Source organism: Melopsittacus undulatus, chromosome 8 (assembly GCF_012275295.1).
Source record: "Melopsittacus undulatus isolate bMelUnd1 chromosome 8, bMelUnd1.mat.Z, whole genome shotgun sequence".
NCBI lineage: Eukaryota > Metazoa > Chordata > Aves > Psittaciformes > Psittaculidae > Melopsittacus > Melopsittacus undulatus.
In genome coordinates this window covers 44418219-44676939 of record NC_047534.1, presented here as the reverse complement: position 1 = coordinate 44676939, position 258721 = coordinate 44418219, and the positions used below count along the sequence as shown (strand labels likewise).

Genomic DNA, 258721 nt, shown 5'->3' with positions numbered 1-258721 from the left:
AGTTAAAGTCCAGCCTCTGGCAAAAACAGCTGAAGGTAGAAGCCTTCTGATTGTACTTGGCATGCTCAGGGCCAATAGCTGCAAAGTCAGACTGGTGAAAATAAGTGGGACATGTGCTTTGATGTTTTCCTGAAGCCACCAAAGAAATAGTGACACACAAGCCAAAATTTCAATTCTGAAAAAATATTTTTCTGATTCAGAAACAGTACTCACGGTTTTCATTTTGGCTGAGTCACAGATGATTTTGCAGGATGCTTATTTTCAATGAAATGAAGGATTCCTTCTCTGAACAGCTCATTCTCTGTTACACTGGCAGCAGCAGTGCAAGCTCAAGTTGATTAACAATTCTTGCATACAGAGACTGTCAAACATCTGGGATATTACAATGTCAGAGGACTGACTGGATTTGCACACTGTGAACAGCTATGGTTTTACACAACTGCACAGATCAGACCACTATTTTTTTTACCAATTGATTCACTGTCATAAATGTGACATGGTAAACCTCACTGTCTTCAAAAGAATGGAAGGAAGGAGAGTTGGTCTGGGTGCTTGAGGTAGAAAACTGAGGTCAGGAAGAGATAAAAACCTTCAAGTGGCAATTGTATGCTGATATTAATCAGCATTATAAAAGTGTAGCCATGAAAAGAAAATACGCTTTGACTTTTTAACCAGTCTGTGCAACTTGTTACATAGCTGCAGCCTGACACACATGTTACGTTTTTCTGTCTCTGGCTTAGTCATTTAATTGTTCTAAAATGGCAGGCAAATAAAAAACACAATTAGAAAGCATATTAGCAAATAAATTAAATACTTCTATGTGTTCAAAATAACTTTGTTAGGATTCTAATGAGTCATGACAGGAAAAATGCTACTTGTAAGAAAGATCAATAAGAAATGTAATACAGTTATAATTTCACTTGAATATAGTAATTTAAGAAACAGATTGTCTTTAAAACATTTTTTTTCTTCTCATCATCTGCCCTGATGCTTGTTGCTTTCTGTACTTTCTGTAGGTATACAGTCATTGGGAAACTGAGGCAGGGAAAAACCCTCACCGTCTGTTCCAGTGTAGCATTGGAAATGTTGCTTAGATGAGAATGCAAAGCTAAAGTTTCTCCTGACTTACTGTCTCTCTTTGCAAACAACTGCATGGATAAAAAAAATTTCCAGAGCTTGGCTAAAGATACCTGAGAGCGCTTGACCTAGACTCAATTCAGGTGTAACCCTTTTTAACTCTTCCTTTGAACAAGTACAAACCCTGTAATCTCTGGACGATTAATAGTGTTGATACTAAAAGGCTAGCAGCTTCCTTCTAAGCCCTGACACCAACGTATTTGTTGAGCTGTGTCATTTGGTTTCCCTTTTGTCTTAAGTACATCTAAGCTGCCTAGTCTGGTTTTTGATACTTGCTGCAGCACAATGTTCCTTGTTCTAAGGCTTAATGTTTCCCTGAAACTGATTTTCTGAGCATTCTTCAGTTGTTGTCTGAGTAGTTTTGTTTTCTATCTAATAATGTTTGTTAGCCCTAATCATGTCCAGGTGTTTATCAGCTAAAATTAAAAATATATATTGTGGAAAACTCCAGTGAATTCAAGGTATTCAGTATGCACCCACTTCCAGGAAATCAAGCTCTCCAGGTCTCAAAAGCCTGTGCGCTATTTAGAACTGTGGCACTTGATTAATGTGGCAAAATTATGCTTTTAATTAGAGTAAACTTTCACAGTTATTACTGATAAAATGAAGGTTTAAAAAACTCAAACTCTCTGTGATTATCTATGAAAACTGTAGGGGGGGCGTTGTTTGGTTTTTTTTTATTTCACCCTTCCACACATCTCCCCTTGCTTTTATCAAGATGTCTTCAGTATAGTTTTATATGTCTAATGGCTTCATAAAAAGCTTCACTGTAATTGCTCAATGATGGTTTCACTGAGAGAACTAATATCCTATACCTTTACACAATCTTCCGTCATAGCTGCAGTAGCCGTGAAAAGTTGTGTCTACTGAAGTACTAGACTGAAGCTACAGAAGTAGCTATTTTTTCCAGTGCAAGGCTATAACCAAGCCAAAGTCTTGTCTCCCAATACATTCTCTACCAGCAGCCCAAAATAAATTGCATCAAATGTAATGATAAAAAGAGTTACTTTAAGGGTAAAAAGAACCCCCCTGGACAAAAATAACTTATTTGTCCAGTAAAAAGGCATGCCCAAGAGATAAGCTTGAATTTATAATTCCTATCTTTATTATCTTAATGTACATAGAACATGTTGAACACATATATATGGTCCTGTTACAATGAGCTGTGCATCCTTGCTCCTTGAGCATTTCAAATGCTCATTTTTAACTTCAAAACCTGACCCATCTCTTGAACAGTGCCTCATGGGGGGGACAAATTTCTTTAATAAACATAAGTAGAGGCATCACTAGCTATCTTCTTTGCAATAATGCATAACTCTTTGAAAATTACCTATGGCTGAATGTTTCGTGAGGATTCTTGCCTATTTTTATAGCTCACAGTTTAAATTACTGTTAAAATGGGTATCTTTTGTTGCAGATAAGAAAAGGTTCCAAAGGATTAAATCAGTAACACCAGTCTCAGTCATTTCCAGAAGGTGCTTTTCAACCTCTCTGTGTGCACTTACCCAAACCACAGCACAGTAATAGTCTGGTGTTTCCCCCAACTTAATTTTCCTTTTATGCACTTAGTATCAAGAAGCATATTTGCACTGTTTTCTCATGTTGTTTGGTTTTGGCTTGGAAAATTTTACCTGACAAAAAGCATAAAAACTTTAGCATACTTTGGTAAGAAAATTGAGTCAAGGGATGGATTTTATTGCTAGCTTTGACAAAAGTGTTTGCTATTTCAATAGCAAGTTCTGCGATTCCCTGTGTCAGCTTTGTCCTCTGCCCAGAATATCTCCCTGCTGGAATTTTGCCTTGAACTGTAACACAAGAACAGAAATTCTGTGCAGGGTTTTAGAATAAGAATGATACCTTAAAATCAATCAAATCAAGAGCTTATGATTTCTGAAAGGTCACTGTAGCTAAAACCAAATAATTAGGTTCAGCGTAGGGTTGACTGAATGGCATGAAGGGCTTGTGAGATGCAGGTCAGACAATGTGACATACTGGCTTCTGCTCCCTTGCACTAAGGCTGCATGAAATCAGTCATTCAGTAGCATCTGTAATAAACTGTGCATCAGGTGATGCCATCTGCACTGGCCAACCTTGAACTTCTGTAATGCACAAAGCTCCTTCCTGGAGAGAACTGTAATAGTCCAGGGTGAATATTACATATGTATGGATTGTAGTGGCTGGTCTTCATCTAATGGGTCTAAATCTACTGGACTAGATGTAATCTGCTTGGTAGATACGGATGAATGAACTGCATAATATACAGCTGCAGTTATTTATGGAAATGGATTGACAAGTCTCAGGGAACTGATTTAGCAGTGCCAAACAATTGTAATGATTGTATTGTAATGGAAGAAACATTTTTCTTTTAATACATTTCTCTGTTCTTATTTATCTCTTGTAAATATTTGTGATAATTAATGTTTTATTATTTCCTCTGAAGTAACTACTGTGAAGAGAGGCCAACTTTAAACATCACAGAAGTGATGAAATATTTAGGTAAATTAAACAGGTGGTGTTTTACAACAGCAGAGTACTGCTGATACTTTTTACAGCACTTTTTCTGGAACTCCACCTTACACAAAGAACATAATTTCTGACCTTATACACCTTCAGAATACTGCACACAAACATGTAATTATTATGGAGGGAAGGGTGCAGGCAATTACGCTATCTGGTACTTCTTGTGTTTATCCAGCACGTAGAAGTTCAGTTTCCGTAATGTGAGTTGCTGGGAAATCAGATTCAAGAGCCTTTAACACTAGTCATTTTGTAGAGTGGGAAACAAAATACAAGCATAAAAACAAAACAAAACAAATGTAGAGCTAAAATGACTTCTCACAAACAGCCACACCACTCACAAGTCTCAGCCATTTCTGAGCTGTTGCAAAGAATAATAATACCAGACAAAGGACAGTAGGAGCCTCCAGATATGCAAAGAGGAAGGGAGATACAGTTATTTTGGGCAAAAAGAAACAACATACCTGGTCAGAATCAAGACAGGCAGTATTCCAGTTTTCTTATCAGAGTACAAAGCTGATACATGAAATTTAAAGATTAAAGGAATTCTTTATTTTGAAAAATTGAGATTTATTTTATTTTGCAGAGATTTATTTGCCTAAATGTGGGCATCTAATACTAATTCAGATACCTATTCTACCGTGACCTAAGAAGGCATGGGTTTCCTGTTCATTCTGTGTCACACAGGACAGCCCAGTGTGATGTTTCAGATATCTTTGAACATAGCACCAGAAAAATAGCACCAGACACTTGTATTTAGGTGCCTGAATTTCATTCATATTGTCTCTTTTCTGCTGCTGCAAAGTACAGTTGACAGTCTACTATCCATGACTTTGGGAAACGAAAAGTCTAGTAACTTCAGATGTGCTGCATTGTGAAATTGTGTTTTGGAAGCTTTCATCTAAGGAGGTTTTTCTCTAATTCTGGGAAAATATGAAATTTAAAATTTGATTGTATGTGTATCTGCATACATGTGAGGGGAGGAGGAGCTTTCCCAAAATCACTAGAATGACACAGCCCTGATTGAGCAAATCAATCTACCTGTGTATGTACAATTTAGAATGCCTTGAAAATGGGCTTTGAAATGCAAAGCTCAGCTGAACCTTAGTGATGGAGTCATTACATTCCCCCCAGATGACAGAAACTGAAACAAACAAGTGCTTATCTGGCCACCTGGAATTCCTTTGTATGATTACCTACCTGCCACCACTGAAATACATCACCTGTTAGGACATTTAGTATTCCTTGGAATGATTTCATCCCACAGGGTTTACACAAAGAAGGGGCATTTGCCCTGTCTCAAGAGTTTTTCAAAGAAATGTATACTCATGGAATGAGATATTCAATAAACCTTTGAAAAATCAATGTACCGTTCATACTTTAAAAGCATTGTGCTGACTACTTGGAAGTTATTATATTAAAAGGTTATTAATGCAAATGTCTGTACTATCTAACAATGACAATCTCAGTACTTATTATGAACCTAATTATCACAACTTCAGTGCACTTAACATTTTAATGTATTTATTCCCTTCATATGCATGAGTAAATGTTTGCATCTTTATGTGCCTGAATTTGTTTAAAAATTAACCCTATGTGGGTATTCAGAGTACCTGACTTTAGACACTATACCAAGTTAAGTTGGCCATTTAACATATAGGCATAGAGGTCTGCTGAAAACACATAGGGGATTTTAGTGCTGACAGCCATTCCAGAATAACATTTTGTTTCCTCTGACTAAATGGGAACCCTAAGGAGAACTGTCTTCTGAATTAAGCATCTCAACTGTTGAAAATTAGACAATGCAATTAATTTGCTAAGTGATTTTCTCAAGATCTAATGAAATGTGGCTGAGTAAGGCATGCAGACTGTGAGTCCAAAATTAGTACTCAATCAGGCCATCCTGCATTGTAACTATAATGAAGGGGTTTTGTTTCTAAAAATAAAAAAGGTAAAATACATTAATGCTTCAATACTCCTGACAATAAGTCAGCTTTAAATCTGGTCCAAAAGATTTTCCTTTGAGCCGCAGAAAAAAAATGTACCTTTTCCTTTGGTTTCACATTTACTGAAGCTGTGCTCTGGAGTTGCTTAGTAGCTACTCTACTAAATTTTAAAAGGATTTTTGTTTTTTTTCCTAATAGTCCTAATTTTAGCACGACAAATAGAACAATTTCATAACATGGAACGTAAGCAACCTTCTAGTTCACTTTTGTGTATTTATGAAGGAAACATTACACAATATGTTAGTAATAACATACAAGATAATTCCAGACAACTGTGTTACACATAGTGGCCCTGTAAATTCCTCTTAAAAGTCAAAAAGTCTTATAACATTCCCTTGGGGTGGGAGGGGAAATGAGAAAAATCCTGGCTACTGAGCAAGTTCGTAAATAATTTACACCTGACTTCAAAGACATTTAACATTTGATGTATCTGAAGCATTTGGGAAGCAGGAGTACAAACTGAGATCACATCTAAAATCAGAAAATTGTCATAGCCACTCAACCTTTTTAAATTCAACCTTTCATGTTCTCTGTCAGTTCCATAAATTTAGCTCAATTCACTGTACTTGTCTGAGAATTCAAATCTGAGAAAACAATACAGGTTTTACATTTTGGGGGCTTATTTTATGAAACAACAGCAATGCAGTTTTCAGATTTCTAACCCACTTGCACTTTGATCCAATCATCCAAGAAGAACTTCCAGACCCATACATGCCCCTTTCTTAACATCTAGGTTTTTATAAAACCACATTAGACACAAAAGTTTGTATTCTTTCTAATGACAGAATTTCTGTGCTACTGAATCACTCAAGATGATATGCCCATTCCACAGAAGGAACAAGCATACAGTCACATTTCTGTCAAGTTAGCCACAGCACATGATAAAAAATTTGTATTAGCTTTATGTTTCTGTGTTGACTTAATGCGGGCCATGGGAGGACAGACAGTATCTGATCTGGCAAAAAGCCTACTGGTAAAAATACAACCCATTGAAAACCTTAACAAATTTGAATTAACAAATCGAGTTTTAGGATTCTTCTTCCTGGGGCAACTCTTCAAGGTCTCAAGCCCATTTTCGTATGTTGTCAAGCTACAGCCTCAGAATCAATACCAAGCCTCTGACCAAGAAATCATATTAAAGCCAGAATACTGTGGAGGGACCCTTCATCAGGAACTGTAGTGATAGGACAAGGGGTAATGGGTTAAAACTGAAGCAGGGGAGGTTTAGATCGGATATAAGGAAGAAATTCTTTACTGTTAGGGTGGTGAGGTACTGGAATGGGTTGCCCAGGGAGGTTGTGAATGCTCCATCCCTGGCAGTGTTCAAGGCCAAGTTGGAAGAAGCCTTGGGTGACATGGTTCAGTGTGAGGTGTCCCTGCCCATGGCAGGGGGATTGGAACTGCATGATCTTAAGGTCCTTTCCAACCCTAACTATTCCATGATTCTATGATTCTGTGTATGGTAGAGGGTGATCTTTCCAGCTTCCTATCTGATAAATTGTGCTTCATGCAAGTATTAGATATTGCTTTAACTAAATTCCAATTTACATTCTGCCAGTCTGCATGGTTTTAGTTGGAGAAGTTACTGTGCACTGTAGCTGGAGGTATCCTGTTGAATATACATTCAGTCCAAATGTAACTGCAGTTCAGCAGTGGGTGAAGAGCATTAATTGTTGCATGGGCTATGTTTTGCTTCATTGCTGCTTGGATTTAAGTGAAAGTGGATGTACAGTTTTAACAATGTTTTGAGTTTCCATGGGGAGTAAAAGGACACCATCTAAATATGAGGCTTCCAAACATTTTACTTTCAAAGCAGCTTTAAAAGAAAGGTGTATTCCAATCTTTTTCATTAGCAGAGTCCCTTCAGAATATTTCTCCTTTTGTTTATTAGAAGGGAAAATCTACCATTAAGTGATTTGTTAAGATGCTAAAACCCCATTACATTTTCTGCAGTTTGGCTGACTATCAAGCAAGAATGTAGGCTTCTATTATAACATATTGGGAGCTTTTAGAACCAAAGCAATTCATAATAAATTTATTCAAACTGACACATTTCTAGTTACAATGTCTTCATTATTTCTTCAGAGTTATGAAACATGAAATGTATCACTGTAACCACAACACTAGTCAAGGAAATCTAATTTGCCATGAAGTCTGTTTGTACAGTCATCATGTAGCTCAAGGCATACATTCAATTATTTTCTTGCTGTTTCTTATATTGGTGTTATTCCAAAGGCTATAGTACTATTATAAGCTCATTACATCGAATTTTAAGAAATATTCTTACATGGCAAGCTCTAAAAATATATAGCTACATAACAATTTAGAAATAATTACATCACCAAAATCTATTAGGTATACATTGAACAAAAGTGGAGTTCAGATTCTTTGTTTTTTATATTTCAGACACTTTCAGTTTAAGCAGTACATGCATTTAATCATCATAGCCAGGAAGCTAGTCAATATTTTATTCAATTCACATTAAAGCTGCGTTAACACAGCATAGAATTCCTGAATCATGAGAACAGAATCATTAAAATGATCAACATAAACCAAAAAAGGACTTTTTAAAGCAAAATGAAAAGGTTCTCCATAAGAATCTTTCTCCCTTACTCTCTTATACTTGTTTGTTAAATTCTTCTAACAAGAATGAAGTGAGTTATAATTAAAACAAACAAAAAAAAAGCTGATAGCCTCCTTTACAGATTCGTAGGATAGAAAGTTTTTTTCTGTCTCATTTTGCTGTCAGAAATGAAAGCCTGAGCTGCAATTATTAAAGGTCTGAATTTGCATTTTTCAGCAATCCAGAGAAATGAGAGCAGTTATTGTTATGATCATTATCATTATAAAGTTCTTTGTCTATAGGTCTTCTAACAAAGTTGTTGGTCAGCCGTTTGTTAGATGCCTTGCCAGTTATCAGATCATCTCATAGTAGATCAAAAAGAACATCAAATTAAAATGATAGCTTTGTATGCTCACAGATGGTAAATCCTCTATAAACTAAAGTACCTGGATACAGTGCCTAGCACTGTAAGCTAATGCAGGATATTTGCAGAATTTAAAAATACATTGACAAATTTGTTTGTTAATAGCTGATAGGGTTTTGTCTCCAAACCCAGTTCTCTTCCCTGCCAGTTCTTTTTGAGACAGCTGGACTACACAGCCTCTCAGAAGTAGAATCTCCCCTAAGCCAAGACCTCTCAAGTTTACTGTATTTTGAGCAGCTGTTTGCAGAGGAATATTAAAGTCAAAAAAGCTCTTGAGAAGCCCTTGCTGGCCTGAACTACCAGTGCGAAGGGCCAACTTGAGAGAATAGCATGCAAGATCCCTTCTAGAGTAGCAGAAGAGAGTATCCTCTCTGCAAAAGTCATACAAGTTCAGATGGCTCATTAGGTAACTGAGCTCATTGAGGAAAACAGTCAACTCCAGCCTCAGTCTATGAATGAATCTTTACAGACCTGCCTTATAACATCTCTGAAAACAGCTGAAGCTGACACCCACTAAAACAGTGTGTCAGGAGCTTATCTGCTGTAAGTACCTGACATGAAAAAATAAAAGCCAAGCAGAAATATAATGTTTCTAGGGTGGTTTGAAGTATGTGTATTTTATTTCCAGTTTTCCCTTACAAAGCATATGTACTTGTATTATTTTTCAGTGTGATCAGATATGGGCATATCTCTAGTCTTCATGTGGAGCCAGTATGGAAAGACGGAGTCTAGCACAGCATCCTCTGATAAGTCTCTGTCCTATTTCCCTCCAAATTCTGTTGCTGCAGCAGTTAGGGCTACAGCTACAGACAGTAGTCCTCCTTTTACAGAGCCTTTACCCCACGGTCTACGCAACCAGTGGCCCCTGTTCAGTGTGTCACAAGGTAGAACAGGGGAGATGAAGTGAGATAGTGGGTCCTCGCACCTTTGTAATGCTTTGGAAGTAAGGCAATATTATATTCCTTTGCACAGGCTGTTAGGCAATCAACACTATAGGAATAAAGTGTGTGCTTCCTGGTCCTGCATGGGACGGGAGAACAACGGCATTTGGTGTAGGTTCCCTCACCACCTCTTCAGCTACCTCTGACAGACAGCTGGTGCCGTCACTCTTCAAAAGCTCTTGGGCCACCTTGCTGTGCTATACGTGCACTGCAAGAGAATCATGGATGTACTAGAAGGCCCTCACAAGTACAGGAGGCTGACACCACAGTGAGACGGGCATTATGAGAACTCTCCCGAGTCTGCTGTGTAGATGTGGACAGGGTACTGTGACCTGAAAAGGTCTTCTGAACTGCTTGGCAGCAGTCATGTAGAGCAGATGAGTTACTGCCATTATTTCCAGAGTTCAGAGAATGAATGCGTTTCAGTGTCTGGCTGCTGCATAACCAAAGTTGGCTGGGCTAAACGGGCTGGGATGAGTTGGAATGGGCTGGACAGAGCTAAACTGGGCTGGGCTGAACTGGGGTAAAGTGTCTCAACTGAGATAAACGGGGCTGAAGAGGTCTAAACTGGGCTGAACTGGTCAAAACTAGTCCAAACTGTGCTGTGCTACATTGGTCTGAACTGGGCTAAACAGGGCTTAACTGGGCTAAACTTGGCTGAATTGGGCTAAGCTGGTCTGAGCTGGGCTGGGTTTGTCTGGGGTAAACTAGGTTTTATTTTTCTTGCTTTCCAAGCAGATCATTGTTAAAATCAGATGTTTCTGAGTGATCATTCCAAAGGTGGAATTCTGTTGGGCTGAATGGCTGTTTTGGCTCGGCGGCGGAGGGAGGTTGGCTTGTAAGCAGAAGGCTCCTAGCAGGAGAATATTCTTTGAAACTCAGATTTGCCAGAACAGAATTCCCTTGTTCATCAATTCCAAAATTAAAGAGCCCCCGCATCATCAAAAGCCTGAATTCCATTAAATACAAATTCCTCTCCCAGGAATGCTGCTGCGATGGTTCTGGGCCTTGCTAAGAGAAGCGCCATCCTCTGCTGGGTGCTGGTACACAGTAGCCAAGGCATAGGCTCCTCTTGCCATTGGAGACTGCGACACTGAGCGGCTGCGAGGAACACGAGTGCCTCCGGCGGGAGGGATGGGAAGGGGGCCACTGTCCGCCCTGCATCCGAACACAGCAGCCCCGCCCCGCCGCAACTCCCGCTGCCGGGCTGCCCCATACCCCCTCGGTGCCCCGGTTCCTCGGTTCTACCCCGTGCCGAGCCGAGCTGTGCTGGACCGAGACGGGCCACGTCCTGCCATGAAACTTCTGTCTCTGCCCATGGCAGGGATTGGACCTGAATGATCTTAAGGTCCTTTCCAACCCAAACCACTCTGATTCTAAGGAACAGAAATAATTTAATAGGTACTACAATTTCTTTTCACACGAACATTTCATTTTTCAGGGAGTAGTAGTGAGAATATATCAAATTGTTGACCCTTTGCAAGCAGGCTTCAACATAAATTAATTGTTGTGTAAAAAAAATGAATTTAATGTTTACAGTGCAATTTGTCACAGAAATGGAGGCTCAATTAGAGTCTCAATGATTTACTAAAGACGTTTTAAACATAATGTCCAAACAATGCTACATAAATTAAACATGATGTAATTGAGTGTAACACTAAGTGGCTCATCACTGTTGATTCATGTGGAAATCAAGGAAATTTTACTGATCATTATGCATTCATTCAGTATTAATGTAGATGCCATATGTGCTTTCATAGGGATTCTACTGTTACTCAGCATTCATTAAGTTTTAATGTACCATTAAAAAGGCATCAAAAGACCCATCTAAAACTACTGCCACAGAGGTAGCTCATTTAAAGAAAGTTAAAGAAACGTTTCACTTTAACATTGCAATACAAAGTAAGTTGATAATGAATCAGCAGAAATCGTTCAGGAGAAAACATTGTGTTTGATTGCAAGCCAGACTAGAAAGAATATTTGAACTAAAGGCAATATGTTCTTACTGTTCTAGATTTCTGGATAGCTACTTTTTTTTGTAGACAGAAGTGCTAATCATATAAGTACATGGTCTCTATTCAACTGATGCTTTTCAGTAGTGTTCAGCACAGTTATTGACTATAGTGCAAATATGACTTTAAAAAAGTGGAGAGGGAGTATGAATTATGGCCAGACTGCCTACTGCATTCAGTTTTGTGGGTGGGAATCGGTGGGGGATGAGAAAACCACAGCAGTGTAATAACTTGCCCACAGCTTCTTTCTTTTCCTGCTAGGTCTGTTGTGCTAGTAAAATGTTTTTCCAGGGGCTAACTCTGGCCTATCTTGAGTATTAAATTGCTGTAGCTCCTTCAACTCAGGGCATACTTTCATTTAGAGCTGGGTATCAAGGCCCTAAGCACATCTTCCCTCAACTTGTGGGTTTTGCTCCCTCAGCTCAAGGCCAGGCATTGCAGCTGGTGACCTTGGGAGGAGATCTTCAGACAGCTCAATAAGGACACTGTAGTCAGGGCTGTCCCCTTTCTGGGGGGCTGCTTTTGATCAGAGGCTCTAATGCTTTGTCCCTATTTGAGCTGCAGTTCCTGTTGAATCCCTGCTTGTGTCTGGCCATGGAAATGCTGGTCTGCACCTAGAGCCATAGACATTTCCTCCTCACTATAGACTTGTCTGGTAATCTGGACTCATGGCTGACCCTGGCAGCTGCCTCCAGGCTTGCCCTGCTCCCTCATTCAGGAGTGGTGGGAGAGGGCCCTCCTAAGCAGGCTTCCCTGTGTTACCACGCTGGGTTCTGACTTGCCATCCCTTTGGCTTGGCAAGGGTTTTTTTTTTTTGTTGTTGTTAAGCTTCTTCATTCTCATCTCACTGTTGGAAATGTTTTATATTTATGCCTTCATAACTTCCTGGGAAAACTGCTAGTGAATGAATTAAGAAAGATTAGATGACCCGCTCTAGTCAAACATAGTATGTTGGCAATGGATTTCAATTGAAAATTCTATCAGAAAAATGGATTGAAATATCATATGTAAAGGTGGCACATTTTAGCTGCCAAAGGAATCTCATTATTTTAATTTGAAACTAATGAACAACTATCACAGTAAACTGAGCAACCTATGTATCATATCCTCAAGTTTTTAAACTCTGTTGTTCACTGGACAGAGAACTGAAAAGATCATCTGTGAATCAAGTGATCACATCTGTAAATAAACAGGACTTAGCAAGGTTCTAATCAGCTAGACATTTAGTACTTCAGAAGTACACACTTCTGTCAAACTCCTGATCTTTTACAGAATACAGGTGTATCCTGCAGGTGACTCCCTAAGCCAAATAGCTGAAAAAGGAGACACATTTGAAGAATAAATGTGGCTAAGAGAAAAAATCCTCTTCCCAAGATATTGAGAGAAGGCATGCTCAGACCTATGTCTTTGTTTTGACAAACCTTGATGATATCTAACAGATAAAAGTGGCAAAAGTGTACTAGCCTCAAATGCCTGTGGTACAACCCCTTATGTTATGTAAAGAAATGAGTGGCATAGAGAGCATGAACGGGGATTGATGAGTTAATTCTTTCAGCAGAAGAACTGGAGAGGATAAAATTAAGCTAGCAAGCAGAAGTTCACAACAAACAAAAAGATGGCTCTTCAGACAGTGTGTCATTAAGGCAAGGAACTCCTTGTCACACAGTACTGTCTGTCACTGCTCAAAGTTTACAGGAGTTGAAAGAACGAGCAACCGAATTCTTGAACAAGAAGACTATTTAAGACTTAAATATATAGAAATCATCTTCACTTAGGCATTTTCAGAGCTAAAATTTGTTGAAGGTTGAGCATACCTGGGGTCTCTGTTACTTTGTGTGTCTTATAATCTTATGTTTTTCACTAGGCATGAATTTTTGATCATTGTCAAAAGCCAGGTAACAGGCTAAATGAACCTTCAGCTTGACCCAGTACAGCCATTCTTCTATTATGTTCTACTGCTGCAACAGACTACTGCTTGAAGATACAATGATTAATCACTTGCCTTGGTGTAACAACTTTTTTTGTGTTCAAACATGGTTATGTCATCCTGATCAGTCTTCCATTTTTTACACTAAAGCAACCCCATTCCTTTAATCTTTCTTGACATGTTTTCTAAAGGTCTTATAACTCTTGTTTTATTCTCTTTTTCACCCAAATTGCCTTTCACCTTTAGATTATCAATCTGCAGAGTCAAAATTCAATCTAAAATATCTGCTGCTTTTAGCTGTGCGTTTGTTTTGTGCTTTTGTTTCGCTTTTTCTTTTTACTTTCTGAAACAAAATTGTTCCAGTTTGATTTCTGCTATGTTGTTACTCCACCGATAAACAGGCAACTTACATTTCACATCACCACCAAATTATGTTTTAAAATTAATGTAGTAGTTGCACAAAAAGAGACTCACCTACTTCCTTTACTGACAATATGGTCTAGCAGACCCTTCCTACCTCTCTTTTCAGCTTTTATCTTTAGTGGGCACCAAAGAATATGCCTTTTACATTTACAGAACTTCCAAGCATGCCCGACAGCCTAGAAGTTTTTTTGGGTTTTTTTTCCAATCTTGAAAATTTTCAATTTTATAAAAAGTATTAATAGCAGAAATAGTTTCTCATGATCACTTCTGGTAGGGCCCTCTTACATAGCTCACAGTAGAGTTCTGGTTGAGCTGTTTTACAGAGTTACCATACAGTTACAAACAGCTACACAAACTATAATGTTCTCTTCCCACCCTGTGGTCATCTTGGTAAAGGGAAACTTGGGTAAACAGTGTCCTCATCACTCTGGAGGTTAAAATATGCCAGCTCTAAGGGCTGCTTGACTGCCTGTTGGCTGTCTCCCAGCAGACCTTCTGACCATTCAAGAATTAACCCAAGCAGTACTGCAGCTTTTAGGAAGCGTTAGCAGTATGCCAGTCCTTGAAAGTGAGGCACTTAACTGCAGCTGCCTGCATGCCCAGTCCTCTACAATTTAAGAAGGAGGTCTTCTGTAATCCACTTCTTCATCCTCTTTGTTTCATTTAGGTGCTAGAATTTACAATTGCAGCAGCTTGGCATACATACATAAGGACTTACTTGCTTGGTACATGCACTTTGTAGCTGCAGGTGTCCCCCAATATGATCCCCATTTCTGTGGCCAAATGCACTTCAGTTTGCAGAACACAAGTGCTTCATTAGATTTTAGCATCCGAAGAAATAGAATAGCATCTGATGATGGGATCCATCACGCTGGTCACCAAGGTGACCAATCGCAGCTCTCCATTCCTTCTCCCATCTCCCTGTTCAGTTTGAGTGGTTCATTTAGGAAACTGCAATCAGCTTAACTATTTTAAAGATAATTTTCACTGTAGTTTTGACAATTCAGAGCTATATAAAGCCTTAAGCAACTGTGAAATAAATTTACTTGTCCTTGCTTTATCACTTCAGAGTAAGTGTGACTGTAGCCATCACGCCTTAGTTCTCAACACAGATCCCATAGGGAAAGAAAAAAAGAAAATCCCCCAAACCAAAACAATCCCAAAACCAAAACCCAAGAGAGTAAACAAACAGGCGGACACATCCATGTAGCTGGGGAGGTAAATGATGAAGTTCTGCCCAACTGAAGTTTATTATTATGTTTTTTCAACTTTTTTTTTTTTCAGCTACAAATACATTAACCATTAGTAAGTACACTAGTGGTTAATGTACTCAAGCACTAGTACACCGAGTACACTAGTACTTGCAGACAGCTACTGTTGGTCAGATTTATTGTTCAACAGCTGTTGCAGCTGCAGGTTCTATGAACTCAATTCTCCCCCTTGCCATGAGCTGATCACATGCTTCAGTGGCTTCACTCCTCTGGATATTCCCTATCACATACACAACCCCATTTGTTAACATTTCCATTCTTTTAAGTATTGTGTCACTTGTGAGGATTTCCTCATAGATACTGTATTTTAGTATCAAATATTACAGGCTAAACAAGGTCAGTCCTGCTTGGTACTGAGAAGAAAGATTTTAAACGTGTCATTACCCTCTGTGTGGTACAGGAGAGGGTGCTGCATTACTTGTAGCCAGTATTTTGCTTTCTGACTTACTGTATTACAGATTTGTAAACAGTACTAGAAAATACTGCTTTATTAAATTTGCTTGTATATGAAAAACAGGACACAAAAGGAGGGCTAAGAGCTCTATTCAGTCACTAGACATGACAAAGTCAGTTCTGTAGAGACAGCAACATATGTACTCCAGCCATACTGTATTTTAAGTTACCATATTCTCTGTACCCCACTTTGCTTTGATGCTTAGTGCAAAAGACTGTTCTACAACACTTTAATGTTGCAGTCTACATCTGACTGATAAGAACAGAACAATTATTCAGACTTCAGTTTCAGTATTTCAGATAATTTTAATCCTTATTTGAACAAACCCTGTCAGCTGGTAGACTTCTTTAAAGTATTCACATAACCTGATGGTTTGTCTTTTTAGTTAAACCCCACTATTCATAATACATCACTATTTTCTACTGGTTTACCCTCCCTGCTTCTGTATCAGCTTACTTCAGTATTAACAAATTTTTTCTGATATGCATATTGAAGGAGTACACGCTTTTTTCCTATTATTGCCTGTAGGAATTCAGGTATTTGATACACACATGAAAATAAGGTTTCATTGTGACCATATCTAACCCTATGCAGGGTTAGATATGCTACATAAATTTATGCAGTAATCTCTGCATCAAGCCTGTAATTTGTGATCAAGTTAAATCTCAATCCACATTCAGAATGTAAATAATGACTAAACCTAAGTTTAACGATTAATTAATTTCTTTTGTATTACTAATGTTGACTTCCTTATGCAAGTTACAGAGCAACACTTATTTTCGCATTAGTGTCAACAGCACACAATGTTCTCGTTCATAAATCAGAGCAGGCTTGAATTTAAATCTTAAAAATTACTGAAGACAGTTGTAAAGGAGACATGACTACTAAAACAGAAACAGCTTAATATTTCAAGAATCACTAACATGCAAGAGGCATCCTCAGGTATGGTTGTAGTCCATTTAATAAGGGAATGCCTATAATCAAAGTAACTGTATACCTTGACAGTATTTCATTAATATAGTGATTAGGTCCACCGATTTCTATATGGTTAAACATCTGGGGATGCTTCACACTTAAAGATGTTAAAGGTTTTTAACAGTTGCACATTTATTCAACATTTAAGTTCAATATGAAATTCAGATAAAAAAATCCAAATTGAGACTTAAAACTGTAAGAAGGTGATGCCCCATAACTTTGACATTCTCTGAGCAACAGCAGAAGCAGAGCCCCCTATACTGACAATTGCTCAGTTTTTAAAGTTTAACTTGAAACTTTTAAGACTGATGTGATATTTAACGAACATTTCTTGGCACATTGCAAATTCTTATCTTCACAATAAACTGAGATATAGGAGACTGTTACAGATTTACAGTTCATATAACCTGATGCAACTAGATACCACAGCTGCATAAAACAAATACAGACAAATCATAAAATTAAATGTGAAAGTGTTTGATAGCTACATAAAGACTTCTGAATATTCCACAGGGTGATCTATCTCATTTTTTTGCTACTAACTAAAGGAGTACAATACTTAATTCATATATGACACATAGCAAGGTATACTATGAGGAATCATATCAATCCGATGAAACCAAAGATTAAGGAACTGAATCTCAGGTGTTTCAGTTTATTCTCTCAATGGAAGGAACAAAGGACTGGTCCATCAGCAAGTTGTGTTTTTTTCCCTGTAGGAGTTCAACTACATGAATCATGAAGCTTCCCCTCCCTCATCCCAACCTCCCCAACCTCTTGACACTCACTTTTTACTAAGAGTAGGGTCACTATTAATGCAAATAACAAAACAATGCTGCCTTACATTTCATACACATTCATCTATTTCAGCAGTTTCTCTAAGGTGTATTCAAGTGACTAAGGAGGAACCTAAATTAACTTCCCACCCTATCCCTAAACTCCTATTTTAAGCACTGTTTGGGAACACTCACGCACTAATGGAAACTAATGCTTTCAAAATCACCAAGCAGGTAATTGTTGACACAGAAGACCGTAGTTCTTCACATGCAGCAGCTGATACGAACAAAATAGCTACTAAAAATACACTCATCATACAAACTGGTAAATATCACTTGCATTTGTGTATAATCACATTGGCTGTAGTACATTATTGGCACAAGGCTGTTCTCAGAGTTTAAGAAGTTCACAGACGAGTTAGTGACTTACATCCAAATCCAACTCTTTTGGATTCTTTTTGTCCACAGAGTTGTAGCTATTTCTGCTGGAGATAATACAGCCCTTGTTATTTCCAGGCCCTATGTATATATGCACAATCATTCTGAAGTAACAATTACCAATAGATGTGGTTGAAATTTCCTAATAGTTTTAGTGTCCTTTTCAGATACAGTTGTTTCTCCTTTCCCAGTGCCAAAAGATTTTCTTTCACTGCTGTTTAGAAATGTGGAACAATACCTGTACTGCATAGGACTGCATTTTCATCATTGTACTAATTACATGGATGGGAATCACAAGTTATGAGGCTTTCAGAGTTAAGCTTTTAATTTCTGGCTTGTATGCACACATTCCAAAATGGTACAGTATTTATAGAACACTGAAGCCAAAACAGAAAACATAACATGGAAGGTGGGGGGAGAAGCAGCACTCCCATGTCACTAATGAAGAATACAAAACTCACTCAACATCTTCCACTGGAAGCAAGTGAAGTAAATTTCTCAGTTTGCTGTAGAAGATTACTCTGTGCATTAAGCCAGGGAGGAGCAGAAGTATGCTTCCCCTGGTCCTCACATATGGGGATTCTCCACATCAAGAACTCCTTTTTCCATACCTCATTCCCTCTTCTTCCCCCTCCCATGAATTTTATTCTCCTAAGTGTCTTGAATGATTTAGGAATAACTAAGTCCATTAACAGTTTTAGTGGTCTTTCCAGGGCGGAGGAAGTGGGGAAAGTAAGTGTTCATCTACTCTTTCACTTACACAATAGCTGCTGTACTGTTATGTGAATGTGAGATTTGATACAACTAAAAGGAGAAAAGTATGTGATACTTCCAAATCCTCTCCTTGAAGACATATAAACACTGAAAAGGTGTTAAGTGCTTCTGTTAACAAGCAGGAACTGTTAACAAAAAATAATGCAACTTTATGTACAATACATTGTGATAGATTCTTGACACACAGTTTCTGTGTTAGTTACCATGTCACATAGCTCTTACAAGGCAAACCAAAATGAAGTATTTTTAACAAATGTAGTTTACTGTTACTTGCAAATTTCATGTCATTTAACAAGGACACCTTCCCTCTCACAAAGCTACCTAATCACAAATTTTAAAGTAAAAAAATCCACCTTACCTGTGATTTTTGACTAGTTCGTATCAAATAATCCACGAAGCATCCTTTTCAATAAAAGGCTGTGAAGCATTTCCATTGATATTACTACAGCTTTGCTTTGTCATCACAATAGACTTCATAATAAATCTGTCTATAACAAGTGATATTTCAGATTCAGCTATCCAGTCAGCAGCCAAGCACTAAGAGAATGTCACAGATTCAGAACCTCAGACCATTCTCAGCACTCAGAAACAGTTGTCATGCCTGTGAAAGATGGCAGCTCCAGTCCAAACACACTGTTTTGACTTCAGCCTCACATTCTGCCATCATGGACATAGACAATTAAATTAAAACACATTTTCCCTTCTGCAAAGAGCTCTGTTTGCTTTGCTACCAATTTGGTCATTTACAGTTACCCTTCAATCTAGTTGTAGTTGTCCAGAACCAGATAGAGGCACTCTGACCAGGCATTCGAGGATGTACACCCTACTGCTCAACAGCATCTTTGCTTTGTTTCTATTTAACAGAATTCTTTCAACCTTCTCAGCAACTGTGGTTTAAAATAGGATTCTAAGCAACTCCAACTGAAAATGTTTGCTTTGGCTGGTAACAGATGCCTGCACAATCTTAAAATTAAATGCATTAGCTGCTCTCATGTTACATTCTGATCCTTAGTATGTGTGACCTTGTGTCTCTTGGTCCACATCCATTCATTTTCATGTCTTCCTTAATGATTTTCACGTTGTATGTTACAGTATGCTACAATCACAAGCAGCTGGGAAAAAACAGGGCAGTGATTACTAAACATAGGTCCCAAAAATGGAGACATCCAGTGGTTTAACATCTTTCAGCTGCAAGTATGAGAGCTCCTGCCTTGGCCTTAAAACTCCTAGTCACAAGAATAATCCCAAACATTATAGGTTGATGCTCTCTCAGCAAAACTGCTCCTTTCTCCATGTACATCCGTAGTTTTGATTTTATTCTGTGTAGAATAAATAAAAATTATAACTAACAAGACCATTTTTACTTTTTTACTAGCCTTTACTTATAAAGTCCTGGAATCTGAACTAGATCAAGATTCCACTGTGCTACATGGATTTCTAATGCTTCTTCAAAGAACTCGCGACAGTAAGTCATAGCACATTTTTATTTGGGTCTGATGTTTTGTCTGCACAATTACACTGACATTTCATTTGCTGCAATATCCTGATTTCCTAAACATTCTGGCTGCCATTCAAAAGCAGCAAGGGGATTGCAAGTGCTGTGGCATAACTAGTTGCATTCTGTTGGAAGACATCCATGATACAGGTTGCCTAAACTATAAGTATTCTCATGCCCCTAAAAAAGTCTGTTTTCTCTGCATGAGGCATCTACAACAAAAAAGTACTGCTAACTCAGGTTTTCAGTTGCTAAAAACACTTCTTTACTCAAGCAGAAGCATTTTCTTGTTTGAACAATGAATAAACATGTCAAGTTCATCAACAAGTTTTTCTGGTAGAATTTAATAAAAGAGTATAAGAAAAAATTAGTCTCTAGATATACAATAGCAAGATTTAAAAATGTCTTACAATATATGTTTGAAGAAGAGGGAAAGTTTTGCTAAACAATGTTGCCAGCTAGTAACAGTAAATCTTGTTGAAGAGTTTCACAGTACTACCGTGTGTAGACATTTCAGTTAATTATCAAGCAAGTTCAGTTCCACAGACAAGAAACCCTAGGATTCAAGCAAGGTATTTTAGTTTTAATCTCTGTTACATAAGTCTGTATTTGCCTTTAGGAATTCACATAAAAGGGCAATGTACTTTTAACATATGGGACTAAAGGAACATACAGTACTATAGTTTCGTAGTCAAAACCAAAGAAAACAATAATGAAGGATGGGTACTTAAATTTTCTCCCAAGCCAGAATAACTGGATTTTACCAATTTGGTTGAAACAGTGAAATGCCATATAGACTTTTATTACCACAGATGGAGATTACGTTAGTTTTGTGAAACAACTTTAGTCACCTTGGCAGAGAATACCAAGGTTTGAGAAAAAAAAACGCGTAACCCCTTCCCAGCCGAAGTACAAACAAGGAGATTCCTTTCACAGCGCAACCTCTTCACGGCAGTTACAAATCATCGTGTTGTGCAGGAATGCTTGAAACACAGGCTTCAAATATCACAATGAATCCAGACACTAGAATCCTGTGAGTTACAATTTTCAAGTCTGTCACTCAAGACATGGTGAAATCTAGAATGTAAACCCCACTTAGGAACTAGAAAAAACCCTACCTCTTCTATCTCACCATTTTCAAGTGAAAGATGAAACATCCGTTTGCAATCAGACCCTGAAACAGATCCTTTGAACTACCAGGTGGGTCCCCCTGCCCTTGGAATTAGCCCTTGATCAGAGGCAAGGAGGAAAAAGAAGTGATAATAATATATATTGTCAAGGGACTAAGATATTGGAGAGAAAACAGGAGAGAGAACATCAGTGAACAAAAGTTCATCAGTTCTCTTTGTGAATTTTTATTTATTAAAACATTCCTTGAAGGGTTTCAGCCTTAAATTAACACTGTTATTTGTAATCAGCATCAGAAAAGTAATGAGACCTCTTAGAGATTATTGCACAAAAACCTGGCAGCAAACCACTAATAACCCTTTGAAATGCACATATAGATCAGTTTCTGAAACTGAGTTACAGAATATCGTTAAAGTACAAAATAAATATATTGTTAAAGAATAGAAATTAAATACAATTACTTTTATTTAAATCAAGTCCAGCAGAAAATATTCCAATATGGCAAACGCCCCAGCAGTTGCTGCATGCATCCATAATCTAGCTATTTCATCATGAGTGTGATCATATTTTCATCCCCTCCCCAAAATGTATAACCTTGACAAGTAATGCAAAATAGATAAAATATAACATGAAGCATTTTCTTTTAATGTATATTCCCATTTTGGTATTTAATGCTTAATCTATAAATAGATGCTCTCAGACACAAGAATGCTTTGTAAATGTGTTATTGTGCTGTTTTAAGATTAAAATATTTTACATTAATAAGTCCAAGGCAGTTCATTCTTTAGTCGTACTTCCAGCAAAAAAAAAATCTTTTATTAAGTATCAAAACTGGAATTTGCATTTTATCAGTAAGTGACTATATGCTGATGACTACTTCAATACAGATCTAGTTCACAATAAGTATTGTTTATTTGAGTACTAGGCAAATACTATATACAGGTACTCAAAGAGTAGATGAGAAACATCATTAGTGCTACTGTTAAGAAAAGCTCTTAAGTAGTACAAAAATTTCCAATAATTTATATCCTGATTTTTTTTGTGTGCTACCAGGAAAAAATTAAAGGAGATTAAAAAACCCGAAAGAACAACAGACTACTTATACCAAGTACTCTCAGCTGAAGAAACAAAACCATCTCTTTTTTAAGCAGAAACAAAGCATTGCATATATTTAAGATTTTCTAGTAATCGCAAATTTAATTTAACAAAGTAATATGGAGGCAGCATGTGGTAGATTTAAATTCATACAATCTGTTAAAGTAATACACAATTGAACATTAATGATCTAAAATCCTTAGAAACCTTTAAATCTGTAATTTCAGCATAGTGCTACATATTGTTTGTCTTAAAGGCTAAAATTAGGAATTTTTGATTCTCATGTTAACATAAGCAAAGCTCATCTGCACCTTCTCTTAAATGTTTTTAGCAGCATAGTCAGCTTTATAAAGAGAAAAAGGCAAAATATTACCATAATTTACATATTCTAATAAATTTTCCAAGGCATTAAAGGACCCAGTTTGAAATTTCTATTACAACTGACAAAAATATATTAATATATACTTGCATTTACACTTTCAAAAATTTGTAGTTAATATTAAGTTGGCCTATGAAGCAATAGTAAAGTGCAAAATATTTGGTATAGTATCTAGTGATTAACTTTTGCTTCTGTGGAATACAAATGAGTAAGCCTGGCTCTTCCATTGACAGATATGGTGTTTGATGGAGGACCAACCTGGAGGCAGAGGGGAAAAAAAGAGGGGGGGAAAATATATATAAGTATTAACCTAACTTTTCAGATTCTTCTCTGTGTTGTATTTTACACAGTATTACTTAAAGGAAACAAACACCGTTACTTCAGTTAGCATTTTTCTCATTGCAATGAAAAACCTTTTACAGGATTTCTGAACAAAGCACATATGCTATGGAAGTAGAAATATATGAAATTACTTAAAACATATTTCATCCTCTCTAAAAAATCTGTGTATAACTATTAGAAATACACATTTTTCTAATCCTTCTCCAGACCTGGTTACAAGGAAATGTTTGAAAAAACATCACTAAATGAAACACTTTTATTAAATATTCAATAGAATGCAACACTTACAACTAACACTCCTTTATACCATGGTAATGTTTCTTTTATCAGGATCTCGTGGTTTAAGGAGCAAACTATACAAATTTTAGAATAGATAGCAAAGATCTGATTTTTAGGGGAGCTGCATAAATCAGCAACTCCAACTGGAGCTACTGTGAGCTGTGAGTACTCCACAGCCACAAGAACCACATACCGCAGGGCACACATTACTAAATACAATGAGAACACTCTGAAGAGAAAAAATGGTTAAAAAGAAACCTCACTTGACCCATTTTAGGTTAGTAATTACTGAGGACCCTATTGAAAAGGCCAGTAACACAAAGGGCTACAGATCTCAGCATTTCTCAGCATTGCATATTCACAACATATTAAATAAAACGGGGGGGAAGAAAGAATTTGGTTCATCATGCCAGCATTTTATTTTTTAATGATTCTCTCACAGAGCTGAAGAAAGGGTGAGTATGGTAAGAGGCAAAAAGAGAAGTATGCACCTGACAGACCTCTTTCACAATTCAAATGGATCAGTTATACTCCCTTTTACTTAGTGCAGCATGACAGTGGAAGCTATAAAGTAAATGCATTTAAAAGATCCTTTCAATATTGGAAATCACTTTCGGGTGCTAATAAGTTATTGTTACAAAATACTTCATTCCTCTGTCCTACTACTGCCAGTTCTCCATGTTAAACATCAAATGAGACCGTGTTTTTGTAAGATTTGCCATAGGCAAAGACCCCCTCTCTTTTTGCCGTCAGACATATCTGTACTAGGTATGTCTGCAGAAAAGAATTAATAACCACTTAATGAAGTTTTTTATTGCTTTCTTTCTAGTAGGAATAGACTTCTTGAATTTTGAAAAGTATATTATGAATTTTATAGTGTAGTTATAAGCTACGTTGCAGCAGCCATGCAGAAGCATATTTACCATGGAATCATTAAAAAAAGTTCACACACGATGCGACATAAATAAAGTTCAGTATTATTCAAAATGTAATTATATGCACTTGAGGTGGGGGTGGGGGAGCCCACATTAATAAAAACATTCAAACTAAATCCAAACGGTATTTCTGGTAGAACTGATACAGTTGACCTCTAAGAAACTCTGAACAATACAGAATTTTCTTAATCTTATCCTGTTTTTAAAATGGCTGTGGTTAGTGACATGTAGTTAGAAGCATTACTACGGTGTGTTATGTACCACTTGTACTGACTTGGAAGTCAAAAACTACTTGAGCACGCTTGTAAACCTTCCTGAGAAACTGAATCATCCCATTCAGGGTAGAAATGATGGGAGGTGTACAAGCCTCAGAGGCGCTATTGTAGTGCCACACTGAAACAAAACCTTACGTATGAAATAGATTGCTCTAGTATTTGACCATCCACTGAGAGATTTTGACCCTAGAGAGCCAAAGACTTCCATAAAACCAAAAAAACCCACCAGCCCTCATATCCACCCACCACGTATTGTTTGTTTCTTTCAGGTGGGAAAGGGAAGAGAAACAAAAACTACTGACTTTGTTTAACCTTCTGCAATGAGAAATTCTCAATACAGAACGCAACACACAAATGCCAGTCAAGAAAGCTGTGTGTGAGACTATCATTAAACTGTCTGGTTGCAAATTTAAAAGAATATAGATTTCTAAAGAATGCAATGTTTTACCCCATGTGAGAAGCATAGGTGAATTTTAGGTGATAGAAAAGAGAAAAATTAAGCCACAATTTTAACCTGAGGGACTGGGGGAAGATGGTCCTACCAGGACTGTTGATAAAACATTGAGAAGTATCTTACTAATGAGACCAAACAGCAGTAGGAGGCCTGAAGCACATTTAAGAAGACTTAAGAACCTAATAGAGTCTAATAAAAAATACAATCTACAGAACTTTTTCTGCCTACATAAGATTGCAGCTACTTCAGGCCTAAGGCAAAGCATGTGCCTAAAACTGTACCACTTCAAACCATACAAACACCAGTAATTTAATATGTTGCTGATTTTATGAAAGAGATACTTGATCGATAACTTAAGATATTTCTAATTCATTTCAGGAAGATTTCTAATTGGATTTGTACTGTTTGAAAATACGGGCATAAAAACCAGTTAATTCTGCAAAACTAAACTTTCTTCCCCTGCCTCCCTTTGTATTGTTAAGAGCCCTCCTGGCAGCACTTTGTGCTAAAGCTAACTGCTTCTAGTGTCAGGCATTAATACGATAATTTGAAGGAAGTTCCATGAATTCATTGTTACGGATGCAATGATGAAAACTCACCCTTTTCAATTTAGCAGCAGCTTCTCCAGAGCGGATTGCAGCCAGCAAGCTCTGGTGGATCTGTTCTGGGTCAGAGCGCTGGAATGTCATCACTGTTTGTCTCTTAGTGACAGGGGATGGATGGTCACTGGAAGCACCCAACTGTGCCTGACTCTTCTGCTCACTATTCACATTGCCGTTTTTCTATAAAGGGAGGAAGTGGGAGGAAAAACAAAACAAAAAACTTTAATCTCAGTTACTCATAAATAGCAAACTAACTCAACCTGGCACAAGGTTGTGTATCAAACTGCCACCATTCTAGTGTTTCATTCACAATTTCAGAGATGAGCCTTATTTCCACTATAGCATAGAATTTCCCCCTCAGATAATTATGCCAGTAAAATTGTATACCCCATTCAAGTGTGTATGTGTCATGATCACCTGAAGCCAAATTGATCACACTACTCAAAATTACATTTAAGAAGAAGGGAATGCTAATTATGGCCAGAAATTGTTATTTCCAGTAATCTGAATGAGGTTGTTTTCACTTTAAGATTCCCTATATACCTGTATTTCAATATGATGCTGTGCTACTGCTAGACTACTACAAGTGATTACACTGTATTAATACAATAGCTTCTGATAACAGAGCAGTTCAGTGACTATCTTCTAGACTAGTCACAGTAGATGACAGTGGATCAACAGTCAAACAATAATAGAAATAAAGTTTACCTTATCCATTACACTATTTTGTGACTTCCCTGTTATGGTCTGCAAGGAAGGGGTTTGCACTTGAGGCACGGAGGTAGCTGATAATTCAGCTGCTGAAGCAGCAGAGGAGAGTTCAACAGGAAATTCCTCTCTCGGTGCCTGGCTAGTGATGGCACGTGTCTTATTGAATGACTGTGACCTTCTGACTGCGGACGAGACAGCAAGAGCAAAAGGGGATGGTCTCGAACTGGAGTATGGCTTTGGAACTGCAAAAGTTCTTAAAGTTCTTAGGTTCAACTGTGCTGGCGGACATGAGGGAAAGGTTGAGGGTTTATTGCTTTTAACAGGAAAAATGGAGGATTCAGTTTTTTTCCCATCATCATCATTTTCTTCATCTGCTGGAGAAGAGGAAGTACTTGTCTTATGTAAAGGTGAAGTTGGATCAGGTGATGAGATTTTTTTCCCCATGTCTGTATTCTTAGCTTCATTTTGAATGGATTTAGGAGCACAAATGGTACTTCTGGCAATTGCAGATGTCACATAATGACTTGAAGCTCTTCGCTGCATCTGCAGATAAAAAGAACTAGGCTTTGTTGTAGGACTTAATGCATTTGACTTCTGTGTCTCAGAAGAAGCATTTGTATTATTCAAGGTTAGCATCAGTGGGACATGGTGTTTGGAAGGCTCTATTTCTGTCCGATTGCTCACAGTAGTGATCTCAGCTCCAGACACCACAGCATGTTCAGAAATGCTGTTTGCTTTGTGCAGCACATTATTTGCTGCTACAGGTGCATTTTGTGGACCAACCTGTAAGTGACTCACGCTTTTTGGAAGACAAGGAATTTCGGCCTGCACTATGAATTCTTTGGGGTCTTCATGTTTCAGAGTGTTTTCCGAAGTAGATGCCTCTTCATCCTTATGATCTGGTGGAATTTCTGATTCCCAGCTCTTCATTATTTCTAAGGATTTTGGAGGCACTATTTTATAAGTAGTCATCCCAATTTTTGGTATGTAATCCCTTGTAATTTCATTAGCAGGCTTGGGTTTAGGTTTGGCATCCTGTCTATAAAGAGGGTGACCTTTTATAGGAGAGTCATCTGAAGTTTTTGCTGTTGTTTCTGGTGAAGCAAAATTACTGCCATTTATACAAATGTGACTCTGATCTTTAATGGGAATTACTTTTTCATGGGTAGCTTCTTGTCTCTCAAGATTTTGTTCTGTTGAATTATCTTCATCCCCTTGCATTCCATGAACCATTTGAAGAAGGGGGCTGTTTGCACCTCTACTATGTTGAGGGACCAGTCCTCTGAATGCGGATGAGTCACAAGCCTGAGGAACAATAATTTCTTTCTGTGTAGTCCTTCCCAAATTGCTATCCAATGGACCTGTCTGGATTGCAACATCCTGAGTTTTTACTGTGTCCAAGCTGGTTTGATGTGTTTTCTCATCTTGCTTTTCTGGAATCATTTGAGGATAATTTCTATGACTTACAGAGATGTCATTTTTACATGTCTGGCAGTTTGATAGTCTGTCAACTTCGAGCTTGTTATTTTCTCTAAAATCTACTGGTTTAATTTCAGCTGACTGAAGTTCTTTAGCTTCTTCTGTTGTTGGAGAGAGTTCTGTATCACTGTGGTCTTTAAGAGAGATTCCAAAATTAATACAAATGCCAAAAAGGTTCAAACTTCCCCCTTACATCATGAAGCCCCGCATCCAGTGTATTCAAGTACAAGGACTGGAACCTCACTGATATTAAAGTTTTCCTTAACACTTACTTTTAAAGACTATTTAAAGATATCTTTGACTAACAATGCCAAATAATAGTATTCCAACTCGAGTATCCTTCTTTAATTATCAGGCAACTGGTGCCATGCATCAACTTGAGAGAAAAATCTATTCTAGAATCATTTAAAAAGTACTAAATGAATTCCAGTTGGTTATATGAGCATCAGCGACTCAAGAGCTCAACGACTATTCAATATTAAGTTAGATGTAATTTTTATTTAGTTCCACACTTTTGTGGCTTCTGTCCTTTAGTTTTAACATTACAAATGTTATTTGTCAATTATTGTACAAGGGATCAATTTGAAAACACATGGACAAAAGCAATTTTCTAGCTCTATTTTTCCAACTGTTTTTAGCAGGTATGAAAATTCAGATTTTTACTCCTGGACTAAACACATAGCCCTCTCCAAAACACTGGAATGTTTGGATCAAATTGGTTTGAATACAATATTCAAAAGAAAAAATATTCTTGAGTAATAATCCTATTTTGAGGAAAAAAATTATCTCGTTTTAAGTATGTTATAAAATGTCAGTTAAAAATTGTATCTCATATCAACAGGACTCGTGCAGTATGTTGTTATGATTTATAAACAGAGATGTGCTGAACATAAAAGACTATGGAAGGCCTAATATATATAAATCTGAAAATCAGTGTCACAAAAGGGAAAAATAAATTAGTAAGCTCACTAAAACCACAGAAAAATTTATGATCCATTAGATGCACAGGATGTCGTCATTTCTTTTCAAATCAGCGTGTCACTTTGTTCTATTTCTGTTTGAAAGTATTTGCATTCCATGCAGAAAAAAACACACTAACTTTGTAAGCACAGAACAACTGATTGCTTCTCCTTCCCCGCGGCAGTGCCCATGTCACAAGATGTGGCAGGACAACCTTTGTGTCCAGCCTTCCCTCCCGTCAGCACTGCTCCACCCACAGTGCCCTACAACAGCACAATGAAACTTTGACTACTGCTGTAACAAAAAAATTATTAAAAACAAAACCCCTGCAAAATCAAAACTGCCGTCAATTCTTGTCACCCCCTCGCAGAGAGGATACACTGCAGCTAGAGAGAGGATGAGGAAAATAATCTGATGACAGCAATTCAGGAGTTGACTGATTTGTCATTTTTCTCAAAGGAATAGAAAAGCTCTCTTCAACCTTACTCTGAAGTACTAAACATGAATTGGAACTACTCACCATCAGTTTTATTTTGATCCAAAATCCTAAGCTTCCTGTCTTTTTCAAACACAGCTTGCTCACTGCTTATCATAGTCTGTAGTCCTCTGCAAAGCACAACACTACATTAAATATGCTGGTATCATTCATTTCAGTAAACACAAGTAACGGTACAAGAGAACTGGCAATATTCTCCAAACACAGATGGACAAAATAGAATCATTCTGCCAAACATTGGAGTACTCAAGGGAATAAATTTTTTTTAACAAGAGGAAATGCTGCTATGATATTTTACCAAAATTCAGCTTCATTCTCTTCTGTGTAAGCAGATGATTGTTTTCCTTTTCTCTCCCCCCCCTCCTTTTGCTTATTTGTTCAGTTTGAACAAGCCCCTTTCCAGAAACAACTAAGTTTCAGTGAAGCCACAATAGTTTATCATTCATATATGAAGTGTTTTAAAACACTTCCTTGACTTTGTCCCCAGCTCAATATACAGGAAGCCATATGAGATGCTGACTGCATATGAACACATGAACTCTGCAGTACACACTTTTCAAAATAGAAATGAAAAATTGTCTGCTCCTTTCAAAAAATTCCTTGAGAACAACAAAGAAACATGCAGCTAACATACTACTTGCTTACTAAACGTTTTGCATACAATTTATGTCCTTAGATCACGGTGGGCAAGAGAACTGCACAACTCATCTTTTTTGGAGGAAATTTTAATTCCTTGCCTTAAAAATGTAAATGAAAAAGGCAAAAATATTTTAAATTTCTCCTTAGAAATATTATTAGAACTTCAAACTTACATCTTTGCTATTTTTATTTTCTGTACTTACAAATACTGGCATTATAAAGATTCCAATTCATTTGCCACATCAAATGTGTTAGCTGTCAGGAGCCAGTGCCTTGAGCTAAAACATCTGCTTTGAAAAATTTGAATTTATAAATTCCTCAATAACTACCCCTCCTTGTGTTGCTTATAGAGTCCAAAATATACTGTAAGTGTTCAATAAACCACTAAACAGGAGCATATACTCAAAATTATTGTTGGATGAGAGTTAAATCTCAGTCCTGCACTCTCTACTCTTGCTTATCTCACAGCTGAGGGACTGAACTACAAGTTCTTACAACAGCTGAGCTGTGGGGTTTTTGTTTGGTTTTTTGTTTTTTAAAAAGGGGGGGAGGAAACCACAGAATACCTCAGAGTACCATTATAGAATATATAGTGGTTTTGACTGGACTAAAGGAGGTGATCCTGCCCCTCTACTCTGCTCTCGTGAGACCTCACTTGGAGTACTGTGTTCAGTTCTGGTGTCCTCAACATAAAAAGGACATGGTGCTGTTAGAACATGTCCAGAGGAGGGCCATGAGGATGATCAGGGGACTGGAGCACCTCCCATATGAAGACAGGCTGAGAAAGTTGGGGCTGTTCAGCCTGCAGAAGAGAAGGCTGTGTGGAGACCTCATAGCAGCCTTCCAGTATCTGAAGGGGGCCTATAGGGATGCTGGGGAGGGACTATTCATTAGGGACTGTAGTGGCAGGACAAGGGGTAATGGGTTGAAACTTAAACAGCAGAGGTTTAGACTGGATATAAGGAAGAAATTCTTTACTGTTAGGGTGGTGAGGTACTGGAATGGGTTGCCCAGGGAGGTTGTGAATGCTTCATCCCTGGCAGTGTTCAAGACCAGGTTGGATGAAGCCTTGGGTGGCATGGTTTAGTGTGAGGTGTCCCTGCCCATGGCAGAGGGGTTGGAACTAGATGATCTTGAGGTCCTTTCCAATCCTAACTATTCTATTATTCTATGGTTCTATGACTACACATATCTGTGGTTTGATTAAAAAACACTTCTTCAAAGTAACTAGATGTTTTATATAAGATCTGAATTATCAAAAGGGTTCCAACAAATAGAATGTCAGAGAAATACTAGCCCTCATTCTGGAATCCCCCATGATATTTCAGGAAAGAAAGGATTGCCAAACTCTAAAGTTAGAGGGCAGTGCATGCTGGATGATATCAGGATTGTAGGCCATGAAAGGCTATCGCTAAGTCAGTTGGCCAAACCCACCCATTAACATAGTAACACCAGATTGATAATTTGCAAGTTCAAGAAAACTTAAGAACAACTCTTGGCTGATCCTTCTCCTTGTAGAACCCCACAGGGCAGACACAGCCAAGCAACTGGCACAGTATTTGTCAGGACAGAGCACCAAAGATTTCTGCAAAACCCCATTTGGCCTTGGACTGACAAAAAAGACCCTTTAAATACAAGTCAAAGTTCTCTCTACTACTTTGAAAGCTCTTGGCTACTAGGGCAGATAGTTTGGCTTCAGTGCAATAATTGAAATAGTTCTTTCAATTTAATTTGGGAACAGTAGCCAGTTTAGTTGCCCCAGGGAACAGAGAAATAGTGAATTACATTAACACAATGGGACTTCTCTGGACAATCAACATTTATTTCAAGCAGGCTCTAACTCATGTTGGAAACCTGCTGAGTCAGGTAGTTTAACAAACATGCTGAAGGGCAAAGGTACAGCATCACCAGAAGGGGAAAAAAAAAGCAGTTAAGGAAACTAATGTGTTCATTCTTTAAAAGAGCAGAATTAACTTGTTTTCCTGAGAGCAGATAGATGGAGACAGGTCAAGACAACTGGCTAATGCAGAAGCAAAAGACAGAAGAAAAATTCAGATCAAACTAAACATGCAAGCAATAGACAACTGTGCCCAGAAGAACAGAAGTAGACAATCTACCTGTTTTTCCTCAAATGCAAGAATGAATTTGTAAAGTTTCATTTAACTAATCAATACAGGTTTTTTTGATAGCACTCTGCTCTAGTAAATAAACTGGGTATTTCAGAGCCAGGTTCAGCCTTCCTGGGGTCCAGCTGTTTGAGTAGTTAGGAAAGGAAGGCTTAAACTGAATAGCCTGCAGAACACTTCATTGTCATTTTTGTTGAAAAACTACATGAATTACTGTGTACAGAAGAGTGCTACAAATGAAAGTTAAGCATATTAAACTCATTCCTCTCTCACAATCCTCTATTCTGTGCTCCACAATGAAACAGCACTCTACTTTTTTTGCCTCCCCCATTCCCTCCCTAATGCTCCTTTCTTTGTCACAAAACGTACTTACTTGCCATCTGTGCTCATATTTTCTTGTTTTTCTTCCTTGAAGCTTTGTGAGTTGTCTACAGCAACACTGCCAGGAACTGGAGCTGATGAAGCAGGATCATTTTTTTCAGTTTCCAGTGGTACCTCAGCAGAGCTGAAGGCTGCAGTAACCTCTCCTATCCCAGGAGAGGCATTTGTACTTTCACCGTCCTCTCTCTGTTGCACGCCCCTCTCTTCCCTTTCATCAATTTCTTCTAAGCTGTATTCTGGGCTCCTTACACCTACACTCAGAAAGGAAAAAAGAAAAGAGAAAAAAACCCAACAAAATATGAAACCACCCACAGCTCGCAATGCGCGGTAGAGGTACAAAGGGGCCGGGGAAGTTCACCTAAACAGTTTGAAGAAGAATAACTGAGACTTCTTTTTATAATTCAAGTAAAATAAAATAAGTAAACCAAACTAATTCAGAGGTTTAACACCACAGTATTTTCTGGTTCCTTCCAATTCTATCTTTTTTACATGTGAGAATACACTCACCGCCATGCTAGTGTCCATCTGTTTCTGAATCTGAAACTACTGTGTAACATTTTCCTGTTTAACTCAAGTACGGGATTAGGAGAGATCAAAATATATTTAACAATATTATAATCCCAAATTTCATGGAGGCAGACAGTTTATTTTACCCAGATTTCTAAATACTTCCACTAGGTCTCCAGTGCAGTTTAACATACACAGTTCCTTCATACCAGAGTAGGTATGTTAGAGAAGAGCAAACTGAACCTCAGTTTTGCCTATGGTTTGAGCAAGTTTGATCACCACTATCAAAAATTTCCCATAATTATCTGAAGTGTACTAAAACACAGTTGGAAGTGTCTTGTGCAGCTCCCTGTGCTACAGTAGAAATGCACAAAAAGAGAACATAGAAAAGTGTGAAAACACAAAAAAAAAACCAACAAAAAAAAAGATTTTTTTTAGCTACAGCATAGTTAAACTAAAAGGTTCAGCTACTGGATTAGCACACACAGAAGTCAGCATACCTGAAGTTAAACTAATAAATCCACCTATTTTAATTTCCAGAGGAATTAACCATCTCTAGCTTTTCTTCCCTGACAGTAATCTTCCTACAAGATGATGATTCACATTTTTCAAATATTAATAAAGTAGACCATACAATTAACCTCTTGGCTTTGCAACCTGCATTCTATAACACACAGAAGATAGTAATTCCATCTATAAAGTACAATATGGTGCCACGGAAGGCTACTGGCACCAACTGAGCCATACAAGCAGTGCACCTTGCCTGACCTGACCAGGGTATTCCTGTCAGCTTTGCATGAACCAGTACCTGTTAGGGACAGGCCTTACACTTGGGCAATTAGGTTTCAGTCTTTTCTCATTTGTACCACTAAATTTCCAAGTGTAAACCAGGACTAGCAATGAAAACAATACAGCAGCTTAAAGCAAGCAATACTGGAAAGCTGCAGATCCTAGAGGACAGAAAATCTTAGACTGACTTTTCTGCACAGATTGGTTTGCTACAATGCTTCCAGTACTTCTAGAAAAGTACACTTATAGAAATATAATGAAGGACTGTATATATTGGAGAAAGTGTCCATATAGAACCTAACTGATTTTTCCAATAGGGGCATTAGTTAAGAGTCCAATAATACTGAAGTTACTCATTCACAGGTACAGGGCAACTACAAATGCCAAACTTTTAACTACTTAATTGCAGTTTTTTGGTTTGCACTCCTCTAAGACTCCTGAAGAATCTGCTATTAGTAAGGACCTTCTCCTACTTTCCACCTGCCCTCTTCCACCACCAAACCCTTTCATCTTCAGGTAGAGAAAAATCATGCCAACAGCTTAATACTCTGGGAGATGATTTTAGTAACAGACGTATGATTTTATGTGTGCAAAGATAAATATATGTCACAGGGCACAAAGAAGCATAACAGAATGTGGGCAAACAACAAACTTGCTTTGACTGTCCCACAGTCCATAACCAGGTCTCAAGAACACCGTCTTCAACACCAGTGAGAATTATTATGCCATGGGCCTGCACCATCACCAGCAACAGAAACAACAACTAGGTACCTTGAGTTTAAATACTCTGTGGAAGCCTGAATTATACAACAAAGCACAGCCAGGACTTCTGACAAAACAAATGGAAGCATTCTGAAGTTGCTGTGGCTTTGTGCCCAGGCACTGCTGTCATCTCTTTCCTCTGGAGAGAAGTGTAACAAAGACTGAGTTGTATCTGTATTGGTGGGATGGAAACTTAGCTTGGGCTGGTAGGAGACATTCCTGCTATGTGAAAGTCTGTCCTTTGCTGAGCTAGAAACACTTCCAAGCTTTGGAGTGGACTAACCTGACTGCAAATGTGTAACATCAAACAAAACAAACCCTCACACTTCTCCCAAAGTATTGTACTTCATTTATCAGCATAATATTAGCCTGGATTTGAGTTAATTTCAGTTACTGGTTTTCATCTGTTACTGGACACCATTCCAGATCCGGGCCACCACTGTTACAGCAGAATAAAGTCTGAATGCATTTGATACATAAACAATGTTTAACAACTTATATCATGCAGTTAAGAGGAACAGTTCAGATTTCATGACTTGCTTCCAAACATTCAGTTTAGAGTTTTATATGCAACACATCGCTTCAAAGTACTTATGGCAATACTGGCTACATACTGTTGCTTTATTGCTTATATGCTTTATATGTAAATCCATATACAATATAAATTCTAGTTTTGTCTTTGTATAATTTATTCTCTATGAACATTAGTCATTGAGTTTTAAGTAGCCTCAAAAGAACACTGTTAAAGCCTACAGGATAACACTGCGAAGACATACCTGATGAGTGACATACCAACTGCAAGTCTCCTTTGAGTTAGTAAGAATCATCTTTTCACAACAGAGAAAAGGCTGGCACTGCTCTGTGAGCCATTATGCTTGCAAGCACCAAAGCCAGAAAGCTTCACTACACCATGCAAATCTGCCAGTGTTTCTGCTCTTGATTCTACAGTCCTTAACAAGGTTCTTAAGAGATACTGTAACCAGGAAGACTGTATCACGGGTTTGTTTGATGGAAATGATTAAAAAATCTGTAATTTTATAATTATTTCTTAAAAAACACTATTTCACCCTCTTCCCTAAAAAAAAGATTGAGCATTAATTAAACTTTGGGAAGGGGAACAAAAATCATAATTGAGAAAAAGAAATGTTTATAATCCAAATGTTCAAATTAATTCGCTGTCAATGTTTATTGTAGTAGATGTACACCTTCAAACTACTTTTGTCAATGTACAGTCTGTTTTTACACCACGGGAAAACTGTAGTTTTGCAACAGAGTTGCTGTCTATTCCAAATTATATAGCATAGTCCCACTTAATACATATGTATCTATTAGCTAGGTACTACTTAGTCACCAAATTGAACATTTGTAATGGTTCATCATAGTGCAGAAGGTAATGCTATATTTGCAGCTTAATTTTTTTTGCCTGTTGTCCTGGGTTCAGCAGTAGCAGTCATTTTTCTCCTTCTTGTTAGCTGGTGCAGTGCTGTGGTTTGACTTTCAGCCTGGGAACAGAGCTGATAACACGTACGTTTTGAGTTACTGCTCGAATGTTTGGTTTGTCCAAGGACTGAGCTTCATGCTCTGCCAGGGAAGGAGGGGAGGCTGGGAGGAAGAAGAGGCAGGACACCTGACCCAGGCTAGCCAAAGAGGTATTCCATACCATAGCACGTCATACCCAGGAGGTAACCAGGAGAGTTACCCGGAAGGGCTGGGATTCTGGGAGCTGGAGGAGGTATCTGTCAGTGCTCAGTCGGGCAGGGTGGGGTGAGTTATGGGTTGGTGGCTGGTGAGGTGTTTTATTCTCTTCACTTGTTATTTCCTTTATCATTATTATTATTATTATTAGTGGTAGCAGTAGTGATTTGTGTTATACCTTAGTTATTAAACTGTTCTTATCTCAACCTGTGGTAGCTTTGGCTTCTCCTTCCCAGCTCTCCGAGAGTTGGGGGATTAAGGGGGGGAGTGAATGCACCAGTTGTGCAGCTTGATTTTAAACCACGACACCTGTTTGCTACAGTAGCAATGAATATCAGAACTACTTTGGGAATGCCAGTCGCGGCTAAGCAAAAACTCACAATGCTTCCAGAAGCATGGCAATCAAAGCGCTATTAATCAAAATGGAGGGAAGTGCTGAGTTTATGTAAAGCTAAAATTATGTCCAATTTGGCAATTAAAGAAATATTGAACTATTTTATGCATTTTAAAAAATACCCAAACATGCACAATTTTCAGACTAGGAATAGGATAAGTGTGCTTTAACTGATTTTACTGCAGGCGAATGTTTGTTCGCACAGCATGACAGGCTTTGCTAAAAGGATCCTCTATAAATAGGCCTCAGGACAGTTCCAGAGGTGCCACCAGAGAGCAGCAGTATCCCATGAGTCAAAGAAAAAACCACAAAGGCAATGGAGCTGTGCTATGTGACATGTCTCTGCATTTAAAAGAAAAACATGCACTGCATTAAGTCTTCAGCAAAAGCATTGCATGAAGCAGCAGAATGAAGACTGTCACTAGCTGCAGAAGTAAAACCCAAGACATTCTGTTCTGAGCCCAGTGAATATCCTTACATTTTTCTATTCCTTTCCATTACAGCTCAAATTAAAATATTCAATTAGGAACCTTAAAAGCCTCAAGCAGAAATTCCTAAATCTATGGAAAAGCAAAAAAAGCTGTTTCTCTGAAATTCATGGCTGTTTATCTGTCCAGCACTCAGGCCTTAAAGCAAAAGGAAATGCAGACATTCTAGCACGTATCTATAATCTTAAGATAGAAACAAGCTCAAGAAAACAAAAAAACTTGATTTTAAATCATAACATGATAACATTGCCCATCATCTTAGACCCATCACATGTAGATAAACAGTTTTCAATGCAGAAAATTAAGTACTAATAAATATCACTAACAGCCACTCACTTGGAAGTGATTGCCCTCTATCTGCTACAACTCAGAAAAGCAGCGGTTACAGCTTCATTACACCTTCAACCTCAGACTTCACAGTATAAGTTCATGCTTTGCATTTATTAAGATATGTATTGTTTCTATTAAAGGTCTTTTCTGACAAATTATATAAATTGTCCTAAACAAAAACCAAACCCAAATTTAAAGATTACTGATTTTTTTCCCCCTCATTTGCCAAATCTAGGATGGAAGATGACTTATTCAACGCCTGTGCTATATTTGTATTTTACCACTCCACCCAATTTGACTGGCATCCTGAAAAAGAACAGCTGGAAAACTACTAAGAGCTCCTGTCAACCAGCCCAGGAATTATGAGTGTTTAGCCTCATATAATGCCAGTGGCACTCCACACGCTTGATGCTTATGTATTTCATTTTTAGTGAAATACATTGAAGAGTGATTTTTCCAGACACTGGCACTGATTATTCTGAAAGGTTTTATAAACTTTAGAAGAGTCTTAGATGCTGTATATTGTATCTAACCTTTCAGCCTGATGCTTACAAACAGTGTCTAATAGTACAAGCTGCATAAATTAAAAAAGTATTCAGCAGCTGAAGAGTTGTATTTTAAACAACTGTTCTTTTATGTATCACATTTTTTCCACAGCACCCAATAAATGATTTTATTTAATGTATAAACCACTATTTATGCATATAGTTTATATTTACAACTTATGCTTTCAAAGGCTGTTCAAATGCAAATCAAAAGGCAGGCATAGACTTGCTCCTACCCCTAGGTTATATAGGTCAAGGGCAGCACAGGGCAGGGTTCTGAAAACAAGACTGGGTTTTTGCTTTTGAAAGGTTTGTTATGAGGTATACAAAAAATCACGTAAGTTCTAGATTGTTCTTGTCTACAGTTTGTGGAGGAGGGAAAACAAGGGTAATGTTCTGTTTATTAAGTGTAAAGCATAGAGACCAAGACAAAGTATATTGTACACGTTTCTGTAGACAGTAAAGGTAAAATGCCTTTACTTTAGAAAGCCATATTTGTACTTCAAAGGAAAAGTTAAGCTGAAGCTTTAAAATTAGTACTATACTTATGACACACTTGTAGTAATTTACTGCTATGAATTATCATAGCTTGCTATGAAGTAGATTTTAACAACGTATTTGGAACAGAACTAATCTGCTTCAGGCTGCATTTCGGTAGCTCTTTTTTCTACTTTACTAGGGGTGGATTCTATTGATTCTGTTACTACAAAAAGTCAAGTTAGATGCTTTTTGTTGCCTCAATTTCTGCATCAAGAAAAATTCTAGATAGAATGTTAAATTGTGATCTTACAGACTTGCGAGTTCATTAAAAATGTACCTTCTCTTAAGCAACTGATGCTCGTTGTCACGTTTTTCAGGTATTTTAATCTCAACTCAGGTATTTTTGAACCAGATAATTGAATTTTGATCAAACAGAAGAACTACAAAAGAACAATACAAAACTTTCTCTGAATTATTCTTAGTCCATTACCTATGAAACCCTCTCTGATCCAGAGAAACTAATCTTTTGTCCCCACCCAAGACGTCCATCTGATTAACACAAACACAAATTACAGTTAACCTGACTATAACTACTTTGGTGCTTTCTGGTTTGTTTGCTTTTTTTTTTTCCTGAGCTGTGTGCCCTAAAACCTGCCTACCTTCTCACACAGGAAAATAATGGAGGATTGGTGAGGATTGTAAACATGCTTGAAGTGACTTGCAGCTGGGTGCAGAAAAGCATATATATGATACTGTTATTTAGTCTTGTATGTTTGACAAGTAGAACATCTCTGTTTAGATATCATAGGCCTGTGATAGACTGAAAGGCACCTATTAAACATGCTTGAGATTCCTGTCCTGCTACCAGAAAGATCAAAGCACAGTGGTAAACTACACATCCATGAATCCCTGAAATAGAGGCGAAAACAAGAAGTTTGGTGATCCTCTATGGACCAAGCTCCATGGTGCCTGCATCCCTGCATGTGAGCCTCTGCCTAGGTGCTGCTTCAGGGTTCCCCTCATTGGTGAGGTAATGAAAATAAAACTTTGCATTTCATATGTGGTTTTGTGGCTCTTTCTGCATCCTGTCTGTGTTGGCTAACATGCACTACGTGAGCTAATCTCATAAAGTGGTATTACCACTCCTTACAATATGAAGATGCCTGGCAATCATATTTTTACTTGAAGGTCTTATCTCATAAGGTGGTATTTCTTTAATGTTTAGCCAACTTGCCATACCTTCTGTTGCCTCCCAATTAAACAGCATAAAAAGATTACCAGTCTCATTACTGCTTTGGCTTTGATCTTCTGGTGCTCGAGAGGGTGGTGAGGGTGCTTTGCGCTTCGTCCTCCGTAGAGACGAGTTCATGGAAACGGTGTCACTGAGTGGCAGAGAACCTTTCCGTACTAATCCTGTAGGGGCCTAAGAAGGGAGACAAGGGAGAAAGAAGATTATTAGCCATCAAAGAAAAAACATAAAATACCTCCAATAATTATTATCCAAAACTATTTATAATAAATATTTGGGAAAGAAATAATATATATCTATTACCAAATGTATTATGTTTCTCATCTTAATTTACCTTAATTATGTTTCTCATCTAATTTAATTAAAAAATTCTAGAGTAATCAAATATATTCACTGAGTTACAAGGTACAGCAGTAAATCAGTTGTTCCATATACTATAAAAGAGAAGTTTAATTCTTCTATGCCCAAAGGCTATTCTACAAACCCCAAATAATTATTTTCTATAAGTAGCTAAAAATTATTGTGGGAAGAAGATTCAACTATACACCACTGCAACGATACATCACAAGGCTTCCTACTCCATTCCTTCAACAGCAGTCCTAATTGGGCTGTATATGTAATTATAGGACTTTTTTCCCTGCTTCAAATACTTGAACATTTATAAAAGTTTTTTGAATGCCAGCTTTCATAATACTTACCAAAGTCAAATTGTAATAAGCTGTAAAAACTATAAGATGTTAAAAACTAATACTGCTGAAGTGTAACAATAACCTCATTATTGCAGCAAAAAAAACCCTCAACTTTTTAATTCACATCTAAACCATTAAAAAATGGACAAAGGCTATCTGATGAATACTTCATAGTTTTATGACAGAGCAGTCCAATTGCATTCTAAATTGTTTTAATGACCAAAAACTAGAGTATTTTGTTGTACGAAATAGAAACTAAAAAGAAAATTGCTCACAAGGGAAAAGAAAACTGATACAAGATGCCCGTGAAGCAGTGTCTGGTAGGTCCTGTGAGATCCCAGTAGCATACCTGAGTGAATGCACTGGGATGGTGATAACCATCCTCTGAGCTACCCTGGACATATTCAGTCATCTATTTTGTCCCATCTCAGTGTTAAGGTATGACAGGTCCCTTCAATACTTTACTGCACTAAAAGGAGCAACACTGTCGAAAACATTCACCTAACTCTTCTAGCAATCATATTAATGCCAAAGCAAGAAACCTGAACCTTTTACAGCAAAGCAGGACTCAGATTCCAAGGAGAAAAACAACAAAGCACAAGGTGAAATGTTCTTTTAAGAACATCAGAGGATTCAGCAGCACAGCACTCCACTTCTAATTAAAAATACTTGCATGCTTGAATAGTTTCTAAACAATTCAGTTTCCAGATTAAAACATCACACAACAAAAAAAAAATCACTTAACGCTTTTATAGTTTCTTATTCACAGTCCCCAAATAATTCTAACAACAACAAAAAAAAAACCAAAAAAACAAAACATTAGTATTCAGCATCTGAATTGATACAGGAAGGGATGTCAAATCTAATATTTTCCCAAATGAGGCTTTTTTATTGTTAAATTATTTTCCTCCTTGCTGTTGGGCAGTTCTGGTTTTCTCCTCTTTGATAGCTGCTCTCCAGGCTGCAGCCCCTCCATTCTGCACAGACAGTGTTCTCTGTTCAAAGGTCTGCACCCTCATCTGCTTCGCACAGGCTCCCTCAGCTGACTTGGCTGGCACTGAGCTCTGCGCATACTCGCTCAGCTAAACAGATGTCACCAGAGTTCCCTCCTGCACAGAAAGAGTATGTGTGTAGGGGGGAATAATGTTCTCAGCATAAGAGCACAAATGCTACTAGAAGATTTTTATAAGCCTTTCCACTGCCCTTTGCATCCAAAGAAACAAACGATTTGCAAAGAGAGATTTTGAGAAAGTACTAAATGTTCCAGTTAAGGTTCAAGTGTTGAACAGATTTTCTCAGGAATTATTCAACATATGAATATTAAGAGCTTTCAAATCCTAACAAAGGGTGCAATGTGAAAATAGTACTTTAAACAGATGGAAAAAAAATAAAATAATGTTATTAAGACATAGCTGACAAAGTTTTGGAATATACATCTGGGTGTTCGTGTGTCATACCAACTGCCAGTGACAACCAGTGCGTTATCAGTTACACGTGAATTAAAATTCATGTTAGAATCACTAAAGTAATTAACTGTGCTCATGCAGAAACACCAGTGGACTCTGTCATAATTTCCACAACATATGCAGAAGTTCCACTTTTAACACTGGACACCCTCCTTATCCTGGGAACAAGCAGGGATAGGTATGGAGCTTTTTAGCCTCAAACGTGTCCAGGCACATCTGAAACCAAACCCTGTACCACCCCAAGCAGACACTCATAGAGGCCAGTGCTTCCCAAATTCCGGCCTCTGTAAGGAGTGGCAGGCATGGTGCCTTGCCCTTCTTATTGTTTCAAAAAGCAAAGGCAAGTTAAGTGAGCTACAGTAATTTTGCAGCTGGAATGGAAGAAAAAGGGAAGGGGGAGGAAGTATTTGGGAAAGAATGTAATGTAGTGGAGCATTTCAGAAAGCGTACCTCAAACCAATGGTCACTGTACACACATTTTCATACCACTACTATCTACCTGTTTTCTTCCATAGTTAACTAGGTCTATCAAGAAGATATGCAGGCTGGAGTATCAAGCTAGCCATTTTGCTAGTATTTCTTTCTTCTCTTTGTACAAGTATGTCCAATGATTAATGCACTCAATTTCTATTACATGACTTAAGCTTCCCAAAACACTTAAACTTGGCCAAATAACTGCACAGGAAGTAATATAACTCTGACCTACTGGTAAGAAAGGACATACAGAATATGTTTGCAGAAACTCAGCTGGTGTTATTCTGTCCAAACACCCAGTATTACTATTCTCTCCTATGATTTACCTATACACTTGCCAGTACAGAAGTAAATACAATAAGGGGACAAGGTTATGCATTTGGTACACTGAAAAGTGGATGCACACAATGTTCACCAGTAATTCTGAATCATATCAGACTCCTATCTAGTGATCTTCATACCAACTTCAGTAAGAACAAACAGGTCTGAGCACTATCTTCTCCCAAGTAACCCTGTCTCTGTATAAGAATCTCCCAGGTGTTCACAATGCTCACTGCATCATTGCCCAACTTTGCCAGTAAAGAACTAATCATCAAGTTATAGGCAACTAAGCCTCTCATGTAACTTCTTAAACACAGAACTCATTCTCACAAATATCTTAACTAAGCTGGTCTGTGACAGTGACTAATACATCTTTTGAGAAAGTTCATGATTTAGTTGATTCCCACCCTTCCCCCATTCTCCCATCTTCTTCCCTTTCTTTTCAAAGGAGTAGACTGAAGAGTCAGTTTTCTTCAGGAGTTAGGGCTGTGTAAATAAAAGCTAGCTGTATTTCTATATCAAGAAGTTTTATCCTTAATTTAAAACTGTAAATGTTTTGACTAAAATTCTCCACTTAATTGTGCCTACCCAAGCATAGTTTACACATGCTCCTTTACCATAACTGAAAAAAGCGTAAGGAGACAAACATTCATGGGATAAAATGAAGACATCACAGTCTTGTCTTTATAAATAAAGCATTAGGAACAAAATCAGCATTGGCATTTTGGATATAATCAAATTATTTTCTTTAAAAAAAAATTCTTCTAAAGAAGTGTTAGTACTTGAAAGTTTTATCCACTTCTATGAAAACCGTGAAGATATTGCATTATACAACAGAACTTTGCAAAAACCCTGGAAAGTCCTCCCCACTTGCAAGTTCTAAAACTTGCTAGTTCTAAACATACTTCTGGCAAGAGCCATATTGCCCATAATCAGAACTGACAAATAACTGAGGGATTTTAATATTAGAGACTAACATGCTCATTTCCAATCTGATTTCACATGGAAATTTGCTGGACAAACATTATCTATTAAGCTTACTAGTAATTTTCTGAGTCTTAAATAGAATAGGCAAGTCATGCTATGTAGTAACTTGTAACAGCAACCCTTACATCCACTGTACTTATTTATCTCCTAAAAATAGGAACATATCTCCAAAACCCAGCTCTTTAATCACTCTGAAACCGAGGCAGAAAAAATCCGAACCTCATACCAGAATGTAACTGCTCATATAAAGAGAAAGCAGTTACTTTTTTAAGGGAAAAGATGTGGAGAAGCTGTAGGAGGTAAACATTAAAACCCTTTTTCATGCTGTGAGAAGCTGGACTACAATACACTGTGAATTTGAAGAAAGACAACAGTGAATACTCTGTTCCCTTAAAGTTGGCTCATTTCACTGTTGTCTGATGTTACTACTTTGGCATGTTTCTATCAAAACCAGGCAAACAGTTTATCCAGGCAAAGCTGACATTTCACTTTGTCTTCCTTGTTGATGTTACAAAAGAGATTTGTCCATAATAAGGCACATGCAGAAGGTCATGCTGGTCCATAGAAGAAATAAAGTATGTATCCAGTCTGCCAAATAAACTGAAGGGCAGGCTTCACAACTTAGGCACTCTGAAAAGCAATATGATTTGCAAGGAAATGCTACTTGTATGGCAAAAGCAAATAAAAAGGAAACTTTAAGGCAGGGGTGGGGGGGAAATAGAGTATATTCTAAGTTTTGTAAATTAACTTAATGGGACACTACAATAACAGTGACACTAAATAGTTCAGCAAACACACCAATTAGACTGTTAAGCAACCCAAAAGAGACTTAAATCCCACCAGCAGGACGTACATTTTCACCAGTGGGGAATATGAGAAACGAAATTCTTATATTGTTTACACTGAAATAATTGTGCTTTAATGTGACCATTGTACTTGCCTCATTACTGAGTACTGATTTGAATTAAACAAGTATAAATTGGTCACTTTAAGTTGAGAAACCATTAATTCATGATACAGATGAAAAAATGCCGTGCAAACTTCAAAACTGATTTTATTCTACAATGCTTATGTGCTTCATTCCCAATTCTGTATTTAGGATGTAAATTCTTGAAATAAAGACTGATTCTTACTTGGTGTATTTAAATAGTGCTCAGTTTAAATTACAAAGTTGCAAATCCTGTAAATGACATTTTTATTTAAATAGCATCATTTTACATTGTCCCTTGCCTAACATTTTTAGGGGAACTGTCTTTCAGTTTACAGTTAAGTGAAACCATAAGTCTCAATAGCTAGAGACACCTTGTTTATTTTAGAGACATCAGTGGAAGCTCTGAAAAACAAGCTTCCAAATCTTCCCCTTGCCAGCATTACTCAAGCAGTGCTTAATCTCATAGCAAAAACAAGTATTTGTTGGTTTGTGTTAGCAGTGGAGTCCTAATATATTTTCTGTGTTCTCCTAATTACGTCGATACAGTTTTGAGAAATCAAAATTCTGATTCACCCATGTGAAACAGGAAAGTCTAAGTTGGAAGGAACCTTTGGAGATCATTTGCTCCACTTTTCTGTTGAGCACAAGGTCTTGCATTAGGTTATTGCAGAAGCCTGTCAAGGCATGTTTTGAATATTTCTGATGTGGGAGCTTCTACCATTTCTCTTCAGCAACACATTCCAAAGTCCAGTTTTTCCCACAATGATGGGTTTTCTTCTGTCTGAATGGAATTTCCTCTGAGGCAACCACTTCTTTGTGCCCACTGGTGCTTATGCTGTCACTGTGCATCTTTGTACAGAATATACGCCTTTACTTTCCTTATAACACCTTCTGGGTATCAGATGAATGCAATTAGATCCCATCTGAGCTTTCCTTTTGTAAAAACATGTGTGTTCTTCAATCTTTAAACATCCTGGTGACTTTCCACTGGACTGTTGCCTGGTTTTAATCACTATTTTGAACTGCAGGAACCAAATCCAGACATAGTAGTACAGGTGTGGCCTAAAAAGTATTGAGTATTGAGATTCAAGGTGGATCACACAGCCAGACCCCAGGCTGTACCGGTGCTTCAGATTACTCCATTCCAGATGCTTCTATTTTAAACCTCATGCAATTCCAGCCTGTCGCTGTCCCCCTGAATGGTGGCTCCTCTGGTGTACCTGCCTGTATGCCCAGTTTGGTGTCAACTTCAAGTTTGTTGAGGGTGCATTCAATTCCATCATCTAGGTTGTTTATAAAGATAAATTTAACAGTAATGGCCACACTACCAACTCCTCAGGAACTCCACCTGACAACCAGTCTCACTTTGAGGCATTGTCTACCACCATCAGAGCCATTTAGCCAGTTTTTATCCTACCTTGTGGTTCATTTGTCTAGTCCACAGCTTATACTTTAAACAAAAAATGTTGTGGTAGACTCTGACAAGCACCTTTCTAAAATAAAGGTAGACGACCTCATCCTTTATCCTCAGACTTCTGCTTGCCCCTAACTTACAAAAGCTTTTTTGTTACTCTTGATGACATCTGCTGCTTTGAGCTCCAGGCTTGCTTTTGCATTCCTAACTTCATTTCTGCACATCCAGTAAGTATTTCTGTATTTCTTTTGGGGAATTGCTCTGTCCCCTTTCCATCCCTCACATGCTTATTTCTGCACTTAACCTCCCTCAGTAGTACATTTAGATGAGACTATTCTTCTGCTTATTCCTTTTCTAAGCAGGAGAATGGACCACTCCTGTACTGCAGGAAGGCTGTCTCTGAAAATGTCTCAGCACTCTTACAAGGACCACATTTCCAAGGAAGTCTCTCATAAGATCTCTCCTAAGAGTTCCCTGATCAAGTTGAGCAATATGTACTATACAGTCCAAATTCTTTCATTAGGTGATATTTATTGAAAATAGATACTAAAAAAGACAAAATAGTTTACATGAATTAATAAAATAAAAAACTCAGAGCAAATATTTGCTCACATTTAAGTCCCAAACTCTGTATTATCTGGTAAATCACTGTGCAATCAAATCGGAATGAAACTGAAGTCATCTTAAAAAACACATGCCAAAGAATTCCAAGTTCTAATAGAGCTGCACACAAATACAAAACAGAAAATGCACACAAAACTATAACTTAATCTGGACTTCTGTCCTTTCTTTGTGGGCTGCTCGACTTTAGTCAAATCACTTTAGATGAATAAGAAATGTCAGCACAAAATAATAAATCTAAGCAATTTTGTTGAGTGACAGATCCTAGCCTAACAGTCATACATTACTGTTAGACATAATGGGATATGAATCATTTAAAGCATGTTGACATTAATAAATTATTTTCAAAAAAATTTGAATTCAATTAAAAGACAAACATGATGAGGTAAGAAAAGATCATGATTCCCCCCCTCCCAAAGAAGGTTCTTTTTTATTAAAATACAGAAAGAAACCTTTGTCTTCTTCAAATGATAAAGCTTTTCAGCAGGACAGAGTACACAGATTCAGAACTTCTGTTAAACAGTGCTCTCTTGTGGTTCTGTGCATCAATGAAAGAGTAAATGATTGTATAAAGATAAAGGAAGTCACAGTTTGAAATTTCTTGTCTGTAACTCAAAATTCATCCCTTAGATTTCTGTCTGCATTTTATTTTCCTAGCATACCACTATCCTCATTTATTACATACCACATTTAGAAACTGCATTTAGATGCTGTATAAAATAATTTTAAAAATTATAATGACAATTTTTAGCCTTGGTCTTTAATTAGAATTACACAACTGACAATATGTGCAATACTGGGAGAATACCTTTTGTATCAGTTCTCCCACATTCTTTGGCAGAATTCCTGCATAGCACGGGATATATAGGTTACTTAAATCAAATCTTAAAAGATGAGTAGCCCACATCTCATAATTTCAATTAAATATATAACTATTGGATTAAAACAAAAACCTTATTTTAACTTGCTGGGAGCACAAGATTGCAAAGATTAGTCCCCAAGTTTTCCATCTTTTTTTTAGTAAGGAACAAACTTCTTATTATCACATGTAACTAAAACATGAAACATTATTGGAAATATGAAAATGTTAATTACTAGATATGATAAAGTGAGACAATGTTCTCACATTTAAATATGTCCTGAGTTTAGCAGTAGCAGTCAGTTTTTCTCCTTCTTAGTAGCTGGTGCAATGCTGTGTTTTGACTTTCAGCCTGGGAACAGAGCTGATAACACTGATAACCTATTCCTCCACAAGAACAAAAATGCGCTCACAATACCAACTTATAGAAGAACACAGTTTTACCTTTTCAAAATACTATCTGGAATAGCTCTTTTGGATACACAATATAAAATTTAAAAGGAATGCATCTTTCCTTTTCTGTAGTTATTTTCCAAGTAGGATTTTTAAAAGAAAGTACTAAACTTTTCTTTCCTGTTCATTTCAAACCTCAGCAGGTATTAACAGGGTTATCAGGATTATGATGTCTAAACTCCCTAAGAGAAGTGAAACAGACATAACTAACCTGTTCATTGCTATCAAGGCTGTTAGATTTCACAATATCAGATGCTGGTCTGACTTGGGCATGTGCAAGTTCCTGGGGTGCACTCTGAGAATTTGGCATAGGTGGTAAAGGAGCTCTCCGTTTCTTCGGCATTTCAGATGGCAGAGTGTTTGAATCATACTGCTTGCTAACAGTGTTAGATCTTGTGATAAACGCTGGTCTTGGCTTGCTCATCAGTGGAGTTGCTGGGGCACTGGCAGCCTTGGCGTGGGGGGAAGAAAACAAAATCCAAGTTACTTATGCTCTCTGGAGAATGATCAACAGTGACTGACTGCTAATATATATAAGCAAAACTTCTAGAAACATATTCAAAGTTACACCTTACTTGTTCTCTTTTCTTCTTGCTTCGTTGAAAAAAGCTGAAAAATCCTTTGTTTTCTTTCTCCTTCAGTACATCTAAGTTTTCAGATTGGTAGGAGTCTAAAATAGAACACAATAATTCTAGATGGTATTTATTGCACAGATTATTTCTTCCGCATTCTTACTATTTCACTGTCTGTCATTTCACATCTTTCATTCTTGAAAGGATATACAAAACACATTGTAAATCACCTATGTTAACAACTTTTTCTAAATGCTTCCTTTTCTAAATGTTTCCTACCACCCGTGTTCTTCCTTCTTTCTCAGAGCTCAGAATAGCTGAGTTTCAGGTGTTGTTAATACCCCTACCACTTAATCCATCCTATCCCACCTGTCACACGTTACGGTTCATGTAAAGGGGAAAAAAGAGCATCAGCCTGTCCAGCTCTCAATTCAGTTTAAACTCATGGCAAAGTTTGAAGAGGGATGAGTCAGGCATAAGCCTGCATACGGTATGGCTCTGGAGAAAGATCACCAAAACACCTGATAGGTGCTGCACAGGTAACTGCATGGCAGTCATAGTAAAGCTACTCAAGTCCACTGTGGTACCGTGCAGAATTTACTCTCCTCACATTGTCTTATTCATGCAGATGATTTGTAAACCTAAAGGCTGTCTCTAACTTTTTACTAGATTTAACTTTGTTAAAGGCATCCCACTGAATGCAAATGCAATGAGAAGAATCAGCAAGGCCCCTTTGGGCTCTCAGTACATGTATTAATGTAAACATGACTTCAAATCTAATCAATCAATCCAGAGTAGAACTATACAGAAATACTTCTTATATAGCTGGGTTATATCAATTTCTGTATGTATCTTTTTAAATATGCATTTATGATAGGACAATTACTCATGTCACAGTTAAGCAGATGTTCTAATAGCAGCAGACTGTAATGTCACATAAGTGCTACAGTTTCACTGCCTACTTCAGTAAATCGTACCTTGCAAAGACGATAAACTTAAATCAGCTGGTGATGTGGCTACAGAAGGACAAAAAGAAAGACAGAAAATGTGAATCTGAATCAAGGATACAGTTATAAGTTGTAAACACAGAAAGTCAAGCTCAATCTTCATCACTAGGAAAATGTAACTAGGTACTTTCCTGAAGGATGTGAATCTTTACTATCTAAATGTGAAAAGCCATTTAAGAACTTGAGTCTGAAGACATAAAACACAGACAGAAATCTTGTAAATAAGGAGTCTTCACTTATATTTCTGATGAAAGAAGAAAAATCAGTATATAGAATAGTTTAGTCTGCAAGTTTTGGATTGTAAGGCAACCCAAACTTGGAAAAAAAGAGGAATGTAAAATTCAAATATAATCTGAATAAAATAAAATATGAATTTAAATTCTATTATGAGGCACACCTCATGACTTGCTTTCATAAAGAAAGCTCAAAATGTAAAACTCTGAAGCTGTCTGCAAAATTGAAATGCTGAACTACTTCGTATCAAGAGAACAGTTCCTAGCCAGGCACTGCTGTGTAGAAAGCAGATATGCCCTCATATTCCCTCCTAAGGATTTTTGGCTGTTGATTCAAATGAAGCACACGTCATACTGCTTTAAAGGCAGCTCTGGCAGTCTGTAGATGAAAGCAGTAGCCACACAACAAACAAGACAATGCACTATGGGCACATGCAGCCCAAGGAACATGTTTAGGCAAGTTAAAATACATCGTTTTCCAGTGGGGAAGAGAAAAATATTTCGTGTTTGTTTTCTCCACAGAGAAAAAGACATTTTCCAAATCTCTCATTCTCCTGTTTTTCAAGATAACTGGCACTTGCAAATTGAGAGAACCCTTGAAACTGTAAGCACCAAATGATAAGGCACAAATGAGGAAAACAAAAAAAGTGTCCAACAAAACCCCCAGGTTTTAGATTGGAAAGGAGAATGAGTAAATAGAACAATAGCCAAGAACAGGAGTAATCCAGTATTACTGCATTCTATATGAGGTAAGATTTACTGTGAGAAATGCCCGAAACAGAACAAACAACACTGTACAAAGTTTTTACCCATAGTACAATAAACCCTTCATGAAAAAGACAGGTCTACAAATACAGTAAAACCAGGCAATAGGAATGTCTGTACAAATACAAGGAAGTTGTTGGGCCACAATTAAAAAAGAAGATTATTATTCCTTCACAATCTATAAAATTCCCAAATAGCAATCAAATAGACATAAATACCATCAGAATATTCTAACACTTTTAAAATTTTAAATAATTTTAAAGCAAAACTATATTTCTCTAATGTTTTTGTACTTTTCAGCTCATCATGATCCTGTATCTTCTTATAAGCTCAGAGAAATACAGTGTTGTTGGTCTTTCGGGGAAAGGAAAGAAGAGGTTGCTTATAAGTGATGATTTGTACTTAGCTATCTTTACTGGTGCCTAACACATTGTTAGAATATAAGAACTTTTTATAGCACTTCTGAAACGTAAGTACAGATAATCTTGTCCCAGTTTCAATTTTAAGGAAGACTAATTAAATATATACTACATGCTAGAAATAAGTTTCTTCAAAAGTAAAATTATCCCAACAAAATGTATACATTATTGAAATATTAAGTAACTATCTTTTCTATAATTTTCTGCAATTCACAAAAGTTATCTTACCTCGACTGATATCCATGGCATATAATTCTCTTAATCCAAGGTCATTAAGAGATTTTGTCACATCAAGGGGTTCTTGAGACTGGTAATCCTTCAGCAATAGAGTGTGTGAAGGAGCAAACTCACATTTGCTACAGATAACTGGAATGAGTTCTTGAAGGGGTGAATGTGGACTAACTCTTACCACTGTCTTCTGTGTCTTCTTGTAGTTTATCACTACCCTTACTGTTTGCTGGAGAGAAGAAAATTCCAATAAGTATCACCACAAATTCTGAAACAACTGGCATTTTTATAACAGCCTTATAGCAGTCACAGGAATTCCACTTGTGGCCAACTACTCCAATGTTATTGATTCGACACTACAAGAGAAACTAGTTTGTGATTTCCTGCTACAGAAGAAAAGGGCCCATGAAACAGTCTGCTCCTTCTTTAGTATCTAACATTTGCCTGTCCAGTAGGGCACATTCCAGGAGTGAGATGCTGTACTAGGTTACATTATGGAACTGTAAAAGTCAGCCAATGAGCCATGGGTGCATGTGCGTGTACGCAAGTAGGATGAAAGTAAGAGGGCAGCAGAAGAGTTCCCTGGCCCTGTTTAAGTGCTTTAGATAAATTAAACCCCAGGATTTTTCTCTACAGTAGAACAACAAAGGTGGAAGGAAAGATTGAAGCAACACCCAGAAGTTGCTTTAGTACTTCTAAAACCTCCTGCCTTCTCAAGGGTATATAAAAAAACCTGGTTAACAACAAAAAAGTACAGTATGTATTAAAGGAAAATGAACATACAATCAGAAGGGCATATATATCACAGCATGACAGATGGTTCAAGTTGTCGATTTTCAGTTTATAGAAGGCTGTATTCAGCCACACTTCATCTGCAGAATTTGTCAAAAGGACGATAAGGCGTGGGAATTCAAATAATATTCTAATGTTTCCTTCTTTCACAGCAAAGATGTTTTCTGCAACAAATTGAAATGTATTTTACCTAGGAGGAGGTTATCAAGAACATGGAGCTAAGCATTTCACAGGGGTGCATGGTGAGAGGATGAGATACAACAGGAAATGCTGAAACAAGAGGCTGACCTATGAGCTCAACTTGTTGAATCCAATAGCGATTCTAATTTCTCAACATGCTTTAATTTCAGTTCTCACCTCTGGTATAACTGGAGCAGGTTTCTTCTTATCCATTTGTTTTGGCTTTAAAATCACCTTTTCCACTTCAAGCAGTCCCACTGGTGTGTTAGGTTTGAATTTAATCTGGCTATTTTCTGCTGATAACAACTCTATAGTATAACTTGATGGATTTAAATGATACTGTGCACAGAGAAAGATCAGCAAGTCCATCATGGGCTTCCTGTAAAAGACAAATGGAACTGTCACAACAGATGACAATTAAACAGGCAATAACAAAATGTGCTGCAAAACATTTAACCCAAGTCATCCTTTCCCTTCCATGACTAAATAATTATTGCCAGCCACCAACTTTAAATATCTTCAATATAAAAAAGACAAAAAACCCTGCAATATAAAAAGGCAAAGCCAAAAAAAAGGAGTACACTAAACAGAAAATGAAACCAGCTTGCACAGAAGTATGCCATGTGCTTGAGCAAAGGGAGAAATTTTTTCTTGTATGAAATGATGCTTTTCCTGAGGTCAGCAGGGACATGTGCATTAGCCACCTCATTTGGTTTTTAATGGGAACTTAGCAGTGGTGATAAATACCCCACTACTCATTAAGAATAGTTTCTTTCCAAAGACTGACATTTTTATGTCCATTCTGAGGTTACAAGTTACTTTCTTTTCAGAAATACCAAGCATGAGCTCTTTGGAGGAAGCAGGAGGAATCAGTTTGAAGAAGCCATCTTTTAAGGAAGTCTTGCATTAGGGATCCCAAAATAAGAGCCAGGTGTTTAATACAGACAGAGGGAAAGAGCCTAAATAACAATGTAGAAGGTGAATGCAATTTTATTTTAGAAGCTCTGTGTGATGCAACAGATGTCACTTTCACAATGAAGTACACAAAGCAATTTTTTCATATGTAGTCATGAATTGTGCATCATTGTTTGCTCAGTGCTCAATAAAGAACACGCAGAACAGCACATTAAGATAAGCTGAGCATTCCCAGTTGCTATTGGAATAGATTTATTAAAGCTGTACTTTAAACAGAAGCGTCACAGATGTTTAAATAGACCAAAAGTAAGAAGAGTATCCTATCTTTGCATCTTACAGCAACTGAATAAAGTTATAATAATATCAGGTCACTGCAACTGGTCATTCCTCAGTTTGTATTTGGACAATCATCCGTAAGGAGCATTTCATTTTGCTGTTCTCTGCCTCTCCCAGTTACAGGTACAAAGAGGGAAATCTATCACCTGCTCTGTCTCACAAGGATATTATGAAAAGAATTTATAAGTCTGTGAAGCAATCAAACACTGTATGTTGAAAAGGACACTAAAGTGTCCAAAGGAAAATTAATACAGGGGTTGGCTGCTATGGCTTTATCAGAAATCTTAAATTCTAGATGTAATCTCATAACAGACGCAAGTATTGATAGCATAACCAAATATGAAAATAGGTAGCTTCTACAAAGATCCATCAAGCTAAGCAGAATTATAGACAGTATGAAGACAGTTAATACATTTATTAAGTTGGAAGATAAACCAGACTTTTTATATGATATGGTTCTGTAAAAGAATTAAGAATGACTCAACATTAGAGATTATTGTGAACACTGTTCTTCTACTCCCTTTAACCCTGCAATATCATTCCTGTTTTCATTTAGTCTTAAAGAATGAACGTTCCCTTAAGCAAGCTGTCTTCTGATTTCTAGAAGCAGGGCTGGACTATCTGGTGCACACACTGCACTTCCAGAAGATGGAAATGGTTCAAAAGCTGACAGATATAGTTATTGCAGGACTGTTACTTCCCATCCACCTCCCTCACACATGAAAATTTCTCCCTGCTTAAATGGCAGAAGAATAATTGCCTCAGGAGACAATGGCAGAAGGAACAATAAATAAAAAACATACAGAAATGAAACACCAAGGAGTCAAAAAAGCAGCTGATGGTCCAAAAAGGTATAGAAGAATGTAATATATTCCCTGTGCCTTCATCTAGATGATATATATCAGCCTGAGGAATACTATGAGTAGTGCACTGAGCACTGCAGAAAAATAACTATACCTCCCTTTTCACACAGCTAAACCAGAGTTTATTTCAATTTTTCTCTCCTATATATCACAACCTGCTCCAGTTAAAAGGAAGAAGAAAAATCTACTTTATTTCATGCATTTCTGGCAGAGAACAAGCACATCCATCTTACCCTAATGAGAGCTGCAAATGCAAATCATGTCATTCCCCCATGCCACTGGCAGGAGAGGCAAGGAGAGACCCAGAAGAGTCCGCAGACACTACTTCTGTAGCGACCTTTCTAGTTATCAGCCTATCCAATAAGTTACCCATTACTTTTTTTCTGGTGCATTTATATACACTATTTTCAACGGCTGTCCTTCCCTCTGGCCTTCAGTTATCAGAGAGGGGTAAGAACACTGAAGATGACCAGGACAAGAATTCACAAGCAAAGATCGCAAAAAGCCATTCTATGGAAATGCACTGTGGTGACAGGGGAAAGCCCTCATGTTAACCAGTCACAAGTGACAGAATGGTAAGTGAGAAACAGCTGCTCACAAGCAACAGACAGGTACATGCAAACGAGTACATGAAAACGGTGATTCCATTCAAATTTGCTTTCCATTGTTACTTCCAGAAATTACCTGCTCGACTGGAGGATGCTAGACTAAGCCACATCCCCCCCTCCACTGGAAGCCAAGACACCTTTAACAACTGCTTTAGACAGATATTCCTATTGTGATATATAAAGCAATCTTTTTTGTCATCACATCCTCCACTATGTTTTGCTAAAGCCTTCAAGGATTGCAAGTACATAAATCACAGTACATTTAACAGCTTCCATGATTAATATCTAGTGAAACTCCAAGAAGTGGCCACCATCTGCCTCAGACTACCTCATCTGCTTGTCTTCCTCTATCTAATTTCAGTAAAATCTTTATTTGTGACTTCTTTACCTTCATTACCTTACTTAACCTTTCTGAGATCTCTCATCATACATTTGTTTACATATTGCCACATCCCTTCTTCTCTCATTCATTTGCTTCTGGTTCTTCCTACCTGACTAAACACCAATAAAAAGTGGCTAGTAGTGTTTCGTTACATCACCTACCTAATAGTTAAAGCTCAACCTTCACCTACAATGTTATGCTTGTAACCAACACTGAAAGGTATATTTGAAGTGACTGGATCAAGTGTCTAATGGAAAAAAAAATCATCACATTTCTACACTCCTCTCTAAAATCAAGGGCTAGAAACCTGCTACTTAAAAAGAATAAGTGGAGATTCTTACATAATCAAACTTCAGGAACAAAGTCTTTCTTCCCATCATGAGACTCACAGTAAGCACCACTGAACAAAATACCCTCTGTCAGCAGCCACCAAGGGTATTCCCATCAGGGAGGGAAAAAGAAAAGAGAAGAAACCTACACACAAAGTGGTTTTCTGTAGATCTCCAACTACTTAAGCCCATGGCTTCATGGCCTTCCTTGCAAAACTATTTACTAATCCTACTCACTAAAAAGACATTTTTTACTAACAAATGTAAGTACAATAAGTTTTGAAAACTAGGGCAACACCACAAAGCTTATTATTCACTAGCCGCTATATGGAGTAAACCAACGGTTTATTAAGAATATCTTAATGACTGAAAATACTCAAGAATGGATAAATGGAAACTCACAAAGGACTCTAAGAAAACAAACCCAGCAAAGCTAAGGGCTCTCTTGAAGTCATCAGAAACTGAAGCTCTAAACATGCTGCCCTGTGAAACAGACAAACCATTTTCAAGTAAAACGCATGTCCTTGACATTTCTAGGTTAATTTACTGATGTATACAACTTATTGTTCCATTCTGATAACATTTTCTCACACTTTGCAGCTCTTCCTTGTGGGAAAATAAAAAAACTTACTCAAAATGATCAGGCTGCTAAATAAAATAGTTCAAGTTTTTTGTTGTTTGTGGGTTTTTTTTCTTCTTGGGCTTCAAATCTTGACCCATTCCTTCAGCTGAACAGTGGACCTTCACTTCTTACCACTCACTGATAAAAATCACTGGTATCATGCGGGGTTTTTTGGGGGGAGGGGAAGTTGTTTGTCTCTTTGTTTTTAAACAGTAGTTTGCCTGTACCCCCTGCAGCAATACTCGTGACAGGAGAGTGTGAATGCCACCATCAGATTCCGAACTGAATCACTATCATCAACTCCTACAAACTGGTGTCTAGGCTTAAACAGGAGAATCCACCTATGCTTAAAGTTTCAGAATGAGGTATTCCAGTCCTTCCTTTCTCACTTTTTTGCTTTAGTTGCTAAGAGATCAACTCAAGGATCAAAAATTATTCTCTCTTGTAATCTTTTTCTATGAAATCTCTTTTGGATTTCATTCTGATCCTCTTCTGCCTACTTCTACTCACTCAGGATATTTAGCTGTGTAACATCTTGCTTTGTTCAACATAGCTCTCACTAGCTACTATGAAAAAGGAGGGAGCAAACCAACCCAACTTCATCTGAGAACCATAGAGAAGTTTACTCTAGTGGATCTGAGCACATACCTGTATAAACTCACAATTTTGCCTTTTCTAGTACGAGATTTTGAAAGGTATTCTCTCCTTGGGAGCTTTGAAGCTGCTTATCCCTGATCATGGACAGGGAAGGGACAAATTAGCAATTTATGTCATTTCTACAGGGATCTTCCAATCTGTCCATAAAATACAACTATCAAGACAGTTCAAAACTAGAAGATAATTCGAAGTATGTTTCATGGTGGACTGAAGGTCGTGCACAGTATCTCCCCTCATTCCTAGTGAGCCCAGCAGTCCTAATATAGGTTCTTATTTACAAGAAAGATATTTATGAAATCAATTACATACAGGGTCTTGACTGAAAAAAGAAACGGCAACTGGGGGATAATAAAACTGATCAGGAAATAAGTCTGCTTTGTGATAAGCCTGTGAGGCCTGTCTTGAACAGGGAGTAATTCTACACCATATAACGACCAAGAAAAGATAAATGCAATGTTGCTTTCTGGCACTTCTCAGCAAAGTGAGACAGTGGGCACTTGGTACTTTTAAGTGTGGACAAAGGGAGTGAAAAGAAGGAAGAGAAGTGCCTGATAGTGTACATGTGGAGTCTCACCTTTAAGAAATTCAAAAAAGGGAGGAAGGCACCGTGTTAGCAGACAGTATTCCTTCCTGCAAACACACTGGCAAGAGACCATAGAACATCACGGTTGCCACCAATTATTTCAGGATATTTATTCTGAGAAATATAACCTCAGATTTAAGTTATCCTGAAAATCACATGGAGTTGGGAATGTGGGCAAGAAGTAGCCACAAAAGTTCACCCACTGCAGCTCTGGAGAACATGCTGGTATTTGATTTCTAAGAAACGAGCTTATGAACAATGACAAATCATATAAACAGACTCAAGCCAAACTATCTCTCATTGAGAAGTAGCTGTAACTATATATTTACATTGCCTAATTTGAATAAATAAATAAATTCACCTCCTTGCTTTCAGCAGCAAAGACACTGGCAATACACTAACGCAAGGACAATATAGAGATTGTTGCTTTCCTAAGCCGAAATAAACTATCTGGCATCCTAATTGCTCTCATCCATATATGGCTTTGCATAGGAGCCTTCTTGGTAGGCCTGCTAGGATAATTGATATAACATTTCAAATCCCAGGATTTCTGATCTCAACATCAGCCAATGTCCATTTCTTTCTGAACTAAAGATCACTTGAGAGTTAATTACACAACCTACACTAACAATTATCAGACTAAAATATGTATTTTAAATTAAAAAACAGCTTAAACAAACTATGTTAGTAAATAAAAAAAATAAATCAAAGAACCAAAAAAAAGGAAAAAAACCCCACCCAAGCTATAGCTAGAAACTATCTCTTTAAAACATTACAGAGTTTGTCTGAAGTGATGATGCCATCTTTTAGGACTGCTACTAGTCTGTAGGTAGTAGTACTGTGTAAGTGCTGAACACATGACTTTGTAGCCAAACAGGATTCAGGAATTCATTTTTAAGTCCAACAAGGAAAACTGACATGGGAAGATTCAGTGACTCATACAAGCCTACATTTTTCTAGAGACTTGCACTGACTAGAAAGAAAAAGTATGGCTACACATCCTGATAGGTGCCATACAAAATTTGGAGAGAATAAAAAGTCTCCCCAAAATGTAGGCAAATGTATAAAGTATATGTTTCCACACTTACCCCGAAAATCATAGCAGAATCCTAGAATTACTTAGGTTGGAAGAGACCTTTATGAGCACTGAGTACAACCATTACCCTAGCACTGCCCAAGTCCACCACTAAGCCATGTCCCTAGATGCCCCATTTTACCCATCTCTTAAATACCTCCAGGGATGGAAACTCCACCCCTTCCCTGGGCAGACTTTTCCAATGCTTCACAACCCTCTCTGTGAAGAAATTTTTCCTAATACCCAAGCTGAACTTCCCCTGGCACAACTGGAGGCCATTTCTTTTCATCCTATGGGTTGCTACTTGAGACAAAAACCCACCTCACTGCAAGCTCCTTTGTGTGGAGTGTAGGGAGTGATAAGGACTTTGCTGAACCTCCTTTTCTGCAGGCTAAACAACCCCAGTTCCCTCAGCTGCTCCTTGTAAGACTTGTGCTCTAGGCCCTTCACCTTCTTTTAATCCACTCAATGTTCACTTACAGAACTCATGTATTTTACTGAGTGATTAAAACCTGGATGAAGATTGAAATAAACCAGAGCAAGAAAATTCAGCAAAAATGTCATTCTGTGTAACTTACCTCCCATTAACTGTAGTATACTTGATCACATCTCCTGGTAGGACCACTGTGAGTTCAATATCTTTATCAATTACATTCTCTTTCTGCTCCATGATGAGGTTGGCTGATTCTGTGTTATCAAACGGAGAAACGGCAATGGGTTTTGTTTCAGATGGAGGAGGAGGTGGTGCTTTAGATTTTCTTCTGAAATAAGTGGATAAAAATTAAAAGTCAAGTATGTATTTATGCATATGATTCCATACGGGCAAACTAGCAAGTCTCAGAACAGGAATGATACACACTTAATTTTCACTTGGACTGTGCAAGTGATATGTGCAAAGAAGGGATGAGTCAATACGAAACATATGATCAGTGCTGACAGAAATTACAACAGGATAAGGTATCCATCTTACAAAACATAAACCAAAACTCAACCCAATAAACATCAAGCCCAAAACAAAAAAGCGTTTTTAATACACATTTAAAAAGTGTAAACTAAAAAGTTAGGTACTTGTTTTCCTCCCTTGGGTTATGCAAAGGACCCTACTTGTGCATTCTCCAAACAGATTTACTGGATTAGTACAAACTGAAATAACTGTACCATTCAGGATGAAGCCAAATAGCACTGACAGTATGTTTAATAGAGGGGACAGATAGGCAAAAGGAATAATTACATTTTTCTTCCCCAGATTTTTAATTATTAAACTCATTCAAACAAATCCTGCCAGCTTTAATCTATTTACTTCATTATGGTAATAGCATAGCAGTATAACCAGTCCTACTGTGTTGTTATATTTCTTGGCACTTCAGTCACAATATGCTTTTATATTTTCCTTTTACCCAAGCCAATTTCCTATTTTAATTTTCTCGCTATCCTTTGCCATCTTGGTGAGAAGCCAGGGTACACTTGAATGCAAAGAGTCATCAATAAAGCAGTTTCATTTATTTCAATTAAAAAAAAAATAAACCAAAGTGGTATAAATGGAAAACTCTCTACATCTCGTAATATATTTATGTTAATGTAAATTCTGAAGGCGGAACTCTCATGTCCTACAACACATAGCACAACATCCCCTTTTATTCAAATAACATTCCACAATTCACCAATGTTGTCACAAGGAAGAAACAGTATTTCAGAATTTCACCATTAGAAACAAAACACCCTGTGGAGATGTATTACCCCATGAGTGCTTCTTAATCCTTTATAAATATACTTCTAAAAGCTTAGATAGAGCCACATTCACAGAAAGCTAAAATACACCTAAAAAATAATACACAAAGGTTCCAAAACTATGCTTGCAATTTCAATTCTGGAGCTGTAACAAAGTTTATTTTAAATTTAACAAAATAAATTAACTTCTATAATTGTCCTACAAAATTAAAACAAAAGATCTAGTGTACAACGATTAGAAACACACATCTTTCTTGGGAAAACAAAGTTTAAAGTCACTCACAATGAAGGGGAAACAAGGTCCAGAGCAGCACTGCAAAAGAAGGCTGTGTAATGAGACTTCACATGACTGATCTGTTGCTGAAAGTGCTTAGTTCTGAACTTAGGAACTCCGTGCTGAATAATTAACTATTCACAGCCTCTCAGAGCTAATCAGGAGTGCTCGCAGACCTCCAAACACACCAAATGAGGATCCACCATCAAAATTTATACCTCTTCTCTGCTAATGTTTTAAATTAGTTTTGGTGCACTCTGCATACAGTTCAAGATGTGTGGCATTAGCTGCAAATTTAACTGTAGTCTCTATAGCAGCTTGCCTAGGTTGTTTCTGGGTTATGTGAACATTGCAAAATGTATTAATCAAACTTCTTTTTTACTCCTCCATGACTTGTTTGGAGGCTTTTTGCATGATCTTCAGCTTTCATGCATCTGCCAGAAAGAAATTATTGACCAATACAGAGCATCAATACAGTTGTTAAAAAACCCCAACAAACAAAAACCTAAAAACTCCCCCTGACATTAGTAACAGAATCCAAATCCAAAATGAAACGGTACTGCTTATCCCCTTCTTTACTCGCTGTTACATCTTTAAGTGACTTCTCATGACTGTTAAAAGATGTTTATTACAACTGATTTCAGAATTCAATCTTTGAAGAGTACATGCCACAGAAAGATTAATTTGCAAATGCTAGTGGACTCTCGTTTCCATTAAGCACATGAATGCAATTGCATTGCTGGAACTCTATTATCACTACAGAGTGCTTAATCACACGCAGCAATAAATGCACAGTCTACATAAGTAAAATGTGGCTGTATTTAACATCTACAGCGGCTAACTTACACTGTAGAGAGCTAGAACTGATAAAATACTCTTGACAAAACTTATGTGTAACAGCTAGATAGATGAAGTTCTTGTATTTATAAAGAGCATGTACACACATACCCATGTGGGATCAGGCAGTCTAATGATGTTGGCTGAATCCACACACACACCCCTGTAGAGCCATGTACCCTACCCATCTCTAGCACATCTGCATGTTTGTGGTTAGTCATGCTTATGTTTCCTGCCCCATACAAATGAGGTGAAACCTCCAAGTATACCTTCTCAGAAGTTATGCCAAGTTTCCAGTAACCTTGCATTAAACTACAGGAATCCCAACACTTTCATTTTCTGTTTCCAGATGCCATATCTTTTCCTCCGGGAGTGGGGAGGTGGGGGGGGAAAAGGGGTGTGTGGTATTGCGGGAGACTGAGGTGGGGTTTTAAACCATGACAACCAATTTCCTCATCGCTCATTCTTAGCCCAAAGCATTTATATTTGCTCTTACAGCTTCTTTGTTTCTTGAGTTTGTCTCTCTACCTTGTCACAGGAAATGCTGCCTGACAAGTATTGGAAGCCCTGTGCTCCCAGCGCCCCAGATATGGTATCAGGCAACAAGAGCAATTCATGTTACCATGATTACTTGTACAGGTGCAAATCAGAATCAGCAGGTGACAGGATGATGGCAATACACTTGCAGGGATAGATTTAACCTACAAACCCTACCTTCCTCTTTTGCACTAGGGTGCCTCCAAGAAGCTGACACAGGTGATTTCACTCACAAAGGCATCCTCCAGACACCATTTTATTCAAACACCAAGAAATAAAACCCGCATTACCTAAGTATCTCCATGTCTACACCATCATTTCAAACACTTATCCATCATAAAGCAAAAACAACAGCCCCATTCTTTCTTGCCTCTTCAGCTCTATGAGGTACCTAGCAAATCAGGAGAGCTGCTGGTTTTGAATTTGCTGAAAAGACAGAGAGAGTGGTTCAGGTAGTTTCTTCTCCTGAAAAGAAGAAAAGCCTTGATTTTTAGTATGACAGCTGTCGTTGTTTAAGTCCAGTCAGTAACTCAGAACCATGTAGTCACTCTCTCACTCCCTTCCTTCCTCCCCCCTGCCTGCTCCCAAAGGGATGGGGAGGAGAATCAAAAGAATGTAGCTCCCACTGACTGAGGTAAGAGCAGTCTAAGGTATAGGTATAACACAAAACACTCCTGTTACCACCAATAATGATAATGATAAAGGAAATAACAAGGGAAGAGAATACAACCACTCACCACCTGCCGACCAATACCCAGCCTGACCCAAGCAGTGATCCAGCCCTTCTGGGTAACTGCCTCCAGTTTATATACTGGGCATGATGTGCTGTGGTATGGAATACCTCTTTGGCTAGTTTGGGTCAGGTGTCCTGTCTCTGCTTCCTCCCGGCTTCCCCTCCTCCCTGGCAGAGCATGAGACTCACAAAGTCCTTGGACAGACTAAACATTACTGAGCAGCAATCAAAAACATCAGTGTTATCAGCACTGTTCCCAGTCAAAACACAGCAGTGCACCAGCTACTAAGAAGGAGAAAAATGACTGCTACTGCTGAACCAAGGACAATAACATACAACTATAACAGAAAATGAATTACCAGTCATACAAAAATAACCATTTAGAGATCAGATAAAAGGTGTTCAGTAAATGGTCTCACTCACAACACCTTTCACACTCAGATAGCTTCCAGATGTGCTAGGAGCTAAGCAGACCTATTCTAATTTTCTAATATAAACATTAGAAGGCGTTAGAACAACCAAACCCCCCATTCTTTTTTTTTTTTCATGACTACTACAGGACTAAACAAAAGCTGTGGAAAGAATCAAAGTACACCTTATTTGCTGTGACACAGAGGGAGTTAAAAAGAGAAATTTTAACCAAGTAAGGCCACAAGTCATAACAAGAATTCCACTGGAAAAGGTGTTTCAGTATCCTACGCAACGCAGCTCCTTGCTCCTTCTTTGTTTTAAGTCTCAGCCCCATCAACTAACCAACCTACACCAAATATTAAAACTGCCAGTGAACTCACCTGAAGGGACATGCCCCCACTATTTATTACACAATAAACAATTCCAGTTGCCTGTTACACTGCTGTATCTTGAGCGTCATTTTCTGTTTAACTAATTGCTTAAGACAAAACAGGAACAGGGGGAAAACAAAACCAAATCAAACCAAACAAAACTTTCTTCTCTGATTCTTCCTAGCCCTGGAAAAGGCAGCCAAGAGGGATACCTGCAGTAGTCTCACAGGGTTTCACAAACACAAGCTGGTGCAGCCTGGACAGAGTTTGTATTTCCCTTGTTACAGGGCACGTGGGGCCCACTAGTTACACCTCGTCTTTCAGCTGGCCCTCATCTTGTAGGATCATATTCTTCCCAAGAGAATTGATTAATCTCCTTTAGACATTTAAATTTCTGAAGTCCCACCTGCAGTTCCCACCAGTCTTTGTGACAGAAGACAGTTCCTGTAATGACTATTAGAGAATTCTTTCAGCCAAATGCAGATAGAAATCTTCATCATTTTCTTAGGAAAAACAATACATCTTTTAAAATTCAATGCAAGGTCATTTTATGTGTTTCAGATCCCACTGCTACAGAATAAAGTGTCATTGCTGTATCTCAACACATTTCATGCTTGCAAAACCAAAGTAATAGTGTCAATAATCTGAATGTGTGGAAGCCCTTTTCAAATTAAAGGGTCTGGCTCAGTAAATAAATAAAGCCTCTATTTGGTTTTCATAAAATTCCCATTAGAAAGTTACAAGCAGTATATTTTTAACTAGTAGTAACTGGAGAAAAGCATTTTTAAATAATGAGAACTACTTGAACTGACTGTGACCTGGATATTCCAGCTATCACTAGCACTTCCTTTCAACAAGGATCACTTTCCCAGAAAAATAAAAAAAGAGGATAGAGGATATCCATCTGCTAAACTTGTGCACAATTAAAGGCTACAGCATAAAAAATTCCACCTCTTTGAATCCTGATCTCAAGGAGTATGAATGTTTCAAGCACTTAGCTTCCCATTTTGAACACAATTACATGAGACACTACACAAAGACAGCCCGATAGCCTTCTCACTGAAATTACTTTGGATTTAACCTCCAACATCTGAATTATCTCTCAGTTTTCTACAGCAATCACCTAGGACAAGAAAGCTCATATTCAGTCATCTCTCAGGTACTACAAAAGCTCATTAAGCATAGGGCAATAAAAACCTTCTACAGCATAACAGATAAGACTTAAGTTTGTAATTGTACTTACAGTACCATGAAGAACACCAGTTTATACAAAGAGCAACTACACATATTTTACATCAAACTTTAAAAAATTATATATGCCAAAAGCACAAGCAGCACTTCACTTTCACTCAAACTCAGAAAAGGATCTAGCTCTACTAAGATCACAGGAGGGAAAAGGCCATTGCAATAAAGCTTTTAGAGCTTTTCTTGTCTTTGATTTCTCATCTCAAGTAAGTATTTTCAGACTTTCCTGATTATTACAATAATGCTGCTCCACTACTACACCACAGTAGTAGAAACCTTGGACATCATCTGTTCAACCAAGAAACAGCTGAACAAAAGTTCAGGCCTACATAAAATACCTTCATTTGTTTTGTTTACAGTGATACATCAGTTTTGGCCAACATTTGGCCTGCTCATTGCAGGTGGGTTCACCTTTGAAGTCCCTTCCAACCCAAATGATACCATGGTTCTATAATTTTACTTGCTAGGAAAAATCTTGGATACAACTGCAGCATTACTGTTTGATCTGCTCTGAAAGTCCAGAAAATGGCTTAAGTTTATCAAGGCAAGACTCTCAAAATTATCACTGCTATATATAACTTCAGGGCATACAGAGAGACAACCTCTTAAAAAAAATAAATAAATAAAAGGAAAAAAGAAAAATCAAAAAGGAGAAGGGAAAATATTTCATAAGACATATTTAATAAATCACATTTGAAATTAATTTGCAAGTTGAAGCTCCCAAATTGGGGCTTGATAATTAAATAATCAAATACATTAAAAAATTGAGTATTTTACTATAGTATCTATTGTCTATGGGCCAGTCTGAAAGGCTGGCTTCACCCATAATTATGGATATTTTTGTTTTCTTTTAGTGAAACTTTTATTGTTCTTAATCTGAATACTAAAAATAGCATTGACATTTCTATTCCACACGGAGTATTTTGCCTTTTAGCCTGAGAAATGGAATGTGTGGCCTTTCTTGTTATAGTGACTACAGAGATGCTGTAAAGACACTCTGCATAACTCTGTGATAAAGTGAAATTAAAATACTCAAGAAATATGACCATAGCTCTTCCCACCCTTACCCCCACCACAGAGCAATGAAATAGCCTACATATGAGCACAGGACTTATCTTGTATGCATGTGAAGGTTTTTTCCCTGTCTTTATAATACGATACTTGGCATCTAGTCTCTTACAGGAAAAACAAAAGAAAAACTTCTTTTAGAGATGAGTGGAAATAGAGCATTTAACAATGAGTTACGTGCAATATGATACATATTTTCATTAGAGTTCATTAAAAAACTGTATTTAAAAACAAAACCTTACTCAATAGCTCACATCCTACAAGGTATAAGTTTCTATTTTCCTGTGTGCTATTAGCAAAGAATGGAAAATCCCCGAGTCCCTAAATTATCTGTTCATCATTATGTGGAAACATTGCATAAAATCACTTAAAGTCAACAGTGTGGTATTACATATAGCTACAGCAGCATATATGCGTGGTTATTGCAAGCACATTATTTTGACATTTTACAATTCCTGATGATGAGTCCACTTGCTAGTGCACCTTTAAAACAGTATTTATTTCATAACACAATACAAGATTATCTGTTTTTCTCATTTTCGGAAACACTTCTCTTTCACATTTTGGTATCTTGAATTCATCCATTCCCATCATGGCTTCTTCCAGCCTACGTCTGAAGCTGACAGAAAAAGAACTGACTGGAACTCCTTCACTTTACACTGCCCAATTAATTGGAACTGTTCTCATCAAACAGACAACAAAAAAGCCCCCCCTTTTGCCTTCAGAAAAGGCTGTTTTCTTTATAAGCGTCTAAAGATTCTTCCCCTTAATGACTGTTACACTCAGAAAACAGAAGTGAGAACATCACTGCATCTTAACCACCTTTAACTGCTGTTTGCTGCACCTACCTGCATTCACACACATTTCTAACAAGTTGCTTAATACAAATTCTAGATTTTTTCAATCGCTTAAAGTTTCAGATCAAAAGGTCAAAAAATTACTCTACACTTGTAACAAAACTCTGCACAGCTGTATTTTTCTTGTGATTCAGCAACTGTATTCAATACTAAGTAGTATCAGCAAAAGTATGCATTCATAACATCAAGACTAAGGAATAACAAAATACTCCTGCCAGCGAAAATACAATCACTCCTATACAACATATTTTACATTATAGCACACCCATTGGCAAATTACAATTCACTGCTTAGATCCTGCTATCAGGGCTTAGAATTCTCACCTTGAGGTAGGCATGAAGACACAAAAGTCAGGCAACCCCTGAAAACCACCCTTAGTGGAATCCACGGTTTACAGCAGAAGCCCATGCAATGGATCATGTTAAGTGACTGCTCTTTGAGAATGTGCACCCTTCCTTCAGATAAAGTTACCTATAGTGTCTACAGGTAGAGCTTCCATTGTGTTTGGATCTTAAACTGCGAGAATAAGACAAATGAACATCTAAACAGAAGAAAAGACTCAGATAAACTAGCCAGAACAACCTGCAAGGAAATAAAAAATCAAGCTTGAAATAAATGACGGACTAGAGAATCTAAGGAAACCAAACAGAGAAACCAAAATGCTGAAAATGTGAAGGAGAAAACAGAAATTCCTTTTTCCTGGTCATTGTGTATATGCTGTAAAGTCAATGGAACAGAAGAGTCCAGACATCTCACCTCACACGAGAATCACAGACTATGGCAGACACCAAAAGCATCACAACCACTCCCAGCTTTGACTCACTTTTTTATATGTGATACACAACCTTTAGACACAGCATGAATCCTTACCTTTGCTTAAGATCAATAGCTGTATTTATGCACTGTCAACTTCTTTGTTCCTCCCTCACATAAAACAGGGTCTAAATTTTTCTTATGTACAGAAATTAAACAGTGAAGGTAGCCTTGAATGGCACATTCAACTTTTGCTTTCAATTCCAGTACTGCTTGCCAAGAATCTCAAAAAAACCTAACCCCAAAAAGTCACAAAACTGATAATATTGTCTCTTCCTCTGGACAATGATTACTTTATTTTCACATGTGTGCATTTGGATCACAGAAGAAACTCCTCAGCAGTACACCGCTTTCCTCTTTCATGCTACAAGATATTATCCATATTCAGCTTTTAATGAAGGTCTTAAAATAACAGTTTTCTTAATCACAATCCTTCAGACCATACAACTTCTGATATATAACAGAAAAGCTGTTTCAAAACATTAAAATCTGTTCTGCATATTAGAAGACTTACAATTTTGTTTCTAAAGTATCAGCAATGGCATTTTTCCCTATAGTGCCTGCAAATTACTAGATTTTTATTTTTAGAGCTAATTTAATATCTGACAAAGCAATGGTTAAAAATCATGCTCAAAGAACAGTTTTCTGTTGCTCATTAAAAGCACCTCTCTTTTGAGTGGAACTGAAAATAGTAATTTCTAGCTGGAGCTTGGCTAGTTGAAATGTCACATTCTATTCACCTTGACTAAGTTATGGCCAGACACAAAGGTTTCTACACAAAATTTGGGTTGCTAGAAGTGCTGCAAAAAGATTACTTTTAACTTAGTTTCAACATACTGCAATATTCTAACATTTTTCCTTAACATTAAGCAATCCAAGTATTTGCTGTACAGCCTCACAGTATCTATATAACGTGCCTATCAGCCTTGATACTGGCTTTCATCTCTAGATCAATATCACTGTTTGATACAGTCTGTCTCTTTATTTCTACTATAAAAGCACCACCTGGATGTTAAGATCAAGGTCTGGATCAATGCGAGTCAAGCAGTGTCCATTCTTAGGTTACCCCTTCAAGCCAGGCTTATGATGCATGCAGGACAAAAAAAAAAGGAAAAACATTTGCTATACCTTCTCCATGAAGAAATATGAGCTTTCAGGTTCTGAACTCATCCGCTTAGTTATTTGGGGAAGATTCTGAGATTATATTGTGTGGATATTGCATCTAGCAGGTGGCTCAGTAGGTACCCAAAAACCCACGAAGTTCAGAAACACATTTTAAGTTCAATTTCCACGTAGAGGAACAAATGAACAATTTGGAAGTCTTCTATGATAACAGGGTATTTCACAGTGCATTTTTCTATAGATTCCCACAGCTGAAAGGAGACTAAAATTGCAAATAAAACTGGTATTTTAAAAATATTAGATAAGACGGAATAGAAATGAGGCACTAAGTAAATAGCTCTCCCAACATAAAAAAATGTGCAACCATTACACCAGCTGACATGCCAGTAGCAATGTTACAGGTGATAAAATTCCTTGAGCTCATCTTTGAAAATGATCACTACAGGTTTACTTAGTGAGGTTCCAGCAAATAACAAATCATCTGCAGATGTTCTCTTACTTACGCCTATACACAGATCACTGCTATAACAAAAGCAAGAAATACAGAACACCTTCATTTCCACTCTCTTTCCGTAAATAAATTAGATCCAGAAAACACATTCCTTGAATGGTTTCAAAGCTCTTGCTAGAGAAAAGTTTTCCTAGTCAATGGGATGTGTGCAATCCTCCCTATCCTCCACTCACCCCCACTTCCCCCAACTAGCCCATAGCTCTGAAGAAAAGATTTTTTTAAAGAAGACTTATCCTAGTGAGAAATAAATCACAGAAGTGACACGGTAACCATGACAGTAAGGTGAAAGCTTCATGGAATCTTCAAACGTCTGGTTCACACTAAAAGCAAGAAAGCAGCAAAAGAATCCTTCAGGTCCCTCCAGACCACTTGGAACAGACACTTGCCAGTGATTGTCTGTCCCCATGGCAGTGGCAGTCTTGAAAACAGAAGAGACTGTACCCAAGCCATAATTCATGCAATGTTTTCTCTTATTACACAGAAAAAGGGCGATTCAGAGGCAACGTAAACACAAATATGTATGGTAGGGGCATGTTTTTAATTGTGCGCCTCTTAGCGGAAGTCCAGTACAAACACTGAACAGGATTAAACCAAATACAAATTTAAAACCTTTCTAGAAAAACGATTCATTCACTACTCTTTAAAGCCAAATTATAACTACTGTCATAATGACCTTTTCAAGCTCACTTAAAATATAGGAAAAAACATGGGAAAGACTATCCAACTCTTGAGCATGGACAGCCTGACGTAGTGTTGTTTTATGCCATGCAACAAAACATAGTTAGCTCCTCTCTAGATGTTGAAATTGCCTTGCTGTTACGAAGACAGCGAAGAGGTCAGACTTATACTATGAATTAGTTTACTACCATTAATGAAGAATTATAGAAATGTATTCTAATAAAAAAGTTCCTTTACAGCACATTCTATTATGCCAAAAGAAGTATTTTTTTTCTAAAAAAGAAATGAGTAAACAAAAAATAAGAGGTGTAATGGAAAATTTCTTCAAATGACATTGCTTCTAATGAGGTTGAGAACTTAGATTTCTGAAGTGAATACGGCTAGCACAAAATACAAATACAAACTTGGCATGTTCGTGTGCAACATACCTCTGAGTAAGCAGGTATTTCTATCTATTTGCAACCTCTTCATAAGGTATAAGACGTAAAAAAACCAAACCAATACAGATTAACTATCAAAATAAAGTACAAAAAACTTGAAAGGCATTGAAAACTATCAAAACTTCATACAACTCAGCCTCTATTATATTTACAGTTATGAAAACAGCCTGACAGAAAGAAAGGACAGCAGGGAAGAGAAAGCAGTAAATCTGTAACAGTAATTGAGTAATATATAACTGGCTGAATAAACAGGAAAAGAAAACAAAGAGCAGTTTGAACTGAAAGGGGGAGCTTAACCTTTGATACACTCGTAAATCTAACAAACACTTAAAACTCCAGCAAACGTATGTTACCTCCACTAGGAACAAACTCTCAAATCTTTTTCAAGGACTGCTATAAAAGGATGCTCATACAGATGTTCTTCTCCCATGAGCAGTAAGAAAAGTTCAATTAAGGGCTCTCAAATAGAGTAAAACCTGAATCTGCCCTTCTGGCCATTATCTCCTTGTCATGAAAGCAGGTATAACACCACTGTCTTTTCAAAGCCTGTAGATGAAATACCTAGATCTGCTCATGGCATTTTCAGCTGCTATTCTGAACATCAATAGAGGCAAGAATTGTCAATTTATCTGAGCTTTTCTGCTGCTGCTTTTCTCTCCTGTTCAAAACCACGTTTTAGAAATAACACTGGAGGCAGGCACTGGATGGATTTAGAGGTTGGGAAGGGTAAGGAAAAGAAAGGCAGAGCCACTCCATAACCACAGCAGCCAGGAAAGAGGCTAATATGGACCCTTCCCTTTTTCCTCACATACAAACATGCCTCAAATATAGGTACATGGGTGCAGGTATGGGTGGGTAATAAACAAAATAATTCAGGACAGCAGCTAGGAAGCTCTGCAGTAGCAATAGAAAAGACAAACTTTACTCCCTCTTCTTATTTGCTGGTATAGAAGGCTGGGCTCAGCTGCGACTGTCCCATTTCCCAACAGAGATTCAGATACAGGAAGAATAATTAAGCCAAGCACAGCAATGCAACTTTGGAATTCACTGCAGCTAATTATGGTTTTGGTGAGTTTTTTTTTCATGCAGATGTTTGGAATAGAACAAGCTTTCTCCCTTGCAGAAAGCTCTTTCACCAAGAGGAGCCTTCTCTTAGCAGTTATGTCCTTCAGCTACATGGAGTTTGGTAACACTTCAAAATGTTTTGTTCATTTGCACAACCAAGAAATAGGACAGTTTAGTAAATTGGAGAACAGGTATGTCATTAAGCACTGGAAGTGAATGGGAAGCAGGGAAAGTTCCCTATCCTGAGTAAAAAGCTTTTTATATATATATATATAAAATATATAAAAATATATATATCTATATATATAAAGCTTCTTGCTCAGGAGATATATATATAACCTATAGATGCTACATGACATGTGAAGAATGGATAGACAGTTCCTACACAGATCACCACATCAGCAAACAAGGCACCCTAGTTCATTACAGTAAAGTAAATGAAAGAGAAAAAAGTGTACTAAACAAGTGTTTTTCTTTATTAGATTGCAAGAGAAGCATCTTGACAGTTAATACCCTGAAAGGTAGGATGTAATAAGGAGGTTTCTCCCAAAATATGAACAACGCAGTTTTAGTTTCCCAAACAGAAGCATTGAGCATCCTGGGCTAACACTCCTTGCAAAACTAGAAACACATGCTTTGAGTACCTACCTGCCACTGGGTTCTTCTGCTCATCTTCCACATCTTCCTCAGTGCTTACTCTCCTCCATCCTCCTCAGAAAGCAAAGCTCCTTACCTTCAGGAACAGGGTTGCATTTACTACCTCCTAAGTTGCCAGTGCTGTTGCTAGAGCCCAAGCCTGACCACTTTTTCACTGTGTGAGGGGAGATGGGTGGTACAAAGCACAGCCAGAAGTCCTGTCCCAGCTTTCTCCATAGCATAAACCCAACCAGCAGTTTCACAGCCACCTCTGCTGCCACTGACAGTGGAAGCTCCCTCCCCTTTGTCCTACTTTAACTTGAACTCCCTCATTGGTTGGCAATTTGGGGCCCCAAATGAATGCTATTATTTCCTCCGCAAACTCATCTACACAAAAAAGCTTCTCCGCTTTATTCTCCACACTCAAAATGCCCTAAATCCGTGTCTTACTGGACTCTTTCAACAGGCAATGAAGGAAAAATGATATTTCTTCAAAGAAAGCTGGCTTGCCAAGTGATGGTGGTAGTACCAAAGCTATTTTGGGTGACCCATTACTCCCATTAGAAAGCCTCTGCTCTTTCTGAAAAATGGCACAGGATGTCAGCGTTAACTATAAAGTAGGAAATAGAGAACAATATTTCTTACTAATCTTTAAAACAATTATAATCATAACTAGCAGTCTGCTCTGGGGAATGCAGGGAAACTCTCCTATACAACTATGTTGATGAATAATTTGCTGTAATTACTACACTCCTTATTCACCCCCTCATCCTTCGCAACTCTCACTATCACGTTTACACCCAGTATATTTCACTGCTGAGTTTTTAACATATCAACATATGATTCATTGCCAGAAGCATATCAGCTTTTATAATAAGATCAACTTGACAAGATTTCTTAAATTCTTTCTTTATTGCTGTAAGCAAGGTGCATCTTGGCACTTTGTAGTTATTTAGGGTGTTAGTCTATTTAGGTATGACGAAATTGTTTTAATGCTTTCCATGACAAAAGAAAGTGTTATATAACATCCAAGGAATACACAGAATACACATCAAGGACTAGTATAGTAAATGCTACAGGCACTGACTTTTAAAAATTATTAAAAACAATACATGGGTTTTTTTACAAACAAAATTTTAGATCAAAATCAGATGAAAGACAATCCAAGCTAGAAAAGCCTTGCAGTCGTCAGGAAACAACAACATTCCTCATTTAAAATAAACTCAGTAACCTCATCTGAGCTCTGAGGCCCCAATAATCAGCTTCAAATAAAATATGAAACAGCTTCTACACACAGAAATGCACCACTGAGATTTCAGCACTGCATCCACATGGATAAATTCACAGGCCTTTATACAGCCTCAACTTTGAGCCAGAAACATGATAAAGAAAGCATTTGTACCTTGGACTAGAATTACATCATTTCTCTGAAAACAGGACAACAGACATTAATTCTTCTTTCTTTCTTCAAGCATGTGTTTGAGCTCCAGCAATTTATGTACTGCTCTACACCTGAATTCCAACTTCCCTCAAAGAGCAATGACTTAAATGCTGCTGCAGATATATTATTGGTAAATACTTTTCCTCACAGCAGGTGTTAGGACAAGTTCAATCAAACAAGCAAGCAAATGTTGTGCAAATATCAACATTTGCATCCTTGAAAATAGTCTTGCAAAATATGTGTCACTTTACACCAACAAACACCTCCAGAATTCCCATTTACAGCCACCAGAACAGTGCTGTGGGTCAATTTTTTGCCTGTGTAGAGCAAACAAATTATTGTCAGTATTTATCTTTACCCAGTAAGATAATACAAGTATTAGTTTGAAGCCATTCTGCTAATTACAAACAAGGAGAGGGAAGAATTACTGAAAGTGATTACACTGCTTTTCATCTTACCTCCAAGATAATAAAGGTTTTTCTCCTCCATTAAAATCAAGTGAATCTCTTTCAACAGCATATGTATGTAGAAGGGATGAAGTGTGTGTGTGCATAGCAAGCTCGTTGTTGTTCCCTTGTGCTACTGGTGACATCAGTAAGCCTACCTATTTATAATCCCACCACCTGACCAAACAGCCTACAGAGTACATCTAGAGATTTGTATAGCCATTAATCCCGACATATGTACTTCAGCCAGTTCAAAACAGAGTATTAACTAGCTTTCTTATGCCTTCTGTGGCTTTAAATCATAAAAATAATCCAATCCTATTTTCTATGCCCCTTTAATTCTTGCAAGACAAGCTTAATGAGAAGTTTTGGAATTAGGACTCTTCCTTCCCTCCATGCTTTTTAGCTTTCCCTACTTCTCTGTCTGCAAGATAAACAAATCAAGTGAGCAAATTTTAGTGATCAGCGGAATCATTAGGCAGCAGAGGCAAATACCCATTCACATGCAGTTAATGTAATAATCAGTAGTACCTACAAAATTATTGAAACTTAAGATCTTGACAAATCAATTTCATAAAGTACAATATTCATGCTATCAGGAAAAAAAAACAAAACATTTACCAGTGTTTGGAGTAGGATACTTCACAGAAGCCTGATCTCTGTCAGTTAAAAACAGAAGTTGCTTAAAACTCAATTCGCTTACCTCTTCACAAAAATCAAACCTAACACACACAAACATGTGAGGACTGCTTACAACTAAGTCTGGTCAGAGAATGGGAAGCAATGCAGTCAGCAAAGTGCCACAATGTTTTGAAGTGGATTGTGTCCCGCTTCAGTGAGAGGGGAACACCTCTGTGAGAGCATGTGAGTGCTGAGTGAACATTACTGAGGATTCCTTATCTAGCCTCTCTTACCTGAGAAGTCTTGCCACCAGCATCCACTCCCCATTACATCAGATAAAGCAGAAATGACAGCTTTTTGTAAGGCTGAATGAAACAATCAGATCAACCTGCCGTGTTCCAAGTCAATGCATTCTGCAACCAGACTTCAAGAGTTAGCAATACAAAGAACAGAAATCCATGAAGCAATTTCAATTGCTTGAAAAGCTGGGGGCAGGGATAATGCAGATGCAGCTAGATCACCAATAGTAAAAGTTTCTGTGTAGACAGGGTATCAGTGTTGCCTAAAATACCAACCAACACATTCCCTATGGCTAGTAGGGCCTACACAGAAAAAAAAATTGGGAATTCTACTTGGAGGCATTAATTATCCTCCAGGTCTATATGCTGTACCTAGAAATATTCAATTATTATTCACAATAATATCCATTTTGTTTGGCGTATTTTTTTTTGGGGGGGGGGGGAGGGTTAGGGGTGTTTTTTTGTTTGGTTGGTTTGGGGCTTTTTGTCTGTGTTTTTTTTAGTCTACTGGTATCTTGTGGTACTAAATTTTACATACTGTTTATCTACTTAGCAATTCCCTTCTTATGGCTTTCACATATTAAGCAGTAAATTTATCACTTGAAAAATCATGTGGTTTTCATTCAGGGAGTCACCAACACAACCTAATACTATTGACTGCAATAAGCAGGTGCCCAAAGTAGCATATAATCTGAAAGGAAAGAAAATTCTTCCATTTCTACAAGTTGGTGCCTGGCTGTTTCCCCTGCATCTCAGAGATGAGGACTTTACTTTTTCCCCACCAATATCACTCAGCACAGGCTACTAATATTTTATTTTCTTTCTAAGTTCCTAGAACACTTGTGAAATGTAAAATGTTGAGAATTCAAAAAGATGGCGCAGGAGGTGAGCTTAGGCAGGGTATTAAAGGTATTCAGGGAAATAAAATAAAAATTTAAGGGAAAGGTATTAGAATGTTTTTCTAGTATTACTTTAGGATTAGAATTTTTAAATGCTTCTCATTTTTCCATAAAGCACGTACTTAAATTAGGAATCCTGGCACTGCTGTATTAGCAAACATTCCCTAAAAAGAAAATATTAGCAGCAAAAGGGAATGCATGTGAATGGATCATAAACATGGAATTTATTTTATTTCTTTCATGTATGCTTTCTAATCCACAGAATTGTTTCCAAGACCAAAAAGCTATGAAGACTTGCAGATACTACTGAGGGGAGTAAAACAGGAGCTTTCCGATATTAATGATTAGATCTTTAACACCTTTCGATTCACTTGTCCCTGATTACTAGAGCATTGAGTATTTCTGCATCGCGGGATGAAAACAAAACAACTAAAAAAAAAAAAACCTCCAAAAGACCAATAGAGTGTTAAAACTCATCAGATGGGCATCAATTATCTTCACATGGAAAAGCTGGTCAGAATTACTATCTTTTTTTTTTTAAATCCCCAATAGGAACCTATCTGTGAAGCTGGGAGCTCTTTGAACCCATTGTCTCTATTGTTACAAATAAAAGACTTTTTTCAAAACTATCTGATATTCCATCTAACCCAAAAATAGTAATGATTATTTTTTTTTAAGTAATATCCATGGGAAGCTTGAGTCTGAAAGCAGAAAGAATAGCAGGAAACCTTGATAACTAGGGTAAGAATAGGCATTCTTCCATATTAAATACCTTCTTCATTAAATACTCTATTCCTCCAGTTGCTTTCCACCTACTGAGATGACATCTCATCTGTGATGGATCAACACGGTCAAGTCTCCAGGGAAAGGCAAATAGTTTTGTTCTATCAAAAAGAACTAGAGAAGAGAGCATAGACAAAGGCTTCCAAATAGCTTGGAAGCAGACCAAGAACTTGTTTTTCTTATGCAAGTCACACATCAACAAGGAAAGTTGATTATATATTGTATAATCACTTGACATCGGGGGGGGGGGGGGGGAGGGGTGAGGGGAGCCAATTATTTTTCCATTATTTAACATTTGGTTTAAGAATTTTATGCAGCATCATTACAATTATGTTGCATGTTCTCTTTTCACTTACTTGGAACAGTCAGAAGACAACAAACTAGTACATGTACAAATGGTAAACATAAGAACATGAGAGCCAAAAGACCATGTCACTATATCCTTATGTGAAAGCCATATCTCACCTTTAACCATCTCTGTCAATTCTCTCTGAACCTTCTACAGTTCTACTACCTTCTTTTGGAGATGACAGAGACCAGAACTGTCCACAGTATTGTCATTATGGATTAATACAGTGGCATAATCATGTTCTCTCTTTTCTTCTCTACTCCTTTATTAATACACATGACAAACTGATTTGTATTACGTTTATATAAAGTGAATTTAATCTCATTTTATTATCCCTTTCTTTTTTTAAAAACCTCCTGCAAGTCTTTAGAGTCATATCTCCTCTCATTATGACATATAACAACTTTTTACTGTCACCAAACTGCCACCGCATTATTCGGCTGCTTTTCTAGATTAACAATGTGTTGAACTAAGAGTTCCAGCTCAGATCCATGTGGAACTCCAAGGTGGCCTCCTCTCACCTTCACAGCACACCATTTCCCATATCTCTGTTCTTATTTTGGAGCCATGCAAGGTCTACTGTCTTATTGCATGTTTGTTTCTTTTTTGTGAAAGACTTTAAGTTAGTGACTACTAGAATCCTTCTGAAAGACTGTGTCAGCTGGCTTTTCCCCATCCAGTTGGTCAGCACAGTGCTGAAGATTCTTTTTGTATTTTTACAGTATAAAGACACTCACTCTGTAGACACCCTGCTGTATCAGAGTTCCTTATTTTAGTCTAACTGTGCTTGTTGCATCAAAGTCTGCAGAGAAACAGATCTTAAGTTCAGCCACCAAACTTACAGTTTATCTTGAATGCTAAGGTAGCACTTAAGAGCCCTCCACAAAGCTGTCCTAGTCACTACGCAAATTCAGGATATAAAGAGTGCTTACTCAGAAAACTTTCAGGGACAAAAGGACAAGCCTGTAATTTAAGATGCCTCTCCAGAGCGTGACTTCCCTTAAACTGCTGCATAACCCTTCCACCACTTTGTCTCAGTTATACCTCTTTATCCTCATTTTCATGTCATAGATCACTCATCTCCCTACTCAGCACAAGAGGTAATATGCAAACATTAGCACATTTTATGACCTTACTGAGTCATATTCCATCTCGGCTGCTAAGATCTGCCTCACTATCCCAAAGTTGTTTTAGAGTTTTCTTCCGTGCCAATTCTCTTCCTCAGAGCAATTTTTGTAACTTTTCCCATGGGACCACTACCTTTTCCTCACCTGAGGCACTACCTGCATTACACCCATGATCATCTGACTGTTAAGAATCCATAATATTCATTGGTAAGTGCACAGGAATACATCACAACTTCCCTCCTTTTCAAGGTTAAAGAGAATTACAAATCAAGAAACTTGTGAAACTTTGTAGGAATCGCTCTACAGAGCAACACAAGGGTTAAAGTAAATGCAGCAGCAAAAACCCCAGTGTCTTATGACAGCAAAATGCTTCAGTTCATACCCACTATTCTGAAAGAATATTAATAGATGTTATCCAGAAGTTTTTATTTACTTAAAACCAAAAAGAACTGTAAATTCTAAGACAATCCTCTCAGCTTCTGAATTTTGGCAATTCAGACGTCTTTGAGAGAATACAGCACTGAGATTGAGAGGTCTTTAACTGCCCAGAAATTACCATTTTGGAAAGTCAGCACCTCTTCCTCCCTGAATACTTCAGTTACAGTATAGAAATTGCAAACTAAAAAAAGGAAATAACTACATTATTTAAGGGATAAATGACCAATTACTACACTGGGATTAATGCCATGGCACTAGTGGTTGCCACAAATGAGAGTTAAGAAATAAGAAGCAATTGGGGTTGTTAACTGGGGGATTTTCTTTTTACTATTTTTTGTGTCAACTTGCTATGGCCAGGGAACAGATGGTGTATTATGTTTTTTCCTGCTTTGACACAATTTAAAAACAAGCTACAGATGGCTATAATGAAATCCTCATTAACACACTTATATTTTCACAGTTTAGTATAGCAATAATGAAACTTTCAGGTCTGGAATTTCCTGTTGGTTAATTAGTGGTTAGGTTAATAGCCTGAGGAAGTGCACAAGCCAGAAAGTTTCCTTATTGTTTAATCATATAACTACTATATTCATGTTTCTGGGAAAGCTCTCAAGACAGATTTAATGTCACAGTAAAGCTACCTTTATAAACGTCCCTCTGTTTGTGAAACAACTGCATTATTTTATGTAGCAGCCTAATTCTGCTGCCTCTAGGAAGTTTCAGCTTGTTTCTATTATAGAGATACTAAATTACATTTACAGAATTCTTCAAACACACACTACACCAAACACTCTATAGAAAAGTTATGATTAACAACCCCTGGACTACTGCTACAATGTTACCATAAGATCACTGACAAAAGTTTAAATAATTCCTTTTATTTTTATAATGCCAGTTTGTAACCATCCACAAAAACCTGAATATGACACATGCTCAGCACCACAGCAAGACAGCACAAAATCTAGGATATATAAAAAAAGAAAAATCACCACAAATCTTTTATTCAGGTCACTTCCACAAATGAAGCTGCTGCTGTAACACAAACAGGCACAATACTGGCTGTAAATTAAACTATATGATTAAAATAGTAGTGAAGGATGTGGCATTCCCAGCTAAAAGCCCTCTGGGGTTTAGTAATCCACACACTAGTTACTAACTGATGACAGTGCACCTTCCTCACTACAAGATTACAGCTGCAGTGCACAGCCATACTCACACCCCACTCAGGCCTCCAGTGGGTGGTACAGGCATATCCCCAGCTGATACCTGTGCTTAGTGATGTAGCACAAGAAAAACAGTAGCTCGGCAGAACTAGGTCCCAAAATACTATTCAGTCTTGGTGCTGGATTTTTCTGGGCCTTTTTGTTTGTTTTAACTACCATCACCCAAAATCTACATTGAGAAAATGCAGCACTCTTGTACAAGTAGTATCATTCTGAGGTAGCAGGCAAAGTCCAACGGAAACAAAAATACTGCTTTTTGAAGTGCTAGAGGTTCAAAAGAGGATAGCTACTGCCAAGCCATCATGAAAGGAACAATGTGGAAAACTTGACTTATGACTGAAGTTACATAGAGAAAAAAAGATGGTATCCAACAATTTAGAAGTTGTAACGCTAAAAATATCTATTAAGCCCCCAAACTCATGACAAAGAACTGCAGGGAAAGAGAACTGGGATTTTCTAACAAACACCTTATTATTTAACAAACACATTATTATTATGACTATTCTTTAAGATCCTGGAGCCATCCCATTTCTTCACCATTTATTTAGACAACATTAAGGAGAACTGAAACAGTATTATCTTCCTTAACTAGCGGAAGCTATGCACAACAAAGACTTTCTGGAACACTAAATGTCACTATGGGATTCAACAATCAAATGAACAGACAACTGGAAAAACCCGCAGTGTTTTTGGAGATCTGAGAATTACTCAGAGTTACTGTGCTTCCTTAAATCTGTCTCAGAGGCCTAGAAAGTTAAACAAAAAATGACAGACAAAAATAAAGCTCCCACAGTGATTTTTCTGCTGGAAAATCCCATGCTTTAATTCAGAAACTTTCAGATCCAGTTTCACATATGAGTTCTTATAATCATATCCATTTCTTGACAGAATAGTCTGTACTTTGACAGATCTTTTTATGGCACTCTTCTGTAAGGAATTTAGATGTCACTTTAATCAGGAGTTTAACAAGTTTCTTGTTCTGGATGTTTATACATAGTACAGTGCTGTTTTGAAACACCTGTACCTGTGGTCGGGTTTAGCAGCACTCCTCCCAAAACAAAATGTTAACAATAATTGCAGTGTTTCAATGCTAAACAGTTTGTGAAGCAAGGACACCCTGTGTTTGCTTCATCTAGCACTCCCTCGCTCTGCCCTGCAGAACTGTGTCTGGTGGTGTTCTCTTGATCTCTGGAGTTCCTGTGCTTATCAAATGATAAATTAGAAGGAAAAGTAAAAAAAAAAAAGAAAATTAACAAAAGCAAACACCATACTACAGTTATAAACTCTGCTACGCAACTTTCAGGTACTTCCTTAAAGTGAAGTAAACACATGACAATGAAAAAAATATAGAGTTAATTGCACTGGGATCAAAATTTGTAATGAAAAGCCTTTCCCTTTTTAATGATGGCATCAAACAATTCAGATCAGAGTTTCTTTTACAGGAGCTGAAACGGATTTAAAGGAAGGCCTTTGTTCTGAAGGGGTAAGCAGCCATCTACAGAGCAAAAGCCCACAGCTGTAAAGACGGCACATGGGAAAGAACATGCCTTAGGTTCCCTGCTACCCATAAGACAGGAATGAGGAAGAAAAACACAGTGTAGAATGTTCTTACTTTATGTGTACACACAAGCTCCTTAATTCAGATAAGCACTTATCTTTGGAATCAACGCCATGGACAACTAAATTTGACTGTACCAAACCAACTTCTGAAAGGGGCAGCCAGTCATGTTCGGGGATTTTCTCTAGCATTCAAAAGAGGAAAGTTCAAATCGACAAAGTTTAAAAAAAGGAAAGAAAACACACCTCCCAAAATACAGACTTCATTCTAGATAGAGCAGAGAGAGTATGATACTATTAACAAAGTAGTTTAAAATATCTCTAAGACCAGGTAACAGGTTAGCAACCTGAAAGTAATATTTAAACCATTATGATTCAAATTTTAAAAAAGGAAAAAAAAGGGCTCACATCTGCTACGAAACCATGTGTTTCAGTCGTATTCAATCTCTATACATGTTACAGTATTGGGGGATTTACTTATTTTATTTTTAGAAAATATATGGCATAATCGTAGAAAAATGCTCCTGCCATAAGCAATCATGTGAAGGGAGAGAGGAGAATATATTTTACACCAGCAAAAAACTGACAGAGCTTCCATCATGCTAATATTTCACTGGAACACCCACTTGAAAGCAGAAACCTTCCATGCATCTCAACAGTAGCTCATAGGCTCCTCGAAACTGCTACTAGATAAACCAGATATTCAAGAAACTAAGTGCAACACCCTATGCTATAGAATGACAATCAAAGAATCGTTTAGGTTGGAAAAGACCTTCAACATCAGAGTCCAAAGTTAAGCTAACATTGCCAAGTCCACTATTAAACAATGTCCCTAGTTCTGCTGCCCACGTTATTTCTGATTCAAGCCAGGATGCTGTTGGCCACCTTGGCTCATGTTTAGCTGGCTGTCCACAAGCACCCCCAGATCCTTTTCTGACCAGCAGTTTTCCAGCCACTCTTCCCCAAGCCTTGAGCATTACATGGAGGTGTTGTGACACAAGTGCAAGACCCAGCAGTTGGCCTTGTTGAACCTCACACAGTTAGGCTCAGCTCATTGATCCAGCCTGTCCAGATCCCTCAGTAGAGCTTTCCTATACTCAAGCAGATCAACACTCCTGTCTTGACTGATGTCATCTGAAGACATACTAAGAGTGCTCTCTGTGCTATCATCCTGATAGGTGATAAAGTTATTAAACAGAACTGGCCCCAGTACTGAGCCCTGGGGAACACCATTTGTAACCAGTCACCAACTGGATTTAATTCCATTCACCACAACTCTTTGGTCTCTTCCATCCAGGCAGTTTTTCACTCAGCAAACAGTACACAAGTCCAGGCCATGAGTAGCCAGTTTCTCCAGAAGAATGTGGGAAATAGTGCCAAAGGCTTTACTAAAGTTTAGAGCCTTTCTCTCATCCACTAAGCGGGTCACCTTGTCACAGACAGAGACCAGGTCAAGCAGGACCTGCCTTTCATAAACCCATGCTGACTAGATCTGACCACCTGGTTGTCTTGTATGTGTTGCATGATGGTACTTAAGACGATCTGCTCCATAATGTTCCCTAATTGCAAGGGTATACAGCTCATCAAACAGTGCTATGCCACTTGTTCAGCCTGCCTCTCCTGTGCAATAGTACAAAAGAAGTGTTTAAAATTTTATGTTAAAACACCCTAAGTCCCTGTAAGCTCTTCACAGATCAGGACTGTCAGCTTGATTTTATACCTACTCAGAAAAGGTTAAAGAGGTGATACAAGTATTCAAACACTTCTATTTGTGCAGAGTACAAATACTGACATCCTATCAAATGAAAAAAAGCTTAGAAAGAACAAAATGAACGACAGCAGGAGGAAAGGAGAAATGCCAACAGCACAGTTTAATGAAGCTGGTTTCTGCTGGATGAGAGAGGGAGGGAGAAACTGAAGAAAATATTTACTCATGCAGTAAAAGGCCTCTTACGCCACAGTAAGTTCACAAATGTTTCTCAGCGTCTTGTCTTGATGTGTAGAGTGATACATCAGCCACAGAACATTTGGTCTGCTTACCTGATATTACCTATTTTGAATTTCAGACATACAATATCACCAAGATTTTATGCTTTGGTGTTTTACTTTAGCCCTGTAAACTTCACAAGCCTTCAACAGAAATGCAAACAGGTAGGTGGCTGTTGCTGGCAATTTTCTTTCTGTCAAACAGTCCAGGCTAGCCATAGCATGTAACAGAACCCAAGGAACACCACATATCACGCTGGTAGGGGTTGCTTGGGTTTTTTGTTTTGTTTTCCCCTCTCTTTGTGGACTGTTTGGAAAACCCAAAAAGCAACTTTTCATAAAGATAGAAAGTTTTATAAGGGACAATTTTTTTCTTTCATTTTATTGGAAAGATATAAACAAAAGTATTCATTAAAAAGATACATAAATAAGGGTGTACAGCATAGTCCTGAATTTCACTTTTACAACAGCAAGCACAGATTTTCTTTCCTGATGAAATAAAGTGCCATCACAGGCACCAACAGGCTTTTATTCACAACGCCGATGTCCTACCAGAACATGGTGTAAGTTTTTCAATGTATTTTCTTTATATAAAATTGCAGTCTTTTTGTAATCTAGGGTATGAAGAGAGACATTTAGCCAGCCAAATTTCTAATACACGAATGACTCAAGCTAGGACCTGCGATACACAAGAATGTACATGCACATGTACCTTTCAGTATTCTGTTTTCCATTTGAAGAAAGAGTAATTAGAATTGTCCATGACTTTAACTTGAAGCATTTGAAAAAACATCCACTGAACAAAAAAAATCTAAACCACAATGAACTTGTTCCTTCTGTTACAGTTTATAGCAGCCTGAAGAGATTCTGCAATAACTACCTTAAATCACACTTTAGTTTACACATCCCAATTACTGCAGAAGCCTGATGTGTGGCAGAAAGAGCAAACAAGCTTCCTAAATACAGACAAGTAATCAAAAACTTCTCCAGGACTTGCCCTTACATCCATTTCTACCTTTGGTTGTTACTACCTGGAAATCCAGGGTTCTGAAAACATGTATTTAACAGCAGGTATTAAACCAATCAAAACTGCTTTATAAATAACAAATTCTGAAAGAACTCAGATCCCACATTCACATGACTGTACTTCCACTTTACAAGCAAGATATATGAATTCAGAAAAAAGAAACAATCACTTTTTAGAAAAGGCCAAGTGTAACTTCTGCAGTTAGAACACAAACATGAATGTAAGCACCTGCTTATCAGAGAAAGCCCATACACATTAAATATACAGCTTGATACTTACCATGCCCTCATATTTATGTTGCTATTACAGAACAACACAAAGCTTTCAGTGAATATGCCGAAGCCCAGAGGTGTGTGAATAACACATGTGGAGGCTTTGCTAGCCCAGACAGGATTTGTTCCCTTAGTCACTCGTCCCACCTTCGCACAGCACGAGTAACTCTGGGGGAGGCAGCAAGCACTCTGTGAAAGCAAGAAAACTGAGCAGTGCAATGAGGCCAACAGCAGAACAATGCAAGCGCAGAAAGTTTATTTTGTTAAAATAACTAAGTACTTTTGTAGCAAGAAAATATTGAAAGCACATTCAAAGCATTACAATAAAAACTCTTACAACATTAAAAGTGCCGATTTTAAACACTCAAAAACATAGCCAAATACTCTCCTTGGACTAGGAGACCCTGACAGGTCAGGTTTTGGTAGACTGGAGATGTGGTGGGCTGTGGTGGCAAGCCCAAGGAACGGCTGCTGGCACATGCCTTGAGCAATGATGTTAGTGCTTCTACCTAGGCAGAAAGGGCAAGGGAATCTGTTCTGCTCCCAGCCAGAATGACAGGAAGAAAATACAGAAAGGTAAAACCCTGACTTTCATCCAGAGATGTTACTAAACTAAGGTGCCTGTGAGGAATAAAACTGGTTCTGCTCTACAAGGCAGGCCAGGCAGGTGAAGGGCTCAAAAGTTCCTTCCTATATGCTTGTTTGGCATGAAATATGCTCAACACTATTAATTCCTGCATGTGAAAATCACAGTCTTAAACCTGCAGGTACTTATCAATATGCAAGTGACTCTTTAGAATGTTGTAAAGCAAAGCACAACGTATCCCTCAAAGCATAACGCTGCTTTTAAGAACAAAGTCTCTCTGATATTCTTCAGTTAAAGTTAACAAAACTACACACAACTTGAATGCAAAATATCTCCATAAGAAATTCTGTGCCTACCTAGACAATCTATTTTTAGAATTAAATCATCTTCCTATAAAAATGACTACCTGGAAATAAACTATCTGCATACGTAGCATTGCTGGAAAAGATAAAACGATTCAACATGTTCCTTTTAGTTATTGCTGTGAATTATTTTGCTTTCCAGCTCTAATGTTATCATTCCTTTTCAAGGATCAAACCAGCCATTGCTTAATGATTTGATGTGGTAGGTGAATGAACCAGTACTACTCAGAAATGCTCCTTCTGGTTCTCCATCTAAGCAGGTTTCATCAGGGACAAATAATGCTGCCTCACACAAGTTTGGCAAAGGACTGTGCTGTACTGTCCCTGTTAGAGCCTGCAGCCAGGAATACAGACGTTTTAGAAGTTCACAGGTGGTCTTCCCGCTGGGGATGAGGGAACAGAAACTGGCTCAAGAAAAGCCATGAAAAAAAGCTCCACAGGGTGGCACTGCAGGTAGCTGTATTCTGAAACTGTTCGGCTTCTTACTCCTTTCCAGGCAAATCAGAGCATATCTAATCCCGTCCGTTCCTGAGGTTTTCTTCTTTTCTTTTCTTTCTGGACTGTAATGTCCAGAACCAATCATCCCTAGCATACAAATCACGTCTTAAAAAAGGTGCTCTACTGCAGAGATATCAGGGTATTTTATAAATTCATTAAATGGTACCTCAGAGCATTATCACAAGGATGAGATTGTAAAGACACTTTAAGAGCTGGTATGTATTTTGGGTTAGTCTGTTCAGTTTGAAATAATTTAAGGAAAAAGTCTTCACGAAGCATGTACATTTTCATACAAAAGCTAAAGAATTTTCTTCATACCACGACCTTATCAATATTGCAACAGAAAAATCTCTAAACAGTTCTCTTCCTCTGAAAGGAAGAATAGTATTAACTTATGAGAAAGTCGATGGAACTGTGAAAAAGTCTTAGTGTTGCATTCAACATATCACATCCTTTTGAAACATTTTACTTCTCCTGTATAAAAGATTCATACATCATTTCATCCAAAATAGAAGACTTAGTACAGCAATACTTCCAAGCTAGACTTAGGAGTCTATTCTACCTGCTTTGCTGGCTTCTTCTCCCCTAAATTTCCAATCCCTTGCATTTGAGTTAAAAGCCAAAATATTTAAGAAAAGCTATTCCTGTTCATTTAGTGAAGAAACTGATTTTCAAAAGGAAATTTGGAGGTCATCCAGGATTGCAACAGCTATTTTCCACTTCACAAAACAAAAGGTTCCTTCAAGGTATAAACCTGATATTTCAGTAGATTCTAAATTAACAGATAATATATGACTATGTATGACCATTTTAGTCATCTGAAGTCCTAGAGCATTTGAAGTTTTCAGTTTCAAAGCATGATCAGCAACAGTCTTGGCAATGCTTCCAGTAATAAATGAAAATGAGCAAAAAGTTGTATTTTAGTTCAGTTGCATCATGTTATAAATTAGAACACAATTCATCTGCTGCCATTTCATACCCCAGAGGGCAAGAATTCTTTAAAAACTAAGTTTCATTCCCTCAGAGAACAGTTCAAGAGTGGATTGGTAATTGTTTCAACTGCCAAGCAACTATAAAGAATTCTTTCTGCTGCCAAGATTTGCTCTTTGTAATTTTGAAACTGTGTATGGAGATTATTTTGCTAATAGATAGCAAAGCATTAATATATTGGCAATAAATACACTTGTATAGCTGCAACTTTAACATTGGATAAGGCAGATGTTACATAATAGTATTGCTTTCCAAAGCCACACAAGTTTGATTTAAGCATATTATTTACCTATTTTGCTGACTTTCATACTAAAGCACTCTAAATTCTAATGAACAGTTTCAGAACATGTGCCTGACTAATACAAAATTAACAAGGTAGTGACCTGGTAAAATAAAGCCATTTTGGCACCAGAAACTCAGTGTCTGGAGTCAATATTTCTTAAAAATCGTATATTTAATAGAGAAGTATTTAAGACTCCCCAAAACCCCTCACCAACCAAATATAAAACACAAAGGAAAGCACTTCTTATTGAAAAGGTGTTGCTATTTTTGTTTCCTCTGCTTCGGTGTGAAGAGCAAAGGCTTCTGCTGAAGCATTTGCCTGTAGACACTGAATAGCTATACATACAACACTTCATATAATAACGTCCCAGTTCATCAATTACATAAACTGTAATACTGTTTACATATAACACAGCAAGCTCATGTGCTGGTGCAACTAACGGAAGTGAGCTCCATTAATTCTAAAAAAAATAAGCTAAAATTAGGCACACTGGATGCAATCTAATAGTGCTTCAATTAAGTTTTCTGTCCACCTCTATTGCCATCTAGACCATTATTAATGGAAAGATAAATAGAACTGGACCTGTAAAAGTATGGCTTCCGAGAAAGCTGTGGATAAGATGATATATGGTAGAAGTAACCAGAATGTCTTTTGTTTGAGTTGTGTTTCCTTCTGCTTTGTAATTTCCTTACTTAAGGCAGAGAAATGTTCAGTTAATTTGTACATATTTTGCACAGGTTTGGAATAACGTCTCAAGATGACGCTAAAGTTACACAACTATATCATTGATTTTGCTAACCATATTGCTAATCATAATATTAGAACTAGCCAATGCATTAAGCTTCCATAACTGATCATTAGCAACTTAAAGAGAATCTGGTCTATGATATGCCATTACAGAATTTTTCAGTTCTAGATGAGAGGTTACACACACAAGGAAAAAAATTTAACTCAAAAAAAAAGTAAATACTAAAGAAAGGCTTCTGCCCGTCCTGGCCTTGCCTTACCCACTTTAGAACAAACAAAAACCAAACCAAAACAAAAATCTGTTTTTATGTCCTTGGTATCTGAGAACTTCCTATCTATGTACTTATGCAAATGACTAAACTAAGTCATCTCTCCCTTCTTTTTCCAAATATCCTTGAACAGAAGTATTTGTCCAAGAACATAAAGAACAGAAACTCAATGGCTGCAAAGATTTTGTCACTACAATGCAAAACGTTTCTGTCCAGTTCTTAGCACCCGCAGTATCACACAATTTTATACTCTTCCTCAAAGGTGCAATCAACATGTAGCCCAGATTTCTATACAACCCACAGGAATTTGGATATAAGAAAGCAAATTTTAAAAGGCAAAGCAAAACCCTCCACAGAACTGCTCCTAGCCAGCAATGAAACACATTCTTACATTCCCATGGAAAGTTAACAGTGCAAGGAGCACAGCCACGCATTCCCCTGAGGCCACGCACAACTGAGCTATTGGACAAAGAACAAGTTCTGGTCCCCATCGCTTGCACATACACATAGATCATGGGAACTCATTTTGCCTGGGTCACTTGACTACACAGCTGTGTGTCATTTTTTTTAGAACACAAATGTCTTCCTTTAAACAAACAACCAATTACTGCATGATTTTTACAAATCCAGAAAAGACAAAGATATCTGTACTGCTGGTATGGTGTGCTTTACCGCAGAAGCTAGAAACTTGTACAAAAATCCTGTTTCACTGAACAGCACAAGATTTATGTGTACAAATTCTGCCAGACTAAATTCTTTAGATGGGTGACTTACAATCAGCTCACTCTCAGAAGGAATCCCAAAACTCTGTTGCAGAAGACCTATGACACTATGACAATCTATGTCTCTGTCTCTTGCTGACATATGACTAAAACATATGCTTTCTGCATTTCTTTAGAGGAAATAAATTTATTTTATCACCTACTTAGAAGATAAAGAACAGCTATCAAGATGACCCAATGCATCAAAAAGGAATTTCTACCCCTAGTTTTAAAATGTAACCTGCATACATGAAGACTTCTTTAGCAAATTCAGTGGAACTGGGAATTATATGTACATGGAAAATTGATGTAATCATGTAACTGTAGTTACCATAATACATAAGTGGTTTTGTGTTGAAAGTTTGGGGACAGCCACAAATTAAACTTGTTAGACAAAGTTGGTCTGGTGTTGACTCAGATACACAGACAGGGATCAGAAAGATAGGCTATGGCTGTACTTGTCACTTCACATAGCTACAGAGGACCAAACAAGCTGTGACTTGCTGCTACAAAATCCCGGAATTCACCTGTCAAGTTAGGGATTACAGTAGGTAAACAGAGAGGAAACACTGTGTGATTCTGGATGCCTTCACCCTCTTCCTTCTAAAGTCCAGCAGCCTCCCACCATCTTCTGTCTAAGGACCAGCCATGGCTAAATAATGGTTGTCCATGAGACACTTTGTATCAATGCCCTATTACTGTGTATGCATTCACATTGTTTCTCAAACTCACCATAATTTTTAGTCTCATAGCATACCTGTTGATGTGAAACAGTGTTGAACAGGGGATACATCTGTCACAATAACACTGCAGACTCTGGAGCTTAAGTATAATCCAAAAGCCTCTAAAGACACCGTAGACCATTAGCTTTCTGGGGTCAAAGGTCACTAATAAAGATACCAGGTGATACCTAATAAGGATGGGTTTTTTTTCTTCCCTTCTAAAACTCAAGACAGCAAAAACTGGAACAAGATGGTTGCTGGCCAACACAGAGCAGAACCTTTCTTACATTTCGGAAAAGGTACATACCAGCTCAGTTACCAAAGCATCCAGGTACAGGTTTTGGTACCACATCCAAATGTGCTCATCCAAAGGTACCACATGTAGCTCTTTTTGAAAAGTTCTGAATATTTTATAGCTAAATTCCAATCTGAAATTCCCACTTATGGAAGTTCATTCAATGCAAATCATCCTCTTCCTCTCGCAGCACCCTCTGCCTTTGAACGTGACACTGTTAAGTCCAAATCAGACTAAATTACCAAGCCAAGACATCTAAAGTAATGTTAAGATAACATTGCAATCAAACTTTTCAATTCTTCCATATGCCAGTTTTCCCTCTCACCAGTCTTATTTCCAACAAAATTATAATTCAAAACAATATAAAGAAACAAAGCAGAATCAGAACTATCATTGTTATTTCACTCCATTTTTTTGTATGTGATTACGATTAAAAGCAAGCTGAATGATGTCTTACACCTGCTATTTTAGGGTTGCACTAACTGCAGCAAAAATCCTTACACCAGCAGACCAATTTAAAATAGAAGAAGCAGTATATCAGCTGGGACTATGAAATACAAATATTCTACATAAAAGACAATTAGTCAAAACAGATCAGGTAAATAAAAATTGGCTCAGGCCAGGTGCCTGGAGTACCTTCCAGCAAATACACTTGAAGCTTTTCTGACAACAAAGCCAACATGAAGCAATAGAAAACAGTGGTATCCCTGATTCGTGTAATTTAAAGCCTTCCATGTAACACCAGAGATACTATGAAAAACATGCTCCTTATGGGGTTTTTTGATATTTTTATTTACTTGTATTATGAGGAATTTTGCATGTCAAAATGGAAGCTCAATTAGTGACAGAATCCATCAGAATTTATCAGCTCCCTGTACTTAATTTCTTCTTGATTTAATTCCCAGGATATCAGTTATTTTCCTGTTAATTGTTAAGGTCAAAGAGGACCCCATGGAAGCAATAAGCAGCAGGAACTAAATAAACAGAAGACCGGATCTTGAATGCAAATGTGTTTCCTGAGGGAAAGGAGTAAATCAGTGCAGATAATGTAGTACAGAAGCAGGCAAAAGTTAAAAAAAAATAAAAATAAAAGAATATTTAAAAAAATCACATGTTCTAAAACAATCTGTTCAAAAGATTTCTCACTGGAACATAAGTAGCTCTTCAAAACCAGTGTCCTGCTGAGGAATTTACATACTTGCCAAGGTTTAAGTTACCAATAAAAAGCAATAGCTATTTGCTTTGTGGATAGAAAGTTGTGATACTTGCTCAGAACTTTAAAAACAAACAAAGCACAATCATTTTGAGGTGTAATACAACCTGCACAGTGAGAATTATCTCACAGTGTGACTGTGTAACAGAGACAAGGCTCCAGAATACATCTAACTTTATTAGAAGTTTTAAGAAAAATACTGGATGTATAATTAAGTGGATTTTAGAGGACTGGACCAGTTCAAACAATGCTTAATGCTTTTCAAATCCATCAGTTAAAAGGTCACATCAGGGTAATTCCACAGCATGTCTCCTGATAACCATGCTTCTGGCCTCTTAAAGAACACCATGCATTTATATGAATAGCTAGAAGTCCAAATTCATCTTTAATGGACACAGGGAAAGACTACTTAAAAGTTATATGCATTTTCCAAAAGCACCGATCTACCCTAAATCATTACCTACCCTTATTTCATGAACTACTGCTACAGACATTAAGACATCTGACACCTGACAAATATGTTTTCAAATGAATTAATTTTGGGCCCCAGAAATGGTTCTCCCTCCATAGAAATTATGTGTCTCTATATGTAATACAGTATCCTCCCAAGTACATCCAACGTAACCCAACCTGTACCACAGAACTTGTGTTTCAATGAAAAGATTTAATTCCCAATTAATTCCTACCACTGTTTAGTACAGACATGAAACAAATTCAAGATGCTGAGACTTCTTCCTCCTATTCCACCCGTGAGGAAAAGCTGAAAGAAGTAGATTAACGAGGCCTTACTTCTTAGAAAATACATTTGTTAACTGATACTGACATATATCCCCATTTTAAATCTAAAATCATTTTATCAGCATTTATGTTAAAAAATAATTTAAAGTGCTCCAATAGTTATCCCGTGGGAGCATCTCACCTCCAATACTTTTGAATTAACAACTTTCTAGTGTACACAAACAATGTATCAAACATAAGTGCAATTTAGAAAACAGCTCAAACACCAGAAGCAAAGCTTGTTTAACCTAATACAACCAGTTCTCTCAACTGCAAAAAATTTGTAAGAGCAATATTCCAAAATAACAGCACTATTAAGTCCTTTAAAGAAGTTGTTATTTAAAAAGTGCTACCATCTGAACAAGAAGGCTGAAATGTCTTTTGGAACATTATATTATTTTTCCTTAGGTATTACAATGACCTGTTACACAGTTCCTGCAACATCCTTCTCTCACAGAATTTCAGTGAAATGAAAATTATAAATTTGAAAGATGAATTTATAATTCAGTATTAAGTAAAATCAATATTAAAACAGTATTATATTTATGATGTACAAGCTTTCAAGAGTGATGATTCGTTCAAGGATGAATATATCTGCTTTCCTTTACAGTTCAGCAATAACTGACTCACCACTGCTGCCTTCTCACTTTCTTATCAGACTGTTCTTCCACTATGCAGGCATCAGCAACATGGACCATTTTCTGATTCAGAAGTCCTACAGTAAGGAGGCTAACCCTGCACTTGAACACAAATACTAAGAGGCTGACAAGTCTCTACTAACCAGTGTAAACCACTATGCTAAAATCATTCTACCAACACAGCTCAGGTTTTGAGGAGTCCAAAAATTTAATATAAAATCACATGTAATATTACAGGAAGACCAATTTAACATTTATCCACACATTTACTGCTGTTCCAGATTTGGCTACTTCTCCCTAAGAGGAACTTACACATATTTCTTAATATTCTTAATATTTCTTAACAATCTAGACTATCTTACAGCGTACTACAGATCTGCCATGGGAGTTGAACTAGATGATCTTCAAAGGTCCCTTCCAACCTGAACAACTCTACAGTTCTATGATTTACCTGAAAACAGAAATAAACCAGTAGAAACCAAAAGTAATTTTACATACTTCCTTCCTAAAGCGAGAAAGTGTACTTGGATATAGTGCTTGGGATAAAAACTATTAACTTTAAAAAACAAAATTAAAGACAACACCAATTCTAGTCAGCATCGAAGAACAGAACAGTACACTGAGTGGAACAGGGGCACAGAAGTGCTTTGAAAGATCTTATGAGAACAAACAAAAAATTACTTAGCCTATCAAACAAAAAAACTAAAGAGGTTATTTAAGTGACCTCTTGAAAAAATAATAATAAAAAAAACACAACAAAAATCCCCACAAACTAACCCAGAACAAAAAAACACAGTTAGGAGAAGGAAAGGTCAGAAATCAGCAAGGTGAGAAAGCCACCTGGTCATTTCCAAATGGCATGACTGCATGACTAAGCGGACACAACTTGAACTGACAGGGGTGTAACGGGCATTGGGAAACAATCCACATCCCTCTCGGTAAACCACCTTTGGCTAGAATATAGGAAGGCGGTTTTCTATTTGTATAATCTAAGGAACCATAAAGAGATAAAAATAACCACATTCAGTTTGTCCTATTGAATGAGGGATTAAAATAACTGGCAGCATTTTGTTTTCAGTCATGAACTTGAGGTGGATTCACCAGGTCACAATTGGAAAAGGAGAACTGCCAGTCCTTGATAAGCATGGTGATTACCATTCTTTTATATACAGAACTACTCTAAGGGAGTACAGCTTCCTTACACAGCAATAATAGCATATCCTTTGATTTATACAGTAGTTCTCCAGCAATGCAAATAACATCCTGTTTTCATCTTAAAGTACAGCTGGGCAGTCTGTCTACAGGCTTTATTTATCAGAGTTCCTATAACTGAGTGCCTTCTCATTATGAGAAACAGCACCCTCCAATTTAGCAGTGTTTTATGTTCCTGGTTCTTTCCTTCTTAAAATGCTAATGCAGTACCTACCCATCTCCAGGGTATATAGATGTAGTCTAAAGTGGTTTGAAACAATGTAACTTAATTTTATAAACATTAACTAAAAAAAGTAACACACTTTTCCCACCCAGGAAGTCATGTAAAAACATCCAAGAAAATGAAGAGAAAAAGAATTTTCTTACTTTATGGCTGGCAGAAATACTGCTTGAATGATCTAAGCTGTAAAAACTCATAAAGCCCTTGAAACACACATACACAAATTCCTGAGACCTGAAACCATCTCCAAGTTCTCCCTGAATTTAGAAGTTTCCCTGAATATAATAAAGAATATCTACAAAATACCTAAAATAATATACTTTTATTTTATAAGACACTTCTCAGATTATTTTAAGTATTTAATAATCCTGTATCTTGCATTATCACAAGTCAAAATCCTGTCAGAAATCCAGTATACTCCACATTCCTACCCATGAAAGTAACCAGCCAAGAAAGCATTTTGAAGATTTACATGCTCACACTGTAACCGTGCAGTAACTCATGAACATGCCATTCACATGTTGTCATGCTTTAGAAATAGAAAGACTTAACTGTTAAGCACTGTACTTGTTCAAAACAGTTTTAAAAGAAATTGATGCTTGTTGAATACGTATCACTGAAAACTTATAAAACAAGGAATGTTTTGCTACTTATACCTACCAGACAGCCATATTTTTTACTGATTTATCTTCAAGCAAGTGCTAAGCACCATGCCAGTAGAATATCAGTGTAAAAAAGAAGGCAATTACTAATACCAATATAGAGCAACCTTCTTAATTAGAAACTAATGATATGCTGATTCACAAGCATTAGAGAACCTTAAATTTGACTACACTGGCCAAAAAGCCCAGTGGGGTAGGGTGGGTACTGGCGTTAAAGGACCTCTTCTAAGTGCCATATTTACTCTCAGTCAGTGAGCCTGGGTTTCAAGCACCACCCAAAGATGGAAATCCACTGAAAGAAATCTTGCTTCATATCAGAGAAGATATTCAAGTTGCGGCTAATGGCCATCTGGCTGCTCTTTTGACAACAAAAACTTTTGGAATTCGTATTACATGGACATAAAGTCACTACCATAGTGCTGCTATAAAGCAGAGAGTGCTTAATGTGGAAAGCCTTTCTTAAGATCCAGAACTTCAAAACAGACACTTCAAAACCATCCCCAAACTAACAGTATATCCTAAGATGAATATAGGCAAGGGAAGAGGGCCTAATGCAACAGAAGTCTTGCCTAACCTTAAAAAGAGAAAGAGGAGCTGTCTCAGACTTTTGTGATTACAAACAGCTTATCACTGACTTCTGGCTGAAAAGAACATCAAGAAGCCGCAACAAAATTACTCCACCTGTTCAGAACATGATATTGAAACTTTTACCCAGGTTATCTGCAAGAGAGGAAGACAGGTATGCAACCTCTCTTATTTGTTTGACTACTACACTAATAAAAAAAAATCAACCCTCACCCACAAAAAAAAAACCAAAAAACCACAAAACCACAAACCAAACCAACCAACAAACAAGAAACAAACCCACACCAAACAAACTGGAAGTGTTCAAGGCCAGGTTGGATGAAGCCTTGGGTGACATGGTTTAGTGTGAGGTGTCCCTGCCCATGGCAGGGGGGTTGGAACTAGATGATCTTAAGGTCCTTTCCAACCCTAACTGTTCTATGATTCTATGATTTTATAACGACAAGGGGTGGGGATAAGAATAAATCTCCATATTCAGCACCAGATCTCTGACTATATCAGTCTTTCTCTTAAGAGTCACCAAACCACTTCTCTCTCACTGCAACTCATCTTTCCCTGAAAAATATTTGTCAATCAAAGCAACAGCTTAACACAGCGATATGTCATACTGGTAGAGTTACATCAGTTTGAGGAAGTGATTCATATTTTCTGATGGATCTCATTTTACCGTTGGAAGACAGAAGTTTTTTAATGGGTTGGTATTACTGACTGAATTTTTACAACTTCAACAAATGCTATGCCATGTATAGCTATCCCTACTTTGGTGAAGCATCACATGCTCTTTTGCAAACAGACTGGAGATCTTTCTACCATGTTGAGCATTTATTCACATGATACCACAAACTGACTCAAGGACACACACACTCTCAGTGTATGACTGAGATGTGAAACATGATGTGACAGGATGTGAGAAAGGCCAGTAACTGTAGGCAGAGTTTCCCAGATCTCACTGTTCTTTTATTTTTAAATGACATCTAAAACCTCATAAAGTGATTACATCTAATCTTAGAGCTTTTGTCTAACATGAAACAGAAGAACTCTTTACACATTCAACCATTTTTAATTTCTGAGACTATGTTGGCAAATGAACTGCACACTTCTCAATCAGAGCAGGGTTTTGCAAGGCTATTTCTACCTTAAGTTGACTATGTTCTTCCAAGTGGTTGTGGCAAACATTTGTTTACAAAATAAGCAATTCCCTGGGCACATAATTTCCTACGGCAGATCTCTGCAACATGAGCAGGAAAAGGCAGCATCAGCTTGTCGGAGTATAGACAGATGTAATTCAAGAAATGCGAAGGAAAATTCAGTTCTTCTCAAGTGAACACAGCATGCAGGACATGTCTTCTGCAGAGGGGCAGAGCTTTGACTGACACTGGACTGATCCTTCCACAAGACCAGTACCAAGTAATTTTAAAACCTCCATCTACAGTCAACACATAAAATACTGCCTGGCATTGCAAAGGATGAAATTTCAGCATTTATGTTATGTGTCATTATTTCCAAACATTCTCAATTCTACCATAAAAACTTATTCTGGATTAAGTGCTGGCAAGTAGACTTAATAACAATAAAATCCTGTAAACTCGTTGGCTGGCACGATTTACATACTGGAGCTGCAGGATCCAGGAAAAATTTTCTGTAAGTAAAGGGAGGAGGAAAAAAATACAGACCCCTAAAGCTGTATCTTAAAGAACACCACCAGAAAGAAAAAACGACTGGTTTGTTTGAATGTTTCTAAGACTATCTTGACACCAGCTCCTCCACCCCACTTTTTTTTTTCTAAAATAGATCACTGTCTTTTTAAGGTTTCATTTAACATTTACAATTCACTGCTTTTCTCCTTTATTCATTTGAGATTTATGGATAAAGAGGCATTACAGCAATGTATTTTGGGAGGAAGACTGGAAAGTTTGTAAGAATGTTTGGGCAGTGGAAATATGAGAACAAAGAAAATGCTTAGAAATAAAAGAGATCCCAGCAGTTCAGACAATGATGTCAGATCCTTATTACTTTTCCAAAATAAGCTGCTTCAAATTCTCTCCTATCCCACTCATCATTGACAATCAGCTCTGAAGGAACGTTTATAAAATGTTTTGGGTTTCCACACCTTCTAGATTTTCACCTTGCTTTTCTATAAAAGTGAAAAAGCATTGTCCAGTGTGTTTGTATTTGCTCAACAATACTTGGGGGCAGGAGGTGGGGTGGAGAATATGTGCCCTACACTGCAGAAGAACAGTGAAAACAAAACCCCAAAGTTACATAGATTTCAAAATCCTCTCATTCCTCTACATATCACTTGGAAGAAAAACAGATCACTCTCCCCACCACACCCCCACCACCCCCCCCAAAAAAAACCCAGCCAACCAAAAGGAAACGCGGGAAACTAAAGTGCTGAAGGAATGAAGACGTATCTGACCCAGTTCCATCAGTTCATTTCTACAGCAAACATCCTGATAACCTGTCATGCAGACATCAAATTGAATATACCTGATTCTGAGTAAGGACAGTATATAACACACTAATAAGATTACTGATACTGGCCCAACAAAGTTGTAAGTAAATTCTGACTTAGTGGAAAAGAGAAAAATAATAAAGTAAATCCTATTGCATGTCTCTAGCTAACACTGCTGCCTTCAGATCTCAGCTTTAAGTCCTGTGATGTCTAAGGCATTCCTCAACAAGCAGATAAAAACAGTACTGCAGAGACAGCCAGTGACCCCTCTTTAGAGTGTCATACAAAAGGGCCTGGGAAGCCTTTCCCCACTTAAACACAGTAGCAAAAATAATCTCCATGCCCATATAAGTACAAGGGAATAAAATGCATTAATCTAGGTAAAATGACACATGATATTTAAACACAAAGCCACACTTATAAAAAGAATAATCTATAGTTTCAGGGTGGTTGAAGTCAGGGGAAGAGAAATTAGATACAGGCAGAATGGGACACACGGGAAAAAACAACAAACCCAAAATAGATGGAAGGACCAAACTGAAGGGCCAGGTCCTTCTAAGTCTCAAAATTTAAAAGAAGACACCAAAACGGAATCCAAAAAGCTAAAAGCAGAAGGAGTCTATGGAAGAGTCATACAGGGTCATACATTGCTAAACAATTTAATGTAACAGGAGGAAGGCATCTCCTCCCTCCCCACAAAAAAGGAAAAGGCGAAGGGGGAGTTAAAAACCAAACCAAAACAACAACAAGTGTTGTTAAAGAGCATCTGCCACCAGTAAAAGCAGATGGGAAAAGTCCACTTTAGCTTCCAAGCGCTAAAACCTGTAACAGTTAAGGTGCCTCAGGAACTGTTACAATCCTTCAAGGTTCCTAAGTGCGATCTATGACAAAGGCTTTTAGAAAAGAGGTAGTAGCACACTGAAGTTCAAGATGCAGCAAAACAGAACTTTCTCCAAGTAGTGAGTACTTTAAAAAATGAATGAGGTAAAAATAGCTCAAGGAGGGTGCCAAGGATGGAATTAGTGAGGCTGCCTTGTAATGTGGGTGGAAGGAGAGGATCAAAATTGCAGGCGAGGGGAAGTGAGAGACCAACAGTGGATACAGAAAAGTTTATGTCTGGAGACTTCATAGAGTAGATTGAGAAAACAGTAACTCTTAAGATGGAAGCCTGGGAACCTAGGGACACCTTTCAACACAGCAATACCTGATTTCTGAGGAATTAAAGCTTCCAAATTTAAATAAACAAATAGATACATACATACATGAATAATTGGTCAAAGCCCAGATTTCTGTGATGGCTTGAATTTTTCATTTTACACAAACTCCTGAAAATCATCAGAAATTCCACCTCTGGAAATTCCACCTACTACACAATCATCATCAACTAACACACGCCCTGTTTGTCTTGCAAACTAAAGAACTAAAAAAACCTTCCACCCATGCAAATAATTTCTATGCTCTCAAAGCCAGAATGGTTTCATATTTAATTCTGCATAACATGCATTTCTAATGAAAAGAACAAAAGGTTTAAGTCCACAGCCACTAGTGAAGAAAGATGTACTTCATATTTGCCTGAAGGGGTTACAACCCAGCACGATGAGTTTTAAGCATTTGTTTTCTCAACTTTGTTACTGACAGACATTTACATTTTGGCTCCTCTTTTTCGCTATTTTTTTTTACTAGATCCAGACACAAAACATTGTTTCTTGTTCCTCCCAAGTTAAAAAATGCTTTCAACACTGCTATCCCAAGAACAGTTAAACAATAGATATGCCAGTAGATTATCTTCTACCTGCAGTATTATGTCTAGTTGCTTTGTCCATCTGGTTTCACAGTACGGAAGGACTGCACTAGATTTTACAAAGGTCAAGAGCAATACAATAAACACATAGTAAAAGAGTAAATGACAAAAATATGCCCTTCTAATTACCTGGATACCTACACATCAAAAGTATCTGGGCACTAGTAACACAGGGGATTCATGGTCACATGTCTTTGAACATAACTCAGGTTATACCACAAAGCATCCAGCACATGAAACTGTTGGAGGGGTGTGAAGGAGAGAAGCTGTCAAAACATTTAAAAGTTACCTGCTAAAAACCCATGTACAGAGACTTTGTCACTTTGTCTCTGGAAGAAAATCCACCTCAAGGCCTGACATTGAAGCCAGGTAAAATACTAAAAGGGAAAATTCATTCCCAACAGAAAACCAAGGCCCATGAAAAGAACAAGATTTAAAACACAATAAGGCATATTAAACTGAAAGACAATTTGATTTTAAATAAAAATAGCCACATTTCTAATGCTGTTATTTGGAGACAGAGTGCTGATGAGTTTTGGTTGGGTTTTGTTGTTGTGTTTTGTTGTTTGGTTGGGTTATTTTTATTAAGACAGTATCACTTTGTATGGCAGACGTATAATCAAAAAACCCAAACTGTATCATTGTTGGTATCTCAGAAGAATTCAAGCTCACAACATTTCATCTTTAGCATAGAGCAATTGTCTGCACTGCTTTGGGAAGGAGTTTGTTTGTTTGTCTATTTTAAAATAGTATTAATCTATGTCCTCCAAACCAAGTAGCTTTATTTCCAGAACAGAAATAAAAATGACAGAAATGTGCAGATAAGACTTTTAAAATACAGCTCAGAAAGTTCAGCTTGGAAGCTATTTCTTCAATGAAAACCACTGCAGAACTAAAGCTCCAGCAAACCCAGTGCTTTCTCACACAAGAAAGTTTATGCCTAGCTAAAAATATTTATGTGCTCTATTTTCTTTAGCTGAAAACAGCAATCCAGACAACCCAAGTCTTGTAGCACAGCTGACATACACGCAAGCTTTCCAGGGAAACATTACACAGATTAGGGATCCATCCTTTAACCACCTACAGCACTTTGATCGTTTGCAACCACAAGATACACGTCAATGTACATGCCCTTCTGAACTGGATAACCTCCTAGCAAATAAAACACAAATCCAGGAACTCTCAATTCTGTAAAGACTGACATGGTATTCCACTTGTAATACATAACACCCAACGCCCCCCAATTTCTAAAACTATAAAAAACACCTGCATTTTTACCCAGTAGCCCAACACCATGCAGATTTTAAGTCGGAACACATCTCCTGGCACTCTAGTTAGTAAGTGTTTAAGTTTACTTTCACACAAAGAGTTGCATTTTTAATTGTGGAACCTTATGAGAGGGTTCAGGTGAAACCTCAAGTTTTTCATTGCTTGTTACAGCTCAAAACAGCAGGGGTGGTTTCCCCCCTTGAACTCTCCATTGTGGCATGCTGCACAGTCAGAGTTTCCTCTTCATTGTGCTAATGCTGGGCATGGCCACAGAACTCCACAGGAGTCTAGAAGCCCACATTTTGGCTTCTTGTCATCCTCTAATGCCTTGACATCAACTCTCTGAGTTTTAGACCTGCACACAGTGATAGCAAACACTCACCACAGTAAAAAGCACCTCTTCCTCAAACAGCAGACAGCTGCATGACCTTAAGTCAGAGCAGCAGGTCAGCAGCTGGGGAAGCAAGTAAGAGCCAGGTGAAAAGAAAAGAAAGCACAGGATTATATCTGTTTCAACTTGCAAGCAGCCATAAAAGAGAACACCCAGCACAGTGTATCATAGTGCATTAACAGAGCAACTCATCACATTGACTTGGTAATTTCTAGGGAAGAAAAAACAGTTGAGCAGGCTAACATTGTTACAACTCCTGCAGCTGGCTGAATAATTTGGCATGGGCTGCTCCCCAGCACACATAAAACTGTAACAGCGGCAGCTAGAAACAACAGCAGTCAAGCTAGAAAAACTTGCACAGTTAGAAACTTTCTTCCAAGCTACAGCCAAGGAAGTCAGAAACAGTACTGGACTTCATGAAGGGTGACCTATTTAGATGTTACTAGATTACAGGAGGAACCACGTATTTGTGATGTTAAAATATTACTAGTGAGTTAATTTATCTGTCAGATTACACGAATCTGTAAAGATCTCCAGTTTCCTCTGGAATCTAAGCTTTTCCTCCCCTGCAACAGGTTCTTTTCTTCTTCCACCTAACACAGATGCACCTACTCAACACAAACAGTGATCTTCAGGTTTACATACACACCCCTCCTTGAAAGTTCAACAACAACAAATAAAAACCCCATGACAATAGAAAGGAATCTACCCTGAGATAACACTGAGACACACCTCCCAGATGCAAGCACTTTCTCTCTTACCTGGGTGTTCGTACCTCACTTAACTAGCTCTAACTTTTCCTTTTCATGGAATACCACCACACTTGGACAAAGCTTTGAATTTCTGCTGATTTCTCTATTTGTGTATTACCCTCCCACACATTTTTTCACCCTAGTATCCACATTCCTCAACCCTCTAATGTTTCCTTGATCTCATTCCCACAGCAACACACTCCAACAGTGAACATTACCACTGACTACTCCATAGGCACTCAGCTATGACTTCAGATTTTATGAAGTTTCAGTAATCAAACCAGATTTTAACTACAACATTCAGTTCATAGCACGACTGTCTCATGCAAGTATTTGTCGCTGCCATTTGGTTAAAACAAATACATCAAAAAGAACAACATAATCACCTCAAGAAATATTACATGTATGTTCAGAACTCAGTTGGCAAATTAGCCCCTGGAATGACTAGCATTCAAGTGGCTCCTGATGGGCATCCACCCACAAAGTAGTTAACTCCCTGTTTCAAACATCCAGCAAGCTCTAGGATCATGAATTCCCAAAGTTCTTTCCATTTCGTTATTACTCAATCAGCTGATCTTCATCAGGGTCACAGGGGTGAGAAAAAATGAACTACTTATCTTGAAGTCCTTAGTCTAAGGGATAAAGCACACCTAAGACTGGACTGTTTGTAAAACGCATGCCAGCCTAACTTCTGATCCTAGATAGTGCTACCATTTAGTAGCACAAGCACAAAAGGTCTTGCATTTATTGATAAATATGTGTATGCAATAATACAGTACATAGAGCAAAAAAAAAAACCAGCCAATTCACTGAAAATACTGCACTTTCAGTCCTGACCTAAATTTCACCAATGCAGCAAATTCACACACACACCTCACAGTCTGCTGCTGTGGCTTAGCAATACAATGCTTGTTTTGAAGCCTTTGCCACACTTTCTGTCCCATCCCATACTTCACAACAGGCAGGACTTTCATTTATACTTGAACAAACCTATGGCTATGTTGTGAACTAGCTCAACTGACAATGTGAAAGAGAGGAAGAGAGCTCTAATCAGTATTCTAAGCTTGATGCCAGACACTTCTCAACACTGAGCCACAGCTGATGTGTCCAGAGATTCATAATCTGGTTGAAATGATCTGACAAAAACTCAGTGGTTACAGACACAGAGGGAAAAGCTACATTTCTTGTTCTTGCGCTTCCTGAGACAGCGCTAACCATGGGAAAAAGAATTCTTGCCTGTCCCTCTTATTAAACTTTTCAAATACATTCACTAGGCCAAGCAACCGAGGAATGAGAGCATGAAGACATGAGGGGTGTTTCTCCAGTAAATTAACTACAAGTCTGTTTGGCTTTGCCCACCTATCTCCGACACAACCATCTCTGTCTTCAGCCCCTGAAGAGCATCTCCTCAGCATGTTTTCATTAGACGCATAAAAAGAAAATGACAAAACAAAGGGATTTTGTTTAGGTAAAGCAGGTCAGAAAGTTCTTTTGAAAGTAAGCATATAGCTTTAAATATTATTTAAGGTATTAAATGAAATCATGTAAAATTATCAGAAACTGATTAGAAATTGAAAGTGGACCTCAACGTGCATTCTAGTATTTCAAAGGAAAATCTTCTATTTACTGAAATCCACATTTGCTCCAGAATTTTAACAGTGTATTAACTTATGGTACTGTTCTTCATGGTAAAGAGCTGTGTCAACTCGGGAAATCTGTTTGGTAATGTAAAAATTAATTTACTCCCGGGAAGAGGATTACTATCCAGCAACAGCAGGAAACCTGTGTTCAAGAGGTGGATACCAACCACAGACACTTTTTTCTTTTTTAAAGCATAAAACACACATTTTCCTATCATCCTGTAACATAGCCAATACGTAAAACCTATTCAGCTCTGTGATGAGCAGGAGCACACTGTCATGAGTGCTGCTCAGACTCAAGGCAAAATAGATGAGCTATAAAATGCCTCTAAAGTAGGTCTAGCCAAGTTTCTTCTGCCAGAAGAAACTATTTGTCATGTCCAGCCAGTTACTGGGCACACCTCCTATTTACCATATTCCAAAAATTCCATCCAGTCACTGGGCACACCTTCTATTCACCATATTAAAAAAAGAAAATCCAGCAGAGGCTGTTTTTTAAATATCTTTACCTTGACTGTACAGTGACAATAAGCACTGGTATACTTTTCTCCAAATTCAAGCACATATTTTTATCCAGAGCCAGTTTTAATAAACATTTTTTCCGTTGTTTCAAGAAAAGCATAATCCTGCATGCAAAAAGTTGTCTTTTAGGATGTACCCACAGCATACTTTCCCAAAGCTTGTCCCCATAGAACTGATAACAAAATTCTACATTGAAGAGCCACTGATTATTAAGTCACATGCAAGTTTCAAGGCTAAATAAACATCAATGCTTGAAAACCCACAAAACACTTTTAAGACCTCTAGCCTTCTTGGCAGTTAGCATAACAACTTTCTAAACTATGAAGAGTTACCAGTTACTACACAATGTAACTTCAAACAGTGATTTAAGAACACATTTACTGGTCAATAGTTTTTAGCTGCAGATTAACAAACATTCTCCACCTGGCTGGACAAGCAGAGATATAATGCTGTTATCACATCATTTGGTAATACAGGTAAAGAAAATTGCTATTTCAACTGAAATTCTTTGCAGATTGCACAATATTTCCCATCGCCTCAGAGAGAAAACTGCAGTACTGCTTGCTACACAAACACATATCTGAGGATCATTTTCAGTAAACTGGGAGTTGCCGTTTTTGCTGGTATATCCAGTTTTCTTCCCCTCTCAAATCCGGCATTTGGATGAGAAAATTAGACCATCTTCAGGAAATAATTAAGTCTGCCAGTAAAGAATTCTTGTTGTAACAAGAAAGGAATGGTAAATTGATTTCCTAAGTACCAAATTATGCGGGATAACAGCTGATAAAAGGCCCGAAAATATATCTGCAGGGCTAACGAAAATGAGCACTGCTGTTAGCTACGTGTTTTTCAAAACTGAGATGTGAATGCTGACAGATGCTTGAAGTCACATTAAAGGAACAGACTACTTTTCGTGACGTAGATAAGTGGCAGCCAAAAACCCGTATAACCAACAGCTTTATGGCAGGTGACAGGCCTAGAGAAACTGTCAGAGCAACCAAAATGTTAACTGCACCTTTTTGCATGTTTTATGATCCTGCCCACAAGCAAAAACAAAGACCTTCCAGATACACCATTTTAGTTAGTTCCTAAACTAGTACCATGCTGTATTGCCCTACATTCAAGTACTTTCAACTGTGCTTACATACCCAAAGTCTGAAAAGATGCAGTGATTGCCTACACTGTCCTTATAACTTCTACACTGATTAACAATAAAAACTTAATTTCTTAGTGGCCATGCACAAACATGGAACTACCACAAGGTCCCAAGTGAATAAAGACCCGTCCTCTATGAGTCTTCCATATTCACCACAGCTATGACTTAAAACTCATATGATTGCTGCTGCAAATACTACAGCAAATTACCACCAGCTGCACCTGTTTATCCTGTATTCACTTGGTGAGAAATACAAATAATCCATTTTTGCATATAATATGGAAGCTTCAAGAAAGTCTTTTTTCCTTCTATTTACAGATAACTCAAGAAGACTTGGCAGTATTTTTAATCCCTCAAATTCCTCCTACCGAAGTTATTGAGTGAATTAATTCAGACACACCTTACTGCTTAACTCAACGGGAAGCCATCCTCCTCCTGATCTCGGATTTAAAACCACACTATTTAACGTTATGCTGACAGATTATAAGCAGTTCATCAGAGGAGCCTAGCATTCAAAAAACAAACAAACCAACCCTTTGACTTCTCCCAACAGCTGCCGATTGTTTATTTGCTGTTTCTCTTCCAGTGCGGGCAGTTCCCAACGCCCCGAGGAGCGCCCAGCTCTCCCACACCGCCACTTTCACACGGACAACTGAACGCCGGCACAGACGCACCTCTCAGACGGCCCCGCAGACGAACTGCGCTAAGAGACTTCCCCGAGGAGCCGATCACGAAGAGCGTCAGAGACACGACGACCTCGTCCCGCAGCCCGTTCCCAGCGGCCCAAGTGCTGTCGAGGAGCGGGGAACGCTGCTCCCGTCGCGCCGGCAACCGTTTAACGGTCGCGCGCTGCTCCATCTTCCTCCCGCCTCCCAGCTGGGCTCGGCCGGGCGCTGCGATCCCGTCCGGGGCTTCCGCCCCGCTCCCTCCGCCGCCGAAGCCGTCTCTCGCCCCGCTTGCGTCCCAGACGGCGCACCCCGCCCCGAGCTGCCCCCTCGCACCTTACCTCATCCAGCCCCACACACGGCCCGGAATGACCGCGGGTCCCCGCCGGCCCCCCCCCACCCCCCGGGCCTCCCAACCCGTGCTGCGAGCGGTGCTTACCCTGCGGGCGGTGGGGCTGCCGCCTGCGGAGCGCGGCCGTCCATGCCGGCGGGACTGGGTGAGCGGCGGTCAGCTCTCAGGGGCAGGGCGGGTGTAAACGCTGGGTCCGCCCGCACAGCGCCACGGCTGCCCGCCTCACCTGCTCGGGGCGGGCCGAGGAAGACGGCCCCGCTCTGCCGCCCCCAGCGCCGCCTTGCCCCAGAGCTCAGGCATTCCTCGCTGATTACAGCACGGCCATGGGACGCCGGCCGCGGACACAGCTCGGCTGCCTGCGCCGGGGCTGCTGCTCGCTGAACCACACCTTGGGCGGTTGGGGCAAAGACACAAAGCAGAAAGAAACTTCGCGGCCAGAAACTTGAACCGCGGAACCGTCCCTGCTCCGGCACCCGCGCAGGAACAGAGGCTCCCTGTTCCCGTCCCAGCTCCTCCCTCTCCCGCCCACCCGCCTCCACACACCCGGCACCCGGCTCTCCCTCCCGACGCCCGGCCGGTGCGGGGACTCGGCCCGGCAGCGGCTGCCAGGAGGGGCAGGGCCGCTCCTCGCGGCTGGAATTTTCCTCTCCCAGAGCAAAGAGTCCCGGCGGCCGCCTTGGGCTCGGCCCTTCCTCATTCCAGCCACCAGGGCGCGGGGCGAAACCCCTACAGGTGGGGACAGCCGGGCCAGCTGCGGTCAGACCCCGCTCTGGGCTCCACCGTCCTCAAGCAAACCCATTTCGCTCTGGGAAGAAAGCTAGCGCACCGTGTGCCCGTGGTCGTGCCGCCGGGACTTGTCCTGGGTGTGTGCGAGGAAGTTGCCCCGTAGCCCGGAGCTCGATCCCAATCCGCATTCCCTACCCGCCGGCTGTGCCTGGGGCTGCCGAGCCGGCTGCAGCACAGCGTGACCCGTCCGTGTCACTGGGGGCTAACTGCCGGTGTTAGAGCGGTTTCAGCTCTATCTTCGGCTCGCTTTTTGAGCTTGATAGCAGCTCACCCCTTCCTGTGTGACAAACTGCTCCTTTGCCATACCTGGCGAGCAGATCTGGCAGTGCATGTTACCCAGCCGTGTGGGCAAAAAGCGCCTTTCCGGAGGTGATACAGTGGCACAGTCACATATATGCAGCTCTTCATGCAGGTAGTATTTTGGCCAGTGCTTAACAGAAGGTGAAGAACAGCCAACGACAGAACATTTATACTTTTTTTTTCTTTTTTTCTTTTTTTTTTTTTCATCGGGAAAAAGTAGAACATTGCATTCTAGTAAATGTCCTTCTCCTGACTAGTTCTAGGATTGCATCTCTGGAAAAATTACTGTAATTGATCATTCTATGCTATTTGTTTCATAATATGGACAGTGTCTAGTATAATATTGTATATAGTATAATGCAGATACGGCAGTTTAATAATATGATGCTTCTCCCTGTATGCCCTTCTTATTTGTATTGTGCTTGTTTAATAAAGATTTTCTTCTACTTTTATTTTCTGCTTCTTCAATAGTTGAAATAACCCTGACGTTGCCTGTTTTGACAGACTGCAGAGGTTGCTCACACCCTGAATAACCACATACCATTATTGGGCACACCCCATGAACCTGTGTACCTTTCTTAAACCAAAAAAGATTTAACCACTGATGAGTCAGATGGATTTTCCATGGTACAGTTTTCAAAGAGTCAGTGTTCAACCAGTTGATCAGTAAGAAACTTGAGAACCAGCCCACTGAAGCCCTTATGTGAGTATCTGACCCATTCTCTCTTTTGACGGTCCACTTTCTTTTCTCACGCTACTCAAATTGTTTAGCCACTTCCTAGGTTAGGAGGAAGGCTGACAAATTCCTTTGTATGTTGACTGTGCCTGCAGTCAGAGCAGGGTAAACTTTCTGCATTCAATGTGTAGCCTCAGTTCAAGTACAAAAGAACTTCATGTTTCCAAACAGTTACTTCTTGGGCAAAACCATTAAATGACTCCATTTTCTAAATGGTAGTGAAACTCCCCTGTTGCAAAGGTGTCAGATGACTCAGCATTACAGTGCTGGTTCGACTGAAGACCATCGTAGCTGATTGTGTATTAGAATAATTACATGTTGGTGTGATGTTGTCATCTCTTCTAATAAACTTTGCTGGACCACCAGCAGAAAAGAAACTGTTGTACCGTTGTCTTTAAAACCTCATTTGAAAACCAGTATATGCTATAGTCTAATTCTTTTGGCAAGTACTAATGCCATGAAGATTGAAGTCTATTGAATAGCTCGCATGAGCTAACAGTAGAAATTCACTAAAGCCAGGCAGGAAAGTGACAGCAGAGAAATATCCTAAAAAATTGTTAGTGGCGGCAATTTGCGAGACTGGGGAATTATCTAAAAAAGCAGTTCACTGAATAATGCCAACCTCACTTAAGGGGGGAAGGTTATGCTTATTTAATTACATTACCACTTCTCTTATTCAAATCTCGGTCTTTAACTAAGCATGTCTGAAATACTAATCACCAGAAACACTGTAGGCTCTAAACTTGAGTGCCTGCAGGCCATGTTCTGCAGTGACAGTTTTATGATGACTAGACTTAAAATTGTTTTGTTTTAAGAGATCCTGGAGATAACATTTGTCTTAAGGATCTGTTTTTAAAAACAAGCTCTGGGTGACTATGGCATTTTGGTTTTTTAACAACAGAAAATCAGTTCTGTGTTCCGGTTTCAAAAGATGTTGACAGCCACATACTGGTTTGGAGTTTTTCTATTTTTATAAAGTTACCAACTTTGTCCTGAACTCAGAATGTTGCTCATAAAAAGCAAATGTAACTCTCATACGCAATAAACAGGAGGCTGCAACAGAGAATACCAAGGGGGTTATTAACACACTATTCCTGTGTCTCCTCTTGAATTTTCCAAAGAAAAATGTTTAAAGCAAAGTTCCCTAGGTTTTTCATGCTGATCTGTGAAGATAGCATTGCAGCAGTTAATGAAGTGGCAGGTTATTAATTGCACAGCTCCAATAATGTAAGCCTTTGTCTACGGTTTGAGCTAAAACTATCATTTATCTGGAGGCATTAATCCCTGTGACAAGTAGCCCTGCACTGCACTTAGTGAACATATTTGGTGCCATTGTATATTCAGTATAAATGTTTGCAGATTAGTACCTAGTTCTGATAACTGTTAGTATAACCTTCAAGTTATGCTTGTAGTGTGAACTGTTATTTGCAATTGCTATTTGAAAGAGAACCTCTGTCTTGGGTAGAGGTGCAGAGTTCCAGGCAGCTTCCTAACTATGGAGTTTTCACACAAGTTAAATTACTACAAACAAAGTCCTGCCTATTCTGAAAAAGTAATATCCCATGGCATTTTTTGTAAGAGTCAGGAGTTGTCCTAGATGGCTTTGGGAAAATCTCCATGCCTTTACCCACACACTAGGACAGTGCTGGTGGTTACTCTCCTCTGTTCAAGAGGTTGCCAGAAATGTGGAATACAAATATTTGGGGATGAAAGTTGCTGTAGAAATGTAACAGATTTTCAAACAGGCATGCCTATTATTGCCTGTGGGGAAAGCCATTAGAAATGTTAAACAGACAACAGGAGCCTTACAATATTTTTCACTGTTGCAAAGGTCTGTTTACAAGGTATTTCTTTTAAAATTTATTCATATATAACTGCATATTAGGGGCCTATCAAGATTTAAGGATGTAATCTGAATGCTCTCTTAATCCAGTTTTGTACATAGTAAAACATTACTGTAGCACGGAGTACTTGTTTTGAATAATATTTGCAAAATAGGTGTGAAATAAAACATGGAATTGAAGGGTGTTTTCCTTGTTAAATTAATTTTATTATGCATAATTAAAATGTATTAGAAAAAGTGAACTGCTTTATTCTGTATAGTAGATATGACTAAAATTGGGGGGGGAGGGTTACCTTTATGGCATAAAGATAAAACAAGGAATTTATTATATGATTCTTGCTTTTGTTTAAATGAAAACCTCTATGTCATTTTTTCTACAGAGCAGGCAATCAACTTACACTGCATCCTGTTGAACAGTTGCCTTTTCTGTGTTTGCATTCCAGCCTGTGGGTGAGGTTTTGGGAAGCATGCAGCCACATGCATACAGCCACTGAAAGTATTGCTGCAGGCACAGGGACAGGTTTTTGTGCTCCTCTAAACTGTGTGCTTAATTGAAGAACACCGTTTTCCTGAACTCAGCACTGATAAGGCCACACCTCTAACACTGTTCAGTTTTGGGCCCCTCACTACAAGAAAGACATCTCTGAGATGCTGGAGTGTGTATTCAGTTTACAGGAGGGCTACTGCATTATTTTTTTTTTAATAGAAAAAATAGAATAGAATGGAATATTTTCATAATTTCTACCTAGGTCATATCTACACAAAGACAGGTTTCACTCTAAGAAGCAGATGGATCACATTATTCTAAGCTGTAAGCAATGCAGTTGGCAGTTTAGTGCTTTGGCCAGACAGGTGAGCTACAAATAAGGCTATGAAAAGGTACCCCATATACTGTCAAATATAGGACTAAGGCATTTTTGTCTTTTATAGAGGGCTTTTGCAATAGCTGCCACTACATGCAATAGTAAACACAGGGTTAGATCCAAAAGTATTTTTTTCTTTCATTAATACTGTCCCAAATATACTTTGCCCCTAATGTGTTTCAAGCATTTACTTTGAGTTACATTTTCCTTTTATGTCATATTTAAAATTAGCATGATGCATTCCCATTGCTGCCATTATATTTTTACTCTGTTAGTGTTTTATTTTTGCCTTTGGATCATTGAGGTGATCGTTTTAACACATTACATGTCATGGTTTGTAAGTTTCTTTGTTTGTTGAACAGTATTTTGGGAAATGCATAAAATAACCATTAGTTAGGTGTTTGTGTGGACTAACTTTGCACTTGAATAATACTAGAAAGCTTCAATGATGTGGAGCAGTGAGTGATTTAAGATAGAGAATCACATACATCCTGAAGGATATACTGTTGCAACATTAATTATTTTTTAAAACAGCTTTATCTAATGCTTTCAAATCATACTAACCACAGTAGTTGCAATGAAGGATAGATAAGAATGAATTTAAATGTTAATCCTACCTAGGGTTTAGAAGAAACTACAAGTTTACCAAATTGCTATCATGCACTAAATTTACAAATTATGAATGTATATAACTAGGAAAGTACACAGTGCAAAAAATCATCAACACTGCAGTCTGTAGAGTCTAACCACTAAAAATATTTATGAAAAAAAAAACCTTTGGAAAGAAAATACGTTTATAATATTTATTTAAGTGGTTAGTAATGCATTAGCTTATGTCTTACTGTACAATAACACAAGAAACATAATCTCCTTTTTCTATTAGAAAAATACACTTAAATCCAAAAGATGTGGGAATTTCTTTATCAGAGATACAGAAAATGTAGCAGTAGTAAGGTGTCATAGAGGAATTATCTTAGGTCCTGAAATACAGGGATGCTGGGGAGGGAGTATTCATTAGGGACTGTAGTGACAGCACAATGGGTAACAGGTTGAAACTTGAACAGCAGAGGTTTAGACTGGATATAAAGAAGAAATTCTTTACTGTTAGGGTGGTGAGGTACTGGAATGGGTTGCCCAGGGAGGTTGTGAATGCTCCATCCCTGGCAGTGTTCAAGGCCAGGTTGGATGAAGCCTTGGGTGATATGGTTTAGTGTGAGGTGTCCCTGCTCATGGCAGGGGGGTTGGAACTAGATGATCTTAAGGTCCTTTCCAACCCTAACTATTCTATGATTCTATGAAATCTGTATTGCTATGGTTATACTGTATCTTGAAAGCAAGGTGTATTAGCCCAGGAGAAGCTTTATGCTGCACACATTTGTATCTCAGTACTTCAGCTAGCCTGCTCAGAACTACCCTGGGTAACTACAGGGCTCATGCTTTCTGAACATCCTCTGAGACACGGCATACGTTTAGGTAGAATCTAGTGCCATATGTCAAGATGCTTTTCAAGAGCGGAAAGGGCGTTAAATACTTAACTCAGATGTTATGAACTGCACACTCTGATTAAACAACTGAATAAGGGCGGAGGAGTAAGGGCGGAGGAGAGAAGGGAAGAGGTGCTCCTCCTCTGGAATGCTAACAAGAAAGAGACTCTGCTCTATGTGCAGCACTCTAATTCGGGTATGCTTTAGGCACCTACCACTGGAATGGGCCCACAACATTGCTCCAGAGGAAAGTATTCGTCCTGTTTATTTTAAACAAAGGATGGTACAGCAATGTTTTGCACAGACTAATCCAGGATAATTCTGATCACATCTGTGCATACAGTAAATTCTAGGGACCTGGAAAAAATCTGTTTGTCAAAGAAAAAAGGCTCATCTCACCTTCAAATGGTGGCAGTTTCAAGAATACAACACTGCAGTATTTACCTTACATTGTAGGCATATATGCTGCCTCACAAATCCAGAAATTATGAGTGGTCTAATTTGTCAGTAAACTCGATTAATTTTTTTTTCCCCCCAATATACATTTGAATAAAAGTCACAAACAGGTACTTACATAAAAGTTTCAGCCAGAGTACCTGGCAGGGTTTACCAACTGTGACAATTCCCACAACCTTTTCAAATACATTTTCCAACTATATCACTTATCACTATGATTCTAAGAAGCAAGAATGAACACAGACGTGTTTTTACACAGCTCAAGGCTGTGTACTAGGATAATGTGGCTTTATGCCTGGTGTTTGCCTCATCAGAGGGAGGTGAAATACCCGTTGCAGAAATTCTTTGAGGTCTTCAGTTGAAAATTATTACTGATCTGAGTTTGCACAAATAATTTCAAGTCCTTTCAAGGCCCAGCTCTGACTCATGTTTCTTTTCTGCAGTTTGCCAGTGTCTCCTTACAGAATTACCTCAGTAGTGAGCATCTATGTGTAGTCAAAGCAGCTTGTGCAGACATGCCAAAGACAGTTTGAAACTAGCAGCTGCCTGAAGCTCAGCACAGGCTAACAACTCCTTTTCAGAGCCAGGTTTCCTGGAGAAGCAAAATTCTTTATTTCTTTAGCCATTCTTAGTAGCAGTGCACAGTACAGGATAGCTCAAGGACAGCACAAGTATATTCTCTAGTATGTATGCACCAGTATATATATCACTGTATTTGCCCTGTAAACAAAAAATGGTAATTAAGCAGCAAAGTACTCTCACAAATAACTACGGTGTAAAATCAAATATAATGATGCTTAGAATTCTGACATGTTAATTATTATGTATACATGCAGCAGTTTACATTGGTTATTATTGTACATTAATTCACTCTAGCTAAGTACTGTATACTAATCATAGACAAAAGTTGCATTAAGCTGTCCAGATAGTTCCAATTAAATAGACAAGCTGGGCTAAAGCTATAAATGGTCCACATGAAACCAGCAAACAGAAATGCCCTTAATTCAACCAATATGACTTGGGCATTAGGTCAGATTTAGAAGACTATGCAATGCATAGCAGTACCACTGCACAATTAAAAGATCTGAAGATTCAACTTTTAAGTAGCTCATTAGAGGTACTATTAACCTTCTCCTTTGAGAATCAAAAAAAAAAACCCAATACAGCATAAAGATTTTGAATTCATCAGCCAGTTCCACTCCACTCCCAATGTGCAGCTCCACTGTCACACATTTATGCCAGATGTGACATTGCCATCACCATTCTATACTGAGCCCTAGGCCGCTCAGCTGCTGTAAGAGCACTACAGCTATTTCTGACTTTGTGGAATGGGGCCAATATTTTCCCCAGAAATAAAGGTTAGAAAATGAAAAGTGCACCAGTTTTCTCTCTCTTATCTCTTCCTGGAGAAGACTAGGCAAGTTAATGGGAAAGAAATCCATCAAGAGTTATTAAATACAAAGCACTGTCTCTGACTCAGGAAGTTCCTGAACCACAGATTGCTTGATAATAGGAATACTTGTGGAAGTGTATAACGTTCCATCAACATCCATTTTTGGACATTGTCTAAGACAGGATATGGGGCTAGATAAGGCATTCAATCTGACACAGAGAGGCCATTCTTATGCTCTGAGGTTCTTGAGATTATATTTGGAGATCTGAAATAGAAAGGCCTGAGTTTTAATAAAGGTAAAGGAGTGCTATAGATGTCTGTGGTTTCTTTGAACCTACTGTAATTATTATTTCAGGATTTTGCCTTCAGTCTTATTTTTTACATTGTAATGCACCACACCTTTCAAGTATTAGGCATTCAAGGAGCTGGCAAAGGCAGTTTGGTGGTGTTAGAAGGTAAATTACAGCTCTGCTGAATGCTTTGCTTGGGTATTGGCTTTAGAAGCTCTATGTAAACCAGTGATGCTGAATGGCCTTATTAACAACTCTGAGGCCAGTGTGTGTGAAAGTGACAGCACTGGGACAAGGAGATGTTTTATCTCTTCCTAGCAGTGAATGAAATGCTTATTGACCTAGTTGAACTTTAAAAGTCAGCTCATTATAGTCAAATACAAGTTCTTGGGCTTCATTCCAGGTTACAGATGCACAAAGATAAGCATGTATATGCTAATTAAATGCATCAGAGTCTATTTAGGACAAACAGTTAAAGAGAAAAGTTTGAAACAGGGTTGAACTGCCCAGTTGCAAAAGCAAAATAAAACAGGGGAAATAGTCACCCTAAATCCTTTGTACTCTTTTTTATTTTGCTACTTATAAAATTGCATTTGAGAAATAAGCAGCTGTAGACTCTGGTCAACATGGCATCAATCTGAATTGAGTCACACAAATATTTCAAGTGAACTAACTCTTGTCTCTTGATTTTACAGACAGAACGCTGCTGCATAACCCGTTTTAAGCAATTCAAGATGCACCTCAGGAAATCCTTGGCCCAAGGGCAGAAGATTTTTAAAACATTTAAAGTGAATGAAAAAACATGGAGATAAAGCTGCACAGTGGTTTAGCAGATAAATTCCTGGAAGGGCAAAAGGAAACTGTTTTAAAACATCGACTGTGATTATCAATGTTAAAAGGAAACATGAAATTTTTCAGTTTAAGATATGAAGACTGAGATGACAGGAAGAGAACCAAGAGGTAAAAATGTCCAGGAAGGCCAGACCACATGTTAAGGAAAGTGAAGATACAGGAACAGATTCATGGCACAAGTAAAAATAAGGTTCTTGGGCTGGACAGATGGTTAACCATGCATACTAAGGCTTTAATCTCCAAGTCACTCTGTCCTCTACATCAGAGTGACTATTAGGCTAGGCTGTGTAACTATTCGTCGTAATTTCTAGCAAATAAAATATCCCTATAAAATATTCCTGTTTTCTTTTTTCTTTTCAAGCCACATTTTTCCACATCACGTGCTGCTGATGAAAAAAAAAAAAATAAAAAGTGCAGAGTCCATAAAGAATAGTGCAGTACAAATTTTGCCACAACTTTACTCTTAGTCAGGACTGAGAGAGTTTAATGCTGGTACTCTTCAAGGTGCTCCAATAGCTCTGATCAATTGCCTAAGCCTGAGTCAGGAAATCAGATTTGTTACTGTCTTAATGTATGAAAAGAACTAAAGCAGGATGAAGCTTCATCAAGCAGCTATCATTCACATGTAAACCTGAAAGGCAGTGAATGTGAATTGGCATTTAGGTCTTTCAAACTGAGATGGCAGACACAACTATATCTAATTATCTAGACTACTGCAATTTTTCGTTGGAATTACTGAAGACAAAATGACATTATTTTTGCCTATAATTTTCAATGAAATATCAGATTTTTAATCCTTTTTATGATACAGAATAAACATGTAGCTGACAACTAAACTCTAGTTCACAAAGATTTAAATCACTAATACTTAACCTGAATACATCTTTATTCAGTTAATCTGATGCTTATGAATTGCAAAACAGACTAAATATATGTTCTGTTGAAAGCAGAACAATAAAAGTGAATCTTGTATTCTAAGAGTCAAGGAGGCATAGAAACATGTACTGCTTCTCCAGTAAACCAAAGCACTACTTCTACAAAGAAGAAAACATTGGTTCACCAATGCAGAACACAGACACCCTGGATGAACTCCAACCAAGGGCCATATCCTTTGTGATTCTTAAGAGGTGCAAATGTACCGGATGTTTCAAAGTTCAAACGTGTTTTCAAGGTTTACCATCTTCCTACCATTCAGGCTAAGAAGTCTAATTTTTCAAAGGTCAGAGACATTTAAGTCCCCATTTCTCTTTAAATTGGTTCACAAAAGCAAGTAAAAGACAGGACTTGGATAGGGATCACTTAGATGGGGAGTAATGAGGAAGGGGAATTGTCTTAAACTGTTTTTAAACATATGAGGAAACTTCTTTTTTCCCCCTTTCTTTTTCCTAATAAATTTTATTATAGTGGACAACATTACCTTGTTTTATACGTGATGTAATGCTATCTTGCACACTTGCTTACAGCAAGTTTTTTGTGTGTAGTTTATGATGGAGACTTTAATCATAAGCCTGTTCACCTGCATGAGGCAGACAGTTGGAAACTGCCGTGCTATCTTCTGAGAGAATTTGTACTAGGATTTCCATCTGTGCTATATACGTGCCTGGAAGGGTACCAATAACAATTACTGATCATTGCAGAGATCATCCCTAACTGATGGCTCTTTCAGTGTCATTTTTGAACACATTCCAGTTTTCTCTAAGTTCAGAGAGAGATGTGAACCATAGTGCTGAAGGAGAAAAAAAGCCAGGAGGCTGATTTCAGAGGAACAGCTTTGTAATATATTGAAGTTCTATCTTTACACATGTCCATTTTTCTAGTTTTTACTGAGCTTCTCTCTTAACTCCAAATTAAATCATGAGATATATTCTGAAAGTTACTTCAGTGAAAGCATCCTAGACATCTGGGGCCTATGATAAGTAAAGAAGCACTTTGCAATCTTCAGCAAAATAGAACATGGGGGAGATAGTGAGGGCAGTGTTCAGAATTTATTATCAGAGTCACTGTGAAGAGAATTTTCTCGTAAGTACTGTAGCAATTATGTGTAGCTAACTGTTACAAACAGGAACCTAAGTTGTATACAGTGCCTTAAAAAATCCACTGAAATCTGGAAGCTTGTCATATGACTGTGCAAGTCAAATATCATCCAGGTAAAAACAAGTGCACAGCACAGAAAAGGTATCTGAGGTCAGTATGACATGACAGAGAACACCAGCAATCTGAAATGTGCTTAAGTCATGCCAACTTTAACCTGATGCTGGAATAGTGAAATAATAGTTCTCAAGTCCTTCCATGCCACACAGCTTACTCCTTGTGTTTATCCAGCAAACCTGCTTTTCTGGAGATCTCTCCAAGTTGTACCAGATAGCAGCAAGTATCACACATTGCAAAATGCCATAGTAGACAGCAATCTGATTAGAACTGTAGCATTTCTTTTGCAAACAGTCTACTTCAGTTACAGATTAACAGAAAGGATCTTATTTATTGAAGGAGAAAATTAGTAGCCGATAAAACAGGGGTATGAGAAAAACCATGATGGAAATTACAGACAAACTTCAGGACGTGATTTTAGTAAATGTTTTACCTTTCACACTTTTAGGTGAGAAGTCTCATCAAGGCCAAATAAACTTTCCAGAGATTATTAAAGGTTTCACCTTGTCCAATGAAAAACACCAGTGATTTTACTGATTTGTAAAAGTCAGCTCAAACATCCCTGAAGTCAGGCCTCAAATTAACATAGTAAGCATGACAAAACCCCTGACCTTGTTGGAATAATGGAATTATAAACTAATCTATTAAACCTTTCATAACTGCCACCATGGAACGTGGAGGTAAAGGAATGGGGTGGTAATGCCTTTTCCCACTTCTGCTAGAAATCTCACTTATCTGCTTCAGGATCTATGTGACTAGCACATCCTGCTTGAATAGTATTCGTGTTAAGTCTGCAGTACAGGAAACAAAAAAGAGGAATAATAAAATGGGTAGAATTCCTTGCCAAATTTACAACAAACAGCAAGTTCCAACAACTCCTCCTGTCCTCCCTTTCACTACCCAGAGGCATATGAAAGTCAGGTAACTTGTAATTTAATCTCTTTAGCAATATCTGACCCAGCAGAATTAGGAGTTTTTTTTTTCCAATAACAGACAAATTCACTGGGCATTATAAGCCTAATTTACTAGAATGTTATAGAGCCCATTGTAAGGATGGGGGGATTCTATAGAGAGAGATCTCTGTGTCAGCCAGCAAGAAAAGCTTTCCTGAATTTCTTTCACCTGGCAATCAGTGTAACCCTAGTCACTTTTCAAATTGTTAAGGCTCATAAACTATTTTACTGGAAGTGTGAATAAGCAGAAAGGTTTCTGTATTAAAAATATGATTGGCAGCAGCAAGTCTTAGCACACCATCTGCAGTGATTGCACTCAAATATTTATTATGTAAGTTCCACTACAGAATAGTCAATAAGCTTTGTCAGAGAGCTGATGAGAGTTCAAAGGAGAATGCTGTGTGTCAAGCAGCTTGTGACAGTATAAAGAGTCTACAGAAATATATGCATCCAAGGGGATAGCTGTCAGGCACTTAGAAGTTGGAATATAGCATTCAGTCACTCTCGGTTTCATGAATACGCACTGGATTATTACATGAAAGGAAACTGCAGTTCTAGCGATACTGTGGACTGCAATACAGGTGCATGTGCTGCCAAGGATGACCTTCCTGACAAGCACTTTATCCTCATCTCAATGCTCTGGATTTTCAGTGACACACTTCACGATCATTTTGACATAATGAATACAGACTTCCTCAGAATATTGTCTTAAAACCTTGAATGCCCCAAAGTAGAATGACTAGTCTCAAAAAGAGGTAGAAACTCCTCTTGTTCCTTGCTTTTTCTATTTCTTAAAGCTCTCTTATGAACTGTTATAGCCTGCTAACTTTCTAACAGCCATCATTTTCTCTTCCTGAGGCATCTAAGGACCAACAAATATCTCATGAATAGGATCTGGACTGTTCTGTGCTTCAGGTTGTCTCTTGTGCAGACTAATACTGCCCTGCCAGTGTTGTTCAGCAGTTGCCATTGTCTGATACAATAGGCCTGGGTTACCATTTATCAGACCTGTTCTTCCAGCTAGTCTACATTCTGTGCCCTGGCCACTTCCAGGATGGGGAGATTCTTTATGAAGATACTTCCTGAGCCTCCCAAAGGGGCATGTTCCTTTTTCAAGAAAATTACAATAATCACATTCATAATAGATTTAAAATGGAAACAAATGCTCTGAAAAGTATTTTGATTAATAGCCGTGATATAGTGCTTTTTTTCCTCTTAGGCTTCTTGGTTTGAAGAAAATAAAATACCATCTTTCTACACTTTAGTTGGATTTATCTTTTCCAAAATTTTCATATTTGCAACTTTAGCTGCTTTCTGCAAGTTCAGTGCAAGCTCTGCGGAGTAGATTTATTGAAAAGGAGTTAAAAAAATTATCATTATGCACAACAAGTTAAGTGTAAAAGACCATTAAAATGGAAAGGGTTAGAAAATAATAATAAAATTAAAAAAACTTTATAATTAACATGAAAAAGTTCTGCAAGCAAAATGGTGGTTTTGCTTAGAAAATCTGACCATCTCTTATAACTCTTCTCACAGAATCACAGAATTGCTCCCAGCACATTGTTTTGCTCTTTCATATATACCTAGCTATAGGTTCTCAGATTCTTTGCAGAAGGCAGGTATGCTCAGTAAACCAAGTACCACAAAGCTCCTGATACAAGTACCCTTAATTGAGACGACCATAAAATAATCCCTTGAATTCACTGCGGAGAGAAATGATCTACTGAATAGTATGAATGCCCTCTGCAGGTAGAACAAGAAACCACTGCAATTCTGGGATTGATTTTAGTTTGTCTATTTATGAAGCGGTTTCTAAATAAACAAGTCTATATTAGTTCTTATTAGCCTCTTCTGACATTATCTGAAAACTGTAAATGGTACAGTGATATCTCCTGATATCATCGGTATAAATCTACCACAGACTTTTTACCGTGAAAACAGGCTGTGTCTCTACTGCTGAATTACATAGGAACATAGAGAAAGACTGAACTCTGCACACCCTTGTTCATCAATGCTGCTTAATTGTTACAACACTCCTGGCATGGTGTGACTGTACTAGCTAGTATTCTTTGCTGTATCTCCTGTATAATACTATCTGTGAGTGCTTCACTGTCGTGGTTTAAATCAAGCCCACACACAGTTCGTTCATTCACTCCCCCCCCTTTGCTCCCCCAACTCCCGGAGAGTTAGGAAGGAGAATCCAAAGAATGTAGCCCCCACGGATTGAGAGAACGGTTTAATTGCTAAGGTATAACACAAATCACTACTGCCATTACTACTACAAATAATAATGATACAGCCAATAACAAGTGAAGAGAATACAACACCTCACCAGCCACCAACCCATAACTCACTCCACCCTGCCCAACTGAGCACCGAGCGATACCTCCTCCATCCCCCCAGAGCTCCAGCCCTTCTGGGCTTCTCCCGGTTACATCCCGGGTATGACGTGCTATGGTATGGAATACCTCTTTGGCTAGCCTGGGTCAGGTGTCCTGTCTCTCCTTCCTCCCGGCCTCCCCTCCTCCCTGGCAGAGCATAAGCTCAGAAAAAGGCCTTGTAAAAACCAAACATTTGAGCAGTAATTCAAAACATGCTCGCTATCAACAAACGTTCTCAGCCTGAAAGTCAAAACACAGCACTGCACCAGCTATCAAGGAGAAAAATGACTGCTACTGCTCAAACCAGGACATTCACCAGTCCCAATAGCTGCTCACATCCTTCACATTATTCTAAATATTTTGGGCTGAAAAAAAGTCTCACACACAGGCATGCATGCACACACAAATTATACCTAGAGCCAGAGCAGTACCTTATTTTGTCGAGGGGACATCCAGGGCCAGCTGGTATATATTTGCATTGTAGATATACCCAGTTCTTTGCCCTTTGGTCTCTGATCAGGAGACCAGTCCCCTCTCTAAAGCCTCTAAAACCTACTGCAAGAGCCAGGTTTTGAGGTAACTGATACTGCATTTCCCTGAAGGGTCAGTTTAGTGTGGGGGACACTATATGTTAGGTAGCTCACAAGCATCAGGTGAAAATAGCTTCCTGTTGAAGCTGTTATCAAAACACATGCTAAACCACCAGGCCTATATAGGCCTGCTCTGATCCTACTGCAGTCTGTCCGCTACATGTTGCCAGAGATTTCAGAGCCTCTGTCACAGCAATCCCCTATTCTTCACAGGAAAATAGCAGTCAGCAGCTATTGTATGCCTGAACTCTGTGACATTCAGCCCCATGACCTCCATCTCAGCACATCCATGCTGGTTTTCTGATTCCCCAAGTCTACTGTGGATGAGATCAACAAAAATATAAATATATGCACTCAATTTAAGAGAAAAATTATCTCATCCCCTAGCCAAAGATGAATGTGAATAAAACTGCTTGAGGACTATTATGAATTCAGAGCAAGAAACAAGGCCTTTAAACACAGTTGTTACTGGAATAAGAGGACTGATGGACACCATTTGAAGCACAGTAAATGTTGTCTGCAAGAAGAATAACAAAGCAACAGAAGTAGTAGAAATCAAAATCAAAAAGGATGGACATGTGACAAGGAAAATCTATAGCCATACTTAATTTTAATAGTTGCCATCATCCTTGTTATTCACAAAGGAGATCCTGAGAGCTTCCATGAGAACATGCCCAAGACAATTTGCTGCAGGGTAGATTCACTCAAGCAAATGGCCTTGATTTCAAGCTGCACATGAGCTGTAGTTCTAAATTCATATGCAGTACAGAGTAAGAGCTGCATTCAAAGACTCTAGCTGCATGGACTTGCTTGTATTTGTCCTTAACTCTGCCATGGAAGTTCAGGTAAAGCATACAGTCTACAAAAACAATATACACCATTACAGTGCTTGTCTTTTCACTAAAAACATGAACAAATTACTTCATTCCTGAATTTCAGAAAGCCATGAGAGGTGTTCTGATACAGGATCCTAAGTTGCCAGCAGAATAAGAACTGAGGAGCAGAGAACTGTTTGATCAGCTTTGAGTTCAAAGGCATGTCACAGCATATATAACTTGCAAACTGGATTGTTGTGACAGAGGTAGTTATAAAAATACCTCTTTTCCTGTTCATCCCTTCAGCACACTTGAAAGTCAGTCTCCATATACATGGCTTTGGACGTGGTCTGATTCATTCTTAGTCTATCAAGGATATTAAGTCATATTTAAGGTCCACAAAAATCACATTGTATGAATGCTTATACAGTTTTGAATCCTAGTTTATAGTTCAGTATTTAATTTGTTTTTCTGCAAATGCAGCAATCTCAGTAGCTTACAGCAGAAAACCTCGTGCAGAGACATACTTCTCATGGACACTACAGGTGTGTCAAGCACTGAGGAGTATACAGAGCAACAATAAGAGCTCTGATTATATGAAAATGCTTTTTTGAAGGTCCTATATTAATGCCCCTCATTTTATGTGCAACCTAACAGACAGCACACAAATCTTTACTTTTTCCCTTGATGCATCTGTTAAAACACTAATGGCAAGTGTAACAATGAGCTTAGCAGCAAGAGATCTGTTCCTTGGTTAATTTGCATGCTGTGTAACTTATCTGTTTTGCAAGTTTGTCCTGTTTCTATATTGTATTTTCTCCTTTCCAAAGAATGCACAGGTGGCTTTTGGGTTTTTTAATATATTTGGTTGTCAGTGCGTTTGTTTTGTGTGTGTGTATGTACACATAATCATGTCTACTTCCTGAATGCCACTATAGTTCAAACTCCACTTGATTTTCCTGGAGTTTATGTAATCTGAAATTTGTTATTTGCCATAACCTTCTTATGTTAATTGTGAGATCTGTAGCTGTCTCCACTGATATGCAAGCTAGCACTGTCTACATCCCTGTCCTGCCAAAGACCAGTCTAATTCATCTTTCCTTCACGAAATGCCACCACCACTATACCATTTGGCACTTTTTTGATTCTTTGTCAACTCTTTTCTTTCCAGTACAGCTACCTCAATGCAGTTATTGCCAATGTTAAGCTTTTACTATTTAATTAACTTGCCAATACATTTTATTAAAAACAAACTATACATCTTGGGTGGGTTTTGGCAAAGCTCCCAAGCTAGGCTCCTTTTCACACCCTACTGCATAAACTAAAGTGAACATTTATCAAGGTGTCTGCAAGTGAAATATCCAAGAAAGCAGGGACTGTAGAGCTGCCAGGTTTCAAAGTACCTGGGCATATCATTCAGAGCCTCCAGAATGTAACATGTCAACAGGTTGTCACAGCCACAGACTGAGACTTAACAGGAGGGCAGAGCATGGAAAGTTTTCTGCATTTTTTAACATAGGCCAATGCTTACTTTGTGAATATGAAATTAACATTAAATTTTCTGATTTGCAGGAGGTTTTATGGTTAACACAATGTGTATAGATTTCTCAGGGCTCTTAAGATTATGAGTGTATCTTTGCCACTTAATTTCAAGCTGGGATTTATTTTTTATTTTTTTGTTAATATTTATTACTTAATAAATATCATCTGCAGCTCCCATCACTCCTCCAAATATCATTACAATTATTCTTAAATCTACAAGGCAAATCATCTCAGTCTGATGAGGAGGAAGACTAGAGTTTTAACTTAAAACTATTAACATTAGAACTGCAAGTAAGTCATAGAAGATAAATGATGAAATTAAACCCAACAATGATTACTGCTAGAAGAAAACTAGTAATGATTCAAAGATTGATTTCCAATAACTGTTGGGTATTCTGTTCCCCCATACTTATTCACATTTCCGTGTGATTAAGAAATGTGTGCAATAACCATCCTATAAAGAACAAAAAAAGAAAAATAAATTAATTGACAATGCACCATCATAACCCAGATACGCTGCAATTAATTTTTGAGCACCATCTGCTGGCTTACTTCTAAAACAACAACTACATTTCTCAACTGCTGGTAACACTTGGATACTTACCAGGTCTGTATTGACCTATCACTTATTTTGTTATATATTTACTAAAAGTTCCCACGAGTCACGCATTATCATCATTCTAGTGGAAATAGGAGAACTCATGTAATAATGGGCAGCTAGAGAGAAGTTGTGTTGCAAAAGTTAAAATAGCTGCTCTGTTGTTAACATGGGTTGAGATAAGCCTGTCACAGTGATGTTTTTAAGCTGAAAAGGTTTCTAAAGTACACTGAAAATGAAAGCAACTTGGCCACTGTTTTTGTCTTAACATACCATATGTCACCCCTACCATAACTCTTTTCAGCAAGGAAAGAAGAGATATCACTGCCATCTTTTATTTCTTGCAGATTCTTAGACACTACTGGAAAGAGTTATAGAGAAATCTAGAGAGAACCTCACCTTCAAATATATTATTATGATTACTTCTTGCTCACCTCTTGCTCCTAGCAATACAGTGCCATCTGGTTTTTCTTTTGTCTTTCTCCTTACTCCTTTCCAGTAAGAGAAAGATCTAACATCTCCTTCAGGACAAGTTGACAGGGTCCTGTGTTAGGAGCCTGGATTTTGATGGTGTTAACTATTAGCAAATCTGGAGTCTTATTCTTTTCTCCTTCACCCTAAACACTAAATAAATATTTGCTTAGGTTGCATTTATGGAAATACTTTGTAATAGAAGAAATCTGTACTTGCTTTCTGTTAATTTGTTTCCAGTTTGAATTGACTTGTCCAGTTTTGAAGACAGAATTTGAATCTTGCCACTTTCTTCCTATGCTTCTGATAAATGTCTTTAAGTATTTTCAAAATATTTAAAAAAAATATTAGTTTCAGTATCAAACTGAAGGTATAACCTGCAAGGCCTAGATATAAAATGCTGGTCTGTTGATATGCTGAACAGTTATTTACTCAATTTTAATACTGAATTATTGAATAATCACTAACAATTTTCAATTGAAATATTAATTTATTTATATACCACAATTGCTCTGTCTACTGCCCAGATTATTGTAGTCAGTCTGGGTATATTCTGTATAATGGTCGATATTTCACTGTAGACACTTGCCAAGAGTAAAATCATGATTCCTACAGTATGCCAACAAATGCTTAACCCTTTTTTCATGTTAAGCAAATAGGACAGCTTCTGCATTTTTAAACCATATATGTTCAGGACTGAGACTCTGGATCCCTGTGAAGGCTCACAAAAATTTAAATCCAAGTAAAATAGCATGCAGACTGCTACTGTTCATGAGTGGAGTCTTTTCAGAATTAAAATATGCTTCATACTTCAAGGAACACTAACACTTCACACAGGAGAAAAAAAAAAACCCACCCAAGTTAGTCTGTATCAAAATGGTTCTAAAAAGAGAAAATGCAGTGAATTCTTAGAATCATAGAATAGTTAGGGTTGGAAAGGACCTTAAGATCATCTAGTTCCAGCCGCCCTGCCATGAGTAGGGACACCTCACACTAAATCATGTCACCCAAGGCTTCATCCAGCCTGGCCTTGAACACTGCCAGGAATGGAGCATTCACAGCCTCCCTGGGCAACCCATTCCATTAGTAATTTGCAGGAATCCCAAGGGCATTGATAGGGTTTCATTTACAAGAATACAAGAGTAGAGTTAGTCCAAAAGTGAAGATCCTGGAATAAATACAAATAAAATGTTTCTGCAATTCCTTTATATTCCAATTAAGACATTATTTTTGCATTTTCAAAACAGCAGTTGAAAGTTTTGCTTTGTGCTCTCTTGTTTTTTTTCTAAAAGGGGTAGGTCTAGTATGATGAAACTAAACCACTTTTTATTTATCATAGCTCTATAGAGAAAGAAAATTAACTAAAAAATTTAACGCAACAGTGTATCTAGTTCGCTTCACCTTTTCCCACTAACAACTTTTTTCCCTTGGGTCACAGTGATATTCTTTCTAAACCTGTACCAGTCCCATGATACTCTGCCCTAGGGACATCCTGATGCATGGGATCTGTTTTATAATTCAACACTGGCACCATTCCATTTGTAGGAAATAGCTAGAAGCTGTTGCACAAGTTACTAACTATCACCATAAACAACTATTGACTTGTAAAACATTCTCAACAGTTTAAAAATACAGTCCAATGAAATGCAATTTACAGTGTTAAAATACTGATGTTACAAATGAGTTCCAAGTGAATTCCCAGCTTATAGCTAACTATAGAACAACAAACACAATGTTGGGGTTTTTTTTGGCTCTAGTTTTGGAAGCATTAACCATCAGTTGGAATGTCTGCAAATTTTCAACAAAGTTCCTTCCTCAGTTCTAGGAGGCTCTTCTTTTGATGCCCCACTAAAGTTTCAGGATGTTTTTTTCTGTTGCATCCTGCTTTAGGTCCAAGATAAAAGCTGTCTTGGAAGCCCCCTACAAGTTTCACATTCTTCCAATGACAAAAATTACAATAGAATGTCCATCTAAGGAAGAAACTGCATCCTAATAAAAGAAGGTGGAACAGACTGCCAGCAATTAATAATACAAAGTAACATGCAACAGAACTTGGAAGAATCTTTTAGAACTAATTTTGCTCCAAGAAGTCCACAGCTCTTTATTGTTGCAGATTGAGTTAATGTGTGCATTAGAGTATTCCTGTCGATTAAGGAAGACATGCATTTTAAATGTTTATATTGATTTCCTGGTTCAGCTGCTGTTTAGTAACAGCAGATGTTGTCAAAGTGAGACTAGTTTCAAGTTTCCTTGCGTATTTCTGTATTGCCCTGACCTTTTTAGCCAATAGTTACAGAGGACTTCAGAATAGACATAGATGACTAAATCAGTTCCCAAAAGCTTTAATTCGTTTACAGCAAGTAGAATTGTTAGCATCTTTACCATTGTTTTTTTTTGGGGGGGGGGATACAAGACTGGATATTTGCAGAAAGCAGATAAAAAGTATCAGTTCTTAATTTAAGATAAAGCTTCCTGTGTCATCTTTTCTGTGTTTTACATGTGCAAGAAATGAAACAGGGTCTCTCATCTCATAGTTACTCAGTTCCATAATGAGTAACTTGAAGTGTAATGGCATGGGTCTTCAGAGCACCTGCAGATCCACAGGATCAACAGCTACATCCTACACCATTCCACTCTTGTCTCTGTGCCTACAAGGTTACAATACTATTCCAGCTCACTCACTCTAATCATCTTTTCCTATTACAGTGCCCTGTAAATCAGTTAATGCAAGAGACTGGAAATACAGAGTTGAAGAGACGAGTTATGGGGAGAAAATGCATAATATGCCATTGATTCCCACTGCTTTTGTAGCTGAACCCAAATTAAGAAAATTGAGAGTGCTTCACACCCCTAGGGTCGAGCTCCCCTTCTTCTCTCCAACACTCTGGTTTAAGATTGCTGCATCCACATGCTTCTCCTGTAGTTTGGACAAGTATAACAGAGCCTACCAGCAATGATCTGACATGCCATCAAGTATATATTTGCATTTCACCATTGAGGTTTACCCTTCTTTTATAAAACCTGAATTAAATTACATCACATCTCATTTCTGAATGACTCAAAGTCAATTACGCTATGGTAACTGGGTAACCTCACACTTGTCCCAGCTCTCCAGGCAGGCTTCATGATGGCTTCTAAGGTCTCTGGAATGACAAGCACACTATAATAGGTTCTTTCATAATCATAATTTCAGAAATCTTTCAGATTACCACACAAAATAGAATCACAGAATCAGCTAGGTTGGAAACAACTTCAAGATCACCAAGTTCGACCATTACCCCAGGACTGCCAATACCTTCACTAAAGCATGTCACCAAGGCTCTCATCTACAGGTTTTTTGAACACTTCCAGGGACAGTGATTCAACCTTTTTCCTGGGCAGCCTGTTCCAACGCCTGGCCAGCCTTTCTGTGAAGAAATTTTTCCTAATAGCCAATCTGAACCTCCCCAGTACAGCTTGAGACTGTTATCACTTCACTTGTTACTTGGGAGAAAAGACCAACCCCCACCTCAGTATAACCTCCTTTCAGGTAGGTGTGAAGTGTGATAAGGTCCTGCTTGCTATGCTATTTCTGATACAGGCCAGGATGCAACTGGCCTTCTTGGCCACCTGGGCACAAGCTGGCTCATATTAAGTGGCCATCAAACAGCACTCCCAGGTCCTTCTCCATGAGCAGCTTTCCAGCCACTCTTTCCCAAGTCTGTAGTTGCATGGGGCTGTTGTGGACCAAATGCAGGACCTGGCACATTGCTTTGTTGAACCTCCTACCATTGGCCTCAGCCCATCAATCCAGCCTGTCCAGATCCCTCCACAGAGCCTTCCTATCCTTCAGCAGATCAGCACTCCCAGCCAACTTTGTGTTGTCTGGAAATTTACTGAGGCTGCACCTAATCCCCTCATCCAGATCATCAACGAGGATATTAAACAACACTGGTCCTAACACTGAGCCCTAAGAGACACCACTAGATGCCAATTAGATGTGACACCATTAACCACTGCTCTTTGGGCTTGGCCATCCAGCCAGTTTCCAACCCAGCAAAGATTCCACCTATTCAGGCCACGAGCAGCCAGTTTCTCCAGGAGAACACTGTGGAAGAGTGTCAAATGCTTCACCTAAGCGCAAATAGACAACACCCACAGCCTTTCCCCCATCAACCAGGCAGGTCACCTTATTGTAGAAGATTAGGATGGTCAAGCAGGACCTGCCCTTCATGACCCCATACTGACTAGGCCTGATCCCTGCCTTTTCCCACACGTGCTTTGTGATACCACTTAGGATCGTCTGCTCCCTCACTTTCTGGCACTGAGGTCAGGCTGACAGGACTGTAATTTCTGGGCTGCTTCATGCCTTTTCTACAGAGAGGCAAAATGGGCTATACCATGATGTTTTTGCACATTAAAAAAAATACTGTTTTATTAGAAGAAATAATCTTTTTTTTTTTCATCCCACTTGCCCAGTCATTGGATGGGAACAGATTTAATATATGCTTTTAAATATATGAATGGAATCCAAGAACATCATTTGTCTCACACCACAGGCAGACTAGCACTGTTACAAATGCTTGGTGTCAGCATACAGCACGCCACTAATTTGAAATGTAAAACACTGTGTTATGGTATTGCTTTATATCCTACCTCCTTCAAAATTTAATTTCAGGGATTTATCTCTTCTCTGCAAGACAGCTAGCTACATAGTCCTGGGAAGGCAATAATCCTTCTGTGAAAACTCACGTTATTTTAAGACATCTATTATTCTGTAGTAGGCCAGTGCCAAGAATTTTGATGTAAAGAAAAATAGATGGAAAAGACTTTGTGTTTCATACATCAGAAGACTGTGCTGGGCTCAGATTCAAAAGGCAGATAATCCCTCCTGTGAAAAAAATAAAACAGACAAGATGGAAAGAGAAGTAGTAAATGAGCAGAAGTGAATTTATATAACCTGAACATTGTTTAAGCAGGCTCACATTTTATCATATCTTTTCCAGTTTTTTTGGTGGCATTTTTGCTTGTTTTGGTTTTGTTTGTTTGTTTTGAAGTTTTGTTTGGAGGGGTTTTTTATTTGTTTGGGTTTTTTTTGTGTGGGGTTTGATTGTTTGGAGTTTTTTTGAGGGGGAGTGTTGTAAGTCACTGTCTAGTCAAGTGACTTATAAGTTACACAGTGTAGGAAGATATTTGTATTTGCCTCTTCTCAGCTAACATACCTCTTGCAATAGGACAGAAAAGAGCCTGAAACCTACTTGCTGAAGTTCATTAGAAATATTATTTTTCTATGATATATAAAAAGTAGGGTGGAAGGAAAAAGCTACTGCTCAGTATAAGGGAAACAGTTTTAAATACAGCTCTGTAATCATGTAACTTTTTTCCCTCTAAGGTCATAGAATCAGTGAACAGTTAGGGTTCGAAAAGACCGTAGGATCATCAAGTTCCAATCCCCCTGCCACACCTCACACTACACCATGTCACCCAAGGCTCCATCCAACCTGACCTTGAACATCATCAGTGATGGACCATTCACAACCTCCCTGGGCAACCCATTCCCGTGCCTCACCACCCTAACAGTAAAGAACTTCATCCTTATATCCAATCTAAACCTCTGCTGTTTAAGTTTCAACCCATTACCCCTTGTCCTATCACTACAGTCCTTAATGAAGAGTCCCTCACCAGCATCCCTATAGGCCCCCTTCAGATTCTGGAAGGCTGCTATGAGGTCTCCACGCAGCCTTCTCTTCTCCAGGCTGAACAGCCCCAACTTTCTCAGCCTATCTTCATATGGGAGGTGCTCCAGTCCCCTGATCATCCTCATGGCCCTCCTCTGGACTGGTTTTAACAGTTCTATGTCCTTTTTATGTTGAGGAACCAGAACTGAACACAATACTCCAAGTGAGGTCTCCCAAGAGCAGAGTAGAGGGGAAGGATCACCTCCTTCAGCCTGCTGGTCACACTCCTTTTGATGCAGCCCAGGATACGGTTGGCTTTCTGGGCTGCAAGCACACACTGCTGGCTCATGTTAATTTTCTCATCAACCAACATCCCCAAGTCTTTCTCTGCAGGGCTGCTCTGAATCTCTTCTCTGCCCAACCTGTAGCTGTGCCTGGGATTGCTCTGACGCAGGTGTCGGACCTTGAACTTGGCATGGTTAAACTTCATGAGGTCGGCATCAACCCACCTCACAAGCATGTCAAAGTCCCTCTGGATGACATTCCTTTCCTCCAGTGTATCAACCGAACCACACAGCTTGGTGTCACTGGCAAACTTGCTGAGAGTGCACTCAATCCCATTGTCCATGTCAGTGACAAAGATGCTGAACAAGACCGGTCCCAACACAGATTACTGAGGGTCACCACTCGTTACATGGTCTCCACCCAGACATTGAGCCGTTGACCACAACTTTTTACATGCGTCTATCCAGCCAGTTCTTTATCCACCGAGTGGTCCACCTATCAAATTGATGTCTCTCCAATTTAGAGACAAGGATGTCTCTAAATAGACAAGGTCTATCTATATTAATCATTTACATTTAATCCAAGCAATTTAGGCTTTAGAAGAAAATATATGTCTTTTGCCCTCATAATTATCTTTCCAAGTGAGTTGATAGGAAAGACAGTCATAATTAGACAGCTGTCATTTCATCAAATGTCACATGACCCCAGACATGCCTCCTTTGATGAGATAATTAGCATTCCAAGAGGGCCAGGCCTGCCCTGTATTTGAACATATTCTGTATAATAGACAGGGTACTGCTTTTTCACAAGAATTCTCATAAGCACTAGAAAAACTAGAATAACTACTGAACATTTTGGCTACATAAATAAGGTATTTGACACTTGTGTCCTTTTCAGAAGAGCCACAAAATGCAATGAAACAGGTATGGAGACATCTTCTAAGCCTTTTTTCCCCAAAAAATATTTGGCCCAAAAATGAAACCAAAGGGACCCTCTGTTATGCAGTGATGCATTTATGTTATTCATTCATGACGGGAACAAAATATAACAGAAGTGTAACAGTACAATATGGCCAAGGTATAATGATTACTGCTTATATTACTACAACACATGTGAGGCCTTCTCACCAATCAGAAACCACTGTACTAAAATGTATGTGAACACATACACACAAAAAGATACTCCCTGCCTCTGCAAACAAAAGTCATGAAAGATGTGTACAACATACCACCACAAAATCTCAGTCAGTCTTGGTGGGACAGCAATATCACTACTGTCAGTTTTTCCTACCACTACCAAGACAAAGGACACTGCTGAAGAGTGAAAGGAAAATAAGGGATAACTGGAGCAGTCTGTGTGGCATTATTTCAGTACAGAGCTTTTCACTTGCTACAGCTGAGCCTGCCAAGTGAACTGCTTGAACATAAGCTTCCCACTTAAATCTATATGCATAATCCCACCTAATGTAGGCTTTACAGAATAACATCTGTAATTTCTTCCTACAGTGTCTAATAGTAATTTTTACTTAGTTTCCAACCTTCTTTTTATCTTCAGCTCATTACTTCAGTACTTGTATGAACTGAGTAAGTCCATGAATTTTACTGGCAATTTCCAGGGTTTAGTGGTCATTGCCTCCTTTAGGAAACCACACGCGAAAATTCAGACCTTCCTGAAGTTTCCTTGAATTGCCTGCTGCGTGTGATTTTGGAATTATTTACAGCAACAACAGCTTTTCCATACATTGTCTTATGAAGCATCTAGAATCAACATTTAGTTAGGAGGGAACAGCAAAATAAGCAGAATGAGGAATAACCATATAATGTAATTTATCTCTATAAAGAGTTTTGAGTCATGTTGAATTTGTACTAAACCTGTACCTGAATCTCATCTTCAATAGCACAGGATCACAGAAACTAGAAAGCTTCTGCTTATTTCCTTCACCAGCCTGAATTCAAATCCTTTACTTTGTAGAATTTATGCCAATTCTAAGAAAACTCCAAACCACAAATGTTGCAATGCAGTTTCTAGGCTGAAACTCAAGAATTGCTTTTTAAAATTAAATCTCCATGTTACAGAACTACTATAAAATTATAAAACCCTGTGCTTTATGTTTGGGTTTTTTTGTTTTCTCCTTTTTCCCTGCTATGTGAATGTGTTCAATCTCATGTTTTGCACTCAATACATTTGTTTATTCTGTCACTTCTTTGTCTTTCTCCCTAACTTTGATTCAGAGCTCATGCTAGACAGAGTCCAAATAAATCCTAACCCTACATTTATTTCTTTTTGCTACTGAGTCACAAATACTAAATAGTTTATCTAATAAATAGAAAAATGTCCTTCCTGTATCAGATCCAGATAATAAGTGTGATATGAGATATAAAGATTTTGTGTGTGAAAATATACAGGATTATGTCCATTTAGCAAACCTGAGCCATTCTGCTCCCCCTCCATAGAGAAACTTGAGGAGGAAAGAAGATTCTCTAGGAAGTCTATGGTAGTACATGGGGTTTGTTCATCTGACAGACTTTGTGAACATGCAGAAGTCTGTGATTGGTGAAAAGTACACTGCTCAAGAAAGTCAGAAACCGTCTGCTTAGCTTCTGTTAAGAATGGTAATTGTACATCTGGTGTCCTGAAATGCCTTCTCAGCTAGAGAGAGGAACTTGGAAGAAATAGTGAGTCACACTACCAGCTTTTGATATGAAAAACCTGCCAGTAAGTGCTTGTGGAATATTGCTGCTCTCCTTCTGCCTGGATTCCATGAAGTCCTGTCACCACAGAGCATTTAGAGTCAGGGATATCACTACTTCCAGCACTCGCTCTACTTCTATACACAGCACACCTCTGCTTTAAGTACTATGGATCCTGCACATCCTGAAGCCAGTGACAGCATCCCAAAGGATTTTACCAAGCTAAAACAAACTCCAGTTTGCACTTAACAAGCCAAACCAAGATAAACATTTTGAAAAGATACAAAGATAAAAAAGAAACCTTTACTGTACTGAAATACCAAGAAACAGAGGTTGTGATTTGTTCAGTAGTTAAGCAATGATATATCCCTCTAGCTTACCAACCAAACCTACTTTATACCTACAAATCAAAAGTATATTCTGCAGTGCAAAAAGAGTATAAAACCAGGTAGTAATTAGTTCTCATTAATTCTCAGTAAGCTCCATTAAAACTACCAGATTGTAAATTGCTGCTTTTGCCTTATTTTTTTAATCACAGAAGGACATTTCTGTTTGAAGCTTAAAGTATATTCACTAGCAATTCTTCAGTGTTGTTGTAATATTTTTTCTGTAATGTTTCCTTTTATGTTTTCATATCTTTCTTTACTATTGCAACAGGACTTACCTACTGTCATATTTATATGAGCTTTATTTTTATATCTTTAATTTTTTTCCATATTGCTTTAGTGATAGGTACAACTTTATTTTTGTGAGTCTTAACTGCTTCCAAAAAACATTGGCTATCACAGCTTTTATTATGAAATAAAAAGGTGCTTCTTTCTGTATTCAGACTACCTAGGTCCTAAGAAAGCATATAGCAGGTTACTGTTACTTGCCACTTCACTAAAGGTAAGCTAAACTGTGTAATACTGGAAAGGAAATAAAAATAGCTTCTATAAAGCCATTAGCAAACTAGCAGTTAACTTTAAATTCTGGCATCCAAGACATCTGACTTCCTTTTTCAGTATATTTATTGTTGAGACAGCCCCATCATCCCCTGGCAAATTCATGAATGATAACTGCTAATATGATTACATTAATGCAATTAGTTTCTGCAAAAGAAACTTTTACGAGCAAAAGATGTTTTATAATCAGTGAAAATTTAACCGAACATTACAACCTGAGACTTTTTACTTTTCAAATTACAAAGCATCATGAAACCAATTTTTTTTAAATCTGCAGTTATAAAGTACAAAGTCATAGAAAGCCTTGGCCTTCATAATGGACAGGTAAATGTAATTTAATATTTGACAGAACTTCAAAACAATCTTGATGTTAAACAGGCAATACTACAACACATCCTATAAATTATTCTATAGACCCTGTAAAGCAGGGATAGCTTATAATTAATACTTGAAACAGTGGTAACATACTTAAGAGCAAAAAAGCTTATGAGACTTATGAGAGATTTCTGATTCACCAGAAAGCTCTTATCAGCTGTCACAAGGAAATACTTAACTCCATTTGGCACAGAAGGAGATGAATCTATCCAGTGACTACTTATCCACAGCTAAGACAAAAATCAGCTATTGCTGGATCTAATCTGGTAGGTCTATCTACTTATGAAAAATATTCTATCAACAGTACCACGTATCTGGCCTACAGATAAATTATCACCCTTAAAGTAGACTCTGTTTAGGGAAATTAAAGCAAAATAACAATTTAAAGTCTCTAATAGTTTTATGACTTAAAAAGAAACAAACAAAGGAAATCTACCATTCCAAAAACCCCAACAATACTTAAAACATTTATTATTAAAGCACTGCTTTCAGAAGAAGTGTGTTATTCCTATGAGTATTATTACAATCTATCAATCCTTGCTTAAAGATCTATTTAGCTACTAGCTTGAAAAAAATAGCTGTGTCACGCAAAATGAACTGAAGACAAAAACCATCACTACCTCATTTAAAAACATAAAAATGGAGTAGCATTATTCAATATAGCTGTCAAGGAATGATGGGCAAAAGGAACCACAATGATCACAAAACCTAACTGAAAGTACAGAGTTTGATTTGTTAGCAAAATATATTCAAAATCCCTGCACTGATACTGAGGATACCAACATTCTCAACTTCAAGTCACTTGTATTCTATAGGCATATCTATGTATTTGTGTATATATATGTATGTGCACATATATATGCATATATATATATATATATACACACACACATGAATCCTTAATGTTAAACAGACTTTGGAGAACATAAAAAAAAAAAAAACAAAACACTGAAATTTAACAAGCCATTAAAAAAAATTCAATAGCCATATATTGAAAAGAAACAGAGGACTAGAATGATAACCAAGTCCAGAATGTTTTCTTACAGATATTGTTAAGGCCGCACAGGCCTAGCATATAGCCATATTTCAATCCAGCTTCAGAAATAATCAATAGGGTTATAAATGTAAGAACCAAGATGTGTTTCTTATATTTTCTTTTCTGTCAATCCTGAAATTTTTACAGACTGTTTACTTGAGTCTTTTAAAATTCACCTGTGTAGATTTATTCATGCAGTATCTTTTAATTAGAAGACCAAAAGTTGTAACAATAACAGTTGAATTGCATCAGTTACAGTTCAGTCAGAATACAAAATTGCTCTTGACTCTAGAGCCAGTACAAAGGATGCTTTCAGCACTACAGGACAGTTATGGTAAAATCAAAGACACAATTAATAGGGCTCTTTCAACTGAAGAGCAGAAGTTTAACACATAGACAGATCCAGGCATGCTTTTTCTTTTTTTTCAAGACTTCAAAAGAACCTCATACTATAGTGTGCTAATAAATATACATTAAAAGATTTTAAAATTAGTACAAACCAAACTACAGCAATGAAACATTGGAGATGTCTACATTCCTAAACGTTTTATTTACAGATTTTAATCAGCTGTAAGACTAAGTTAAAAAAAATGCAGCCTTTTTTGACAGGTTTGCAAGTTATTCTAGTAATGTCTACTGAAAGGCACCTCTGAGAATTTCTGTTTCAACAGCTAAAACTTAAGTCTTACCTGAAAAAGGATGGCACCATAAAACCAAGTACGTAATTCCAGTTACACAGTTTAAAATGCTTAGTGCGTATCAAAACAGTAAAGCTCTTTGTTCCACTCTCATTTGAACTGGCATGTATGGCTTGCTATGAGATGTATATGACCTAGTCTGCAGATCAGTATTCTACCTATGGTGGAAGTGTACTGTTGTGAGAAGAAATATTACTAGAGAAACAGTAGAACATTTCTTTTCCATGGCTACATTCCTGGGGATGCAATACAGTCAAAACAAACCCAACTGTCATCACTAGCACACCAACAACAAGAATCAGGCAGGATATGAGGTTATCTGAATGGTTCCATCGCTCTTTGGACAACTTTAGGTAACACGCTGATGGGATGATAAAAACAAGTGGGGTAGCACTCAGAACTCCCTGTGTGTGGGAAACAACAATAGAAAAAAAACCTCATAAGCATATATATTTAGATGTGAAGAACAAAACCCTAAATTTTTAAATGGTTGTGATTAGACTTATGCAACAGTAAAGTCAGAGAATAGAGGCCTTTGCCAGTTTTGCTATATGCTATATTTCAAAGTGAAAAGTTCCTTGCAGGAATATCTGTAAAATGATCTGAAATAATTCAGATTTATTTAAATGCTTTTTCTTTGCTGATACAGAGTAATATTTGCTGCAAGTACTATTAATTCTGATTATCAGAAGTTTCTTGGTTTCAGCATTACAGTAAAAGTCCAAACATACTAGCTCAGCAATACTATATTTGACTGAAAATTTTTAAGATCATTCCATGTAGAAAAAGTAATATACCTCAGAAAAAACAGAAAGGGAGAAAAATCATGTAGCAGTTCAAAGAATTCTGATCAATTTCTACATTTATGACCTGATTTGGGTTGACTTCCCTATGAAAGCAAAGTTCCCTTTGAGAGAATTAAAAATTCAACTCCTCTTTAAATACTCTCTTAGATAGGGACAGATAAAAAGCACCTGCTTAAGTACTTTTTATAGTAAAGCTACTGCAAAGTAACATACAAATTACATGCCAAAAGAAAGCATTTTAATGCAGAAATTACAAATATTTACTTTCTCACATACTTAAACACTATGTTTCAGATTAATTATGGTGAGGTAGTAATCCAGCCTACTGAACATCTTTGTATCACTGTTTGTACAAACTTTTGTGTTACAAGTAGAACCTGTTAAAAGTGATCAGTACAGACATAAAAAATCTTCTAGAGAAGAGAAGGCTGCGTGGAGACCTCATAGCAGCCTTCCAGTATCTGAAGGGGGTCTACAGGGATGCTGGTGAAGGACTCTTCATTAGGGACTGTAGTGATAGGATGAGGGGGAATGGGTTAACACTTAAATAGGGGAAGTTTAGACTGGATATAAGAAAGAAATTCTTTACTGTAAGGGTGGTGAGGCACTGGAATGGGCTGCCCATGAGAAGCTGTGAATGCTCCATCCCTGGCGGTATTCAAGGCCAGGTTGGACGGAGCCTTGGGTGACATGGTTTAGTGGAAGGTGTCCCTGCCCATGGCAGGGGGTTGGAACGAAATGATCTTAAGGTCCTTTCCAACCCTAACTACTCTATGATTCGATGATTGTATGATTCTATCTGTTCATGCTAGAAAGACTCATTGGCAGTTCTTTGGTGTAAATTTATTCTTAATATGTTATACCATATAATAAATGTAAACCACACATACATATACACAGATTATATGGGCACACAAAGTTAATTAGGCTCATTATACCTGTATTCAGATATTTGCCCAGAATATGCATGTACATATGCACACATTTAAATACTTTTATTGGTGTGTATATAAACACACACAGGTGAATTTTCTGCACTTGTAATGTAAAAACAGAGTGGAAAAAACGTGAAAAAAATACCAACAGATGACATGAGAAAATTTTAACGTAAACATGCATCCTGACCAAACCATTAGGAATAGTGTTTATTTTGAACTAGTTATGAGTTGTTAAGTAGATAATTATTTAAAATCGAGGGTAATTATGTAACTTATCTGAATATCGAAACCTGTTCTTTAATATTGGTACACACATAACCTGGTAAAATCACAGATACAAAATCACTCATTACTGCTCAGTTAGCAGATAAACTGCTCTGTGGATCAATACAGTATACTTGTACCATAATATACATACAAGTATGTGCATCACACAGCATAAATAACAACTCCCTCCATTTTGTTCCATCAATAAGCATGCAATATATGGCTTGAAAATATCAATGAATGCATGGACAAGGATGTAAGAAAGCAATTCCAAAATACTTCTATAAAGAAGTAAAGGCTGGCCTTAAAAAGCTTTCTCCATATTCTAACTTTCATATCCTGGAATATATTTCCACATCTTTATTTTTTAACAATAGCTAAGTACTGTGTACAGTTCTGGTGTCCCCAGCATAATAAGGACATGGAACTGTTGGAGCAAGTCCAGACAAGGGCCATGATAAGGGGGCTTGAGCACCTCCCATATGAAAGACAGTCTAAGAAAATTGCATCTGTTCAGACTGGAGAAGAGAAGGCTGCATGGAGTCCACAGGGAAAAATTCGTTTCTACTTTTGTGGTCTCACTACTACTGCTTCTTTCTTTATCCCCTTGTTTTTTGTCTCTTTGGCACAAGGCAATCTTTAGGATCTGATTCAGTATTTAGTAATTTGCCAACTTCATCAGAAGCAGGGATTACAGAAAAACATGTTAGATTCACTCCTGCGATACAGTTAGGATGAGCATTTTAGTGATTTCTACTGCAGTTTAGATAAATTTGGTAAATCATAGTCATTTGCCATATCTCCAGAATTGCCCTGAAAGCACTTTCCAACTATATAACTTTACCTCTGAACTCCCTTTCTCCTGTAATTACCCAATTTTGAAGCAATGAATAATTCATTTTTTTTCCTACTAAAATTTCTACTGACGACTATGGTTAATTACCTAAGATTTTCAGTAGAGCTGTGGATTTTTCATAGTTCTGTTTGTTAAAAAAGTGATTAAACAAGAGTATACAAGTTCACTTACATTGAGCTCTAAGACTATTCCAAGGCAATCATATACTAACGATACACCTGTCGCCACAGCAATGATAACTACTGTCACAACAATATGGAAAACTGTGGAGAGGTTCCCATGGAAAAACACATTGGCAATCACCTGAAATAGAACCACAATTTTAAACCTTGGTTTTGCTCTTTACCTGAGCAAACAGATCATTCCAAATCTTCTAACATTAGGAAACTAAAAGAATGGGTGAGAATACACTGACCAAAGTCTACCTATTTTGCTTCAAGAAAACATCTCCATCCACTTCCAAAAATAACTCATAAAAAGCATCACTAAAATTGCAGAACACATGCAAGACTGACTTAGTTACACCTGCAGGATTTAGGGTATACTTACTTTCTTCTCATCTGCCCACTACAGAATAAAAAATTACGATTATTTATTGAATAGACTGATTTCCTAGATGGAGATACTATCACAAACCAGAACTATTAAGCATTATAAATATACTATTTTTGGCTACTCTCAACGTAATAACAACAGTGGTATTTATGCCAAAATTGGAACTTTAAGCAGTCCCACTATTAATAGAATATTGGTTAATATTATAATAAATAATAAATGTAATACAGCATTAAGTTACCAGAATCCAAGCAGTGCAATTTGTACCTCATATTCATTGCATGTAATGGAATAGGATATGATGGTATTTATTACAGATCAATCACTGACTTCAGCTACAATATGTATTAATAATGTGAAAATAATATTAATATATAACAACATTGTTAATGAGAGAATGTAGTTAATTCTTACCTCTCTGGTTACAAAACATTCAAGAGGGAAGGTCAGAATTACAGTAACTCCATAACAAAATCTTCCAAATGTAGCAAGACTATCATCTCTGCAGTAGTTTTCAAATAGATCTCCTGAGGCATAGCAAAGCATCAGTTAGTTTGAACTTCATGTCATTGGCCTATTTGCAACTTGAAGTGCAAGTTACTGGAGTAATTGAGCCTTTCTGATCCCCTTTCCTGATTCATCTCGAAAAACTGTAGTCACGGTCAGAAATTACATTTAGGGGGAACCTTCACCTTATCCTGCTAGTAGCAGTGTTTTTATTTCAAGTAGCATTTATCTTTCAACAATATTTTAACACAGACACATTAGAGTTTTGTCATCTGTTATCTTCCCCTTAGCACAGATTTTGTATGAGATGCTGGTGTTTAAATAGATATGTGACAGAAAGAATGCTTGTATGTGAAAGATGCATTTCCTCTAAAAATGTAATTCCTATAACAGCAATTACACAAAGGCAACCAGCGAGTTACCTCTGGAGAACTGCTTTTTTTTTTTTTTTGATCAGATCTAATCACAGCTGGTAAACTGCAGTAAAGAATTTAAAATATTCTGACCCTGAAACGTCTTATAAACATATGGATTATTACCTAGCAAATCTTCTTACATTTAACAACGAAAACACTGCTAGAGAATTCAAATCATCATCTTGCTTAGAGTTTACCACAAAGAATCTGGAATAATGATCTCTGAAGCATGGCAGGCACTGCAAGACAGTGATCAAATGACCTGTCAGGTCTTTTCTACTCAATTACTATACTGTCTTATGATTTACTACTTTTAGGATCAAAACAGCACTGAAGAAGCAATAAGGTGCACTTAAAAGAAAGTAGACAAAAGATTTTGACAGGGGAGACAAAGTAAGATGGAACCTGCTTGCAGCAGAGTCATATGCTGAGGGACAGCTCCAGTCAGAGCTTTCTATACTTGTAATATCTCAGCCAGTTTGCTGTTAAGTCTAGCTACAGGTGCATCTAGGTCAGTAAGTTATTCAGCATAGACAGCACTAGAAGAAGGAAAAAAGGGCAGATAAATCAGTAATCTATATCCTACAATTTCTGTTCTGAACTAGATGCTGCTGCTCATCAGGAAACGAAAAGCTTGGAAGCCTTCTCCAATTTGGAACAGGCCTATTAAATAACAGAAAATGTGCTTGCTTGTGAAATATGTATTTTTCCTAAAGAAGCTAATGCATTGAATAAAATTTATGCCTTGTTCTTCTGAAAGGACCTTTTATACTTCAACAAAATGATGTTAAATAATATGATGTAACATTGATTAGATATATTTATACATTTATGTATATTCATATATCCATAGAAGTGGCAATAGAATTAGTTACAGCAAAGCAGCTGTTGTAAAGATAGGAAATATCTCTGAAGTCAGAGATAGTATGCTGTATCAGCACAGACAGGAAAAGATACAGAAGGTACAAAATACATGCCAGGCATCCTGTAGAAAAATCAAAGCAATTTTTGTTCTTACTGCTCTCTGCTAGTGGACCATATGGCTAAATTATAGATGCTAAGTCCTCAGAAGTATTTTGATTATGGAAGTATTCAAAGGGGACTTTGACCAGAGAGGCTTACACTTGGGAATCTGACATCTCTTAGCATGCAGCTCAGATCTTTGTATCCTGTGTTGGTAGCTGGGGAACTACAAGCAATGTCCTAACCATTTCTGTCCAAACACAGTATGATTTTGTCATTTTTACATTCACTAAGATATTAACAGCAAAAATTGTCCAGAAAGTCAGAACTATAAGGATTACAGCAAGCACCAAAATCAAGCAGTTTACCTTCTGTGTATCCTGTAAAAGTCATATATCCACATGCGGCAAACACTACACTGATAATAAGAGCAAGTGAGACAGACACATGTGTGACTCGAGACCAGTTCTTTAATGTGGGTTCTTCCAGAGACCCATATATTAAAAAGCTGTTATGGTTGCAGATGAATGCTGAAACACATGACAGTTGAAACAAATATATGAATTCATGCATATAAAATAAATTCCAAGGTAGGGGAGAGACAGTGTAGTTTGAATCCACTCATTATTAAATACAAACATTAATCCTACAATGACTGGCAAAGATCAGTAGCTTGAACTTCCACTTATTTGATTTGATGAGGTTTATATTCAACCTGCAATGATTCTGATTTCATTACCCTAAAATGCCTCACTGTTTCCCACCCTCCACACCTCCATTTCACCTCTGTTTTCTCTTCTTGCTCTTTGCTTAAGAACCCAACAGCAGTTTTGAGATTTTTTTTTTTTAAACCACAAAGCCATTTGCTACTTTCAGACTTCCTATGACATCCATTTTAGGCCTCAGATTATCGCAGTATCAACAAGAAGTAATATACTGGATCCTGCAGGCAGGAACTGATTTTAGAATGAGGATAATGGAAGCAAGTTGAGAATCACCTGGGTGTTTCACTGTGAGAGATGGGAAGTAACAGGCACTCTAGAGAATGAATGAATTGCAGCCTAAGAGTTTTTTGTTATTGGTTATCCAAGAGAATACAGAATTATGACTTCCTCCTCAATTTATCAGTTAAACTAACCCTGTTGGAGCAGGTGTTTTAGGATGACCTGGACAGTTGAGCTAGATTCACATACTACACCTCTGTCTGTGCTACAGTGGCAATAATTTCTCGGAAATTATAGGAATAACAGGAATAATGTCTTAAATCATTACAATTAAGTTCATATGGATGTCTAAAATTCAATTTCTTTTTTTTCTAAACCATCTTTGCATGAATACATAGAAAAAAAATTTCTAGGTCCAAAATATTAAAGACTTTTTTAGAGTTGATCTGAATATTGAAAATATATAAAAAAAGAGATTACTTACCAAATGACATCACCCCAACAGCTTGTACTGCATTTGATTTTGCAAATATCCATGCATTATCTGATTTGGGTCTAGAACAGACATTTGTTTTAATAGATTATCTCCTCTTCAAGTACCAGTTATTAAAAACAATTTAAAATACTATGCTGTAATACAAAACTGCTAGTCAGATCTCCAGAACTCTCTCAAGCAGGCCAGAGTGTTCATCAACAATAAGTTGAAACTAGGGAGAGCCCTTCTCACCTCCCTTGTTTTGGCTAAAGTATTTCTGTAACCAGCTTTTACAGCCAAAATGTCAGCCTGTTTCAGTTTTGTAAATAAACTCTTGAAGTCACCATATACCAAGCAACAGGGAAGGTTAAAACTTCTACTGATTCTGACTAAGGTTATCTCAACCCAAAATCTCTTCTGGCTACTTAAAGGCAATTTCTTCCTTTGAATTTGCACATGTACTCCATGCAGTCTACAGACACCTTTTTTTTTTTCCTAGTCTACAAATCAAGTAAGGCAGTTTGCCTTTCTTTACACTTGTTCCAAATATTCCTCATAGTAAAGGGATTCTGCTAGTTCCCGAAGGAGTGATAAATCAGGCAAGAATTGTAATATTACCCACAAGTTATGCTCACAATTCTGGACCTGTGGTAACTGTAATTCTTAGAGGAGGACCACAGAAAACCATAAGCAAACTTTGTTAAAACCTATCTGATGCATGAACTTCCTCTCTGCAAAGAGAGCAAAAATGAAGGAAAGTAGGACACATCATTTTCCAGAACTGCAATTTGCTAAAAATATAAAATGAAATGCACAAGGCAGTTGAACATTGTGTTTATAATTAACAATAAAACACAGACAAAAGAAATAGCACAGAGAACTTGCTCTTAAAAAGTTGGTTGCTGCTAACTTTGCTCTGTTTCTATTTACAGGGAAAGCTGCTGCCACCTGAGGCTTTAGCTGCTATTTTCCTCCTGCCCTAGAAAGCAGTATGGCAGTCATGCCAGTTCTGTGAAGGCAACAAAGGCAGCTTTGTCTCTCCCTCTATCTGGTGGCATACTGGCATATGCTATGCTAGCTTTCATTGCTTTCAAATGTTTAAATTCCACTCCCACACCCTAAAAGACAAAAAAAAAAAATGCTGCTGTTTCCACTTTCAGAACTTGTGTCTTACTATTATTTGAGAGCTCAGTCAATCCTGCTTTTTCCATAGTAAAACAATTCCCAAAACATGTGCGATGCACATTCAGTTCAGATTTAGCGCACCTTTTTGGCTCTTAAGCTGTGGTTGCTAAGCTTAACTTTGAAGTGAACAGAACCTGAGCATCTTCAGTTTTTTGCCCTCAGATGCACCATGTTGTCTTGACTACCGCTACACACTGCTTCTACTCTTAAAAAAGCTGAATATGGCCCTCCTAAAACATTTTCAGACTCAGCATGTAGATGTAATAAATGCTATGGATGAAATAGAGATATCAGGCATTTGTCTGGTGAAACAGGACTTCTAAATCACTACAGCTGCTGTAGTTCCTTGTACAGAGTACCCTCTCTCAACTTGATGTCACTGATATCAAATCACTAGAGATGTCTGTGGACAATTCATATCCATAATTTTGAATGCATTATTTTTCAGGGAAACATTCACATCTGATTGGGAAAAAAGTCAATAATATCTCAAAATAAGAATAGAATATAGAAAGCTAACATTATAACTGTTCCATTCGGTAACCACTAGAGGTCAGCTTTGATATCAAACATTCAGAATGAAAATTTCTTTTATACTACCCTTTGATAACAGAATTTGTGAGAGTCTTCTTACCCCTTTTTCTCTACATAATTAACATTGAGATTATGTAGGACCCTATCACTTAATGCACAGAAATAAAGAATGCTTTTGTCTGAAGCACATATGGTTTCTGTGAAAATGGTACATCCCGTGTAACAGTATAGCTATATTGAAAGCTCCTACAAATAGGGATTTAAAAAAAAATGAAAGTAGAAAGCATGTGAATTTCAGTCAAAACATTTTCAATAAAGTGCCCAAATAATTATAACAAAATAAAAACAACAAAAAATCCCAACTAGTTTTCCCCCTGCACAATGTTAGGTTACGCACTAGCAATATGCAAGAGACCAAAACATAGCTTTGCTTTATGCATAAAAGACAAATCAGATTAGGAGCATTATTTGGAGGAAAAAAATACAAAAGAATAAAATCCTTCTTATTTAGCAGCCTAAGAAGATAAATTCTTTCATTCTAGTTGCAGAATGAGGAAGACTATCAGATCCATGATTTGAGCACTACCAGCAGATTGCAATGGCATATAACACACGGTGATACAGATTAGATATACAAGAATACAAGAGTCTTTCTTACAGTAAATCATATACTGCTGCATGTGTTTAGGAAAACATTTTCATACCCTGGGAACAGAGGGATCTCACACAGATGTGATAAAGTAAGGGAAAGCAACACAGAAAGCAATTCCATTTCTCAGTGATAAGAACTAAGAGTCAACAGCTTTAGAGTTCTGACCATATCAACAACAAATCAGCCCCAAGTCCAGACTGCAGAACATACAGACTTATGCAAAGCTCCTGGAGAGGGGTGCAGCTGACATGAAAGTGTCTGTATAAAATAAGACTTCAGACTGGAAAAGACAAAATTGTGTCAGGAAACTACCTGTTAGTTAGGGAAGAGCCACACTATGAGTAATTACATAAAATTACTCACAAGACAAAGGGCACCTAATGACAATATCAAGTGTCAAGGTAAACATGCATACATTCATATAAATATGTGTCCATGCAGGCAGATGCATATACAGGCTGAAAGTATCTTATCACAAGAATAGCAGGTAACACTACGCCTGTTTGATTTTTCAATCCTGCTGCTACTGTTAAAGATTGAATTTTGGTTTGGTTTTCTGTTTGGGTTTTCTTTTTTTGAGAAGGACCTTTGTTCTGACCAGTTTGACCTACATTCTTGTTAGGAATTGTTAGGGGGAAGATTTTAACTGCTTCTCATACATTAACAAACAAAACCAGCTAACTCACTGTTCCTCAGTTGGTGCATAAAAACACAGGCTATGTCTGCATGAACTCAAAGCTTTTTTCATGCTAGAGAAGTAGTTAGATAAAACACAATAAAAGTTACAGAATAAATACATTTGTGATACTAAATGCACTTGTTGAGAGCTGTACTGCCTATCATATAGTAGAAGTTGTCACACAGAATAAAAACTGAGAAGTAATATAACTGTGATTCTTGGAATGGAAATAGCAAAAGACTGAGCAATAGACATTCAAAGGGAGATCCCAGAGAGGAAAAAGTCTTCTCTGAAAGTAAGACAACAGCAAGATAGATAGACTGACAATAAGAACTGTCTGTGGTAAAGGAAGGTGGTAAAGCTCAGCAATAAGGAAAGCCTAGATGTTAAGAAAATTACTCAGTCTGCAGTATACTTAATGGAAAGTATAGCATATAAACATGCTAATGAGTTTTTAAAAGTTTGTGTTTATCTACACAATAACAAGGAAAATGAAAAGAACTAATGAACCAGGCAAAAGTTAAGACTTCCTAATAGGGCAATACAGGGCATTTCACATCCAGATCATGAGTAAGGGTTGAGCAAAATTGTTTGGCAGTCTAAACCAGCATATCTTCTACTTCTTGTGAAACATTTACACAATAGCATTCCTTAAGATCCATGCTATGCAAAAAGTTTTCTGTCATTTATGTAGAAATGCTGTGAAATGCAGTACAGCAGATTGCACCTGAAGCAAAATAGCTTTATGGAGAGAAACATAGGTCTCTGTACGTGATAGGTGAACCACTCGATGGATAAAGAACTGGCTGGATGGACGCATGCAAAAAGTTGTGGTCAATAGCTCAATGTCTGGGTGGAGACCATGTAACGAGTGGTGACCCTCAGTAATCTGTGTTGGGACCGGTCTTGTTCAGCATCTTCGTCACTGACATGGACAATGGGATTGAGTACACTTTCAGCAAGTTTGCCAATGACACCAAGCTGTGTGGTTCTGTTGATACACTGGAGGGAAGAAATGCCATCCAGAGGGACCTTGACAAGCTTGTGAGGTGGGTTGATGCCAACCTCATGAAGTTTAACCATGCCAAGTGCAAGGTCTTACACCTGCGTCAGAGCAATCCCAGGCACAGCTACAGGTTGGGCAAAAAGGAAATTCAGTGCAGCCTTGCGGAGAAGGTGTTGGGGGTGTTGGTCAATGAGAAAATGATCATGAGCCAGCTTCAGTGTGCACTTGCAGCCCAGAAAGCCAACCGTATCCTGGGCTGCATCAAAAGAAGCGTGACCAGCAGGTCAAAGGAGGTGATCCTGCCCCTCTACTCCGCTCTCGTGAGACCTCAACTTGGAGCATTGTGTGCAGTTCTGGTGTCCTCAACATAAAAAGAACATGGAACTGTTGGAACAAGTCCAGAGGAGGGCCACGAGGATGATCAGGGGACTGGAGCACCTCCCATATGAAGACAGGCTGAGAAAGTTGGAGCTGTTCAGCCTGGAAAAGAGAAGGCTGCATGGAGACCTCATAGCAGCCTTCCAGTATCTGAAGGGGGCCTACAAGGATGCTGGTGAGGGACTCTTCATTAGGGACTGTAGTGATAGGACAAGGCGTAACGCGTTGAAACTTAAACAGCAGAGGTTTAGATTGGATATAAGGAAGAAATTCTTTACTGTGAGGGTGGTGAGGTACTGGAATGGGTTGCCCAGGGAGGTTGTGAATGCTCCATCCCTGGCAGTGTTCAAGACCAGGCTGGACGGAGCCTTGGGTGATATAGTTTAGTGTGAGGTGTCCCTGTCCATGGCAGGGGGGTTGGAACTAGATGATCTTAAGGTCCTTTCCAACCTTAACTATTGTATGATTCTATTCTATGATCTAAACCCTGTTTTTAGGTATAAAACACTGACTGGAAAAAACAAAAAACCAAAGAAATTTGTAGAGAGGAAGCAAAGTCCTATGTTTGACAGGGGAGCTACATGATCAATGAGCAAAAGACATCCATTGTTTTGGACTGAAAATCAGTGACTAACCTCCAGGTTTAGGTGCAAATCAGCAACTATCAAAATAATCCAGGAACACAGGAATTCATGTTTAAGTCAATGATTTAGACATTTAGGAAATTAATTGTAAAATTTCAGTTCAGTTCTAAGGTAAAATACCTTTTTAGTTTTTGTTTAAACTTCAAAAGTTGAAAGATACTGAAAAAATTTATACATGCTGAATATAACTTTCATCAATATAATGGAATGAAAATGAGTAATGCTCACATCAGCCTTGAATTTTATGTTAATCAAAGTCATCTTGGTTGTTAACACAGACAAGGCAAAACTATATGTCAGCCCCACTTAGTTACAGCTGCTTTAATGCTTCTTTCTTCCTTAATGAACTACTTAGCAGTTCTGTAAATATATGGTAGTTTAGTTTTGTTTTTTAATTTCATCACACATTAAAGTTTTTTTACTTATTATTGGATTATTTATACGAAGGAAAGAATCAACTTTCTACTTTCAAGTTATTTTCATGAACACTTGGTGTTTCAGCCCTGTGATCAGCTGCCAGCTGAGTAATTCTCACATCGTATTTATGTGTAGCAGATGCTCTTGAAGCTTTTCCTAGAGATCTATGTATTATGCAGACACTGACACCACAACATTCTTCCCATAGGAACACAAAATTAAAATGATCCATCTTTATAAGCTACATAAAATATTGCCTTATACAGCAATGGATGTTAGTTTCAGCTTTGAAGCATGATTTTATACAGTATTAACATACAGCATGTTTACAGTCCGAGATAATTCTAACCCATTGTTTTTGATCCCAGTCAAAAAATATCCATCTAGAAGCAAGTGGAAAAAAAGAACAGATTATCAAAATGTGTTTTTATCCAGCATCTTAACCTACTGAGAATAAACTCTGGGTCCAGAACATGGGATTTTATCTGCAGGTTCATATGTCCTTCAGGCAAACAATAACTATACGGATGATACTAATCAAAACCAAAACTGGACAGGAAGTACCTCAGTTTTATATTTGTCATATTAGGAAATAAATTAAATCAAGTAGTCCCTCATCATAAATATATAGGTTTTTTTTCTTGAGGACTAATTAGAAAATAACATTCCTAAAATGTTCCTGGACAACCCACTCCACTCCCAAAGCAACACTCAAAAGACTTATAATTGCTCTTTTTCAGCCTACAGTTTCAAGCTCACCAAATCATTAAAAATAACCATAATGTTGTTTTGCTGATGGACTAACACATCGCAGAAGGTTTCCAGGAAATATACTATTCTCTGTTACCCAAATAATAATAATTTTCAACTAGAGCATGGACTGCATTTAAGCAAAAAGACAAATTCTTTTCCTATCTGACAAAGGACTGTGTTCCATAATCATGATTTTTAAAGATCTCTTAAAACTCCAGCTTCTACTGTATTTTAATAAGAATTCACAGTAAATACATTATTGACTTGTTTCACTTGTTGTAATACTATGATGGGATGGTATTAAAATATATTAGTGTTAAAACATATTAGTGTTCCTCATCCTCACTGAAAAAAAAAAAGAGACAGCATAGCATTATACCATTAATAAATATTACAGGAGGGCTTTAATAATTAAAGCGTATGTCTAATTACTTCTGTAAATACAAATACAAAAAATAGACGCTGATAGAATGTTTGTGATGCAAAAGATTCTGATTAACAGTTAATCAACTTGATAGATGCATTTCTGAAAACCAGGCAAAAAATGGAAGTCTCTCAAGAATTAAAATGTGAAACTTCCAAGAATCACTTAAAACTCAACATTAGCTATTGTAAGAAAAAAGAACCCATTCCATATTCTTTCAGTGCATCACAACTGTTGAGAAGAAATGTTACCATAGTAACAAGGTCATCAGCAACCATTACATATATCATCTTCCTTTTTTGGAAGGCGATTTTGATATTACACTTTCAAATACCCCTTTAACACACAGTATGAAAAGCATACTTTCTTTTCCGGGGGCGGGTGGGGGGGATATAGGAGAGGGGAGGGAAGAAGAGAGAGAGAGAGAGTCTCACATAATTCCAAGTGCATTATTTTATGGATAATAGACAATATCATCTGCTAGAATTTTAGAAACTGCTATTCTAGCCATCTCCCTAGCATTAAACACAAATACCCTGCAAGTAATACACGTATCACAGCAGTAAAAAAAATGAACAATTATGCATAACACTACTGAAATAATCATGGTGGAAAAATCCAATTCTTAGAGAAACATCAGAAATACTATATAATACTCTTCCAATAAATAAAAAAGCACTTTCAGAAACAGAGCTTGTTGTCTTTATTAGTAATGTCTTCACATTTAAAGGATAAGGTAGACCTTCTAGGTCATAAAGGAAAGACTATAGATTCATAACACTTTCTTGCAATGTAATTAGAAAAACATTGCTATAACACATATTCATGTGTTCTAAATTGTCTAGAATACTCTGATGTCCAATGTTAAATAATACTTTCAGAGTGGCTGTACTGCTGAAAATGCTTTGCACACTTATATTGCTGTTTTCTCAAATGACAGAATAAAGTTTTAATTATTATATTATCTTTTTTCTTTTCATAATTTCATAATAAAACCAATACAAATAATTATATTAACAGAAAAAGAAATATTACTAAGATGTTATGTATTTTAAGATAGTAAATAAAGGCCATCTGACAGTAATGGATGAAATTCAAGATTTCTCAAATGACAATCTCATATGCCCATTCATGAGCCACCTGCTATTAGCCATACCTCACAGTTTTCAACTAATATGTAACTTTTTTTATACTTTTCCTAAGTTTGCTTATGTGCAACAAAGGGGTTAAAAAGAGGATAAAATAAGGTTTAGTAGTTCATTTTCTATTACTGTTAATACAAATTTGTTTTTTCAATTATCTCTCCCTCAAAACAGCCATAGTTCCAAACTATGCAGATATAACACAATAGTGAAATAACAAATTATATATAATCAAAAATTCAGTTTGTGGCAAGTGTAAGAATACTCACACTTGTGGACTGAATGTTACTGTTCTCACCATCACAATAATCAGGATGACAATGGTTAAAATCAGAGAAATAAGAGATACCTGTAAAGGTAAAAATACTACTTTAGCCAGTAAGCTGCTGAAAGGCTTTCAGTATAATGTGCTTTTCCTTTTTATTATAATCTTTTTATTTTAAATATTACAGCAAATATTTATAATTAGAAAGCTTGTCCTATATCATAATATTTTAATTTGTTATTCTTTTAAAGTAACTAGCCAGTTACAACTATTTGTCTACTTTTAACTGATATTCCCATTTAAATATTTCTAGTCAACGGTTCTCAGCATTTCAATATCAGGTCCATATCACCCAGTGTTTTGCAAGATTTGAGTTCTACTAGCAGTAGATGGAAAAATTTCAGCGATTCATGGAGGCCAAAGTTCTGGTTAAAGTATTCCAAATTTGCCAATATTTCTTGGGAAATTCTAAATATTTAACATGCTTCAGCTAGATATAATTGATTTCAAATAAATAAGTTATAACTAGCACTTATTTTCTAATTGCATTCAGAAAAGTAAACCAAAAGTCAACTGCTATTATGATTTACCTTTCCTAGTTTTGCTATGTCTCGATATAAAGATATAGGCAACGTAAAGATGATGGTGGTAAGAAGGATTATGAAGTGACGGTCGGTAAGCACGTTATCTGGTTCAACTAAAGCAAAAAAGAAAATAATTTATTTTTCTAAGAAACTGGCATGAGGAACTGTCCAGTTACATTTGAAAGTCTAGATGTAACAAATTCTGATACTGACCAGGCTTTTATCCCCTTTACATAAGCTAAGTAACACTGAAATAAAGACTAGGCATTAGCTAACCTTGAGGAAGCCATTCACAGCATGTGCATAATCGCAAGAATTCTACAAATTCAAAACAAATGCATAACATCTGGGATATATTATACCAAACCTTTTGAGTCTGGCATTTCTACATATAGATTAGTATCAATTTCTTTCATCATGCCTGGGTCAGTGTTGGCAGACTGCAACTAAAACATTCCACTACTTCTTTTTCCCATTTACTCTTGGGGAATTTTTGGCACTGTGTGTTGACTTCAATTACTGTGCTGTTGAAAAGAAGCAAATTCTTGAAAAAAAAATTACCCTAATATAAGTTAATTTTTAGATTTCTTTTGAGCACCTCCTTTCTTGCTGTCAGCAGGCTTACACTGCAAAATAGAGATTACCATGTGAAGGCAACAAGAATGATATAATATTCCCCACAATCAGTGGGATTTATTTGTACAACTGCTGGAGGTTTTCTTTAAAGCTAATGACAACTTAAAATAAAACATAACTCAGTTTCAGTCAGGCTACCATGAATCATGGGCTTGAATGAAAGCCTGCTGAATAATTATGGTTGAAAAGTGATTGGCAATTGACATGGAAGTCTGTGTTCAGTTCCCTCTAATCTTTGGGAGATTATAACGCTTTCCCACTTCTTTCTAGGCAGGCATTCTACCAGCTGGATGAAAAGATGTGCCAAGCTGGGGATTCCTCTTATTACAGAAGTGTTATTGCATATAAATTATTAGATATTCACTGTCACTATCAACCCAATCAAGTATTCACAGAATAACAGTGTGACAGTTAAAACTGCATCCACACTTCGCAGGGTTCACCTGTTGAAAATTACAGTCCTGAGGTGGAAATCAGACAGTTTAGACAAACACTAATTTCCACTTCATAGCAGACATGTTCTTTTTAGTTTAATTTCCCAGTGAAGAATGTTTTAACTTAGCTGGCTTTGTGCTGAAGTAGATGTCAAACATGCAAATAAGTTGCTCCGCTGCTCCTGCTGTGAAAATTTACAGCAGAAGGGTGACAAGTGCATGAGTTAAATAGTTCAAATTTCCACATTTGGTTTTGCAGTGAATATCTAATAGAACTGAAAGTTACATATGCAGTTCATGACCAACTATTATAAACATGCTGTTAAGTAAGTATTAAATCCACTATATTATTTGCAAGCCATCCAGAATTATTAAACAGATAAAGTGCAGTTTTAGTATTCAAAATATTGTTGTTATTATTATGGGAAATACCTAAAAAAAGATAGCTAAATGCGATGACCTTGTAAATATACCACTGCAGAAGACTTCTATTTGCTTAGGATTTCACGGAAGCATGTGGTCTCTCACTGACACTGAGTCCAATGATAACCAAGGACTAGGATTCATAGTTTTTATTTGTGAAAGACTTATTAACAACAAGAAAACCCAAACAAACCTACCCCTGCAAAGAAACAAACCCAAAACAACAAAAGCCTACTCACACAAATATGCTTCAAGTTCTTAACTTGAACTATATTTAAGAGTAATTTAAAGTAATGTAAAAGGCAATCCCTAAATATTTGTGCAGTATTCCAACACATTTTTCCCGTCCTGAATTTTTAAAATGCATCTTACCTCCAGGAATTCTCTGAAAAACTTTAGTTAATGTGTCTCCAGTTATTATGTTGTAACTGATCATAGCTTAAAGAAAATACAATTTTTTTTTGTTAGTACAAGTCAAATATGAAATATCTGATAAATATTTAATACATGTTTTGTAGATTTCAGGATTATATGCCACTCTCCCTCTTGGATGAATTCTGGCTAGTACCAACATCTTCTAAGGGTTGGGTTTTTGGTTTGGTTTTTTTTTTCATTTTTTAAACAGGTACAACCTAAGCAAGAATCCAGCCTGGCAGCAAGACAGTTCTGCTAACTTGCCATGTAAGCTTCAGAATAAGAAAAAAAGGCTTTTTCAAACTGTTTCTAACAACAATTCTTTGTCAGTTTATTTTCAAATTTTTTTCTATTTAGTAAAGTGCCTGTTAGTCTACTAATCAGTCCTGCAATCAAAAGCTCATGTAAAAAGTTAGCAAAATCTTTAAATCAGAAGAGAAAATAGATAAAGGCATGAGATATGGACTTCCATTCTTTCATCCCATTAATAAGAACTGTAGCCTTAACATCCATATTTCATTCTTACCTCATTCTGCACTAGAAATGTGTGTATGTGTACACGGGTGTGTACACACAAAATGTATTTATTTATTTTGAAGACTCATGGGGCTTTCACCATTTACACAGCACACATATACTGTTGGTGACAGCAGGATTGAGCCCATCCTCAGCAAGTCTGCAGATGACACCAAGCTGTGTGGTGCAGTTGACAAGCTAGAGGGAAGGGATGCCATCCAGAGATGGGCCAGTGCAAACTTCATAAAGTCCAAGGCCAAGTGCAAGGACTCCCAGTACAAGAAGGATGTGGAGTCCAGAGGAGGGCAAGGAAGATGATCAGGTTGAGACAGCTGGGGTTATTCAACCTGAAGGCTCTGGGGAGACCTGATAGCAGCCTTCCAGTACATAAAGGGGGCCTGCAAGAAAGCTGGAGAGTTGTTTTTTTACAAAGACCTGTAGTGATAGAACAAGGGGAACAGCTTTAAACTGAAAGAGGGTGGATTTATATTAAATATTAGAAAGAAGTTCTTTCCTATGAGGGGGATGCGGCACTGGAACAGCTTGCCCACAGAAGTTGTGGCTGCTCCATCCCTGGTGTTCAAGGTCAATTTGGATGAAGCTTGAGCAAGCTGGCCTAGTGGAAGGTGTCCCTGCCCATAACAGGCGGTTGGAACTAGACGGTCTTTAAGGATTCTAGGTACTGACCTCAACTAATGCATAAATATTCACTATTGTGAAATTGTAAGTCATTAACACTACTTATAGAAACAAAGAGAAGCACATACATATGCATAACTAGTCCATGGTAAGGACTGTGATCTTTAAAATTCTCTTCCATATTCTCTATGAAGTAGTACTTATACTCTTTAAGTCAACATGCATAACACTGTTGCCTGCAGTGGCATTAACTTGACCCCCTGAAAAATCTCAGCTACCTGTAATAAATTCAGACTGATTATTCCCAAAGCAGGAATTTTGATCTGGGACTTTGTGGTCACAAAAGTCTTGGTATCTCAAGTCACCTCCTCTTACAGGTCTGTCTGTTAAAACAACAAGCTTATTTAAGACTTGACTGAATCATAGGTGACAGACTCAGAATATCCCTTTATTTTAAACTTTCAGTCTAATCAGTTCCTGACCAGATTATAGATGTTTGTTATTTTTACAATTTCTTCTTCAAAGGGGTCATGACTGCCCAATTTCCTAGTAGCTCATTGGGCATGAGGCTGTTGAAGAGCAATGAGAGTACATATTACTCAAGTGAGATCTGGTAAGTGGTTTCTCCAATGAGAGAAATACTACATCTTTGGAAAAATATTAATGCAATATACTCCTAAAGTTATATTTTTCTTTTGTTTCAGGCACATCAACTTTGTGCTCTGTTATTCTTTCTAGAACAGAATCTCTTCTTTGCTATTTCTCATAGCTACTTTTGTTATTAATTTGTAAGTGTGTGACCATGAATTTCTCTGCTATTATATTTCAGTTAATTTCTATTATTCTGGTCCTCCAATTCACTGAATCCTTCCTCAGTCATTCTTCAGAACACATCAAGTAATTATTTTTTTTAATAGGAAAGAGGCATATGCAGTATATTCTTTTCAGATTAACCAGTGAAAGAATGAGGTAATATAAAAAAGCTTGGTTTTTATAAAACTTAAACATTTATATCTTTATGTAATCTTACCAATAAATGGATATAAAAATTGAAGAGTTGAAAGAATTAGATAACCTACAAGCCCAAATGTTTTTCTGACCAGATCTTGATAGGTGTTGGCACTGGAGAGGTTTCCTCCTTTGATCAGTAATATAATGGAATAATCTGTTAAAATAGAAAATTGCTGTTAAAAACAATATGAACCAAATGGTGGTTACTGTTCATGCTTTTAATTCCTTAATTTTTTTTAAAAAAAGGTCTGTAAAAAGGAGAACATTGACACTGGGAAGAGAAGGGATGAAAAATCTCAAAGGTTCTCAATCTACCAAAACAGGAATTACAGGCTCATAGAAGTTGCTCCAGCTTTCCCAATTAGGGACAGCAGAAAGTCTCATTTTCATTGGTTCCCAGCGTGGTCAAATAGAATGAGAACTGTCACAAGCACCCAAAAAGGAAATTTAAAATAATAACACAGAGATCTCCTGAATGAATGGAGCATTTGATTATATCCTGAAAGGGAGTAAAATGCAAGGACTACTTGTGTCATAGTGCTAGAACTCCCAGTCACTTTACTCAGTTATTTGTCTAAGTTTATGAAGATGAAGCCTGGTCAGTATTTTGCATCTTCTCTATTGTTTACAATAAAATATTCTAAAAGTTTTCATTGGATAAATAAATAAAACACATGCAAAGTGATTTTTCTGGAAACCCACGAAGCAACGTGCTTTGAGACAGAGCTGATGTCTCAGGCAGAACTACTCCCAGATTGAACTTCAACTTTTTATGAGGAACAGTTCAAAATGTTGTAGTTATGTCAAGCTATGCTTTTGAATTTATTTGACCACCATGGGATTTTCCAGTCCAGCACAAAATTCATTACCTTAGTACAGATGTCTTGACAGACAGTCGCTAGACCTCGTCTATGCCTCATCTGTCTTTCACTTAGCTTGTAATTTGTGTTGCGATAGGAACAGTTCCTTTCTGTGAACAGTATCGGTGTTTATTATCTTCTGGGAATGACTAAAATTTACGAAGGAGATTTCTACCATGTGCTAATGTAAAAGCCAATCCAGAGATTCACACGAGCATATGCAATTCTTACACAACATATACTCACACTATAATTGGGAGCACACAAAAAGAGAAATACAGAATTTTGCAATTATGCTGCATGCTAAACTGATCTTGTACAAGAAATATTAAGTGTTTATAGCAAGGTATCTTAGACCCACAAAACTTTAAAAAAGATTTACCATATCATATGTATTTGTCTTTAATCTGGACTACACCTAGTTTACATAGACCCAGTATAAACCCAAAAACATCCCCCAAAATGAAATACAGTGAGAATTGCTCAATAACAGCTATTCAGCAATTATTCAGTAAAATCTATGGAAAATAAATCCTAATGGAACACCTGTATTTTAAATGCTGTAAGTTGAAAAGTTGTAACTAGAGTTATAATTTGCTTATGCAAGACATATAGAGCCAATCTTCAACATAATAAAATTATAAGTTTAATTCACAGGTTCTGGGCCTATGGCTATAGAGCCTTTGAAATACATGTACAAAGGACAAATAAGATTTTCTACAGAAAAGTAACTGAAATTTCTCAGCTATGTTTATGATATAATTTCATTAATCTATAGCGAAAATTTTCCGTTCATAAGGAACTTATTCCTTATGTTTATACTTCTCTCCAGTTAAACCTCAATCATTTATGCAGAGCCTTACATGATATTTTAAGCAATACAAAGCATCAATTGCTACTCAGCACACAAGTAAAAGAATTTGTAACATTCATGTTGACTTGGTTCATCATTTTAAGGCTTGAATCCAGAGTCTTTACAGAGATTTGCCTTTGATGTCAGCAGATTTATTTATATTTATTTAGCATGTTATGTCCCTTTTTGAAGGTAAACGCATTATTTTTTTTGATGAATGGTAAGTAAATAAAATATTCAAAATCATAGTACAACCAAAGGTTTTCACTCTGTGATAGATTTTTAAAAAGCGATATACAACCCCCTCAAGGATCAGTCTCTTAATTAGGGTAAAAACAGTGGACCAGGTGATTATGAGGCACAAATAAGAGCTATTCTTCCAAATGTCACCTTGACCTAGTCTAAGAAACTATGCTTTACGAAAATAAAATGCACACAAAAAGCAGCTTTGTATGTTGTACAGTATAATTCTCTACTTTTACTAATCTGCTGAAGGGATTAATGAGGTAAGGAAAAAAATCCGTCATTTTAATTATCATACATTATCATACATATACTTGTTTAAGGTATTATTAAGCTCAAGATAAGCTCAATGTTGCAAGGCTAATTTTCACTTCACAACAGAAACTGCTTCTAAAGTACCTGTAATATAGGCAACTCCAAATAAAAGCAGTACTCCTAGTGGAAAACCAGCTTCCTTCATTGAATATGGCAATCCTTTAAATAACAAGAGGAGAGATTATAGAAAAACCATCCCAAACACTTATGTGTGATAACCAAAATAAATATTCAGATTTTAAAAAAAATAAAATCTATCAATCACCCAAAATGGACCAGCATGCTTAAAAATTATCTTTCTGAAGTTATTAACAAAGTGCTGCCTAGGTGTCAAATTCAGTTAGCACTTGCCCAACCCACCCTCTTATCATTATGGCAGCTGTAAGGTATTTATCACTGAGAGACCTGATCTCAGCTGATACATCTGCATTTTTGTATAGTAAGGAAATAAAAATAGAGAAAAATCTTTAGGAACAGCAGGAGGCAGTAAGACAGCAGTGTCAGTTCTCCAAACTGGACAGTCATGCACATATAAAGAAGGCTGAACACAGACTAGTGAAGAAGAGTATACTTACCAATTATACCTGATCCTATGATAGAGTTGATAATGTTAAATCCAGCTGATGCTAGATCACCTTTTCCTCCTTTCTTCCTGGGTTTACTAACAAGGGCTGTTTGGTCATCTACCTGTTTCAGAAAAACAACAATAACATTATACATGAGAAAAATAGGTGAGAAAAAGGATTTTACAGATAGTCTATTCAAGATCTTAAAAAAGAAAAAAAGTCATAGACTCAGATTTGTAGAGGTATTTTGATACCTAAATCCCATTTTTTTCAGTGAGAAATCAAAGAGATGTTAGACAAATAATTTCTGTTTAAGTCTGACCCAGAATCTTCTGTAATTAATGCTCCTCTGGAATAAAAAAATAAACGTGAAAGGACAGAAATGTACACAAACTCAGAGGCACTTTGTTAAAGAGTTTTTTAGTCACCTTCCAAAGGCAGAAATGTGAATCAACTAGTTTTGAAAATATATTGTCTAATACAACTGATCAGTAAAAACAGGCCACTGAATCAGGAGAATTAAATGTCAAGAGTTACTAGTAAAGTATGACAACATCTGAAGATACTCTAATTCGAGGTTTTATTTGGCATTTTAAATATTCCTGTATCATCCAACCTTAAGTTCCTTCTGAATAGATAATGACAGTATAAAATTGGGTAGCCCCAGGAAATTTCTATAGGAAGGTCTGGTACAAACCAAAGTACAATCTGTAGCCAACAGCTTCAAAAATGAAAGCTTTTCTCTTCAAAAAGCATTTCTTCACAAGCATGCAATGGTCCTCTCCTCAAATCACCACTGCTGCCAGAGAACATTTTAGAGTCACTCATTAGAACGCCAGTATTTTAAATGAAGTTGTGTAACTAAAACGAGGAATATGCATCTAATGAAGAAAATGCTCATCTGTGTTCTGCAAAAGCAAAACGTTGTGCACGTAACATGAAAATAAAACCACTATTTCATGGATGCAAGAGCCTATTTAACATTTATAGCTGGTAGTACAAGCTCAGATACTTGTTACTAATACTCTTGGAAAAGAAATTAAATTACTGACAAAGCTAAGGCATCAGTAGATAGTAGTATAAGCTAACAAGCATAAGAGTGCCTCAAAGAGGGCTACACATTTAAGTGAAACCTTTAATCCTTAAAAGTACTAACTAGAAAAATAACACTGGCTCAGATCAAAAGCTAGTATAGCCTAGTACCCTGTTATCTGAGAGCAGTTGTAGAAGACACTTAGGGAAGAGTGTAAGATATGAAAAAAATATACCACACAACTTCCCTGTCCCAGCTTTCATCAGGTTTCATATCTCAGACTTTCTCAAAGCAGGTATGTTCACAGTGTATCACATCCCTTAATGGATTGCTCCTTGGATTTGCCCCTTTTCTGAAGCCATGTATATTTTTTAGCATCGACAACATCACAGTATCATAGAATGCTTAAACCTGGAAATGACCGTAAGATTATCTAGTTCCAAGCCCCCTGCCATAGGCAGGGATGCTTCACACTAGACCATGAGAGCCAAGGCTCTGTCCAGCCTGGTCTTGACCACTGACAGGGATGGAGCATATCATGTGGCAATGAATGTCACGTCTAAACTATGCATCACATGAAGAGACAGGCACTCTTTTTTGTCAAATATTTCCACTTGAGTTCTCCAAACTTTTTTATATCATCACAGACAACTCAACCCCTATTACCTACTTATCTTCTCCATATCATATGTAGTTTTATAGGTAGCATTTTCCCCTCAGCATTTTTCGTCCAGACTTACTGGTGCTACATTTTACTTCGCCACTTATTCAAGCAGCAAAAGCATCACTCATTCTTTCTGAAAATTTTAATGCTCTATGCTACTTATAGCACAATACAAGTGAAATTGCACTGGATTAAGCAGCCTAGTTGCTCCTTTCCAGTTGTTACAAGAAAATAAGCAATGTACAGCTCAAACACTCTGTCATTGTCACTGGTCCCTTCCCCAGTTGGAAAAGACACATCTGAACAGACAAGAAAAGACAAGAAGGGGTAACAGAAATTGTGACACAGGTGAAATGGCTTCTCTGTGAAGACTAGCAGTGCTCTTAAAAGTGCACTTGGACTGCAGATGGGGGACAAAATGCCTGTTAGGAAGCAAGCTATTATATATGTAAGGCTATTGAAGAGGTGAACGAGATGTGGTGGTCCTCTCCCAGGGACTAGCTGCAGGCCAGCAGATCATCCTGTTAGCAGCAGGCTCACCAGGAGGGTGCTCAAGTTCTGGTCCTCAAGCAACATGGAATTTTAGCTGTGCTGAGCAGTCACAAATCCCCCACCTCACACGAATAAGGCTCCTCAGATTGTATTTTTTTTTCCTCCGGGGCATCTATCTATATATCCTCACTCAAATTAGAAATAAACTGCACAGAGATGAAACCACAGCTGCTGTCAGCTCAGCCGGGCTGAAGCACCAATTCGCCCAGGCTGTTTCACGCAGCTAGTCGCTATGAAGCCGTACATAACCGGACGCGCTGCCCCTCAAACTTTCCTACTCCAGCAATGTCCCGCGATCAGGGATTGAGAAAAGTAAAGAGAAGTCAGGTGAATGCTAGCGAGCTTGCTGAGCAGCGGGGAGCCTCCCACCTCGCCCATCCCCGTCAACTGATTTAGTCCCGGTACCTGCCGAGCAGCGGCCGGCAGCGGCTCCGGCTCGTCGCGCTCCATCGACGGCTGCCGCGGGGCAGGCGTGTCGCTTCCGAGTTGCTTCCTGAGCCCTGCGGGGCCCGGAGGAAGGAGTGGAGAGACGCGGCGGGCAGCGGGCTCGCAGGGTGCCACGGCACCTTCATAGGCTTGGGAAAGCCGAGAGCTGGCGGAGCTGGCCCTGCCGCCTGGACCAGCGCCAGGGGCTGGGAGGAGTGCCGCCGCCCCGCGCGAGAGGGCGGTGGGGCGCGCGCCGCCTCAGGCTTGTGAGGTGGTGGCCGAGGGGCCTTGGCGTGAGGGATCAGTTCTGTGTCTGAAACTTAACAGAAAAGTAAGCATCTTCACCGTGTCTTTGTAAACCCTGAGTTTATAAAGTGCTCATTTATCCTGGATGAACAAAGACAGCTTTCTGTGCAGGTAAAACCGGCTGAAATCTCTTCCTTACTTGTGGTTGCTTTTCAATGCTGATGTTATTTATGAGGCTTCGCTATTGCACTAGTTGTTTGCCCTTCTGGTAGCGGAAGCCACTGTAAAAAGTGCTAAGCCAACAAAACGGGGATAACACAGATGAAGCACTTACTGGGTTACAATGAAAGTATAGGAAGAGGCCAAACTAGTTATAAGATGCAAAATTACAGAGCTGGAAGCTTAGTCTGGATAGCTCAGTTACCTTGAGCTCAGACTAGGCAGTCTCCAGCAGAAAGGTGCTTTGTAAGCACAGAACAAGGCATATAAAGAAAAGTACATGTTAAATGAAAACATATAGGAAGTAATAAACAATAGTAAAAACTTTGGAGACTATAATTAATTTAATGAAGTATTACTGGATGTAAAATTTAGGCCCTCTTAGAGTTAAACAATAACTTTGGGAACATAATGTGGTTACTGGAGGCCACCATCAGTACAATGTGGACATAAAAATTTTCAACAAAATTAAATTATTATGGGGGAAAAATAACAGACTCTGAGTGATGGAAACTAAATAGCTAAAGAAAATAAAACATGCTAATTTCCTTTCTATAGTCTTAAAAAAATTCAGTAATACTTTGATAGGGTAAAATGCAGTGGTTAAAGGAACACATGTGCTGTGCATCAGTAATTTTGTCCTTAAAGATCTGTGATGCATATGATTTAATGCAGAGAGCAAAGTGCACATGAAGAGCATATATGACATTTTTGTCCAATAGCTTGAGCATATTAGCTTCGGCTCCTTGAAAAATAATCTCTAATCAGCTCCATGACAAGTTCCAAGCTGACATATATTCTTGTGTGACCAGTCAGATGACATGACTGGGCAGAGAAAATTTGAGAGGCCTGAGGTGCAGAGAGAGTTCTTGTGATTTAGTAGCAATGTTTTGGGTTGGTTTTTTTTTTCTTGGACTGCACAAAGAATTCTGTGTAAAACCATGGAATTAAGCTGTTTTAATGCAGAGTGTAAAAAAGTGTATAGTAGGTTTTCATGACAGGATTCTACCAGACTCCATGTTTTAAGTACTGTAGCAAGTTCCCCACACAGTCTTTCCATCTAACACCCATATGCTCTATAGTAGTCCCCTTAAGTTCTGTGATTTTGTTTGAATTCCAGTTTGGAGTGTGCATTTGTTACCTTAGAAAATAATCTGTTTTGTTCAAATGGTCTCTCCTGCATGTCCCTGTTATTAATATTTATTATTAATAATTCTTCAGGCTTTTATTAGACTCAAGTCAAACTCTGATTATGCAGCTCTTATTATATGAGAGGGCTAGTGCCTGAATGTGGCACTCACTTACTTAGGAGTCCTAGAATTTAACTTGTGTTCTTGATACTGGCATGATTCTGAGTAGTGTTTGTAAACTTTAAAGTTTTAATTCAGTATAGTAGCTTTGAATTAGGCAAAGGAATTGGCAGTTCCTAAAAGGTTGTGTAGAGGGTCTTTTTCCTGTGCTGTGAGAGTAGTCTTTATTCATTTGGATTTCTCTGTGCTTTGGAATGTGCTTATTGTATGAAAAGCTTACTACTAGTTTTCATCTTAGCAATGAGACTAGTAGCACATTGTGAATAAAATTACAGGGTGCACTTAAAATTCACAATTCAGTGTTTGCATTATGTTCTTCAGTAGTTTGCAGGACGCTTCATGTGATTATTTACTTCCTTGGCTGCAGTGGAGGGCCAAGCTCTGAAGGATGCCACAACTAAAACACAGGGGTAGGGCAATTGCTTTTTTTTAAAAAAAAATATAGAAAAGAAAAAAGGGAGGGAGTTTTCCAGAAAGGACACAAAGGAAGTTGTGTCCAAAACAAAACAGAAAGGATTGGAAGTCTTTGTGAAATGTTGAATGAAGGCTAAAATGAGTTAGATTAGTTAAAATGAGGTTGAATGAAGGCTAAAATGAGTTAGAACAACAACCCAGCAAAAAGGAATCAAAACTAGTAGCTTTGGTATTTCTGAGCAGAAATCCTGCAAAAGAATCCTGTGGATCTGCAGAGAGTTAAGGTTAGGTGGGAAGAGAGAGCAATCAGAATAGAACCGGAACAGAGAAAATAAGTTGTTGGATTTTTTATTTATTTTATTTTATTTTTTTGGGGGAAAATTTCCACAGCAGAACTCTTCCTATATGGAAGACCAGGGAATATGCTTTAAACTGAATTATCAATAGAGTGAACAAAAAAGATTAAAAAAAAGTTATTTGAGATGATCAGATATATTAATCATGGAATCATAAAGTAATTTGTAGCTGGGGGAAAGAGAGTGCTAAGTTTTTGCTTACTATCCATGATACTAAGTGGTGCTGGAAAATGGCAAATGTGACACAAACAGGACTGCCTAAGGAGACTTCAGGAATGAGCCAGGAAACTACATACCAATATTGATATACCTGACATCTCCAATGTGCAAGGTAGTAGAAACTGTAATGAATAATAGGATGAGATGGCATTAAGCTGTATTGGCGGAGCTTTGTGGAGATGCCAGCACTGCTATAGCTTTTTTGTGTGTGTTACTGCTTGAGAACTAAATTTCTGAATACCAGTAAAACCACTGTCATCTTTCACAAGCATTACATATATTAAAGCAAACAAGGCATTAAGAAGACAGAAAACTCAATACTGTAAGCTCTTTGTGCACTCCAAGGATGTGGTCTAGATCACATCTGAAAACATATGAGATAAAAGCTGTAAGAAAGATCAGAGTCAAAGCAGGCCTGAAAGAAGACATGTGATGCAAACTGCCAAACATGGGAGATTTGATTTCCTTTTATCTCTTTCTTTAAAAGAATGAATAAAAAAGAAAACAAATGAGCAATTTCTCTTTCTTTTTTTTTTGGGGGGGGGGGGGGGGAGGGTGGGGAGTTGGTAGAGAATAGTTGTTACAGTCACATGACACTTTAATGTCAGACTTATCAGACTGATTAGTCCTTCCTGGAAAGGTTTCACTTTCTAATAGTGTCTTTGTCCAGGAAGCAGACATATTAAAAAATAACTACTTTTTTTCAACAGTAAATTTAATTTAGCTGTAAGATACCTGATAGCCTGTAAGTAAGAGTTGTTATGGACCACTTCTAAAAATATTAAAATATTTTATGGAGAAATGAGCTTTCATGATGTGCTAAGCAAGATAGAATGAAATCTACCTAGCTTCATCTTCATCAGCATCCCCCTCCCCTCAAAGATGGACTGAACTTCAGGTGAATGTAACCTGATTTCACACAGCTGTAAGCTGTCTGCTTGTGTTGCTTAGTTGACAAGCTTAATAAACACCAAGCACTGGGCCTCCTGAAGCAGTGTATAGAGCATTACAGAAGCTGCATGAAAGAATTATGTTTTCAGGAAACTGTTTACACTCTAAAAATTCTAATGTGGCCTTCTTAAGAGCCTGTAGTCTTTTGTGAAGTAGGTGGACAAATGCTTGAAGTCATCAGTACTGCGTTTCCTGTTCTGTAATTTGTAGCTACCATAATCTGTTTTGGAGATTTTTGGAGTCTTTAAGCTTATAGGTGATAAATCGTGTGTAGGCAATGTTTGTAACCTTTTGATGATATATTTTATTGTGGATCCTGGGTCTTTTGTGACAATGAAGATTTTCTGCTTCATATGTAACATGTCCTGCATTGTTGTTGTCAAAAGAAGGGTCTGGAGGGAAAAAATGTTGAACAGCAACTGGATATGCTTTACTAGTTGATTGTGACAAATTATATGCTATTTATTTAATTTAAATCTGGCACCCAGGTAAATAAGAGAGTAAATGGTTGCTTCATATTCAGATGACTCTAAGTGAACAGCATATGAGCACAGCTAACTATGCTTGTGCTTAACTAGGGGTTTAGAATTGAAGTTAGTATTGCACTTTTACCTGCTGGACTATTTACATTTGGGGAGTGAGGGAAAAGAAGATGTGAAAACAGATGCCAGTTATGTCTGCTTGATTTTTTACCTGGGTATGAATTAGAATATGAATGAGGAGAAAGTTGTGAAAATTGGGATTTGCTTGAAGTGTTGCTGTAGTGGGTCTGGGTGTCTCTCTCTGTACTATTTGAACAGGCTTGAAAGGGTAGGAGAAAAACCAAGTGTGGCCCTTCACCACTTGGAAAAAATCTTTCATCCTCAGTCTGACTCGGAACAGATCTGACTTTCTTACAGATGATAACAATAGTAGTGAAATTGTTATGCCATGTGCCTGAAACTTGTTGCTTATTTGAAGATACGATTGTCAAAGTTATTACGGTAGCTGTAAATCTCAAGGATTGTTGCATCTGGCTAATTCCTTCTCCACCTGAGTGTTGGTTACATAGGTACATATAAGGAATATTAGAAATATTAAAAATTTTGCCTGGTTTACAAGAAACTTGGTTTCAGTACCCCTACACTATGGTCCTGAACATACAGAAGAGGGCATTAAGGGCACAGATTTAACAGTTCAAGGAAGTCTGCAAGCTTTATTTGGTAGGGTTCTTGGGTTGTAGGGAAGTTTTCTATTTTTACAGTTCTAATATAAAACTTTATGCAAAATCTGCAGTTGAAGAAAAAAAACCACTGTGAACTGGTTGTGAAATGTTCATAAACATAGTTGGGTATTAGCGAGGGAGGCATGAGAGAGAAACAGGGCCTGTCCGTACCACTGAGGACTTTATAAATGGGTGTAAAGTTGGGAACCATTTGGAAGAGTTGGGAACCTTTGGGATCGATGAGTTATATTCTGGCAAGACAAACTAATGAAGCAAACTGTCAATTTAGATTTTTTCCTCCAATTTTACTTTGCTATTTCACGATAAAATTGCCAGTTTTATCTGGAGCTGAAAATAAATGGTAGCAGGCACTGGTTCCCACAAACCAGACAGGTTTTTAGAAAACTAATGTTCTTGAGAAGACTTTTATAATTTTATTTATTTATTTATTTATTTATTTATGCAATGGTTTTGGTCTCTCAAAAGCCAGGTCTACAAAAAAAGCATAAAAAACCCCTTATCTAAATATGCCTCATTCAGTGGATAAGTTTTTATGCTTGTGGCTGGTGGGGGAAGTTTTCTAGTTGTCAGGAAAAAAGCATTAAAGCAATTCTAATCCATGAAGACATATAAGAACTGATTTACGTAGCTGCCTGAAGCTGTCACCATAATAAATCTATTTTACTCAGTTATGTCACTCTGTGCCCCTTCAGTGTTAACTAAATGGAGACATACTATTTGGTTACAGCCTTGGTTGATTAATTGGCTCCTTATCCCACTGCTCCACTGAAGGCTTCAGCTTTTAGTATCACTTTTTTGTCTTATCCTGAATCTTACAGTTTTGTTTTATAATCGTGTGTGTTCTTTATACATGTTTCTGTTACTTGTAGCCCTTAATGTCAGATTTTTTTTTCCTAGATGGTAGATATTGTTATGCTGATCATGTTATGCTGATCATGTTTAAAGGAATTATAATGTACAGTGTTTATCGTAGGTTTCTTACTGAATATGTGAGAACAGATGAATTGGTGGCATCATGAGGAGTAGAGATGTGGGACCTTCAGGCTTTTTGTTTAAATTTCTTTTCTGACTACAGGATTGTAGACATAACAAAATACTACTACAGAATTATTTTAGTTAAAAGAATATAGACATAAGAAAGGCAAGTAGGTCCTACACCTGGGTCGGAGCAATCCCAGGCACAGCTACAAGTTGGGCAAAAAGGAAATTCAGTGCAGCCCTGCGGAGAAGGTGTTGGGGGTATTGGTCAATGAGAAAATGAACATGAGCCAGCTTCAGTGCGTGCTTGCAGCCCAGAAAGCCGACCATATTCTGGGCTGCATCAAAAGAAGTGTGACCAGCAGATCGAAGAAGGCGATCCGGCCCCTCTACTCTGCTCTTGTGAGACCTCACCTAGAGTATTGTGTGCAGTTCTGGTGTCCTCAACATAAAAAGGACATAGAACTGTTGGAACAAGTCCAGAGGAGGGCCACGAGGATGATCAGGGGACTGGAGCACCTCCCGTATGAAGACAGGCTGAGAAAGTTGGGGCTGTTCAGTCTGGAGAAGAGAAGGCTGCGTGGAGACCTCATAGCAGCCTTCCAGTATCTGAAGGGAGCCTACAGGAATGATGGTGAGGGACTATTCATTAGGAACTGTAGTGATAGGACAAGAGGTAACGGGTTGAAACTTAAACAGCAGAGGTTTAGATTGGATATAAGAAAGAAATTCTTTACTGTTAGGGTGGTGAGGTACTGGAATGGGTTGCCCAGGGAGGTTGTGAATGCCCCATCCCTGGCAGTGTTCAAGACCAGGTTGATGAAGCCTTGGGTGATATGGTTTAGTGTGAGGTGTCCCTGCCCATGGCAGGGGGGTTGGAACTAGATGATCTTAAGGTCCTTTCCAACCCTAACTATTCTATGATTCTGTGATCTGAAGGCAAAAGAGTAAGGTGTAAGTGATGACATGCCAGCCAGCAGCTAGCCTGGAGGCATTCAGTGTTCAGAGAATGAAAGGTAAGGACACAAAGACATATGTGGCAGGCATATATATTATTTGTGTATAAGGTGTGTTTTTGTGAAGCGTGCTAAGTTTGTTTCCTACCTTCACAGTTTGGATATATGCTGAGTGTAACAGCATTGCTCTTACCAGTTGGTTAGCTTAATTGGTTCAATTCTCTTTCTGAACTGTAGCAGAAGATGGTGATACTGTCAGTGCTGTTTCTTCTGGAAAACTTTCTGTTCATGATTCAGTGATGACATGAAGCCAAGTGCGATCTTAGAGCTTTTACTATAATATTTCTCCAGTGCCTTAACATATCCTATGCAGAAATAAAGCAAGCTGCTTTGATTACTATATGTGTGCTTTTGTTTTCAAAAGATTAAACTTGTGTTATTGTATTAATTTCTGTTAATAGTGTTGCTTTTTTGGTCCTGCGTTTCTGTGCTTTAATCTTTGAATGTCTTCAGAACGAATGCTACTCAATGGTATGATTCTCTTTCCTTTTAGGGAATCTCTCTTCTGTGTTTTCTGAAGTGGACAGTGAACTGAATGTATATTTACAGTACCTTAATGTTGCCTTTAATATGATAAGCTATGGGCTCATTTGGAAAACTAAGGTCAATTTGCTCAGTACTTTTAGTTAATATACTTTGTCATAATATTTTGATATGCATGTCCCTTGTATCCCCAATACACAATAGTAATTCTTTCCTGAAGTTATTTGCTGTTTTTAATTCCTTTTTGCAGAATTAAGGGTTCTTACCCAGGTATATACTGATACAGCTCACTCTTAAACTATATTGTGATGAACTCACCCAACAAGGCTTAAGGAGTGCAGGTTTTTGCTGGGTGTTGGAGTTAATGCATTGCCACAGTCCTCTATGCTTCCGCTGCAAATTCCCATCAAAAGATTGTATTGTTAAGGTATAATGTTCAGTCAGTTGCTCAGAAACTATGTGCTTGGTCCTGCAGGCACTAGGGGGCAATATTTGACTTCTTTTAGGTGTGAACTGCAAAATGGTAAGGATCCCCTATGGCCTGTCGAGGTGTAGCTTTTTATGTGATAACCCTGTAAGCACTGAAATCAGTGTCAGGATTCTCACTTCATTTACTGCTTACACAGGCCCTAGTGGAAAAGTTTTTTCTACAAACACACTGACAATTGAAAACAAATGGTGAAAAAAAACAGCATCTAAACTTAAATTCCATTTTGGGCATTTTGACACGCTAGAAGATTTGTTAGAGATGGAAAATAAAAATACAATCAAGTGATACTGTTCAAATTCTTTTTCTCAAAAGAGTGTCATATAGAAATATGACTAAAATTAACTACATAAAGTGATAATTGTGTCCTTTTGTCTTTTGAATTTTTGTTCATGACAGTCTTGGTAATGGCATTCTTTGTAACTGTCCATTAATGAGTCCTGATCATAGGATCATAGAACGGTTTGGGTTGGAAGAGACCTTAACGATCATTTAGCTCCAGCTCACTGCCACAGACACATCTTCTACTAGACCAAGTTGCTCAAAACACCATCCAAGCTGGCCTTGAATACTTCAAGGGATGAAGCAGACACAGCTTCTCTTAATCGTTTTCAGACTCATGTATCTCTTTGTTTCTATGCAGAAGGTGGCAACATATAGGGTTACAAATAGGATAAAGGAAGTTGGTATTTGAATCACTCTATGTAAGTATTTAACACATTTACATTAGTGGCAGTAAATGTTATAGTTCATTTATGATCATAAAATCATAGAATAGTTAGGGTTGGAAAGGGCTTTAGGATCAGCTAATTCCAACTCCCTTGCCATGGGCAGGAATGCTTCACATTAGACCATGTTGCTGAAGCCTGTGTTCAGTGTGGCGTTGAACACTGTCAGGGATGGAGCATTCACCACTTCTTTGGCAACCTGTTCCAGTGCCTCACCACCCTCACAGTAAAGGGCTTCTTCCTTATATCTAACCTGAACTTCCTCTGTTTAAGTTTAAACCCTTTGCCTCTTGTCCAATCACTACAATCCCTGATGAAGAATCCTACTCCAGCATCCTTGTAGGTCCCCTTCACATACTGGAAGGCTGCTGTGACATTTCCACACAGCCCTCTCTTCTTCAGGCTGAACTTTCTCATCCTGTTTTCATACAGGAGGTGCCCCCAATCATCTTCATGGCCCTCCTCTGGACTTGTTCCAACAGCTCCATGTCCTTTTTATGTTGAGGACACCAGAACAGCACACAGTACTCCAAGTGGGTTTTCAGGAGAGCTTAGTAGAGGGGCAGGATAACCTCATTTGACATGCCCGTCACGCTTCTTTTGATGCTGCTCAGTACATGATGTACCAAGAGACTGAACATTTTTGCTCTGCTTTGGGAAACTGTGAAATCCCCACAAGTTTTTGTTTGTTATTTTAAAATCTGAGTCATGGATAGAATACTAATAATAAAATCTTGGACAAAGTGAAGTCAGTGGTGTAACTCCTAAATGCTCAATGGTATTGTATGAATATAGCATAAGAGCTAACGAATTGCATACATCTGGATGGTGTAATGGATTATTTTGTTATGCTTTCATTATGTTTTGTTTCTGGTATATTTAACAGACTTGTTTGTAAAGTCCTATAGTAGGTTCTACAGTAATACATGCTTGGAGTTGTTAGTAAGTGAAAGACGCTTAAGGAGCAGAAGAACAGGTAGTTTTTGTTAGCCAAAGGACTACCAAGGGGAAGGATAAAAGAAGGAAAAAACTAGAAATGGCCTGTTGGAAGTGACAGTTTTAAAATGATAGGACAAAAATCAGTAGGAGGTGATCAGGCTTGTCAAATGCTGTTTTGCTAATGATTTCCCTGCCATTTAGTTTCTCTTTTGATTGTGTTTGCAGCCTCTCAGATATTTCTTTCTAGAAGTATTTTCTGATTTGCCACTCCTAATGTTTTATCTTAGTTAAGTGATTAAGTGCTTCCCAATCACTATTCCATTTGTAATCACATTTGATTGCTCATTTTAACCCTAAATTAATACATCTCATTGTGAAAAGTAGTCCAGAAGTTTTTGGCAACACTTTCTGATATTATTCCAGAGTGAGGATGAAGAGCCACATGAAATACAGTTTCCTTATTTTTTCATTATTATAAATAGAGAAGTGAAGAAAGAGGAAAGGTCTCTAAAGGAAAGAAACAAAAATGTCTAGCAGATTTCCAATGTGTTTTCAATATGCACATTTAAAATTCAGTGAAACAGTAAATCTCTTTTAAGGTATTCACTTGATATGATCCAAGGGATTTGATGAACATAGAGAGAGCAATGTTTAATTAAATATACCCTTACTACTATGTAGGAGCTCTATATAATCAAATATGGAGATTTTTCCATTATCATTAGGATGTGGATGTGCCTTATAAGTTTCTCTTCTGTGTCAAAGCATAGATGACAGGTGGTATCAGTGACACCTTAGCTGTTTCCTGATTCAAAATAGACTTGCTGTCAATTATTTTGGGCTAGGAGTGAGTTAAATTTGGTTATGTATTTTTATTTGGTTACTTAATACTTATTATTTTTAGCATTTCCAACTTCTTCTTTTGTTAATGTTGGTGGAATGAGTCCTGGCCCATTTTGTGGGCTCCTAGCCATTAAGGTAGTATGATGATTAAGATCAAATAAAGAAGTTGCATTCAGCATTCCATGTAATTAGCATCATACAACAGCAGTAAGAATATATAGCAATATTTTCCAAAACACTGAAAGAATTGGGAATGAGAACTACTGTACTTTCAGAAAAGTATCCCTGATTTCAGCATAATCTTCTTAGATGTTGAGCATGCCATACACTTTCTCGTGCATGAGTTCCCTGTTGCTAAAATAAGGATAATGATATTTTCCACTTACAGAACTATTGTGAAGAAAATGCCAGTAATATTTTTCATAGATACCAATGTTATAGATACTATAGAAAATAATAGAAACAAAGAACAAACACAGAACTCTATTAACTTTATTTGAATTTTTAAGAAGTGTGTTTTCAGCAAGAAGTTAAGGAATAAATTTCTTTATAGCAGTGAGCTGAATTTATTTCACTTTTGATTCATTTGGAGAGTGACTTATGTAGGAAGAAATCTGAGAGAAGTTAAAAGTTGCTAATGTGGAGCCTGCATGAAGTTGCTAAAAAGGAAAGCTATGTAGGAAGAGCCTATAATTTTCATTCCTATCTTTGTACTTGGATTCATGCCCAGAATAGTGACAAATCTGACGTCACTGGAGAAGGACTAAGGATCATCTTTGCTGGCAATAACAGCTAACTAAAGGAATGAATAACTGCATGCAATTATAATAAAGTATTTGCTAATAAAAACAATCTCTATTTTCAGTACAGATAACTGACAAGGGACTTTTTTAACACTCAAAGTAGCATTTTCAAGGGGGGAAGAGAAGGAAATGTTGATAACTGTATGTGCAACTATGAGAATATATGCATATTCAGCAGACAAATTCAGCTGAAGTTATTACAAAATATAGTTTCCCCCTCAAGGCCAAACCTACACTTTCTCTAGGAGAGTCTAGAAGAGGCATCTTTTTGAAGAGTTTCGTGTAAAAGGTGCATAATGAATGTCTGATAGAAGTAGGGGTGGCTTGTAATACTCTAGTTGTATTTATTTAATCTGTCCCCTCTGTCATTCAGTCTTCTTATAAAAAAAAAAAAAAAGGCACTTACATTACACTGGTTTAAGTACTTCCCCACACACTTAGTCCCGTGTTGCTATCCCTTGCTCAGCCTGACTTTACCCTCTGCTTCTCAAGAAACACTGCCTTACCTACTTCCCCAATTCTGCCTGCTTTCAGAAGACCTACAGAAAAACTCCTTGTGCTGAGCTGATAATATCCTTGGAGAAAATGAGCAACGGACTTTTCTGGCTGTCTTTGGAGCCTGAGAGAATAACAGTGGTCCCTGTAGTTCTCCCTTATTCAAGATTCGAATCATTATTTCTGTCTGGTTTGACAGAATTACAGAATGATTTGCTTTGGAAGGAACCTTAAAGCTCATCTAGTTCCAACCCCACTGTCAAAGGCAGAGACACCTTATACTAACCCAGGTTGCTCAAAGCTCTATCCAGCCTGGTCTTGAACATTTTCAGGGATTGGGCAGCGACAGCTTCTCTAGGCACTCTGTGCCAGGTTTGGGAGTAAAGTATTTGTGACTGTAAGATGCAGTGTTTCTGTCATTTGGAAGGGTTTAAAAAAGTGAGGCTCTGGCAGAAGAATAACCAAAAGAGGGCCAAATGGAGCAAAATAGTAGTATTTTGTAATGAATAGATGCATAAATGATTTTTTTCAGGGTGTTTTGTTGTATTTATTTTGGTTTTGTGTGAAGTTTTGTTGTTTGGTGGGGTTTTTTGTTGGTTTTTTTTTTAAAATTTTTTTAACACGGTTGTATATATGGAAAATGGAAGCAGGCCATAGCAACTAGGTTTGTGTATGGAGCAAGATTTTGCTGTAGTACTGCATGAACAGAAGCTCTCCTTGTGTACTGAGATGTTAGTTGTATTAATTTGGGTTTGTTTTTTTTTCTTCCTTGCAGTGCTTTTTCAGTCTGGTCAGCCTAAAAGGAATGTAGAATTGTAAGGAGTCTGCTGCTAATATTGGCCAAATAATATCCAGAAACAAGATGTGTATTTGAACAGTAGACATGATTTCCCCACTGAATGGAGAATTTACTTACAGAAATGTCAGCTTTTTAGAATTCCTGTTGCTGTAGTATTCTCTGGCCTTATGTCTTTCCTCATTTCTTAAAATGGTTACTGTTTTCAGGAAAGGAATAAGTTATAGATGATAGAGGGTCTATTTAGATTGGGTCTATGCTGAGACCAGCTGACTTTACTGAATCTGCTTCATGCTTAGTATAACAAAAGGCAGTCTTTCAACACCTCTTTCTTTATTATACAATAGTATGCTAATGCAAACATGTATCTAAAACCAGATGCATTCTTTTTTAAGATCATTGCATACCCAGCATTTTTTGCCTACTGAATATAAAATTTGAGTGTGACTATTGAAACAGTGTTATTTTCTACAAAGAATTTTAGTCTTGGCTCTTCTATTTGGGGCACTCCCAGATAGAGGGCACATGGAGTAAAATTTGAGTAAAATATAGTAAATACAGTTTTAAAATAAAAAGCATAATTTTTGTCCATGTGAGTAATTTTTATTATGTGATCAAATATTTTAGGCAGTGTAACATGCTTTTACATATAAAGAGGCGGTATTATTTAAAGCATGACCATATATATATATATGCATATTTTTATACTAGAACCAAGGCTTAACAGGTACCTGGCTTAGTACTAGCTGGCAGTGATCTAGTTTTGGGCTGAAAGACTGCAGTAACTCAAACTGTTGACATTGCTTGGGAAATAAAGACATGTTTTAAATATTAACTGATATGAAATATCTTGTTGAAGGCTGTTGTTGACACACATTATTCAACAACAGAGTCTGTTTGCAAGCAGAAATAGGAACATGTGATGATACAGCTGAGAAAAATAGCTCTCCATATTATGTCAGTTGCTAAGGATATAAACCTATCAGTGATATCTCATTTTAGGAGTTCAAAGAATGAATAATAGCTGTATGACTAACTATTAATGATATGGACTGAAAAAGAAGCACTGTTGGGTACCAGAAGGTAGAACGCTTTTACTATATGCAGTGATGAACATTACCTTGCACAAGCAGTACAGACTTGAAGAAGGGTGGGTGGAGGTGCAGCTGGGTGGGAGGCAGAAAAGAGGATTGAGAGAAGATGATTTATGGGTGCGAAACACAATCCTGTAAATAAAATTTAACATTAGAAATTTAACACTAGAGATGCTGCAGACTGGGCTTTGAGTTTCTAGACACTCCTTGCCTGCAGTTTTGGATTAATGACATTGTTATTTCCACAGCAACCGTTAGTGACATTGCACAAAGGACTGCAGCTAGAGTTGCCATTAATATAGTTGTGGATTGCTGCTGTTGTAGTTCTAGCTATTTAAAATTATCTTCTATCAATTCTTTTCTTTTTTTCCTCACTGCATTTTTTTACTAGCATAACATATGCAAATAAACATTGAATTTGTATAACTGAAAACTAGTTGAACAGCCTTGCCTAGGCTTTTCAAATGTTGACTTCCTGGCATAGCAGTAGACATATCATATTATTTAAATGCCTTTAAAGACGATTTAAAGTTTATTGGTCCTACCTTGAAAATATAAGTTCAATTGATTATAAAATTGGAAATGTCTGGATGATCCAGGTAATGTCCAGCAGATTACTGGTACAGTTCACCAGATTTGGTTAAGTGTACTACTGTGGTCGCAGCCATTATATGCAGGATAGGCACAAAGATGCTCAAAGTGAGGAAACACACATTACTGTGAAGGAGTTGACATACCTTGATTTCTGTTATAGCCAAGAGTTCTGATTACATAATGAGTTATTTCAGGTTACTTCCACTTAAAATAAGAATACTCTTTTTCATGATCATTCTATGAATAGTTATTAGTGAACCATAATATGATATTTAAAGCTTGTCTGTCTGACAGCTTTGTCTTGTCTGTTCTATTTGCAAAAGAAATATTTAGTAGTCCTGATCTACAGTGCCAGTTCATAAAAGAAAGCTTGCAGGTGTGTTAAATCTGTTTTTCTTGCTGAATCCTCCAGCAGCAGCAAATTAAGGCCAAGGAGCTCTCTCCCATGCGTGCAGCTGCTATGTCACTCCTTCCCCATTATGCAGCTTTGTGTTGAAGACCTTGCACACTATTGAGTCATCTTGAGCTATTGCATTACCATACTAGCTCACAAGAGTGCAGCGTAGGGGTGGCTGAAAGGATGTCGCAGCCAAGAATTGAAACATAACTGATAGAGTAAGTCTAATTTTAGGTGCAAAAATCTCAACAGTTTCTGTGCAAATAATGAGAAACAGGCATAAAACTATCTCAGTAGGTATTATACATGAGAAGTGTTCTTTTCAGTGTTATTTTATCTAATTCGTATTTTGTGTATATATTTTTATTACTTCATTTTTTTTCTTCTCAAATAGTAAGATATTTCAGTCATGATACCCATAGATGTTTTGCAGCTATCCAGATGTTTTAATATATTACACTTCATTATATTTTTAACTGATATTTAATAACGTATTTGTTTTTCTGAAGATTAACATTATTAAACAGATATCTAACACAATTCATTTTGAAAATGTTCTGGGCTTTCTTTTAAATAGTTAATTCTTTGAATTATATTTCCTTAAATAACAGCATCTGTTGTATGTACAGCATTTTTAAGGTGTTTAAGTCATTTAATGAAGTGCTGCAACAGATCTAGTACATACACAGATATAAATACTCTGAGTGGGAAGAGAATAACACCCAGCTAGATGCAAGCACAAAATGGATGCTACAGCATTGATCAAATCCCTTAACATCTACAGATAGCAAGGAATTGATTTATTATACAGTATGAATCTAGTTATTGGGCTGGGCAGCCTTGGCTCCAGAAGTATAACTTACACACTACTTTTACCCTGCTGATTGCATACATTGGACTCAGCAAAGTGAAAATCTCTATGCCTAGAGCTTGAAGGACTTTGTGAACCCTTGACAGCAGAACTCTGCTTAGTGCTGTAGAAACTGACATAGCATAATCAGGTTTCTAAGTCTGGTCCTTCTAGAGCTGCCTGACATCACTTAAGGTGTGAAGGAATTTTTTAAAAAAAAAGTTAAATCTATGTTTTTACGAGGATATTTCTTGGCTGCTACTTCATTTCTCTCTCTCATCCCCAACCTGACAGAGCAGTGTATGGTGTTGGTGATTGTTTGTGGTGGGAGTTTTGTGTGTTCGTTTTTTTAGAGGGGGTTCAATTCTTTATTCTTAAAAATTAAATTTACCTTTCGATCTGTTTGATTTAAAGGGGACTTGATAGGAGTCTAGTGACATAGACTTGATGGTATTGGAGTACCTGAAATTACCTGCAGAAAATCTTGATACCAGGAATATGATACAAGTAACTTTAAGTATTCCTCTGGATAATGGTCTTAAAAAATACATCAGTGACTGCATAAACTAAATTAATTAAAATGAGATTATGACTAATAAGACTCCTTGGACTCTTGGACTTATGGCAAAGGTCCTGTAGCCTACAGAATCAGAATTCAAGCATGTTTCCACATGCTTTGCCAGGAGGTCTGAGGGGTTTGTGACTGAATTTAACAGCAGCTTTGCTTTCAGAAGGGTCTTCCAAATTTTGCCTTCTTATTGTGTTACTAATATCAAAAAGAAAATCCATTGTAATGTCCTTATATAATTCAATACCAATAATAATAAAAATAATGTTTTAGCTTTTATATGCTGCCCAACATTTGAGATGCTTGTTTTCACTTTTAGTCTGCTTCCAGATCTGTACATGCTTACGGAGGCCCAGTTCTGTCAAAAGGGAAATGGTGATAAAATATGCATAGTATTGTTAATAGCACAAAGATAACAGTATAAAAACATCTTTAAAAATTAGTGCCAGAGATAGAGAACACAATAACTTCAACCTGTGTTTAAATAGTCTCTGTTTTATATCCATGTGCTCTTGGGCTTTGTAGTACTTGGATTTCCTCTCCATTTTGCTGCAGAAATTTCTTTTGAGTGCAGATTGTCAAGTAGAAAAGCCATTTAATTGATAGCACGTGTATTAATATTTATGGAATTTGTTGAACCAAGGAAAAAAAAATTGAAGCGAGCAAGCCAAAGTTCTTTTGTTGCTTGCTGAAGAATAACATTATAACACAAAGTTCAGCTGGAGGCAAGTCACTAACTGGTGTGTACCCGAGGGACTGATACTGGGGCCAGTACTATTCAACCTCTTTGTTAATAACCTGGTGATGGAACAGAGTTCACCCTCAGCAAATATGCAGCATGATGAGGATTTGCTGCACAATAATATACACCAAGTGGTTGAGCTGCTATTCAGATGGATCTGGATAGGCTGGAAAATTGAGCAGAGAGGAACACCATGATATTCAACAAAGGACAATGCCAAGGCCTGCCAGTACCTGCTGGGGCCAAATGGCTGGAAAGCAGCTCTGTGGAGTGGGATTTGGGGGATTTTCTGGTGGACATTAAGTTGAACATGAGCCAGCAATGTGCTTTCATGCAAATGAAGCCAGGATCCTGGGCTGCACTGGGAGGAGCACTGACAGCAGACTGAGGCAGGTGATCCTTTTCCTCTGTATTTAGCATTGGTGAGGTCATATCTGGAGTACCATGTCTACTTCTTGGCTTTTCAGTATGAGAAATATGTGGACTTCCATGAGTCCATAAAAGGACCACAACAATCATGAAGGGATTGGAGCATCTGTCATCAGAAGAGAGGCTTAGACAACTGGGACTTTCAATATGGAGAAGAGAGGGCTCAGTGAGGGTCTTATATTACGTACCTTCTGGGAGAGAGAGAAGATGAGGGAGCTAGTCTCTTGTCAGCAGTGCCTACTGATAGGACAAGAGGTGATGGGCACAAATTAAAATATTTTAAATACTCTCTGAACAAAAGAAAACCCTCTTCTACTGTGAGGATAGTCAAACTTCGGAACAGCTGCTTAGGTTGTATAGTCTCAATCTGTGGAGATATTGAAAAGCTGTCTGGACACAATCCTGCACAACCTGGTCTGAGTGATCCTGCTTGCACAAGGGGGTTGAACTAAATGGTCTCAAAGAGGTCCCTTTTAACCTAAATGATTCTGCAGTTTCCCTTACCTTCAGATAATAGGGTGGGAAAAAATTATCACACTGGCCGAGTACATGCATAAATCACAGGCAGCTGTTCTTAATGAGATTGAAATGTGGAAAGAAGCTGTGGTGGAATCTGTCTTTGCAGCAGCGATGCATCCTGTGTTCATGTGCTTCTCCATAAACTCATAGGACAGTGCTTAAACCAATGGATTCTGGTATCCTTCCTGCCAGGACTTTACTGCTGTGTAGAGATCCATTAAATAAATTTTTGAGTTTCAGCTTTCATGGATCTAGTCTGTCAGCAGATGATGGGAAATGTTCATCTGGCACTGCAGTATGATGGTAAAAAGAAAGAATGGCCTAATAAAATATGTGCACAACATCATTTTCACTTAGGTGTGAAGGAAAAATTTACAGACAATCTGATATATTTAATGCTTAAAAAAACTGAAAACCGATAACTATACTAATTATAACAGCAAAGTGGCCACTGTAACGTGTTTTCTTTGCTGTCAAGCCTATAGATCTTAGGATCTCTTTTTCAGATTTTAAAGGTCCATTTGTATGGACAATTAAAAACCTCTAGTAAACATAATTTCGTTAAATGTTTTTATTCATCAGCACCATCCAAGTGAGATAAGATTTTGTGGTGTATGAAAATTTGTATCTAAACTCTGGTTTTTATCATATTTTTTAAAAATGCTTTTATTCTTTTTGCTAGGCTTTTCTGCCTAGTTGCAAGCATGTATAAAGTGTCAGTTTTCTGCTATAGTGGCTAGAAATTTTCTGCCCTTGTAATCTACTGCCAGTGGTGCAGCTACTGGCAGTAGATAATGTTTTAAGCATTTGCATCAGTGAGCACATTTTACAGGCACTTTGAGCTATCCTACCATGCATTTGGAGGAAACATTGTGTTTCTTTTAACCACAAATTGAATTTACTTGCAGGTCTCCATTTTCTAGAATATAAAAAGATGGGGAGGTATGGGGCTTGGGAATAAGGGGAGAGAGTAAGGATGCAGCTGTAAATTTTTTTTAGGTAAAAACCATGATATGCTGTGAAAACTAAGAAATCTACTTCATTTATGCAAGCATGTGAAATCATTGATACTGCAATGGAACATCCCCCTCTGCAGACATAAAGAGGAGATTCCATGTATATTAAATTCCCTGTGGTTTGGTTCTGGGATCAAAGTCCTTGTTGATTCTAGTATCTAAATTTGCCAACAGTGATTAGCATAACTTTCAGATACTTAGAAACTTAGTGGACAGCTGAGTAATAAATTCATATGTGTAATTTTGATCATTATGAAATTTAACTAGATTCAAATCTTTTTCGTATTAGTTAACTGTTCTTTAACCATAGTAAGATTTCAGTCATCTAGTTTGCCCTTCAATAGTTGTGTCCCATTTCAGTACAGTTAATTGTGAAATGTGTAGTGAATGAATCTTGCAGTTTCAGCAGAAATAGTCTTTGTTCACAGACATGTAGAATTCAAACCTAGAAGCTGGTGGGAAAATCCTCCTTCCTCTCCCATCCCACACCCCACTCCCCTTTTTTTATTTTTTTTGTTTATTATTCAAATCAACTCTTTTCTATTGTCCCATTAAGTGCTGTGTCATACAGTGAAGTTCTGGTGGGTCCAGTGCTGAGTGCCATTCACCAACAGCTCCCATTAAAACTGACAAGGAACAAATATACTGAGAAAGGAGTTCATTATGTGCGTTAGCTAAGTAAGTTATTTGTGGTTTATTTTTAGAGGTTATCGCAAATAACTTTTACAGAAACCTTTTTAACTGTGTGCAAGCAGTACTTGTTCAAGCCTAAGAAACAGAAATGGGCAGTATTAGCCTAGAGAGGAGGATCGGCGCAAGATGGAATTCTGAACTCCTGGAGTACATAAAAGTTCAGGCAGCGACTAGGAGGCTGCAGAACATTTTACTTTTCAACTATCCTTGTTTATAATGATTTATTCTTTAAAAAAAAACCCAACAAACAACCCTGATGTATTTCTTTGAGCACTGATTTGTTTTTCACTGTAAAATGGCCTAGCTCTTCCTTTGTAGGTCAGGAGAGTGAGCATGCCTCCTGTGCGTATTGATAGGTATGTAAAATCTTAAAATGGTTAGTTTTATATTCATGTAAATAAAATGAAGGGAAAAGGCATTTATTGTGGAGGAGGTAAAGTATATAACCGGTCAGAAAATGTCATGAAGAGATTTTTCCCCATTCTAGTATAGAATTAATTTAAATACATTGACTGAATACATACTGTGAACCCATTTACAGTGGAAAGCATCCTTCTTTCAGAATTTAGATATAATAGGAATGAAACACTGATAACTTTCTTCTCTTTGCAACGTTAGAATAACTAACTCGGAAGGTAAGGGCATACTGGGATAATACAAATTGTAGGGACTTCTCAACATTTAATTATGTTAATTTCTTTCCTTGTTAGTTCAATCATTTTGTAGATGGTGTCATGTAAAAACATTTCAGATGGGTTATTGTTTAATTAATTAATTTAACTGTTTTCTTGCTATAAATTACTAAATTTGCTCACCCTCCCAGAGGGGTTGTTTGTTTCTTAAAGGGGAGTGGTGTTTTCGATTCACAATATCATGAACGTAAAAAAACAGAATAAGGATGTAACAGAATATTTTATTTTTGCAGATGTTCCCTAGAAAACTAGAATATAATTTTTTAGGAGTACTAAAGTGCATCTTAAATAGTGGCCAAATAACATAAAGCTTTTATAAAATACAAGAAGAACTATATAAAGTTGTATTTGATAGTAATATGTATTACAAAAAGTGCATTGTTTTTGTTGAAGTTGGGGAGGAGACAATTAAATTTGAAAAGCTAAACATCCTGTCAACTTGTATCTTGATAATATGTCCTAATAACTTAGAAATAACACAATTACAATGCAAAACTCTAAGTGTTGGGTTTTGTTTGTTTTTTTTGGGGGAGTTGGTTTTTTTTCCTGAATATTAAAGCACAATCAGAATTTAATGAGTTTTTAGTAAACAGCAGCTGAACAAATGGCTTTCTACTTTTTTGATTGCCATGTAATGTAGTCCAGTGAAGTTGGAAGTGTATGAGTCCTTAGAGCAGTTAGTGGTTGCTTTCCCTGCTTCTTAGAGCGCTAGTGGTCTGTTTTTACTCTGCTAACCCTGTGTCTCAGGCTGTCCTCCCTCTCCATATCCTGTAGGGCTTGTAAGGTTCCAGTCCTAGGAAGATTTATTTGTGTACTGCCATATATAAGTAAGTTTTTCTTGTGTTGTACAATTGAGAAACCTCAAGATTAACTTGCTTAAAATTTATGGATCTGCCAAGCATCATTAAAATTTATAATATATCCTTTATTTAAATCTAAATAGAACTTTGGATCTGAATCTTATATTCCCAAAGTTACTTAAGTCAGTTTTTTGCTTTTAAAAGGTGTATTCCCTTTGGGAATTTCCGAATTTAAAATGCTTTAGCTTGCAGAACTTAACTGCTTATCATTAAAGTTAAAAAAGAGGTCTAATTTAATATTTTTTATGGAGCAAGATCTGTTCGTCTCATTTTTCAGTGCCTTAAGAAATCTTTGACAAGTCATTTGCTCTCCTTGATAAATAACATCCGTATGTGAAATTAATATGTATCTCATATGACTTGTGATGCCTTTTCCCTCAGGGCATTCTGATTTTTTTGTCAAACTGAGTTTTACAGTGTACATTTTTAATACGCATGCTTAACTTTTATGGTCGGAAAATGAAACTGTTATTAAAGTTGACTCTGTGGGGTAGCAGACTGTAGCAGTAAGCGAGTGTTCACCTGCTAAAGTTTCAAGCTTTAATGTAAAGTGAATAAGGAGAAAATAAAAGGATCATGTCAACAATCTGTCAGCTAACCCAGTAAACGAAGATGAAATGTCAGCAGCTTATCTGCCAGGAGGGATGAATCACTTGTCTCCCTGTCTGGGGAGAATCAGGATGGAGCAAACTGGCTTGCCAGACCATCTGCCCAGAGGTGCTGCTCTAGAAGGCAAATGGTCTGCTGGCTAATAGGGTCGAGAATTGTAATCTTTTCTCAGGTACCATAAGCAAATTAATTACTTAAGAGAATGAGGAAATGGTAAAAATAAGAAATCTAAACATAATTTACACCAAGAGTTCTTTGATAACAAGATGTATGTTATTCAAAGAAGTATCTTTTAAGATATAAAGCTGTACTGATGGTGAGAAGGATACAGGAATCAGACAATTTTAATTCCAGTGTATGTAATCTCAGGTGCATGATAATATAGTGAAACAGAGAAGCTTGTAATTTTTATTTTCCCCCACTTGTTAATTCTAGTTATTTTCTATTTCTCAAGGGAGTTTTGATACTAGTATTATATCTAGTATTGTAGTAATAGTTCTAGTAAATCCTTCACATAAGAGTAAAAGAAGGTATAAAAATCATATTTAAAGAAGGGTGACTTTACAGAGCTGTAGTTAAAACATTTTTGTATGCAAATGTTCTACAAGAATTCCGAGATTCAGTATTAGGCTTTACATCTGTTACTCGATTATGATATTAAAGAGAATAATGTGCAAACCATACTATCTCTTAACACTTCACATCTAAAAAATGTAAAAGGAGTCTCCTTGGCATGTAAGAATCTGTAGATAATCACATTGCTTCAGTATTCAGGTGGATAAAATAATTTATTCAGAATAGTTTGTTAGTGTAACATTCAACGAGTTTTGGCACCTTTGTCTTCCAGAACATCTTTCAGGACACTGGAAAGTATCCGTTACCAGGGTTCTTTAGCTTCCTTGAAAAGTTGGTGCCCCTTGGTTCTTTGACAGTTTTTCCTGTGTTTCCGTGTTTGCCTGGTTTACAAACTCTTTGGAACAGAAATTGATTTGGTTTGTGTATCACTTTTCAGCTTGTAATAAGTAACAAGTTAGGGTTATAACAATAAATAGCAGTGAATCCATCCAGAAATGCATAGTTAAATAACAGATGTAGGTGCAATGAGAAAAAATTACAAATAAAAGAAAATAAGAATAAGTTTGCTTATGTAACTACTGATGTTTAAAAGTCAGCTTTCATGTGAGATGTTTGGATTCTGCAAGTTGAGTGCCTGGATTTTTAATTAATTCCACACAAAAATATACAGGTTGCTTTTTTTCATGAGCTCAGAGCTTATTACTTGAAAGATGTTTTGTGGAATTATGCTTCCTTTACATGGTTTATGATTGCAAAGTGTTAACCAAGTCTGCTCATATGTTTACTTTCACTGTTCTTGTATATTTCTGCATACATTTTAGTGTTGGTCTGTGATTTGTTTTAATCTCAAAGAATACGACTGTTAATTATCCCCTGTTATTGTGAATTCTTACGTGACTTTTAATTGAATATTAGTTAATGCATATCCGGTTTGTTCTTTCCTTTTTTTCCAGATAAGTTAAAGGAAAATAGGGGTTTGTTTCACACTTGTTTAAATTTTAATTGCCTTTTCAAGTAACAAACAAGCTTCAAGCTAAGACTTGCAGATGTTGAAAACTGGGTCATCTTGTTTATGCACAAACTCTGCTTGCTGTACTGCAGAGTGATGATCTATAAAAACAAATTAAAGGATATTCCTAGGATTAGGAAAGTCGATAAGAATGTTAGAGTGTCCTTATTGCGTCCTGCCATGAACTAACCATTATTTTGTATTAGTTATTCACCTGTTATAATTCTGGTTTTTGCTTACTTGTATTTACTTTAGCTATGAGTAATTTCTGAGGAGATTCTTCGCTCAAAATCTAACCCATGCCATCTAAGACTGGTATTTCACCAGGACTGATCCAGTGCTTTCTAGAATTTGGTCTCTTTTGCATGGTAACTTTACACAGGACTGGTCACCATGAAGAGAACAGAATTGTGTCAGATTATAGTCATACCATCTTTTTAACCACATCAGTTTGGTGACACAAATCTGTTTCCTTCCTTCACCTCATGTTAGTCATACCATATCCCCTGTAAGCCATTCAGTTTGCTGAAGTGGTGTGTATAAACAGGCTAATAGTTCTTGTCTTCGCTGCAAAACCTTATTAACTGTTAGTCAGGACTGTGAGGGTAAGTATAAAATGCTGACATCACAACAGGTTATATGGACACTACAGGATCACACGGGGTGAACTAAAGTCAACACTCAAAAATTTTGGTCCACCTTGTCTATGCTGTGTGTTCACAGCCAGTATTTTCAGTGATGTGATTTTAGTGAGTTAAAATGCAACCTGGTTTTCTAATGAAGACCTACTTACCGTTTGGTTTTGTTGTCTTTTTCTGAATCTCTTACCTCTTTATGGAAGTAATAAGAAAGATACCAGATTTCAGAAAATTTTGAGATTTCAGTGCTTCTCGTGTCAGCTTGGTAAATAGCACAAGAATAGTGCTTCATTTACCCCTGCCATTTTCCAGTCTTGTTCAGAACAAAAATGGAGTTTCATGAAAACTGAGAGAAAATGGTTAATATTTATTAATTTTAAATTTTCCATATTAATTTCAGACTGTGTAAATTATTAGAGTCCTCATGCAAAAGTCTGCATTAATGCCACCGTAAGAGTCTGAGCATTTGTCTCTGTAAGATACCTTTCTTTTGCATTTTTTCACCTTTTTGTTACTCGGAAATGGTATAGGAATGGATATAACAAAATCTTACTGCAGCGCTTCGTAGGTTGAGTATATTGTCCACATGAAAGGCTTATTATCACTTTCTGTTTCCCTGCCTCATCCTGTTCTGCCTGTTATCTTCCTGTCTGCTTCTATTTTAGAAACATGAATATATGTAAATACTGATCTTGTACGATTTGTGATTTATTTAGCAAGTCCTTCACTTTCTGATAGTGTGTGGGGTTTACTCAAAACATTAGCACTTTAAACTCACTGGGATTATATAGAACAGAAATGGAAGAAGCTTGCTTTGTTATTTAGAGCATTTGGTTCACTTGGAAAATTCATTTAAGATAAAAATTGCTACACTAAGTTGATAATGTTCTGTTTTTCACTGGATAACTGGATTTGTTACAAAACCTATATGGCAAACGGCTAGCTCCTTTAAAGCTGAATAACTAAAACCTGAAAAGGGTCCAGTTTTCATCTGAAATTTTCAGTGTATGAATGTAATAGTGTAGCAAGTAAATAGTTGTCAATTTTGATGCCACTGCTGTCATTTTCCTTTGTACACTTGGTTCTTTTAATCCACTACATATGCAAACTGAATCTTACTCTCCCTTCTTTCCCCCACCATGAGTGAAAAAATAATATTTTCTAGTTATTTTATACATTGCTCCTTTACAGATCAAAACATATTACAAGGAAAAGCTTAAGGCTTGAGGCAAAGACCACATTCAGTAGCAAACATGTGACTCAACTGTGCAAGGATTGAAACAGAATTTAACTCTTTCTAGCATTTTATTGAAATTCTAACCTGCGATGTCTTTTATTCATTTACACACAAATCTCAGTTGCAGTGCTTGAGCAGCTATGCAATGTAATCTATACAAATACCATAAAATAATTTGAGGGGACGTAGAAAGTGGGGCAATGTCTTCATCTCTGTCTCATTTTGACTTATTAAAACAGCTACATAAGTTGTTGATAAAACTAGCTGCATATGTCTTACCAAATGCTAGATTGGAATTGTAGATACAGGTGATTGTTTTCTTGGAACAATTAATACAGTTAGCAAAGTGGCATTTGGTCACAGAAGCCTCTTTTTTGGATCTGAAAGAGAAACATCGAAATTCAAACTTAGATACCATTGGTCTGGGATTCTATGAGAAAGGAGATAGCTGCTTCCTATTTAGTGAAGTGAGGAGGGATGATATAAGCAGGAAGATAGTGCCAAGGTGACTGTTTACTTGGGGAGAGTGATAGGTAAATTACAGCCCATGGGACATGAACATGTTTCACTTAGAGTCAGTAGAGAAGCCAGAAATAATTTAGCTTGACCTTTAAATTCTGTTTCCAGGATTTGAATTTGGGAAAGAAGCAAAATGACACAATTTAGTGAATGATTTACTTAAGTTTACTTGATTTGCAGTCTGAGTAAATGTAACATACATCAGAAGCACTGAAGCAGTAATATTATTTTAGTGCAACTTTAAAGGCATTTTCATCAGTGAAGGTTTGCAGTTGATCAAACTGATCTGAAACATCTTTCATATATTGTCTGTTAATTTTTTGCAAATAAAATCCAAGGCTGTTGAATAGGCTGAAATTTCTTGTTTTGGTGTGTTTTGGGGGTCTAGGGGTGGTTTGTTTGGGTTTTTTTCTTATTCTGGCAGAGATATTCTTGATTGCATTTGTCTTCTTATGGCATGTTGCCTTGCTTTAGAGATTATGTATCTTGAGTATGTATGTCACAAATAGACCCCCTGAAGTCTTTTGAAATCAAAGCAGTTAATAGTTAACGACAGTTTATTATGCATTGTACTGTAATGCTGACTGCTGATCCTATTTGGAGAGGATCTGTTTTGGGCTAAAAGTAGGTAACAGCATGAACCATGTTAATATTCCTTTACAGCTGTAGTGGTGCTATTTATTTATTTTCCCAGATATTCATAATGTATTGTAAAAGGCGTTGAATTAGAAAATCATTTACACGGTTTTATTTTGATACTGCTGTTGAGATTTTACTAATGTTGCTACACTTTCTTGTTCGTGGATGATTTGGTTTCAAAATTTTTTGGCATCAGTTTCATACTTTTCTTAAAAAAAAAAGGGGTTTTTTGTTTCCTTTTTTCTACATAGAATCATAGGATAGTTAGGGTTGGAAAGGACCTTAAGATCATCTAGTTCCAACCCCCCTGCCATGGGCAGGGACACCTCACACTAAACCATGTCACCCAAGGCTTCATCCAGCCTGGCCTTGAACATTGCCAGGGATGGAGCATTCACCACCTCCCTGGGCAACCCATTCCAGTACCTCACCACCCTTACAGTAAAAAATTTCTTCCTTATATCCAATCTAAACCTCTGCTGCTTAAGTTTCAACCCATTACCTCTTGTCCTATCACTACAGCCCCTAATGAATAGTCCCTCACCAGCAACCCTGTAGGCCCCCTTTAAATATTGGAAGGCTGCTATGAGGTCTCCACGCAGCCTTCTCTTCTCCAGACTGAACAGCCCCAACTTTCTCAGCCTGTCTTCATATGGGAGGTGCTCCAGCACCCTGATCATCCTCATGGCCCTCCTCTGGACTTGTTCTAACCGTTCCATGTCCTTTTTATGTTGAGGACACCAGAACTGCACACAATACTCCAAGTGAGGCCTCACAAGAGCAGATTAGAGGGGCAGGATCACCTCCTTTGACCTGCTGGTCACGCTTCTTTTGATGCAGCCCAGGATACGGTTGGCTTTCTGGGCTGTAAGCGCACACTGAAGCTGGCTCATGTTCATTTTCTCATTGACCAACACCCCTAAGCTGTTTCTGAGTGCCTGAGGTTGTCATGCACATTGCCTCTAGAATATGTTTACAATACTTACAAGAAGTGTTTGGGGGATGGATGTGGTGTTTTTGTAGCTCATTAATAGTAGAACTTAACTGAAATTACAATATCTCTTGATCAAAATTAAACTGAAACACAGTATGACTCTGTTATTTGAATAGCACTGGCTCATTAATATTTGCAGAGGAAAAATCCCACATACTGTACTGCAGATAGGGCCTTGCTATTTTGGAGGTTATTTCTGTTCTTTTGATTCATACAAAATTGAACTCACTACCTGTTTGCCATGGCAACTATCTCTCAATAAACCTGTTACCTTATCTGTATGAGTCATTCTTGACAGGAGTGATCTGACTTGTCCTAAATGGTGTAGAAACATCCTTACACTATGTGATGGTTAGGCATGAGGCATGCTCACATGTGAAGTGACAAGGAAAACAGAATCCCTATATTCAGATTACAGAATCAGATGTAATGTCTGTTTTGACCATGGGCAGATATCCATATATTCTCTACTACCCCTAAATGAGACATTGTTGTCACTTTTGTGTAACACTGTTGAATCCTCGTATATAAATTCTTTAAACTGTAGTTTGCATATATAATAAATGTACATGATAAGGAAAGACAAAATTATAGATAACTAAGGAAATTGATCTAGTTTGATATTTGATATCATTGTGGGAAGTGTTTTAAGAATATATTTATATACAGGTATCACACCAAAATCAGTGTAGGATGCCATGATTGGTACAGGGAAATGGTGAGAATTTATATTCAAAATCACAACCCATATACAGAATTTGGATTTGCAAACAATACTTCATTTTTAAAGTGAACTGAACCAAAGTCTTAGCTGTAATTCCCCCAGAAGATTTGTAGCTCAAAATCAATGTATTTTTCAGTGTCTTCTTTTTCTTTTCCATTTCTGATGATATTTAACTGAAATTATCAATGCCCCATGAAGTAACTGATAGAACACTCATAAAGTGTGGCAGAAACAATCCTGGGGGACTGTACAAATAAATTGTACATCTTCTGCTGTGTCTGCTGTACCTAAATTTGTATATCGCTTACAGCTTTTTCTTCTTTAAAAGTGAAAAAAGGAATCCTTGTCTTCGACCTGACTCGTATAATCCTTTTTTGCATGGGTAAGGAAGAATTTTGAGTGAACAGTCTACCAGGCTACTCTGCCATGGAAATATTTACTGTCATCATTAAATCAAGCTTCTCCTGTTTGCCTGTCCCACTGCCTCCAAATCAGCTACACTGGAGGTGAGAGGTTACCCAAGCTTCTGCTGATCTTGTCTTCTGTTTTATATAGTTTTTATACCAAGCCAGATTAATTCAAGGATTCAAAACCAACAGCATCCCTTCAGTGTTGTCTTGTCTACCTACTGCTAGGATTGTTATCTTTGGGTAAACAGTCAAAAGCTCTGTAGACTGTTTTCTCAGTCTGAAAATATATTCAAAATGTTCATAACTGTTGTGGTTTAAACACAGTCAGCCATGCAGTCTCTCTCTCACACCCCCTCCCACTTGCCCTCCCCCTGCTCCTGGAGGGATGGGGAGGGGAATCAAAAGAATGCAGCTCCCATGGCTTGAGATAAGAGCAGTCCAGTAACTAAGGTATAACACAAACCCACTACTGATGCCTCCAATAATAATAATGATAAAGGATATAACAAGGGAAGAGAATGCAACACCTCACCACCTGCCAACCAATAACTCGCTCCACCCCACCTGCCTGAGGACTGACCACTACCTAGTCCAACCCCACAGTGAACTAGCCCTTCCAGGTAACTTCAGTTACATCCTGGGCATGACGTGCTGTGGTATGGAATACTTCTTTGGTCAGTTTGTGTCAGGTGTCCTGTCTCTCCTTCCTCCTGGCTTTCTCTCCTCCCTGGCAGAGCATGAGGCTCAGAAAGTCCTTGGTCAGACTAAACATTTGAGCAGTAACTAAAACCATCAGTGTTATCAGCACTGTTCCTAGGCCGAAAGTCAAAAACACAGCCTTTCACCAGCTACTAAGAAGGAGAAAAAGTCTGCTACTGCTCAACCCAGGAAAATTACAAAATTATTTTCTTTTTTTAATAGCTTTGTTTGTTTGGAAGGACACAATAAACTATTCAGCCATACTTTCTATTGCTGTTTCTTCAGCCTTTTTTCTCACTTTCTTGAGTGAAGCTGACTATTTTGCTTTAGCCTATAATGATTCCAGGTTTTTAACCCAAGAATGAAGCTAATTCCTCGATCCTGTGTAAGAAGAAAGTGAGTCTCTTCCACAATACTTACACCAGTGACACACATCATGGCTCTAACTATCATGGTTTAAAGCATCATTTACTTATGCTTTGAGTAATAGATTCATAGAATCATAGAATACCAGCTTGAAAGGGATTTCAGGGATCATCTGGTCCAACCTTTCTAGGCATAACATGACCTAGACTAGATGTCCCAGCACCCTTTTTGGCTGAATCTTAAATATGTCTAGTGTTGGGGAATGCATCACTTCCCTGAGGAGATTCTTCCAATGGCTGATTCTTCTCATTGTGCAATATTTTCTAATGTCCAACTGGAATCTTCCTGGGATTAGCTTGTACCCATTACCCCTTGTCTTTTCCATGTGACTCCTTGTAAAAAGGGAGTCTCCACCTTCTTTGTAGTCACTCTCTTAATACTGGAATATGGTGATATGTTCTCCCATAAACTTTCACTTCTCAACGCTAAATGAGTCCATACTACTGCTTTAATTTAAGCACCCTAACTACTTTTTTAAGACATAACAAAAATTTTGATTTCCAGTTGTTCAAAAAGTTAAAGGTATTAGACATGTGACATCTCTATGCCTAGAACATTACTCCTATCACTCCTGTGAAAGCATGACAGAAGACTGATAGCTTTGCAAATAGTAATTATGATCAAAGATGAGGACAGGTGTCTTATTGAAAGGATTATATTGAAATACCTTATCTATATTTAAAGTAGAATCCATGTTCTACTGTTATTTTTACATGGAGTTTCCACATGTCACAATTGGAGAGATTTTTCATTAGAATGAAAACAAATAATGCACCTGAAGTGTGGTCGCAGTTTGGGAATTCCTGCCAGGGACCAAGATTTCACAACACTGTTGAAACTAGTCACCAACAGAACTAATGCAATTTAATGACATTGTTATGTACTAGTGTAACAATATTGCACACAGGAAGGAAATAAGGGCTGTTTGCGTTTTAGATCAATATTTAAGCACATCTGAGAATTTTCTTATTCTTTGGTTGTGACTTTCTGACAGTTATGTGTATCTGGACAAATCCTTTTGCTGTTTGTATAGTTGCGGATGTTGTTTGGACTCTGCTTTTGCACTGATGCTTGTTCTATGCCACGTCCAATTTAACTGTCAGCCAAAGCAATAACAAAGTTTTTACTCAGCAACTCACAAAAGTGACCTTTACAACTTGTGTTAAGACCAAATGCAATAGTAGTTCCAGGTGGATTTAATTTATTAATAGGTAAGTTTATTAGCCAAAAATAAAGCCTCAGTCTTATTTACAGCTAGATAAAATTCATTGCTAGGTTTTCATTCCATTTCACATCAAAGAGATGACAAGTTTTCTTGACTGATATTTTTTCCTGTGTTTGGAAGGAGTCTAACTTATTATATTTTTTTATTATGCTAATTTATATAATTGTTAAATCATTTTTTTAAGTGTATTGTTCAGAGTGACTGAGAGTCTAGCCTGAAGTGTCTGTCCAGCTAGAACTAGTACTGCATCTTAGGCAATGTAGCTCTATGGTTACTTCTTCAGGGTGTATAATACTCATTCTCTATGTCTTAGCTACCAGATGGTGAATTGTATTTTCATCTCCCCTTTTCCTTTCAGAAATATTTTACTGTCTATTCTTAGGCAGTTAACATATAAATACAAGATACTAATTTGTCTGTAATAGCATAGTAGATAATGAAAAAGAGGTGTATTGTGATATATACCCACAAGATGGCAGATTAACTTTAGCATATGTGACCTTCAGCATTTGCTGAATTTTGGTTTTAGATATGAAGCCTTAATGCTTTATTTATTCCAGAAAGCCTCTGCCTGCCTGTTAAAGGGGTATATGCTGGAAATAGAGTGCATAGCCCTCCCCTTTGTGCAGTGGTATTAGTAAAAATTGAACCAATAACAAATCTGAGAGCACTAAACAATTCTTTTTTTACCTAGCTACATCAAAACTCTGACTTCTCTGCTAACCATTTAAAATGGCAAGATGTTTACAAATCATGTAGTAAAGGGTGGAAGAACATCTAACCTGATTTCCTTTTATGACAAGGTGACCTGTTTAGTGGATGAGGGAAAGGCTGTGGGTGTTGCCCACATAGACCAGCAAAGCCTTTGACACTGTTTTCAAGAGCATCCTCCTGGAGAAACTGGCTATTCATGGCCTGGAAGGGCATACACTTTGCTGGGTAAAAAACTGTCTGGATGGCAAGTCCAAAGAGTTGTGATGAAGAGAATTAAATCCAGTTGGTGGCTGGTTACAAATGGTGTTCCCCAGGGCTCAGTATTGGGGCCAGCTCTGTTTAATAACTTTATCAGCTATTAGGATGAGGGGATTGAGAGCACCCTCAGTAAATTTGCAGATGACGTCAAGCTGTGTGGGACTGTTAAATTGCTTGAGTGTAGGAATGCTCTTCTGGGGGATCTGGACTAGCCTCAGTGCACTGATCCAACCTGGTGTATAATGTTCAACAAGGCTTATTGCTGGGTCCTGCACCTGCATCACAACAACCCCATGTAATGCTACACTGAAAATCCCTAGCAACCTGCGTTTCTTTCCTGGGGAAACAAAGTATTCTGGGAAGAGGAGATAATTGCTGTGTCTTGTCCAGTGTAAGGTTAAGCTAAGGCAGGAACATACTTCCACATCTGAGAGCTTTGAGGTCCTGCTTATTTATGTATGCATAACCTGACAGATAGCATAGATACATGGGATAAGAAGGAGGAGTTCTGTTTAGGCTGTCTCCTGTCTGTGCTGGGATGCATTCTGCCTGCTTATTTCATTATTTATACTGTTTTCTTCTTCCCTTCACTGAGTGGTACCATGGTAATAGTTTAGCCAATTTCTCTGTGATTTTTGGTCAGCTGGTGTTTAGAGTCTCATAAACTGGCAAAATGCTGCAACCTGGACACTCTTAACTCCAGGTGAACAGTATATAATCTGTATGTGTTTCCCTTGCAATAAAAGCCATGTGTAATAACAGTTGCAGCCCATCATAAAATCTGTTTCAGTAATGTCTGTGTTTTATATTTTTTGACATAAAACATCTCTTTTATGATTTTTATGCTCAAAATTGCATTTTGAAGAATGTGAAACATGTACATAAAACACTGGGTTTTTAAATTCATTTTCATAAGCCTTTATTAATTAATCTGGAACTTTCTTCAGATTTTATACCTTGAAAACTGTTTTCTTTTCTTTAGTTTCTGTTAGGATTAGGTTATTTGGAAATGTGCTGTATGCATTCAGCAGCAGCAGCAAAACAAAGCTTTGTATTCTGGCTCATCGCCTCCATTGCAGGGGCAGACAGGTGGTGATGTCCTGTCACCATGACTACATGCAGCCTTTAGGGAGGGCTCTTGTAAGATGATAGTAATTCCTGAATGGGGGAAGGGCATCAAGATATACTCCTCCTAGCTGTGGGCTCTTTTGTATGGGTTGCACTTGATGACAAGCCTACCCCTGTCGCATGTGTGTGTGCTCCCTGAAATGCAGGAATCAGAAAGAATGCATTACTGCAGACAGTGTAGCAGGGGATGTTCACATTTACCATTTACAGTAAAAGTATTTACATGGATTAGAAAGGCAAAAGAACAATTACAGTCACACTGTCTAAGCTTCTGCATTGTCTTGACCATAGATTTTCCCAGAGTTAGGCACTTCAGAAGGAAAGGCATACTGGTGCTGAGGTGAAAGGAGGTTAAATCTGTCAGTGGTTTAGGGCATTGGTCTAAATGGGAAGAGAAGGCTCTGTGACTGTGACCACATCTGGTGACAGAGAGTAGCCATGCAGTAGTGGGAAGTGTTAGTGAGGGTAAAAGGAAAAAGTCCTTCAGCTCTGTTCTCCCTCAGTGAGTCCTGGCCATTTAGGTGAGTAGAACTAAGAAGCTGCGCTTGGCACCCACAGACCACCAGCTTTCACTTGTGAAAGAGGTCTAATAGTATTTGCAATGATTAAATGCGGTTTGACCTTTTTGATGTCATAGGGGATTGGGAAAACATAGGGAAAAATGGGTTTGCCCCATCTTTGGCTTCAGATTCAAATGACTTAAAAAATAATTTTTAATTGAACTGCCAGTATTGTCCTTTTACATGTTTTTATGCAGCCTGACCTGGCACAGCCTTGTTTAAAATTCTGAGACCTGCCAAGACTGCAGCTGGAGTTGGTGTTGCTGCAGGACACTCATTATTTCAGTTCTACTGCTCCCCTGCAGCACCACAGGTAAATGTCTCTGCTACTGGACTGTTTGAGTAATGTGTGAGAAACTTGAGAGGGATGTAAATAAACCAAAAAATTGCTGCAGTCATAGAATTGTTTGGGTTGGAAGGGATCTTAAAGATCACCTTGTTCTAATCCCCCTGCCATGGGGAAGGACACCTTCCACTAGACCAGGTTGCTCAAAGCCCCATCCAACTTAGCTATCAGACTTGAAGGGACAGAACAAGAAAAATGAAAGCTGGCCTTGTAGTTCAGAAGGGCCTTTTTTTGTTGTTTACATGACTGAAATATTTTTTTTAGGAAAATGCAGCCGTCACTCTATATGTCTACATGTAATACCTGGTTAAGATGAGTTCTGGAAATGCATTTGTAATCTGTGATGTTACTACTGTTATTCAGTGTTGGGATTTTCAGCCATAAGTTCCACCAGGAATGCTGTAAACAGAAAAAGAGAAGGTTTCCTTGATTCAAATTTAATGTGGGCTGACAGAAAGAAGGAGAGTTAGTGCATGAGGAGTGTAAAGAAGGGAAGAAACCCTTCCTTTTGAATAGAAATTACATAGAACTGGCTAAAGAGAAGAAAAGACTTAGTTAATCCTTCAAGTGTTTAAGTCCCCATAGTGAGTGAATAAGAGTTACCACCTGGATTTTAATTTCACAAGAGAAGAGACTCTGCGTATGTTTTCAGTGCTGTGGAGGAGTGTGTGAGCAGTGGTGAGTTGCAGAGAATGATTGGTCTCCTTTGTACTCCATCTTCAGATGCAGCAGTTCCTTCAGTCTGCTGTTCACTCCTAATGATTCAGGAACAGAAAGAAGCAGTGACCTAGAAAACATGGAAATATCATTTTACTGTAAAATATTTACAGTCTCTAGCTTTAGCTAGACAAATTCTGCAGTATGATGAATTGGGAACAGCCTTACTAGTAAAGTGTCTTTTAAAATTATCAGTTACATATTTTAATCTGAAGTACAAGGAGCATTCTTGTGTATGCATATAATCTGAAAAATAGAAGTAGAATGGTTAGAACAAAAAATACAGGCTTGCCAAATAGCTTTGAAAATTTATTAGCTCAGCCATCAAATTGCCCTGCCTACTCCATTGATAAGTAAGTAGCATAAATCACCTGTCTAAAAACCATTACTTGTTCTGGGCAAGTATTCTGAGACTATTAAACAACAGGGGCTTTCTATTTTAGTTACTTGCTAAGTTTTAGGACTTGTTCTTGCATGTCAGTCGTGAAGACATACAAGGTGTCAACATGAGTTCTGATGCACTCAAATCACAGTATGCAAAAAGTCTGTAATCATGCTGGGTCTGAGCATGAGCAGGAGGGAATTCCCCTATAGGGCTGTCAAATGGAGGCCAAGTACCAAGGGAAGCAAGGCCCTTTGCACTCAGTATATATTTCTATGTGTATGGCCAGCAACTGGAATGTTGCTTTATGTCCCCACTTGTAACTCTTGAAAATCTTCTGTATATCAGTAATCTGAAGGGCACGAGCAGAGGATGAAGGTAATTTAAATACCACTGCTGCCTTTCTGTATTTCCTATTGCACAGCTTGTATGAACCAGATAATTTATTCTCATTCTTTGAAGGAAAATAAAAATACAAAAGAGGAAAAAAAATGTGCTAAATGGACCAGTTACAGGTTTTTGTCTAAAATATATAATTGAAAATACATGTGTAAATTAAGCATTTTAAAATATAGACTCTGGGTTAAAATGCTGCATTATGAAATGAAGATAAGGGTAAAATAAAAATAATTTCTTGTCCTTAGTTCTGCACAAACTCTGCAACACATGAATTAAGGATGTGCCTGGTGCAGATGGGAGATGTTAGTAACATCCTTTCTACACAGCACACATTCATGGAAGTAGCATATGCTCTGCCAGTTTTGTCCCCTGTCACTTTCAGAGTTTGAAAAGAATGTGCTGTTCCCTGATGCCTGGAGTTGCAGCAGCAAAATCCCATCCAAAAAATAAATTATACCTATGATTTGTGTCCCACATGTTAGTATCTGACTATGCCATTTAAAGCCACCATCCCTTTTTTCTTCTATAACTTTTTGTGCTTACATCTTTTTTTTATTGTTTCTTAGTTCAGAAAGAGAATTTATACAGCTTTCCTGTTGCATACTTTCACAAGCTTCTCAGATCTTTATCTGCTTATTTGCATGAAGGGGTAGGATAAGGCCTTTGGTATTCAGCAGAGACAAAAAGCTGTTATTTTTTTTCTGGGTCAATCAATTTTCTTCCTTAGATCAGAACTGGGATCTCTAAAGTGTACACTGGAACTAAGCTTCCTGCTGTTATAAGATTATACCCATCACTGTCACCCCCCTTTAATAGCAACAAGAGAGAAAAATGTGAGCAAGTGTATGTTTTTGTGGCTGATGAACTCAGTCAATCAGTTTCAGTTCTCTGGGAAAGAAACTCATAATACCACCACTTACAGTGTGTGTATGACATAATTAAAAAACCTGCATGTTATCTTTGAATATAACTGCTATTATACAGCATGCTGTTAAACTGCTTCTTTTGGTTTGCTGAATTTAATATCACTGCATTAGACCGAGGGACAAAACAGCATGACCCACTTTGATTTAGGATGGCCAATTTCACTCATTAAGACTGTACTTTGCTTGTGCTTTGCTGTAAGCGCATACCTGGGGCTATGCCTTCTGAAAGCAAACCCAACACTGCTACATCAGAAGACTGGTGGGACAGAGTGTTTGTGATCCATGTACAGTCTATACATGTTTTATAATAATGAGTAAATAACCCTCTGATACTGAAATTCTCATAAGGCTTACAGTCTTACAGAAAAACTGTGCCACATAGGGTCTAGTAAATGCATTTTGTATTTGTAATATGTGTTTACTATAACAATGAAGGATGCCTTTTAGGGCTGATACCATTTTTCCCCTTGCCCCTTAATGTAGGTTATGAGAAAAAAACATTAAATGGCTTTTATTATGCAGGAATTCTACTTGAAGTGTAGAATACTTGGGAATGGATGCCTGCTTTACTGCTATAAATTGTTCATGATACGTCTTTTCTTATATGCATCAAACAGCACTTGCTGCAGAGATGCATGTGATTCATCTTCTGGGAGATGGTAATTTGCTTCAGTCTACCTAGGCTACTGCTGTACAATTTTCTTAGCTTAGCTGAGGCTCATGTTGCATCATGTTTTTTTCTATGGGGGTGAAGTATTTAATTTGTAAAGTGGTGGAGAGTATGCGTTGCATTCAAAGACAGTACATCCCTGCTGTGTGGTGTTTAGTGGAAACAGATCACAGCACACCACCATCCCCCTTTACCTTATCCTCTCTTGTTATTAAATTGTACATGAACTAATTATAATCTGTTAGAAAGCATCTGGTGTAACTTGCTCAGTAATTTGAACACATGAGTAATAAACCGTGGTTACTTTTTGCTTTTGTCTATTTGTAATGATTTTTTTTCTGAGGTTTTCAGCTTGAGTCACATGGTGTTATTTCTCTTTTATCTCTGGATACCCAAACATTCTTCAAACAGGCAACAAATAAAAATAATGAAAACATTTTAAGTACCAGGTTTTGTTGTAACTTTGGTGTTTTGGGGTGGTTTTTTTTTTAATTTTCCTGCTCAGATTTGTTTTTTTTAAATTTATCTATCTAGATGAAGAACTAAAGAGATGAACATAAAAAAATCACAACAAATGGCACTTCAAGAGAATTAAGCTCTTCAATATATAAATATTCAATGGTAACAATTCTTGTGGCGATAATAATAATGTACCATGCAAGCCATATACTGGAGATGAACCCTGAGTGAGGACTTTCTTGATTTTATTAATTCCTATCATAGCTGTACTGTCTAAATGATTGATTTTTTTTCTTTTTTCAATAAGGAAATTAATACTTGGCTAAGAAGTGCTGAGTACTTACAGTTTCCTTTAATGGGTTAATGAATTTCACAGTAAATACATTTGACTGCTGGGGATCTTAACTTGTCATAATGGCAGTCCTGTTTATTACACCCATGGCCAGTTTGCTCCTTTTTGGAGGAAGTGTTGGGATGGGGGATTGGGGGATGGGGTTGTGTGTGACAGTTTTTTAGGTAGGGTTTTGGTTTGGGTTTTTTTTTAATGTTTTTGTTTGGTTTTGCTACCATGTACTGAGATTACTTCCTTTGTTAATATTACTTCAGTGCTGAATTAGCTTCAGTTAATTCTGCATGCTCATTACTCTTTTATGAGTGTGCACATGTTAGTACTGCTGCATTAGCTCGTGTGAGGCACTAGGACTTCTGGGAACACTTGCTTGGGAACACATTAAGCTGTGCTGCCTTGTGAATTAATTTGCAATGTACTGAACAGGAATATGTCTCATTTCTGGGCATCCATGTGGAAACTTTTTTCATTTAAAAACTCATTAAATAAAAGTAGCAAGTAATGAATTTATACTATGAGAGTGACCTAGCTCTACTGTCAGCATTACTAATACTCTCATTATGGCAATATATAACAGATAAGAGGTTTAATTCAGAGAAGAAGGCATTTTGTTTGGTTGGACACATTGCAAATTCACCTGTTCATGGACATGGATCAACACAGTCTTGAGGATTAAGTCATGAGGAATTTAGGAGCCAATAAGGGATATTCATTTGACTGGAAACCATGGAGAAGGGACTACACACACAATGGCACTGGCAGTGTGGAATATAAAACCACACTTGAGTGGGATAACCATCACTACTGGATTGCAGACTGGCATGGAAGGAGTTCTTTCAAATAGCATTTCTGTTCAAATGGTCTGGAAGCATAGGAGTATGTAATGTGAGATTTAAATTATACAAATTATTCAAATGATAGAACCGCTGGTGATATATTTCTGTGGGAAAAGGAAAAGATAGAAGGCAAGAAGTTGACAAAAACAGCAAAGGGTAATTAAAAGGACAGACATGCCCTCAAAGCAGTGAGCCTATCTATAGTCTAGACCCTCAGCTATTCCTGCTGGTCCAGGCCAAAGCATTGTCAATGTTTTCCCACATAGAGTTCTTGGTAATGAAGTCGGGTACAGTAATCCTACAGAGTACTGTAAGAGACTCCACATTTCTGAAAATCAATGATGAACTGTCATTCCTCATCAGAACACTTGGTAGCATGTTCACAGAGCGGAAGTTCTGCAAATTTTAGGTGATTTTTTTGAACAGTGATATGAAGAGGTATGAGTAAAATGGAATTGCTAATTGTGAAGTCGGGGACCAAAGAAGCAGAAGAGCTCTAAAAGTCTCTGGAAGTAAATTGAATCATTTATGAGGTTAGATAAGGTAGTTAGAAGAGTATTGGAATAAATAATGCACATAACTTTGACTTCAAAGATTTTCATATTGACATTAACAGAATGTGATTAGATGATTCTCTAATTTCAGCCTAGAGGCCAGATACTTTTAAGGATGCCTGTGGAAGACAGTGTCTTGAGCTTTAATCCTGTATTCTTACAAGGCCAGGGATCAGGTCCAGGAACTAATCATATGAGCAGGCTAGACAATTCCGTATGTTCTTAGTAAGATATTTTTCTGGTGTAGGTAAAACCATTCATGCAAGCAAATACACATTCCCTATTTCATAGTGTACCAACTCAGAGACCCAGCTGCGGTGGTTGATGATACTTATCATATCAGAGATCTTAAGATTTAATATTTAGCCAAAGTATGGCTTATATGGCATAATATCCAGAGATGATGAAAATGCTGAAAATATGGCAATAAGCAAACTCCAGAAATATTCTACTTATTGCTAATTTTAAACTATGTTATTTTAAATCAAATAATATGTTTCAATATACTACATCTTTCTGTCCTTGAACAGCATGAAGTCAAAAGGTATAGAGTCAAAAAAAAAATCTGAGTCAAAAGTTATGGTATAGCATCTGGCCATTATGACTATGAAAAATACTTAACACAGCTGAGTTTCAGTTCAGACCCTTTCTTGGGAGATCAAGTGAAATGGTATTTATTACTTTTGAGAACTGCTGGAATAAAAAGAATCATGGTACAATTAAGAACAGTTTTCATCTTTTTGTGATGAGTACTTTGGTTGAATGTTATAGAGGACCTAACAGAGGAACTCTGTTGGAGAGTTTGTTTGCATAGTTAAGACTCATAAAGTGTGAGCAGCTTTGGTAGCAGCAATGTAGCAAACTAAAACAATACCTTAGATAACAAGCACTGCCTTTATGCTTCAGAAGGGCTCTTGAGGATTGACAGAAAGGCTGCTGGGGCAGAATGTGTAGGTGTCCTGTGTTATCCCCAGATGGTATGCTAGTGGCAAAGAGTCAAAATAAATGGGATGGGGTCAAAATTATCAGATTTTTTGTTTTACATAAAAATTAAAATGTGAAAAATGACATACTTTTTTTCTAGTGATAAAGAGAACATTATTTATTTGTACCAAAGCCAGTTTTTATCTTGCTTTAACCAAGAGGACAGAGACAAAGAGGAAAAGACCCTAAACCAAAACCAAACAATAAAAAAATGAAATCTTTATTTTTTGGCTCATTTGTAATATTGTTTACGCTGTTTATGGTAATAGCAATTTCCTGCATGCATTTCACCAACACATTACAAGTCAAAAACATTTGTAAAAGAAAGATTCTACATTTAATGTTAGCTTGTGTATGAAACACAAAATATCCTGATGTCCTTAATTATACAAATGTGCCATTTTGTTCTTGGGAAATATTGTGGATCCTAGTTTTACAAGTCTAGTGCAGCATGATTCAAAAAAAATAAGAATAGGCTATGTAAACAGACACTGCAAGATAGCAAAGATTTAATGAACAATGAGACTATCTTGGAACTTCTGACTCAAACAGCGCTAGAAATTCTCACATTCCTCTAATACTTTCCTTGCTATATCCTGTTACCAGATATAACTATTTGGAAACAAGCTGGGTTCCAGATTTACACAATTTACTTCACATTGAAATATATTCAAATATAATATTAAAACAAGATAGTCTACGAATACGCTTTTTTTTTCTCATATTGTGATGATGCCAGTTTGAAATAACTGTGGTTAAAAAGTCAATGAGGAAAGAAATATAAGAAACAGTGATCTAAACTTGAAGACACTTTTCTTATATACAAAACTGTTGCCAATGGTACTTCTTTACATTATTTATATATGCTAACCATATTTTCAACAGGTTAAACAGTTTGCAGTACGGCCTGTACAGTCTGATTCTACACCATATAGTAGCCACTTCAATTTTAAAATGCAAAACTAAAGAAGCTCATAAATAGTTGCAAACTATTGCTTAATGATTTGAAATAATGAGGTCTGCTTGGACAATTTGATTCACTTCACCACTGATACATAGCTTCCTATAGTGGAGACTGTCGACAGTGGAAGGAGCAAGATACAGCAGCAAAAGCATTGACATGCATCAGTGATACTCTCCAAACTAACTATAATGACACAGAAGACAACATGTCCCGTTGAGCTCTTGCAAACTACCCATACTGTGGTACATATCTGATGCAATTCAATGTGACAAAGCCATTTAATTCTATGCTCAAATATGCACAACAGTATATCATTAATATTTACGTGGAAAAATGTATTATTGATTCACTGAATGTCAGCTATAATGAGAGAAGGCAGTAACTCAAGTGCAATCCAGGAAAAAAATCTAGCTGTTAAAACAAAAGAGAACTCTTAAGTATATGCTGGCAAAGCTGGTTTTCCAGTGCAGAAACCACACAATTTTTTTTAACAGAACCAAGAACTTGTGCATGTTTAATGATTTGCATAAAAATAAGTCATTGCAGATTCCTGTAAATTAGGGGAGACTTTCCAGGCACATTAATCTGTATGCAGTCATACAAGCAGTTAAAACACCTCAAATTTAAGAGCGGCCCTGAAACTTGGAAGTTCTTAAAATCTTTAGCTTTGTGCAATGTCATATTTTCATTTATGCATGATTGACAAGTGCAGCGTGCCTATGCAAATCACTTCCCTCTGTACATTATAGAGAATCTGAGAGTAGAACACCTGGTCCTCATACCTCTTTCCCCAACATAAAACCTACTACAAAAATAGTCACATGTAAGAGTAAACAACTTGTGAATTAAAAAATAATAAATACACTAATACTGCTTTTGTAAAAATCTGACAAATGTAGCAGTTGCATTACAAACAGTGAAGAGAATTACTGTTCTATGTTTTTGCAGAATGTGAAACAAAAAATTATCGCTTTGCACTCAATTCATGCTCCATGTTCTTTGTGGAGCCACTTTTTCCCTCGTTCTTAGCAGTGTCAGCTGTAGTGAAAACAGTAACCTCTTGTCAAGGTTGTTACCCTGATTCACAGAGTCACAGTTTGATGATGAAGGTTCACTGTTCTGTTATAGGCACTGACCTTAAGTATATATATAATGTATATATACGCACACACACACGCGCGCGCACACACACACACATATATATGTGTAAAAACTGTCAGTTTGGCATAAATCTCCTGCAGGAGTCCAGTTGATGCTTCACTCTCAAAGACTGTAAACAAGTTGTCCAACAAGCAGAATTCTTAGATCTTTATTTTTTATGTTCCCTGACATCTTTACCTTTGTAGTTCTTTTCTGCTTTATCTTTTTCATATTTTTCTTTCTCTGGCTTTGTTACACTGTCATAAGAAGGTGGGGAAGTTGTAGAGGAACTCTCATCTGTCTTTTCTGGAGTGGAGTTCCCATTTAGTTTATCAATAATTATCTCTTTTATAACTGGTCCATCTCCTTCTCTGTTTTTGTTTCTGTTATATATACTAGACACCTTTTTAACTTTTTGCCTTAAAAGGTAACACCTGTAAGCACGCTGGATAATCACAGCAGATACCTCCTCCTGTTTTCGTTTTAATGTGGTTGTAATCGGTTCGTAGGAGACTTTAGAAGGATTGGCTGCCATAAACCGATCTTCCATCTGTATTCTGAGGGCGTCCATCTCCCCACTTTCCCCCAAAACACGCTTTGTGAAAGCAAACAAGATGTCAAGGCAGTGAATTCTGTCGCCGCTTACCATGGGCAGGTCCATTGCAATAAGCTGGACTTTGTTTGGTTTTGCAATAAGAAGAGGAGGATCTAATGAAGCTGCAAAATCTGACAGCTTACTGTATTCTATAAACTGCGTTGCATCTGGATCAAACTTCTCCCAGACTTCATAGAACATCTCAAAGTCATCCTCGCTCAAGGGTTCGGCACTTTCTTCAGTAGCAACACTGAAGTTCTCCAAAATCACAGCAATGTACATGTTCACCACTACCAGAAATGATATGATAATGTAGCTGACAAAGAAGAAAATCCCAACAGAAGGGTTGCCGCAGTCACCTTTCACTGAGCTCCCCGGATGATCTTTATGGGGATCACAATCTGGTTCCCCACTGTTAAGAATTGGGGCTAGCAAACCATCCCAGCCTGCAGATGTGGTAATTTGAAACAGGCAGATCATGCTGTTGCCAAACGTCTCAAAGTTGAACATATCATCAATCCCAACTTCCCTCTTAACATAGGCAAAGTTGGACATGCCAAATATAGCATAAATAAACATGACCAGGAACAGCAGCAGACCAATGTTGAACAAAGCAGGAAGAGACATCATCAAAGCAAACAGCAGAGTGCGGATTCCCTTAGCGCCTTTAATGAGACGCAGGATTCGGCCAATTCTGGCAAGTCGGATGACTCTGAATAGCGTTGGGGACACAAAGTACTTTTCAATCATCTCAGCTAAGAACATACCTAGAGAAAAAAAAAGTGAATATTTAAAATGTAATTTTAAATTCATTAATTAGCTGCCCATAGAAATATTTATTTATTGCTGTCTCCAAAACGATCAGTATAGGGAGCCTATAGTTACAGCAGAACATCACACAAGTTATTCCATTTTGTTGAAAGCACCTTCCTTATGTTGGAATGTTATCTAGGAGAAGGAAAATAAGTAAAAGATGACTTGTGGCAAGGTAATTAGGGTCTGCCTAAGTTTTCAGTTATTTCTAAAGCAGCCTGGAAAGAGAAATTTCTGTCTTAGACATAATTAGTTATTGAAGCCAAGCCTATTATTACCGTCTTTTATGAACAATTATATTACTTAATTTCTGCAAATTTGTAATTTATTTTTCTTTACCTGAGTATCTACACTGTATCAGCACATCCTGATATTGCTCAGGTGTTTTGTCACACAACTCCTTTGCACCTTGCAGAGTCATTAGCTTTTAGTTGACATAAATCTAAATATTCACCTAGTCCTTAGTTATCAAAAGCAATTAAAAATCTCACCCCCTTCACATACTTTTCAGGTTTAGTACTGAAGACAAATTTGTGGATAGTTCACATATACCACTAAACATTCCCTGTTAATCTGATGTGCCAAATAGTTCCTTTATGTCTTCTGATGTGGAAGATGACAGAAAATAGTATGGAAGAGATAAAAATCTTACAAGCAACATTTCATATATTGCACGCTATAATATATGAAAATAGGAATATACATTTAAGTCATACAGGAAACAGAAAAAAAATAATATTCATAACATTCAATAAAAATTCAATATCATAACATTCCTGAAACAAACATTCCCTTTTCCTTCCACTAGTTCATTCTTGAAAGGGAATTGCTCTTACCTACTATGGAGAGAATCACAACCACAAAATCAAAAATATTCCAGCCTAGAGTGAAGTAGTAATGGCGAAGTGAAATCAATTTCAGGACACATTCTCCAGTGAAAAGGATAATGAACACAAGGTTAATCCGGGATAAAATTGTTTCCATTTCTTTACTTTGGTCATCTGTTTCTACCATCATTGTGACCATGTTAAGGCAGATGAGTATCATGATGCTGATGTCAAATACTTGTTTGGTTACAAAATCAAAGACCATGCCTTGGAATTTGTTCTGCAAAACCAGAGATGGGATACAGTTTATAGCCTGAAAATATTTGTCTTTACAAATGCCAAATGGGAAAGCAAACCCCTGCAAGATTTAGGAGTGCAGAGCAAGACCCATTCATGACATATCTGTTAATATATACTAAACACATGCTGGTTTGTATCTCACTCTGTGAAATCATTTTGAGAGCAGATCAAGAAGTGTACCATTGTTGGCCGAAGGGATGGGAAGGGAAACAATGCAATAATAACAGTAATAACATTTGACAATTCATTCTTTTGGTGTAAAATAGGTGGTATAACTTGACAGCTAGCAAGAGTATCAGCCAAACAGATATTTATTATTCTTAGCTGGTTTGTAATACTAATACCCAGAGAGGACTCTCTCTTTCTTAACCTAAGTGTGCTTGGTGAGATCGTTGAAATGCTAAAGTTACATGTCTCCAACACACCATGACTGCAATATCCTAGTTTTTCTTTAGTACTTAGCTAAATGTTTATTGCCATATGTCTCTCCTCAGAAAGACTATTTTTAACCACTTGGTGCATAAGGTGCAACAAGTATTTTATTTTTTCCAAACACTGTAGGAGTACAGTAAATAACAGTTTCTTATCTCAGAGACAAATTTATCCTAGTTTATGCTTTGGTCCCTAGGGTGTCCTTTTATCCTGTAAGATTATCTGCATCTGTCTTTCTCATTAGGTGACCACTGCCCCCTTCTGTCTTCAGCAAGGGTCAGTGCCTCCTCATTTCCTACACATTATCTGGGAGGAGAAAACAGAAAATTAACTTTATCTAGGGGTAACAAGAACCAATAAATGATACAATCAACTGTAATTTTCTAGGACTTAGAGAATTATGAAATTTATCACATTAACCTTATTAAAACCTACAGTTCATATTTACGAGTCTATATTTTTAAATGAAACATGAACAATCTAGTCCAGTGAGTGAAGAAAAAAGGGACAAATTCTACCTTTACAACAAAATAAATAGAAATAATATTTTCTTTCCAGACATATAAGCTTTTCTTGTTGGCTAAAATCATATTCCCCAATGAATATTTAATATTAGGGGTTTTAAAATCAAATCAGTCTTACCACTGGCCTTGGTATAGGTTTCTGTGGCTTTTTGGATCCAAGTTTCTTCATTGCATTATAATATTTCTTCTGCTCTTCAGTCATAAATATGTCCTGACCTCCAAAGTAAACAAATAGTATCAAAACTAATTACTGCCATGTCCAGGCATACAACATTTAACTATAGTATGTCTCTCTGCAATATACTACCATAGTACGTCTCTTTGTAATATAATGTATTTAATTTAGATAACAAAAGTGATGTTTTTCAAGTATTTATAGTGTGGATGTTCATATGCATTTCTTAAAAAAAAAAACTCTCTTTTGTCAGGCTGACAGCTGAATTTTGATTCATGCTCACTTTTGCTGACATGGCTAAAATATCTATTTTACTATAAAATTACTATACTGATGCTGTTAAATAACTTGCTGATTTGGGGCATACAACCCTGATTGGTTCCTCATGTGTCCTAAATTCTAGGCAGACTTTTAAGATTACAGATACCTGGGTCTAAAATGGGGTAACTTTGAGGCACAAATTGTGTCAGGGGAGAGTATTTGGGTCTAATCTGAAGGGTTTAATCACCTTTGGTACAAAATTAGAAAAAGTAATTCAAAACATGCCATAGCAAATTATTAACTAAAACATCACTAGAACCTTGACTAACGCAAATTAGCCTTTGTTTGCAGATGCGAATGCTGCCAGTTAGATGTGCAACTGACTGTCTGAATTTCAATATAAAGTAAATTGTGCTTATTGGCGAATCTGAACTAAGTTAGATAGAAACATAATGCCAAAGTCTCTGTCTGCTAAACTGGATGTCGAAATTCAAAGCATAACTGATAGAAATGGAGGAATAGCCTGAAATGTGTTTATGGCTCTTTTAAGAAACTAAAGAATGTTTTCACAAGGAAAACTTTCTGTAGTTCACAATTGACTTTAACCATAGATTCTGTTTAGTACTGTTGCTTTCTACATCGTTACCGGGTAAAGCCGAATCAAAACTACTTTTTCACAGCATACAAAGATTTAGAATGATCCTGAGGTTCATTTTGGCAGCTGAAGGCTGAGAATCATGAGGCTTCAAAATATTTTTTAAATGTGATTATTTGTATTTTTTTATTTTAAAAATTATTAAAAGCTATATGCACTATCAACATATTTTTAAGCAGACTTGTATGTCAAATGTATAGAAATAAATTTTCCTTTTGTACCTTTGCATTATTATTGCTAATAAATGATAGATTGTATTTGTGTCTAACAAATTAATCTAATTTCTTACAAAACTGTTAGAAAAATAGTTCTTTTGTACACTTTTTTAATTGTATCTTTAAGCCTATTCATGTGAAGTCTGTCTAACTTACTATTAATGCACTATTTAATCAGTTTGCAGAACTATTATCTATTGTATGAAAACCATCCCATATTCTATTAAGTGCCAACAGTTTATAAGTTTAATTAAAATTATCTTAATTTTTAAAAATTAATTAAAAGGTCAATATGGCAGATATTATTACATCTAATCAAAAGAATAATGCACACTCCCTTTTTACATTTTCATTTTAGCTCTTACACAATTTGCAAACTATTATGACCCAACTCCTGACTTGCCCCTTTTCACTTGTCAAAATGACGAAATGCAAAGGTCTAAATCACGCACACAGGTTCAACACAGATTGTGTTAAAAAAAGAGACATTTTTTATTCAAGGACTCAAAATGACTTCTGATTTTTATTAGCTTTACATAAAAAAGTTATTAATTCATTATAGTTAATAATTTATAGAACTATGGAAACATTTTAAATACTTATCTTCTTTTTTTGTTGGTTGAAGTTGTCTATGATGACACCAATGAAAAGGTTCAAGGTAAAGAATGATCCAAATATGATAAAGATGACAAAATAAAGATACATATACAAGTTGTCCTCATACTTAGGTTGATCTTCTACCTGCAGAACATAAATTTTATTAACCATGGGAATACTAAAGGTAAAAACACAGTGCATTTAATTTATGAGTAAGTGTATGCTAACTTAGCTAGAAAATCTTAAAACTGTACTCAGTTATTAAAAAGACTAAACATGTCCATTCCACTCAATATCTGAAGAACTGGAGGTTGACAGAATGATTGCTCATATAGAATTTTAGACTAAATATGCACACAGATATGTTATGTATGTACATATACACAAAGTTCCTTGTATAGAAGGAAGAACCAATGTAGGACTGAGAGCCGTCATTAATACTTCAAATTTTAACAACACAAATCTAAATATTTTATATTATGTTCAGTATATTTTGATGCAACAGAATCAATTTTACTATCACCTAAATCTCCCTACAATTCTTTTGGGTTTACGTGATTTAGTTCTGTAGCCAAGTTAAAATTCTAATTCCTAGAAAACAGATGTTCTTCAAACTTAGAATCTAATTGCATTTAGATATATAGATAAAGGAAGTGCTCAGACCTAAATAAACAATGAAATGTAGTTACATATTATAAAACAAGGTTAAGATATTAAATATGTAATAATTACATTATATAATCTGAAATTAATACTCAAGATTACCAAAAGAAGTGGTCAAAAACCCTTTTCTCCTTTTTTGATTAACATCAGTTTTTTTGAAAAAGTCCCATTAAGTTATCTTATTTGCCTAAACGGAAGGAAGTAGGATTAATTCTTTCCACAACAAATTCTAAGATTCATTAAATTAGATAAAAGTTCCTTTTTAGACTAAATGTATCTAGAAAAATATGTACTGGTGCTGATTATAATTCTTAATGTTATTGTATGTGTAGCTGTTTAAATTCCATACTCAGAACATGGCCAACAGATGATATTTGAAATTCTTACACTTACATCTCGTGAATCAACAGCAGCATACATAATATCCATCCATCCTTTGAAAGTAGCCTAGAAATAAAATACAGTTGTTTGTCTTTCCTATTAAAAATCATAATGTGGAAAATAACTAGGTCACAGCATTTGGGCCTTAACTTTTGGTAAAATAATATCTAAATATGTAAATCACATTTAATAACAGGTATATTTTTATAATAATACTATTTTTTGCAAAGTTACTTTTCAGTTATTAAAAGTCTCTGAAAGTCACAGGGGGGCAAAGTGTGTTTGGAGCTGCAGATTCTTGCTTTGCAGATTAAGAATGATAGACTTGGATAGACATTAATGCTGGAGCTGTTCTAGTAAAATTTACTAGAGCCACTCATGCTGACAAAAATTTTATCAAATGCACAGTATGAATTGATGGAGTCAGCAATACAACTTCTGGAGAGATATGAACATTCATCTGAATGGTTTTGCTATGGTTAAACTACCATGGTATTTTTAGAAATGTTTTAATCCCACATAACTAAAAGGAATAGACTCTGTTAAAAAAAAAAAAAAAATATATATATATATGTATATACATATAGATATATATACACACACATTGTTTCTTGAGGAACAAGATTTTCAGAAGACCAAAAAGTGAACTGTGAAAGAACTGGGATTAACTTCAGCAAAACTCTGGGCTGAGTTCCTATAGAGACTTTGGGTAGAATAGAGGAAAGTAAGATCTGTCATCATTGCTCTAAGGCAGTGATTTTCATGGACATGGAGCATCCACTATTGAAGGAACACCAAGGGGTTGGTGTGACACGCCAGTTGAAAGCACAAGTGCCTACCCATTAACCAGGGTTTCCAAGCTTATTCACAATAAAGAAAAAAGAGCTAAAACGCCTGTTAAATGAACAGATAAAAAAGATCTCTCCTAAGGAGATTCAGGAGAGGAATTATCCCAAGGGGTATATTTGCATCTGTACTTTCCAGAAGTAGCTCTGATACTTTGGTACAGCTGTTACTTTCCACAGCAGAAAACTTGCATTCCTGCAATACAGATATATATTAAGAAGGCATGCTTGAAGCCAGGCTTCATAGCAATTTGTGGTTCAGTTGAAAATTGGCAGCCATTTGGTGCACTTTGCACAGCAATATTAGAAGAGGATTAGAGTTTGGTAAGAGCAATAAACTCAGGAGAAGAGTGAAGGGAGAATATTAATGGGGACAATCAGCTGAAGAGGTGACATGATACATGCTCAAGGATCCTTTAATCTCTGCAGGAAAAGTAAAGCACAGAAGGGAATATTTGGAAAAGAAAAGAATCAGAGCAAAAAGGATAAAAGACAAGAATGAAAGGTTCACAGTAGTGATGTAGTAATTAAAGACCAACACTGCATGAATGACACGGATGACATTCAGACAGTTTCCAGAGACTAGAAGTTTTCTTTGTATATCGTCAGAGTCAAGTATTGGTAATAAGATGATCTAGTCTGTAGTGCAGAAGTAGTAATGTGATCCGGTCAGAGAATTAGGATCATCATTTGGTACTACTACTTAGCACATGAGAGTGCTGGACTTCACAGACTTTGAATATGTAGCAGTAATTAATAGAATATGCCATACAATACAATAACATCTAATACTTCACAAGGGCAATACCATAATTAACATAAGTATATTATAATGATTCTTTAACAAGCATTAATGGAATATAATAGTTATAAATCTTTAGTATTTTTTTTTAAAAAGTATTTTACATTTTCCTGTTTTAGCCAGAGTTTAATGTCTTTGTAGTTTCATGTACTTCTTAATAAAATACATTTATTTTAGTACAAGGTACTGTTTATCTGCCAACATCAAGAGAAAGTGTTATATGATTAATCAGACCTAATACTCAAATAGGATCTGTTTATCAATAACTATCCATATTCTTCCCATGGACAGCTTCTACTTCTCTTAAAGGATTTCAGACCTCTTACACAAGCATTATGATAATAAAGAATTAGTTCCAAGGTACATGAAGCATTGGGTGTGCTAATCTCAGATCTTGCATTATTTATTATTTCTTTCCCCAAACCCACTTCCAGTTTTGGAAAATCAAGGCTCTATTAAACAAATATCTTCACCAGAGACACTGGGTTGGTATGTTTTTATTTTTACCATCTAACTTATATATGGGTTCCTTAGATGAGTATAAGCATGAAGGAAAATCCATTTTACCTTGATCATATTGTTGGCAAAAGAAAAATTATTTCACAGTGCCAAAGTGCCTAGATTAATGGCACTTTCTCTGAAAGAATTTTCCTGTGAATGTGTAATGATCACAGAATCACCAAATCATTAGGTTTGGAAGAAACCTCTGGAGTATAAGAGGCATTGGCAGTAATTTCTCACTTCAGACCAGTTAGTTGTCTGCCCTCTTTTAAGCTGCTGTCTGCCTTCCTGTCTTACGATGTAATGGAGCTCATAAAGGAGGGCAGAGACCTTTTTAATAATTATGGAGACTTCTGAGCCTCGCCCACCATGGCAAGACACATGAAATACATTCCTGAAGTTTATATTGTGCAGCACTAAAAATATTCTTGTATTTTTACATTTATTATTTTCATATTATTATCATCATGATGAGACTGTGTTCCCTAGCCTTGAAATGGAAAGTTACTTTACTAGCATTAATACAAAAAATATAAGTAACAATACAGTAGAAGTATGTAAGCTGTACATCATTGCTATGAAGAAATTATTCCACTCCTTAGCAGTCTTAAATTGCCCATTTTTTGTAGACTTCTTTAAAAAGAGCAAAAAGAAATTATATAAATTTACTTACTACTTGAAGAAGAGCAAGATATCCAGCTCCTACATTATCAAAGTTAACTTTCACATTTTTCCATCGGGCACTTTGATTGTTTTTTATGAGTTCCTCACACTGAGTATAATTGTTGACATCACTGACATCAAACATCTCACCAGTTGTGGTGTTGACACAGTGATAGAATTTGCCAGCAAACAGATTTACTCCCATGATGCTGAAGATGAGCCAGAATATAAGACAAACCAGCAATACATTCATGATAGATGGAATTGCTCCTACAAGGGCATTTACAACCACCTAGTGTACAAATTAGACAAAATAGCCACTTAGTTTGTGAGCAGAAAAATAAAAATACTTTAAAAGTGTTTAAACAGTATTAATATGGAATGGACAGTTAAAATGCTACATTAAAATTTATGGGGAAAATTATTTAAGATTTAATAAAAACACTAATGAGATTGCAGAAAGCAAGAAATAAAATAATATGCAAACCAATACAATGCAAAAGTCTGAAAAAAATCAAAAAGCAAACGAAAACCTGTTAGTAGCAAGATGGATTCTTAGAATTTGTGTGCTCTAGAGAAAAAGAGAGAAATAAATGTTAAATTCCAACAATACAAATCAAAATCTATGAATAGAAAATAAACAAGAAAAAAGATCAAAGAATGATGGTGTGGGAGACTCAGTAAAAATGCCTACATGTAAAACTATCATTATGAATTACTTTATTCTCAGAAACTCTATGTATATATTGGCACCAGTGTATTTTAGCCTCTACATACAATATAACATAATCAAGCATATCTAATTTAAATTTTATTAACAGCGTCTGTGGTAAGTCTTGGGTTTAAATTGCCTGGCTCACTGTAGTTGCTCTTACTTTTTTTTTAATTGGGTGCATTTAATACAATTGAGCTGAACTATAAGGGCAAGGGCGGTAAAAGATGAAATCCCTTTACGTCTTGTGATTGAACTAAAAGAAAGCTGCAGTTAATCACACGATAATTTCCTACCAAATCAGTAGAGGTTGCAGTAGTTTTTTGTGTATTGTTCTGAAAACAGCAGTATTTTTCAGTATACTAATTTGACTGGAAGTAGTCTAATATCAATAGAGGCTTTGCCCATTTATTAGATTGAGACTTATGTGTTGTTTGCAATGCAAATCACCCCCTACACTGGCTACTGTGGCCATGTCTAGAATATCTCAGCCTCAACCCAGACAGGAACCATACTATTTCTTTGGAAACTTAAGACCCATGACCAAACTGTAAATGTGTATTGCAGCATCTGGGTGCTTAGAGGTGAAAGATTAAAAGGAAATTTCTTAGTAACATTATCATATTAAATTTTTATGCATCAATTTTTCCAGGAAATAGCATAGTCTGCATTTTCAGCAGACAGCTTGCAATAGTTCGGGGGGTTGTGTTTTTTTTTGTCAGATTGCAGAATATGAAGATAATAATTCCCTCAACAGGAAGGATTTAAGCTGTGTAGGAGGAGAGGTAAGATGGCAGCAGATGCATTCATATGAAGTAAAGGACACTAGCTGAGAAAATTATTTCCCATCTCTCTTTTTCTATATTCCCAACCTCACAGTTATCAGAGAACCTTCCCCTAATGCTACAGCATTCATTATGGGATTTTTTTTCCCCAGGCAGGTAGACATGGAGCCACAGGAAGGCTACGGTTTCTGATATGTCGCTGTTGTCAGTTTCCTCACCTTTTGGGTTTTTTTTTTTTTTTGTTTGTTTGTTTTGTTTTGCTTTGCTTTGCTTCGCTTTGTTTTGTTTTGTTTTCCATCTAATCCTGTTCCACCTAGACTACTGACAAACTGGCAGAGAATAGAAGTGAGGTACAGAAACATGTAACATAAAGTTCCCAGCTAAACTGGAGGAAAAACCTCCAACTCTGTTCTAAAATTTCTCATGTCTTTTTACTTTTCTATAGAGATCTGCAAATCAATAGAAAACACAACTATGCAACAGTCAGCAGGCAAATTTAGTGAGCTCAAAGTCTCGTCTCTGAATATAAGCTGTACACATCTTGTGTATAAGGACATGTTGGGAGGTCTTTTCCATATACATTTTTGCATGCATTCACATTCTGGAGTTGTTTGCAGAAGGCATGAGTGTCAAACTTCTACATTGCTTTTTGTATGCATGTATTCATTCAGACTCATTCATTTTATCTCACCCTCATTCCTTCAAATCGTGACAAGGCTCTTAAAGGTCTTAAAGCTCGTAACGTCCGAAGCGATTTAATGGCACCAAGTTCAGAATAGCCCAAAGCATTGGCTATTAAACTAACCAATGATACCTATAAAAAAACACAGAAAACATATTATTATGATATTTGTTCTAGAAAGTTTAGTTAAAAAAATATAGCTTCAATCAACAGAAATATCAACAGTGACACCATTCTTGGTTTTAGTGACACTGAAGGCCAAATCCCACTATTTTCATACTTGCTGGAAGGTCAACAGGTCATACGAAGGCATGTTTGAAAAAGGAATATATGCTATTAAATGCCTGTTATAGCTAAGTATGATTTAACAGTCAGATGGAAGCTCACTGTTGGTGAAGAATATAATTTTCAGTAGTACTTAAAGACAAAATAGCCATACTTTCAGTAACTTCATTAAGGTTCAACCTTTCAAGCAATTTCAAATTCTGAATACATTAGTATAGTTTATTAACTACTGAAAATATTATTAATATCTGTAATCTCTAATAATATGATAAATAATGTAGTGGTTAATTAGGTTTTGTTATTAATTCTAAAACACTCAGTTCATAGCAACAATAGCCAGGGTATCTATGAAATATATATTGACAGAATGTTTACTTTCTCACTTGCCTGACAACTCTTTTTTTTTTTTCTCACTTCTTAGTATAGGGAAATACTATGGGATATATGTTAACAGATGCTGGCATTATAACAATAAATTCTTTGTTATCAACAACAGTAGTGAGCTCCTGTTCATGTTACTGAAATTTTATTACAAGCTAATCTACTTTAGGAAAGAGCAATTAATTTGCTTCTCAAATACAATGGTATTTTAAACAGTGTTTAAATTTATTTCAGTTTAATTTAATTTACTTTGAGCAGTTTTGCAGACAGGAGTAGGGAAATACACCCTACTTATTTTATTCAGTTCTACCACCAAAAGCATAAATGAACCTATTTCAGTTCTTGAGAAAATCCTTCAAATATTCATTGCAAAATACCTGAGTCTAGAGAGTTTTTCAAATAATTCGCTTAACAGAAATAGGCATTCGCTGATAATGGTGGTAAGATTCTGCCCATTAGACGAAAAATTAGTTTCCTATGTTACTTGTATCCATAAAGAACAATCAGGTGAATCAGAAACACAAGCGTTACAAAGTCTCAAAAGGACAATCTGAGGGCAGATAAAAATCAATTATTCATTACTATGATGCTATGTAAGTTAGTCTAACAAAAAATGTTTTAGTGAATTCATATCACTGTAACTTTCAACTGGATTACATGTAAGGATGTAATTCTTTTTATCAAAGGAAAGGCTTATTGCCATAATGGAAAAGTTTAAAGGAACTTGCTATGATTTACAAGCATATTAAGAAGAAAATCTTATTGACTTTCTGTAGCCTGTAACTCGTCTGTTCACTTACAAGAGATAACATTACTGTTTCAGCCATTACATTAATTACTGTCATTGATATTAATAATTGTCATTGATACAATTTATTTGTCCTGTGATTCTACAATGAGAGAGGGTTGTGGGGTTTTTTATCAATTTTTAATATATTCCAGAGATAACAAGACATTAAATTCTAAGTATTATTAATAGAATGTTCATTGTGATTCACTCACATCAACAAGACGCCCAGACATTTGGTATAATATATTTACCTTTGGTGTGAAGACAGCACATTTTATGGATTAAAATGCATGCAGATACAGTAATTTTAAAAAATTAAAAGGAACTCAAATTTTTACATTCATCTCCTAAAACTGGAGTGTCAGATGTCCACATTTTTGTGTATGGATCTTCTAATTTTGCAAAAAATGTTTTGAAACTTAGCAGTCACAATTAGTCCTGCTCAAGATCTTCAGTTAGGGTTGTCATCCAAGCAAGATCATCAGTCATACACTCCACATTGACTTTATTACTATTTAACCCTAAATTTTTACTCCATATGAATTCTGTGCTACTTGGTGAGGTAGCTTATATATGTGACTTGATTAGAGCTCCTCAGTTCCAACTCTGCTTATCATACCTTTCATGTAGTTTAAGTGTTTAGGTATTACACTTAACTAGGAATAAAAACACTGCAAAATATAGGGGGAAAATAATAAACAAACCACAACCAAAAACAAACAAACAAACAAAAAATCCAACAAAACACCAACCAAAAACAACCAAACGAAAAAACCTCAACCAACAAACCCCTAAAGATTTTTCTTTCTATTGAGAAGTTAATGCTTTTTCTTGTTTTTTGAAAGATAGACACTGTATTACTGGTTTTGCAGGTAAGCATTTTTGACACACTTACAGGCAGAATACTGGACCCAGTATAGCCTTCCTTATGCCTTATGTAGCCTTTCTTATGTTATGGTCCTATGCTAAATAATTTTTTTTTCAATATGTACTTGGTGAATAACTCTTAATTTTTGAAATTTTACTGGCAAGTATCCCAAATTAATTTTGTTTAGATGCATAATTGCAAGCTATGATTCCGTTCCATAACTCACAGAACAAGAGCACTATGTTTCATATGTGTATCATCCTAATATCCCTTTGAATTAATTAACTAATTTCATTAATTTTTGGATTATCCAATATTACCATAATATATGATGTTAGGATACACATAAAGACATATAAGACTATCTAGGAAGACAAAGTGACATCTCTTTCTGTATCTGGTCCCCCAACACGTCAATATGCTCATCTTATTTCTTCTTATTTTGATTATGAGGTTGTTAAGGCAGTAGTTGCCCCTTACTCTGTGCATACAGCATTTAGCGTATTAGTATAATGTGACCCTGATCTTTTCCAGAATGTTGCTGATGATTTATTTATTCTGAAAAACTAATAAAAAGATCAAGAGAGTGGTAGAATTAAATTAACTGTTTTAACAAAAAACATGAAATGTTTTTAGCTATATGAAGAAATATTATATGATAACGACACGACCAATTTTCATGTACTATACAATAAGCAAAGTTGGACAATTTTCTTGCGATATTTAAATGTTCAAAAATTGTACCCACTGGAATTTTTTCAGGCATGAGCAATTTCAGGAAGGTCAAAGTTTTCCTTCCACTTACACATTCATTACTGCCCCACAGTATTTGACAAATACATGTTTTGTTTTAAATATTATTTCCATTTCATTCAAGTACAATTTACTAACATAATAATTTAGAAATAAAGTGTCTATACCAAAATATAGGACTAGCTTATAAAGCTTAAAAATACACAGCATAAACTATATCCACTTAACACTATCTAAGATTACATATCCTAGCAGAAAACTCCACAAACAAATTCAGTAATTGACAAACTCCTTGGGTCTTCCCAGATTCTTTATCTCTTTCCCTGATGTCCCATCTCCTAGCTTTGTATGTGGCAAAGACAACTTAGGCTCGTTACAGCTGTACATCAAATCCTAGACATAATAAACTTATGATAGATGGCTTCTAGAAAAAGGAGTAAGGGCAAAATCCAAGGCACAAGTTGACATGTTCTATACCATCTAGTTGTACTGTGTTAATGATATTGCTGTCTCAACTCTTTACTTGATATCTCTGCCAGAATTAGTCTCTCCTAAAAAAGTGAGTATGTCCCTGCCTGTCAGCTGCTTTACCAAAATTCAGTCTCTTCACTTAAACCACTGAACTAATTTACCAGATTGTGATTTTGGGTAGATAAGGCACTCCAGGCAAATATCTGCTTCTTGCTGCAAATACTGGTTCTAGCATAGGAGTGGGGCAGAGAGATTGCATGATAAGGTCAAAAACTGAGGTAGCCAGATGTACCAAGAGTCATCTGTCATGGCTGTAAACTGACAGAGCTGAAAATTGCCATTCCTTTGTGAAATTATTAAAACTAATTTGATCAAAATCACAGAGAGCAACTATGGCTATTTCTCACAGTGAAGGAGTTAGGTATATAAGATATTAAAGGTCAAAGCCATGAAAGACTAACAGTGTTTACTCTTGAATAATTTTAGAGGATGGAATTAAACAATTTGATTGAGTCACTTCTAATGAAGAAGGGCTCATTGGTGTTCTCACTGGGAGAATGCCACTAAATCATACCTGTTTAAACTGCCTGTTAAAGCAGTGTAGATTCTCTGCTTTTCTCTAGAAAGATAACATGAGTTAATATATTTCTTTTTAAGTGCTGCCGGTTGGTGTTGAGGGAAATGCTGCATTAGCCTTAGGAACGTTTTTTACCACTTTCTGGAACACTGAATATAATACTTCAAAAGTAGAAGGTTCTAATCTCATTTAGTCATGATTTTATTTAAAATATTAAAAATTATGGGTAAAAAGCAAAATAAGATGCTTTACTTACAGTGATGTTTTTAATAATTCTGAGAACCTGCTCAGGTAACAGCATCTCTAAGGCTTAACCATTACTAAGTGGAGTATGTCTTAGAATAATCTGTTTAGCTTTGTTATGAAAAGAATAATTAAAACATGAGTTGTAGTTTATCTGAAAACAGTCTTAACACATCTTGGAAAGCAATATCTCTTCTGTATTAACATCCTCTTAAGGAAACTGTTCCAATGTAGGTCTTCAGGACTGAGATAAACAGTATAACAAAACTAACTTGGGCAGTTTAAAAAGCTGAGGTCTTCCATTTTGTTATGGGCCAATCTAAATAGGTGTTTTTTCTCTCTGGGAGTCAAAAATCTGATACATGTATATATTTTTAAAAAATTAGTATTTCTGGAACCAGGATTTATGCAAATTTCCCAACTAATACAGTAGCTTGGGCAGAAATAACTATAAAGACAGAATTGCCCTGAAATGCCATCTCAGTTCCACACTGTGGACATGTACAGCCAATTAACTGGGTCACATAATGTGTGAAGGCAAGAGACCAAAATATTCTGGGAGTAAAACCAGCTTTGATCCCTTAGCAAGGCCTTTCCACAGAAGTGTATCACAGCTGGGAAGACAGCCAAGAAACCTTGTATTCTCCTCTGTCATAAACCCTGCCAAGTCACAGACGTTTTAACTATTGCAGATTAGCAGCCCGTTAAAGCTAATTAATTTTTAGACCAGATAGCCACTGTGTTTCTGTTTTACTGAAAATGATAACAGAATAGTTTCATGGGACAAAGTATTGAGAAATCAGATGAAATCTGGACCAAATGTATTGTTTCACTTGCAAAGTTGCAGTGTTCGTAAGAGGAAACTTTCACAATGTAGTGACTTTTTTTTGCTAAGGAATAAGGTAGAATGACCAGAGTTCATTAAAAATAGCATGTTTCAAAATTAGGTTTTGTCCTCATAAAATCTCAAGTTTGATACACCCTGGGTACAAAATTATTAACCCTGAGGAATGAACAAACTGATGGCCAGCCATCCTTTTCCTTCTGGCATGTAAATCTACTTTAAATAATACATCCAGATCACTGCAGGCTATTACTAAGGCAGTAAGACTGCTTGTAAGACTGCTTGGTAGTAAAGAGTTTTACAACATAAAAGACTTAACTACAGTAAATTTTACAATATTAAAGTCTGTGTACTTACATCAACAATCAGGAAGTCCAGCCAGCACCAGGCATTAGTAAAATATATTTGAAAACCATATGCTACCCACTTTAAAAGCATTTCTAAAATGAAAATATACGTAAAAACTTTGTCAGCATATTCCAGCATGGTCTTGATAGTTTTGCGCTGTTCAATATATATATCTTCAAAAGCCTATGAAAAAAAAATATATTTAGGGATTACTAATGTTTCACAGAATACACATGATAAAAATAAGCTATTTTTTCCCCTTGTTCTTCTTCATATTTCCCATCTTTACCCACTCTACAAATTGGAGCAATATGCCTTGTCTGAAGTTGGATATATATCTATATGTATATATACTATTTTACTAATGAATGAAGAAATAAACTCAAAGCACAGATTTTCATCCAATGTGGTATTAAGACACTTTCACATACACACACACAAGAAACCCCCATTCTTATACAAAGTCTGTTCCAGATATGTACATTCCATTCTAGAAAACAGTTGGGTAGATTACATTTCTATCCTCCATTAATCAAACGTATGTCTAGCAGACAAACTAAAGAGCAATATATTTGCTAGAATGTACACTTTGGTACTGTAGCGAATGTTAAGTAAAGCTGAAGAGGTGGGTAATGTACATCTTGTTGGAAAGAGGTTGTTAGGCTTAATTTGTTGTCACAGCCTTTCCTATCTTCTGCCTCTAAAAAGGAACAGAATAAAGTACTTATTTCTTTTTTTTTTTTGTGTGGTCTTTCATGAGCAGAATCCAAGAAGTGGCAGAGCCTAGAAGGAATTAAGAACTTAAAATATAGCTATATATTCAGTTTACAGTACTCAGTACTCAAATCTATTGATGGACACAATGAAATTTTGCAGGCAATTTAAATTTTGAGTAGCTATGCTGGCTTAAATGAAACTTTGCCAGCTTTACAGTTGTTAATCAAAAGTATCACTAAAAAAGTGTATGTGAAAGTTGACAAATTTTTCAAGTTTGGGCTAAGTTTCATTCCATCCTGAAATGACGGAATGCAAGTGGTTTTATTCAGCTCCACGTAAAACAAGGCTTTCTGAAGCCAATCTGAATTTTGCTGTTGCTTTTAAGGAGATATCTAAATATTTCAGCATCTGCATTTTTTTTCTACTTACTAGTGCACCACTGCTGAGGAGAATCATGAAGACAATGAAAGTCTCAAACCAGTTGTGCTCAACTATGCTGTAGCAGGTTTTTCTAAGATTCCACCAAATTTTTCCTTTGCCATCCTCTATACTTACTTGACAACATGGAAATTTCTTCACACAACCTGCATTAGATTAAGATACATTAAGATCCAAAAGCAAATTATTTCAAAGTCAATATTTATTGTGGTATCAACATTGTTAGAAGCATTAACAAATTTTATAATAATTTTCTAAATTAAACACTGGAATCCTCTTTATAGGATGCTGGATATTGGAATTTAGATAAGTATTCGAAGATAAACCAGACAATAGTGAACGTACCGTATGAGTAAACAATCAAAATAAACCTACTAATATTTTTGACTGTTAGCATGCAAACTGTTTCATTTGTTGATGGACTATCACAAACATGAATTTGTTCCAAATTTCAAGGGCCCTTCCAAATCAGTGTGAAGTGTTTGAAAAGTAGAAAAGTTAATAAAGTTTCTTAGTTACAAGATGTACACAGTGGCCAGGCAGATAAAGTTACTCAAAGCCTAAGGAAACTGTGTTTTGATTTTCATCTGATTTCCACCATTCTAGGTTGAGGATTTTCTTTTGATTGTTGAGGTCATCAAGGTCCACCAGATTTGAAAGCCCCAAGAACTTAAATATGCCTAGTAATAATGCCATTTTACTAATACATCTCTTAAAGCACAGTTATTCTACAACCTTCTGTAAAACAGGCTTCTGGTTCAAGAGCTTCTTCACTTTCAATTTCTGCTTGCTCGCCCTCTCCAGGAGGAGCAATATCAACTGTGCTGCCTTCTGATGAACTGGATGCATTTAGTTTCTGCAAATAAAGTTCCACAGAACAATTTTTTCTCATTAGATACATATTCTGTAAAAAAATGATATTGAATCAAATCATGCCAGTCTGACTTTTTGAAGAACACTAAATTTATACTTATAAATGTGCATCACCATAAGTAAAAACATAGTAATGATTGATATGTGCATTGTATAGTTCTGCTTCCCAGTTTATCTTCTCATAGGGAACAACTGAATATAACTTATCTACTAACCTGGTCCATGTATAAGACTTCTGAAGTATTCTCAGTAGTATTAAAACTGGAGAGCTTACATGTACCACACTCTCGAGTTACTTCATTTTACTGGATTACACTGCAAATGTGTCTTAATTTTCCCAGCGAAATGAACTAACAGAAAGCTCCACATATATCTTCATGTCCTCTGCAGATGGTGTTTTCATAAACATATACCATATCTGGATTAAAAATTTGTAAATTTAATGGCATTTAATGGCAAATTTCTGCACAATTTAATTTTTTGCAGAAAGCACAAATTACCAGATCCTAAATACCATCTTTGCATTCTAGTCTTCTGTGCATACTGAGAGACCCCTGAGGTCCTGTCCTCAGGTCCTTTCCATCCTGAATTTTTCTGTCATTCCACTACTTTTGTGTTCAGTAAAATACTACATTCCTTGCTATGGTAAAAGCTTAGTTAAATAAAGCAACTGAAATTAGGTAACTTTTTACCAAGTACATTGAAATTTGGATCAGGTCAAGCTATTTATCAGACGTGCAAGACTGCCCATAATTTTGTCCTTTTAAGAAAGCATATTTTGAAAGGACAAACTTGCCAAAGATGCACACAACTAATGCAATAATCAGACATAGAGTTGTAACTTGTATTCAGTTGTCAATACTGTGTGTCCTTAATTGCTTCCATCCAAACTACATTGTCTTTTACTGTGAAATAAGTCTTGTAATCAGAAAGCAACATTAAAAAAACCATGTCAGTGGAATATTTCCGGTTTATACCATGTAGCAGTAATACACAGGAATTTTGAGGGGGATGGAGAAGGCAGCTGTAACTAAATAGTTCAAATTGTACAGGCATTGATGTAACAAAAGGGCATTTGGTCACAGACTAGATTTATAGCTTCAGCTAAGCAGATCTGGTCATGCCCTTTGACATATATGAAGACCTTTCAATATAAGTTTTTTGAGGGAATTCTTGTTACAAGTTACTTTTCTCATTTAGTTTTCAAGATAGTGACCTTTTTAGAATATATGTAAAGAAATACTGCTCAGATGATTTGAATGATTTTGCAACAAATAATAAAGAATAACTCTTTATAGAGGCATTTCCATGTATTCTCTTCTTCAGAGGCACTGCTGCAAATTAAAAATAGTTATTTAACTCTTCAGTCCCTTCAGGAAAATGCATCGGGAACTAAGGGCTTTTTTTCTGCCAGAAATTTGGTAAATGGCACATATATCTTCATATAGTTTGGTAAGCAGTTCTTTCTTCATATTCAGCTCTTACATGACAGGAATGAAGTTTAAAAAAATGTTTGGTGATGGATAATTTCAGGATTAAGTTTCAAGAAGCTGCCCTTCACACACGTGCAAATGCAGTCATTACAGGGTCACTCACCCTTAGGCTGCATGGCTATCACTGCATTGTAACCAAAAACAAAGGCCTTGTTGCATAATAATAGAAAAGATTTCTGACAAGCACACAGGTATAAGTTTGGAAAACATTCTTTTTCTTCATAAACATTGTGATCCTTCACACATGGAAAATTGTGCTGACAAATGTGAAAAGGTTTGATAAATACATTGAGATTTGGATGTTGGTTAATTTTTGCTTAGCAAACTTGCAATAGATATCATGTTTTCTTTTTCATACTGATTTTCCTCTGTAATTTCCAAAACTAATGTAAGTAAAATAATTACAGCCATATTGCCTCTAAATGGCATCATTTTATTACTGGTCATGGAGATCAATAAGTCTGAAATAAAATATCATGTCCTTCCCATTGTGAGAGTATTTTAAACTTTGCTTTCTGTATTACATTTACAGACCTAAATACACATTAATGTACACTGTATTAAGCATTATTAGCACACCACTGTATTATACACACATAAGGCTATCTTTTATAAAGGAAATAAGATTTGTGAATTAACTTTATTGTTATATATCATTGTAATACAAGGAAATACAAGTCTTAAACTTGTCACTGAAATTATAGGCAGTTTCTTCTTTAAATAAAAACCAAATATTTTGCAAATAAGAATCTGTCACATTCAAGTTAGGAAAATTAAAACTAATTCATGGCCTGATCCATCATCATTAAATCAATTACTGACTTAATAGTAGCAGGATAGAGGTTCATAGTAGGCATCAATTATTAATCTATATGATTGCCAATTACCGAATTAAAAGGCACTCAATTTTTTAACTGCATCTTCCCATGTAAACTCTGTTGCAGGTAGTCCTGTCAGCATAGTTACTAAAAAACAAGTGATAGAAGTGAATCACTGCAAACAAAACCTGCTATAATTCTCTTCACTTTTTTTCACATAAATCATTCTATTCATTTTTTTCCACATAATTTTAAACAACCATATTATAAAAAGAAACTCATTAAGTTAATAAAACTCCTCTTTGCTTCAAGACCCAATATTAGAAAAGAATCATTACATTTTAAATAAGGTGACTTTAATGGTGGGTTTTTTCCTAGGAATAAAACCAATAAAGCTAATTGGAAACTCAATATACATCATGGATTAACATAGTCTTCTTTTCACCTCATAAATGTGATTATCAGCCCCTTGAACATGCCATGCCCTATAAATACTTATTTGCAACTTCAGTGATATCACATTTTCCTCTACAAGGATAAAATTGAAAGCAATTGCTTATGATGCAGCATTCTCAAGGCCTGAATCAGCAAAACAACATGCTTGACTACAGCAGAAGCCTGAGCAATACTGTGGAAATCACACACAAAAATAAAACAGAAAATAAGACTACCTCAGTGGGATTTTTTGTTTGTTTTTTCTTTTTTCTCTGAAAATAGTACTACGTATAAATATTATTGCAAAGGATATTAAAAAAAAACAACAAAACAAACAAAAACTTCATCACCAACCCAAATACTTGGTTAATATATGTATAATCAGCCTCCATTCTGTCCTTTCAGAGCAGCGCATCTCTTCTAGCTTCAATAATTAAAACAAGCTTTGACCAACAGCATGTTAATGTGCCCATTTACAGGAAAATGCATTCACCTAAGGCCTGGTCTTGCTCTCATTTGATCTTATTCTAGATTTCAATAAGAGCAAGAGCAGGATACTAAAATTTTAAGCTTTACAAAGGGCTTCATGAGTCAAGTGACAATAAAATAAAGGGATTCAGCCATTACAAATTGCCTTTAGTAATTCAGCCATGTGGTTTTATCCTTTGAGTCTTGGAAGCTGCACTGTAATTGAGTGACAAAATATAAAATAATGGAGATCAATGATTGCAAAGTGATTCTAAACTGACTTTCAATCTCAGATGTTATGATATTTGACTTCTATATAATATTAAGGAAGCCACTTTAAAAATCAATTTCCTTAGAGTTTTATTTAATGTTCAAAGCATATCTTGGTTTAAAATTTAATCAGTAAAATCTGAGAATTTTCAGAATAAACTTCAATATTAATTTCTTTTGGCATCTCTGGAAAATTTATATTACAGTATAGTATAAGTAGATCATACTAAACTTTAATCATTGGTACAAAATGAACTATTTTGTTATCCTTCTGAAGCTAGTGAGATTGCCTGAAGAAAATAGCTTTGCATTTTGCTGTGGGACTGAAATCTCAATCCCAACAAAATATTGACACATTGTTTTACTAGCCTTTACTTTTACTTGGCCTCCTTAGTTTCATGGAATATTTGGTGTCCCTGTTCCTGAAAGCTCTGCTAGTTGCACATCATAGAGATTATACTTGCCTATAATTAAAAAAACAAAATCAAAACCCCCCAAAACCCAGGGTTAATATACATGGAATTTTATAAAAATTATGCTGGCTACTCCATAGTCTTTCTAATCTACACCAAGTGAAATCCTCCAACTCAGTCACAGATGCTATCATGAAACACCACTGTTTATGAAGGAGTTTGAAATTTAAGAAAAGACCATTTGTAAAATGCTTTGCTTTAAGAGATTATTAAGGGGGATTTTTTGCCAAGTATAATTTTAGCAATTATGAAACTATTTACTCTGTTTACAGTTCATAAAACTCAAGATATGCACTGCCCAAATGAATATAAAATGTAGTTTGTAGCATCTTTAAGATTTGCATTACAGTGCATCATAGATTTAAAAGTATAGCAGTTAATGTGTATGCAAGTAGCTACTGCAATAGTTTAAATATTATTCATGAAGGAGCTGAAGTTGTGGCAGTAATCATTATAAAAATCACTTAACACATTTCCTTACATATTTACATTTATAAGGGCTGAATCAAAAAGGGCTGTTTTTTAAAAAAAAAAAACTACGCATGCTCCCTTTTTCTTTGGCCTCTTTAACGTATCACATTCCAGTACCGTTATGATCCATACTTCAAAACCTGTAGAGCATGCAGTTATTGCTAAAGACTGTATTAAAATATTCAGAAAAATCATTAGCAGGTTAAAAAATGTATGTTGGGGTTGCCAGTCCCACCTGACCATGCTGTGATGTGAGTCCCATGACTCAGCAGAGAGCAGCTGTGCATGTTTATACTGTCTTGCAATGGATAGGGAAGGTACATAGCTGAATAGCATGCAGGCCAGTCAAAATCCATTATAAAGTGATTATATATATATATACATATATATGTATAACTTGCTTAGGTAACCTGTGTGAAAGTGGTGACACGTTGCTCTACCTGGTTAAAAAGCACCAGAGCTGCATTCTTGATTGCTCCAGCTTGGTTTTACCCCTGTGAGAAGTAAGAATGGTAGGTAGTGAAGTTCAAGACACAGGATCTCTAGTTTTCCTCTTTTTGGAATCTCTAATTCAAACATGGCTTTAACACAATTAAAACAGAATTATTAAATATTTTATGATCAGTTGGCAAAAAGGGAAATACATACCACCTGAAATGTTCAACAAACTTTTCCTACAGAACTTGTATATTTTAGAGAAATAAGAAATACAGAAGCTAGACCTAATAAACCACACTCTGAAATGGTGATTTATAAATAAAAATAGAATTACTTTAATTAATAAAGACATGGTTAGTGGATTTGGAAAGTATTCCAATATTTATATAGTACTTTATGCATATTAAGGAAATTTTAAGGGGTTTTTTTTTTGGTTGAAAGTTCTAGTCTTCATTTAAGTGACTATGTGATTATCACTTTCATTTGAAAAAAATGGATATGCAGTAAGAAAAATACACTGAAGATGTATGTCTTCCCATTCCTCCTTCATCCCCTAATAGTGATAAAATTTCTGGGTCTGAATGAAAAAAAAACTCCATAATTTCTGTTTAAATGGAATGTCAAGAAGTATCATATTGTATAAGTTTAGATTTAGAATGCTATATACTTCCAAGTCTGTAATCTCTCTCTAATTTTCAAAAGAGGATTGGATTGGTGTCTGGATGGAGGCCCATCATTGTGTCCAGAGATGTGGTCTCATTCATTAAGTATCCACAGCTAGTCCATAACAAGGAATCTGTGGCTTCTGAAGACATCATTCCAGAATTGGTCAGTTACAGAAAATGAAAATTTAGATTGTTGGATATTTTAAAAGAAATGTGATAAAAAAAAATCATCCAACAAACTGATCACATCACTGCAGGGCATGTTTTGGCTAGGAAATTTATTGAAGCCCAATGACAATAGTTAACTTTGGGGAATGCAGTAAGTATGTTCAACCTAGTCACAAAATCACTAGTGATGCCAATCTGAAAACTGAATTTATTTCTCATTTTGAAAATTTATTGGATTAGGTGATGAAGGATATTTTTAATTTTATTAAAAGCACCAGTTGCAATTTCAGAAGTCAATTGAGCAGTCAGACTTCTCCAGTCTGAATTTGTAGTTACTGTACATATACTGTAGATAGAAAGGCTTTTGAAATTCTGAATGATAGAGGCCTGCAGGTGTATGTATTTCTTTAGTTGTGAAATAAGCTTTCCATACCTGATGAATATCTTTGAAATTACTTTTCCACGTTGAAATCCAAACTGTATTCATAAAATTGTGATTCAGATAGAATGAGCAGTTGTTTAAGTGGTACAGAAATACAAGTCAGGAGTTTTATGTTTGGTAAGATTAACAGTCTATTGATTTCACTGACTAGCAGGCATACTTTATAATAGAAACAGCAGCCCCAATGCTAAATTTAAAATCATCAAACTGTCCTCTTTAGTTATTTCTAATCTTCTTACTATCTTCATAGTTAAGTATCTTGAGTATCTTACTTTCAGAGCAGAAATCAGTTATTTCTGATGGTTATTTCACTGGGTGTTACCTCTATTTTCTGTAGCAGATATTAAAAATAATCCTCCTTCAAAGTATCAATGAAATGTTTGCTTCTTTCAGGTACTTTCTGCCAACTGTTATTATAAAGCAGTGGGTAACTTAGAAATCTAATAAATGTTATTGTTCTGTTTCATCCAAATGGAGACTTCCCAGAATTACTAGTGATACATATGAGAAAGATCTTCTTTTTGTCTGAAACATGCAATCAGGATCCAGAATAAATTCTGAAGCAGATTTGGCAAGTTACTAACTAGCAAATTAATTAGGAAGTGTTTTGATGAAGGAAGACGGGGAGTAAGAAAAATTACAATTTGCTCCTCACTCGCCTGCTCTATAGCCTTGTTCTTGGAGCATTCCTCATTGAGGAATATGCCCTGTTCTTGGCATATTCCTCAGGGGCACACAGCCTCTGCCTCAGCTCTAGCATGACCTGTTATTGCTGACAGATTTTAAATAATCATTCTGTTCTTAGCATTAGTGACAGTCAGTAAGACACAAAAAAATGAAAAATGGGCCATTTTACAGTTCCTGTGAAGATCTAGTTTCCAGCAACTCTGTTGTTAAATAAAAAGTTATTAAAGAGGATACTTCCTGAGGGTATTGTAAGTGCTAAGTACTACCACAGTTAAGTCAGGGAAATATCTGCCTCATCTCTTACCCTTCCTTTTGAAGACCAGGCCTTCTCCTAGAAGAAATGTCTCATTGGCACCCCTTGAGAGGGAAAATAAAGTAAACAATGGTGTGCTGTTCTAGAGAGGTAACTTAAACACTGTACCAATATACTCCTCAAAGACAATCAGGAGGCAGCAAAAGATTCAACAGTACTGTTGACTTGGTAGGAGAAGACTGGGAAACTTCACAAATTCCTATCACACACCGGAACATTTGTTCCTATATTATGGAAGTGGATTTTTGTACACATACTTTAAAAAAAGAGCATACAATCCTTCTCCTAAAAATAATCCAGAAGGAATGGATGAAGGAAACCAGAATAGAAACTGCAAGTAATATAGAATTAACAATTTTCAGGGTACTGGTAATAAATTCATGTCTTATTACATACCATTCACAACATTCACACTTGAACTGTATGAATACCTGCCAAACAATTAAATGCTAAACAGCTGTGTGTGAGGAGAACTTGCAGGAAGCACTACTGCTCCTGCTTCACAATGGTAATGATTATTACAGTCTACAGAAACCTTGAGGCTCCACATGAGTCCTAAGTTTATCCTATACCCATTGAGGATTTCTGTACAAGTTCTTTAGATAAACATCATCCATCATTTACTGGCAGATTTCCTACAGTCACCTGAAATTTTCACTTTCAAATTCCTTATAGAGACTTTTGTATTTTGAATTTGTTTTCTCTTCCTGAATACATACATATAAAGCTAAAATCCCTTTTGATTCATTATGGTCCTGAAATTTCAGGATGGCCTTAGAAGAAAAAACCATGCCTGAACTGTACAAAGATGAGAATGAACAGAGAAATTCACTTGTGCAGTCACCTTGAAACTGGTATAATTCAGGACTTCTCAACACAGCAAGGGCTTTTACTACATTTTCTTAGGATGTATTTACATTATATATTCCCTTGAAAAGCAGAGGAGTTTCTGTCTTTGCATTGCATTTTGTTTTTTCTTCAGCTGTTCTGATAGAATAGATAGCAACACGCCATAAACTGAATCATTCAATCTCTCTTAAAGAAGAAATAAACATCTACGGGATGATGTTATTTAATTTGCACCACTCCAGTGACATGCTTGATAGAACAGACCCACAAACATTGCAACAGTGAAACTGGTAAAGACTGCCCGAGGAAGAGGAGCCAGGTGTGGATGGGAACTTCCCAAGCAGCTCTGCTGCTGAGGCTGACATGCCACATAACCACACATTTAGCATGTGCACAGTTTATAAGCATACCAACTTCCTAATGCGTATTACAAATGCTTTTTAAATTAACATATTCAGGAAGTGCTTAGGCATGTAACTTCATAAGATGGAGTTATTTGGAAGGTGCTCATCACTGGATTTATAAAAAATACCCAGAAGGAAAGCAGAAAAAAGTTAGTAAAATGCCATTTTAACAAACATCAGAATACATGAAAATACTTGGAAGTCTTTGCTAAGTCTTTTGCTAATGGAAAAACAACTTTTATTAGAACAGCTTATGTGAAAAATACTTCATTTTCAGACCCAAAGTCATTCTGAAATTTTTTTTTCTATACCAGCTGATCAGTTAAATTATATAACTTTACACTTCCTGTGTCTCTTATAATCTTAAATTCTCATGGAAAAGCACTACTGGTATACTGTCTTATATATCTGCATTAAAAATATTTGTCTCATAACTGAGCAACTCAGTCTGATGATAGAATATCTTGCTCTTAATCTCACAACTGTTATGCAGAATAACCTTTGCAGCTGCAGGTAAACACACACTTTGGATGTTTCTTTATTTTCTTTAGCAAAAAAACTCCGCAACAAACCCAAACATACTATGATTAACTGGATTATGCTTATCCATTAATGTTATGTGATGTAGCTTGCTGTTGCTGAGGAATATGGCATTATTTTGGGTGGCATGGTTCAGCAGGAGGTGTCCTTGCCCATGGCAGGGGGGGTTGGAACTAGATGATCTTAAGATCCTTTCCAACCCTAACTTTTCTATGATTCTACGATTTGCAAATATGGCAGCTCTACAGCTATGATAGAGTCATGAACACGGGGCTTCTTAATAGGAGAGTTTTCTTTATGGTAAACAAATCCTTTTGTATTAATGAGTTAATCACATAACATCATAACTTCTCATCTAATTGAAAACATTTACCAATGGTCCTTATCCGTTAAACCTCACAGTTCCTACATTTCTAATGGCATTGAATATAATTATATTCTGCTATATGTATTTATTAGCTAAATTAGCTAAATCTGATGCATTCATTAGCTTGTCATTGATCATTATTCCAATATACAGTTTTCCTTGAGTCCCATTACAACCTGTTCATGATCACTTCTGGTATTTGAGCCCCTTATATTTTGAGGCACATGGCTTCTGGTTTTTAGACCAGCTTCTTTCTCTTTGCACAATAATTACAGAATATGGCTTTCCAGTAAACTATTTCCAGATGCATCTATATTACAAGTTTATTCTAATCTCCAGGATATTTTGAGATGCTGCTTTACCATAACATTGGCTGGTATATGGATTATTTCAGTTCAGCCAGCTATAGTTTATGAACCCAAAATCTGTAAGAATATTACTCACAAAACTTTTTAGATAATCCAGAATTCATCACTGATTTATGGAGTCTTAGGGTTCATTTTCAGAACTAATCTATATATATAATTTTTCTTTCTCCAGTTACATTTCGTTGAGTATACAGTGATGTATATATTTAATTTTTCTTTAGCCTTCTACAATTCCATAAATCCTGATTCCATAAATCCTGATCGCATTATAGGTACTACAGAAAGAATGCTTTATGAAATGTGTGCTAGTCCTAAAAACCTCATAAAGTTGTTAAAGAAACATCTGCCAAATGCTAATAAACAGAGTATTAAAAATGTAAACTCTAAGGATCCACTAGCGTACCATCGCACAGGGTAATTTTTTTTACAATTATCATTTCATTAAATACTAAAATATAAAATATATTTACAAGGGAGAAGACAATTTTTAAACAATTCCAAATATATAAATGCATAGCAACATAATTGTTAGGATTAAAAAAATCCTACCTGTTTGCTTTCTTCCATATCAGATTCACTGCTAAATTCTTCTGTATTTAAATTTTCAAAATCTGATTCTCCAACTGCAATGGGCACTGTCACAGTGAGACCTGGGTTGTTTATGAATGACATGTAATCATTTTCATCGATTACGCATTTTTCCACACTGCTGCCTGTTCCTACACCACTGGTGGTTCCATTCCCATCTTTAAGATAATTCATATCTTTGTTTATTTCAACAGCAGTATGATTGGAAATGCAGCTGCCTTTCTTGTTGTTTAGCTCTTCAAGTGCCTTGATTTCCTCTAAAGCTTTCTGCTTTCTAATGAAGGCTTTTTGGATGAACTCCTGTATCTTTTTTTTAACATAATCTATTCCCTTCTGTATCCTTGCCACAGCAATCTGGAGATTGTTCATTTCATTATCATCATCGGTAGCAGCAAGGTTGTCTGAACTAAATGAGCTCAGCAGCAAGGCCAGAAATAGGTTCAATACCTAAAAGATGAGAAAATACAGCTGTAGAGTAAATACACACATGTAAGAAGTGGTGGACTTAGCAGTGCCAGGTTAACAGTTGGACTTCATGATTTTAAAGATCTTTTCTAGTTTAAATGATCCTATGATTCTAAAAGAATAGTAGAACAGGTTGCTGATCATAAAAAGCTGCCCGACGCTCTGCACATTTCTGCTGATATAATATCAAGATTGCAAGGTCATGTAGATAACTAGGATAAGAACATTTTTAATTCTATTTTATAAAAGCTTAAATTGTGTTAAAATGTATCACTAAAGGAAAATAATTTTGACAGGTAATGAAATACAGTTTTTAAGCATATCAGAATTAACTGCAGGGATTAACAGTAAATGACACTTTAAAGTGTAAATGGTGCATTCCAGTTACAATCCTGATTTCTAAGTTCTCACCAATTCAATACGAATTGAACTTTTGGCATTTTAACTTGTCGGCTTGAATTAGAATTTTTCTATAATGGTTACTTCTATAATTTTGAGTTAGAAGCTTTCAAACATATTTTTAGGATGGACATCCAATCACTCTGTATTTTGTTTTCTGGTTTTTATACCTAAACAGGCCAAAAAAGTGGTGGACTTACATTCAAGAGATACTATATAAGAACAGCTACATTATACTTTATTAAGTCAGAAGTATTAGTGCTGGAATCAGCTTCCATGGGTGTAAGAAAACTAGATTTCTTTTTCCTCTGAAGATGCAGCTGCCCAAAAGCTGATGCAGCATAAGCTTTATTATTTCAAGAGTAGTTAGGAAGACATTCAGATTTAAACAGCACCTCTAAAATAGCTGCAGCATTCCAGTGATAGGGTGTTTGATTTGACATTTTGGTATATTCCTAAACTCTTGAACCCATAGTGAGAGTACTCCAGTGTATGAAAATGAGTAAAAAGGGGGAAAAGAGAATCACCTTATGTTTTTATCCAAAATCTAGCACATTCAGATTTATTTTTAAATTATAAACAGAATTATGACATTCTCATTGTCTAGTTGTAACTTATGTACAGTTTTGCATTAGAGTTAATGCTCAAAAACATTCATCACGTACCACAAGGTTTCCAATCACCATGACCAGCATGAAAACAATAAGGCACATGGTTTGGCCTGCAACCTCCATGCAGTCCCACATTGTTTCTATCCATTCTCCACACAGCACTCGGAATACAATCAGGAAAGAGTGGAAAAAGTCGTGCATGTGCCAGCGTGGAAGCACACAGTCACTGGAGATCTTGCAGACACATTCCTTGTAGCTTTTCCCAAACAGCTGCATCCCAACCACAGCAAAAATGAACACAATGATGGCCAGCACCAGGGTCAGGTTCCCCAGAGCCCCCACTGAGTTGCCAATAATCTTAATCAGCATATTCAGAGTTGGCCAAGATTTTGCCAATTTGAAAACTCGCAACTGAAAAACAAAAATGCACAGGAATAAACAGTGTTAGCTATGAAACAGAAGCTAGGTTCAAGCGGTTCAGCAGATTAATTTGTTCTTCAGTAGGAGCGAGTTATTATTTTAATAGAAAGGAGGGAGAATGGAGTATTTGCCTAAACTGCAGTTTTTAGCATTTCATCTTTGTGATGCTCATAGGAAAAAATACCCTAATTTGTGTTTGTACCACATTTGATTTTAATATTTTTAAACACCCACTTACAGATGATTACTGAACAATTCTTAAAGGCATTTTAGAAGTTATTACTCTTCATCACCGTTCCATGTTTCCCTCAGTGCCACATAAGGTCTTCCAGGATTAGAGAACAAATTTTAAGCAACAATTTGATGCTGGTATTGCGATGCTCATTCAAATCATAAACATTAGCTTAAAAATAATATTCAGTAAGCAAACTGTGGTATATGAAGTTGCAACTGGTACTAATAAACTAAGTCAAGCTAAGTCACTACTTTCTGCTCTCTATATTAAGAACTAACCTAGTTTTTCAAGTAATGTGATAACTATTAGCAATATAGACTTCTAAATCATTAATATTGTGCCTCCAGTAAACATACCAATAAATTAGCTTCTGTATGATGCTAACTGCTATAAAAAAGGCAATTCTAGTAGAAGCTCAGTATTTCAATTCAAGCATCATGCTCAAGTCTGACTTTACTCAGATTGACTCTGTTATATGCAATGGACTTACTAAGTGTTTATTCTCGGTGCCCATTGTAATAAATGTGAAGAGAGGATCTGCTTAGGGGCTTTATGTGTAACAAACAGTAATGTTCACAATGAAAAGACTAAAAATGTTATGATTCTTTATGCTGGTTGTATATTTTCAGAGATATTCAACTTGGATGAATCTTGATGAAATCAGTACAATGAAGATTTAGAAAATTCTCAAGTAGCATTTATTCCTATGCTGGCAAAGGATATCAATAGGATAATCTGATACCAAAACATATCGAAGGACATCAATTGACAAACACCTTAAACTTGTACTTACCAAAAATGGCTTGCAAATTAGGTATATATGAAAAATAGTGTGAGCCATAAAGTATATATCCTTACAATGCTGGCAATTGTTACAGAAATCAGCACTTTTCTTCTTTCTTTTAAAGACAGTTGCATGCAGGTATTTAATTATCAAGGTATTTACCAATCTGAATGACCGAAGAACAGATAATCCTTCAACATTTGCAAGACCAAGCTCCATTAAACTAAGGCTAACGATAATACCATCAAAAATATTCCAGCCTTCTTGGAAATAATAATAAGGGTCCATAGCAATTATCTTTAGTACCATTTCAGCTGTGAATATCCCAGTGAATACCTAAAACAAAACGTAATTAATTAGTTGAGTTGTTATAAGAAATAGTAAATATTTCTAATCAAACTTGAGTTGTCACTCCTGTTACTTTACCTATCACTTTTACCTGTCACTATAAAAAACGGCTGACTGTTGTCTCCAAATGGCATTGAAGTATTTCTAAACACTGAAATCTGATCATTAAAAACAAACTACTAAATCAGGATAGCTAAAAGAAGGCAGAGATTTGATAAACCTATAAAAAGTGATTCACCAGTCAGCAGATCAGCTCTGGTTCATATTTGGCTGATATTGCTGGACTATCCATCCAGAAGGTGATGTGTTATGATCCAGTGTTTTCAGTTCTGTTTCTAGAGAACACTTCCAGTAAAGCAGAAGACTCAACAGTATTTTTTACTTGCTCACAGTTTAAGCAGATGTGGTTTAGAAACTCTCTAAAGTTCGACTCTTGAAGGACACTCTCTTAAGGTCTGTTTTTCAGGTCAGAGTTGAAAAGTATAAGTGGAATAGACAGGGGAAGTTGGAGTTTCTTGCACAGCTTTTTGTAAGGATATTGAGGTTTCACACACAGCTACTCTTCTGTGTGACAGCTATTTTCTTTTGGGAAAAAGAGTTTCAAGTTGATAATGTCTGAAATATCTCAAAGTGCCAAACCTGAAATTATCAATGCTCCTTAGAATTTTAATGTCCAGAATTTAACCCATTTAAATTTCTTGCAATAAGTATTGATTGACCAGTGCTTTGTGCAGCATAAAGAGAAGTTTTGGAGTAAAATGCAAAACCACTAAAAACATGCCAATATTCTGCACAATACTCAAAGAATTTCCTAGATGATCCAAAAGCCTACTAAAGTGCACCAACATACTCTGTCATTGCCTCGTGACAGTTCTTTACCCAGCTTGTCTTCAGTCTTCCTACAGTGAGTTTTATGGAAGCTAAGCTGACTTTTTATAACACTATGTAACTACACTCACAACTTTCTTTTAATTTAAGATTAGGAGGTGGATACATTCACCTGAATGTTGTGGAAACATTCACCATTGTCAAAGTGTAAAAGTTTATACTTTCGAGAAAACAGAAGTACAGCAGGAAACTCTTCACTATTAAATTGAGATATGAGAGATGTTACCATATATTCAGACGCATGTAATAGATATTTCTATATTTGGTAAAGAGAATGTGACAAAGAAGATTATTCTTGACAAAACTGTCATATTTTACAAAATAAAAAAAAATTGGGAAAAGGCAAAGAAAACCATTTTATTTTAAAATAGTTCCTTCACAAAATAACCCATTCCATCCATAAACTACTTTTTCTTGAGCATAACTGCAACCCCAAATACACAAATATACATTTTAACAGAAGTAAACTCAAGTTTTCTTACAATTATTTAGGACTTTTGAATAATGAATGGCTTTTAGTATTATGAAAATGAATCATTGTGTTTTAGAACTATTCCTCCTCATTAAAATACTGCAGAAAAGGCAGTTATATTTGTCATATTTAATTTATCCTCAAACAGACCGTGATGTCACAAGCAAAGAGAAAATTAACATATTTTGAATGGGAATCACAAAATCAAGGTTAATAGATTAGTACAGTGAGGATCAGAGAATTTAAATGAAACCAGCAGGAATAGTATTCACTGCATGTATGTAATAGACATAATTAAATATACTGATTTGATACAAAGGTAGTTAAAAATATGGCTGCTGCTAGCTTACAGTAGAAGAAATAAACATGAGATGGGAAAAGGCAGATGACATTGAAAGTGTAAATGTTTGGAGAGAAATACTTGTAAAAATATGGTAGAGCCACATTTTAAAATACAATATTCTGTAATCTGTGATGAATATAAGAATATCCCAGTAATTAGATCTTTGTGCAGGAGAAAGAAAACCATAATGCACACAAGAACACATAGGTAGTAAGTGCAATTTTAGTTCTATTTTTTAAAAAAGTCAGAAGGATATAACACCAGTAGATATAAGGAAAGTGTTTAGACTTTAGAGCATACTCTGACCAAGAAATCCATTGCTCTATTTAAACATTAGCAGATTTAAAAAAAAACTAATCTTTTTGAGTGATTAGTTCAGAAAACTTGGTTGGTTTTGATTTTCAGGACTGCATGCTGTGTCAGTCAGTCCAGACCTTTCCTGTGTAAACTATTGGTACTTGTGTGTGCTGGCAAAAGATTAAAAATGTATATGTCTTCTTCTGAAACAGTTGCAAGGTTCTGTCTTCTGCTTCCTGAGCATTAGAAGCAAATGGAGAGAAACACACAAAAATATTTAAGTGTTATGCCACACTTAGGTATCTGCTCAGAAACAGAATTACATGTAAACCTAAATCTCTGGATCAGCTTAAAATCAGGAAAGGCATAACTAATAAAGTTTCAGATACAAGGTGCTTTTTGTTAGGGAATAAATAATAATCTTCCAGTTTATTAAGTACTTTTTAGTTACTTAAAAAGGCAAGGACTATGATAACAAGAAATGTGCTTTCCTTTCTTGGAAAAGTAGTGTAACTGAAAATATATCAAAGAGAAATTCTGCCATCTGAATATTTCATTACATTCTTACAGAAGAAAAATATTTTCTGTGATGAAATATGAGTACTTTGGTAAAAATTAGATAAGCTACCATAGCATTTTAAAGAAAAAGCCCAAGGCAGACCTCAAGAAATCTGACAAGCCAGTGAAGCCTGCACTTCTAGACAGGTTTGGTTATACCGTTATAGTAAGTACAAAATAGATTAATGAAATTTAAGCACTTCAGCAAAGATCACTTTATCTATAAAAAATCATATATACAGTTTCTAAACCGATCATAAAAAAAAATCTGGAACAAATTTAAAACAACTGCAGTACATTTATGCATTTCTTCTTTTAGAAAAGGTATTTTCAACAAGTAGTGCATAAGAAACCACTTACCAGGTTCCCCACAGAAAGGACGCTGCTAAACTGTTCTGTCATTGGGTAATGTTCCATGGCCATAAACAATGTGTTTAAAACAATGCAAATAGTTATAGCAAGATCAACAAATGGATCCATCACAACTAAATTGACGAGGTGTTTCACTTTTAACCACGGATTCCAGCAATCCCAGATCAAGAATGTGTTTGCAAATCTGTACCAGCATGGTGGGCATTTCTGTCTGGATTCTTCAAGCTCTGAAAATAAATAAAGTAATAGAAAAACATTAACAAATAATGAATATCCCAGTTACATCCTCTGAAAGTTCTTGTTTTAAATATGTACAAAGATTAAATCATTCAAAGAAAGACCTCACATTAATGTGTGATTTCCTTCACCTATATTTAGCCATCTTAAAGTTGAGTATCTAATTTATTTAAGCTTCTTTACAATCAGTAGACAGCGAAATTATCACTAAAGAGTGAATCACCTCGGATAGCTATGTGAAAAGAGAAATGTGTTTGTCTCTTTCCCATGTAAATAGAGAGAGTCTAGACAGTTTAAGTCAGTTGACTTGCTTACAGCAGATGTCTTTTGGATATTAAAAGTTAACATGACTCCATCGTCAGTTGTATAAGCTTCATAAAATATGAAATTTTTGTGTTAAATATGTAACATGCATACATGTTTTGATTTGAGCTACTAAAAGCATTATATTTGCTACTACACTGTTTCACTACAGTATCATAACAGATAAATGATTTGGTGTGCATACCTATCACTGATTATTTGAATCAATATTTTTAATATACGGAATGCCTGTTTTCTTATTTTAAAAATTATCACTTTACTTTTACAATTATGGTGTCTAGCCATTGAGAAACAGAACAATGTTAATATTAGCAGAACAACTCTGCCCTCAGAATATTTACAAACTGTTTTCTTCCATTTCACTGTCAATATTATCAATGTTACAGAGGAAAAGTAACTTCTACTGAGTTAGTAATAGAAAGAATGGATCACTAACGTGATGGGATGTTTGAGAGTAGCCCAGAAAGAAGACTGGTATTTGCTTAAGTGAGAAATACTTAAACTATAAAATACATGAGAAATGGACACAACTGTTTCAATAAAATTTATGCATAGTGGCATCAACGCAAATCTGAAATTTGTCAGTTTTCAGACATCACTATAGCACAGGAAGTCTCCATCCTCATGACACTTCTAGATGATTTTGCTAAAATAGCAAACATAGAATCATAGAATAGTTAGGGTGAGAAAGGACCTTAAGATCATGTAATTCCAACTCCACTGCCAAAAGCAATGAGACCTCATACTAGACCATGTTGCCCAAGGCCTTGTCCAACCTGGCATTGAAAACATACTGAATTAGAATATTTCTTAGTAAGGATTTAGTGCTAAGTTCTACACTTTGAGGACCAGTGGACTGATTTTTGCTTCTAATATTGTCCTGTATGGGTGGAATTACAGGAAGTTAGAAAGTCACTTAACAGATCTCAAATTCATTGAAACTAGCAAGCTCTCCCCTCACATCAGACTGTAGTCTCCATATAGAAAAGGGTATTGTCAGTAAAGTCTTCTATAATATTAACATGTTTTTTTCTGGCCAGAATAACGGAAGGACAAAGTATTCAACTGGAACAAGAGTGTAGCACCCTCTAAGGAGATACCCTACCTACCTGGGATGAGAGCTAAGAATTGTACATCAACAATCAAGAGGTACCAACACTTCCTGCTTGCACTAAAGTAAGAAGATATACTCAAATATACTCAGAAAAACACATGCTTGTGAGAATGGTTTGTGAATACTTTTAGAAGAAAATAGGCAAAATAAACCTTAGATTTCTGACTACAATTGGTTTGGTATCTCTTTATCTGAGAGTAAAGGGCTTCAGAACTCCCTTTAAAAAGGTATATTTAAATTCTGGCTTAAATTAATCTTAAGAACACTGTAAATTTTATTGGTAATTTCTTGCCCTTTTAGAATATATGTTGTAGGACATCCTCAGGGTTTGTGTGACTGCAGCAGCTGTCACACTTTGCCAGTATCCAGTAGGTAGATCCTTTAAGTTTATAAAAGTACTTTAATGGCATATGTTTGAAGCATGAGTGTACTCAATTTCCATTAAGTAAGCAAAACAATTCTTACAATGCAAGCTTTTTTGTATATTAATTTTTTTTAATCTTTGATATACTTACCTATGAAAGTTTAAGCAATGCCTGAGGAAGGCAGTTCATGTGCATTGCCATGGGCTGATTATAGTTGACTGTTTTCCTTAAAACTATCTTTTTCATTCCAGTTTCCTATTGTCTATTCTTAGATACTAAATCTAAGGAAAATATCTGTTCTAGGACATCACTGCCTTTATCATAGTAATTTCTGTGTATCTTATTTGATTTTTTTCTGTTGATATCTTATAGGAAGAAAATCCCTGTATTCTCTGTTTGGGGATCTGTCAATCCCCTAGCTATAATTATTTTGGGTCTGTTAGTCCATTCAATAGAGTAACATTTGGAACATGCCACAAAAAAATAAATGACTAAGCATTCAGAATGGGTAAATGGACTTAGAAATGCTCAAAAGCCTTCTCTATCTGATGTACAGTGATTTCACTTGTCCAGTTTTACATTTAAAAAGGAAATTATGTAAATAATTGCTCTGTACATATGGTAAGCTGAAATTACTGAATTGCTTGTCAGATAAAATGCATCAAATACCTTCCATTGTATTTGTAAGTATGCTGGCTATACTCATTGCTCTTTGTCTTGCAGCAGAATCTTCTAGCATTTCCATGGAAATTTGATAAGAACTCAGTCTTCTTTTTCTTATCTCTGTTTCTGTAGTGGTGCCCTGTAAATGAAATACTGAGGAATTAAACCATTTTTTCCAACAAAAATTAGCAATATTTACTGTGTAAGTATTGTAGTGATAATAAAAATCAAGTCTGTGCAGTATATTATCCTTTCTTACATACTGCATTTTTCTGTTCATGTAGGAATTATTTTTGTTCTTTCTTGAGGAACTCAGTGGGAATTTTGTACAGTTCCTCAAAAAATCAACTGAGGGACAACATACCAAGGCAATGTCAGACCAAAGGTGATTCTTATTTAAATCATAGAGTCATAGAATGATTTGTGTTTGAAAGGATCTTAAATATCATCTAGTTCCAACACTCCTGTCATGAGCAGGGACACATTCCACTAGACCAGGTTACGTAAGTGAAAATTTTGCTTGGTATCTTTTTGCTAATGACAATTATTCTTTTAAGAAAAAAATATCAAAATTGGAACCTGTCACCTTAATTTCCAGCAGCTAGACATATTCAATAAAGCCCAAGCAAAGAAAGAAGTGAACCATTATTTAAGAAAGTAATTTTCCTACAAGAAACATGAATATAATTCTGGAATTCATTATCTCTTTAATACTATGCACTGCTTTCCTACCCTGATAAGTGTGCTTGGAAATTTTTTTAGGAGAAAAAAAAAGAAAACCACATCTTATCTAATAATTCTTCTACCTAATTCTCACCACTGCAGTGTTCATACAGAATTTGTTCTTGCAATAGATCTGCAAGTCCTTTCTGTTTTGTATGGCTTCTAATTATCTTTTCAAAGCAGTAATGCCTGATTCTGATTTCACTGTGTCTAATGTGTCACTACTCTGTGTCATGTAGCTGTTTTTGTTTCGGTTTTCTTCTGGAGTGTGGCCTAGGGTTCTAAACACAGGAGTAGAATTAAAAAGTTCCTAAATCTTGGTGCCTGCTCTACCACCAAGTCTGTGATTCATGGAAACCACTCACTCTTTTTCTCATTACTCTGTTCCTACCCAGAAAAAGAATAAAAAAGCCTGCAGAACTCATAAGGGATTTCAAGGTTATCTTAGTATGAAGATGAAAAACCATTTTCAAGCACTCACTAGTGCTATTTCTTTACTGAAGACTCTTGAGTTAAATGGTTAATTTCAAGTGAAAGTATTTCTGAAATAGAAGTATATGCACATAACCTCTGCGGTAATCTGACTGAATTTCTGGTATGAAGGTCTGTATCAAGATAGCAGAGAAACAAAGAAGTAAAAAGAAATGTGTAATAGAAGTAATGAAATCTCAGTACTTATTTATGATGAAAATATTTTTCAGGGTAATTACAGTTGTATTATAGCTACCAAAATGCCATAGTGAATCCATACTAAAATACTAATAATGAAAAAGTTTGTTTTTTTGAAAGCTTGAAAGAACATCTTAGCTTACAGCAGTCTGAAACTGGGACTGAAATGTAAAGTAATTGCGAAGATACATAGAAATTACATGTATTTTTCTCATGAAAGTTATGAGAAAAATTTCTTCAAGATAAATTCAGTAAGGGGCATTTCTACGAATTGTCATGGGAGTAGTAACTGCATTCTGCTTAATTTTGCATATTTCCATGTTATATCCTTAGTTATGTATCAAAAGTCTGCCTTTGTTGACGAGGTGAAACTATAGAAATTCTCAAATTCAATTTATGAGGTTTTTTTCTTTCTATGTACAGATCTCTTTACTGAAAGCAGGGAGAATACGATACTTTACTAAAGCTCAGACATAACAGGTTGAGAACTTTTTTTCTTTACACTCTGTTGTTTAGAAACCATTGCAAGTTATTTCTCACAGCTGTAAGAAATGATAAGGCATGCAGAAATGATAAGGCATGCAGAGGTGTGCAGTAAGAGAAAAAAACATGCCTGAACAAAACTGTAATAATTACTGATTTACTCCTAATTACCTCTGGTACAAGCTGACCAGCAGGTGAAGTTAAAGGTGAAGGTCCTCCAACTAAGGAAACTACTCCATTGCAATCCACAGTGCTGTGCATCTTCCCATTTACTGGAAGGGCTGGTACCATTCTAGATGACACACTGGCTTGACTAATGTTACTGTTGCGTCGTTCTCCATGTCGATTTGGAACAAAGAGTGAATCTCTTCTGCTCTCATTGTCTTCAAGAGTGCTGTGCTCATCATCAGCAAAGTCATTTTCTGATCCTACATCCTTTGCATGACCTCTGAAACTGAAAATGCTTGTTTTGCTGTTGCGCCTTGGAGAAAACAGGGAGCCTCTAATGCTTAGCAAAGACTGTAAAAGATTAAAAACAAACAAACAAAAAAAACAGCATTAGAACTGAATTCTAAGTTTGTGACTTTTGAAGGAAAAGGAAATGTCACAGTGCTGGAGGAAGAATAGTCACTTTTTTCTTCAATAGTATCAGTGTGTCCATTAGGGCAATGTGCTTATTAGGGAACCTAAAGTGAAGATGAAAAATTCTTTTTAAGGACTGAGGAAAAGTTGCTCAAGAGACATAAGTAAGGTTGGACAGTTCTGAGCAAAGGCAGCAAGCTGAATTATGGATCCATGACTCTGCTGGAGACAGTTCTCAGCTTCCCTACCAAGACTTTGTAGGTATTTGTCTTTTATTCCTTCTATTACAGGACAGAACTAAAAATCTTTACTTTTCTTCCCTTCCTCGTTGCCTGGATTCCCCTGGGTAACAACTGATAATGCTCACTGATCATTGCTTTCTAGTTTATTTGCTAGAGGCAGAGGTGTTCTTAAGTTTGGTATTAAATTCAGTCTAAATTCATGTAAAGAATTTGTCTCCCCTCTTCACTATAGGCTCAATAGCATGGGAACAACATATGCAGTACTCTAAAACTAAAAGACAGAGGCAACAGCTTGGGGAAGCTCTGGAGGTAGAGTGTGAATATGACTAGTAGTACTCTTGGGTATGGCACTCTGGGGCTGTGCCCACTGGCACACATACCAAAAGATACCACTTGGCCATCAGGCGGCTCAATACAAGCATCCACCAGGGACACAGTTACATGAAGATCCTCTTACAAATAAGAAAAATAAATCAGTGGTTGTTGGTAGTTCATCTTTTAATTACAGTAGAAGCTGGTTAATTGAATGTTCTTCTCCCTTGCTACACATTTTATTAACAGCATTCATGAATAAATAAAATGAGTACTAATTGTGGAAGAGAAATCTTGCATTAAGCTTTCTTCCATTCTGCATTTGTACAAATGTTCACATCTTAGTGCATCAAAAACCTGGTTTCAGATGATTCTCGATTTTTCACTAGTTTTGCAGGTGGAAAGTGCTTGCATGTAATAGCAGTGGTTTTTATCCCAGGATAATTAAAGTGAAAGCAAAAACTTATTTATAATATATAAGCCCGTATTAATGCTGTGAAAACCAATCACTGAATACATATATATATATACAGATCCGTATGTATCTTGGGATGTACATACTCAGATTTATATGTACGCGCACATAATGTGTGTGCTGAACTGGTAGTACTGCCCATTATAAAGGCTGGCGGGTGTTCACCATTATGAGTTGTATTTTTTCTGCTTTTACAGCTATCCCAAATTTTAATAATTTGGGATGAAATTTTGTATGCTGGCTGTCAGCCTCAGGCTGAGTTACTTGAAGAATATCAGCCAAATGGTTTTGCTAACCCATTTATGTAAACTTGGCTGGAGAAAAAGTGCTGTTTTGCTTATGCTGAAAGATAATTTTATCCAAAAAGCTCTAGCTGCTAGAGAGCATGACACTGAATTCTGACAAAGTGGTAAACTAATTACTGCACCCTTTATACATGTCTTTGTAAATGTGTTTGGTCAACCTACAGTCCTTTGAAAAACCAGATGCTCACTAGGTTTCATCCGACTACCACTGCTACCTTTGCTTTTTCAGAGAATGTTTCCATGGCTGCTATGTATGTTTGTAGCCCAGTCATTCAAATATGCATTATCATGCTCTGAGCACAGCTAAATGGATTAGGCCCCTCAGGGATCTGGGAGAAGTACTGCTCTGCAAGTCCCTGCTGGATTGAGATAAAAGAGATAAGCCACAATGGCTGCAATTCCAACACATATAGAGGCAGAAACACATGCCTACATGCTTCTGGAAAGTAATGTCTGAAAGGGAAGCTTGGCTTTTCTTGCAGTCTGCATCATTCATTTGCATGTGGAATATTGTGTCAAAGGACAAAACCTCTACAGCAGTCAAATGAGCAGATCATCTCCACTTACCATTCTACCACAGTTTCACAGTCCACCCTGTTTCAGGTGGAGCTCACTGCACTGTTGTGGTGGTGCATCTCCTCCGCCTGCTTCCCTGGATCTCTCTGTTTCCCCAAGAATTCTTGTTAGGCCCTAGCTTTTGCACAGGTACAAGGAGTTGGACAGCTGGGTGCTCCCTGGCCATAGCATGAACAATAATTGCCTAGCAAAGGTGGGAAGAGGCACACAGCTATCAGGAAGGTTGGATACTCCCTGATTGCATCTGTTCTTTTGGGATGATAAATCACTCCCTGACAACCCAAAACAACCAACACAGAATTGAGGCCAGGATGAAAATTTACTAATGAATAAAGCCAATCACTTTATGACCCTATAAATAATGGTCCCAAGAGAGCTTTCCTGAATTGCAGTGGGCTGCGACTGGTACCTCCCTCTGCATGGGATGCCCCTCAGAGCCTGTAAACTCTCAAGGTCATGAAATAGGGGGATCATCTGCCTGGGCTGTTACTTCTGCTCACTGACACTCAACCCTTCACCCATTGAGGAGTTCTGAGAAAGCTGAGGTGGTATGGACACTTACGTAGATACCTAAGTGAGGCAGGACTGTACAGTCCAAGATGAGATCTTTGGCTGCAGTTCCTTTGTATCAGCCTGACTCAAAGTCCATTCCAATTAATGAAAGAATTTTTGGAGCAGTCTTGGCCCAAAACTGATAGTACATTTGATTAGATTGGAGATACACCTTTAGAGTATTACTCAAAGGAGTTGTGATAGGTTTAATAATTTTCCTTACGTTTTATTTTTTTGTTATGCAGAGAACCTAGTCATTCTTCTTAATTACAATAATCACTTTCTTAGAAATGCAAATGTATCCTTTACAGACCAGGCATCATCCTTTATACTTGACTAATTACTTAGGCTTTGTCTAAACTTACACTTTCCTCCTCTTATTGCATATATTTCTGTGTGAATTATTTCTGCCACTGAATCTCATGTTTTATGAGTCGGTAAACTAACACATTTGAGATGAACATTAAATAGGACAAACATTGCTCATTAAACGTGGCTAGTATCAGTAGGTACATATCATCTGTTGCCTGAGATCAATGATCATGTTGAAGAATGCATCTGAGTGACTTTTCTGCAATTACCATAACTGTGTGCAGACTTGAAATATGCAAGTTATCCTCAAGTGATGGAAGAGATCCTTTGATTTAAGGGAACTTTGAAGTTTGGATTAAATGATTTCCAGAGGTCCTTCCTAAACTACTTTTTTCTGTCATTGCAATGATTCTCCATCTTGGATAATGAATTTCTAATGAAAAAGAACAGTATAACTAAATTTTATAAGCGCAAATCATCCCTATGTAGTGCGACTTTGTTGTGGAGTACTGGAGCTATTTTTCTCATTATCTGCCATTTAAAGAAGCTAATTAAGGGAAACTGTAGCAACTAATGGTAGTGTGGAATTTCCTATGCAGAGTATTCTCATGATGTGGTCTGCTAAAACCCCCCTCATATTTGTATAGTTTTTAAATGAATGCAGTACAGAGAACCTATCGATTAATGCAAATGTATGAGTATTAATCAAAGAGTCTTTGATTTTTCCTCCAATCTACTAGGTACATCCTTAGAAGTACATTTTCAGAAATCTTTTAATTAAATTTACAATACCCATGCTATGTTCTTTTTATGGCTTTGCTGATACAGTGGGTCAAACCATATCAAACTCTTAACACTGTTACCAGTACTAACACTGTTCTTTTCCTTCACTCACCTTTTACATAACTTCCAATGTGTAAAGCTGTTATAATGTCAGTCAAAACCAAATTAGAGTAGTCATACATGATTTAATAAAAAAGAGTCATGTACCTGGTGAGGAGATGTGAACCTTTTTTCATATGACAGTTTATTTCCTTCTGTGGAGAAGCGGAAACTTTTCCTTCTGATACTGTCTTCTGACTCGGACTTGGGGAACTTATCGATATCTCCTTTGTCCTCTGCTTCAGACATTTCTTTCTGTCTTCTTTTCTTCCTTCTGTTTCTTCTTTCTTTAGCACTCTTTGAGCTCAACTTTGATGCTTCTGAAGAACTTTCCAAGAGTTCTCCTAATCCCCCTACACCACTGAAATCTCTTGATGCAACTGATGCTGCTGCTACTGCTGCTGTTGCCTGTGAGGTTACAAAGGAAGGTATTCCTAGTAGGCCAAAAACGAACAGTTTTACAGCCTTTAACAACTGTTTTTATTATCACTGTGGTAATACTGCTGGTTGTACACCCCTGAGTATGCAAATATACACAAATAAATTGAACTGAAGGCAAACTGAGTTGTATAGCTCCTCACAGTTTAGTAGCATGAGCTACTTGAAACATTGACTTCATCATAATAGTGGTATCACTGTTCCTTACAGACCAGCTGCACAAGACACTGGACTAAAATTATGTAATTATTGCACAACTTATACATGTTCTAACTCATAAAATTATTATCCTTGCCTTAGAAACAAGATTGTTCAGAAAGTATATTTCTGTCCTTACCTGAGCTTCTTCTTGTTGCTTCTTCAGTTGTTCTAGCATCTGTTGAAATTCTGCTTCTTTCTGCTCTGCTTCTTCCATGGTTGCTTGATTCTGTTCTTCATAGGCCATGGCGACCACAGCCAAGATCAAGTTGATCAGATAGAAAGATCCCAGAAAAATCACGAGAACAAAAAATATCATGTACGTTTTCCCAGCAGCACGCAGTGTCTAGGGAGTAGAAAGAATATCTAAATGTTATTCTGCTACTTTGTTAGTACAACAGCATTATGCTTTCAACTCATGTACAAATAAGCCTATTTATATAATTTAATGTATTACCTACAGTTTCCTTTTTGTCATAAAAGTTTCTTACCAGCTGATACAGGTTTTCCCAGAAGTCCTGAGTCATTAGACGAAAGAGTGACAGAAAAGCCCAACTGAATGTGTCAAAACTTGTGTAGCCATAGTTGGGGTTTCTGCCGGCTTTCACACAGATATACCCCTCTGGACACTGCCTGTGTGAAAACCAAACAGGAGCTACTTAGTCATAACTTTTATTTCCTCTGCAGCAGATTTGTTATCTTCTGGAACAATATGCATTACTTTTTTCTACAAGAAAGCCATGAATACAGTTAAATTCATTCAGAAGAAAAGTCCTAAGAAACAAACTAATAAGATTGTAAATGAAAGATAGCCTTTCCATCCATTCACTGGTTGAAATGACCTAAATATCTAAATTCTCTTCAGTCACATATTGCAAATAGATTTCTTATTCCAAATGAATTTCCTGGGAGAAGTAATTGCTGAAATGCTGCTAAGGTTACAGACAGATTAAGCAATATTATTAGCTAAATCCAATTGTACTGTTAAGGATCTCCTACATAATGCTGAGATTATTTTTTTTTAATAAACTTTTTCACTGTTGTCAGCTAGGTATTGGAGTTCAGCTAACAATTCCAGGTTCATAACTGGGCACATATGTACGGCAAAATTTGCCAGTAACAAAGAGGTAAAGCTTATAAGAAAAAAACTCCATCTGGAACTATGAAGCCACTACTACTGTGCTTTCTTAATATTTTTATATTCTCTTTCCTGGTTCTGACCTTTGCTTTAATCCTACTTTCTTCAATTAGTACATCTCCAAAATAGATTTTTCATATTTCATCATTAACACCAACATCACTTTCCAATTGATCAGGAAGAAAGGCTGTTAATGAGTATTTTGTTTAGCCAGAGAGTAAAATATTTTTACTTAAGTAAGAAATCATTGTTTAGCAGCAAAACTGTATAAGTGCTGTAACACTACTAAATATGGCGTTGAAACTGTGATGCCTAGGTTTCATGTTATTGCTTTTTCTACAGAACATGAGAGGATTTTTGAAAGGGTCTTACCCTGCATCAGAGCTATTACCACAAAGTAGGGCATCTCTTTGTCCTTCCAAAATGTAAAAGTGAGCTGTGTAGAAAGCATTAGAAATACATGTGAATAAATCAAATTAACCTGAAAGTACTACAGAGTAAAATAAAACTGAACTGTAATAAAATCAAAGTGGGCAGCTGCTGGTCACTTTGTAGTTTGTTTAGGAACAATTCTGCTCATTGTATTTTCTATTGTCTGTATTTGATCTCACTGACTGTAAGCAATTTTACATAAGGCAGAAATATAAATTGTTCAGTGTTCTTTGATCACAAATAGTTGTATACTATAGCCACAAATATATTAAGAATAGTTATATCAGAAATTCTTACTTTCATCCTCAATGTAATCCTTCCAGTTAAATGTGCTCACTGTCATATTAATAAGTGTACCATTTTCATCTATTGTGCTGTTGAAGTAGGAAATAACATTTATTTCAAAAGTCGAATTGTCTGGAGGCCACTGCAGGCATTTATTCCTCAAGTTGCCCATGAACAGCTGCAGCCCTATTAGTGCAAATACACTCAGACAAAATACAGTCAGGATCATTACGTCCGAGAGCTTCTTCACAGACTGAATTAGGGCTCCTACAATAGTCTTTAGGCCTGCAAAGAGAAAAGATCCATAGATTTGTCAAAGAGTATCTTTGCCCTTGCCATGTAATTAGGATGTCATGCAGACACTTAAAAAGAAATTCCTTTTTAGTTTTCAAAAAATAAAGCTTCATGAACAGCCTCAGAGCTTGTGAAGATGAATGAAAGAAAAAGATTCTTTTTTATGAATATGCAATGTACATATATTCCACTAAATTGGGTATATAATGTTGTTCTCAAGCAGGAAATTTTATCAATAATGCTTTCCTGTTATAGATTTAATTTTATTTTTTTTTGTTTTTTCTCTGCAGTTAATATTCTGACAATAATTCAGTTTCCAGTTAATATTAACTATGACTTCACAACAGTATGAAAATAGTATGAGAAAGAAAATCAAGTAATTCTGAGGGAAAAAAAAACACTTGCATTTGATAAATTTTCCTGCGCAATATTTATCTCCTTTTTGGTAGCTGCTTCTGTTGTTACTTGGTTGTCTTTAATGTTAATTCTAAGCGGTAAAATAAAGGAAAACATTCAAAATCAGGAAAGCCATAGCGCTAAAGCTTTTTAAATGTATAGCAATTTCTTGTGATAAAATGCAGAAAACCAAAGCAAAATAACCCATAGGCCTCATATTTTATGTTTCATGCAAGAATCTGTTAAACTCAAAGGCTGATTGTGCAAAATAAAGGAAGCTAATGCTGAAAAGGCAAAGCATCATAATCCAGGCTGATGATCCATGCCTTCTTTTTTTTTGCTTTGGCATCACGAGCAGCAAACAGCAAGACTTATGCTCAAAAGAAGTGAATTCAGCTTCAATGGAACCAAAGTCAGCCTCTGTGTTTAACCTAGCTCTCACCTGGAATGACTGATATTGTTTTCAAAGCTCGGAGAACTCTGAATGTTCTCAACGCTGAGACATTGCCCAGGTCCACAAACTCTGTCACATATCTGTAATAGGGGAGTTCACACACAAACACAATGACAGCACACAAATAACAATTGGAGATATGAGGGGCCTAACACCTTACACCAACTACTTCTTACCTGGAATTACAGAAATAGTTTTCAAAGCTCTCAATACTCTGAAAGTTCGAAGAGCTGAAACATTGCCTAGGTTTACAAATTCTGTTACATACCTGTAGGATTAAATCACAGTTATTCAGAATTGAGGCAGAGCTTATACTAATTATGTGGGTCTTCAAAACCTCTGTGGCAATATTAGCACTCATACTTCAAAATTTGCCTGTCTCTTCAGTACACCTCACTTTTATAATTATAATTTTTCATCATTCTGCTCAAATTTCATTGAAGTGAAACTCACTGATTTGTATTTGAACAGCTAATTAAACTAATTTGCTTGTCATAGGATGGTGATATGAAGTCAAAGGGATAACTTCCATTCTTGTGAGCAGAAAAATGTAGGACATGAAATTAGTGTCCCTCAGCAGTAATTACACTAGTGGTTAACATTCCATACTAGCTCCTGCTGTATATTACTTTATGAGTACTAAAATGTGGGATATGGTGTCTAAACTTCACAGGTTTCAGAAAATAAATACTCTTAAATAAAAACATTTATTATTATAGTATTTGCCACTAATTTCATGCCCTAAAGCTTAGAAAATTCTTGAGCCACTTACGCCATTAAAATGACACTGAAGTCAAGCCAGTTCCATGGGTCTCGCAGAAAGGTAAAACCTTCTAAACAGAAGCCCCTTGCAAGAATTTTGATAAGTGATTCAAAGGTATAAATTCCAGTGAAAGTGTATCTGAAAAGCATCAGAGTAGGAATAATGCATTTTTGCGTATCTATGTTTATAGACAATGCCATTCATTATCAAATATGTCTTGCAAGAAAAGAAAAGCATGTAGAAGTAAAAGGAGAAAATCATTAACTTTACCTGACCCAAACACTTAAAAATGTAATTGTAGATGAAATTTGAACCTGATACATATATATTGTTAATTTTCTGAAACATTGATTTAATCTCACTTTTTGTGCAAGGCTGCCTCTTGGCTTTTATTCAAAAATCAGGTGTCTAAATATTAAAAAGAACTACAACAAAATAATATTGTTCAGGTCAAAATCAGAGTTTTGTCAAAATCCATTGTGGATAATAACTACACTCATTCTGATAATACAGGTTTATTTCATAAATATTCATTAAATATAGCAAAGCCTGCCCAGACTGTTATTCTTGAAGATGTGGATTGTGATTACCAATTCACCTCGTGTAGCAACTACCATTCATTTAAAAACATAGAATAGTCAGTTATAATCAGTGTAATGCAGGGACTTCTTGAGACCCACGTGGGTCTGTGAGAGCCTCTGCAATAAAAGAAATCTTCCAACAGATGTTACTGGTCTCCTTTCTCAGCCATAGTCACAGTTGAGCATACTGGGAAGTGATGAATATTAGTGCAGTTTCTAAATATAGTATTCAAAGTAAGATTTCTTAATGCAGTGAAGTAAATAAATATAAATCAGTAATGGCTTTTGGAGAGCAAGAGGGAATAAAGTGGTTAGACCCAGGTTTTTCATGAGTAGTACTATATAAAAAAAAAATATAATCTTCAGAGGAAAATGCATATCTGTTTGAGAACATGTATAACAATGAACAAGAAAAAGAGACAGAGAGACTTCATGGTTTCCTCACTTCTATCAGCTTTTTGTTACTCCTTCATAGGTAATGCCCTTTCCTCAGCAGTTTGAGTTTCTTGTGATTTGGGTGTTGCATGTGTTTGCTGTAGCTGGCACTTGTAAGTACACATCAGTGAGCCACAACAGATCATAGAATAGTATTGTAGAATGTTTTGAGTTGGAAGGGGCCTTAATGATCATCTAGTTCAAACACCCCTGTCCCAAGGCAGGGACACCTTCCACTAGACCAGGTTACTCAAAGCCCCATCCAACCCAGATTTGAACACTTCCAGGAATGGGTCATCCTCTGTGCTAAGATCATGGATACTCAAGCAATATATGGTTGGCCTCACCAATAGCATGCAACAATTTCACATAGACATTTGCAGTTCTGGAGCTCCTTTTAGAAATTTACAGCTCAGAATACTGAAGGATGAGAACTCGTGTTCATACTTCACAGTAGAACTTAAGATATTCCTCAGACATAAAGAACAAGTTATTACTCTTAAACCATTTACATTATTCAGAGGAAACCAGAAAGATATTGCTATCTTGGAATCTGATTCTTCATAACTCTGGAATGCCTGTGCTGGCATGCAACTTTCCATAAATGCTTCTGAATCACACAAAAACAAAAACTATAAATAAATAAATAAATAAATAAATAAATAAATAAATAAATAAATGTGTGACTTACTCTACATTCTTTGTCCAGTCTGGAGGGTTACTCATGGTCATAAATACACAGTTGGTCAAAATAGTGCACATGATAAGCATGCTGAATAATGTAGGTTATAGTCAAGGCATGTAAGTCACATAAGTTTGACAGTTTTATAACACTGAAATAATTAAAAATATTAAGTGTATAAAAATATGTACAAACAATGAGATATCCTAAATCAAATCTGAAATTAAAGCTTTGCACATGATTTTATCTATTTTAAATGGTAAGCCATCTGGCATGTTATGATGCAGTTACTGTAAAACAATGCATTACTTTTATAATTCTGGCAGGTTTAGGATTTAAATGAAATTTAAATGAAATTTAAACAAAATTTAACCACATCCTTAAGTCCATAAAAATATGAAATGAGTACCCAAGCCTAATTACTCACTGAAGCCAGGCGGATCATTTTAAAAGATCTTTAGGCAGAGGCTGGTTTACGCCCAAGTTGTTCCTTGGACATGATTGAAATATATTTGAAAATATACTCCTTTATTCTGACTTGGATCTTTTATAGGACACCTACCCTAGTGCTGAAAACACAATACTGAAAAAGTATGCCTGAAAAGCAGCTTTTTACTCATGCTCTTTTGTCCTTGCTAAGTGTTTCTAGTTCATGACAAGTGCTACTGGTCTTGGTAAAAGTGTGACCTTAGATATGTTCAAGTGCAATGTTTTGTTACTAATTTGGACTTCGCTGCAGGGCTTAGTAGGGATCAGGTCTCCTTTTGTATATAAAGCCTGATACTTAAACTCTGACAGCTTAAGAGGTTCAGTAGAGAATTCCCTCAGTGGAAATGAAGATCATAATGCAATTCACATGTGATATTTCTGCTTTTAAAGTGTGATCAGCATAGTATACCCATACATAATATGTTTATCAATACAAAAAGTATTACTTCAGCAATTTAATAGTTTTAAATGGCAACCCTTAAATCAACATGAATTATAAAAGGATATGAATGTACCAAAATCTTGATGGCAATTTTTCTGATGGGATTAAAAGGAGTTAAAATGTACAAGGCAGACGTGGCACTGAATCGGAAAATTGCCTTTCCCTTATTCAATACTATGAAAGTCTGAAAAAAAGAAATACAAAATTAAAATGCAGTGTTGACTACATAAATGTAATTATCTCCTTCTAAAGTATTCCATTCTCCATGTGGGAGGTTCAGGTTTCATTCTACTGTCTACCTGTGGTAGGAAAATAACTGATTTCTATTAATGCAGTGGATTAAGCCTTCCACAGCCAATTCTCCAATTTGCTGAATTCTCTAGCACGTGGACTGAACACTGATGTTATTAAAATTGGTACAAATTATCAACATCAACGTCAGTTTATCAGTAATAGAAAATTTGGCATTTCATCACTAAAATATTTTCAATTTAATTTCTAAAAAAGTCTTTGATTGAATTCAGAATTTCAAACTAATCAAACACGTTTTAACTCATGAGCAAACATGCAACAAAACCAGCAAATGGGCAGTTCTAAGCACCAGTTTGTATGTGGAACAAACACTTGACAGAATAGTATACACATATATATGGTGACAAGGACAAACACCTGTTACTAAACAATCATAATTTTAAAATAATTTTTCTTTCATTTTTGATTTTTAAATACTACCAATATCAATTATATGTTTTCAGAAAACGTATCTGTGAAAAAAAATAAAAAGGATTAGTAAATTTCCAGCTGACATCATTCTGAGCAGTCAGACAAACATATGCCAGAATTTGGCATCTTGTAACAACAAATCCTTTCATCCAAAAAGAAAATGCTGATTTCATTTTTAATAATATTCTCTTATTTTTCTCTACATGTGAGTGCAAAATTGAGATACTTTTTATGTCTTAAAATTTGACCCAATAAACATACAGTTCATGTTCATTTCATTCGGTTCCTGTTGGCAGTCATTGCCTAAGTGTTTTCATTTTTATTCCAAGTGTATTTGTGCGTGAAGTTTACTTGCATCTTTGGTACTCTTTGAAATTTCTTCAGGACATGACTATTCTTTATTCCTTTTGCTCTTTGTCAGTGGTAATGGCTCTCCTTTGTGTTATCATAATAGATTCTTTGTTAGGCTCTCAGCAGAGCTATACAGTATCACTGTTCTCCATGTTGATTTCCATTCTCTGTAAAAACTTGGCTGTGATCAGAAAAATGCTGCCCTCTCCGCAGTCTTTATTTCCTATCTGGTCTGCCATCTCTGGCAGAGAAAGCAAACCTCTCTACAGTGGGAAAGGAATGTTGTGGTTGCCTGTTCACAGAATACCATCAAACAGGATGACAGAGAATGGACTCACACTCATTGGTATTTCTCTCTCTCCTAAACTCCTTCACCCAGCCAGAAATGCTAGAAAGATGTTGCCTGTCCCAAGCTCACTGCTGCAGCAGATCCTGAAGACAGACTATGATTCATGTATGATTTTCCCTTCACTGACAAGTCCATGATTAAGAGTAGCTTCTGTTGTATAGTGGAGCCAGGATGACTAATTCTAGTTTATCAGTTAAGATGTCCACTTGTTTTCTGTTGAGCACATTAGGCTGATAATACAGATGTCTTGTAACAATATTCTGCAGTTTACTAGTTATTCTCATAAACTAGCAAGTCATCAATAGTCTGAGTTTTTACACTTTTGCTCAAAAAAATCTCACTACTTTTTCTGATCATTAGAGGTTAAAAAATACACTTCAGGACTTCAGGTTTTCTCTGATACTTCATTTGTAGAAGACTTGTTTAGAAAAACCTATTCCTCAACTTATTTATGTGACTTTATTCATGATTTTTTTTTACAGCTAGTGGAGAAAAGTTAGAATCTGCATGGAACTGCTGGTATAACCAAAACCATAGAAATGAAAATAACCCTTGGCCACTTTCCTTCTCTGAGCTTTCACTTCTTTAAGTTTCCTTAATAATGCTAATATTTGTATTATCTACAGCACTATTACACAAATGTTAATGTAGGTTATACAATTACATATGGATTCTGATTTATTTTCTATTACTGAAGCCACAATTTTAAAAACAGTTTTGTGAACCAAACTCAACCACAAATTTAGCTGCAAAGTTAAGAGTACTCTTAGCATGACTTTTTCCTAACAGTGAAGGGTTTTTACAGTTTAAAACGTTTTATGTCTTCATTTTTTTATACTTGCTCAATGTCAAGTTTCTTATCTCAATTGTAGCCTGGAATGCTTCAAACCATCATCAGAGCAACTGTGTCTGTTTCCTTCTATATTTCAGAGAGACAGGAAAAGATAATCCCAAGAAGTTGTTCATAAAATACCTCCTACATTTTTGAATTTAGGGTTATTATTCACAGCTTCGCCTTCCTCTACTCTCCTTACCCACAATATTTTGCAGGTTTATCAGAAACTGAGAGAACATCTTGATGCTGGTAGAGGAGCATGCAGAACTAAGCAGATAAAGAGTACAGATGAGAGAGAACCTGCTGTCAGCTGTACTTTTCACTAACCTGTGCAGGATACAAGGTATTTTTAACTATCTCCAGGCTGCACTATTTCAGTTCCTGGAGTTTAGCACAGTCCACAACTAATCCCAGCTGCATACTTGTTTGTCAAGGGGCAAATATTTTACTTGAATTGATCTGTTTGAACTAGCCTTTCTATTTCCAAGCCCCTAGCTTGTGGGTCATGTGAAAATGAGGACTTCATATGGCTGTGCTAACCAGAAGGGGAAGTATACCTCTTTAAGAATTTACATTCTTCATGGAGTACAACCATGCTATTAGAGGTCCAGTTGTGTCATAGCCTTGCACATGTAACTCAGGCACATAACTTTTCTCTCACAACATGCAACTCTTCACTCTGCTATTTCTGTATGAAAAATCTGTTAGCCTTCAGAAGAACAAAACTGACTTTTCTTTGATTCCTTCCTCAAAACCCAGCTTTTCTGTGGTGTCTGCCACAGACTTCTAATTGACAGCTGTGTAGCAGAGATCTGTCATAGCAATTCCAAGCACCTAAACAACAGTGTTCATTGTAGTTTTAGATGACCCAAAATTTATACAGTCTCTATATACTGCCTATATAGGGATATATATATTTTATATGTACATATATAGATACATGTTTACATATGTTATACAGCTATAACAGAAGAATACAACTACAGTTCTTTATTTCACTAACATGAATGGATGCAACCTGGTTATCCACAACCATTTCCACTTCAAAACCTTGCTTTGAACAGCTCACTTGTCATATCCAGTCTTATTACTACACTGAAATCAGGAAAAGTTCAGCCATGTTCTCAAATTCTGGCAAACTCAAGGAATTGTTATCTTCCTTGCAATGATGTAAGTAACAAGTAACTGTTGAAGGAATCACAATATAGAAAAGTATAAATCAGTTCTGTCAAATGAAAGGATGTTTCTCTATATTTAGTGGCTTAATGGGTCAAACCATATTTTGTGATTAAACTTTTCTAGTGTAGAAAATTATATTCTATTTTGTACAAAAGATTATTCACTCACTTTTTTATTGATATAATATGGGTCCAGGTCTTCCAAAGGTTCAGACACCATTCCTGGAGGTATGTCACCGTAAATAAATGGCAGTGTCTTTCCTGCCTCCAGGTCACTGTTTGGTTTTGGACCATTTTCGTCATCATCATCTGTATGTTCTTGCTTGGGCTTTTTAGCTTTTTCTTCTGCACAACGCTTCTCAATAGCTGTGAGAGAATCTCTAGTAAAATAGCGGAAGCTTTCAGGTCCTGGTGGTACCAGCAGTGCCTGTGCCATGTTTTCATCCTGCAAATTTAATTACTTTTAGCCTCTCGCATATGAATGACCTATAAAAGAAAATTAGATAATTTAGGTAAGCTCGTTGTACCAACAGAAAAGAATAAAAATTTGCTCAGAAACCCTTTCCAGGCCTGAAATGGAAGCAGTGTATTTCAAGGCTCAATGAAAGAAAATACAGCTGCTCAGAATTTATTCAGATATTTTAAAATAATTTTTCAGCTTTTTCCTTCTGTTCTAGAAAAATACATTACTTCTGCCCACAAACACTACTTT

General features: G+C 36.9%; 3 protein-coding genes across 26 annotated transcripts; all 3 read right to left on the bottom strand.

The window, feature by feature from the left end:
- Window positions 1-21708: 21708 nt before the first annotated feature.
- Window positions 21709-106548, bottom strand: COBLL1 (cordon-bleu WH2 repeat protein like 1). The gene is made up of 13 exons (XM_031052134.2): window positions 106139-106548; window positions 59013-59195; window positions 52242-52443; window positions 51093-51321; window positions 49418-49456; window positions 48444-48538; window positions 48080-48319; window positions 39683-39827; window positions 32407-32665; window positions 29293-29378; window positions 26331-27946; window positions 25620-25802; window positions 21709-22993 (listed from the first exon to the last, which is right to left on the bottom strand). The coding sequence occupies exons 1-13, from the start codon at window positions 106180-106182 to the stop codon at window positions 22907-22909; spliced, it is 3408 nt and encodes a 1135-aa protein (XP_030907994.2). The 5' UTR covers window positions 106183-106548; the 3' UTR covers window positions 21709-22906.
- Window positions 106549-126960: 20412 nt separating this feature from the next.
- On the bottom strand, window positions 126961-161410 carry SLC38A11 (solute carrier family 38 member 11). 8 transcript variants are annotated; one of them, XR_004549908.1, is made up of 13 exons: window positions 161192-161410; window positions 158547-158658; window positions 158056-158130; window positions 155720-155854; window positions 153493-153558; window positions 151634-151740; window positions 151048-151127; window positions 142974-143044; window positions 141914-142075; window positions 140074-140186; window positions 139276-139407; window positions 129188-129422; window positions 126961-127695 (listed from the first exon to the last, which is right to left on the bottom strand). XR_004549908.1 is itself a non-coding variant. In XM_034065438.1 (13 exons), the coding sequence occupies exons 1-12, from the start codon at window positions 161234-161236 to the stop codon at window positions 129402-129404; spliced, it is 1119 nt and encodes a 372-aa protein (XP_033921329.1). In that variant the 5' UTR covers window positions 161237-161410; the 3' UTR covers window positions 126961-127695; window positions 129376-129401. The 8 variants fall into 8 exon arrangements, 7 of the variants coding, with proteins under 7 accessions (XP_033921329.1, XP_033921330.1, XP_033921328.1 ...); XM_034065438.1 differs by having other exon boundaries at window positions 129376-129422; XM_034065439.1 differs by lacking the exon at window positions 129188-129422.
- A 42024-nt stretch (window positions 161411-203434) lies between these two features.
- LOC101881002 (sodium channel protein type 2 subunit alpha-like) lies at window positions 203435-258445 on the bottom strand. Of its 17 annotated transcripts, none has more exons than XM_034065104.1 (27): window positions 258179-258445; window positions 254639-254757; window positions 253652-253741; window positions 251954-252082; window positions 251358-251449; window positions 250050-250322; window positions 249693-249756; window positions 248674-248815; window positions 248322-248528; window positions 247655-247954; window positions 243462-243827; window positions 242362-242382; window positions 241440-241572; window positions 238719-238957; window positions 235615-235788; window positions 234068-234424; window positions 232500-232985; window positions 222144-222264; window positions 221400-221554; window positions 220263-220436; window positions 214703-214825; window positions 212525-212806; window positions 209716-209769; window positions 208666-208803; window positions 206875-206979; window positions 205510-205780; window positions 203435-204627 (listed from the first exon to the last, which is right to left on the bottom strand). In XM_034065104.1, exons 1-27 carry the CDS (start codon window positions 258443-258445, stop codon window positions 203435-203437), a joined length of 6075 nt encoding a protein of 2024 aa, XP_033920995.1. The 17 variants fall into 17 exon arrangements, with proteins under 17 accessions (XP_033920995.1, XP_033920997.1, XP_033920994.1 ...); XM_034065106.1 differs by having other exon boundaries at window positions 250110-250322; XM_034065103.1 differs by lacking the exon at window positions 251358-251449 and adding an exon at window positions 251170-251261.
- Window positions 258446-258721: the final 276 nt, after the last annotated feature.

Bases quoted from the DNA above. Each gene is read 5' to 3' on its own strand.
- LOC101881002 (XM_034065104.1), bottom strand. From the start codon at position 258,445: ATGGCACAGGCACTGCTGGTACCACCAGGACCTGAAAGCTTCCGCTAT. The intron at 251,450-251,953 runs GTAAGTGGCTCA...TTAATCCTACAG, and splicing joins TTCAGTGTCATTTTAATGGC to GTATGTAACAGAATTTGTAA. The intron at 209,770-212,524 runs GTAAGTAAATTT...TTTTATTTCTAG, and splicing joins ATCTTGCTCTTCTTCAAGTA to GCTACTTTCAAAGGATGGAT.
- COBLL1 (XM_031052134.2), bottom strand. From the start codon at position 106,182: ATGGACGGCCGCGCTCCGCAGGCGGCAGCCCCACCGCCCGCAGG. The intron at 49,457-51,092 runs GTAAGATAACTT...GTCCTTCTGTAG, and splicing joins TGCCATGGATATCAGTCGAG to CCACATCACCAGCTGATTTA. The intron at 25,803-26,330 runs GTAAACTTTATT...CTCCCTTTATAG, and splicing joins AAAATAGTGTAATGGATAAG to AAAAACGGCAATGTGAATAG.
- SLC38A11 (XM_031052205.2), bottom strand. From the start codon at position 161,236: ATGGAGCGCGACGAGCCGGAGCCGCTGCCGGCCGCTGCTCGGCAG. The intron at 142,076-142,973 runs GTAAGTAATCTC...CATGTGTTTCAG, and splicing joins TGTTGGGGTGATGTCATTTG to CATTCATCTGCAACCATAAC. The intron at 139,408-140,073 runs GTAAGAATTAAC...GTTCTATTTCAG, and splicing joins AATGTTTTGTAACCAGAGAG to GTGATTGCCAATGTGTTTTT.